Source organism: Prosopis cineraria, unplaced genomic scaffold (genome assembly GCF_029017545.1).
Source record: "Prosopis cineraria cultivar Desert tree isolate PC_DT_omini unplaced genomic scaffold, ASM2901754v1 PC4, whole genome shotgun sequence".
Lineage (NCBI taxonomy): Eukaryota > Viridiplantae > Streptophyta > Magnoliopsida > Fabales > Fabaceae > Prosopis > Prosopis cineraria.
The window spans coordinates 10,389,045-10,665,896 of NW_026555335.1; the positions used below are offsets into that span (position 1 = coordinate 10,389,045).

General features: G+C 31.2%; 16 protein-coding genes and 3 pseudogenes across 26 annotated transcripts; 8 read left to right on the top strand and 11 right to left on the bottom strand.

Annotated features, from left to right (window-relative positions):
* Window positions 1–35,911: 35,911 nt before the first annotated feature.
* Window positions 35,912–39,081, top strand: LOC129309176 (RING-box protein 1a). Its single transcript, XM_054950584.1, has 5 exons — window positions 35,912–36,128; window positions 36,266–36,316; window positions 36,396–36,455; window positions 38,586–38,657; window positions 38,755–39,081. Exons 1-5 carry the CDS (start codon window positions 36,008–36,010, stop codon window positions 38,790–38,792), a joined length of 342 nt encoding a protein of 113 aa, XP_054806559.1. The 5' UTR covers window positions 35,912–36,007; the 3' UTR covers window positions 38,793–39,081.
* Window positions 39,082–39,212: 131 nt separating this feature from the next.
* On the top strand, window positions 39,213–45,778 carry LOC129309175 (40S ribosomal protein S3a-2-like; annotated as a pseudogene).
* Window positions 45,779–46,686: 908 nt separating this feature from the next.
* Window positions 46,687–55,069, bottom strand: LOC129308343 (protein NETWORKED 1A-like). Its single transcript, XM_054949421.1, is given in 7 exon segments — window positions 46,687–48,076; window positions 48,200–52,182; window positions 52,185–52,373; window positions 53,309–53,554; window positions 53,688–53,765; window positions 54,588–54,637; window positions 54,761–55,069. Coding segments are annotated over 4 exon segments (5,460 nt in total). The 5' UTR covers window positions 53,412–53,554; window positions 53,688–53,765; window positions 54,588–54,637; window positions 54,761–55,069; the 3' UTR covers window positions 46,687–46,891.
* Window positions 55,070–69,303: 14,234 nt separating this feature from the next.
* Window positions 69,304–78,227, bottom strand: LOC129308834 (protein tesmin/TSO1-like CXC 2; annotated as a pseudogene).
* Window positions 78,228–80,442: 2,215 nt separating this feature from the next.
* LOC129308652 (serine/threonine-protein kinase STY13-like) lies at window positions 80,443–84,617 on the top strand. 2 transcript variants are annotated; one of them, XM_054949922.1, is made up of 8 exons: window positions 80,443–80,582; window positions 80,790–80,873; window positions 81,480–81,791; window positions 82,694–82,815; window positions 83,042–83,250; window positions 83,332–83,506; window positions 83,701–83,835; window positions 84,186–84,617. In XM_054949922.1, the coding sequence occupies exons 3-8, from the start codon at window positions 81,512–81,514 to the stop codon at window positions 84,390–84,392; spliced, it is 1,128 nt and encodes a 375-aa protein (XP_054805897.1). In that variant the 5' UTR covers window positions 80,443–80,582; window positions 80,790–80,873; window positions 81,480–81,511; the 3' UTR covers window positions 84,393–84,617. The 2 variants fall into 2 exon arrangements, with proteins under 2 accessions (XP_054805897.1, XP_054805899.1); XM_054949924.1 differs by lacking the exons at window positions 80,443–80,582; window positions 80,790–80,873 and adding an exon at window positions 80,956–81,146.
* Window positions 84,618–87,623: 3,006 nt separating this feature from the next.
* On the top strand, window positions 87,624–90,682 carry LOC129308653 (homocysteine S-methyltransferase 3-like). 2 transcript variants are annotated; one of them, XM_054949925.1, is made up of 7 exons: window positions 87,633–87,909; window positions 88,387–88,443; window positions 89,103–89,332; window positions 89,418–89,547; window positions 89,726–89,929; window positions 90,023–90,094; window positions 90,338–90,682. In XM_054949925.1, the coding sequence occupies exons 1-7, from the start codon at window positions 87,742–87,744 to the stop codon at window positions 90,524–90,526; spliced, it is 1,050 nt and encodes a 349-aa protein (XP_054805900.1). In that variant the 5' UTR covers window positions 87,633–87,741; the 3' UTR covers window positions 90,527–90,682. The 2 variants fall into 2 exon arrangements, with proteins under 2 accessions (XP_054805901.1, XP_054805900.1); XM_054949926.1 differs by lacking the exon at window positions 88,387–88,443 and having other exon boundaries at window positions 87,624–87,909.
* Window positions 90,683–90,773: 91 nt separating this feature from the next.
* On the bottom strand, window positions 90,774–93,536 carry LOC129308654 (40S ribosomal protein S3a). The gene is made up of 6 exons (XM_054949927.1): window positions 93,364–93,536; window positions 93,147–93,252; window positions 92,370–92,507; window positions 92,100–92,285; window positions 91,602–91,802; window positions 90,774–91,080 (listed from the first exon to the last, which is right to left on the bottom strand). The coding sequence occupies exons 1-6, from the start codon at window positions 93,420–93,422 to the stop codon at window positions 90,985–90,987; spliced, it is 786 nt and encodes a 261-aa protein (XP_054805902.1). The 5' UTR covers window positions 93,423–93,536; the 3' UTR covers window positions 90,774–90,984.
* Window positions 93,537–99,969: 6,433 nt separating this feature from the next.
* Window positions 99,970–103,435, bottom strand: LOC129310104 (ATP sulfurylase 1, chloroplastic-like). The gene is made up of 5 exons (XM_054951957.1): window positions 102,835–103,435; window positions 101,612–102,017; window positions 101,094–101,354; window positions 100,914–101,000; window positions 99,970–100,561 (listed from the first exon to the last, which is right to left on the bottom strand). The coding sequence occupies exons 1-5, from the start codon at window positions 103,326–103,328 to the stop codon at window positions 100,424–100,426; spliced, it is 1,386 nt and encodes a 461-aa protein (XP_054807932.1). The 5' UTR covers window positions 103,329–103,435; the 3' UTR covers window positions 99,970–100,423.
* A 3,686-nt stretch (window positions 103,436–107,121) lies between these two features.
* LOC129307808 (E3 ubiquitin protein ligase DRIP2-like) lies at window positions 107,122–111,563 on the bottom strand. The gene is made up of 7 exons (XM_054948716.1): window positions 111,324–111,563; window positions 110,248–110,347; window positions 109,122–109,641; window positions 108,435–108,934; window positions 108,289–108,339; window positions 107,632–107,704; window positions 107,122–107,515 (listed from the first exon to the last, which is right to left on the bottom strand). Exons 1-7 carry the CDS (start codon window positions 111,496–111,498, stop codon window positions 107,351–107,353), a joined length of 1,584 nt encoding a protein of 527 aa, XP_054804691.1. The 5' UTR covers window positions 111,499–111,563; the 3' UTR covers window positions 107,122–107,350.
* A 5,505-nt stretch (window positions 111,564–117,068) lies between these two features.
* LOC129308562 (magnesium transporter MRS2-I) lies at window positions 117,069–124,640 on the bottom strand. Of its 2 annotated transcripts, none has more exons than XM_054949757.1 (11): window positions 124,006–124,640; window positions 123,854–123,883; window positions 122,924–123,077; window positions 122,629–122,750; window positions 121,925–121,999; window positions 119,786–120,010; window positions 119,648–119,692; window positions 118,271–118,315; window positions 118,156–118,185; window positions 117,928–118,047; window positions 117,069–117,328 (listed from the first exon to the last, which is right to left on the bottom strand). In XM_054949757.1, exons 1-11 carry the CDS (start codon window positions 124,252–124,254, stop codon window positions 117,242–117,244), a joined length of 1,182 nt encoding a protein of 393 aa, XP_054805732.1. In that variant the 5' UTR covers window positions 124,255–124,640; the 3' UTR covers window positions 117,069–117,241. The 2 variants fall into 2 exon arrangements, with proteins under 2 accessions (XP_054805732.1, XP_054805731.1); XM_054949756.1 differs by lacking the exon at window positions 117,069–117,328 and adding an exon at window positions 117,390–117,828 and having other exon boundaries at window positions 124,006–124,631.
* Window positions 124,641–132,857: 8,217 nt separating this feature from the next.
* Window positions 132,858–142,520, bottom strand: LOC129308836 (3-ketoacyl-CoA synthase 11-like). The gene is made up of 5 exons (XM_054950222.1): window positions 142,489–142,520; window positions 140,725–141,454; window positions 139,304–140,081; window positions 133,715–133,749; window positions 132,858–132,917 (listed from the first exon to the last, which is right to left on the bottom strand). The coding sequence occupies exons 1-5, from the start codon at window positions 142,518–142,520 to the stop codon at window positions 132,858–132,860; spliced, it is 1,635 nt and encodes a 544-aa protein (XP_054806197.1).
* Window positions 142,521–154,888: 12,368 nt separating this feature from the next.
* On the top strand, window positions 154,889–156,352 carry LOC129307812 (CBL-interacting serine/threonine-protein kinase 4-like). The gene has a single exon (XM_054948719.1). It carries the CDS (start codon window positions 154,902–154,904, stop codon window positions 156,165–156,167), a length of 1,266 nt encoding a protein of 421 aa, XP_054804694.1. The 5' UTR covers window positions 154,889–154,901; the 3' UTR covers window positions 156,168–156,352.
* Window positions 156,353–170,693: 14,341 nt separating this feature from the next.
* On the top strand, window positions 170,694–173,417 carry LOC129307689 (3-ketoacyl-CoA synthase 11-like). Its single transcript, XM_054948547.1, has 2 exons — window positions 170,694–171,649; window positions 172,460–173,417. The coding sequence occupies exons 1-2, from the start codon at window positions 170,861–170,863 to the stop codon at window positions 173,240–173,242; spliced, it is 1,572 nt and encodes a 523-aa protein (XP_054804522.1). The 5' UTR covers window positions 170,694–170,860; the 3' UTR covers window positions 173,243–173,417.
* Window positions 173,418–179,607: 6,190 nt separating this feature from the next.
* On the bottom strand, window positions 179,608–181,595 carry LOC129309278 (uncharacterized). Of its 2 annotated transcripts, XM_054950783.1 has the most exons (4): window positions 181,385–181,595; window positions 180,658–181,285; window positions 180,356–180,548; window positions 179,608–180,264 (listed from the first exon to the last, which is right to left on the bottom strand). In XM_054950783.1, exons 2-4 carry the CDS (start codon window positions 181,084–181,086, stop codon window positions 179,708–179,710), a joined length of 1,179 nt encoding a protein of 392 aa, XP_054806758.1. In that variant the 5' UTR covers window positions 181,087–181,285; window positions 181,385–181,595; the 3' UTR covers window positions 179,608–179,707. The 2 variants fall into 2 exon arrangements, with proteins under 2 accessions (XP_054806758.1, XP_054806757.1); XM_054950782.1 differs by having other exon boundaries at window positions 180,658–181,595.
* Window positions 181,596–197,655: 16,060 nt separating this feature from the next.
* On the bottom strand, window positions 197,656–200,696 carry LOC129309816 (putative pentatricopeptide repeat-containing protein At1g64310). 4 transcript variants are annotated; one of them, XM_054951537.1, is made up of 3 exons: window positions 200,153–200,696; window positions 198,591–198,666; window positions 197,656–198,272 (listed from the first exon to the last, which is right to left on the bottom strand). In XM_054951537.1, exons 1-3 carry the CDS (start codon window positions 200,536–200,538, stop codon window positions 198,201–198,203), a joined length of 534 nt encoding a protein of 177 aa, XP_054807512.1. In that variant the 5' UTR covers window positions 200,539–200,696; the 3' UTR covers window positions 197,656–198,200. The 4 variants fall into 4 exon arrangements, with proteins under 4 accessions (XP_054807512.1, XP_054807511.1, XP_054807513.1 ...); XM_054951536.1 differs by having other exon boundaries at window positions 197,657–198,509; XM_054951538.1 differs by having other exon boundaries at window positions 197,657–198,516.
* A 4,569-nt stretch (window positions 200,697–205,265) lies between these two features.
* Window positions 205,266–206,901, top strand: LOC129308837 (uncharacterized; annotated as a pseudogene).
* Window positions 206,902–226,695: 19,794 nt separating this feature from the next.
* On the top strand, window positions 226,696–228,067 carry LOC129308511 (uncharacterized). Its single transcript, XM_054949646.1, has one exon. It carries the CDS (start codon window positions 226,906–226,908, stop codon window positions 227,635–227,637), a length of 732 nt encoding a protein of 243 aa, XP_054805621.1. The 5' UTR covers window positions 226,696–226,905; the 3' UTR covers window positions 227,638–228,067.
* A 569-nt stretch (window positions 228,068–228,636) lies between these two features.
* On the bottom strand, window positions 228,637–240,987 carry LOC129308510 (ATP-dependent RNA helicase SUV3, mitochondrial). 4 transcript variants are annotated; one of them, XM_054949643.1, is made up of 17 exons: window positions 240,680–240,987; window positions 239,892–240,243; window positions 239,594–239,717; window positions 237,502–237,623; window positions 237,213–237,403; window positions 236,704–236,844; window positions 236,399–236,521; window positions 233,928–234,002; window positions 232,515–232,683; window positions 232,158–232,270; window positions 231,926–232,006; window positions 231,171–231,236; window positions 230,952–231,016; window positions 230,777–230,822; window positions 230,575–230,691; window positions 229,180–229,271; window positions 228,637–228,931 (listed from the first exon to the last, which is right to left on the bottom strand). In XM_054949643.1, the coding sequence occupies exons 2-17, from the start codon at window positions 240,046–240,048 to the stop codon at window positions 228,808–228,810; spliced, it is 1,806 nt and encodes a 601-aa protein (XP_054805618.1). In that variant the 5' UTR covers window positions 240,049–240,243; window positions 240,680–240,987; the 3' UTR covers window positions 228,637–228,807. The 4 variants fall into 4 exon arrangements, with proteins under 4 accessions (XP_054805618.1, XP_054805617.1, XP_054805619.1 ...); XM_054949642.1 differs by having other exon boundaries at window positions 233,928–234,005; XM_054949644.1 differs by lacking the exon at window positions 239,892–240,243 and having other exon boundaries at window positions 233,928–234,005.
* Window positions 240,988–253,717: 12,730 nt separating this feature from the next.
* Window positions 253,718–259,009, bottom strand: LOC129308123 (protein CHLOROPLAST IMPORT APPARATUS 2-like). Its single transcript, XM_054949137.1, has 3 exons — window positions 257,121–259,009; window positions 255,436–255,597; window positions 253,718–254,621 (listed from the first exon to the last, which is right to left on the bottom strand). The coding sequence occupies exons 1-3, from the start codon at window positions 258,123–258,125 to the stop codon at window positions 254,571–254,573; spliced, it is 1,218 nt and encodes a 405-aa protein (XP_054805112.1). The 5' UTR covers window positions 258,126–259,009; the 3' UTR covers window positions 253,718–254,570.
* Between the last annotated feature and the right edge of the window lie 17,843 nt (window positions 259,010–276,852).

The following is a 276,852-nucleotide window of genomic DNA, read 5'->3' on the forward strand; positions in this document are numbered from 1 at the left end:
ATCTGCAATGTTTAGTGTCATTTAAGATCAATTTGAAGGGCACTAAACATTTTCCACGTTTGAATTAAAACTGCCAACCCAATCAGCGTTGTTGCTTCATAATAAACCACCACATTTGGAGATGCCTTCACTATATGAACTATCTATATCAAGCCTCACAACAAAATCTTTAGGCTTATGCCAATGACTTTTACTTCTCCTTCCCTCATTAGATCTCGTAGACCAAAAATCTTTGCAGCTTCAGATCATGTTGCACCCTCCAAATAATATGAAGGTGTTGTTTATCCTCCACCTCCTCCTCTAAAGAAAACAGTTTTTTACATGTAGATTCTATTCTAGCAAACATATCCAAATAATACATCCCAAGATAACTAATTTGTGTTCTCATTCCCTATAGAATGTTTCAGGTTTCAAAGCACCCAATCTGCTCCATTGTGATTCTTGAAATTGCTTCACTTCTTGGCTTTGACTAGTCTCTTTCATTGTTTCTTCACTTTCACACTCTTTAATTAGGGACATTACATCTACTTTTAATTGCAACCTCGTAGTCATCAGTCAAATTCTTTACAACCACATTGAACTCTTAAAGCAGCTGTGTGTAGTTTTTCTTAATCCAAGAGCCACATATGAATCTTGATTTTTCTAACCCAATCTAGCTTCATATTTTATTCTAGATCTCTCTTAGCACTGATAGTGTACTTGCAACAAGAAATTTATATGAAAAAAAAAACATTAAATTCTCATCCAAAGATGGCTTTCGTATAGATTAGTGCTCTCCTCTCTCAACTCTCAAGCTATAAGTACGAGCAATACTATAAATGACATAACTATATAGCTACAACTCCATTTTTATCAAGCTTTCAACCATCATTCTCATCAACATGTGCCTTTATATGTATAACATCTTAATTTTTAGGTGATAAAAAATTGTGAAATTTGAGTTTTTAATAAGAATTTAAAAGTCTAAAAATTTCTATTGTTTTAAGCTTTAAATTAAGAAATAAATTTGTATTTGATGTTATTTGGATTTAATCACATATTAAGTGTTAAATTATAAATTAAATTGAGCCTAAAATTATATAAGAGTGGTTATTAATTTAGTTTAGGATATACTTTAAAGATACAAACAATAAAATATAATGTGAAATAAAATAAATATAACAGAAATAATAAATGAAATATGAAAGGGAGAGGATAGAATAATAAAAATACTAATAAAATAAATGAAAAGGGCAAATGGCCCGGGCGCGTCAAAAAAAAAAAACAAAGAAAAAAGGAAAGAAAAAAAAAATGGGTGGAGAAAGAGAATTGTGGGACCCACAAGATTATTAAAACACAGCCACTGCCGCGCATGTCGTCTTCTTCTCTTCTCCCCGGGGCGGCGTCGTCGGCAAGGTTTTAACTTTTTAGCTCATCTAGGATGATTCTCATTTTTAAAACTCTTGTCATAAATATTTTTCACCAAATTATTTGACAATAACATTATTCCGATGGATAGAACAAATTTTTTTATTAAGATTTTTTTATAGAATAGTTGATTTAAAGTTATGATAATTTAAAAATAAATATCAAAGTTGTTAGGCGTGTAATATATGTTATAGACCTTTTTTTTTTTGGCTTTGAATTCAGATTTGAGGATTTTAAATTAAACTCTAGACTTAAATAGTAAAGTTTTGGTTGAATCCAAATTTAAAGAGTTTATTTTAGATGCTTAAATGTTTATTTAAGTATGAATAAGTGTTTATGTGTTATAGCATAGATAATACCATAGATATGTGTTTCTATGGTGTTAGGATGTTTATTAGATACTTGAGGGCAATTTTTTAGTTTTGAGGTATTTTTAGGATGAATTTTGGGGTTATGTGATGATGAAATATTGATGTTTGGATTGATTTGAGGTTTAATTGGGGCTTATGAGTGTAAGAGGATGTTAGGAAGAATTTTTGGAAGCATTAAAATGGGTACTAATATTGATTTAGTACTAAATGTGGGTTAAACCAAAACTCCCTAACTCTATAATTAGAGCTAATTGTTGTTGATAATTATGAAATTAACATTATATATTATTAAATGATTGTGTAAACTATGTTGACCAATAAAGTAGAGGAAGTGGTGTTGTAAAGAGAAATTTATCGTTCAAGACACGAGGTAACCATAATTAATGTGGTAATATGTGTTTGTGGTTGATTATGTGTTTGATTTGTTGTTTGAAAAATTATAATTTATTAAGAAGTAATATATTTTTTTTGTTCGAAAATAATTACCAAGTGAGTTTGACTTGTACATGATCTTCTTGTTGCCATAGGCATTATTGGAAGCATGAGATAAACTATCTGGTTATGTTTTTGTCTGGTTGATATAACAATATGCATAATGCTTTTGTCCTTTTGTTTTAAAATATGTATGACTCATTGAGATGTTTTAAAGTGTTATGTTGTTGGCATTTTGTCTTAAGTTGACTTTATCACATAGTAAGTTCTCATTAGATCCAATGAGAGGTTATTATCTTGGTCCAATCCACATTTAGCTGGATGACTCGATTCCTCACATCGAGTATGGTGGGATATAAGGTGATGTCGTGCATAATTGTTTTTGTCCGGTTGATTGAATATTATTTGATTGAGAAATCAATAATTATATGCCCACTTAACAATCACATGATTAATTACATCACATGCATTATTACATATTAATCTTGATTACTGAGACATTTAAGTTTTATTTCTTGTAGTATTAATTTTTACAGGAACAATTTTAGTTAGGGAAGCACTTGAGGCATGATTTAGTATATGAGACATCATTTTTTGATTTAGCCTCTTTTTTTTAATTGTGCAATGAATAATCTGCCAACTTATGACAAGTACACTTTGTAGAGTGTGTAAGCTCCAATTTTGGTGAATTGCTTTACTTAACTGTTGGCCATTAGACTTCTCTTTATCCATTATAGCCATAGATTTGATATTATATGTTGATAAAATATTGTACATGTTGACTATGAGATTCCTGCTCGCCCTTTATGGTCTTAGAGGATTATATGAACATATAACTAGCATGTGGCTCGTGTGATAATCGAATTTAAATAAAGGTTAATGTGGGTAACAACTAATTAAAATAAAAATGAATTCAAAAAATTTAAAACATTCAAAAAATTTTGTCCAATATTTCAGCATTTAAATTAAAGAATTAGGTTTATTACACCAAGGTCAACTACGTTTTAAATATGAATATTTATTCTTAAAAAAACTAGCAAATCAATCAAATTATTTATGAGGTAATGTAAAATTCACAATAGTCCATCTCTACATGCTGCTTATTATTTAAGACACATTAATTTATAAATTTCTGTTATTGATTTGGTAGTTTTTAAGAATAAATATCTATATTCAAAACACAGTTAACATCAATACAATAATATTGATTCACTAATTTAATATTGATTTATTTGGGTTAGGCAAATTTTTTTGTATCTTTTATTTTTTGAATTCATTTTCATCGAATTTAATTGTTAGTTTTGTGTTTTTTTATGACATGAGTAGTTAATTTGTTTTTATATGCTTTCTTTGACTTTTTTTTTGTATAATGTGATTTTGTGTTCTGAATACATATTACTTATTCTAAGAAAACTATCAAATCAATCAAAGTATTTATGAGTAAATGTGAAATTTGCAATAATGCATCTTTATATATTGCTTATTTAAAATACATAAATTTAGAAATTTCCATGATTGATTTGGTAGATTTTTAAGAATAGTCATTCACACTCAAAATGCAGTTGACATTGATATAATAATATTGATTTTCTAATTTAATGTTGATTGATTTGTGTATTGCAAACTTATTTTTGTATTTTTTATTTTTCAAATTCATTTCCATCTAAGTTAATTGCTTATTTTGTGTTTTTTATAACACAAGCAGTTAATTTTTTATTTTTATTAAATTTTTGATATCATAATTTTGTGTACTGCAACTTAATTTTCTTTTAATTTCAGGTAGAAACAAAATTCAATGGATTAATTGCGTGATTCCATTTAATGAATTCATTGTACCATTTCAATTTCCTGAAAAAAAACATATGCCACCAACTTATTTCCTTTAAAATATTAACAATATATAATTATTTTCATAAATGAATTCGTTACACAATCTCAATTTCCATAAATACCATGATTATTATTTACATAAATTAAATAATCAAATCATGAAATTAATTGATTGTATATACAAATATTTTATTTCATTGAGAAATTATTAAGCTTGGATATCCACGTGTCACTATAGGAGAGAAAGGTGGAGCTAAGTTGGCTTGCTAATATGCTGAGACATATGTTTAAGAGTCCTGATTTTATATATATATATATATATATATTGTGCAATAATGCATGTTTTTGGGAATGTGTATTTGCTTGTGGTATTTGTGAAGTAATATTGTGATCAAGTGTGTCCCTATGTGAGAGTTTTTTTTTTTAGTGGTAATTAGTGTTTGGAAAAAGTGTTGTTTAGTTATGAGCTGGGTATTGATTGTAAAAATATGGTTTGTAAAATATTGGTTACCCCACCATGATTTTATAATTGTCACAGGGGTACACACTTGAGGCACTTAATGGATAAATGCTCTAATGATATTATGTTGTTTTGAAACTTGTCACCTTGGGCACCATGCATCTTGTTTCATTTGTGATTTAAAATGATAAACAGATTTTAAATGTTAACTTTGAATTGGAATCCTATGAGCATTCTTTATAAAATGACATTTTTATTACGTGCAGTATAAAGTAATTGTTTTTTTTAAATTACTATGAGTATTTTTTAGAAAATGACATTTCTATGAGTAATTTGTTAACAATTAATGGGTCTGATTCATTAAGATTTTTTTTATTTTTTTAATCAACCACCTCCTTGTAGTTGAAAGATGGTGAATGACGATAAGAGTAGATCCTCTTTACCCTATTTTAATTTACTGAACCTACGATAGGAATAATATCATTTTGAATTCAAAATGAAAAAGAAAAGAAAAGAAGGAGAAAGCACTGAACGTTGCAGACAAAAGACTGGATAGTGGACTGCATGCTGGTCCAGTGTACTCTTAGAATGAGATATTTATGGGCAAAAGGAGCTGGGAACGGATATGCAGGCAAATCATGCTTGCCCACCAATCAAAGTTTAGATGATATTTTTTAAAATTACAGATAAAAAAATATTTTCCTTCATTAATTAAATTAATATTATAAAATTCTTAATGATAAGTTCCTCCTGCGCAAAATATAGTGGACGCTTTTATTAATTTACAAAGATAAAGGAAAGTAATTAAATTTTTCTATATATTTAAAAATGATAAACATTTATCACTACTTTCCAATACCATCTGCAATTAAAATCAATATATTTTAGAATACAAAAAAATAATATATTTTAATTATATTTAATTTATTTTTTATAAAATATCTCTCTACAATACAATTAGTAAATTATTTGGCAAAAAATAATAATGCTATTGACATTTTATATAAAATATGTAATTTTTTGGATCAATACTAGATAGTAAAATGTCATATATTCTAGGCTTGAGAACTAAATAATCCTAACATTAAATTCAAATTCTTCTTCAATCATCATGAACAAACTTGGATCAAAAAAATGAAAGAAGCATATAATCATTTTATTACTTCCTCCCCTAAATATAAGGCCTATCTTTTTCCTTTCTTTTTATATAATACATTTATTTTGGTACCTTTTTAATTTGTGTTTTTTAATATTAGAACCTATATTTAGAAACCAATTAATGTAGCACTTTTCTTATTAGTGACCGACAGGTAGATGATAATTGCCACTCTAATTTTATAATATTGGGTGAATGCCCTGGTTGTTCACCAGGGGTTAAAAAAAGTCAATCCAGATTTTGATCATTGCTTATAAATGTTGAAGGTAAATTTTGGATTGGTTGCCGCAATCTGGTTTCCTTAATTAGTGAATCAATCTTGGTTAGTTTTAGCCCTTTTTTTATTTATCCAAAAAGGTAAATCCCGGCCACAACAATGTATATAGTTTTTAAAAGAAGGATCCAGTTTTACAAAGTTCTGGGCTTTCCAAGTTCCCACGAAAGCCTTCAACATGCAAAACATTGCCAAGGAGAGAGGGGGAAAAATGCTTAAAACTGAACCCAACAAATGAAAAGAAATGATTAAAGAACATTTTAACTCCTCCGTCATTCATTCACGAATATCTAATATCATAAGCTTAAATATGGTTAAAAAAAATTTAGTAGTTAAAAATTGTACATTGAGTACTTTACTATTAAAATATATATATCTTTAACTATTGGGGGACTTAATAATTATAGAAAACCTAAAAAGTTATACATAAATCCCTATAAAAATTAATACAAATTAAATCCCATAAATTACGTACAAATACTAGGATACAAATGTTATTAGGAGAATGATAGTTACATTTCAACCAATTTTAAAATGTCAACAAAGTTCTTTGATCCTTTAATGGTAAAATATTAAGTTTGAGAGCTTTAAGGATTTGGAATTTCATTGTAATAAATTTATAACTTATTTTTTAAATTTTAATGAAGAACACAAATGTTCATTTTTAATATTGAAAAATATTAAGTTAGACAATTTTGAGAATTTGCAAGTTTGACTCTCAAATTTGTAATTTTGTTGTGATACATTTGTAACTTATTTTTTAAATTTTAATAAAAAAATACAAATGTTCATCTTTAACATTGAAAAATAAAAGGTTTAATAAATATTGCTTACTCTTCAACTCTGTTAAATTTTAAAAAATACATTATAAATTCATCATAATAATATTACAATATTGAGAGACAAGCTTGCATACTTTTGAAGTTGTTAAACTTAATATTTTACTATTAAAAGACCAAAAGACTTGATTGGGTATTGGTACTCTGAAATTAGTTGATACTCAACTTAAATTAATTGGTTCCTTTGAAATCCAACTGTCATTCTCCTAATTGATGTTATTTGTTACTTGTGTAGAAGACTAAAATAAGATTATGACCTAATAATTTAACCATCTACTGGGTAATTAAGGGATAACAATTGCTGGTAACAACACCAATAAACAATTAAAAAAATTATATCTGTTTTACAAATACTCACATACAATTTATAAGTTAATTTTTAAGATTTACATGCTCTCTATAAATTTACAATGTGACTAATGTATCTGTTATTTGTAAATGAACATTTTACACTAGCTGTAAATTTTTAAAGGAGAACTTATAAACTTTGAATGAAGACTTATAAATTATTATACTATTTTAAGGACTTAATTTATATTAATTTTTATATTACTAATTATTTATAATTTTTTTTATAATTTTTTAATTTAATTAATATTTAAATTTATTTTTTTAATGGAAATATAGTTTGCATTATCTTTAAATGTTTCTTTAAGTTTTTATTTTTTTTATTTTTTTGATATAAAAAGTTCCTTTAAGTTTTGAATATTCCAACGACACCGTAAAAGATAGACATTGTCACTCAAGAAGCCCAGTACGTATATGGTCCTCTTTTCTATTGGTCATCAAAAAGGTCGTGTTTGTTGCTGGGCAGCCCAGTTTGTCCTCATAGGCCGTCATGAATTTGTCACGTTGCCTGAATCCCCAAAAAGGGAAATAAAAAAAGGATAAGCATAAAAATTTATTTTACATGCTGGGCCAAAAAAATATTCATTTTACTTAAAAGTGCGCGCTTGTATTTATAAATGTTGTTATTCTAAAAAAATAAGAGCTTTTTTTAAAAATTTTGTTCCTATTTTTCAAAAAAAATTGTTAAATTAATTTTAAAAATTATTTTTCAAAATAAAAGAAATTTTTTTTGGTTATATTAATTTAAAAATAATTTTAAAATTAAAAATTAGCCGATAATGATAATCTGTATTTATTAATAATAGTAGCTTATCACAGCGGTTAGTCATAGCTAAATGTAATTACCAATTGTTAGATGTCATGTGCTTTAAAAACAACAACAATAAAATAAAAAAAAGCTATAAAATGTTTCTATTTTTCATTTTTAGTATTACGAGAAACAAGACCGTTTTTTAACATATTTAAATTTAAAACACTTATCTAAACAATTTTTTATTTTTAAGAACAAAAAAAATCTTTGAAAATAGAACTCAAAAAATTCCTCAGGCATCTAAATCCTTTCCTGAAAAAAATTCTTATCTGTTGTACAAAAAATTTTACTGTTTACATAACAAATGGAAAAACGAAATAAAGAAGATATTCAAGTGCAAGTAAGGCCTACAAAATACATGGATGCCTAAACCAATAATTATATATAACCATAAAATGCAAATTACATTCAAACATACATGCATGCATACATAGATACATACATACATGTGTGTGTGTGTGTGTAACTTGTGAGTGGGACTGGTTTTAAAACCTAAAGAGGAGAAACACTAAATTTATAAAATGGCAGGATGTATCCTCCAATGTAAAATTAAAATTGGTGGCACGGTGTTAGAATTAAGTTGTAGTGTTGTGAAACTGGATTGTTGGGGTCCAAGTCTTAAAACACACAAGATGACCAATTCAAGAATCATAGGTAATCGGTCAGCAAATTAATTCATGTGTTGCCCCCAGAACTCCTTTATTAAGAAATTGACCCCTTCTTCCAAGTAAAGGAATGTTGATTAAGTTGGTCAACTATCACGAGTTGAACTTAATCACGCACCAATTCAAATTATAGGTTTATAGCTTAATGTCTTATCATTTTCATTCTACCTTTTGATTTAGTTTATGTACGTCGATTCAGAATGATTGCGATTTGTATTTGAAAAGTACTTAGTTTTTCGATACTGTCAACGCAATTCATCCAATAATAATAACTTGATTAATTAATTGATTTTAATAAATTTTTAGGTTAAAAATATAATATTAAAATTTTAAATAATAATAGATAGAAGAAAAAGAGACCCAAAAAATATTTCGTAAATAACTATATGCACATATAGATATAGGTATGATTAGTATTGGTATTTTTGTCTTAAAACATTGTTATTGTTGGTATTTTAGTACAATTATAAATATTTGTAAGTACTTCTAAAAGTATTATTTGACTTGCAATCATGCCCAGACCTTGGTGAGCTTGCAATATTCAATTAACCTAAATTTTTACAGATAAAAAAAAAAAAATGAACCACTCAGTTTTCATAAAAATGTCCCCATTCCTTGTTTTTTGGTACAGTTTGCAGATCAATAGCTGGCTTTAACTTCTTACCATGTCAAGATGGTTCACACACTAAAATAGTTCTCTTGCTAAAGAAGGCTTACTTGTTATACATAGGTTTAAAATATACAGGCGGATACAGCTCTTATAAGCTTGGTTCATATAAATCCAAACCCAAAAGCTCGGTTATCATCAGCCCCCAAGTCTTTTTTATTTTTATTTTTAAAAAGTTATTTTTACATTATAATATTATATATTTGTTCTGAAATAGAAATTATAATATTCAAAAGTTAAAAATAAGTAGTACTACTCTCTCCATTTGAAAATATAAGGCATTTTTTAAGGAGTTGGATATTAAAAAATGTAAGACATTTTTAATCTTTTGAAGTGTAATTATTATCCTTTTTTAAAAAAATATCCCTATTAATGAATGATTTTATATTTATTGTAGGATGTTTAATATAGGTAAATATATAAAGATAGAGTTAGTTTAAAAGTAGGTAACTACTTTGTTGGGAAGTAAAATTTAATTAAAAATGCTTTACATTTTTTAAGAAAGGGAGTATAAATTTTAATATCACAATATAAACATATATTCTAGTGTATAAATTTAATTTAAAAATTAAAATATTTTATTGTTGAGGGGTAAAACAAAAAACAAGCTATTCAAGCCAAACGCCATTTTACAGAGTCTAACATGGTTGAGCTTAGAAATCCAATTATATTAAAAATCTCCAATTTTTCAATCCTGAATATTTATACAAATGGACTTAGATGAATAAATCGATTCATATTTTTCACTCTAATTATAAATGATAGTGGGATTGATATGATGGTTCGATTGGGATATGAAATCATTTATGTATGTGTGAGTATTTCTCTGTCTTTTTGTAATGTTGTCTCATTTATTGCATGCCTTCATTCATTCATTCAAATGATTTGTTGTCTTAGAATTTCGATGCTTTAATTCAAAACACACATGTCTATTCTCATGCTAGATTAATATACTATCATTGATAATTTCATAAAATCATTTTATATTAACAGAATAAAAATATAATTATATCCTTAATCTGGGAAATTATTTAATAATTATGAAATGCAAAAAAACTTGTGGATGAGACTATCTGAGTTGGTTATTGATGCTTTGATAAGGTTGAGACACATCAAGTTGAAGACCATTAAGTGGTCCCAGTCCAAAACAAGAACTTAAGGCCAAGTATTTGACGTCTCGAAAAGGTTGGAACCAAAACCCAAGCTTTCCTTGCTTAATTTCCTTGCCTAATCAAATTTTAATCCTCCAAAAAAGTGAGCGATTTATTGAGTCAAATTTTTTAAAAAAGGATATGATATATAAGTGTGTAGAAATATATTGTTGGCATTTTTCCCCAAGTATAGTTATAATACGATATGTGTAAAAAAGGATATGATTTATTCAAGTATTATCTCTTTCTATTACACAAGAAGATTCAACCATTGATTTTTATTTAAATCTAGCTCTATAATTACTGTTCAGCTCACTTCATGCGGCCTTGATTCGAACATTATTAACACTAATTAATTAATTAGTAGATCGGAACTTTTCTACTATAATTTTTTTGTTTATTCATAAAATTTAGGGAGAATGACAAACAAATTCTAAGAGAATCAATTAATTCAAATTAGGTTTCAAATCTTAAACTTTAGAAATTTACAAATTCATCTCTCAATTTTATCACTTTGTTGTGATGAATTTGTAACCTGTATTTTAAATTTTAATAAAAAATAAATTTATTTACTTTTCAACCATGTTAAATTTTAGAATATAGGTTGCAAATTTATCACAATAAATTTATAAAATTGAAAGATAAATTTGTAAATTCCTAAAATTTAACATTTAAAACATAATTTGAATTAATTAGTTTTCTTAAAATCTATTTGTCATTCTCTCTAAAAATTTAAACTCTCAACTTTGTGCAAGAGAAATCAAATTTAGAGACACGCCTTTATCCAAGAAATTAATCTGATTGGCATCTTATAAGTAATTTTAAAGACACATGCCTTTAACCAAGAAATTAATCATTACTCGAAACTTTTCATTAGGACTTAAGATGGATCGACTCCTTAATTATCAGTTTGGATCTAGCTTCATTATTATATGACTCTCTTTTTTTCATAATTAAATTTAAATGCAAGAAGCTAGATGATCTCGCTTCAAATTACTCTTTTTCCTTGTTTGAACGAGGAACTTGCTCCGAAATTTCCCAGTAAGCACCAGGCATGTCTCCTGAAATGGTTTCATGTTGCTGTATATAACAATTTAAGAATGTTCCTTCCTTTCTCAGATTAGCGCTTGAGTACTACATTCCCTCTTCTCCTTCTTCTTCTTCTCGTCTCAAAGCCTAAACTTAACCTAGCTATATAGTTTTCCTCTTCTTTTCTTCGCCTGATATTACTTCTCTTTTTCCTTTTCCGGGAAAAAAAAAGGTAATAATAATGAACCGTGACAAATCTATAGATAAAGTAAAGATCGAAAAACCTCGCCGTCGTCCTCGCAGAAACAGCACCAATGCTCATGGAGGAGCCGGCGGTGGCCGTGGCGGCAACAGTCTGGTTCAGCTGATCCGCTTCTGTTGGTTCCTTTCCGGTGTGATGCTTTTAGCTTTATTCGTGTTCTTCTTCTTCTACGTCGTTTTGGGAATCTGAGAAACAGGATTGAAAATCGATTACTGTAATTCACTTCGGTGGATCAATTTCCATGCACCTATCAGTTTCAAACTCCGGGAAAAGAAACAGATTAGGGTCGTGGCAAGAAGGGTTAAAGAAGAAGGTGCAGATGCTGGTGGTGGATGGACATTGATCCATCAGATTGATTGATAGGTAGATAGATATAGCTGTAAGTCATATATGAGTTTTTCACTACCGCGTACCGTGGTAACAATTTATACATTTTTTTTTTTAACTGAATTGATAACTATAAAATTACGTAGTTTAGGTTTAAGAGCTAAATCTGATTAAACTGTTAATCCCTAGATCTATAAAGTTCCGGTAGACTAGATCTATAAAGTTACTAGTTCATTTGATGATTTCAAGTTGAAGTGAATTTTTACTCATCTAGATCAGACTCGCGGGCCTTTTCAGGTAAAGCTTTCTGTTCATGAATTGAGCGCTTTCTTCTTGTTATAATTCAATATTATATAGAGAGATTAATTTAGGTAATTAGTTTCCATTCCACGCTATTAATTAAAATTTAATCTTTTTTTGTTATTATTAATTAAACTGATAGAATGTTTTTGTTAAGACGATGATAAAATTCGGACAAGACAAAAATGCATAAAGCCTGAGTCAACGGTGGCGCCAACAAAAAAAGTCATCTGAAAAAACCAATATTCTGGAAAGCCAAGATTTATCTCCATATTTGAAGAATATTACGCAGGATGATCAAGAAGAAGAAGAAGAAGAAGAAGATGAGGCTACAGGGAAAAAAAATATAACTTTATATATAATAAAATACAAATAAGTAAATAGCGACATATTTTTTGTAAGAATTTTTTGATATTAATGTGATATTATACCAAATGAAAATATGTTCTCTTATCATTATTTTTGTTTTATCCACAAAACTTCAAATTATAATTCCTAGTTATTGTTGTCGTTGGTTATACTATATGTAAGTTTGATTAGAGAGAAATCAAATCTATCACTTTTATAAGAGCAAGAATATGTTTAAAATTATAAGAAGCAATGACGGGAAATTAAATTAATACTATAAAATCAATATAGCAAGCTGATTTTTTTTTAAATCATGGAAGAAAGTTAATTGTATAAATTCCTCGGACGTTTTTACCTGATCTCAGACGTTTTGGTTGGTCGTTTAAAAAAAAAATGAAAGATGCAGCCATAATATTTGGTCAATTAAGGTGTGAGCATTTAATAATTTTGGCTTATAAGAGAACACGGTCATTGAAAGGCACGCATTTTACATGAGACAACTGAGGAATAGAAATATCCTCGGAGACCATTATTTTATTAATGAAAGTGAAAGATATAGATGTATAATATGTATAGAGGATAATACTAAAAATATAAACATACAAACCAAGAGAAAGACGTGTGAATTTATCTAACCTTAAATGGAGTCTGGAAAATAGACCGGCCTATTTAAATTCAATAATTATTAGGATCAAGCTTGAGCTTTAGAACTACAAAACAAAATATGCGCTTACAGGGTGATCCTTCAGGTCAATGGCCAACCTGTTTAGACCTTTTTATATTTATTTATCTTTTTAAAATGCTATTTATTATGATAGTTATTTTATTGATATTTTTGATATTATTGATAATGTTTTAAATATTTAAGTATTATTGTAATTTTTTAAAGAATTAAACTTTACATAATAGTTTAGTTTGTTCAATTCTGGACAATGAATTTTTTTGGCCAAAAGAAAATAATTGTTTGATCTAATTTGAGTTCTAGACAATAATTCAATTTTAGTTTTGTATGTGTGTTAATATTTTTAAATTATATTTTTTTAAAATAGAGTATTTATATATTTATATAATTTCATATTGTATGACTTGAAATAATAATTTATAAATTTTAATGTTTTATTTGTTGATATAAAGATATTTTTGCATAATCAAAATACTACTAATATTAAGATGTTATTGTCTTATTGCGATTTAGAGAAGAGTGGTTTAGTTTATTTAACTTTGGACAATGGTATGAAACTTTAACTTGTTAAAATTTATTATTTAAATTAAGAAATGTATGCTATTTATTTTTTTTATTTTGTATATTTATTTAAAATGGCAAATATTAAAAAATGTAAAAGAGCCTAAAACTTGCGAGGTCAGCTTTGAGCTCACGAAATTGAGGGCTAGCTTTTTAAATGAGAGTCTTTTTAAGTAAATAGGCCCTTTTGAGCCAGTCAAAAGCTAACCCATTTTTTTAATTCTTATCTTAAAGCTAAGATGAGAGTAATGCCTAGCATCTTGTTCTCATGTAAAAAGAATATATTTATGAATTTTTTATAAAAGAATATATTTAATTTTTTTATGTTTTTTTTACAAGAGAGAGAAAAGAAAAGAAAAATGTCAGTTAGATCCCAAAACATTCAATTAATGATAGTTAGATTTTGACAAATTTTTTTTAAAAAGGTTAAAATTATCAATTTAAATAATTATAAATTCAAAAATTTCAATTGCAAATAAGAATTTAAGCATCAAATATAACATTTACATTATAACAAGAGTTTTTATTTGTAATTGTTTGAATTAATAATTACAATTTATTTTTCAAAAAACCTGTATTGAGGATCTAACTATTATTAATTCAATCTTTTGGGATATAACTATCATGCTTCTAAAGGAAAGTGAAAGCACTCCTTGACATTAATATTCAATCGTGAACCTTGCATTATTTTAATTAACAGTTTTTTAAAAGTCAAGCTATCTTGATTAATTATACCTTTAAACAATTTTTTAATGTAAAAAGGAACAAATTTAATTGAGACAAAAAGGTACAAGTACAAGATTTCTAGCCGTGGGTTGGGAATAAGGTTTCGAAAAAAAATTAAATGTTGGAATATTATTTATGGATTGGCATTAATTAATAAGCCCAACAATTTGATCTTTATGATCTTATGTGGACCGTGATTGGTAGACCACACAAGTGAACCCAATGGGCAGAGGCCCAACCTACTACACAGTAGCTGTCAGTTATTCCCTATCTCTTAACTGACTGAGTCAAAGATAATTAATATAATTATTTTAATTATATAATAAGGTGGTTACCAATCTGATCTATATAAGTCGATTAGTCGATAACAACAGACACACGACTCATTTATCTACCGCTCCATTATCTCTGAACTCTTGAAGACTCTGGGGATCTGTGGGTTGTGCACCTGTTTACACTTGAGGTAATCAAGATTTCTCAAGCGCTCATGGATTCTTCAGGTATGCATACATTACTTTACTTATTCATTTGAATTAAGATATACAGATTTAACACGTGACATCAGAGCCTGATTATGAATATTGATTTATATGTCTCAATTCAACCTCTTATGCATATTATGAATCTTGTTTTATATGATCATATATATTGTTTCTATGTTAATTGTTCTTTTTTGGGATATTCATTTTTGTGTAAGTTTTGCATTAATATTATATATATTACAACAGATTTGTGCCTCTTTAATGAAATTGCTGTCGCCTTCAATTGTTGGAGAATTTTTTTTTGTTGCTAATGCGCCGTTTGCTCGTCGAAAATCCACACTCGAGCATTTTCTCCATTTGCTCGTCAGAATCCATGCTTCAATGTTCCCTCTTTCCCCTGGTCCTCAGCTTGTAACTCGAGAAGGGGCTTCAAGACATGGAACATGGCTAGTGTTTGACTAGGCTAGGCTGTTAGTTGCTTTGTGCTAGCTTACCCACTCCAAGTGGAGAGTTGAGCCATGGGATTTGAGTGAAAGCTTGGATCTTGTAGCTCCTGGACGGGAGAGGGGATTGAGTGAGGCTGGTTTCACAAAACCGCGAAGATTGTCACGCCACCAACGATTTTACTTCAGCATGGCTACCGACGGAGAGAGATCTCCAGGACCGTCAGAATGGCTAGTTCGTAGCATCGTCTGGACTAGCATGGTGAAAGGAGTTGCCAGAGTAGGGATGATGCTGTGATCTTTACCTCTGGCCTTCGTCGCTAGCGTCGTCTCCCCTAGCTCCCAACGAAGTCTCGACTGGTTGGCGGCTACTGGTGTTGGAAAGGGAAGCTTGAAATGGGTTGAAAGGATCTGGTTTCGTGTATGCTGGGCCAAAAATTTCGTATAGGCCTAGATCAAATAAAAAAAAGTAGGGGGAGAAGTTGGCAGCGCAAACGAAACCGGATCCTAGGGATCCAGTTTCATTGTGTTGGGCCCAAATGAAATCTGGGCCTGATTTAAAAAAAAATCATTTCTGTTAATTGCGTTTCAACCCCAATTTTTTAAATTACCTCATTTGGCCTATAATTTCTTAAATTTATGAATTAGCCCCAGGATATTTCTGAACATTATAGTTTAATCCTTTAACTTTCAGAATTGCAATTTTAATCCAAATCTCTTCCAGAATTACTTATTTGCCCTTGATTACCTTTTAAAATTTTACTTAAGTCTTAAATTTATTTCCTAATTCTCAAAAGACCCTAAAGACTTTTAAAATTATTTTGTTTTGTCTTAATGTCATAAAATTTGTGACTTTGTGAACTATTAATGATGCTTAGGATCTTGTAGCATTAATAATAGACATACCCCATAGGTGTGACATTATTAATGTGATTTTGATGGTTGGCTTTTAGGATAGGCTAATAGCACTTCTTTAATGTGTTAGATATTTATTCTACCCTATAGATATGGAAATGTTTAATGCATTATTTTGTATGGACTTTTGTATGAGCTAAATTTTTATAGTATACGAGCCTTCTTGGTACATGATTATAGTTGCATAATTGATAATCGCTTGTTGGGAAATTTTGTTTTATAATTATGTTGTGCATGCATAATTAATATTTCCCATTTTCTATTTTATAATTTCAGTTTCTGCTTTTACGCAACTATCTTTTGTGAAGGCTCTCAATGGGACTAATTATGATATCTGGAAAGAGCCCCTGAATATGTATCTGACCATTTATGAGAAAGATTTAGCTCTAAAAGAACCTAAGCTTGTGGATCTCTCTTTTAAGTCCAGTGCTTCTGAAATGGCCCTTCCATAAACAATGGAGTGAGTCCAACCGGATCTGTCTAGCGATCATCAAGTACACAATTGAAAAGAAAATTAAGAACAGTATTCCTGAAAAGGATACTGCAGTGGAGTACTTGAAAGCTATTGGTAATAAATACAAGAAGCTTGACAAGACTTAAAAGAACTACTCTCTGTCACTTCTTGACAATACTCGATATGATGAAGTTTCTGGTATCAAGGAGCACATTTTGAAGCTTGTTCATTACTATAACAAGCTTAAGTTATATGAGATTGATTTAGGTAGAAGTACCTTGCTTTACCGTGTTCTTCAATCACTGCCATCAGAGTATGCATTATTGAGAACTTCATATAACTCACAAGAAACTGAATGGTCTGTTAACCATATGATATTGATAGTCACTCAAGAAGAGGAAGCTATAAAGAAGAATTCCACTCACTCAATAAACTATGTTTCTCATGGCTCTAGCAGCAAATCTAAAGGTGGTTCATCTTCAACTTCATCCTGATCAACGGCATTATTTCTATCAACATGAGGGGTTGTCAAGATAGGCATAGGCAAAATACTACTTTCGTCATGTAAAGTAATATGCCTAGGCATAGAGCTCCCACTGTCTAAGGCATCTTAAAAAAAAGCTCGATCAGATTTAATTACCCTAGTAGTGTGATTTAGACAATAGAATTTGTACCCATGAGATCTGATGTAATAGCTAATAAAGAAACCATTAACAGTTTTAGCATCAAGCTTCATTTATTGTGGATTGTAAGGTTTTACCTGTGCTTTACAACTTTAAACTCGCATATGCTTCAACGCAGGAATCCTTTCAAAATACAACTCGTATGGGGTCTTTAGAACTGACTTGTTAGGAATTTGATTCAAAATATAGACATCAGTTTTAAGTGCATTACCCCATAAGAATTTCGGTAGTGAGAAGTGACTGATTATGCTTCTAACCATATCCATGAGAGTACGATTTTGCCTTTCTACAACTCCATTTTATTGCGGGGTGCCAGGCATAGTATACTGAGCTTTAATGCCAACTGTTGATGGTTTCTTTATTAGCTATTGTATCGGATCTCGTGAGTATAGATTCTATTATCCAAATCACACTATTAGGGTAATTGAATCTGACCGAGCTTATTTCTTTAAAGATGCCTTAGATAGTGGGAGCTCAGTGCCTAGGCATATTACTTTACATGACGAAAGTAGTATTTTGCCTATGCCTATCTTGACAACCACTCATGTTGACAGAAATAATGACGTTGATCAGGATGAAGTTGAAGATAAACCACCTTTAGAGGGTGATAGGGATCTGGTTGTTAAACCAAGATGATCCCAAAGGGTTCGTAGGTCTACTATTTCAGATGATTACATGATGTATCTGTAGGAATTTAATTCAAATGCTATTGATATTTTAGACCCAATATCTTACTAAGAGGTTATTTCTAGCTCGCATTCTTCTGAACGGTTGGAGGTTATGAGTGAAGAAATCATCTCTATGTATCACAATTATGAATGGGAGCTTGTAAAGTTACTAAAGAGTTTTAAACTAGTGGGTTGCAAGTAGGTCTTTAAAACAAAATGAGGAGCTAAAGGTGAAATTGATAGATATAATACCTGACTTGTAGCTAAGGGCTACAACCAGAAAGAAGGTATTGATTACACAGAAATCTTCTCTCCGATATCCATCAAAGTTGCTTTTAGAGTGGTAATAGCTTTAGTTGCATAGCTTGATCTTGATCTTCACCAGATGAATGTTAAGATTACGTTCTTGAATGAAGATTTGTATGAAGAAGTCTACATGATATAACTTAATAGTTTTGTTGAATCTGGTAAAGAACATTTAGTGTGCAAATTAAAGAGATCCATTTATGGGCTAAAACAGGCCTCTAGGTAGTGGTATCTGAAATTTGATGAAGTTATCACCTCGCTCAGTTTTATTAAGAATGTCTCAGATTAGTGCATCTATTAGAAGTTTGATGGGAACAATTTTGTCATTCTTATTTTCTATATTGATGATATCATGTTAGCCAGCAATTCAATAAATTTCCTCAATGAGATAAAGCACCTATTATCTTGCTATTTTGACATGAAGGACATGGGTGAAGCCTCTTTCGTTCTTGAGATACAGATTCATCGTGATAGATCTCATAGTATTCTTGGTTTATCACAGACCACTTATATTGAGCGAGTACTAAAAAGATTCAGAATGGATTCATGTTCTCCCTCGCCTGCTCCTGTACAAAAAGGTGAGCTGTTGTTAGAGTTACAGTGTCCCAAGGATGATAAGAAGAGGACTGAAATGAGAAAGATACCATACGCTTCCGCTATCGGCAACCTTATGTATGTTTAAGTGTGTGCTCGACTAGATATAGCCTTTGCTATTGGAGTACTGGGTCAATACTTAAATAATCCAGGTCCGAATCATTGGAAGGTTGCTAAGAAAGTTATGAGGTATCTTTAAGGTACAAAAAATCATATGTTAACTTACAGAAGGTTAAATTCTCTTGAGGTTGTTGGGTATTCTGATTATGATTTTAAGGAATCAGAAGATCTTGAAATTGTTGGCTTTTCAGATTCAGATTTTGCCTCTTGTCTAGATGATCGTAAATCTATGACCGACTATATTTTCACGTTGTCTGGAGGAGCTGTCTCTTGGAAAAGTGTGAAATAGGCACTTACAATAGTTTCATCTATGGAAGCTGAGTATATTGCTTACTTTGAGACTACACGTCACGCTATATGGCTGAGAAAATTAATATCTGGCATACGCCTAGTTGAGTCAATATCACGTCATCTAATCATTTACTATGATAACAAATCTGCAATATATTATGCTAACAACTACAGAAATTTCAGTCATACAAAGCATTTTGATATCAAACTTATGTTTGTGAAAGAGAAAATTGCTGAGTCTCAAACCCGTGTGGTATACATTCCTGGCATGCAGACGCTTGTAGATCCACTGACCAAGGGCTTACCTGTAGAAGTTTTTCAAAATCATGTAACTTGTATAGGTATTGTGAAATCTTTTGATACCCTGGTTTAGTGGGAGTTTGAGAACATTTTGTATTGCAATTTCTCTTTAGGCTTTGTCTTTTTCTTCTATGAGTTATGTTCAATTTAGTTAGATGTGTTAATATCATTTGTATCTCCATAGGATTCAATAATTCTATTGTGGTACACTATGTATGTCACTTGTTTTCTTATAGGAATCAGTGATTTATATTGTTATCTTACTGAGCTGTGTTTGAAATAAAATTTTGTATTTTATTCAGATTATGAGACATCATATCATTTGTTTCTCCATAAGATCCAATGATTTTGTGGAGTTTCATTTTTTAAATTTTGTTTGTGGCTTGTTTATACAACTTGCTTAATTAATGCAATCCAACAGTTTGATTGGCATTAATTAATAAGTCCAACAGTTTAGTCTTAATGATCTTAAGTGGATTATGACAGGTGGACCACACAAGTGAGCCCAATGGGTAGAGGCCCAACCCACAACCCAGTAGCTGTCAGTTATTTCTTATCTCTTAACTGACTGAGTCAGAGATAATGTGATGTAACTATTTTAATTATATAATAAGATGGTTATCAATCTGATCTATATAAGTCGATCAGTCGATAACCGCAGACACATGACTAATTTCTCTACTGCTTCATTATCTTTAAACTCTCTGAAAGCTCTAGGGACCTATAGGTGTGCACCTGTTTACACTTGAGGTAATCGAGATTTCTCAAGCGCTCATAGATTCTTTAGATATGCATATATAACTTATTCATTTGAATTGAGATATACAGATATTGAACACATGGAAATCATGAAAGAGACTGAGCAAATAATTTAAATCTAAACTAAGGGCATCCAAGGAATAGGATTTAGGCATAGAGCAAAAAGATGGAAAGGCAACTTTTTATGACAAAACATACAAAGATAAGAGAAATCTCGATTTAATATGATTACTATTAAAAGTAAACAATCTTAAGCAAACAAAAAAGAAATTTCTTCTTGATTTTAATTTTTAAAGATGAAATAAATCAATGTCAATGTCAATGTCAATATATTAACACAAAATAAGCTTGAATGTTATAGTTCACTCTTCAAATTAGACACGCACACAATTTTTTCAATTTGTTGGCTAAAAAATTTTATTCTTGGTGTATATATACCTAGAACAAGCTAAACAATGATAGAATGAGAGAATTACAAATAAGTTCCATTCAATATAATTAATTACTCTCAGATTCATTGACAAGTGAACTTAAGAAATAATAACTGGTGTCATTTTTTATTCTCCTTAGCTCAGTTGTCCATAGATTTAAAAGAATTGTGTTGAGTGGGATCTTAAATAATTCTTCTCGAGGAATCTCACATCATCCTCCTTTATCTTTGGCAATGATTTAAAAACCGGATTGAACTAGATAGTCATACTAGTTGAATCATTGATCGATCAGGCTAACGACTTGATCAAGCTGAAAAATCCATATGGGGAGTTGGGCTGAATTAGGCTACTTTGGATAAGTAGTCAGACAAGAAATTAGGTTCAGTTTTTTAAAATTGGACATCATTCAATATTATATTGTATCATGTGCCTTGTTAAATCATAATAAACTTAAAATATTTAATTTTATTTTTAATTTAATTAGTAATTTTATATTTATTTCTTATATTTAAATTATCATATACATATATATTTTTAATTGAATTATTACATTATCTGTTCGATTATTGATCCAACCCAATTGAATAATGTGAATCATAAATCACTGGTCTTTTGGATTCAATATAAGCAATCCAAATCTCAAAACATTAATTTTTGGTTGCCCTATCGGCTACCTTGTGAATGGTTTGGCTGGTAGCCTCTCATGGTAGGCCTAAAGAGTTAATATTAGTATTTTTATACCTAGTAACTAATATTAAAACAATTTTCCAAAATTATATGTTTGACGTTTTTCTTTTCTTTTTTTTAAATTAACAGAATTGTACATATGTAAAATATATAAAAAATGTGTTGTAATATTTAGTAATTTATCTAAATAATTATTTCATAAACGTATCCATGTTGAAATATTACATAAATCATACTATTAATTTTCAGAAAATATGAATAATACAACTACAATACTCTTTATTGTATAATTATTCTTTTTTAGTTTTAATTAAGTTTCCACCTTTGTAGAATATAAGATAAATTATGAATATTTTAGCTAAAATTATGTTGAAATTAATGTACCATTGAATTAAAAAGTTTAGCTAAGATCTATGTCTATCTATCTGTATAAGTACACATTGTAGAGTACAATGTCAAAGCACTGTAAATATGCAATGCTTTGAACAGTGTGATTTTCTTTTTCCTTTTTTCTTAAAAAATGAAAATAGTTAACAGATAATTTTGTTAGAACGTTTCTCTAGCTCTCACAAGTCACAAGAAGTCTATGCTTCTGCATTCCTTGTTTATCACTATGACGGGCATTCAAGACCAACAGCAATTTTGGCCTTCCATTTCAGTCTAAAATAATTTCTATTATTTTTTTAAATTAATTTTTAAATATTTTTAATATTATATTTATTTAAAAATATAAAAAATTTTAATATTAAATATGGACTACTTAGCATATATTTAACTAGTTAATTTATAAAATTTATAATTTTTGTAATATTAAATTAAATTGTTAGATTAAATATGTACCGGCGAGATTGGCAATGAATAAATTTATTAAAATTTTAATTTTTTTACATCTTATATTAATAAATATAACATTAAAAATATTTAAAAATTAATTTAAATAAATAGAAAGAATTAATTTAGATTGAAATGAAGGGCCAGCACATGAGCACCGTGTGCTCATCTGAATGCAACTCCAGAATTGTATGGGAGTTGTCCTTAGTGGGGTTGTACAGATGACCGTACTAGAAAGTTCTATCATACTTCATGAATAAAAAAAATATAAATATGAGACTCATGGTAATGAAAAAAGTGGGCATGGTACCCATAATTAAAAAAAATTAAAAAGTGGGTGTGAGATCCATAATTTAATTAATAAAATTTATTTACACATATTTATATTTTAGTCTTTGTTTATTTTAATCTTTGTTTGAAGAAATTGAAGGTAGCTAGGCACTGTCCCCTCATTAAGAAGGAAAACTAGAACTGAAACCGTCATTACCTCTCCTGTTGCTTCTTGGGTCTCTCTTCAACTTAAGTCTTGGTTGAGGTATATTTTGTACCTTTGTTCTTTATCATGGTTCACAGAGTATATTTTGAGTGGTTATTTGAAAGGTTCTCTAAATCTTTCTTCTTGTCCTCAACTATCTTGAAACACACACAAACCAGTGATCATGAACGATTAGGTTAGCGTGATCAAGATCGCTATTTATAGGTGGCTTGTGATTCTTTGGTTTATACTCCATCTTTACTACTCTCATGGCTACACCTTCTAAAACTTGTCATTTTGATGATTTCAACAAACATATTTTCAACATGTTTTTCCATTAATGGAGGTGTTTGATTCTCCATCGGCTGTAATATTTCCTTTTACTAACCACAATTAATTTCAAAAGTCAAGATAATTAAGAGATTAACCCATAAAGAGATTGCCAAATTTGTAATTTGAAATAATGGGATTCCAAATTTTTATAGTTTTAAAATAAATCAAAACCATTTATTAGACTTTTAATCAGAGTAAAATAATATTATGAAAGCATGAGATACCTTAGAGAAGTGAAAGGAGTTGAAAACAGTTGAAAAAAAATCTCAAATTGTGTTGCATGCTTATGACAACAGATTTGGGCAACTTCATTTCTTCATCCGACATTCAAATGAGATGATCTAGGTGCTTATAAAAAGCTTAAATTATAAACTAGCTAATGTCATGGGTTTCATTTTCAAATTAAGTTACACCAGAAAGTTGGACACCCAAATACATTTTCACAACTTTCACAATAAAAGAGTGTTTAAAACCCTATACAAGTGCCATAAGCTATTCCTAACACCCAAACCATATTCATTGAACCTAGGAGTACTTGTACAACACACCACATGTACATATACACTACTATATCAAAATTTTACTCCTCAACCACTTTAATATAAAAAATAAAAGGGAGAATTTTAGTATTGCATTTCAACACAATATTCACTATTGTAGTCAAATGAATATTCATATATTTGCACCAATATTTTGACCCTATTAACATTTACAATTTATCATAAGCCACATCTCAAGGTCTAAAATATATTTCAAACATCACTAATAGTTATATAGTACAAATGTAAACAAAATGTATCTTAAAACAAAATGCATCTTAATTGATAATATTCAATCTATTACATAAAAAAAAATCAATCAAAGAGGCATTACACTATGAATACATTTCTAAGCCTTTGTAACTTTTTTTCTTTCTACATCAGAGCTAGAGTCTATAAAATGTTAAAAAAGAGGGGTGAGTCTAGCCACTCAATGACCAAGTTAAGCGTACCTTATGCAGTTGTATATTAATTAAATAAACACATATGATGAAATTGATTTTCTCAAAGTGTACTTTAACACATGTAACACAAATTGATATTTCTCAATTTAACTTATTCTCATCTCAATCACACGGTACATTACCACAAGATACACGAACATATGACAATGACCCAATTTATTATCACGAATTGTCGCAAATTTAAACAACCATATGACACGTCATATAAGTACATATACATGATCAAATCATTTTTATACCCTCCTTATTTCTTCTAACTAAAATCATAGGCTATAACATCAAATAGGGCTCCATCCGTATAACTGGACTACTTATAACATTCCCCTTGATTAATTAAGCTAATAAAGGATAAATATATAAATTTAAATATAAATGGGTTTGAGGATAGTTAGAGACGACTATTGGGTTTGATTTTAGTTTTTAGATTGGGTTCAGAAGTAAATTAAATTGCCCAAGCTTAAATTGTAGAAAAAAAAATTAGATTTTGGCCCAGTACATTATGCTGTAGCATAAAAATTTATATTGCAGCATAATTTTCAGAATTAGCTTTTTTAAAACATGAAAAAAAAAGGGTCTGAAACAATGAGAAAAGGCCAAAAATAGAGAAAGGGCAACGAATAGGGTAGTTACTTTGTTATGGCATCAACTTTTAGACATTTTAGAGGTGATTGGACCTTCCTTATCTCTTCTTCTTTCTCTATACATTTTAGAAGTGAGATTTGACGTTGGGAGATGATAATTTTTGGACCTAAGGCTATGGGTCTAAATTCATTAGTTTAAACGGAACGAATGAGAGTTATTTGAGTTATTTAAGTCAAGATATATCAATTTTATGTATCCATAAGAGTGGGCTCTCAATTATAAATAAATTTATGCCATAAAGTGCTATAAATGGTAGTGGTTGAGGTAGGTGGCTGCCATTAATGTTAATTAAGGATTGTATTAGTATCAATTAGAGCTAATTGAAGTTAATAAACCTAATATGACGATTAAACTCAAGAGTTGAGAGTTTTGGGTGATTAAGGTATTTAAATTTAAGAGTTAGAAGTGAGTAATTTATGACATTGATGATAATTTTAGTTTGTTAGATAATATATTAGTGATTATTTAAGTTGTTGAGAGTTAAATGAAGTTAATGGAGTTAATGAACTTATTGGATATGAGATTGATCATGTAGTTGAGAAATTTGGTTATTAAAGTATAAAATTAGATCTTGAAAGTGGTAATTTTGATGATTATTAGTGATGAATGTTAATATAATTGTAAACTAACCTCACAAAACACTGGTGAGCTTGAATTTAGTTTGAAAAATAAATTGTGATTAAGGAGTAACCTTTGACCTCTTAAAGATTTGAGGTAATTGGGAAAAATTTAGTTGATGCATTTTCTTGTTATTTGATTATATGTTTAAATGAATTATTTAAAAATCAAGTGATGTTTGTAAATAGACATTTGATGCAAAATGTGGCAATGTGAGTAAGTTTATGTGATGTATTGAGATTGATGTAATGACATGTGTAAGAATAATTGTCTATATGAATATGTATGTGATATGTGAATAAATGGCATGTTTGAGCATAAACATGAAAACATGCCAAGACTTATGATGTGATGATAATTTGATATGAATGAGATGGAATATGTGATGAGAATAATAAATAAAATTGAACAATGTGGTTAATGGTGTTTGATGATTGAGAAATTGTGTGCAGTACATTTAATGAAAAATTTTATGCTAGAGTACACATGTTTCATTTGCATGATCATCAAGTGAGAGTTTGCTTATAGGGAGAGAGTAGATGTTGTAAATTCATGTGGTATTGGTGGCTTACCGTTGGAATCAAAAGTCAGCCTGATTGTTAATCGTTGGAATCGGGAGGTAGTTATTGTTCTATTATTGTTGAGGGACTGTCTTACTTATTCTTCGAGAGACTTAAATCTAATTAGTCTCCGCCTCTTTATTAGAAGATTAGATTAGGGGTATGATACTCTATGGTTGTTAATATTAGTAGAAACCTTGCCACACAAGTGAATGTAGTAGCCTTGGCTAGGTAGCTTCTAACAAGTGAAAGGCTTGAGAAGTCCAAGTTTATAGACATAGCTACTAAATAGCCACCGATTTCATGTGAGAGATATCAAAAAGGTATAAAGTTAGTATTGATCATACATATCATATCCTAACCATATAGTTATTATTATTGTGGTCTAGCATGATTTGATAGGGGTATATGATTGTTAGTATTATGACCACATATATGTTTTGATGCAAATTATTACATGATCACATGGTTGTTATTTTTGTGGTTTTACATGTCTTACGAAGGACACATGATTGTTATTGTTGTGACCCTTACATGCTAAATAATCTAATATTACGTGATTGTTAGTTTCATAACTATATGATTTGGGTAGTTTAATATGTAAATATGTTTCATTTGAATATGTCATTTTCATCACTATAATTAATTAACATGCATTTGTATGGGTTAGATTAACCTTGGTTACTAGATGGTTGTACTCACCCCTCTATTTATCATTTTACAGGCATTAGCTCTGCTTGAGGCAAGGAAAAGGCACATAAGGTTTAGGAATTGGATTTTCTACTATAATGCCTTAAATGCTTTGATTAATATGTAATGATATTGTTAACTAAGATAATTATGTTGACTACTTGCACCATAGCATTTATGTGTGATTATTAGTTAGTATTTTGATGCTCTTAGTTTGTATAAGTTAAACATGCTTCTTCAAGGTCAAAATATTGTGCAAGTATGTTTAATGCTATTTTAATGGCTGTAAATATGTATTTGGATAATTTGAATGATGATGACAAAATGTTGTGCAAGTATGTTTAATGCTATTTTAGTTAGTGTATGTGCATGCGTGCGTGCGTGCGCGTGTATGTGTGTGTGCGCGCGCGCGCGCCCGCGCGCGCGTGTGTTGTGTGGGCTAATGGCACTTGAATTGAGTTTTGAATACTTTGAAAGTAAATAAATGTGAAAAAGTAATAGTTTTGGTTCTAAATATCTAACTTTTTGATATGATAGAATTTGTAAATGAGACCAGTGCCATTAGCTAATTAATTGAATGAACTTTCCGTGGATACTTAGAACTTAGCTATCATATAAGATAAGATAACTTAAACTTAGAATTAAAAGAGCAAAAAAAAAAATATTCTGGCATAATTGTGTATTAGCAAGGGTGACCTTGTACTATCTAAGCTCACCAATTGTAAGGTGTGACCTAATCAAAGATCACATGACTTACTCTAGAACCATGACTTCCCCCACTCTTGAATCTCTAAGGTGTCATAGACCTTAAACTAACCTTCTTAATAAATTAATGGAGATAGCTAGGTTTTAGTCCCTCGAAAAATTATGAGACAGTCCATCAACAAACTATAAGACAAGGCTATACTCTTGTACATTGAAAGGCAATTGAAAATATTATATGAATTTTAATTACTCTTCTCCCTAAATGAACTCCTGCCAGCGGGTCATGCAATGTACAATACTCACTAAATTCACCATTTCATTGTTTTAATGTTAACACGTTGGGCTTACGATAATACGCTACCTAAGTAAGCATCAATCATTATTTTTACATTTATCACATATATCTATTTTCAATCTCAACACAATTATCTTTATCATTTCCATCATCAACTACTCATTTCAATATCACATTGCAGATTTGAAATTCATCTCAAAATCACTTTTGCATCTTTAGTTTAAATCAAAGCAAATATACAATCTCATGATTTCATAGCATGCTTACACATTTACAAATCGATATACATACTATGGTCGGTAATTTGGGCAAGCTGTGCTTATTCGGGTCAGGCTCAATTCGGGCCTGGCTTATTTGGATTGGGCTTAAAGAATTTTACTCTTTTTAAAAAGCCTATATAGCCAAGCCCGGTCCTGATTTTAATTTTTAAATAATTTTATTAAGCATAAAATATTATTTTAACTTGAAAGGAATAAAAATAATAATAACTTATCAACTTTGTAGTTAAGTACTTAAGTAACTCTATTACTGTTTTGTTGTATTATGTGTAATTTATTCATGATGTTTCCTTTACTTATAAATTAATATCTTATTTATTTAAATATTGCCCTTATCATAGTTATATAAAAATATTTATATATTTTAATTGAATTATATTATTTTAATTATGATCAAGTTAATCTCAATTCAAATACGGTTAGACTACTAATTTAAAATTATTGTCTTGATTAGTTCAAAATTTTTAATAACTATTGGATAAACTATACTTTTTATTTTTAAGAATATGAGAAAAATAGCCATTATTATATTATATAAAATAAAATCATTTAATTATGGGTAAAATACTATTTTTTTTGAATTTTTTTCTTTAATCTTTTATATTGTTTAAGTCCTATATATAAATGATATTTACTGTAGTTTATTCTTAATTTTTAACTAAGTCTAGCATGGATGATAATTAAATAATTATATAAAAATATTATTTTATTTATTATATTTATTTAGTAGTAAAGTCGAGAATTCTTACATGCCCAAATTTTATTTTTAAAATTATTTTTAATTTAAAATTAATTATCTTATTTTATAAAAAATATAAAATATAATTTTTTGGATAAGAAAATGGTGTATGACTCAACTATTTTTTTTTTGAAAAAAATTGAGCCTCAAAATATAAAAATCAATATTAAAATATACTTTAATTATTATTTTGAGATATTTTATTTGATTAAAAATAATAAAAATAGGAAATATAAATATTTTTATTTTTTTAAAATAACTATAGTAATACACTCAAATATATGGTATTTTAGAATAAAATGATATAAAATTTAAAAAATAATTAATATTTATTATATTATAGATATTTTTTAATTTTTTTTATTCGGGTATTCGGGCCAAGCCTGAACCTGATCGAGTTTGGCTCAAATTTTTGAACAATAAAAAATATTATTTTTTTCTGGCTCGGGCCTAAATTTTTTGGGCGGGTTCGGGTTGGCTCGTCGAGTTTGGCCCAAATTACCGACTCTAATACATATGAATAACCACATTTTATTTTTACAATGCAATTAATAAGCAACTACATAAGATAGGGTTCCCCTAGTTACATTAAACCTTTAAGAAGTTAAAGGTTTACCTCTCAATAATTAGCTTTCAAGCTTGATTCTCAAGCCAAATATAGTGCTCAAATGCTTAATCTACAATTAATCAATTTTAAACGCATCAACATTGTTAAGAATACAATTTCAACTCTCACTTTCACTTTTACAGCACCCAACATCCTTACTTTTCACCCTTGGGCTTACCCATTAAGTATAATAACTCTTTTTAGCTCCCAATACCATCAATGAGTCATTAAACCTCCATTAATGGCATTACAACTCCTCTAACAATCTTCATTAATGCCATTTTTGTATATTCATAGCATCTACCAACCATCAATCTTTAAAACTATTAATATTAGCTTTAAATACTTTAAATAACTCCCATTAACTTCAGTTAAATCAATGGATTTGGACTTATAAATAATATGGACTAAAAATTATTATCCTAACTCAAACCCTAACTTGAATCCCTATTAAAATGAAAGAGAGAGGGAGGAAAGGAGTGTAGGATACTTACCTTAGGTAATTACTAGCTCTAAAATGCTCTAAATACCTCCCAAATGTGAACTTTAATAGAGCTTCTCGCTTGCTCTTTGTGTTCTCCCTTTTCTTTTCTCTAATTTTCAGTTTGTTCATGATCAGTTTATTAGAGAATTTGGTTGTGTGCCACGACGCATGACACAGAGAGGCCCTTTTTCCTTCAACTATCATCTGCGCGCCATGGCAGATGTGCTTCACACCTTAGCATATGGCACAGAGGCAATCCTTCACGTTTTTCTCCTTCTTTCGATGCCCGGATAGCCCGTCTTCACTTTGAATCCATAATTTAAGGCTAAAATCATAATCGATTACATATATTAGACATATTTGGTCATACACCAAATCAAAACACTCATTTACCATAATTAAACTTAATTAATTCCTTAGTAATTCGAGGATTAAAATTTGAAATGTTATATTGGTTGCATATCTTTGGTGGTGATCTTTTCATCCTACTCAAACACAACATAAGGGAACGTAACTTTTATTTTGTGGCTATTGAAAGAACTAACCTCTATATAGGTTCAATGAGGTGGATGGAGAATAGATACGATTAGTTTTACTGGGTTGATTCCATTATACACATGTGTGGGCTATATAAATGATGTTGGGAATCACTTCAGGCTATAAGTACAGTTAACTACTTGCCTACTTCATCATTTATTGATGAGTTCTATGCTATGTATCTAGATCTTTGCATCCCCTATCTTATACATCCTAAAGATGCACTTCTCATCTATAATCATTAGACTGAGATATGCCTACACATCAAACATCTTGATCTCAATGATGATCAGTGGCCATGTCAGAATTTGGGTGGTGTACATGTTCTTGGTGCTAATGCTCAAAGTTGGTATTGGTGCTACTCTTATGGCAAATGGGTCAGGTCAAGTTCATGAATGCTCAGATGCTACAAATGGCAATACTAACTCTCCACTAAAAGTTGCTAATTTGGGCAATGGTTTTGTGAGTTTTTCCTTCAAAAAAGCTCACTAAGTGAATTTATGATGATTAAGGGTTTGGGATGCTTAAGATGGGTAGTGTTTTTCTTCTTGCTTTCTTGTTCAGCTTCTCTTTTTCTTTTATTTGTGATAAGTTTGTATTTGATTTTTTTTTCTTAGATTTGGACTTTTGGTTGGTTGAGGTGCTAAGGTCTTTAGACCAATGATCTCAAGTTGCTGCTCTTAGGCATCTTGCCTTTTCAAGAACTTTTAGTTTCCTTGTTAGTACCTATTTGATACCTCTCATTGCGGCTTCCATGTGCTTTGTGCCTTGGACTTGACCATGTGCCTTTATTTTGGTTTTTGAGTTTGTATTTTTGTTGTTAGTCTCTATTTTATGTTGATTTGCTATTAGGCCTCTTTTTAAATATATGTTATACTAATGGTGTTAGTGATAAATAATATTTGACCTTTGATCAAAAAATAAAATAATTTTTTTTACATAAGGTGAAATTTTTTTTGTTATACTTTATTTGATCCTTTTTATAAATTATTTTCAGCATATTTCACTAAAATTAAAAAAAATCTTAAATCTTATACTTTTGTCTTAAATTTTATCAAACTTTCACTTTTACTCCTAACAAGGGCCAAAATAAGTATTTTTAATTATTTTCATGGCATTTAATAATGGCAAAAAGGTAAAAATAAACATAAAAAAAATAGTGGATTGTCGTATAAATAGGACTAAAATTATTTTTGTCTTATAAATAGAACTAAAGAAGTACCTATTCTCATTTTTGAATGTTAAAATTTCAGAAAAAGCGTGAAAAAATAAAATTTTTATATTTTTAAAGATAACGTAGGATCAATAGTAAAAATCAATGATAGATATATATTATTCTTAATAAAATAATAGGTATTAGATATATAATGAAATTACAAATTTTATTTAGACAAAATTATGAAAAGTAATTTACTTACAATAAAAAATCTAAATAAAATTAATTCAGTCAAAATAATAAATTATGAATAAAATAATTTTTTACTTTTAATTTTGTACGCATGAGATCTTTAATTGTAGAATAAAAAAGGTAAGTGACAAATTATAGAATAGAATATTTTATTTTTAAATTTTAATTTACTTAGTCTTGGAATAATAAATTATTTTTTGTAATTTAAAATACATGGAGTGACATTTTTTTTAATTTATTCATGTAAAAATAAAACAGTATGTTGTTACCAAAGATAGAAAACAATTTTTATATATTTTTAATATAAACAAGAATGCTATTGGGGCTTTTATATATATAGCGAATTTTATAAAACCAAATTCAATAAACAGCCTAAAATTTATTATATTTTATATTATAGCCATTTTGATATTTATTTGACTTTTATATGATAAAACTACCCTCCTTGTAAATAATATGACCTTTTTTTAAATTTGTTTGGGATGAAAACCTTTTTTCAAATACTTGAAGATGAAATAGAGCTTTATTTGACCCTCTTTTTAAAAAAATAAAAAGAAATAATGAGATTAAGTATCCTCATATCTATAAAATTAAATAGTGTTAATAAGTTTTTACTGATATGATTTATTAGTAATGTATAATTGTATATCATTGATATAATATTGTGGATTAAATAACACAAAAGAAAACATAATCATTTGCTTAAAATAAATCAAACATAATCCGTAAAAAATTTTGAACATCATAGCTTATCAGATAATCAAATATTTAAACTAATAAATCTCATTTTACATCATAACAAATGATGATATTAAGTATCTTCATATCTACAAAACTAAATAGTATTGATAAGTTTTGATTGATATGATTTATTAGTGATATATAATTTTATATTACTAATATATTATTATGTATTAGAAACATGAAATAAAAACATAATCATTTACCCATAACAAATCAAACACGGTCCATAAAAAATTATGAACATCTTAACTTATTATAGAAAATCAAATACTCTTTTACAATAAAAGTTTTGGGTTTACATTCATCTTCACACAATGAAGCCTAGCAATAAGAGTTTGTCGAGGCACAAATTGAATTACTCATGTTAGGACGTCTCTTGGAGAAGAGTGCATTTGTTAGGACAACAAAAAGCAATCTGTGAATATTATCTTAATTCCTTTATCCACCAATAAGAGGAAGGAACGGTTGTGAAAGAACATGTTGTAGAGATTTGAAGTGTTGAATGTTAATCATTTAGTTAGTTATAATATATATATATATATATATATTCACTAGTTTATGCAAAGTGTTTTAGTAACATATTTGTTTTGTGGGTAAAAATAAAAAAATCACCTCTAATTAATTTTATAAATGAGCTATATTTTAAAATATTCAAAAACCATATCTATAATTTATAGGAATTATATTTTTCATGGTTATTAGACTAATTTACTCTATGTTATTTATGTTTTTACTATCCATAAGGATAAAAATTTCTAAAAAAAGCACGTTGTTGTTTATAAAATAAAATTTTATTTTTACATAAAAAATTATAAAATAAAACATGTTTAGATTTAAATTTATATGGAGATAACACGGTCAAGATAAAAAAAAATTACTGTATATTTATTATTTGCATGAGATAACATATCATAAAACATTTTGTGTAGGAATAGAACAAGCTTTTCATATTCTTCAAATGTATAAGCTAGAAACTTTATTATTCTATTATTTATATGTAAAAGAGAAACATTTATGTAATTATGTGCTTTAAGATTAACGTCAATGAATTTATTTTTAACTACACTAACCTTTTTCTTAATTGTTGTATTACCTGTAATGCATATATATTATATATATATATATTATTGATAAATATATAGTATTATAACATAGATTATACTATTTTCTTAATTTACAACCATTACAATTATGATTTATAAATAATATTATGATATATATTGTAGTATGATACACATATAGTACATGTTTAATTTTATTAAGGTGATACATAGGAGAACAAATTTTAAAAAAATAATAAATTAGATTATATTTCAAATTGAAGGTGAGAAATTTTTTAAAAAATATTACTAATTTGTAATGCATATAAATGTAACACATTACAAAATAGAAGTTATTCCTTAAATTTTAATTTACACGGGGCAACATATTCCAAAATTAAATAAGTTATTATTTATATTTTAATATGAAAGAACATATTCCAAAATAAATATTCTTTAGATTTAATATACACAAATTAATAATTATAGAGTAAAATACACCAACTTTCTTTTAGTTTTGTTAAAATTATAAAGATCTTTTTCTTTATTTTCAAAACCTACACTTAAATCTCATTTTTAACACCATTGAAAATATTCTATTAAATATTCTAAAATACTTAATTTATTATTTGTAATTATGTTGAAAAATTTTAAAAGTATTAATTTGCCTTTATAATCTATTTGCATATCTATCCTTTCACTTCCTAATTTAAAGCATTTCAAACTATTTTTGTTCTTTGGCAAAAAAAAAAAAACTATTTTTGTTCAAAAAGAAACTTTATTAAAGAATTAAATATAACAATATTTAAATAAATAATTCAAAAATATTTGTGAAAATTTTAAATTTTAAATAAAAATAAACATAAATTATATTAACTAATCTATCTCTTATTATATTAAATTATTATTTTGTTAATCTTATTAATACATACGTTTGAAATATTATTTAAAAATTTTTTTAAAAATATTAAATAAATAAGTTTGTATAACTAATACATTTAAGATATGAACAAAAACTTAAAAGAATACTTTCAGAATGGTATTTTAATTCAATACATATGACTTAATTATTTATTAATAATTAAATGAATAAAAATTAAAAATTAAAAATAAAATGAATGTTTATATTTTGTAACTCTTGATTTTTAATTTTAAAAGAGAATTAGATAGATTTTAAGAATAAGAAAAGATATTTATAATTAAGATAAAATTAAAAAAAGGCAATGTATTGTAGTTGAAGTACACTAAGATAAATTTTTAATATTAATATTTTTATTCATATTTATTTTTTAAATACTACTTTTTTATTAAAAAATATAAAATATTTTTATTTTTTAATGTATAATTATTATTATTTTTAAATATTGTTATTGAATAAATCATTTTAAATTTATTTTAAGATAAAATAATCTATTAAATAAAAATAAATAAAAAAATAGAGTTAATTTAAAAATAACTAATTATTTTATTAAAAGATAAAATTTAATTATTTTTTTATGTATTTTTAAAGGGAGGGAGTATAACATTCAATGTGTTTGGATAGCAAATATAATTGATTTTTGGTCCAAAAAATTGATTCTTCAAAAAATTATTCAAACACCCACTTTTTTGGAGAATCAATTTTCAAGCCAAAAATTGATTATTTCCAGAAGCTGAGAATCAAAGCTTTTACGAAGAAGCTTGTTCAAAATATTGAAAAAATTATAAAGACAAACCCAAGCAAAAATTACAAAAAAACACATAATTTAATAAAATAAAATCAAACTTTTTTCTTTTCTTTTTTTTTTTAATAAAATTTGAACTTTACATCTTCAAAAAATTGATATTTAATATTTAAAAATTAAATTATATAATAATTTATATAATTAAAATTAATTTTAATTATATTATCTAAATATTTTTAATTCTGTTAAAATTAATTTTAAAAAAACAATATTTAAATAGATTGTGTTATAATATAATTAATTATAATTAAAATTTATCATTTAATTAATTTTTTTTATAATTTATTATACTCCACTAGAATCCAAACGGACCATTAGCATGGCAAGTATCAATCTAATTTATTCATAATCGTTATCATTATTATTGATATTGATTATTGATTTATTATCCCACCCTGCAGATATATACTTTCCACTGGGACGCTGTTGCCAAACAACAACGAGAAAACTTTGGAGGTCGGCTTGAATCTGAAGTGGCGAGAAACTAGAGTACTTTACTTTTCATCGTAAATCCAATGGCCACTCTTGATTCCGACGTTCCAATGGTACCGGCCGGCGACTCTGCCGGTCCTTCTTCCAAAAAGCCCAAGCGATTCGAGATCAAAAAGTGGAACGCCGTTGCTCTCTGGGCTTGGGGTACTCCTTTCTTTAACCCTAACCCTAACTTCTTTCCCTAATTGTGTTCCCCTGTTCTCTCTCTCTTTTTTATAATCATTGTGCATGGTATTGTGTATTTGTTTTTGATTGTTGCCCATCTAATTGTGATTACGCAGATATTGTTGTTGATAACTGTGCTATCTGCCGGAACCATATCATGGATCTGTGTGAGTATATCTCAAATAATTTTTCAATCGACGGATGCTTCATTCGCTTGAACTAATTCTTTTTTTATGACTGCTTTAGGCATTGAATGCCAGGCCAACCAGGCTAGCGCCACTAGTGAGGAATGTACTGTAGCTTGGGGTATGTTCTAAAACTCTCTATTGCCTTCATTTTTTTTGTGCCTTGTCCTGTATGTTACATAACCATAATTGTTGCTTGTCAGCTCATGGTGATTTGGTATGCTGTACGTCCTCATGGACCATTTTTTCCATTAAAAAAAAGAAAAAAAGGAAACCTATTCAATGGTTACATAGAGTCAGAGTAGAACTATTTCTTTCTTTTTTCTTTTTCTTTTTTTTTTTGTCTTCAACCAAAGATGGAACTTTGTAGTCTTAGGATTTGGATTTGGATTTGGATGAGACTTGTTTTGTGGTCATGCCATGTACATAAAATTAAGCGTGGATGTGTACTGTTCAGGACTTAGCAATTTAAGGTAAACATTGGCAGGTGATATGTATTGTTAAAATTGCTGCCAAAATGCATAAACAGCACAGTTAAAGCTTGAAAGATAAACCACTATTTTTTCTCTTAAAGCTTTCATTGACATATAGATTGGATTCAGAATAATTGCATGATGGTTCCCTAGAATGTGAAACCTTGGGAAATGCACGGAATTTTCTAGATTATACAACACTGGATATTGAGATGAGAAATTTGAGGTGGCTTGTATATGTACAAAGAAGATCATGTAAGGCACCTGTGAGGAGAGTAGAATAAATGACTTTGAGCCCTGTCAAGAAGAGTAAAGGAAAATTGAAGAGAACACTTTTGAAAGTTGTTAAGTAAGATCTTATAATTAATAATATTTTTAAAAGCTTAATAGATGATAGAGCACAATGGCATCATATAATCCATATAGCTGACCCTATCTAGTGGGATAAGGCTTGTTGTTGTTGTTGTTGTTGTATACAACACTAGATGTTCTGTTTCATTTGACATTGTGTATCAGTTGACATGTTGCATTCGTGGCTATCATAAGTTGTTTCTTCGTAAGAAAAAGTGTTCCATTTTAGTGTAGGAACTGTAGAATCTTACATGGACATGTTGGCATTTCGAATTTCAAGAAATACATGATTTGGTGCATATTTTTACACATTTTAGAATGAGTAGTAATGATAATAATAATAATAATTTTTTGTGCTTTATGGTTCAAGATGCGTTCATAGATATGGTTTTGGTTGTGACATTCAAATGTATTGGAGAGGGATGGAACAACTGGAACAAATGCCTTATGCCCTTATCCCATTAGGAGGGATTGGTTATATGGATTGCATGCCATCATTGTACTCTATATCAACAATCAAATGTTTGATATATTTTTGATAAAAAAGTCCTGTTCAATAGCTTCATCGGGTATTATCTTTTGTCTTCATCTACCTCTCTTCATGGAACTTAAAACTGACTATTCCACCTTCATCACTGGCTTCTCCAACAGCCTTCTTTGCACATATCTGAATTACTTTAAATGATTTTCTACTATCATCTCTTCAGTAAATGCCACAACAACTTTTTCTTGTATATGTTCATTTTGAAGTTTGTATTTTCTTCTATGTTCACATATCCATTTTAACATTATCTCTGTTATCCTAACTTTATGATCTTGTTGTCCATTTAAAGCTCAACATTCGCTATCGCATAGCATTGATTTTATCACAATTCAATAAAACTTCTCTTTAAAATTATTAGATACTTTTTGATCGCAAATCATTTTTGTAACCTTTCTCCATTTGAACCATTCAGCTTGTGTTCTATGTGCAACATTCTCATTAATTTCATCATCATTTTGTGTGTGTGATCCCAAACATCTAAACATTGTCACTTGTGTGATTTGATCTCCCATCTTAACTTACAAATCACTTTTAATGTACCTCTTATCAAATTTGTAGTGCATATATTCTGTTTTACACTCACTCAAGTGGAAACTTTTTGACTTTGTAGCTGAAAAATTTAAAATGGGGTGGGGCGGTGGAAATTTATAGCTAAAATAAACATTAAAGGAGACGAGTAAACAATTTAAAGGGGGAAGATTTGATGACTGGAAAACAATTAATATAAACTGCATACGTGATACATTTAAGTCTCTGTTGGTGCAAAACATAGGTCTATCCCTGATGATGGTGCAATTGTATTTGCTGCGAATGTCACTGCAGCTTTAGCAAATGTAGTTTTACTCTAAACTGTTGCTTTGGCTTTTTTTCTTTTCCTGCTCAGGGGTATGCAATCATGCTTTTCACTTCCATTGCATCAGCCGATGGCTCAAGACCCGTCAAGTTTGTCCTTTAGGTGTTTGCCCAGTACCTCCACTTCTCTTTTCTGTTGTGACCATTATGGGTTGATAGCTGTATTTTTCACTAATTTTGGTATTTCTCCGTTGCTACAGATAACAGTGAATGGGAGTTTCAGAAATACGGTCACTAGAATTTTGTCAGGCTCTGTGGACCCTTGGATCTGCTGCCTTACTTATACGATAATATTAATATAGTGGTGTCCAGGAAAGATTCTCGTTTGGTAGATCTGAATTATATTCTCTTCGGGGGAAAAAAAAATTATGACTTGTATGGCATTGAGGGAATTTAGAATTCTGTGCACGCAAATAGGCATCCTCGTGATGTCCATGTTTTATGTGAGTGCTACTATGCTGTTCCATTTCCCCTTTCATGCCTGTACAGATTTTATGGTTTAAATGGAAGGTTCGGATTTAATCTTTTTTACTTTTTCAATAATTTTCAGTGGACACAAGATCTAAAATAAAAGTACTTCCCTAGATGTCACTTTTCTTTTTTTGTTAAAAAAATGAATTTATCAATTAAAAATTTCAAATCTGGACTATTGAAATCAGATTTTATAGATCAGCTTTTAGGGTGTTCATGGACCCGATTAGCTTGTCTCAGTTGATCTTGTAGAGATGGGTCATTTCGAGCTTGAAAATAATTGGGACTGTATCAAGGTGGAACTTAGGTTGAGTACTGGGATGCCCCGTTGTCCAGAATATATTTTTAAGGGAGGATGACAATAAAATACTTTCAAAATATACTAAAGATAAATAGATACTGAGAAATGTAATAATGATTATCTAGCCCCATAGGACTCTAGTCATTTTAATTTTTCGTAAAAATGACATTTGTCCTGTTCAAATCTACGACTAATAGTACCCATAGAGCTTCATCGGCTTCCTCCACTAGCGATTGCAGTTTCTCTAATTGCAACTCCTCCAAATACTGAGCTCTTCATTGAAAGAGACCTCCCTTGCAACTGTGACGTGAGGGCTCCATTTGCAGGATGGAGCTCAGAGTGTCTTGAAGCCATGCGACGTCGATTCCCAGATTCGACAGTATCTCGAGGAGGGAGCCGACGCAAGGATTGGCTTTAGCCAAGACTTTGAGCACTACAGTGAGCACCCTCCATTTCTTTGTACGCGGATATGCGTTGGTCCTAACAATTTCACCTATTTGCTTGCTATAATGGCCTCTTCAGGGGTTCCCGATGAGACGTATGGAATGCTGTTGCATACATGGTCGATCATGATTGTTGCTTCATTTTGTTTTAACCAAGGACAGTGACTTTTTCGGGAGGCACAAGTCTTTCGAGGAAGCTACTGTCATCATCCATTGAGTAGAAGCAGAAAACAACCCTTGAAAGCTTTTGAGTCTAGTTTGAGGAAAGCACTACCAAGCGTCCCAAATCCTACCCAGATCGGATCAGGTCAGGTAATATTGGATGTTTTCTCCAGGGATTTCATCTCGCCAGCCAAGACTTCCTTTTAAAAAAATATATATAATTATTAATCTTTCAATTTTCAACTTAACTGTGAGTCCTTCAAGTTTAACTTGTCATAACTCAGTCTCTTAAATTTAGTTTGTTTACTAATGACAGTGATTTTTTTGGGAGGCACGAGTCTTTCGAGGAAGCTACTGTCATCACCCATCAAGTAGAAGCAAAAAACAACCCTTGAAATCTTGAGTCTAGTTTGAGGAAAGCACCACCAAGCGTGCCAAATCCTACCCAGATCGGATCAGGTCAGGTAATATTGGATGTTTTCTCTAGGGATCTCATCTCGCCAGCCAAGACTTCCTTTTTTGAAAAAAAAAAGAAAATATAATTATTAAATCTTTAATTTTCAACTTAATTATAAATCCTTTAAATTTAACCTGTCGTAACTCAATTTCTCAAATTTAATTTGTTTGCTAATGCGACTAGAGGGGTTGAAACCAATGATGGAAGAAGCCCATGATCCTAGACTCCTAGTTTGCTCTTTTGGGGTGGATTTGAACTAAGGTTAATTATTTCATACAAAAATTAAAATGTCAAATAAATCTTTAGAAACTCAAAATAATTATCACATTTCATGATACCTATTTGTCAATTGCATATTTTGAAGGTATTTTATTATCATTCTCCCTATTTTTAAATATGGTATCTCTAAAAAATATAAGTTTGAATAGATGAATTAGGAAGAGAAGACGTTGAATAATGTGGCTCAAAAATTGGGCTGGTTATGGAGGTTCTTGTTTTATTTATAACCAGTGCTATGCACAGGTTGTGAACATTTTTAAAAAAATTAAATAAATAATAAAATTTACGTCATATCTAGAATTAGTTGTTATTAAATAAAAATAATTGATTCATAAATTAAATCTAGAGATACGGTAAATGGCTCTAAATTGGACCTTATAGATATTTGAATAATATTTAAAGTTGTGTTTGGTGGATTTTTAATTAAAAAAAATAATATTACAAGATTTGCCTGATAAGTGCTTCAGGTTCATAAATGGATGCAAGTCTAGAAAAGTATAACTAAAATTTTAAAGATTTTGATATTGAATTTAATTTATCATCATGATGGAAGATAATATAATTAAGAATTAATATTCTAAATACTGAATGGTAAAGTTGAGTATCATTACACAAAACAAAAGATTTATCAATATATATTATGAATATGACATGAAAAGTAAAACATCTATCAATCATTTTCTTCTTTTTAAAATATCATCTTCTCAATTCTCATAAAGCTAGTTCTTGCTACATATATAAATCAATTTTCTTGTTGAGAGAGGATATCAAGCTTAGCAATATATAATTTAAAGTTTGAAGATTGTTTTTAGTAAACATAATCATATTAACAATATTGAGGATTGGAGAAACAACAAAAATATTAATTAAAATATCATTTAGTCAGTGATGTGTTATTTTTACGAATGAACTTTTAGTATAGGCAAATTATATATCCATTGGAAGAATAGAACTATGCAAATTTTCTTTTCTTCCCGCACGGCGATAGTCAAAAGTCAAAGCTTTAATATAAGCATGCAAAAAATTAATAGAAATTTTGACAATTTAAGGAAAGAAAATGAGAACATCAAGAAATTCAAATGATAACCATAAATATATCATTCTATAACAAACCATTAACAGGAACAAAAAGGAGGAGAAATAAAAGGAAAAATAAATTCATCTACCTATAATATTGGTGAATATATTATAGTTGTTGTACATTTTCCAAATATGAGGGCCTCTCATGAGACGTTGATATGGTTTGTAAATACAAATTTTAAATAAAAAATTATAAATTTAATATGGATTTACCGAAATACAAATATGGATGGTTTGACTTGTGATGTTACAAAAATTCATAGTAATGCAAAGGACATGAATAAAAATAAGAATCAGACCACAGTCAAAACGTGAAATTTAAACACAAATAAACTATAGAGCATTGAAAATGAACTTGTTTAATAACAATAATCTGTAATAGAAAGAATCCAGAGGAAAAAAAAATCATAAAATGCCACTTGAGAAAACAAATGGAGAGGAACCAGAAATTGTTAAACGTGGTGGGCAAGGAAAGAAGAAAAAGAAGGGAGAGCAAAGAACGTTAATGCAAGACGGTTTCACATACTGTCATCTAATGACTTCATTGTTCAATAATTTAGCATTAAATATAAGAAAAAGGAGAGTGATCTTTGACAATTCAAGAAGATAATAGGAGGTGGTTTCTGATAAATATGTGGAAAAAAATGAAAACTAAAGTACTTTAAATATTTTTCATGTTAAAATTTTTGCTCATAAAGTTGCTTCCAGATCATTTATTAACAAGATTTTTACATTGACAGCAAGATTTGAACTTATAACTTTATGGATTATAAACCAAATCATTATCAACTAGATTATAACTTTTATTGGTATATTAAATACAATTTTAAACAAACTAATCAAATAATAAAATAACAAGAAGTTCCCCCAACATTTAGAATACAATATTTTTTTCATTACATGGAATGAAATAAAATAAAAAATAATGTTATCCATTTTTTTTACGTTTTAAAATTAAAAATAATCACAATTGAATAATAACATGATAAAAAAAAATATAAAACAATGGCAGCAACAAAATATTTTCATTTTTCTCACTTCCGTTCATTTTTCTGCAGCAGAAGCAGGGTTCGTTTGGCTGTTTGATATTATAGCCGTCAGCTGCAGAGAGAAGAAGGAGCTTCCTTGTCTGTGACTTGGGTACAATCATGGCGGTAGGGAAGAACAAGAGAATTTCTAAGGGAAAGAAAGGAGGCAAGAAGAAGGCGTAATCACCCTTTTCATTCTTTTCAAATGCTGTTTTATATTCTGTCTTCTGCATCTGTCTTCGATTCATCCCATCTCTGCTTCTTTGGCTTTCAGTGCTGATCCCTTTGCCAAGAAGGATTGGTATGATATTAAGGCCCCTTCTGTGTTCCAAGTTTAAAATGTAGGCAAGACTCTTGTCACTCGCATTCAGGGGACCAAGGTAATTTCATTCTTTTTTGTTATTATTATTATTTGAATTTAGTACCCTGAAACGCTTCACGTGTGGAAATTTGTATATATAATTTGAATAATTTCTTTACCTATATGGCTTCCCAGATTTCGTCTTGCTTAAGTTGATTGAGTCGAATCCTTTCTTCTAAACTTCATTTACTTGAGGGCTGTTTTGCTCTTGCATTTATGTACTAAACTGAGAGGAATGAAGCATGATGATTTCTCACATTCTAATAATTGTCTGCTTCGGTCTCCTTATGGAATACTGTAAACAAATATTATTAAGATATAATATTTCCTTAGGATTCTTAGTCCTCTCTCTGCATCTGAACTTTCATAATTCTAAGATCATGTTTCATGCCATGAAGCACCGATACAGGTACGAGTATCGGATACGATACAGCATGATATATGGATACGCCATTTTTTAAAAATTTCAAGATACAGGTATGGCTGTATAAATAATTAAATATTATTCTTTTTGCCAAGTATATAAATTATTAAATATTAAATAGTTAGATACACATATATTTTCAATAAGTCTATAACAGCCAGTCACACGGATACATGTACATAGACTATTGGTTGATTTGTGTTAACACCTTAGAAAGGATGTCCTGGCTTGTTGAAGAACTATATAATTATAATTTTCTGTCTTATATATTTATTTTATTGCTTTCCTGAATTCAGCGTTTTACTTCATACATGTCAGTGCATTTTGGTTCACTCTTTACTAGGACTTGCTTCGTATTATTCAATCCTTGATTACATTGTTGATGTTTATTGATTAGTATGGACTGTGGATTATGATGGAAAGTGACACCGTTGCTCCACTTTTAGTGTGCATACAATTTGCCTGGTTTGAGGATTGCGCTTGCTTATACAGGTCATTGTTTGTTTGTAGAACAGATAGCTTCAGAAGGACTCGAACATCGAGTGTTTGAGGTTTCATTAGCTGACTTACAAGCTGATGAGGACCATGCGTACAGGACGATTCAGTTGAGAGCTGAGGATGTTCAAGGGAAGAATGTTCTTACTAATTTTTGGGTACGACGGACGGAATTCACTCTGCTCTTGCTACAGTTGAATCCCCTGCATAATTAAATGTATAGTTATCTAATTAAATATGGTCATCATCAGGGAATAGATTTTACTACAGATAAGTTGAGGTCATTGGTGCGGAAATGGCAAACGTTGATAGAAGATCATGTGGACGTGAAGACCACTGATAATTACACATGTTCTGCATTGGATTTACCAAGAGACGTGCAAACCAGGTGAAGAGGACCAGCTATGCACAATCAAGCCAGATTAGACAGGTAAGTTCACTTAATTTTGTAAGATGCAATTGCAATCATTGCTTGTTTCCACCTGCAGCTTACATCAAAATATTTGAACATCATATTACTTGCATTTTGCTATAAAGCACCTAACAATTAATTACTGAAATTTAATGGGGTGTGAATTATTTGCTGCTATTACTCATTATTTTGCATACTTCTGCGTTTGTACTCGTGATTTTGCTTCTGAACCTGACTATTTGAAGATTTCATATTTAGAAATGTATCATTATGTTTTGATATTTTCAGATCCGCCGGAAGATGAGGGAGATCATGACAAATCAGGCTACCTCCTGTGATTTGAAAGAGTTGGTCCGCAAGTTCATTCCAGAAATGATTGGCAGGGAGATTGAGAAGGCAACATCCGGCATTTACCCTCTACAAAATATGTTCATCAGAAAAGTCAAGATTTTGAAAGCTCCCGAGTTTGATCTTGGAAAACTGATAGAGGTATGCCTCCTTGGTTAAATTTCCTTTCGATAGACAAAGCACCTATAAACTTAAATACAAACCAGCTAGCCTGAATAGTTACAGTTACCGCTTCAGCCTTCACACATGTTTCTTTCCAATACTTCGCTTGGTTCTCTATTTCATGATCCATCAATCTTTCTCAATGTTGTAGCCCCTAATAACATAAGCTTTAATTCTTCAATGAAAATGTCTGGGGGATGGAAATTATCTGTTTGTGTGATCATTAGCAAATGTTTGGAAACTTGAACAGTGGTCTGATCTCTTCTGATGCCTCTCAGGGACGGATCCAGGAAGTAACACATTTTTTTTGGGGGGGGGGTGAGAAAAAAAAATTATAGAAGAGCGGGGCCCAAAATAGATTTCTCATTTTTTTCAAGTAAAAAGGAAGAAAAATTATCAAAAAAATTTTCATGAAGGGGTCAAGTCTGCCTCTGCTGTCTTCTACCTGTAGATTCATGGTGATTATTCAGAAGATGTTGGTCTGAAGGTAGACAGATCTTCGGATGAAACTATGGCCGAGGCCTCAAAGTTGTTGGAGCTTGATTGAACGACAATGCTTCCTTGGTTTTGATTTAGAAGGACTACATTCGCTTTACTGAAGTTTAATTTTATACTAGGTCCTCCAATCTTCTTATTCCTCCACTCTGGCGGAGCAGTTTTGCACTGAGATTGAAGAAAAAAAACAAAAAAAAACACAGTTGGGAACATTCAATATGTGTTTATAATTTGTTCTTTCCTTTAACTCCGCTTGAGTCGAGAGATTTCTTTAATTTAGTTACGCCCTTGAAATTGGCTTTCATGCAAAAAGTTGAGTTTGGATCTGACGTTATAAAAATCTGACCGTTGAAGATTTTTTTCACTTTTAGCGACTTGATTATAAATTGAGTCTCTAGGGAAAAAAGTTCAGTATCATGCTAATGTGGCATGCTATGAAAATAATTGAAGTGAGTGATCAGTTTTATTTTAGTGGTTGGTCAAAAAAGAGAGCAGAAATGAAAGATGATCTAATCATCATAATACCTTTAGCATATTAGAATAACTGCTGTCAATCTTTGTAATAAATAGAAAAAATTTACAAATGTTCAACAAGAATTATTGAAATTTTTTACACCAAAAAAAAAAGAAATATTAAAATTTATATTTTATTATTTATGGGTAAGCATATTTTTAATAAAGAAAAATATTTCAATAAAATTAAATAAGTTCATGATGCACGCAACAAGTGGAGGACATTTCAATCAATTGATAAAATATTCCTTCCAAGAATTTAAACCCATTGCAATTTACATCGGACGGAATCCTGATTTATTCAAATTTAATGACGGAATTGCCACAGCAACGGAAAGGAATAACACGATGGAAAACAAGCCAAGCGTAAGTGTCATTGAAATCCTATCTCCCTTCCATATATCTGCATTATAAATTAGAGAGAGCTCAAAAACTTTAACACGTGACCCTTCTTAATACTTCATTAGAGGGACCTCCTGTACCTAGACGATGATTCTGAACTGTCTCTCCTCAGTCCCAAGCCCAGGCATTGCCAAGGAAGTCCTCGCAATTTAGGTTGGGGCCTGGAGAAAGACTGCTCAGATTCCTCGGAATGTGAGCTCCTTCATCTGATGTCTTAACATGGTATGCTTCAACGTCAGTTCGGTGATTCGAACTTGTTTCACTCTCAGTACAATCATAACAGTGCAATTCCATCCCTATAATGTCACAAGGCACAGCCTTTTCCCAGAGTTGAAACGTTATCAGAATAAAGTAGTTATGCGTTAGTAGAACAAACTTCATCCCTTATTGTTTGTGATAAACATTAATTCACTGGCTAAAATAAGAATTCATATGCTAGCTTTAATATCAGAAACTTCATCAAAGTCAAGAAAATAGTTACAATCTGCCTCTAGTTTGTCTACCTTAGTCCTCCTTGGTTGAAGTCCTGGAACATCCACAAAAACGCAATTTGATGCGCCTTTTGCCACTTTTCTTGCGAAGGTGAATAAAGTCCCTCAGCAGAACATCTGTTCGTCCAGAAAACTTGCTTTTCCCTTTGCTTGTCTTTTCATCATCCAATTTCAGCAGAACATATTGGATGTTCTGCACCTCAAACTGCAATCTCCCTATCTGTTCAGAACCTTTTCGTGCCTGCTCGGTTATTCTTCTTCTGTTGGTGCGTGCACCATTTTCCAACTCCACCGAAGTCTCCCCGACTAAAGAAGATGGACTCTCTTCAATGTCTCTAGTCAACCGATCATTGAGGTCCGCTAATTGTGCCACAGCTTGATCTACTTCTTCTATTTGTCTTTTGACTGTCTCAGATTTAACGTCATTGCCCTTCTTGCTTCTCTTACTTTTCTCCACTTTCTTTTTCAAGTCTTGTACAGTTATCTTCAGCATGTTCAATTTCTGAGCATCAGAGGCAAGTCTCTCCAAGATCTTTCTGCTCTTTCCATCTTGATTTCTCTCCCTTATAGTTTTTGACAACTCTAGTTTGTCAACACCCAATTCCTTCTCAACCTCCAGTTCTGAAGAGAAATTTTGGTATCTACCCGAACTGTTTGACTCATGGCATGTGATTACATCGTCCACTGGAGCAACATCATGTCTCTTTGATTCCATGCCCTGCTCAGCAGCTTCCCATAACTCAAGCATCTGGTCATCAGTCCCTCGACTCCTACTACCATTGCCTCTCCTGCGATTCTTAGAGATGGGACTCTCTGAGACTTGATCAAGCGGAATGTCTTTCATCAAGGAACCATTTTCATATTTTGGTTTCTGTGACTTCAGATCATCATCTATAGTGTCATCCTTAAGTTCCATCTCAACTTCACTAATGTCATTTTCTGGATACGGGGCAGCCTTTGAGGAGTCTCTGGTCATTTGTGTTAGAGCTTCTGCCTCAACGTTGGGCTTGGTAGTCAGGCTCTTCTCAACATGTCTTTCAATTTCTTCCTCCATTACCTTTTCAACTGCTTTAATTCTTGTCCGTATCTTCAGCAAATCTGAAATTCCATCTGGTACTGGTGTCGGTGTCAAAGTTGTTTCATTCTCTTCTGATCCTTGACAGCCGCAGTCTTTAGGACAAATTTCAAAACCTGCTTCCTGGACAAGCATTCACGAGAAACAAAGATAAGTGGAATATACATCTATCGGCTGCATAAGACCAAGCTTTTGACAAGGAAAAAGAAGAGGGCAAACACAATGATGAGGTAAAGAGAATACTACCTGTTGTTTTCTTTTGCCTTCAACAGAAGTTCTCTTGGTCCGATGAAGAGCAGTGGATTCTAAAGATGCAAAATCCTCTTTCAAGGAAGTAATAACTGGAGTATATGCAGATAACTGGCACTTCAGTCTTCTAATTTCACTTTCTAGCAGATCAATTTTATCTCTCATACATTCAATCTCCAGGCTTTTTGTAGTGCTTTCATTTTGTAGTCTCGTGCAATCTCCAGTGAGTTCATTTAATTTATTTTCAAATAATGCTTCACTGATGGATGAAATCTGAAGATCAAAATAGAATGTTGCAGCTTCAGCCTCCCAAAGTTCAGATTCATTTGCTTTCTCTTGCAGCTCTGAATTCAAAGATTCTTCCCTGACTCTCTGTTGCTCAACTTCTTGTTGTAATAATCCAATCTCAGACAGTAAATTTCTGTTTGCTAAATTAAGGATTTCAAATTCCTTTCTCTGATTCAAGCATTCTTCTGATATTTCAAGAACCTGGCTCTCTAGATTTTCCTTGATCAGTCTTGATTCATGGCATTCCATCTTCAATTCTTCAATGCATCTGCAAAGCTCTGCATTCACTGTCTCTGCTGCCTTCAACTTTTGTTCCAGTTCTAACATCTCTGCTTCTTTTTTCTTGAGAAGTTCCTCAGTTTTTTCAATTTGATGACATAAATGATCATTTACGCTTTTGGCTTCCTGCAGTTGCTTGTCCATCCTCCCAATTGTGTCATTCAGATGCTCATTATCTGCTCCTTTCAGTGCTAACTGTTCATGCATCACTCCTACCTGCTGCTCGAGGTCACCATTCAGATGATGAAGAATGTTCAGATGTTCATCGATGGCTTCTTTTTCCAAGACCTTCTCAGCAGCAAAGCTCTGATAAACCACATTAAGGTTGCTTAGAGTCAGTGCCTCGCCGAGGATTTCACTGTGATCATTATCACAGATGGAAATTGCATATTTGAGATCGAAAACACTTTTAACCAATGAACTATTCTCCTCAAGCGCCTTGCCATTTTCCTCCTGCAGAACCAAATTTGTTCCTTGCAAGTCCAGTAGCTCCACGTGCAAACTTTCCAAATTGGACTTGAACAGATTCTCCTTTTCCTCTCCCCTGGTCACTTCATCCCTTAAATTACTGTTCATCTCCAGAAGTTCAAGCTTACCATTCTGCAACATTTTATGATGCTCTCTCAGGATGTTGAACTCCTGCTCCAGGGTCTTTTTCTTGGACTCGAGTTCTGCTGCCTCAGATTGCAATTGACAAAGTAGAGTTAAGAGGACAGAGTTCTCTACCAGCAGCTGCTGCTTGTCATCTTGGCTTTTCACAAGAGAACCTTTCAACCCCTCAATATTATCCAAAATATAAAGTATATGCTTTTCCTCTTGCCTCATCCCTTTGCCATTCCCACCATCAAAATCAATTTGAAGGGCTCCACATACTTGATGGATCCCCATTCTCAACTTTCTTATTTCATCTAACAAGAACTCTATTTCCATCTGTTGCTCAAGATTTTCACATTCCAACTCAGAGACGACTTTATCTGAAAACTTTGATGCTTCAACATGTTTTTCACATTCAACTAGTAAGGCCAAGTTCTTCTGCTCCAAGTCTTCTACAAACCTCTGCAAAATGAATATCTCAACCTGTGCATTTACAGCCTTATCAAGTTCTTCTTCAAATTCCATTTTCCCCAACCGATGTTCCTCTTGCAGTAGGTGGACAAGGTTCTCCAAATTTGTCAGTCGAGCCTCGCTAGAATGTTTATGGCTTGCATGCCCATCTTTTTCCGCCAAAAATGAAGCGCGAAGTTGTTCAACCTGATTGACTGTGCTTTCTTTATCCCTCTCCACATCAGTGTATTTATCTTCTAATGTTGCAAACTTCTTTTCCAAATTACTTAGTCTTGCTTCTACACTTTCCAATTGAGATACCAGAGTACTCCTTTCATTTAGAAGATTGGACTTCTCATTATTCAGCAACTTGCAGAATTCTTCCAAACTACTTGATTTAGCCCTGAAACCTTCAAGCTCAATGCTAGCATCAGACAGGGACTTCTCCAGTAAGATATTCTTTTCCAACAACTTGTGCATACTTTCAGTGATTATTTGTAACTGTGAAAATAGGGTTGATTTTTCAGCAATAAGGATTGATTTTTCTTCCTGGAGAACTTGGCAGGTCTCCTTAAACTTCTTCACTTCGCCTCTCAAGCCATCCAACTCATCGTTCAATCTTGACAGGGAATTTTCCATGAAGGCATTTTCGCTTGAAAGTTTATCCATGTTCTTCGACTTTTCATAAAGAGCTTCTCTCTCAATTTGTTCCATTTTGCAGAGATCCTTTAGCTTCGAGTTTTCATTTTGTAAACCTTCCACGGTTGCTACAAAACATTCAGGATTCAAACCAACAGCCTCCAGTTGTTGGAGCATAGCCTGATATCTCTTATTCAATGCCTGGATTTCATTCTTCATTTCATGAATTTCCTGCTGCAGTGCATTGCTTTCTTCATATTTTGCAGAAAACTCCCGTTCAAGTTTTTCTTTGATCTCCATCAATTTAGAGATTTCCATTTCCTGATTTTTTAATGACCCGGTAGAAGAAATGTTAAGCTCATGAAGAGTCCTGTTTTCTGCAACAATATGTTGCATTTCTTCCTTAAAACCTTCTTTGGAAAGTTCTAACTCCTTCAGCAGCTGAAGCCCATGATTAAGCTCCAAAGAAAGAGATCTTTGCTCCTCTTGTGATTGGGAGTATAACTTCTGCAAGGTCTGCAAAGTGGCTTCGATTTGAAGAAAGCGAGAATGTTCTTCCTGTATCAGAGTCTGAAGCCTCTCCAGCTCAGTATGCTTCTCCAAGAGCTCTTTATCTTTTATAGCAATCTTCTGCACTAGATCATCAGCCTCCAGCCGAAGAGATTGATTTGATCTCACCAAAATATCACAATGTTCTTCAGAATTCCTCAATTTCTCAGTCCCCATCTCAACTTCTCTAGTCAATCGGTCAGAATTTTCTTGGGCATGCAAAATTTCACTCTCCATTCTAGATATTGTCTCCATGCACTGCTTGTACAGGAAAGCTACAGCTTCTTTCTCGGTATTCAGTTCAGCAAGTTGTTTCCTGAGTGCTTTAATTTCCAATTCCGCTTTTTCGATTTGCTCATTTAGCAATCTCGAATTCTCCTCAGCATGAAATATATTAGTCTGCAAAACAGATATTTTTTCAAGACATTGTTTATACTGAAGAAAAACAGCATCCTTCTCAGCCTCCAATTTGGCAATTTGTTGCTTGAGATTTTTAGCTTCAGTTTCTGCATTAGCAGCTCTCTCATCAAGACCCTTTGCATCCTGCTGCGCCATAGATAACATTGTGTCCAGGCTTGCTATCCTCTGCAAACACTGATTGTATTGAACTAGACCAGCATCCCTCTCAGCTTTTAGCTCTGCAAGAGCCTCCTTCAATATTTTGATTTCAATTTCAGCTTTGCTAGCTCGTTCATCAAGGCCTCCGGCATCCTTTTGAGCCTCATTAAGTTCTCTTTCCATTTCAGACAACTTCTCCAAGCTCCTCTGATACTGAAGAAGGATATCATCCTTGTCAGATTGTAATATAGCCAGGGCTTCCTTTAGGTTTTGAACTTCACTTTCTGTTCTCCCTCTTTGCTCAGAATCAGAATTGATCTGATTCTTAATCTTCTGTTTTCCAGCTGATGACTGAGAGGACCCATAAATTTCATTCAGCTGCTTCAGACCCTTTTTGCTTATGCCATAGTCTGATTCCTCTGAATTCCCTCCATTCTTTTTTAAATTCTTGTGGATTGATGAAAGCCCAAGTGCACCATCCTGTAGGTTATCTGGCCCCAACATTGCACGAATCGGATGCAGAAATTCTGGCGTGTATGGTTCAGCCTCAGGAACAGAAGAACCAGATGGTGAATCATCAGTCAACATATACTGAGCTTGGTTTGGAAATGTTTCTGCCATGGTTTGTGTGCATGGCGTAATTCCCCTGTTGCATGATCATACCTTTCTGCCAGTGCTCGGTATGCTCGGTAGAACTCCTCAACCAATTTCATGAGTTCTGGGCGCTTCTTATAGTACATTTCTGCCCTCCTTGCAAATGAATCAGCATCCTCTTCAATCAGCTTGATCATTGATTTTACTTTGGCATCCATGTCTGTAAAAAATCTTAATAAAGTCAACTACAAGTTTCTGAACTAAACAACTCAAGCACAGACTAAATTTGCTTCTTTTTCCTTATTTAATCATATAAAAACAGTCGCATGTTTCACAAATTATAAAAATGTGTTTTTTCCCTTCTCTTTGATGAGAACTGTGAAGAAAACTGATTATATTTAGCTTCTATTATCATCAACTGAATACTGCACACAAATGCTGAGTGAGAGATTGGGCAAAACAAGAAAGAAGTCAACTCCCCTGGAAAAGGAATTATTCAATGTAACATTCAAATGTCATTTCCTCACTAGTTCATCTTTATTCAATGTCAGGACACAGACGAACATGTTGTTACTCTTCCCCTACAAGTGTTTCTTGATAACAACTTACTTCGATTCATTTTGTGTTCTAGTTTATTTTCACCAAGCAAGTTTAGAAGCAGAACAAATCTTGTGTTACAGGTCCATATTTCCAGTTCTATACCTAAAAAAAAAAATATTTAAGAAGACAAAAAAGTTAAAATCTAACTACAAGAAAAGTACTCATTAATAATGGATCAGTTAGCATAAAATCTAACTTGAGACTTGATCTCCTTTATCAGGCATAGCATTCAATAGATATGTTTTTCTAACTTCACTGCTTTCCATTAATATCAACCACAGCTAACCAATAACATGCTGATTTGACCTTCTGATTCAGAAAATGCAGCAGACATGAAGTAGCATGGGATATTATATTTCTATGTTGATACCATCCCAAATTCTCCATTCTCAACAAAATGAAAATTATCAAGGATGAAAATCTATGAAAATTAATACGGCATATTCTCAACCGACATGCATAATAAGTTCTGCTGAAATAGCTAGCATCTTATGACACAAAAATTGCTGAAAACCAGAACAATGGTAGAGTCCAAGACAGAGGAAAATGTCAAACCTGTAAGGTTCTCCTGTAGCCATTTTGAGTTCTTTGGGCTGATGTGGCTATCCCACCACCAAGAATATAAGCGCCTGGACTCAGAATGTGACAAAGTTGCCATGGCTCCAGCTAATAACAGCAGCGCAGCTGGTTTTGTTACTGCAAAGGCCTGGGAATGGATCCAAGCCAGACTATTGTTTTATGGATTTCTACCACCAGTCTTTTCTACCGTGAGACTTTTTAGCACCTCTCTTCTTTTTGCACCTAATATCAAATGAATGTATACTAAATAGTTAATATAGTTAGAAAAGATAGGTTTAGATGTATGAAAAATCCGAGTCTACTGCCTATAGAACAAGTTGTAATGGAAAGTACTCCAACATCAATGCTGTATTACCTTCCCAGTCGGACTTAGCTCCAAAATCTGAGTGCATAGCCTTGTATCACAGCTTCTAAAATTCAAAATCAGAAGTAACTGAGAAGAAAAGAGGAAAATGAAAAAGTGAAATTAAGACCCTCTTTAAACTGCCAGGCAATAACACCTGGGGACAACCAAAAGATACATGTCAACAAACTAGATAGAAAATACCCTCTATCACGCGCAAATTCCGGACTCAAAATCTAAACAGAAGGTCCTTAAGGTAGAAACCAAAAAAAAAAAAATAAAAAATCACATACACCTAATGATCGACCATGGCATCTACATCTTGAAGGGGAAAAGAAGAGGAGGGACGTATGAGGAAGCGGCGATTGGAACTAAAATGCAAGCAACAAGCAGCTTCAAAAGGGATTGAAGAATTTTGCTAAAACTGATCTGTTTAAAATGACGAGATCAAAAGCCTACCAAGAGGCTAGATGGCAAATTTGATCAGCAACCGCCAGTTACCCCTCAGAGCAAATCATTCCGTCAAACGTAGTGTCGAGAAAATCTAAAAAGGAATCGTGCCTTAATCCAAATTTTCTAAAGCACGCCCCCCAAGTATGAAATCTTAGCAACGGATCTCATCTTCTTTCGTTCCATCCCATTATCTCTTTATCTCTCAGACGAACCAGCCTCCTTCTCTCTCCTCTCTCCTTGTGATGAGTTACATACAGTTGCGTTCTGAGACACTGGCTCTGACAGTCTAGGAAACCATAGCATTCAGAACGTGAAGGGCCAAAAAAAAAAAAAGGAGAAGTGTAAGGAAACGGCGACGGACACATCAGCGACGCCGAAAGGAACAGAAAGCATTGTCACAAAGGGATTGAAGAATTCTACACGAACCGATCTGTTAAGAGTTAAAGATCAAAAGCTTACCAAGTAACGAAATGGCAGACACTGATCAGCAACCCAGCTAGCAGCCACCACTGAAACAAACATATCATTACCTCGAATTCAGAAATGGATATCAAGATTCAAGAATATCACAAACAGAATCGTGCTTTATCCCACACTGTATCAAGTACAACACAAAAGGCAAGAAATCTCACAATGGGATTCCCTTTAGCAGCAGCTTATCTTCCATTTCACCCCATTTTTGCTCCAATCTCAGCGACGACGCAAAACCAGCCCTCTTATATCTCCTTGCGATGCGTTCTACTTCACGTTATATTCTAAAGATGCTGGCTGTCTGACACTCTCACGACTCATCAACTGTGAAAGGACGACGACACAGCGTGGGCAGAAAAGTACGGGATTTTGTTTGCTTTTGATTATATTCTCTTGTTTTGGTGACTTCGAATGGGAAATGATTATTGATTGCGTTCCACTGTGCTTAAGGAAAGGTGAATGCGTGTGCGTGAAACTTTTGAACCCTCGACAGCAAATTTGGGAACAGCCCCCGAAAGAACATTTATGATTATGCCTTTAATCGCATCGATTAATTAGTTAAACTGATTAATTAATTTTGATTTTCCAGTAAACGGTCATATTCTTCAGGTTTAATCTGCCTTTCATCCTTGCCGTCAAAACAGACGGTGAGATCAAGTAAAGATATCAGGCAAGTGCTATAAATTATAAAAAATAATAATACTCTGCCCTTCTAGTGTTCCTCAACCTTGTTTTCATCAATTTCTCTTTTTCGCACAGTATTTCGGAATAAAAAATAATAATAATAATATTGTTACACTCAATAGAATTGATTATTACATCCGTCTTTGTTGCGTGAAAATTGTAAAATATTACTATTGAAATCCTTCTTTGAATTAATATTTCATTTTTATTAAGTGCATAATTTATTTAAAATTCAATTTTATTTTGATATTATTTACTCTTAAAAGATCATAAAATAATCGGTCTAGGTTTTAAAATTGTGAGCACAATATCTGAAGTGAAAAAAACTACTATCTTAAATAATATTATAAGCTTTATAATTTAATATTTTATTAATTTCAACACTATTTTAAGCACTATTTTGTGATCAGTTTATTAATATTTACACTCTATGATTATAGGACAATGATTGAAGTTGAATATAGAAACAATGATTGAGATTGAGTTTGATTTCATATATGTTTATATATTTCTCCTCCTTGACGAACACCTTCCTCTTTTTTTTTTTTTAAGCCGACAGTGTGTAATTGGGAAAAAAGCAAGGAAGAGAGAGTGCATCAAAATCATATAAATTTTGTAATTTAATTGTAAAGTTTGTTTGTTGTTATTTTATATTGATAATTGAAGTGAGTTATAATATAGACAATTATTGGGATAATTATGTGAGATGCTATGAAACCAAAAGAAGAGTCCATGGCAGAGTTGGCTTCCAGAAGAATTTGCATTAAACAAAACTTGAGATTCTAAGATTTGTTTTCAATTTTATATGCTTTGGCCATAAGATTCTATCATAAATTATATTTCTTAAATCCTATAGTCCTTGATCATGCAAATTGGATGGTGATAATTGATAAAGATAATCAAGGTTTTTGCTTTAATTATGGTTCGGGTTGTTTTTAGATTTTGTGGGGGTTAGTTTCTGAAGGAATGATACTAGACTTAAAATATTATTTTGTTAAATAATTATTTAAAAATTCAATTGTTTCAATGATGCCTCTGTTCCTAATCAGAAGTCTCGGTTTATCTAAAAACAAATAAGGGGCATTTTAGAAAAAAAATATTTTAATTACTCTTAGAACTTTATAATGGAGCTTATAATTAAGGAGACCACAAGCCTAAAAATTAGGTCTAAGGATCAGAGTGCATAACTAGTTGAGAAAAAATTATATATTAAATATTATATATTTGATGTGTTTGTTTTTAATTAAATAAAGACATGTGTATTTTTCATAAAATATTTATTCTATAACATACCCATGTTATTAATATTATTAACATGTTAAAATATATTTATCTTAATTTGATTGAATAAAAAGTATATTAAGTATATAAGGTTAATTAGTCTTGTTGGCCAAAAAAAAAAAGTAACTGATCAGTCTTGTTATAAATTTAGAGAATATAATTTTCTTCCTTACAACATATAATATGATCATTATTTGACTTAAGACTTAAGGGTTATTCCTCTTGTTACTTTATTTTATTTTTTGTGAGTTGAGTCCTAAATAAAAATATTTGAAAATTATTTGCTACTGAGATCCTCATATAAATAAGAAGATTTGGACTAAAAACTTCAATAGCATAAGATATTGCTAAATTATACTAACATGGTAGGTTTAGAAAAATTATGATTCAGACATCTTGTCGAGAAAATTAAATTCATATTTACCAAATGCGAGTTTTGATGAATATATATATATATAGAGAGTAAAATTATTTTTTATTTTTATATTAATTTCTTTCATGTTCATCATTTTTATTTAGACTAGAGTAACTTTTTCGTGAGGTGATGACATAGGATTTGGCATACCGAACAGACACAAACAAATTTCTGTGTGGAGATGCCTCCCTGGGCGGTGATAGATAGCCCACCATGCCGACACCCTATAATGCTTCATACAATTATTTATTATGTGAAAATATGAATGTTTTGAAATATTTGACTTTTATGAGCATAATATTTTTTATATTAAGTATTTATCTCACTGTAAACTTCGTTTGAAAAAGAAAAAAATAAAAAAAAATCCAAAGAGTCTAAGAGATGATGTTTAGTGTGGGAAAACTAATTTGAATTGATATATAAATAGAGAAGATATAATTTAGATTTTTGGGGGAGAAAATTCAAAATATCTTGAGGAAGGGAATTAAAAAACAAAAAAGATAAGACTCGGAAGAAGGGGAAAGAGAAACGTGAGAGAGACAAGCATTTAATATTGTTTTGTATGTTTTAACAAAAATTGTCAAAACATCACAGCATCAACAACACAGACATTTCATCGTCACTCCGGTCACCGTCCTTTGATATTCCCTCTTCACAGTACCAATACATCTCATTTTATCCCACCTCGCTTCTTTTAACTCTATTTATATATTGAATAGAAGGATTTTTTTTAAAGTTTATTTACGAATAATTTTATTAATTACTCCTTACATTCAAAAAAATATAAATATTTTTTAAAAAATTAAATATTTAAAAATATAAGATATTTTTTATCTTTCAAGATGTAATCATTGTCCTTTTTTAAAAGCACTCCTATTGATAGTAACTTTATATTTATTATAAATATTTAATAGAAGTAAATATAAAAATATAGAGTTAGTTTGAAAATAAATAACTATTTTATTAAAGGTGAGATTATATTAAAATTATTTTATATTTTTAAATAGAGGGAGTACTTTATCACAAATTTCTCAATTTATTCTCATTATTTTTTTTTGGTTTTGACTTTTTCACGGATATCATTCTATTGGAGATAACTCTTTTTAAAATATTATTGAACATTAAATGTGGGAGTCTCTCCGTGCAGGAATTCAAACCTTATTCCTTATGTTATAAAAAATCACTCTCATTATTCGTATTTTTTCTCACTAACATTTTTTATTCATTCAAAAAATTTCAATAAGTATACTATTAAAATATATATTTAATATATGACAAAATTTAAAACTTATTAGATTTTTAGACACAAGTAATAAGTTTTAAGATTTTAAAATTTGTAAGTAATGTATAAATATAATCAGAAGAAGTAAATTACTCCCTTTGGTCCATAATACTATATCGATCTCAAATTGAATGACACTTTTAAACAAAATTGTACATGTCAATAAAACTCATTAAATACACTTTATAACTTTATATTTTTAAAATAAAAATAAAAACTTTTAAAAATATACTTTATTTAATACTTTATCTATGAAATAATATTAAAGAGAGAGGATATGATAGGAATGGTCATATTGAAAAAAATATCATTAATAAAATCTTAATTTTGTCAAAAAAATTTATATTTTTTAAAACCAAATTTTTATTAAAAGTGTTTTGTAATTTAAAAATGAGAAATATAAAGTACACTTTAAAAGTTTTTTCAATCCTTAGCATACGACAAAGTTAGAATAATTACTTTTTTTTATTTTACTCCTTCCTTATTTATTATTGTTTGTGTTCATAGGAAACAATTTATTATTGTTGTTAATTGTAAAGAATGACAAAATTGGGAAGATGCATATTTCTTAAATAATTTTAATAATATAAGTACCATTTTTTAATAAATATAAAGTTAGCATGCTTTATGCTCCTTTCGATCCCTATTATGGATCTCTTTTGGAATGATTCTCTGATTTTTATTAAAGATATTTGATGGGGTATTAATTTTTTTTCTTTTTTGCAATATTAATTACCCCATTTAAACTCATTAGCAATGGGAGATAATGTCATGTGAATTTAAAATTTTTTTATTAAAATAGAGATGAAATGAGAAGTTTATTATATTTTTAGATAAAATAAATAACTTAATTGTATTTCTTTGTTTCAGTGAAATAGTTAGAGATATTTTATAATAAAAACTAGAGGAGTTATTAAGGATTGAAGATAGTATAATCAAACCAAAGGAAAACACAATTATCAATGCCTGCAATTTTACTATGTTTTGGTACAAGTTCTTATAATTTCTATTGATTCAGGTCCTTCTTGTTTATCCCATCTACATTAGTCCCTCTATTTTTTTAAATATGTCGAAAAATAATGGGGCGACACTAACAATATTAAATATACTTACCCATGACTAATGTTATGAATCTTTGTGCTGAAGTAAATTATGACTCAATAGATTGAAACATGAAATAGAATAAAGTAGACAACACTGTTAATATGGTGAATTATAATTCTACCTCAACACAAATTAATTGTGTTGGTCATATGTCAATATATTTAATATCATTATCTTGTACCATCATCTTTATTAGCATATTAAAGAATAGAGAAATTAATAGTATAGACAAGATTAACTACAAGAACTTGGGACAATTAAAAAAAAGCTATGGACACCTATATCAAAACATGTTAAACTTATAAAACCAATAATTATATATTCCTCAAACTACTACTTGGTAGGAGATTGAGGAATGATGGGATGGAAACATGGGTGCATTGAAGTTGAGAGCAAATGCATTCCTTGAGTTTGGAAAAAATTATAAAAAAAATCTATATATTTTAATATTTTGTATTCTTGATCTAAATATTTTACACCCCTTTAGATAACTTTAAAGGTTTTGGATTAAAATTTTTTAATTATTTTTAAATTATTAATTTTAAAAATGTTGCGCGCTCCATAGCATAGAGTCTTAGCACCACCATTGAGATGGAAGATTTAAATAAATTCAAGGGAGAATGACATCAATTGCCTTAAAAACAGGAATTATTGCAATAATGACCTATTAATTTTGCATATGATATTGTATTGTGAAAAACACGAATATATTATTATAAAAACAGAACCTTAACTTATATTTTTTGTTAGAATTTTCTTAGAAAAATACAAAATAAAGGTTCAGATGTTTATAACATATTTATATTTTCACAATATAATATTCAATGTAAAATTGATAGGCTGTTATTGTTATCATTTTTTTTTTAAGGTCTTCAATATCATTATCCATAAATTCAATTTAAAACCGTGAAAGAATAGAGTTAAAAAAATTAATTATTTTTTCTCATCTTGACCTCTAATATCTTTTCTTAATTAAAAATTTTAATTTTATTTATCTATCTTTTAATTAAACTCATTGAAATCTTGTATCTATTTAAAAAAATAATTGAGTTATAAATTGGATTGGGTACGGACTACGGAGAAACCGAAGCGAGGCGGGTGGGGTAGCTAGTCCTTGGATTGGAGGCACAACCTTAATATGGGTCCATCAGCCACGTGAGCGGCCTTCATAGTCAACAAGCTTAAGCTTTCATGAGAGTAGTTTTGAAACTTGATCCCATTAATAACATTCAACCTTTATCATCCCAACCCCATCATAAATATATATATCACACTATACTCCATGTGCGTGGACGTACCTATCCTGGATTTGGACGTGTGAATGTCTTTAATCCACTCACATAATACAATAACAATTTAATTTAATCAAATGATTGTAAAAAAAATTTATTATATGATATTTAAAAAAATAATAAATCTGAAAATTTTTAAACAAAATAATATATGAGAGAAGTATTTTGATTGTAGGAATTGTTTTAAATTTTTAAAAAATATATCTTGATAATTTTTAAATATTAAAAAATTTAATAAATATAATTTAAATATTAATTGAATGAGTGAATTTATGCCATTCACCGAATTCAAATCCTCTCAAATCCCTATTGCATAATGGACTTTCAACTACTTTAATAAAATTGAGAAATGACAATTAACTCATTATATGTATTAAAATGATTTTTTTAAAAATTTAACTATATTAAAAATAGGAAGAGAGATATACGGTATTTGATCAGCTATAAAATTAAATTTACAATAAGAATAAAATTAAAAAAAATAATTAATAACACTTTGTGTAACTTATACTAAGGGCTAAAAAAATTCTTTTAGATAGTGTACATGTATATATATAGACTTTAATATATTTTTATACATATTTTTTAATTTCTGTCAACTGCTTGTTTATTAGCTCAGGCCTGTAGGTTTAGTTGCACCAAAACACTTGTTTGAAAGGAATTGTGATTTTAAGTTACAGAATGAGAAGGTAATTGGGTGTCTTCTTTTCTTATGAAAATGTGATGTGGATTTTTTAAGAATTCATTTAAAGGCCTCATAAAACATTCGAAAGTCCTGCATACAAAAGCTGGAACCCAAAAAAAAAAAAAAATAGTGATCAATGAATTAGAATCCTATGAAAACTTGTCCTTAGATCCCTAATTATAAGGATGACATTTCAAGAGGAGATCAATCTCTTGATAAAAGCCTTGTGTTCAACTATGAATCCCACAAGTATTCAACTTGCAAATGAATCAATTTTTCTCTATCTCTTCTCTCCCAAAATATTTTACAGTACATGAGTTTAAATAGGCAAAGAATAATCCTAACCTCAATAAAAATTTTTGAAAACCCTAATTGAGATAGTTGGGCACACAAGGCCCACTCAATACACACCCAACTAAAAAAATACATAATAAAATAAAAATAAGTGATTTAATTTGACATCTAAACATTATCCTAATTTAAAGAAGATAAATTATGAAGAGAATTAGAAGAACATTTGGATAATTCAAAGTATCTAAAAGATCTTTTAAACCTTCTTAGTAATCCATTAAATCCTATAAGACTCTTTTAAATAATAAAATCACATTGGAAATAAAAATAAAATGAATTAATTGAGAGTCTTCTAAACAAGATCTTTGACTTATATCTTCATCTATGTAAGCCACTTAGACATTGAATGCTTTGTGTACCGTCATTGAAATACAATTACCGTATGGGATGCCACGTACATCGTCACATGGCATACCATCTACCTTTTTTTTTTTTTAATCTCCTTTTTATTTGAACTTCTCTCATTTGAACGATGTCATATAAAGTGATAAAATTACTCTCCAAATTCACATCAAAAGGAGTTACATTGGGATAACTATTTTTTTTAAATATTCAATTTAAAAACTCATTAAAATAACATGATTGCCTAGTGTTTGCCAAGTGTGAAATTCTTACCAAGTCCTGGAGTTAATCCAAACCTGAGCTTATGGTGAGCTTAACCTAAGGAAAGCTATATATATATATATATATATATATATATATATATATATATATCCTGACTTACTTTGCCAGTATTAAATACAATTGTTTAAAAAGTTCCCGGCTTTTCTACATCATCATCAAATAAGGGTAAATTAAGAAAATTATAATAAATAATCAATGTAATGTCTTACAAAAAAGATCACAGGGTCTCTTTTCCAATTGAGTATGTATGTACTTTGCACATGCATTAATTCTAACTTATGGTATTATTCTTGAGTCAAATCCAGCTTCTTTCACTAGTAATAAACTTTTGTTGGTAATATCTTATCATTCATTTTTTATGCCCACTAAATTAAAGTCCAAAAGTTATCAAGCTCCGTTAAATTAAGCAATGACCCACCATCTCTAGAAACTTTGGATGAGATGGAATCCACCGTTGCTCACACATGAACTGGTGATTGGTAATTCTCATGATAACTAGATTCAAGCATTAATTCAGACGTAAGAAATTGACAGTGTATTTAAGAACTAGAGAAAAGGGAAATGATCATGAGTGTCACTTTTCAAGAGAATGTTTAAATAGAAACGATTGTAGAGAGAGAAGTACACAACACAACCACTATTTGCTTTCAAAAAGAGACACAGAGTTGGCAGAGTACTATCATCATCATCATTACATGGTTAATTCGGACTTCTAATTCCATACAACTTCAAACATGTCCTTGTTTTCATTTCCTAAAGTGGGTATGAGAATTTTATTTTTTTAATTACAAGATTTAAAAGCCATAAAAAGTCAAATGGACTTTATTTTTTAAGTACTAAAATCAAATTCAAATTAACATTAGCTCTCTCAAAGGGTTATTTTATTCCAACTATATAATGTTAAAAACCTACAATTTTATCAAACTATTGTTACTGCATATGTTATACTTGACTAATGTGGATTCTTTATGTAAGAAACAAAGAAGAATAAACAAAAACTAATGTGAGTCACGCGAGTGTGAATAGGGAGGATTTTTTAAAATAGATTTTATATGTTAAAAAATATTGATCACGAGGGTACATTACTTAAACAGGGAAAAGAGGATTCGAAAGAGAGTGAGGGATGATGTGAACAGCACAACAGAAGCGATGCTTTGAAGATAGAAAGAAAGGAAAGGAATAAACCGGTGAGAGGCTACAAACTCACCAACCTTCATGATGTGATCTCCCTCCACATCCTCTCTTCTCTTCCATTTTTCCTTCTACTCGACTTCCTTCCCCCTCTCCTTTTTCTCTCAAATTGGTAAATACACTACCTCAACTCATATATATATATATATATATATATATTCTCTCACACACAATATAAAATAGTAGATCTCTGTTTTTTTTATTGCATTTTGTTTTTAGTTTGTATAATTTTTTTTGTTGTTCCAGTATCCGTAATATTAATTTTTGTGGTTTTAAAAATGCATATAAGGATCATGGCACTATGACAAAGTTAATTTTGCTTCTGTGTATTTAACTCTATTAATCTCTTTGCTAACGCTGCATAAATTTCCTACATTTTGTTTAAGCCAGATGTAAAAGAAAGGTTTTTTCCTGCATTACCTTTCATCTTTAATCACATTTTGTCAATTTATTCCCACATTAACAAAGAGATTAGTAGAGTTACAACAAAATTAGCTCACGATTTTCTTGTGTATTTTTAAAATTAAATAGACTAGGATTGTAGGCTAATCAAATTAAAGGAATTGTGAATATAAAAAAAATAAAACTATAAGGATGAAAAAAAAAACAAAGCACAATCAAAATATAATAATATATGATTGTATTTTCCTCTATGTATATTATAAAATGATACATATCTAGAGAGGGGAGGGAGGGAGAGTTAAGTTATCTACCTGTCTGAAAAGTAAAGCGCGTGCCAAGGAGCACACCAACCAAAAAGAAGAACAATAGTAGGTTTTGGAAATAAATATTGGAGGAAGGGCAAGTTGTGAATTTTTTTTTTTTTGGTTAGCAAGTTGTGAAATTTGATTATGCTGAATATGGTCCCATTCAATTCTAAAAAGATGACATCTTGAGATTGTGTTTTCGTTCCTTTGTGGCCTGTTACTATTTCCCCCACCCAAGATTCTCAAAACTTGCGTGACCTGAGGGAAAAAAAAAAAAAAACTATTCTCATCACTTTTCGTCCCAAAAGTTCACAAGCCTAAAAGGCCAACATTTTTCAACACTGCAATTGAGATTCGCTCCCACATCGTAACGGTAAAAACAAAAAGCTGTACTTATAGTTCTTTTTTCTTTCCCTCAGGTCGTCATCCACGTCCCACGTGCACTCTTGTGACTCATCAAGAAAACCCCCTCTATAATATTATGTGTGCTCGTGATTGAATTACTTATTAACAGTTTACGATTTAGATATATTATGTATAATGTAGGGTGTTTTAGTGGTCTGGTGATCTTAAAAGAGTTCAGGAAAAAAAAAAAAAAAGCTGGAAACTAAATAGAAAGCTTGCTGCTAGAATATGAGAGTATATGCGGCCATTGGTCTGCATAAAATATTGGACTTATCTCCGGGCCTGGGCTGTCATGACTTGGAGGGAAGCCCAATTAATGCAGTCTAGTTTTTTTTTTTTTGGGCCTAATACAACTTATCAAAACTGAAACTGAAATATGATCGAACAAAAAAATAGGAACAACTTATAATTATAAGTAGGAACAACGATACGGGAACACACTGATAAGGAAACAAACCCTCTAAAGTTGAGATCCTTGAATTTTTATGAAAATTTTCTTTGTGATATATTTCTCCATTTTATTATATATATATATATATACACACACACACAACATACAGACACACACGTAAACATAGAACTGTAAACAGCATATGACGTATGTTTGCTTTATTTATTTTTTAATTTTTAAAATAAATAAAATTATTTTACCTTCAAATATTTTTATTTTTCTTGTTATCTCACTTTCTCAACTTCTAAGAAGACATAATAGCAAGCACAAAGACAATGTATCTGATTTGATCTATTTATATTTTAATTTTAATTTTTAAAAATAAATAAAAATTACCTTCCCTTCAAATATTTTTCTATTATCTCAATTTCCTAAAAAAAAATATAACTGTAAGCAACATCTTATGAATACACGTTTTCTTGATTTTGTTTTACTCTATTTATATTTTAATTTTAATTTTTAATTTTAAAAATAAATAAATATCTTACTTTTAGATACTCTCCATTATCTCAACTTTTAAAAAAAGTAAAATCACAAGCAACATTTGACAATGATATGTGTCCCTAACTTTGTTTTGTTTTATTTATTTTTAAATTTTAAATTTTTAAATAAATAAAACTTTCTTACCTCTAAACATTTTTCCCATTATCTCAACTTCCCTTTACATTATAATTTCAAAATTGTAATTTAAAATGATAAAGAAAATTTAAATTCTAATTTAAAATAATGAAAAAATTATCCCAACTTTTTGTTAACTTATTTATTTATACTTCATAGTCTCTAATTTAAAAAATAATAAGAAAACTATGTACCACAAGCTGATGATGCCATTTGTCCTTGATTATTTTCTAATTTTTAAAAATAAATAAAACTATCTCACTTTTCCTTGATTATTTGTCCTTGCCATTCTTTTCTTTCCCTCAGGTCGTCATCCACGTCCCACGTGCACTCTTGTGACTCATCAAGAAAACCTCTATAATATTATGTGTTGCTCGTGATTGAATTACTTATTAACATTTTTACGATATATATTAATTTATGTATAATGTAGGGTGTTAGTGGTCTGGTGATCTTAAAAGAGTTCAGGACAAAAAAAAAAAAAAGCTGGAAACTAAATAGAAAAGCTTGCTGCTAGAATATGAGAGTTATATGCGGCCATTGTTTTCTGCATAAAATATTGGACTTATCTCCGGGCCTGGGCTGTCATGACTTGGAGGGAAGCCCAATTAATGCAGTCTAGTTTTTTTTTTTTGGGCCTAATACAAACTTATCAAAACTGAAAACTGAAATATGATCGAACAAAAAATAGGAACAACTTATAACTTATAAGTAGGAACAACGATACGGGAACACACTGATAAGGAAACAAACCCTCTAAAGTTGAGATCCTTGAATTTTTATGAAAATTTTCTTTGTTGATATTTCTCCATTTTATTATATATATATATATACACACACACACATACATACACACGTAAACATAGAACTGTAAACAGCATATGACGTATGTTTTGCTTTATTTATTTTTTAATTTTTTAAAATAAATAAAATTATTTTACCTTCAAATATTTATATTTTCTTGTTATCTCAACTTTCTCAACTTTCTAAGAAGACATAATAGCAAGCACAAAGACACATGTATCTGATTTGATCTATTTATATTTTAATTTTAATTTTTAAAAATAAATAAAATTACCTTCCCTTCAAATATTTTTCTATTATCTCAATTTCCTAAAAAAAATATAACTGTAAGCAACATCTTATGAATACACGTGTTCTTGATTTTGTTTTACTCTATTTATATTTTAATTTTAATTTTTAATTTTTAAAAATAAATAAAATTATCTTACTTTTAGATATCTCTCCATTATCTCAACTTTTAAAAAAGTAAAATCACAAGCAACATTTGACAATGATATGTGTCCCTAACTTTGTTTTGTTTTATTTATTTTTAAATTTTAAATTTTTAAAATAAATAAAACTTTCTTACCTCTAAACATTTTTCCCATTATCTCAACTTCCCATTTACATATTTATAATTTCAAAATTGTAATTTAAAATGATAAAGAAAATTTAAAATTCTAATTTAAAAATAATGAAAAAATTATCCCAACTTTTTGTTAACTTATTTATTTATACTTCATAGTCTCTAATTTAAAAAATAATAAGAAAACTATGTACCACAAGCTGATGATGCCATTTGTCCTTGATTATTTTCTAATTTTTAAAAATAAATAAAACTATCTCACTTTCCAAATATATCTACATTATCCCAACTTTTCATTAACTTGTTTATTTATAATTTCAAATTTCTAATTCAAAAATAATAAGAAAATTATGCATTGCAAGTAGCATTTGCAATGATGGCATATGTCTTTAATTATATTTTTGTTCATTTATTTTTTAATTTTTAAAAATGAATAAAACTATCTTACCTCAAATATCTCTCCACTATCTCAACTTCTCATTAACTTACTCATAATTTCAAATTCTAATTTAAAATAATAAGTAAACTATTTGCATCCAATTTTTAAATGAAAGGAAAGTGAAAACTTAGGGAGAGTGAAAAACTGAAACTTAATCAAAGATTTTCTAGTAACCCACCCCCTCTATATTTTCCCCACTTTTCCCACCTCCACTTGTGACTTAAATTCAAAGCTAAACTTTAAAACTCCTAAAAACTTTTCACCATTATGACTTCATATTCATAATTCTTTTCTTTTTTTAGAGTGCTCACTCATGTTCAAATGCATTCATGCAAAATTAACATATTGGTGTTTGATCAAAGGCTTTGGCAAAGCTGTTCTTGATTACTTTGACAACAATGAAAAATCCAAATGACAATCCTAGATCCACTTAAGCCTCCATAATGAGCTCTATTCTCCAATCTAGTAATATCTTATCTCTCATTCATGATAACTAAGTCATTTTAATTAAAAACATTATAATTTTCTTCTCTTTTGTGCATTTTTGTGGCTAAATTATTGTGATTATATAATTTCCAAAATAAGTGTGAGGAAATTAGGTGATACTCCTTTTTTATTTTTGCCATTGAATGTCATTTAAGCACATGTTTTTATTATATGTAGTTGAAAAGAACACGTTATGAAAGAAATGTATTTTACATGCTTCAAATTGTGTGAATATAACTTGGCTTTGGTTGACATTTGACATCTCTCGTCATGGTATGCCACTTTATAGATATTAATTAATCAATTCCAATACTCTTAATTGTCCAATGTATCATAAATAAGAAGTCAATGTTAGAAATAAAGTAATAACTTGGTATAAAACATATAACAATAGTTGAATGTTTTCAAATTAATAAAAATTCAAGGTTTTTAAATTATTTTTTGAGGACTATGATCTTTTGGATCTTATAGTCATTCTTTTTTCATTTAAAGCAAATTCCTTTTAAATGAATAAGTTATAGTAATCATTGATAACATGCAATGAAAAAAATTGATGTAAAATTATTTTTTAGTGTAAATTAATTTGAACCATTTTCAACTTTTTTCAATTAAAACAAGATTAATTATTGGCTTATCATTTTAAACTTATTTTAAAAATTACTTTAAAATTTAATTGATCTTAATTGAATCATAATTACGATTACAAAAAATATACTTAAAAATATCATGTGCATCACAAATTATTTTATTTAAAATTTAATAAGAAGCATTATTGTAATATTTATAAATTTTAGTTTGGAATTAGTGTTGCCTTGCAAATGTCAATAGCTAGCATTAGAAAATTTATTTTCACCAAATAAGAGTTTATTATAAATAATTATTAAGCATTATTATTTATTTAATTTTTTTTTTTTTCACACCCCTTACATTACACTAGTCACATACTAGTTCTTTATAAAATATAAAATCTCTTCTCTATTCTTTGGAAAAACAAAGTTTATTAAAATTCACAAATTCTCAATTTCAAAAGATTCATTCCTCAGAGCTAATTTATTAGAAATAAAAAAATTTAAACATAGACTTTATTGTCAAGAGAGATATATCTCATCTTAACCTAGCTAGAAGTCATCTAAGGCCAATTCTCCAAGATCTAAATAAATTAGAGAAATGGAAAAGGCTAAAAATGGCAATAATTACAGCTAAAACATTATTTCCAATGGCACCTGACATTGGCCCATGTGGTAAGGGTGGCCTGAGGCATGACTAATAGAATAATAACCTAGTTCAAATCCTCCCATGTAACCCCACACACACATCCAGTGCAAATGAATAGAAATCAAAGGGCAAAAAGGGATTATCTATTGGTAAGGGTTGGGAAAAGGAAATGAAGGCATCAAATTGACATTACTAGGCATCATGTTGATGCATGTGACAGAAGAGCCATCACCACCTTGGTGAATATCTGGTATTTCCAGCTCTGGCATGCTTTGGAAGTTATATTCAAACTTCGGTTGACTATGGACAATAACTTTTTTACCAGGTCTTTGGTTTGCATGAAATCCATAATCAATTGATTGATGAAATTACTTGGAGGTTTTCTCCTTGATGGACCACGCAGTGATGGAGCCATTGATTTGCTTCATAAAAATCAACCATGACAGATAAGAAAACCTTGGTTCTACAATTTAAAAGTTGAATTTTTATAAGTCTGCTTTAGCAAACCTGCAAGGCCATGAAGGTGTTGGGAAAGGAGTAGCAGAATCTGGATGGCCTTCATTATTCAGAGTTTCAGTTATCTGTGAAACTTTTTCTGCCATAAGCACTTCACAGCGCTCGTTTCTTTCTGTTTCAGTTCCTATTCTTAATTCAGAAGAACCTGAATAAGAGAGATGGCATCAAACTCTGAGAAGGAATAATATCATATAGAAAGATTTTGAGAGACTTACTATAATTTCTCCCATATGTATTCTTGCATCCTCCACATCTACATCTATGGGAGCAACCAACTCCATTCTTCAAAAGGAAACAACAATCAATAGTTCATACGATAACAGAATTTAGAAGCATGCGGGATTCAGCAAAATTAAAAACCTGATAACATTCACAATATTTCTTCTGGCACCTAGATTTCTTGCAATTGCATCCTCTCCTGTGTCGTGTTGAAGCTGGAGCTATGTTGGGGTCAACCTGCATAAAACAAAGAGAGAGAAAGAGAGAGAAATAAAATGTCACAGGTGATTCATCGCAGTGATGAGCATAATTTAGTTTAATTCTAACCCCAGTTTCAGATAGAGAATCAGCACTTTGATGACTTTGGGAGCAAATGCATGAGGGTTACGAGATTGAATCTCCTGGCGAGCTGAAAGCACAGTGTCTTCATTAATTGGCTTGTTAGAGCAGTTCTTACAGGAACAAGCTCCCATGCAGTAGACACTTGAAGCAAAGCACTCACAATAACTGATACAAGGAAACCAAAAGGAAAGAAAAGAAGAGTCAATAAAAAAGGTATTGAACTACCTATAAATAATCAATGGTACAAGACAAAAAATGAGCGCTTCTAAACTTACAGCTTCAAACACTTTGCACTCCTACATTTGCAGCGCTTGCAACCTTCACCTACAACAGCAGGCTCTGACTTTCGCCTACAAGCTCAACTTGGGATCAGAAATAATGGCATGGAAATTATTGAGAAGAAGCATGTCTAATTAATAATAGTGACACTTGCCTTTTCCTATTGTAGCCACCATCAAAGTCCTTCCTCTGCATCCTAGCCATGCCAAAATCTATGTAATGCTCCACCATAGAGTGATGTGTTACAGAAATTTGCTGAACACAAAAGACAAAAATGCTTTTTAGGGTGACTGATTCATTCAACACAAAAAATGGAAACAAGAAAAAAATTGCAAGTCTCACCATTAGTAAATCAGAGACAAAGGATGAAAAAAAATAAATCAACTGACATGTAAACTAGTGACCTGTTATGCTATGGAATTAAAATAAAGCTAAAGTTTATTTTTAAAACCATAATGTGCCATCTTTAGTTTGGTATGCCATAGTATTGGCATAATAATAAATTACAAACAATAGCAAATATTTTGCAAGAATAAAAAATGCTAGCTAAATACAAAAAGATGAATATATTGACAATCAGGCTCAAAAAATGGAGACATTATCTAGTGGGATCAAGTTATCATCAAATAGTAAAAAATGCTACTCATGGAATATGAAATTGATAGTTACTTACAAAACAAGCATAGTTAAAATATCCACTATCTATGCATTGAAAAGGCAAAAGATGTAACTGCATGCTCAAAAGATAATACGCATAGTTCACTTTCTCACCTCATTATCCATTCTCTCATTGAGGTTGCTAGGCATCATAACAAAATTGGAAAGACCATTCTGCATCTGCTCGGTTCTTGTGACTGCTTCATGCGGTGAGTCAACAATATGCAAGTTACTGAAGGTATTTTGGGGTAATTGAGGCATAAAATTGACAGGTGTAATTGTGGGATTCAATGACGTCTGCATTAGACCCTCACCAAGAGCATATGTTTCATTGCGAATTAGACTCTCCCAATCATATCTTCGCCCTTCATTTTCCAGTACAGGTCTAAATAGTCCAACAATAGACATTGCCTCGTCATACCCAGAGCTACCACCACAACCATATATTGAGGTTTGTGGTATGTCAAGTGTGCATTTTGGGCTCAATTGCTCAACCAAAACATTTCTCATGGAATTCCCTTGATCAGTATTTTCCAATAGCCCACCTAAGTTATGGTGTGCATGATTTGCGTATGAAAGAGCAGCTTCACCCGAACTGATTTTGATCCCATGTTCCGATGAAACATATGGTTTTGGTGCCTCCAAAGGACTATGGCTATAAATGAAGTAGAGCTAACTATTAGAGTTGAGTCACAACCACATGAGAATCTATACAGAAGCATGTGAGTTTGGAACTCACTGACAAGGACGTACAATAGCAATGAACAGAGGAAAAATCACAATTACCTCTGGAGGATTCTACATTCCTTCTTGCGACAAGAGAAATGAGGTGATGTGAAAACAGATGGTGGGGACCAAAATCTGAGAGAGCTTGATTCCTGAGGATGGTGAACAGGCTTGTCTAGTTTTATTGGAGAAAGTCCATTCATATAGTTGAATACAGATGAATCCTGCACACATAGGGACTTAGAAATATCATCAAACTCAAATAATAAAAGGATGCATGAAGCCATGTACCCGAGATTCAACATCATCGTTTACTGAATTTGCCCAACAAGAAAAAACATGAAGACAAAAGGAAAGACTGAAGCGCCAATAGCAACCAACATAATATTGGAAAGCCTAAAGGATAAAAAAAAGGAAAGTGGTCTCCAAAACATAATACTGCAAAGCCTAAGTACAGGACGAGAACGTGAGTTATTGATGATTATGATTTAAAAAAGAAATCCATAGATAACAAAGAAAGCAAGGTTCTTTTCAAACCTAGAGCAAAAACACACAAATTTTATGTCGGTCGAGACTGGTTCCTTTCAGGTCTTTGAGATTAAGCAACAAGCTCCATATCGTTATAAAATATAAAAAATGAAGTGACCATAAGAGTCCTGTATGCTTCCACTAACAACAAGAATATTGCAAAACCATAGCATCAAAATGTTGCAGTTCCTTTCCAAGTGTTCTAATTCCCACTGAAATAATCCTATCCGCTTGGAGATTGTTAATGAGCCTATAATTTGTGTAAATTTTATACTACATGTCCTTTTGAATATTGGCCATCTCATTCTTAAATTTGGCTCCAACACTAGTGGTGATAGCTTGGCAGAGCTTACATTCCTGGATTGAGCTGACAGAAATACATACCCAAATTGCTTTCCAATCTAATTAATATAAGCAGTGTGTGGAGCTTCTAACTCTCCCTACAGCACTGTAATGCTTGGCGAATCCAAATGCGGAAGGCTGGAGAGGCTGAGGGAAGAGCAGTGGCAGAACCTGCCTCAAAAGCTTGGGGGGCCAATTTTCCAAAAATTAATATTATACATAATTAATAGAATTTTTAAATATTTATTATAACAAGGAATATATAAATTAGAAAATATTAGATGATAAATTGTATATAATTACTTATAATGTCAACAAAACTTTAAAAATATAATATTTTTGTGTGTGTGTGTTGTATCAATTCTTTAGCTACGCTATTCTAAGTCTTTGATTAGTAGCTTGTGAAGACTTTTTTTAGGATGAAAATTCAATGGGTTCGAACTCAAAACCTGAAGTTAAGAGGATCCCTTAACCTAACTAGTTAATCCAAGTACCCGGTAAATTAATATTGAAAATATACAACAAATAAAATGATAAAAAAATAAATTCCAAATCTCAATTCCTCCTCACATCCCAATATCAACTTCATTACTGGCCCTCTGTCTTCTTTCTCGGCGATCATCATTTCACCATCGTTACCCTCTCTTCTCTCTCTCAACTTCTCACCTTCATCTACTTCCTCCCTGGCGACTCTCTCTCTCTCTCTCTCTCACCACTGTCACCCTCTCCTCCTCCTCCTCCCCCCTGACACTATACTACTATGAAAGGACCCCTGATAGGTCCACCACTGGTAAGAGTTTGATATTGATTGCACACTGTTTCATAATGTGCGTTTGATCCTTACAGATATTTAAGCGGTTATTGAAAATTCTTTGTTTTTAACCCTATTGGTACCACGGATAAAGAAGAAGAAGAAGAAGAAGAAGAAGAAGACAAAAGAAAAGACTGAAGCACCGATCGCGACCAATATAATATTGGAGAAGTCCAAAGGATTGAACCTGTAAAAGAACGGAAAGTGATCTCCAAAACATCATATTGCAGAAGCCTTAATAAAGGACCAGAACGTGAGTTGTTGATGATTAAGGTTTAAAAGACCACAGATGATAAAGAAAGCAAGTTTCTTTTCAAACCCACAGCCAAAACACAAATTTTTGAATGCATGAACTCAGAGAACAGAGAAAATAAGGGTTTGATGAACCTGACCTCAAAGTTAGAGAAAGGATAGGGAAAGGGGTTGGAATCTTGTGGCGCGTCCATGTTGAGAGAGATTTGAGACTTTAGAGAGAGGCATTCATTGCTCACTGCTCTGCGCAAAGGCTGGCTTTGATCCTTCTTCTCTCCGAAACAAAAGGGCGGGAGAATATTTTCTCCAAAATTACGTCGCCGATTCTCCTTCCCAAAGCCATGGATGGAATTAAACCAAACTTCTTATTCCAACGGTCGAGATTGTTTTATATATACTTATATATTTGTAAATAAATATTTATTTATACATAAAAGATATACTTCAGTTATATATATAATTTTTTTATAATTCTCTTATCTTTCTGTCTTATTTATATTTACTTATATATGATCATATATTATCTTAATATGTAAGGATAATACAATTTTTAGTCCCTTAAATTTATCTCAACTATCAATTTAATTTTTTAAATTTAATTTTTATTAATTTAATTTTCTTAATTTTATTTCAATTATTGATTTGGTTCTTATTATTTAAAAAGGTGATTACACATTAAAATTTTTTGACATGGATAATATAATATTAATGTCAGTCATGTAAATTAATAAAAAATATACTCTCTTTGTTAAAAAATATAAGGCATTTTTAAGGGGTTAGATGTTCAAAAATATAAGATATTTTTAGTCTTTCAAGGTATAATCATTACTTCTTTTCAAAAGTGTTTCTATTGATAGTGATTTTATATTTATTGTAGGGTGTTTAATAGGATTAAATATAAAAAGATATGATTAATTGATAAGTATGTAATTATTTTATTAAGGGTGATATTTAATTAAAAATATTTTACATTTTTAAACAAAAAAATAATTATTTAAATAAAAAATAGATTATGAAATTTTTAAAAACAAACAAGAGAACAAAACACAGTATAATAGATTATATGAAAAAAAAAATTAATTTAAGATTAATTTGTTTTTATTTAGCTAAATATATATGTCAAGTCATTAATATATTTTACATATTAGATTATTTTGAGAATTAATTTACATTTTTAAATTTAATGGACTCACATAGTAATTTAAGAAAATATAAAAGATTGAATCAAGGAAAAATGATAAAAAAATCTATTTAAATTATGTAAATGACAGATTGATCTCATAAAATGATATAATTTTTCTGAAGTCTCAAGGGATGTTTCTGTCATTAGAAAATTATAGAAAATGACACTTTTACCCTTATTTATAAAAAAAATTCATAATTTTTCATTCATACTTTTATTTATATATTAATAACTTTTATTTCTAAATTTGTAACAATTTAATAACTATTTGCAAGTCCTGATTTGTAGTATAAGTTTTGATATGCATCAGGTGTTGAAAATTTATAATACAACTTTTGTTCCTATATTAACAATTTTTATTTTTAAATTCATAATAATTCAATAGTCATTTGTAACTCCGCATTTGCAAGTCTTGATGCATATTAAGTGTTGAAAATTTGTAACTTTTTATTTAAACTTTTGTTCCTCTATTAACAACTTTTATTTCTAAATTTACAATAATTTAATAGTCATTTGCAATTTCTCATATGCAGGTTCTGATATACATTAAGTGTTAAAAATTTATAACTTTTCATTCATAACTTTTATTCCTATATTAACAACTTTTATTTTTAAATTTATAACAATTTAATAGTCATTTACAACTCTAAGAATTTTTAATTTTTTGAGGGCCATTTGGTCATTTTCTTTATTATCCTAATAACAAAAAAATCTCATGAAACTTCAGGAAAATTATGCCATTTAGTGGGACTAATATGCTAGTTATATAATTTAAATGAATTTTTTTTCATTTTTTCTTGAATCAATAAAAATTAATTGAGGGACCAAATAATTGCAATTTCATTATCCCTACTAATATATATATATATATATATATAGATAATTGTTCATAAAGATTGGTATAAGAAAATGAGATAACGATTGCAGCGTATAAAAAATAAAAAAATATTGATAAAGAATGTAATTTAAGTTAAAAAAAAAAGAAAGAACTTAATCTATGATAGAAATATAAAAGATATAAAAAAAATTGACTATTCATAAATTAAGAAACGAGACGTCTTGATTCACCAAACTTGTGAAGCTAACAAGGATTCAAAGCAATTTTAACCAAGTTGCAACATGACACGTGATTAATAGGTTGATCGAATTTATGAAAGGACTGACTAAAAAAAAAAAAAAATTGGACAGAAAAGTTGGGATAAATGTGGAAGAGTATTAGAATATTTTGATTTAGAGAAAGATGATTAATGAAATGAAATGTATTTATTTGAAAATAATATACATAAATAAAAATAAAAAATAGGTCAATTTTTTCTCTTATTTTGATAAGTAGAGTGTGGGTATGCAAGTAGACCTGCAAACATCATTTTTTGTTTGACAGGCATGCAATTTCAGGAATATAATGTTGCAATTCTTTACAATCACGTTAGCATTAGTTTTTAAAAAATAATAAAAATATTTATCTCTAAAAATCTTAGAAACCACTCTACCTCATTCCTTATTGGCTAGGGGAAAAAAATCTCGCTCTCATTCTTGTATATTTTTTCCCATTATCTCATCTATTGTTGTAATTTTTCAATTAATTCACAATTTTGAATTTTAAATTTAAAAATTTTAAAAAGTTTCAAGCATCATACTTTATCAAAAATATACCAAACAAGGCCTAATATTTTTTGTACTTTTCATACCCAAAAATGTACTTTGACAATACACTTATCAATATTGAATAAAAATTGTATCACCGTTTCATTCACATATCAAACATATTAAAATCTTATGTTTTTTGGCCCCATCAAAAATTATTCCACGTACCAGATGAGACTTAATATCTTTTATAATTTCTAAACATGACCAGGGTTTTAAGGAAAAAAATCTAAATGCTGTTTTTTATTTGCAAATATCGTCAATTTTAATGAAAGGATCTACTTGTCTTATGTTTACCAGAGGCTATACACATGTACTCTCATTAGAAAATTTATAGTGAGTGATAAAGAAGAAAGGCATCCAAATTTTATAATTAAAGTAAAACACGTGTATCCAATAAAAATATGACAATTGCACTCATTCACTCGTCTACGTTTATTATGTTTTTGTTTGATCATTATTCATGACCCGTTGAATTACCTTTTTTTTTGGATTAAAATATATTTCTAATTTTATACTTTTTTTTTAAGAGTGTTGAGCACTCTATAGTAAAAAATAGGGTGTTTTTTCCTCTAAACTATTTTTAAGATGAGCAAAAATCTTCTTTCATTAATATATCACTAACAGAGGAGTCTTTTACTCCTCTAAAAAATAATTTAAAAAATATTTTATTTATTAGTATAAGGTACTTAATGTTGCTCGAAGAAAAATATAGTATAAAAAATGTGCATTACTCCTCGTTTTTTCAAGACCACTAGAAATATTTAATTTAAAACTATAAAACGTTTCATTACATTAATAGATCAAAATAAGGGCGAGGTGAGATATAAAAAGTTCTAAAAATAGTTCAAGTATTCAACCAAAAAAAGTTAATAGATCAAAATAAAATTTAAAAAAAATCATATAATATATTGATTAATTGGAAATGAAAATAAACATCAAATATGAATATTTTTTTTTTATAAAACTATCTATCATTCAACCAAACCGATTAACAAAACAAAACAGAAGACAGTTCTAAATCATGATGGTCCAAATTAAAATAACTCTAACTCTATTTCTTCAAAACTTGAAAGCATTACATGCATTTATGAACATGATAGTTTTGCTTTTGCACCTTTGCATTTAAAGATACCAGGCGAACAGGTAGATTTGTGCCTTAACTTTTTTGTTTTTGCCCCTTGGACGTGGAAGAGAACTCAGTTAAGCATGATCACACTGACCTAACAATCAAGGGTTTTTTGAAAGACCCCAAACTGTTTTCTGGCGATCCATGACAATCGCCTTTATCATTCTTGGGTGATTTATTTAGACACTGTGCTTCAGACATTACTTAAGGCCGTTTCCTTTTGAGGGTCGCCATTAACTATGGTTTGGACAATCTGAAGCTCCATTTTCACAAGTAGAAATATTTACACTTTGATCCCTGGAAATAAATGTTTCAGCTGCTGGCTGAGGGAGCCTTGCTTCTTCTTCATTCAATCTATCAGTATCTTTAACTACTGCTCCTGGATGGGGATCACCTTCCATTATGTACTTATTTTACCAAAAACATTGCCATTAGGTTTTCCTTCATCCTCTTTTTCTTCGATTTCTCTCCTCTCGCATGGTGGAAAGCTCTCGTTTTGCCATTATGATTTCCGAGCATCCACCAGAAAGGCTACGATCGAAGCTTGACCTCTACTTAAAGTTATATCTTCCCAGCGGGAACCAACATTTCTTTGTTCTGGTAAAATCACATTAGATATGGAACAATCCATATAAAAAGAAGCAAAACAAAAGGAGGAAGGGGGGAAAAAGTAACTAAATACTGTTATTATAAATATAGAAGGTAAATGTTGAATTTTTAAATATATTTAAAAGTTTTTGTTATTTTTATATCACTAAAATAAAATAACATTAAGTCATTTATATATTATTATTATTTTAAATGAGTGGCTTAGGATATTATCTTTATTTTTAATATTATATTTATTAAAATTAAAATTATAAAAATTACAAAAAAATTGTATTAAATTTAAATTACCCAAAACATATCTAGATGGTCAATTTATAAAAATTATAAATATTTTAATTTGATGTTAAATTTGACTATTCAAATTAAATCTGCACTAATGATAAACTATTTATTAAAAAAATTATAAACTCAAAATACTAATGAGATGAGATTTTTCAAAGAGTTAAGGTGTAATTTTATCTTTAAACTATTTGCGAAGGAGCAATGTTGCTCCCGTTGTTTAAAAACATAAACTTTCGTTAAGTAAAACTATTAGGACCCATTTTTTTGAGAATGCACTTTTCTATTTGAAGATCTCTCTCATCCTTGTTGTCAATGGTACTGGACGTTTGCTCATGCTTCTCCTTGTCATTGTTGGTGCTACATCACGGCTCCGTGCCTCCTCCTCCTCTTCTCACACTGCTGCCATGCTCCAAGTTTCACATTCCCACATTTTCAACTTGCTGCAACAATAGATGAAGGTCATGCATGGTTGAAGAAGAAGTATAGCTTTTGGTGGGAACTTGTGATGAATAGTCGAGATGAATGAATGTCACGGTCAAGATGGCAGTCGTGAAATGCACCATCAAACTCGATATAACAAAGGCCACTAAAAGCCATCACGCTCCTATGATGCTTTCCCAACTCTTGTCAGCCTTAAACTACAACCCCTCCATGCTATATTGCATCATGCAATTCCTCACCCATTGAAACATCTTTAAATAAGCTTTCAACACCTATGATGGCAACCAGACTCAACCTGCCTACACCTACAACCCTCTCTCTCAGCTCCTAATCAAGAAGAGCAAAAATAACATGGCAGCTGTCGAGATGTTGGGGAGTAGCCTCGTGATGGTGATGCTGTGGCATAATTTGAACGACAAGGTTTGGGCAAATAAGACACTGTCGTTCACGAAAAGCTCATGAGGAAGACATTTGGGGCTATACAAAGCCAAATGCGAAGCACAAAGAGTTGATAAACAAAGTGATGACATGCGATGCGCGAAGAGGGATAAGGGACTCTAAACAAGGCAAGAGTATGTTGTCACCCTAGAATCGAGCGGCAAGTCTATTGAGCCAAAGGTCGATGTCAGTGTAGCGTCACTAATTGATTGGTGAACTGGAACTTATTTAGGCAGTGGCGATCATGTGTGATGAAGGGTTGTTTGAGTGGGTCTAATGCAGATTGTAAAGAATGGGTCTGAGTTGAAAGAAATATTTTCTCAAAAAAAAAAAAAAGAGGAGGAGGAGAGTTAGGGGGAAAGAGAAGATTGAAGAAAACTTTGATGAGGAAGAGAGATGGAGATAATGGCATTTTTGTTATTGAATATATAAATATATTAAAGGGGTCATAGAAGCTTTCTGGATACATGTTGGATGCCACGTGTCATTGGCCAATCAAATTTTTTATTCTCTCACTATATCAATGATCAAATGTTTGTGTTTTAAACAACAAGGATAATATTCTTCAATTTACTTAGTTTAAAAAAAATATTATTACAATAAATAGTTAAAAAATAATCTTATTTTTTTATGAATAGTTTAGAGGTAACATTGCACCTTAGTTTTTTTGCAAATTCCATTAAGTTGATAAGCACACGGTAGATATAAATAATAAAAAAATACACATAACTTTCGGGCAGGGCCGAGTGGGCAGTGTAGCCGATCATGCCTGTTGCCCGGCCTTGCTCATACATGATACATGTCCAAAAACACGTCCGGCTGAATATTTTTGGTTGGGTTGGACGGAATTGTACTGGGTGGCCACACGAACATCCATTTGCCACTAGCCTTTTGGGCTTCAGCTTCCCGAGTCTTCTGCTCATATTTCGGGGAATCAGGGAACGCCCGCGCTTTTCTCTCTCCCTGACACATGGTTTATAACTACGGTTCGTTGCAGCATGTTTCTATTTGGTTTCTGTTTTAGCTGGCTTTCTTTCATATTGTTTTTTTTTTCCTGTTTTAAGTTTCGTTAGCGAAATCACTCCTTGAAAAACCAGGAAAAGAGAGGGGCCTAATTTAGTATTTGTCTTGTTTGGTCGCTATTTCGATTTCGTCTTGAGTAATGTCTTTTTATATTTGGTTGATTTTCGCAGGTTCGATCTTTGAATAGTGCTAGTGATGTCCTCCGCAATACTCACCTTATCTTGTAAAAAAAGACATTCTTGAAATCTTCAAAGGTACGTACCCTGTACCGACCCACATTCTTCAATTTGCATTTGACGCTTTTAAAGTCAGTCTTTTTGTCTTCTTTTTTCTTCCTCTACTATCTATGTATTGCGCCCTCTCGCTTTTTTTGGTTTCTTTTCGGTTTTTGGCTTATGATTTTGTTCCCACATGCGTCTGCTAGATTCTGTTAGTCGGTTCTCATCGTCCTTCGATGTTTGGTGCATCGATAATTGCTGTCTTTTCTTGGTAATTTTTTCTGGGTCATATTGGTGACATTGGCACTGGTTAGTTTCTGATCGCTTTACTTTCCTTTTCCAGTTTTTTTTTTTAATTTTTTTTGGGTTTCTTTCTTTTTTCTTTTTCAACCGAGGAATATAGTTGATAAAATCCTTGTTTGCGAGAAAATTCTAGCTTCGAATCATACAATCAGTTTTAAACATGTTAGGCAGAATAAATAGAAGCATAGTTTTGTTGGCAGCTGGTAACTCAGTTATCATCAAACAGTTTTCATTAACAATTTAGGACTGAAATATTAGATTCTATTTCTGTTGTATTATTTTCGGGTGCTTTCCATTTTTGTCTTGGAATTTGGGACTTACAATTAGTATTCATGATAGATTCGGAAGGTTGAGGTGTTTGGACACCAAAGATGGACTTGGAACCCGAAGGAGCTGAGGATTCAAAGATGAAGGGTGTTGGAAATCAGAGCAGTAAAGATATGATATTTAGAGCTGATATGATTGATCTGAAAAGTTTGGATGTTCAGTTAGAAAAGCATTTAAGCAAAGTTTGGTCAAGGAAATCAGAGTCGGACAGGCCTAAAGAAGAATGGGAGATTGATTTGGCCAAATTGGATATCCGATATGCTTTTGCTCATGGGGCCTATGGTACTGTCTATAGGGGCACCTATGATAACCAAGAAGTTGCAGGTCTTTACTCTCTCCTTATTCCATAAAAAATGGAAGAAGCTAAGTTAAAATGTGTTGCGGGTTGTCATTACACACTAGAAGGTTTTGTTATTGTCTCTTTCACGGTTGACATTAGTGACCTGACATGTCATCCATCTTTGCAGTATACACTTGCTTGGCACCTTAATTCTGGCATCAGAATGTTCCATATGATGATTTATTGATTGATTGCTCTAATCATTGCCCTCGTGTTTATGCTTTGTTCTTTATAGATTATTTGTCTAAATTTTCTCGTTATGCCATTTTTTTTTTTAAGTGAAAGAGAAAGATGTTGGTAATATTTCAAACTTCCCTTGCCTCCATTACAATGGGCGCAAATTTCAGCCTATGCGCAAGTGTCTGACACTTTGGTACTCTAATGTTGGTTTATGCTCCAGTGTATGGCTCTTTTATCACGTCAACTTCTTTGGACAGCAGGATTTCCTCCAAGCTTGCTCTTAATTCTCTGGATCACATATCTGCTCTGTTTTCTAATCGTTTACATGCTCTGTAATTAGATCTGGTCCTACAAATGTTTTTAATCACAGACCCAATCAGGTGTGAAAGGTGTCAGATGCAATTTCTTCTTGAGATGATGGTTATGTTCATGTTGCTTTTAGAATCCTGAACGTGTTAACAAGATGGAATTGAGTTCTGTATCATAGATTTGTTAAGTCATGTCATAATTTAAATAGGTTATGGAAGTGTTGTCTATGTATTACTAACTTTTTTTATTTATTATTTTCCAAATAAGATAAATAAGTCAGAACTTGGAGTTAGTTATGATTTCATCCCTCACTTTACGTAAATCTGACTTATTGTCTTGAAATTCAATATTTTGCGTTACTAGAAAATTCTCACTGTTGTCATGTTGAATATTTTAGTGAAAGTATTGAACTGGGGTGAGGATGGTATCGCTACAGCAGCTGAAACCGCTGCTTTACGTGCATCCTTTCAGCAGGAGGTTGCTGTCTGGCACAAACTTGACCATCCAAATGTCACAAAAGTACAAACTCATAGTCTTCATGCTCATGCATTCATATTGGTGATCTTTACTTGTGTTGCAAAGCTTTCGAGAATTGGCTGCTGTTGGTGGCTTACATTCTAATCTATAGGGATAATTACAATTTGGAATTTTCCATTGTCTTCTTTTCCTGGCATGCTTATTCTTCTGCTTTATAGACCTTAAAACCTTTGGTTTTATAGTTGTCTTTTATTTGTATTTGCCACAGTTTATCGGAGCATCGATGGGAACTTCAAATCTTAAGGTCCCGGCGGATAGCTCTTCAACTAATGGGGAAAATCCTCTTCCATCCAGGGCATGTTGTGTTGTTGTTGAGTATCTTCCTGGTGGGACATTAAAACAATTCTTAATTAGAAATAGGCGGAAGAAACTTGCTTTTAAGGTCGTGATCCAGCTGGCTTTGGACCTTTCTAGAGGGTGAGTTCCATTTTAGTTACCTTCATAGTTGTTGATCAAGAAACTGTAAAATTTGATTACTGAATTGTCCTCCATCTGCAGACTTAGCTATCTACACTCGAAGAGGATTGTACATCGTGATGTCAAAACAGAAAACATGTTGCTGGATGGACTTGCACATCTGAAAATAGCTGATTTTGGAGTTGCTCGTGTTGAAGCTCTAAATCCGAGTGACATGACAGGCGAAACTGGAACCCTTGGTTACATGGCACCAGAGGTATTAACTTTGTTTTGGCAATAAAAACTTTGATGTTGCCAGCTTGTATGATTTTAAACTATGGCCGAAAACAAGAATCAGATGTATTCATAATATCATACAAGTTAACAAAGTCAGGGTGCCAATTCCATCATCTTCATTCTCGTGAGCGTGTGCATATTCCTGTCATTTAATCTTGGTTTTACACTGAGTAGGTTCTGGAGGGCAAGCCTTACAACCATAGATGTGATGTCTACAGCTTCGGCATCTGCTTGTGGGAAATTTATTGCTGTGACATGCCCTATCCAGATCTTAGCTTTGCTGATGTGTCATCCGCAGTTGTTCGTCAGGTCAGTTCATTTCTATACTCATATTATTGCCACATCATCATTATATTTTGTCAAGTCCCGGCAGGTTGGTCTGATTTCAGTATCCAGTCTGCCAGTCATGTTCGTGCATCTATTAATAATGTTGGGCTGCTCTCAACATTTGGAAACGTGAAATTTAAAACTTTTACCGATTATACAAGGCTTTTAAACGTTCAAGGCCAAAGTGAGGATAAGAATCTCAACTTGCTATAAAGAATTGGGATCTCCTGAAGTACTTGAAGGATCCATTGATCTGTTCTTCAGGGGATCCGAGTTCAATCAGGTCTAAACATGACACTTGTTCTGAGGACGCTAACATGGTTGTTGAACAGAATCTAAGGCCAGAGATTCCAAGATGCTGTCCAAGCTCATTTGCAAATATAATGAGGAAGTGCTGGGATGGGAATCCAAACAAGCGTCCAGAGATGGCAGATGTGGTGAGGATGCTTGAAGCAGTTGATACCAGCAAAGGAGGAGGAATGATACCCGAAGATCATAATCCAAACTGCTTCTGTTTTGCACCTACGCGTGGTCCCTGATTTTCTTTCTTTCTTTCTTTCTTTTGTTAAATTTAATCCTGATTAGGATTGTTGCCTAAATCTTTCATGCATCGTATCTTTTGTTTTGTTTTGTTTTTTTAAAGACTAGTTATGGCCTGCTTATTATTGGTCTTCTTGTATAGCAATTTTCTGTTGGCCGAGCTAGGGAACTGATTGCTTCCTTGGATAATACATTTAATACTGAAAATATCTTTTTTGCTCAAATTCTTGGAATTGGTATCCAGAATTTCATTTCATTTCATTTAGTAATCGTTTGTTATTATTATTCACGCCTGAAAACATCATCCAATTTCTGAAACAAAAGCATGATATTTATATATTGTTTATCCTTTCGAGTTTTTATCCTATTTTCACTTCTCTTCATGTACGTGATCTAGAGCTCGATCACTACATTGAGTAGATGTATATAATGTTTTTCACCGGAGCCCAAAATTAAAAAAAAAATTATAATTCCGCTTTAAGTCACATATTATTAATATTAAACACTGAAGCATCGCAAAATTTTGTCTTCAATCTCCATCCCTTTCTACAACTCTCTTTCAAGCATGTATCTTTTGGGGTAAAAAACACTCCTTCAAGCAGTCGAACGAGTGCTAAACATGTGAATTTTGGCCTAGATTCAAGTATGTATCTAAAATGCAAGTAGGGATTTAAACGTAAATTTCAAAATACTGTTAAATTTAAATAAAAGAAGAGGCAAACATAAAATTTTATTTAAATATAAGATCTAAAATTCAATTTCATGAAAAGTAATAATAGTAACGAAGTTTTTCTCTGCATTTCAAAAAAAAAAAAAGTACATAGTTCATTGTAATTGTACCAGACTTGAAATAATTTATTATTTATGACTTATGAATTGTATGATTTCCACAATTCATATTTGCTTTTAAATACACTCCCGTAAGGAACATGAATAGTTTTAAACACCAAAAATCACTATTTAAAAGAACGCGATCTTTTGTTAAAAAAAGGCAAAATATCAATCAAGAACCATTAAAACAAATTTATAACAAAAAAAGATCAAAGCACTTAGAATTATCACCGTAGCACTCAGGGACTAAAATAAACATAAGTTTGAGTATGAAATGACCATAATACCCTAGCTTTTTTTTTCTTTTCTTTCTTTTTTTTTAAGTTACCCCAACTTTCACTAGGTACTAGCCACCAGACTATTGATGGCAAGGTTGTTGGACCTCCTATGCTTGTGACAATTTTTTTTTGAATAATTGGTAAAGGTAATTAGAGTGTTTGATTTCGTGATCTCTTAAATATTTAAAAAACTTGGTGCTACTAAACACATTTAATTATACACAACCAAAAAAAAAAACATATATGTAGTAGCCCAAGCTTTTAATCCAAACTTATACAAGTGTTAGTTTTTCATCAAAAAATGTCTATTCAAATTTTAATAACAACTTAGTTTTTCATCAAAAAGTATCTATTCAAATTTTAATAACAACTCATTTGAAATTAATATCAATCTATTCAAATTTTAATTAGTTAAAAAAAACTAACAGGATGTGTTGCTTGTGTAAGTGATAGTCATTCATTAACAAATATCTATTTAGGTTTCGATAACATCTTATTTGAAATTAACAATAATCCAATTGGCCTTGAACAAGTTAGAAAGTGCCAGTCTTTTGCTAATGAATATCTTTTTAGATTTTGGCAATAACTCATTCAAAATTAACAAGTTAAAAAAAATGATAGGATGAGTTTAATTGTGTAAGTGTTAGTCTTTCTTAAGAAATATGTATTTAGGGTTTGACAATAGTCCATTTGAATTTAATAACAATTAAGTTTTAACAAGTTATAAAAACTGATAGAATGAGCTTAGTTGTACAAGTGTTAGTCTTTCATTAATAAATATTTTTTTAAAATTTGATAACATCCCATTTGAAATTATCTATTTAAGCTTGAACAAGTTAAAAAATATGATGGCACAAGTCTAATAGAATAAGTGTTCATCTTGTATAAACAATAGACTATTTTGATTTTGACAATAACTCATTTGTAATTAACAAGTGGTTTGTTCCATTAGGCTTTTGCTGTCTGTTTTTCTCTCCTATTAAAGTTCAAATGTATTATTGTTAATTATGAATAGGTCATCGTTATTAATTTTAAATAAATTATTGTCAAAACTTAAATGAATATTTATTAATGAAGGACTGGCACTTACACATTTAAGCCAATCTTATTAATTTTTTTTATCTTATTAAAGTTTGAATGGATTATTATTAATTTTAAATGAATTATTATTAAAATATTAATAAATATTTATTGATAAAGGACTAACACTTACTGAAACTTGAATTTTAACTTGACTTACCTTCCCTCCACACACACGAAAAGAGGGAGAGGAAGTTATATATAATTAAATAGGCTTGATAATAATTTTTTTAGGTGACAAAAGAGGCCACCTTTCCTAATTATTAAAGAAAATTGTCATGACACTTGGGCTCTGGCGATCGCCTGCTAGTGACCTTTTGGTGGCAAGGGTTCTCACGACCTCACCGCCAGCAACCTGATAACTGGAACCAATGGCAACGAGGGTAACTTTTCTTTTTTTAATTGAAAAGCAAGGGTATTGTGGTCATTTCACATCGTTTTTAGATTCCCCTGATTCTGCAGTGATAACTCAATATCTTTTTATCCTCTTCTGTTATAAATTTACTTTAGTGTCCCTTGATTGATATTTTCCAAGGAAAAAAAAAAGAGTCAAATTATGTTCCTTATTGTTTCAGAGACGCAGTGATTCTCAATCTACAAACTTATTTGTTGGATCTCATACATACATACATACATACATACATACATACATTTATATATATGTACACACATATATATTACGTGCTAAAGATGGGATGGAAAATGGGGGGAATTGGCTTTAAGGAGCACGGCACCAAAATGGATATACTTAGCTTATTTGTAGCAAAGTGTTCGATGACAATTAACATACACAAATACACACATATATCCTCGTGTATATCTTCATCGTGCTCAGATAAATATCCTGACCAATCCTATCTGTCACCCATCTTACTTGTTTCTGCTTCCAACATTGGAAGCTTCTGTCACAAGAGTGTGTCCATAACACGTCTTTACGAAACTTAAGGTGGCAATCCAGTTCATTGCTTCCTCGGGTAATATTCATTCGCTTAATATATGATTCCCAATTTTTTTTTTTTCACATGCTAGGGGCAGAGTGGGAAATTCGTATACCTTGCGTATATTCCGACGGCGTCTGCCTGTATATATAAACATGTGAGTGGGTTTGAGTTTTGAAGGTGGCGACTTGTGTGCATGAATAAGATTACGAAGAAAGGGAATGGGGAAGGGAACGGCGTCGTTTATGAGGGAGATGGTGGACAAGTGTGGAGGGTATGCCGTGATAGACGGTGGCCTGGCGACGGAGCTTGAACGTCACGGTGCCGATCTCAAGGACCCACTCTGGAGCGCCACCTGCCTCCTTACTTCCTCTCATCTCCTCACCAAGGTACTCCCTCCTTTACTTGCCAAAAACTTAGGTGTAAAGCATACTAATTTGGATTACAATATATATTATTGATAATTAATTCATGTTTTACTAAAAATATTAATTGTTTAAAAATGTCTATATCTTTATATTTGTACTCTCAAATTTTTCTAATAACACATGTATGATTTTTAAATATGAAACATTTAAAGATTAAAAAAAAAAGCAAAGATATAAATGGTAAAAAAACATAAAATTTATTTAATATTCTATATTTTGAACGGATAAATGCTTTTAGAAACACCACTTCATGCTTTGTATACTAAAAAGTATTTGTTAGCAAGGAAAATGAAAATGTATTTAGAAAGAAAATAGGATAGATTTATTTCCCATTTCCTGTTTATAAAACATTTTTTCACCTATCAAATGATGTTATAGTGATTTTTAATAAATAATTAGCCAATTAATTAATCAAATAATTACGGCGCTGTGGAACAGGTTCACCTAGACTATCTTGAAGCCGGAGCGAACATAATAATAACAGCATCATATCAGGTACTGGCCCCCATTAGACTTCTATTCACAATTGGAAAGTAATAGCTAAAGTTATCAATGTTAGTCACGAGTTTGAAATATTAAAAGTTAAAATATATTTTTAATCCTTCAATTTTATATAATATTTAAATTTGATCCCTAATTTTATAAAGTATATTTTTAATCCTTTAACATTAATATTGTTAGTTTTAAATAATTATTTTTTATATCAATCATAGTTATCTTTTTTAATGAATAAGCTACATTTGAAAATAATTTGTTAATATTTAAAAATTCAATATAATATTTTTTGTGATAAAACTAATAGTTTTATGATTAAAGAAATAAAAATATACTTTATAAAAGTAAGAGACTAATGAAATTTTATATAAAATTAAAAGAGTAAAAGTATAGTTTAGTCAATATTAAAATTGACTCCATTTTTTTTTTTGGTAAAATGTATGTTATATTTACCAAAAAATAAATACAGAATAAAAAAAAAGATACTCACGAAATAGCCAGGCATCCTTTTGAAAGGATTCTATTTCTGCAGCATCAAATCTTTTGGACAAGCAAAAAGAACAACTTTATATGACTTCGTCGCAATTTGGATGTAGATATATGTAAATATATAGATCAGTAGATGGTTCATTTTCCTGCACCTTTTGGGTTGGAAACAGGCCAGCCTTGAGGGATTTGAGGCAAAAGGGTATTCTAGAGAAGAAGGTGAAGCTCTGCTTAGAACAAGTGTAGAAGTTGCACGCGCGGCTCGAGACATATACAACCATAGATTCACGAGACATTCTTGTGACCTCATCGGAAATGGAACAAATCCCCAGACGCGTCCGATTCTTGTTGCTGCTTCTGTGGGAAGCTATGGCGCTTATTTGGCCGACGGATCAGAATACAGGTGAAGTACTGAATTCCGTCATTTGCCACTCGTCTGAACATCTTCACCTTAAATTTGGATGGATGATTCTTGTTCCTTTTCGCAGAGGGGACTACGGCGATGCAGTCACAGTGGAGACGCTGAAAGATTTTCACAGGAGACGACTCCAGATTCTTGCCGACTCTGCTCCTGACTTGATTGCATTTGAAACCATTCCAAACAAACTCGAAGCTCAGGTATTTATAATACAAGTTCTTAAATTTATAATCTCATGTCTTGGATTCATACAAGTTCTAATGTAAAGTCTGACGAATCATTTCTGGAAATAATCATCCAGTAAAAACTGATAATGCAAAAACTACTTGATGTTGCACAACCTTGTTTGATTCGCTTGAATTTATTTATTCAATGAAGGCGTACGTTGAACTTCTTGAGGAAGAAGGAATAGAAATTCCTGCCTGGTTTTCTTTTAGCTGTAAGGATGGAAGCAATGTGGCTAGCGGGGATTCCATATTGGAGTGTGCATCCATTCCTGATTCATGCGAGCGAGTTGCTGCGATTGGAGTCAATTGCACAGCTCCGAGATACATTCACTCACTCATTGAATCTATAACAAAGGTGAGATGAGACTCTTCAAATCGAGTTATGCCCTGAGGATTATATTCTTGAAAAAGATCCCATGCTTGTTCTTGACTTGTGTGAACGTATCAGGTAACAAATAAACCAGTTCTTGTATATCCCAACAGTGGCGAGACTTATGATGCTGAGAACAAGCAATGGGTGGTGAGTTCCCTGTCTGTTACTCTCTCTCTATAAACTATAAAGGCTAAGGCTACAACTCCATCATGTTCACTAAATCGCAATTCAAATCCATCCTCTTAATCTAGTTTCTAATTATTTCCCTCTTCTCAAATTTTGAATGGTTAAAACTCAGTCTGGAACTTTAAGTCATGTAAGAAGATGGATTCTTCACAAAGAAATGAACAATAGTTGTTTATCTATGGAATTGTTGGCTTTATAACGCAGAAATCAAGTGGAGTGGGAGATGAAGATTTTGTGTCATATGTGGGAAAGTGGCGTGATGCAGGCGCTTCCCTTTTCGGTGGCTGTTGCAGAACTACTCCTAATACTATCAAAGCCATAACCAAGGCATTGTCTGGAAAAGCACATGTTGTTGATAATCACGACACAAATCTTGGTTTCCGGAAGAAATGAAGAAGTGTTAAATAAAATGGTTAGGTTTATGTCTCTGGGATTTACATGTTTTTGTTTCTTAATTATTATGATTATTGTTATCACTATACTTTGTAAATTTAGATGGAGATGTAAACTTAAATCTTTATATAGACTCTTAGTGTGTTATATTATTTATATTTTTTTCCTAACAAAAATCAAATCAAACAAAATGTAACTCACCTCAGAATAAAACTATGAAGTTACACAGCATGTCTATAAATACGGATGAAAAGTCATCTTCCAAGAGCGCAAACTTCATTATAGCAAAGAAAAATGAATGCAGGTATCATCTGTGAACACCAACTGTTCTCAATGTAAAAAAAAAAAAATGATGCTTCCCTCAGCTTAATATAGAAACATTGGGATTATGCCTAGACTGCTCACTGAAGAAAAGTAGCTGAACTCCTAAATAAAATCAAATAAGCAACCCCATTCAATCAAGCCCCAACAATTTCAGGGGTCTCCTCAGCCATTGTTTCATCCGCAGGTCTGTCTACCTTCAGACCAACATCCTCTGAATACTCACCATGAACCTAATCGACCAGTTGGCAAAGGCATTGGATCAGTCAATGAATAAAGGCTCTACCACATGCTTGTAACAAATAAATAAATAATGTTTATCCTGGTGTTAACTTAGTTGACAAGAGATCTCGTCTTTTCTTAACAATGTGAGTTTGATTCTTCTTAGGAGCACTATAAGATTAACACTGAATTTATTTTTATAAGATTAAAAATTATAAAAATAGATACACCATTGACACGCTTCAAGAATTGAAAATCAATGAATCACAAAATCGAGCAAGAAATTATGATTTTGAAAAGGAACGAACATGGAAGCCAATGAGTTAATTTAAGGCTGTAATGATAACTGATCAAGAGGAAAAAAAAATGTACACAAATTGATCAGCTAGCAAAACATCTGTTCAAAAGAAGTACAATAATGAAAGGACGCAACAAGATCAAATGGATACGTTGACCATGATTTATATCAGACGAATATATAGTACATAGTTCGTCAATCATTGTTAAAGGGAATTTGGGTTACGAGATATACCTCCATCAGTTTTCCGAGATCAAACTTGGGAGCTTTCAAAATCTTGACTTTTCTAATGAAGACATTTTGCAGAGGGTAAATGCTCGACGTTGCCTTTTCAATGTCTTTGCCAATCATCTCTGGAATGAACTTGCGGACCAACTCTTTCAAATCGCAAGAGGTAGCCTGATTTGTCATGACCTCCCTCATCTTCCGTCGGATCTAAACAAGAAAAGGGTTACATTGCTAAACATGCAATCTTCTACCGTGAGAAAAGACAGGCGATAAAACCAATTTTCCCATAATCAAGTTCAGAAGTAAAATCACAAGTTCAATCACAACTGCATACAAAATAACAGCAATGATATCAAGTAATTCATTCTCATTCAATTTTGGTTATCACATTTTAGCTATTCCACCATAGCAAAACACAAGTAAAACCATGATTATTATTGTGATGCAAGTTGAACTTGAAAGCTACCATTTTTTTCCATGTTACAAACAATTTAGTGAATATACCTGTCTAATCTGGCTTGATTGTGCATAGCAGGTCCTCTTCACCTGGTTTGCACGTCTCTTTGTAAATCCAATGCAGAACATTCTCAATGTGTAATTATCAGTGGTCTTCACGTCCACATGAGCTTCTATCAAAGTTTGCCATTTCCGCACCAATGACCTCAACTTGTCAGTAGTAAAATCCATTCCCTAAGATTGCAAGATTTTATTAAATAATAACCATTAACAAGCATCATATCACAACAAGAAAACATTTCAGTGGACCCATCATACCCAGAAATTTGTCAGAACGTTCTTCCCTTGAACATCCTCAGCTCTCAACCGAATCTTCCTATAGGCATGGTCCTCATTACCTTGGAGATCAGCCAATGAAACCTCAAACACTCGATGTTTAAGTCCTTCTGAAGCAATCTGTTATTTACAACAAACGCAATCCATATAAGCAGGCAGCCATGCACAATGGAAATTTGTTTTTATGCCAAAGGCATAAGGTACATTCCATATCGATAGAATAACACCAAGGAAATCAAACTCCATTTCAAGCATTTTAACTATTGATCCTAGCGGTGTCTTGCCTTTAAGTACAAAGAACAAACCTACGCACATGAAAGAAAAAATATACGTAGAAGAAATCTACACTCTTTAGAGTATCAAGATGCACAAGCCAATTCCGCTTAATATGTCTTAAAAGCAAGGAAATCAAGCATCAGTCCTTGGATAGTAAAATGCATAGAAGGTAACTGGTCCATGAATGAAAAATTGAAGGGAAAATTAAAATTGCACACAGCATATACAGAAATCAAAACGAAAGCCCAGATCCGAAAATGAGATATAATTAGATTCTATTAATAAACTTGAAGAAGAGAAGAAATCCTTTAACACCATAACATCAAGAAATAACGTATCTAATATTCATACTCCATAGCATCAATAAAAAAAAATGTTAATACTCATTCAAAGACACATTTCAAGGATTACTTATTCCAGGTATCATACAAGTTAAACACGTTTTGGGGCCATATTACACAGAGAAAACATGAATGAAAATACCTTGGTCCCCTGAGTGCGAGTGACGAGGGTCTTGCCCACATTTTTCACTTGGAAAACAGAAGGGGCCTTAATATCATACCAGTCCTTCTTGGAAAAGGGATCAGCTCTGAATAAAAATCCGAGAAAGAATCAAAGATAAAAAAGGACCGAATAAACACGCGAAAGAGAGTATGCAAAACCGAGAGTGTGAAATAGGTGAAAAAGAATAGTTACGCACGCCTTTTTCTTGCCACCCTTCTTGCCCTTCGAAATCCTCTTGTTCTTGCCGACTGCCATGGCTGATGACAGGAGCTTCTTCAATGCAGCTGACGGCCAAAGAAGTAAACTCAGCGAGAAGAGAACCCTATGCGATCGCCTACCCACACTTACATACTTCCTTGCCAATTTAATTTTATCGCTCAACCGATATGCTCCGTGAATATAAAATTATACATGGGAGAATCACACTGCAGGTCTTAGAAAGGAGAAATTGCACTTGCAGGCTTAAAATTTTTTGACAATGCATTATAAGTTTAAGGGTCGTTGTTGTAATTTTTTTTAGAGTTAAAAGTATAATTTTTTCCTTGATCAAAATGAAAAAGATAAATTAAAAGCAGCGGAATGATAAACTTCACATGTACGTGCATCCATAAATATCGTGTTGTGCATTTATGAACATTATATTATACATTATTTGTATAACTTATATATTTTATCAAAACTACTAATAACCGAATACACATGGACATTGTGTTAAAAATGTATGAATATTGTGTTGATAATCCAAAATATCGTGTTTTGTACCTATGGGCATTATGTTGTACATGCTCTGCGTGACTATTTTAATTAACCTATAAATCAACTGGAACACGCATGGATATTATGTTAAAAATTTATAAATATCGTATTGTATATCCATGGAGATTGTGTTATATATTGTTGTGCAATTTATACATTTTATTAAACTTATTAATTAACTTGACACCATGGACATTCAATTGAAAATGCATGAATATTGTGCTATGTATGCATGGATATTGTGTTGTACATCAGAGACACATGGATATTATGTTGAAAATTCATGAATATGGTGTTGAGAATGTATGAATATCATGTTGTGCACCCATGGAACATTGTGTTATATATATTCTGTGTAATTTGTATATTTTAATTAACTTACAGATTAACTATATACGCATGGATATTGTGTTGATAATTCATGAATATCGTATTGTGTTTTATGAATGAAAGTTTGCACAGGTTCTAAATTTTCAAATCATACAAGGACAAAATTATATTTTTTCTCTCAAGCAAAATTGCAATAAGGGCCCTTAAATCTATAGCGCAATATCAAAATTTATTAGGCCAAAAGTGCAAAATTGAAGTAAATTGAAGTAAAACTTCATAATTTACATGTCAAATTAAAGTAAAACTAATAAATATTTATATAATAAAAAAATAATAAGTACATTTCTATGGATGACAAGTGTCATTTTCTTTAAATAGTACAATTTCAGAAAGCCACGTAAGATTTCATTTACCAAATTATATTTAATTCATGAATATAATTTATTTTTATTCCCTCATTTCAATAACTAATTAACCCATGATCTAACAATTTCCTAATTCCATGATTCTTCTTTTAGATATGGTTAGTTATTTAATATTCTATTATTTTAATAACTTTCTTGCCTATACAATTTAGTTTTTTATTTTTTAATTCATGCATATAATTAAATTTAAATATAGATAGTTATTAGATTATTCATTCCAGTAACTTCTTAACCCATGATCTAATAATTTTCTAACCACATGATTTTTCTTTTAGATATAGTTAGCTATTCAGTATCTAATTATTTTAATAACCTTTTTGCTTTGCGATTTAATTTATGATTTTTTTAATTCATGCATATAATAAATTTAAATATAAATAGTTATTTATATTATTCTATCATCTAATAATTATTAGATTCCTGATTCCGTAGAATTTGGTGAGAATATTATATATATAATAGATAAATAAGAAATCCTTTTCAAGTTTGACACATATGAGGTTTTTTTTTTAAGTATTACAATTCTATGCTATTTACATCATTATTAATTTTTAAAAATATTTTTTTTAATTTATAAGATTTTTTTTAATTATAAGATTAGAATTTGAAAAATGTAACTCTCTCTATGATCTCAAAATCTCAAATAAAATTTTTCAACTAGTTCACAATTAAATTTTATTTTTTAAAAATTTTATCTTTGATATTATCTCTCATAATTTCAACTTTAACTTCCTGTATTGTCATTTTGTGAATAATTTTATATTAGTAGGATAATTGTATGACTAATAATTTAAATAAGGTTTGTAAATTAAATCATATAAATAAAGAAATAAAAACGGAATGATAAATGTATGAATTAATAAAATATTTATAAGGTATCCACATCAACATTAATTTCTAAAAAAATAAGTTTTTTTACATAATACCAAATTTTTTATAGATGATAAGAATATTATTTTAAATTGTAGAACCCACTTCATTTTATCCCTAAATTTTCTCCCATAATTTTATCCATTTATCATAACTTTTCAACTTCTTTACCACTTAAAATATACAATTTAGCATGTACATTAGATTTTCTATCAATTTTTTAAATATTAAAAAAGTATTATATTTAAATTAATGAGTTATTTTAATTCCTATTTTTCTGCATTTCTCTCCCACTCTCCTATCATCATAACTTCCACAATTTTTTTTATTTTTAGTTTTAAAATTTTAATTACAACAAATATACAATCACATTAAGCAGTTATAAAGCACACGAGATTTTATTCAATCCTAATATCATTCTATCACTCCATTCCCTCATCAAGACAAGTAAAATTACAAAACTCTCATTATCTCTGGCTTCTTCCTTCGTCACCAATGCCCTCTCTAGGGGTGTTCAGTCTGTCACCGTCCCGATTGGCCCGATATCGTCTCGATCATATCGGGACGGGTCTTGTTCCGGCCCGAACATAATCGGGACAGGACTTTACGAGACAGGACCAGGATATAGGATTACCATCGGAACATCCGTCCCGTCCCGAATATTATATATATTATTTTTTATTTTAAATATATTAGTATATATATAATTTATACTTATATTAATTAATCAATTATAATTTTAATACTTGCAATTCATATTTAAACTAAAGTTTTTTTATATTGATAATTTTAATGGCATGGAGTAAACATGACGATATTTTTTTATAATATATTAATTATATAATATAATTTATTCTTATATCTATCTATTTAATAAATTTTATTTATAACATTTTTTTTGCTTATTTTTAGAAGAATAATTAGCTTATACATCTTCACTAATAAAGTAGAAGAACAATGATTTGATGTTATGTTTGACTTGCCCGTTGTTGCTAATCTTATAGCATAAAGGTCACTTGTATTGTTATTATAATATGTAGTTGTGATTAATAGGATTCAATAATTGATTTTAAATTATTGTTATTTATGTGCTTGTGTTATTTTGATTTTAAACTTAATAAATTATATAATTTAAAATGTTAATGAACGTCATTATCCATATCTTTTTTTGATATTATTTCATTTTATCGGACGGCGGGATGTCCTGATCTTATCTCGATCCCGTCCCGACTCTTAACGGGACGGAATGGACACGTGATTAAAATTCAGTCCCGATCTCTTTTTAGGACCGGACACGGGACGAGGGTGTCCCGTCCCATGAACACCCCTAGCCCTCTCACCCCTTGTGTCATTTTTATGATGATTTTCATTTCCTAATTAATGTTGTGATGAGGTTATTATGTGCTTATAGATATCAAAAGAACATTCAATTTTTGATATATCTTATATTCATGGTAGATACTAGGTAATTGCACATAAGTGTGCATTTTGTATTTTTTTTACTGAATTTTCCTCCATTATTCTACATCTGTTTTTCATAAGCAATAGAACTAAAAATGTATTGTGCTCTATTTTCGTAAAGTTATAATTTCATAGAATTTAATTTTTAGTTTTTGGAATATTTATTTTAAATTGTATGATGATTTGTTATTATTATTTTTTTACAACTCTACAGGTATATTAAAATTAAATAAAGAGAAAGATATATATTGACATAGTTCTTCACATTATGCAAAGTAATTTTCTTTCACTCTTCATATATCTTGACTCTTGGGCATCTCTTTATAAATCTTTTTTTGAAAAGCATACTCATAATAATTTACTCATAGTGATCCAAATTTCTTAATTTCAAATAATATTTTAATGATCTATGTTTGATTTTAATTTTTATTTGAATTATAAATGTCAAATGAATTAATCAAATTTTAAATTTTAAAATTATATATAATTTGCATTTGAAGATAATGACTTAACACTCAAATTTTGTTTTTAATTTTGATGATATTTTATATTGTAATATCTTAGTTACAAGATTTGAAAAAATTGATGCTTGCATTGAAAATTAAATTTTCAATATATATTAATGTTTATTTGTTGATATTTATAAATTATAAAAATTATAGTGCTTCAAAAAATTTTCTACCCTCACATGATTTAATAGAAAAGATGAACCATGCAATTTTTATATTAACCTTATAATCTTAATTTTTCATGGATTATATGTGAGAAAAACATTACAAACTATCTAATTATTGGATAAACCTACAAATGATAAAGAAAAATTATAAAATCACAATATCAGCACAATAAAAATAATAAAGTATATTGTGGTTTATAAAGAAGATACTTCAACAACTGTGAGATGTTAGACTTGATCAACTATGGTAGCTTTCCTACTAAAGTGAAACACAAACAAAGGAAAGAAGATTGATAGATGAGTCGAAGAAAATAAGTGAAAGGTATGAAGAGAGAGGCTACCATGGTTTTGGACATTTAAGGATTCATGATAAATTCTTTAATTTTTATTTTTATAATTCTACACTCATCTTATTAGTTAATATTGTAATTTATTTTATGTAATTTTTTTCATTTGTATTGATTAACATTCTAAAATAAAATTATTTTAAGTTACAAAAATGCACCGTGCATTGCACGGGTACTATACTAGTTCTTATAAAACTTAATGACATGTTATAAGAATTCATTAGCCCTAGAATTTATTAGTTTTACTTGTGAATTGAAGAAGTAAAACTTCTTCATAATTTACAAGTCAAATTTTTTATTTAACACTTGATATAATATAGAGTCTTTATAAAATTAATTATGTTTCCTCCTATAATTTCATGGTGAATTATGAATTTTACATTTCAATTAGACCAGTTAACCTTAAGTAGACACAATTAACTTCATAGAGACTCCATATTATATGAGATATTAGACAATAAATGTGATTTGTAAATTATAAAATTTTACTTGTAAATTATGAGTTGTAGCTGTAAATGAAAGTCAAATTAATAAGGGCAATATTATCTTTACACCACAACTATAAATTATAACCAAGTCCCATGGGACTTTGGTTATAGCTTTTAAATTTTATGGGACTTATGTATAAATAAGTCCTTGTACAGAACATATTTGTTATTTTCCCAATATAAAAATAATTATATAAAAAATAAATAAATTTCTTATGAGCCAAGTTCTCGAATCAATAATTAAATACATACAAGCACATGCATATATTGGTATTTAAACTTTAGAGTTATTGAATTTATGCCTTTTTGGCCCATATTCACATATGACTTTGATCTCTTATTTCTGCAGGCTTAAGTGTATTTTGCCCTTATATACTCTCTAACCTTAATAAGTTAGGGATTATATTCATTTTTTTATTTTAAAAATATATATAGATTCTAAATTTTTGTATTTTAATGCATTAAAATATAAATACATCTCTAATGAATTTTGGTTTATAAGAGACTAGTCTTTTATGTTTAACCTAATTCTTGTTATGATCTAATCTTAATTTTTATTAAAAACATCATTCATGAATACAGCATTTAGAAAAAAACATTAAATCATATCTCACCTATTTCTAAGGAACATATTTTATTCGTATATGCAATGTTATCCTAAAAAGATTGGTCACTCAAACAATGTAGATGCAAGCTGAGGTTGCTTTGTAGGTAAGAATTTGATCCATAATCTTAGCCCTGGCCAGCCCCTAATCCAACTCACCTAATTTTATTTCACCAAAAAAAAAAAAAAATCTCTTTCAAAAGTTCAGATTTGAAGCCATCCTCCATTGTAGTGGAGGGAGTACTGCAAGTCTGAACCATTAAATTGGATTCAATAATATAGATTTGATAGTTTTAAAAGGTACATATTAATATGTATTATTAAAATTTAATCCGAATGGTTTATATTTACTGTGGGAGCCCATTGAAAGAAAAATGAAGTAGAAAGAAATCAAGTCCTTGGAAAACCAACAATTTCCTTCATTAGTCAAGGAATGAGCTGCCAACCACATAAAAGGTGTCATCTTTTCTGGTATCAGGCCAATCCCATATATTCCTCCATGTTTAGGTTTGTGTCTCTGTTGAACTCGTTGATGATTGTAAGGAATGGCAAATTCATTGGGCACCACACACATTTCTACAAACCAGCGTTTTCATGCTTTCAATTTGGTCCAGACGCTTATAATTATCCTCCGCTTGAACAAGGAATTTCTTTTTCAAGATATTTTAGGTTATCTGTGTTTATCTTACATCGCTTGCATGAAACAGCTTAGGGGGCTGATATTACTATTATTGCTTTAAGAGTCCGGAGGATCCCTAACCTTAACAGATCAAATTCAGAGATACAATGTTCAGAGGAAGCCACAAATATTGCTCTTAAGACATATTCATTCACTCATGCTGAGGTGTTCACAAACGTGTGATAAGGAATTTATTGATTTTCGCATAAAGCTACAATACAATCATGAATCGCAAGTACACAATAGGTTTGTATATATAACTATAGTTCTAAAATATTCAAAATCACTTATTTTCCGGAGAAAAGAACATCAAACATTACAAGGAGAAATTCTCTCCCCTCAGAAATCAACAATGGGAGTGCCACAACGCGACAATGAACAGGCTTGCGATCAAAACTGCTCAATCAGTGTACACGTGGAAGAGGCAATAATGCCACACAAATCCTACATACAAGTGGAGGCTAATTTTACACCTGAGTCAGTTCCTCCCCCAGATTCTTCATCCTTCTTTTGCAAGGAATTTATGACAGAATAATTGCAGAGGTGGATTTCTTTAGGAGAACACATACATGTTTTCCCGACCAGAATAAAAATAATAATAATTAATGAACTTAATTTAACTAAACTGGTACTGCCTCCGGTGTTCTGCCTAGACTTGAGGGAACCAAACTATCATAGTACTCAACCAGCACCTTCCAGCCACCGGGGCACATGAATCCATCAGGAGGACTTTCCTTATTCCTCGCCAGCGTTCTCATCTGGAAAATCAACATAGTTAAGATGCCAGACATTGTTAAACAAACAGAATTGTAACATCTTCACATGTACATCATCCTTTTGGCCAAGGGAATGGAGCTGTTTTCCCTAAATTTGACCCAGTTAAAGTTCCTACTACGAACATGGATAGGGATTCTCTGAAGTATCTGAAAAACTGGAGGTGTAAGTTTTGGAAAGAAAACAACGCAACAGTCCAATACCTTATGAGTGAATCCTACTTATTTTCTATGATAAGAATCGCAAATCAGTTGTATCATTTTTCTTTATGAAAACTTTAAAAGGATCGGAATCCTACAAACAGTGAGCCAAAGAGCATGATACTGTCACACGTACCTTGGTCCCTGATATAAAGAGGAAATCTTGAGGCCTAGAAGGGTCAAAGAAAGCCATTTTGCCCTGAGTCTTGTCATATGCAGCAACCTGCAAACAGACAGATATTATCACCAGGGATGTCAAATAATAGCTTCATTAAAGCTTATCTTCTTGGGAAGAAGACGAAGAGCATTCAAGTACCCTAAAAGGAAGGATGTTCAGACGCTCGAGTCCAGGTGCCATGCTCAACACCTTCTTCCCATGGTCAGCATCATATAGATCTCTTTTCTCAATTGGGTGGCCCATACCTGCAGGGTCCCGACCAACAATGTAGAAGTTTGCCCCTGCATTTATCCTAGCCTTTGCATGCCACTGTACCTCAGTTGGTCCAGCATAGTGCATGGGAGAAGGGAAAATTGATACAACTGTCGTCTCTGGGTCAAGAACACCATCCTCAAGCACCTAATGAAAAATCCATACATAAGATTTTCATTTTACAAGGAAATACAATTTCATGCCTTTGGGGAGTATTCTGATTTTTAGTAAGTATGCTACTTTCCTTAGCTAACTAAGAAGATCCCAGTACGCCATGCAAGAAGGTAGAACGTGAGCACAATATTCTATTATTATTCTTTTTCAGAAAATGAAAAAAAAAAGAAAAGAAAAGAAAAGCAGCATTGCTCTCACGAAACTACATCGACGCTTGATATTACACATACCTTCTCATGCTGTCTCATACGCCATTCGAGTGGGACATCATCGGCTTTAGTAAAGCCTCCCAGTGGGTGGAGCAAGAGGATGGGATTCTTATAGCCCATCTCAAGAAGTCGTTTACGAGTATCAGTCATCAGCAAAGCATGACCATTATGAACAGGATTTCGGAGCTGGAAAGCAAACACAGCATCTGCATTGCGCCTTGTGAACTCCTCACGGAGTTCTGCAGGAGAAAGCCGAAAACGATCAAGGCCATCATGGTACTTGATTGCTTCTATAACCTCTAGGTCACCCCCTATCAGCCAATTGCCAGCACGAGTTATAGTTTCTTCAACATAAGGGAGGCCAGGGGCAGTTGTTCCCCAAGTACGAGCTACCCTTTCTTCCTTGGGGTGCTTATAAATCTCAACACTAAAATAACCAAAAGAACAATTCATTACCCATAAGGGAAAAATTGCAATTGAACAATTGAGAAAAGAATGGCAATATCTCACTGCAGAAATCATGTTGAAACTTTGACAGATGACTAACGTATATTTAGACAAAATACTCTCAAACATATGAAGATAAGATTAATTATTTTACACACATAAAGACCAAAGATGGATCGCTGTGTGTCAAAATGAGTCTTGAACGACAAACCTAATTCTGTGCAACAATCAACTAAAAAAAGCTTGACCATTCTACACCACAAACACACTAAACATGGGAAATTTCCGGGCACTATAGGCAAGCTGAACATATAAAATCCACGATGCAAACCAAAGAACTAAAGTCAATGCAACCCCAAATTGAAACAAAATATATCACTTGGACAATTATATATAATAAATTGCAAAATTGCACTGCCTGTCGAACACCACAGTGGTCTATAAGCATGTAAGAGTTAAAGTGCATAATCAATTACACATTCACCTTCAAATCTTTGTAAAAGTAATTTCACAACTTAGAGAATTTTACTATGGTACAGATGCTCAACAGTAAGTCAGTTAATTCCATAACTTCAGTGGTTAAAAAAAAAAAAAAACAAGAAGTGAATTTCATAGCTTTGACAGCATCTATGCATTTATGAAAATGAAACGAGAGAAATCAAATGAAATACCTATGACATTACAGGGGCGAGCAATTCATTCAATATACGTCAAAAAGTAATGTCGCCTCATTTTAATTTGCGGTAGTTTTTTTTCCAGTAGGTGGGGGTGTGAAGAGAGGAGATGTAGAGTCATACTCTTTCAAAATGGCGACCGGATTGCCCTGAGAATCAAAGAGAGCAACATTTCTGGACTCGCCGATCAAATGCTTCTGCTCATCATCAATGGCAAGCACGATTGGCACCGACATGTTGACAATCAATCCGTCATGGAGTCGAAGCGAGTTGAAATGAAGCGTCTGGAGGAACTCCGTCTCTCTCATGAACCCACGCAGCGGGCTAGCCCACCCTTCGCTGAGCACGTGAACCCATTCGACATCAATGTTGGAAAGCTGGATCCTGGGCAAAGCCAACGCCTCCCTTCTCTTGCCGTTCCTCTGAGATTCCTCAACAACGAGATTCACCAGCTTCCCACCATCGGGTTCGATCAACGCGTTGGAGACTCTGAGTCTCGGGTAGGGTTTTTGCTTCGAGGCAAGAGAGAGCCTGACGGAGGGAGCGAAATGGGTAAGGAAGTTGTCGGAGAGAGAATGAGACGGAAAGGTAGCTTTGGAAGAAAGTGTAGTAGCCATGGAAGGAACTGGATTCAGAGAAAGAAAATCAATGTGAAGAGAAGAATGGGTTTAGTGAAAGAGGAAAGTGGTGCAGAATCGAATTCGGGTTTGGTTTGCGTAGATGTGTTGGGTTTTATAGGAGTGGACTTGAAAGCGATTGGCTTCGGGAGGATGAACCTGGACGCTTTCTCATGCTACTCTGTTTGATGTTTGATTCTGCCTTTGAACGGGACGAGCCTATGCAGGCTCTGACTAGAGTCAGCAAAATCGAAAATCCAATGAAGTAGGGGAAATTACATTCAACTACCCAACCTGACAAAATATTCACCACGCACAACCTAACTTCCACCGGAAGTCTAAAAAAAAAAATGATGAAGGAGAGAAAACTAATTTCAATCATGGACATGAATTTGAATGTTCTTAAAATTATTCTAAAATTTAAATATTTTTACATATTTGAAGGTTTATAAAACTTATTGAGATTGGATTTTTTTATATATTATTATTTGATATCCAGATTTTCCGAGCTTAATTGGTATAACTTTAACCATGAAATATTATACTTTAACAGTATTTCAAACTCAAAATGTTATATTTAAGTAGTTAGATTTTTTTTGTTAAGAAATTATATGTTTTTTATAATAAAAATTTACCAACTAAAAAAAATTGACATTAAACCCCACGATGGATGACAATTAGATAATAAAATATAAGTGGGATGATGACTGGTGTGGTGCTGAGCTTGGAAGAACGAGGAAGGTTCAAAAAGTGACCTCATCTCCTATCTCATCCAAACCCCTTCCTCGTTTCTCGATCTTTTCCAATATATATTGCCTCTCTGTCTTTTCAAGCTTCGCAGCTTGCCTTTTTATCCCAAAAAAAAAAAAAAAGAAATCCTATCATTTATTTATTTGTATCCGCAACAAGATTGAACCTTGCGAGTTTCACGGCCCTGTTCATGCTTTCTAATTACCGTCAATCTTCCAACTTCAAACTCCTGTGTACCTTGTCAATCACACCAACGTTTTTCTTATTTAATTTTAAATATATTCATTGATCTATATACTTTTAACATGTTTTTAGTATTAATCCTATATTTTTTATATTGCCCCTAGTTTCTTAAATCTTATTTTATAATGTCAATTCTTGTTATCATTAATAAAACTAAATTTATTATCGCATGCAAAATTTTTTTAATTTTATTATTGAGTTGATAAAATTATAATGAGTTGAATATTATATGAACAAAATAATTAGTAATTTTTTTTTTTTGCTTTTATGTCCTAACAATTGTGTTTTCTTCTTTTTGAAACTCCATCCCTCCCCTATTTATGAATTTTGATTTAACATTTTGTTTTTTTATTTTTTATATAACTTATCATAATTTTAACGAGTTAACATAAAAAGTAATTGAGTTCATGTATACATTATCTAATGTTAAATCCTTATCATCATGTTTAAAAATATAGTTACTACTATTATAGACAGATAAAATTTAATGGAATAAGAGCAATCGAAAAAAAAAATAAAAATTAATATCACAATACGCGAATTAAAAATGTAGAGGCCCGCAATTATATTTTCATGAATTCTTTTTTTTTTTTTTTTTAGCTTGAAGAGATTCATTCATTCGAAAAGAGAAAAAGAAAACAGAAGGGTCCAAACACTGCATTTTTCGCAAAACACAAAGAACGGAAGGCAAAGAAATAACAAAAAGCAGGAAATTAAATTTTTAATGCCCTTTGTGTAGCATATAGTTCAGATAAAAAACTCGAGTCTGCCACCACCGTTTCAGTCCATCCAACTAACATAGATCCACCAGTATGACGTACCACCACACCAATTGCTGCACTGCCATCTGAATATTGATAAGCCCCATCAAAATTAATTTTCACATTTTCAAAAGGGGGTTTAACCCAATGGGAATCATCAGTCTCAATACCTACACTAGAAGCAAAACTGAGTGGTAAGAGTACTTTAGCAGTTCAGAAATTTTGTAACTCGGCATTTGAGGTCATAATAACTCGCCTTGGATCTAATGGATTGCCATCAAAAACCATCTTGCATCTAAATTTTCAAACAACCCAACAGAGCCAGACTATATAGGCCTTTTCATAAGTATCAAACAGAGAATTCCCGCATAACAGATTAAAAAACCATTCTTTAATATTATGAACAGGTAAAGAATCAATATTGAACCCAAGTAGGCATCCAAACCACACAAGCTTGACCCAATCACAATAAAAAAAAAAGGGGTTCAAGTGTTTCAGGGACCTTACCACATACAGAACAAAGAGGATCTTGGCTACAGTGCCATTTGAATAGAGCGTCATAAATATCCGAACTATATTTTCAGCTAAGTGGGGCCTACTTCCACCACAGCACAAAGTCTTGGCGTACAAATGCCCCCATATTGAACAAGCAAGAGAGAATTTTTTTTTTGGGTTCAGGTTTTAGACTTTCCAATAGACACTTCAATTAGTGTCTTGTTTAGTGATTCGGTGGCTAATATCTTTTTGACTAAAAGTATATTTTTATTCCTAAAATATTTTTTAAAAAACATCTAATATTTTAAAATATTTGTTAAAATATTTTTACTGCTAGATTAATTAAATTGAAATACTCTCTACCCTTACCATTAAATCCCTAAAAACGTTTGTTAGAAAGTATTTGAGTCCAAGTTAGTTGTTTTTAACAGACGTTTTTTAGAATTTAATAACAGATTAGAGGATTTTTAATTTAATTGTTTTAAGAGTAAAAATACTCCAACAAATACTTTAGGACACTTGATACTTTTTAAAAAATATTTCAAAAAGTAAAAATGCATATTTATCATATCTTTTTTTTTATAGCAATAAGAAGCTAATCTTCATCTCTTGATATTTGAACTTTAAAATTAATGTATTATTATTAATAAATCAATTCGAAGGTCCAAATACAATAGCGCATTCATTCATGCAATTCAATCCAGAATAGAGCTGCATATACATTCATATTGTGACATTGATATTGATGCTTCTTTGAGCACAATTCACATGAGCAAATCATATATTTGCTAATTAAGCAGCATCTATGAGCGAAACTCAGATTCCTTTGAAATATTTATTTTTGACCATTAGATTGCTTAGAAAAAGAAGATTGTGTCACTTGACTAATATGTCATGCTCCCTCCTTTACTTTAGCCTCACGATATCATTTGAATGTCCCATCAAATCCATTGACTAAAAATAATTATTTCAAGAGACCATAAAATTTAAATCTACTTACAGTTAAATATGTATGCCGCAGTGAGAGAGAGAGAGAGACAGAGAAAGAGGAAATGGTTTACTATTTGTTAAACTATATCTGTAGGTATAAGAAGTTTCTATGCTTATTAGACATGAGTTATCGGAAAATTATTCCATCGTTGAAAATATCAAGAAAATAAAAAAATTCATTATGAGAAATTGAATGATCATTTTTGATTGACTAGAGCACTAAGCTTCTAATGATAATTTAGTTAGATTTAAAATTTTCTATATTTCATTCACAAGGTGCAAAACTTTCTATACTCTAACATGACTTGATTGTCACCCTCTTGTACAGATTTTTTTTTTTATTACCTTGTATTAAAAAGCCACAATAGGTATGAGAAAAAAAATTTCATCAAAATCATCAATAGCATCTATAACTAGAAAATTACAAGACTGCATATTTTACATAAAGTCTAAGGTAAACTATATTGTTTATGGATTCTACATACGAAGTCCAATAAATTTTATATTATATATTGATATTTGATTGCAATGAAACCAAGGGAGGAGAGATAGTTTACAATCCTGTGAAATTGGAAGCTAAAAATTTTCTATGGAAATGAATTAAATTATCTTTAGGGACTAAATAAAGCGCTTCAGCCCCCCTCTCTTCCAGCCACAAATATAACAACAATCTTGAACACAGGACACCCCACAAAGCATCCTCAATCATGCACAAGTATGCCACTGAATTGAAACACCATAATTATCAATCTTCTTCAGAAATATTACTACTATGAGAGGGACCTAAATCTTTCGACCATAGGAAAGAACCATCACAAACTCTCTTGCTGAGTCCCCAACAAACGAATGAATCGTCTCAGACTTTGGAACTGTCTCTAGCCACATCTCTGCTACTTGCTTCAGTTGCAGAGAAGATGACAATGGCTTCCCTTTTAATGAGATTTCCACCTGTACCAGTTATATTCAGTGGGATCAATCAGATTCTGATAAATGAGGTTACTGGTTCATATGTTTTTATAGAGATTAGAGACATCAGAATTGGTAATCACTCAAAATGGACTCACCTCAGCTTCGCTTGCAAGATCAAGCTTCTTCATTATATACTTCTTGATGAATGATACAGGTAAATTGACATCCCTATACAAATTTCGAGATTAATCAGACAACATTGTGACTCGCACAAACACACACACACGTGCTGCTCTGGGCATTCAGTTCTGTACAGCATATAGAATTTTGCACTAAATAGAACACAAGAATTCTCACACACATGCTTATGATGAGTTCAATTTTCAGACCAATGACTGTGAATTATGGATTACCAAGCCACTGGTCAAATATGAGCTCCAAATATTACTGAGGTTTTAAACCAGATTTTCTGAAGCAGTACGCTTTAAATGCAGTGATTATCTAGAGAAATAAGATCAGAATGTTTTTCACAAAAATTAAAGAATTATGAACAATACAAGAATTAACAATAAATGTAGCCTAAACAGACAATAAAGAAAATCAGACAATTGCAAAGGGTCTTTTGAGTGCTGACAGTCACCAACTTTTCTTTTGCACATTACAAGATAGACAAATGGCATGATTTGGGGTATATAAATTAGATATACAAGTTTTGCTCTTTACCAAAGAAGAACCAAGAAGATAAAGAAATATGTCATGAAATTTAGTTTAGATACTTGGAAGGCAATGATAAGAGGGACAATAATACTCACTTAACCCTCAGGTAGCAAGAAGGCATCTGTGGCAATCTTGCACGTACATCCCTGGAACCAGTAATTAATGTCTCAGATACTCAACACTTGAAGGCTAAAATAATTCAAGATATAAATAATAGAAGCTCCATGAAATGGAATCTCACTTCTCTTCAGAAGCAACTAAAGAAAACCATATCGGAGTGATTCTTTCGTTGCTTTGGCTGCTTGAAACAGCAGGTACTGGGCTGCTTGAAACAGCAGGTACAGGGCTTCTTGAAACAGCAGGTACTGGGTTGCTTGAAACAGCAGGTACAGGTTCTGCAGGAAAATTTAAGTCCTGAGAAAATTTGACTCTTCTTTGTTGTTTGATCCTCAATCCCTTAGTTTTGATGGGATCTGATTGAACTGGAGTTGCCTCATTTTGATCACTAGCTGCCATAATTTTGGTAGGATTGGAGTCATTGTTGCAAGATTCAACAGGCACTGCAATAGTAGCATTTTCTTGCACATTGTTGGCCCCCATAGACTTTGCCTTTTGTGCAGCTTCCATCAGGAAGTGTAAGGGCTCCCACAAAAGATCTTTTCCTTTCCATGACGCAGCATTTTTCTCAGAAGTTTCATTGGGCACTTCTTGCTGGTTCAAATCTAAGGAAGCCTTGGGATTCTAATACATAATTGGACAGGAAACCAGTCATGTATCAAAGCAAAGATTTGAAAATATCTAATAAAGAGAGGGACTATCTATAAGTGTTTCCCATCAGATTTTCAATAAAATATGGCAAAGTTGGCGTACCATGGAATGCAAACAGACCCGGAAAAATTAGAGAGAAGAAGGAGAGCTTTTTCTTTACCTCAATTTCACTCGTCACATTTTCACTTTCAAGCTGACAGTGCTGCTGGTCTGTCTTGCTATCTTCTGCGACTTGCTGTGGCTGAGGTTGACTAGTAGAGGGAATGTATTCTCTTGAAATGGGTTTTTTCCTTGCTGAAGACTTTGCTCTTGATAAATTTTTGGGAGAGCCTTCCAAAATTTCTACCTCATTGAGTCTTCCTTGTTTCTTACCAGCTGATTTTTTCTCTAACTCAAAGGCATTGAGAGCAGATTCTTGTTCAGCCAAAAATTTTTTCGCAGCGGTTTTTGCCCTTCTTTCAACTAGACAAGAATGGCTTGATAGCTGAGTTGAACTGGAACCTAATGAAGAGACAGACCTCTCCTTTTTCTTGGAATTGGATGGCAATAGAAAGGAAGGCAAAGGCACACTTTCAGGTGCCTTGGCACTTTTTCCCTCACGAGGGAAAATTTTCTCCCTCACACCTTTTTCCTCATGAGGGAAAATTTTATCCCTTAAGTCTTGAAGAGTGTGGTCTGCCCTGTAAATTAGCAAAAGGATGAAGAAATGAGCAAAATGCAAGTAAAATTACGGGAAGAGAGAAATTCCAAAGGAAAAATAATAGGTAGGATGACTAAACTTCAAACTTTAGTAAAAGATAGGCACGTGAACTTACAAAATTAACAGTTTCACCCTTTATTATTTATTTTGCAGAGAAAATTTGATCTCAATCAGCATAATGATCAATTCAGTTCTGTAAACCTGAGCTTCTATCCTAGTTTACTTCACTAGAAGCTCAACCAAAATAATACTTGATCAAAACTAAGAAAAGGGTTGGTTGAGGGAGGGTGAGGCATACATTTTAGGTTCCACAAATTCTAGAATTCTAAATCAGCCCAATTCAAGTTTAAGCAGTTCATTTGCATATGAACATTAATTGACCATATCACTACATAGTAATACATCGGAAGTCAAATAATTGTAACAACATATTCATCGGCCATTAACTTGTAAGTAAGCTAAAATAGTAAATTCTCTTAGAGCTGCAATATCCACACATTGATCCAAGAGCAACTGCTACAGTAGAGAGATTAATAGACTAAGCTGCATTCATTTAACAAAGGAAGAGTTATGTATTGGTGAATGCCTTAGTCTGTCCAGCGGATAACAACCCAGGTCTTTATCGCATACTGGACAATGCGTCTGACGCTCATCTCTGAACTTCTTCCATATGCATTCCTTGCAAACTGCAATTGAATTTGAAATTTAGAAAGCTTCAAAGTAATATTCTAACTTCTAATGAAGCAATGTATTTATCACACGTTCATTCATTTAACATTACTGAGGAAGGAAAGAGGAACGAGGTCAAGATAAAGTTTCTACCAATACCATGCAATAAAAATATGCTCATGAAATGCAAGAAGTGAAATCATAAGCAGTAACAACAGAAGCAGCGATAAAAAGTGAGCAAAAAAATAAAGGGATTCCCAAAAGTTAGATTCCCAGAGGCTAATCAATTATGCCTTTCCTGAAGACTATGACTCCTGTACATACTAAATCATAATTGCAAGAAGACAGTCATGAACAAGCTACACTGAAATTCACGAACAAATTGATACATACATACACAGAACATCCCTGAGAATATGCTGCATGGAAGCAGTCCATAGGCAAAAATCGGCAATTCTATTAAACATGAAAGTACTTTAATCTTTGGCAAATTGGCAATACTGAAGTGTGAGAGACTGACGTAAAGACATATCATGCATGGAAGGGTAATGCTACTTTAAGTTTACCATATCATCCATAAATAACAAAAAATTACGGTTAATTTTAGACAAATTACTTGGCACACAATGCTTAATGCCAGAAAGAGTTCAATGAAATCCACCAAGATATCAGAAGAAACAGACTGAAACTTAGAACATCAGGCCAAAAATAAGAACCTCAAGAATCAATACGAGTGGATTGCATTTTACTTTCCCGTGCACTTTGAAATCAATATCTAAATATTCTATAAATAGGCTTTTCAGTGTTTGGAAAGTTAAACTTCTCATGTTCCAAGCGTCACAAGTGAAATACAAAAATCAAGAATAAGGAAAGATTCACAAGGTAGAACTCATATATTGACAGAAATATCAGAATGTATGGCTGAAACAGAACATGAGAAACAGAGAGGTAGAGAGAGAGAGAGAGAGAGAGAGAAGAGAGAAAGGAACTTACAGGTGTGCAAGCATTCTGATATAGTGGTGGCGTCTCTGAAGAATTTATTACACAAAGGACACGTCAAGCATGGAACGATATTCGCCCTCCTGACCTTCGAGGTTCGCTCCTCTGTCTTTGTCACGTTCTTCTTTCTCTGGTCCTCCATCGCCGTCTCTAAAAACGACAAACACATAACAAACGCGCAAAACACCTCCTTACTCACGTACTCGCATGGTGCATGTCACCAACAAAGCAAGAAATCACGACGTTTTCCACCATTAAGGACGAAAAGTCCCAGGAAAATTACAAGAAAACATAGCAGCCACGACCAACCAAAGCCAAGGGTTCGAGAATCCCTCAGAATCCCATGCTGTAAAAGGATTGAACCAAGGAAAGAAGAAGAAGAAAGAAAGAAAGAAAAATAAAGTACGGGAATTTTGGATTTGGGGTAGTGGACGTGTGTGTTGTTCGATTTGAGCAATGAGAGTGAAGAGTTATTGATCTGTTCGAGGCTCAGAAGACAAAGAGCATATAGCTTTCTTGAGGTGAAGGCTCTTATACGATAGAGATGTTAGTGAGAACGACGACGACACTATGTGTTATCGAAAGAAGTCGTTGACAAACGTGGCCCTGTCGTCTTCGGAATTATTTTTATCAATACCTAATAATTTTCTCGATTCCACCTCCTAATATTTTATTCATTCAATGTAGTCCTTATTCATGATGTCTATTTTAATGTATAAAATAATAATCCCTAGCAATTACATGTCAAACCCGTACATATGCATGTATTTTTATCAATTATGTATATATTTATATTATTTTTTAGCTACTAAGTACTATAACTATTCCATCATATATTTGAGATAAATAACTAGGGGATGAAATTGAAAAGCTTATAATTTTGAGGACCTTTATAATTTCCCAAAATCTTGAAAAACAAAAAAATATAATTTCTTTCAACAAAGTCTCCGTGTTTGTCGTGTTTGTCTACTCGTGTGTTCTAAGAACTAGATTTTCTCTACGGTGTAACACGCAAACACACATATACATAGCATTTTATAATCTAACATCTACATCCAAAAATTCATGAGCCATACAGTTTATAGCAACTCATATATTACCTACAAAGTGTGAATAGTCCACACTTTAAATTTGTATAATGCATGAGTCTTAATATCTAGCTGAGATAAATCAGAAGAAAGGGGAATATGATCTTACAAGTACAAGGCATATCTTCATGACTCATTGACTAACTCTTTTTTAATATTCACCAGTGGTTAACTCAAACTCTTTTTGAGAATCATTGAGATTGGAAAATACAGGCATATTCAGGACACCTCTACGTGAACGTTTTGTCTCCAAATATGTTGATTTTGATCTCTCCAAAATCCAAATAGTTACAAAGTAGGGTGTAGGGATCTGAAATTTTACTACAGCAATGCCATGCATGTTGTAAGAAAAGAGATAGACAAATGAGTAAAATAAGTATAGTATGTCAGGTAATTTCACCTTATTTACGTATTTATCTCTCTTCTTATAACAAAATGTTGTTATAGCAAAAAATCAAACTTTTATAGAGACGGATCTAAAGGGGGGCAAGCACCCCACTGTATGGAAATTTTGCTAAAATTACTTTAATTTTTTGAGTTAAAAATGTTGAAATTAATTTTGGCCCCCACTATAGTGTAGTTTTGTATTTTGGCCCCCCATTGGCTTGGTTCTGGATCCGTCCCTGATCCCTCACAATGTAAGCATGCCTTATGTTCACATGGAAAGGCCAAGACTGAGTTATAGAGACAAACTAGAAAATTGACCTCTTCTTGAGATTAAGTGAGAATTCAAACTATATTTGTAGGTTGTAAGTGACTTCATCACTTCATGTCACTTCGGAGGTACTATGAGAAAGACAACATTAAATATCTCAACTTTTTACTAACGATCGAGGAGAAGATATAGAAGAATCTCCCATGATTTTCAAAATCTGTGTCATCTTTTACATATAATTTTAACTTCTGTAAATATACAAATTCAAAAACAAAAAGTCTTGTTAATAATTAAGTACATTTGTTCACATGGATGTCTAGACTTGAACAGCCTGGATCATGCATACCTATTATCATATGAAATCTAAGTAATGATATACTGATTGAGAGCACCATCGCAGCAGCAAATTCCCCAGAAAGAACAGGAAAAGAATTGAAATTCTGATAAATATGATATTGAAGTTTAATTTGAAGGTAACGTCATTATTGAAAATGTCATAAAATAAAGAAAATGCATATAAATTTCCTAAAACGTACGCTGCTAATTAATCATAATTCTGTTGCTTAAACTTATGAAATGATCAGCAGATTATTACCTTGAACCGTCACAAGGGGTGGAACTGGATGAGAGAAATGCAGGTTATGAATTGCGTTTTGAAGGGAGATGAGATAGAGACACAAGGTCTCTCACGTAACATTTTAGATGATACTTTTGAATATTTATATGATGTTTATATATACTTCTAATGATAATATACAGAAGTGAAGTTTTTTTCTTCTGAGTGTACGAACATCCCCTGTAAGTCAAACACAGGTTTTTCTAGCGAACCTTAGTTAACTTGAAGCAAATTATATAGTTTTACTTCACCACTAGAAAATGGGATATCTAATGTATGTGTGTATAATTTGGCTGTAGTTACATATGTGTTAAGGTTTAAACGAGGATTTGTTTCATATTAGTGACTTAATTAGCACAGATAATTAGTTCTTATAAGATGATATAATACAAGCATCGAACATAACATGCCACAAGTTGTACGACTTATCTCACGTTTGATATAATTCATATAGAAAAATATATCTAGTTATGAAGAAGTAAAGATATCCTAACCCAGTAACTTGAACTATTTTGGTTCTAGGCTTTCAAGATCAATTACTTTGATGAAGTCAAAGGTTGGAGTGATGTTGTAAGTTTCATGTTCAGGTTACCACATTTTTCATATTCTGGTACTCATTAAGCTGCTTGGTCCAAACATCCAATATGTAATGTATATATCTACTCGAGATTTCTTTCAATTGATTATGATATAATACAAAGGTTACTTATAATTATTGAAAGAATGGATTCAACATTTCAAAGTTTATATTTTCCCCCTTGTGTAAGAAAGAAGAGAAGGATTTATTGTGAAGATACAACATGGTTTATTGAGCAACAACTCTACCAATAGAAAATTGGAGAATATAATAAGAACTCAAGCAAAGGAACGAGGACAACTTCGTTTTCTTAATAGCTAGCTAGACCTCCCCTTTATTGTATGGAATGTGAAAACTTGTAAATAGTGCAACTTATATTCTGTATTTCTTGCCCCCCATACATGATTTGGCCTTTGGTAAAAATTATGTTTTTTTAATTTGTAAAATAGTTTAAAATGGATTTTGGCCCGCATTCTTTATTTTATCTTCAATTTGACCCCCAAACCATTAAACTCCAAATCCACCCCTCGTAATGATATGAATTTTTTTTTTAAAAAAAAATTATCCGATTGTTTGCAAGGAAAATAGATAATTACTTATTCCTAAGAGGATTATAGCAAGGAAGATCACTATCCGTCATCCATGCTCCTAGGTTCTTGGTGAAAGTTTATTTTCACTTCAATGCCCATTAAAATAGACATGCTAAGCAAGAATAAAGGAGTAATTACTATCAAATTCATGTTAAAATAGAATTAATTCTTGAATGAGCAAATAGAAGGAAAGAGTGAGTACCTTGACTAGATCAAATCTTGGCTAAGATTCTTCTCTTATGAATGTCAATTTTGCCTTTCTCTGATTTTCTTTCACAGTTTGATCTACTTGCAATCTTCAATTACACAATTATAAAATTTAGTAATTTTTTTTTTAACAATAGGCACACATAAATTTTTACTTGCATGCATATAAATAATTATGTTTAATCAACTTTCTTATTTTTCCTCATTACCTTTGTTGCCGTTAAGAAAAGATTAAAATTTTATCTTTGATAATGTCATGTATATCATACTGCAAGATCAATCGATTGATCAATATGATAGATACTTTTAAAAAAAATAATATTTTACACTCCTAAATTTCAATCGCGCACTTACATAAAAACCCTAGTAAAAGGATTTTTTTCTCTGTTCCTACGCTAAAATAACGTTGACCTATATTTTAATCTCAAAGAAAATAAGTTAAATAGAACATGATTGAATAAAGAATCAAGTGATAATTAACAACACAAATAAAGAAGAGAGAAATACCTAAAGAATGAGATATAATGTTTGATAGAAATGAGGTTGAGCTATGTTTGTGACTCAAATTGGGGCTGCCCCTAGTTTTTCTAACCCTTGTCTATTGGTAGATTTCGGTTACTCCTCAAGGTCAAGCCATCTTTTCACACAAAACGCAACGTGTTACATCGCATGTAGTGTCGTTTTCGTACATAACGCTTGTTGTTATTACACGTTTTTTGTAATGATAAAAGGCCGTTTTTGGGCCCAAAAAAAAAAGCAAGAGTACCAACCCATATAATATTAGCATTATTATTACTATTTTTGCCAGAGATTATTATTATTTCTTTTAAAAGATAATAACGTTTGCAATTCATATTATATATATATATAAAAGAAAAAATAATGATGCTTTTAAATTTAGTTTAATATAAAACTCTTACTTATAAACTGTGATGAAAGAATTGCTTGTTAATACTTATGATAGGAATGATATTAAAAATAAAAACATAAACTAGAACTTAAGACCTCATTATGTAAATGCTAAAACTCATGACGTATGGCCATGACCATAAAACCTAAAATACAAGGAAAGCCATTATAACATTTAATGTCTCAAGAAAATAATAAAGGAGAAGTATGCAAAAAATCTAAGACTCATTTTTACTTGATTATTGTAAAGAGACACATCCAAACAAGACATCATCGACATCATCATTTTTAACATTAAGAGTGTTTGAATGAGTCAGAGCATGCTTGACGAAACACGCGAAGGAGAGAGTGAAGTACCTAATGAATTAGACTTTTGGACGAACATCAAATGAAGAGGGAAACACCTAATGGGTGATGTCAAGTTATATTGAGCTACAATTATATATATACATGTATATAAATGGTGTTGAGGCATATTCGTGCATTATCAAAAAGATGAGAAACTTCAGATACTTTTAAGGTTTTTTTTTTTTTTGCTTGTATCTTTTTATATTTTTAATTTAATATATATATTTATCTTTTTTTTTTAAAAAAAAGAGACACTTTTAAGGTTAATGTTCTCTTCTCACGCAAAATACAACTTGTTATATGTTAAGCTGCGTATAATTCTCTAATTAAACCTTACACTTAGCATGCTTTAATTAATAAATTTTACGTTTTTAAAATTTAAATTGGAAACTTGATGATAAGAATATAACGAATTGCCAGGCCTATTTTAACTGTATTTTTAATAAATCACTCCAGTTGTCTCACCCATAAAAAAAAAATTTGTTTTATACAGTAGCTTTCGGAGTCAAATTTCTAACCAGTTATTAAGAAAGTAAAGGCTTTAACCCCTTATATCAACTTGACTTGCTAAAGTGTCACACTTTAATTCATGAAACATCAGTTCTCTAAATTTAATCTTTTTTTCAAAAAAATAACACTGTTTAATTCGATTTTAACTCTTTTCAATCAAAATGACATTTCCACCAAACAAAACCGAAAGAGCAAATCACGTACGAGAACTTGTCATCAATTTGAATGCAGCTCCTGAATTGATTTACCGTGGGCCATATATATATATATATGTGTGCCATACATATGCTCCCTTTTTTTAACGTACTAATCACAAATATAAGCAACCATAGCAACAACCATCCCAAATCCCAACAACAAATGACATGCTCTAAAATCTTACAAATTAAGGCATTTAAAAGAAAGCTTCAAGTTATTTGACAAGAAAACGTAAAAGTCCCCAGCCCTTGAACCCCAATTCTGTAGAAGCAATATTAATCCCATTTCTCCTACTCCAATCCTTCATAGAAAAGTATAATTGTTCATGTGAGAATCCTTCAAGATAGGAAAGCAATGGCATATTTCACTCGTTAATGGACCCATTTTTTATGCTTAATTAAAATAGTGTATATTCAAAGTATACAATGCAATGACTATCAACAATTCAACTCAACCTGAATTCATAACTTGGACTCCGAATTCAAGCCTTGTTAGTGCCAGGACAAAAAAAAAGTTGTCTATATCAATTTATGAACCCATATTCCTAGGGAGGTTGGATAGCTCTCACTGGATCCTTCAACATTTATTATACTCGAGAACAAAATCTTGAATCACCTCCAATAAAAAAAGAAAATCTCTCACCAATGATCACCACACAGTATGTAGGTGTTCTTGATTTATACCCAACACATTTCCCGTATATTGATCAATGTTTCACGATCCTACTAACCCCTTTTTACGAGCATAGGCAATTATACAGACAAACATAATTGCACAGAATAAGCCCGTAACAATAACTACCTGCCAATGTAGAAGATAATCGTTATGCTAAATGTCACTGAAAAAAAAAATTACAGCCAAACACACACGTGTCTGTGCAAGAAGCAATAGTCTGCATACCCATTTGAACATGTAACCATGTTGGTGATTCCACGTGTATGGGATATTCATGCCAAATATTGCAGCCACCAAAGAATAGACAGACAGACAGACAGTTCCTGAACTCAGAAACAGTTCTAACTGCAGTGATAACAAGATTAAATCCAAAGGATAAGCCACTCAGAACAAAAGCGTTAAATCACAGAATAATGACAAATGACAAGCACAATGCAGGAACTTGAAGAGCACCTGGATTAGCTGATTTCGATGGTTGTCAAGCTGCAAAATGGGAAAGTTTGGCTCATATAAGTGTCACTCATACAATGACAATAAAAAAAGTATAAATAACATGGTACTGAGTAACCTGAATATTGATATAATCTTCTGTATCGTCAATGTACTCCCGGAGCTGCAAATGAAAATGAATAAAAAGGGGGGAAATAAGAAAAATATGTCAGTTTACAGATTAAAACCTGACGTCTTGTAATTAACAGATCTATAAAATCAAATCAATGGTAATTGTTATTGGAGGTAAAGCAGACATAAGGTAAGTTAAACTTGTTAGCCCAAATAAATCCAGAATACGAGACTCCTATAGGGGTTAAATCAGACATCAAGAGTGTCTAACAGTGAATCAGCATAATAGTGAAGGACATTCAGAGTCCGACGAAGTTCATGCTTCTCTAAACAAGCACAACGATGCTTAGTCACAAAATGTTGCAGTGATGGATCACTATCATTTGCACAGATTAGTAATACAAGAGAGTTTTCGCAAAGCAGTTTTGCTCACTCTTATGTTTGATCGCAAAGATCACCCCTTAAGCAGCACAGGGAACATCACAAGTCGGCTCAAGATCAGCATGAATTGTGATATAACCCAGAAATTCTTCCGCACGAAGATTCTTATGTTTGATATCAAAGATCACTTACACAATATATTCATTAATTTCCGGTCTTTTCATCTCAAGCCATGTGGATTTCCAAAATTAATGAAACAAAAGATCAATTTCTTCAAAGACAAGGAAAAAAGCTACAGGCTTCCTAGCATCACAATAAAAAGTAAAAATACTAACAAAAGAACAACACATCAAGGAATGAAAGAAACTAAACCATTAGAAAAAATTAAAAAAACAAAAAACAAAAGCTGACATGGGGAATAGAAATAGAAAACCAAAATCTCTAACCAACGCATACAATACACTGGCACGCTACAACTTAAAGTACCATAATCTGATGTGTCTTTCCTGACAAAATATAGGTGCTTTTTCTTCAATTTTGTAATTTGTTGCTGTAAACTTAGCACACCCGTTAAAAAGCCCCAACCTTTATGCAATAAAGATACAAGAAGAATCAATTCTTAACACTAAAGAAAATAGAAATAAGAGGGCAAAACATAATTCATATCAAATTGAATCTGTGATCACTCAACCAAATAAACTTTGACGGAATCGCTAATCTAACAATTTAGACATACATAAACTGAGGACATCCTCATAAGTTACAGCTACAGTGGGAGAACTGTCATTATCCCAGAAAAAAGAAACTTTCAAACAAAATTTTGAGTAGAAAGGTAAAAGGTTCAGTTTAAACAGTAATAAAAGAAGCAGAGGCATATCTAATCCATCCTCTACCAGAACAATTTCCCAATAATACAGAGATTGACACATAGACAAATTATCGGTTTTAAGTTGGTCAAACCTTAAGATGCTTAGTAGTCTAAAACCAAACTCCAGTCACTTACCGTGGATAATTTGTTCAATGTTCCATCAATTTGCATGAAGTATGCCTGCAAAATAAATTAACATTCAACACATTTTTATATATATAAATGGAAGTTTTCTTCCTGTTTCTTTATTCTGAAAGTAAATTATCTTGTCACCTCCAGCAACATTTCAAGTTCCTCCACATTATTTTCATCACCACGCATTGTTGCCACACTTGCCCTACTCACTCTGGATATCTTAGATCCAATGGTGGGGGAGGCAGGAAACCAATTGGCAACACCTGATCCACTAACTGGGGAAGATGAGCCTAGCTTTCTTGACAAGTATAGGTCAGCCATGTCATCATCGTCATCCAGTAATTGTTCAAGTTCATCTCTAACCTGCATTAACAAGAACATGTAAGAGGAATATCGTATTCCATTTAAAACTAATCTAGGGAGTACATACTACCACATAGCTTTATTAAGCCCACTGTCCACATTGAGAGACAACGTTGTTAGGGACAATGAAGAGTAGAACTCAAATAAAAAAGACATGATAAAGATATTCTGTATGTTGGGCAGAAAGGATGAGAATCATTGCAGAGAAAGAGGTATCAGCACCACAACACTCAGGAAACTATACTAAGTACATTGAGACTTCAGATTTGTTTTCCTGATGTAATTTTTATAGTTCACGAGAAGAAAAATTTTCTATTCCACCCAACAAAAAAAGTGCATACATAAGAACACAATAGAAACATCTAAGTTAATGATTATACTAGAACCACACATTTTAGAATTAAAAAATAAAAGAAAAAATTTCAAATATTAGAATCAACTGAACAATAAATATTTAAAACATTAGCCTTAATCCTTTAACATTTCTAATTTGTAACATTATTCTAAATAATTGATAGGCTTCAACAGGAACAAAGGAAGTGAATTAACTTTCTGTTTCATACATCTTCTAATTTGTAACATTATTCTAAATAATTGATAGGCTTCAACAGGAACCAAGGAAGTGAATTAACTTTCTGTTTCATACATCTTCCCTTCTCTATTCCTTACCTTAAGAAAAAGGGCTGGCAGAAAAAAAGACTAGAAGTCATACTAAAAGAGGAAGTAAAATTATTATAGAATATATATATATATATAAAATCCCTCCAAAACCTTTAATATCTGACAAAAAAACACAACTTTGACACAAGACGAGTTGGTCAAAACTGGCTTTGAAAACAAACATCCCAAAATTGAAAAATCTAGAAAACTGAGATGAAGAGCATTAAAATCCATCTGCTGCTTTGATCAAACAGCATTATGCAAATCATGTTGCAGTTCTGTGCAAACTTTTTCCCTCCTCAACATTTAGAGTGCAGAAGTCATCAGCACCACTATGGTGCTCTTCATCCACCTTCGTCTCACCATCATCATCACCATCATGCACCTCCTTGTGCATTTCGCACTTGTTCTCCTCCAAGAAAAAACCACGTCCATGCCCATCAAGGTGGTGGTGGTATAAGTGCTTCAATCTGTTTGAAAACAGATGAGCCCCTCCAAATGATAACTTTTCACTGCCAGAAACATGGCCATGGTGGTCAAAGGAACTGTGGTGGCCTCCCTAACCATGCCAGTGTTCTGACACATCATAAGAACCAACACAAGAACCATTGTCATGTGAATTCCTTAGAATCAACACACACACACACAACCACACTACACTTACTTCATTTGCAGATAACAGCTACGCATATCCATACATGAAATCAAACAGCTCAAAACTGTGGGTTAAGAGATTTCACAGGGAAAACATGAAAACATCTTTCTCTCCATATATATATATATATATAGGACACACACACACACACACACACACATGAAGTCCTTTGTTGAACCAGCCTATGTTGTCGGATGAAGGTAGTCTTCTTTACTTTCAATGTTGAGTTGAGAAGAGAGAAGGGTCAGCCAACTGAGCTACAATGTTGCTTGTGGAATGCTTTTTGATCAAAGCAACCAATAGATTTTAATGAAGCGGAGGTGTAGAGGACACAACCTAAGTGGAGACAGTCCCAATGCATATGAAGGCATGACTGTTATTTTCTCATACACTCATTCACCATCATGCAAGTATAAAGCACCCCTCCCCAATATCTGTTAAAACTCCAAAGCATCAATGCCATCAGTAGGCAGAAGGTGCTGAATATCATCATCATCATCATGAACAACAATAACATGAATTATATGACGCCATTGTGCTGAATATCATCAGATACAGAATTTTCAGCAGCACAGCAAAATACAGGGTTTGAGACATACCTTTTGAACCCTAGCAGTCAGTCTAGTCATTGCACTTTTTAGTTTACGAACCCTGTCCAAATTACGACTACTAATCTGCAGATTACGACAGTTTAAAAAGGTCAGAAGATAGAACAAAAACTAAAAATTACACAAAGGAATATGAAACAGATTCCTTCAGAGATCTAATCATTGAATTATATCATACACCCCACAACCAACAAGAAATCTTGAAGCAATCTATCATGAAAATAATAACACAATAAAAAAAGTGGAGATGTTCAAACGAGTTTTAAAGAAAAATCTCATCAATCACTTCCAACAAAGGACACGGGTACTTGGACACTGCTCGTTAAATCTTTGAGAGAAAGGGGATTTCAAATAACCAGGGAAAAGATGACAAAGCTGATTATAAACCAGAAGATTTAAGGAAACTTTTTGCATCTTCACTTTAAATAAAATTTACTTGGAATGGAAAATTACATCATTAAGCTTTCAAAATAATATATCAATGTGTTCCTCAGACTTACTTCAGAGAGAAGTACTCACCAGACATCCTATACAAGCAGAATGAAAATATGACACATAGGATAATATCATTAGTAATTCTCACATAATTAAATTATGAAAATCGTTGATCATATATTGAAAGGCGAAGGAAGAAAATGGAACTTCACACAAGATTAAGGGCCAGATGTATGTTTTGGCATCAAATATATGTTTACCTTGGAGGTAAGTTCATCCAATGCAGGATAAGCAGCCATCTCCAATTCTGTTGTACGTGCTGCAAGGAAACTACAAATGGCCTCTAAAGCCACCTCCAGGGCACGGAATTCAAAGGGTGACTCTACATTGTATAATCTAGATCATTCAGATACCAAAGTAAAAGCAATGACTGAGGAAAATATCTCATATAGAAAATAATAAGGGAATAAATACTATGTAACAAAGAAGACAAACTTCAAAGATTGAAACAGTCAAGATGCAAGCTATCACTCATGGCTCATTAAAAAAGCATACCATCTTCCTCAGCTGCTTCAATGTCAAACTGTCCAGCAGAATACTCCTTACGTTCTCCTCTTTGGACATTATTGGAACTTGCATCAGGCAATCGTCTTTGAAGTTCCTCAACAACAGGGACCACATTTTCATCTGTTGGATCTCTCAGCAAAACCTACCCAGCAGTTTAGTTACATTTACAATTTCAATTTCTCGAAACAGCTTTATGCTCTAAAAACGCAAAAAGTACAATACACTAGTAAATAGATGAACCAGGCCAGAGAAGATAGTTAATAAACTTCCTGAGGTTGAATTATACTCGTTTTATCAGTATCCATTTTTGTGGCTATTAAGCATAATTCAAGTCAGCAAGTCCATGCAAGTATTTTAACTTATAATACTTTAGCCTGAGGTTCCATAATATCAAGGCTTTACATTCATGCGTAAAAAAAGCTAAAACGTAGTTCTTTGTTTTCATAATCATTTACATCAACGAACTTGATAGAAGATACACACACAATTCAACAAATCGTAAACATTTTATCTTTTGTTTCCACTCATTCACGCACCAGCCTCCCATCAAATGCATTAGTAAAATGCTCCAAAAATGCCATGCAGACTAGCCCTTATTGATGAATCAGTGGAAGTTCCTCCCGAAGTAGCTACTAAGTCATGGCTTATACCAGAAATTCCTTATACAAATTATTTGATGGCTAGTCCATATCCGTTTCTGAAAGAAACAGGTGTTGAAGTTGAGGCCTATCAAAGAACATTAGGTGCACATAAAGACTAAAGATTACTTCAATAAAGGAATAGGATTTATAAAGTGCTTCTTTTCCAATTTCCAGATTTATTTAATTTGCCAAAGTTATTTATTATCTTATTTTTTCATCAGTCATAACAGAAAAAGGGTCAATAAGAAGATCGTCAAAACAAAGAAAATTGACTAACCTCTTCAGCAGTAATAATTGCTTTGACATGCTGAAATCCCAAAATCACAACAAATAAAGAATAATTAAATCATGACCGGAACTTAATCCCGAAAACAGAACAACTAAAGTGAGAGAGAAAACAGAGTGGAATATCGAAACTGATGAAGGTACCTCCAAGTTAAGAACAATAGCTTTTTCTCGACCCAGTATCGTAGACGGGTAGGAGAGTAGAGGATCGAGAATCCGAAGATCACGAGCATGAATCTGAACTCGATGCATGATGGCATACTTGTCGACGTCGAGAATGGAGCCCTGACCTGTGGAATCGAAAAGAATCCAACTCCTTGATGACTGCGTTTTCTTCTTCACAGCCACCAGAGCCTGCGGGTCGGCCGGCACAACGCTCCCGTCCCGAGCCATGTCTGACCATTCCTAGCCTCAAATCACATCCCCGAATTTAAGGACAACAATAAACACAGACAAAATTACTTATAGCCCTTCACGCATTTTCACAAACAGTTAATGCGTATCGGCATTCGATTACGTAAAATCGTATTAAAGTGTCAGAAGACAACACCCGGGAATCAGATTCCTATAAAATGCGGGGGAAAAGACACCCTTTTTCTTCTTTTTTACAATTCGGGAATTAAAACAAACGGTTATGACTTCAATTGAATTTGTTTGATTGCCAGAAATTCGAAAGAGTTGAGGAGTGGGTTTGGCTTCTGGTGCGGGGCGTCATACTTGACCGGTTGACCCTCAGAGAGAAACGATGGCGGCACGTGATGAAGGTTGACAGGGAAGAAGGCTTAATATCCGGGGTAACTACGGGTAGTCGGGTAGGGTATGAAGCGGTGTAGGGAATTACAGCTAGGCCTTCGAGGTCAACGAATGAAAATTGTGACACGCATTTGGGAACTAGGGACAAATAGGAAATAAAGAAATATGTCGATCGCGTTCTAACACCAGGGACGACGGGTCCTTTGTTGGTACTTGCTACTGGGTACCACTGTACTTGGTGGAGGTTTATTCCTCCTACGCAAATCCTCTTTTAACCCTGAAAAAAAAAGTTATAAGGTATCTCCTCTTTGGGCCAGAGGTTAGAAGCATCTAACTCCCACAAAATTTTGATTTTGCTCAACGTTATTTTTTTTATTAAAAATCTTATTAAATCTCATACTCCATTTTTAAAACTCTTGTTTGATCTAAAATGTCGGATAATGATATATTTTACCAATTTTGTTCCCATCATACCTTCCATTATTCATATATGTTTGAATTTAGCATTATTTATTGGCTTATTTTAAGGAAAAAATGTCATTTTTGCCCTGAAAATTTTCACGTAGGGTAGTGTGTTAAATTTAATTTTAGATTATTTTTATTGCTAAACTACTAAAATTTGACACCTCATTGTCATGCCATTCACGCACTACTTGATAATCATTTTTGCTTAGGTGGGATGATTTTATTGCTTTTTTTTTTTTCAGTCACCTAGCATTCAACAGGACATGTATAGTTAGGTTCTTTCAAAAGTTTAAAAGGGAAAAATAACCCAAAAAATAAAGTCAGGACACTAGTTGTCCCTAAGCGAATATTTTGAAAGCAAAACTGATCCTATTAGATTTTAATTAGGCATCTACTTGGATGCTGCGCGGCCTGAAAAAATGTCAACAAAATGCTTCTAACTGGGTAGATAATGATAAACAAATCGCCCATGAATGACAGGATAACAAAGCAATGAATTTTAAGAGTTCAAGGAAAAAATAACCTAAAATTGAGTTCATAATGCCCACATACTTTATGCAAAAAATTTCAGGACAAAAAATGAATTTTGACCTAATTTTTAATCCTAGCGAGGGGACATAGCTTCCATAAGTCAAAGAAGGCAAGATCTAAAAAAATCTTTCTTGTAACAAATCATTGATACAACTAGGCCTCGTTTGGTATGATAAAAGAGATTTTGATAGAATCAAAATTTAAATTGAAATTGACATCGAAATAAAATTGAGTTTTAAAAATATGTTTGGTATGATGATAGAATCTTGATATAATTTTAATAAACATTTGTACTTAATATAAGAAAAGATCAAAATACCTTTTCCTCAAAATTAAATATCTCCTTTGTCCCTTGCCTTTTTCCCTATCCTTCAACGCCAAAATATGGACCCATGAAAAAATAGATCACCATAAAGATGAAAAACAAATCAACAAAAAACCATATATATTCAAGATAAACCCACGCGCAAATCGAACAAAATTTATTTATCCCTTTGTTGGTTATAATGGTGGTTGGCCTCTACACTTACTCTACAATTTGCTCCCAAGATGATGGCTACCTATATTCTTAGTGTTCTCGGCATTGTCAGCATCCTCCTTCTTGATTAGGATTGTTTCAATCGTGATTTCTCTAGCTAGCCCTACCCTGTCACCGCCCAGCCCCACAAAAGAGTTGCTCTTCTTCCCCATGCTTCTCATTTTCTGCAAAAGAGTTGCTCCTATTTTGTTTCTTATCTCTCCTCAAAATTGAAGAGGAAGTTTCGGTCTAAAAAAAAATTGTAGAGGAAGAAGATGGAGAATATCTACATAAAAAGATAGATCTATGATGGTTGTGGATTGTGGAAGTACAATGCTGCAAGCTTTTAAGGTACAAATGTGACAATTTCATTAAGGGCAAAAGGGGCTAAAGAGCCAATTCCATATGAATTGATCTGATTCCATTGACTTTAGGAAAGAATCGGATTCTGGTTTTTTGATTGAATTGGGATTCTTAAGAATCAAAATTCATGGCTACCAAACATGCTCTAATCAAGAATCCTTTTTCATTTTTGATTCCACATGAAGAATTCTAAAGTACCAAATAAGGCCCTGTATCTAAAGAATAAAATTGATAGTTAAGGCTCAATGGGACTTATTTTTTAAAATAAAAAAATAGTTTAGGTGAGATTGGTCAAGAGTTCATTAGAAATATGGTATACCTTCAAACTTAAAGAATACTTATAGAGATATTTACATATTATTCACAAATAAGATCTTCACATCAACAATAAAATTTGAATTATGGCCAGTATTTTGTGCCAAGCTAGACAGGTTAGTCTAAATAAACTTGAAAAAATTTAGGGTAGAACTTAATTAGAAAAAATTTATTTTTTAAGGATAAAAAATATCCAAGCCAAGCCTTATTAAGTTTAGACCTTGCCCGAATACTTGAAAATTTTACTTTTAAAAAAAATATAAATTTAAACCAATGACTTTTATGGGCCAAATTTTTACATGCATAAACTTTTGTTGGCTTACTAATATATTATTAGTAATATTCCCTCCATCCTAATTTATAAGATACTTTTATCTAAAATCACATGTACTAATAAACCTCATTAAATACATTTTACAACCTTATTTATTTAACACAAATATATAAAATTCCAAAAATGTCATCCATTTTAATACTCTACTTATGAAAGAATATCAAAGGGAGAGAATAATGGGAAAGATAATATTAAAAAAGCATCACTAATAAAATGTTTTATATTTTAGGAGGTTGAATCTTTTTAAAAGTATCTTATAAACTAAGATGCAAAGAGTACTAATTATTGATTGATAGTATTTTTTTTAAAATATCCAATTGACAGGTGAAAAGCAACTACACCAACTGGAATTGATAAGTTGATTATTAGATTAAGAGTCCTTTTCCCCTTTAACTTTACTCGAATGGTTATTGGACACCTTAAACTCAACTATAAATTAATTCTACCATCTAAAGTTAAAGATTTCCTCCATCATCACTGTGATATTAACTTATAGTTACTTCATTGTTAGTGGGCCCGTATTGCATTTTTTAAATTTTTTATTATAAAATATAATTAAGGATTATTTTTTATTATAAAATATGGTTTCTTAGCTTTCTCTAACTTTCATTAACCTCATTGAACTCTTAAATAACCATTAAGGGAGCCATATTGCTTCAATTACCATATTTATGGTGGAATTTTTGAGTATTTAATGTCCCTTAACCACTAACAATTACAATGCCATAAATTCTAGGTTTCATTAACTTAATTAACTTACATTAACTCTATTTAAGTTAATAGTTTTAAACTCATAGCCTCTATGGATCCAAAATCATCACACTCAACTAAACCCTAACTCCCAACTAAAGAAAATGGAAGAGAAAGGTAGATTTAAACCTAAAAAACTTATCTCTAATGTTTAGAAGCTTCAAAATACTTTAAATACTTCTAAACTCTAAGCCCTAACGGAGCTCCTTCCGTTTTTTTCGTTTTCTCTATTGTTTTTATCATATTCTACATCAAGTTTTACGTTCTTATTTCTATAAAAAAGTGATCATGCACCATAGTGGACATATCATGTGCCGTAGCGTATGGCACAGAGAAGTCCGTCTTGGCTATTTCACTCACGTGTGTTGCAGAGGATGAACCACAAGTCGCGGTGCATGTCATATCCTCCTTTAGATTTTCTCCGTCCTTAATACCTGGGTGACTCGACTTTACTTCAAACCCGCGTTTAAAACTAAAATTACAACCAAACATCCCCATTAGACCTCTCGGCCACACACCTCACTAATAAACTTAATTATTCTAATCAAGCTTAATTAATCAAACTTAAATTTTGAGAATGTTACAATGAGAAAATTTATGATTGATGATGAATTATATAAAGCTTTATACAATTGAGACTTTCCCTTCTATTTTTGTTGTTAAGGGGCTGAGCATTAAAAATTTCATAGATGTGCTATATGTATGTATTAGTGTATTACACACGTGTCCCCTAGTTTATTAAGTATGGTTTGAGGTTAAGTTTAGGCTTTTGATGCTTGTAATGAAAATTTGGCATCTAAGTTATGTTTTGATTGAAAAAGTAGTGAATTTGAAAATGGGTGTCCAACTTTTGATTGAAAAATTATTTAAATGTGAAAAAGTGCCATTAGCTAGAGACTTGGGGTAAGTTAAAAGGTTTCTTTAGACACTTAGATCACCTCAATCGAACGTCGAATGAAGAATTAGGGTGCATTGAAAGTTCGCCCCTATTACTATCAAATGACAACAACAATGCTGTTAAACCTGTGCAATGCATTGTAGTGTATGGCATAGAGAGGGTTGTGCTATGGCACATAGGAGAAATTCTACTATGCACCTTTGCTTCTTGTACTAAATTTTTTTTAAACTTTCATGCAAGTGTTTTGTTACAAATTGGTATCCTATGTTTCCATAAATATATTTCACTTTAATTTTGATTTATGAAAGTACATCATAGGATTTTAAAAGGTTTGAGAACTTAGGATCCCCTTTGTGTAATTTTACGAACTTGATAATCCTGAAACTTGTTATTTTGATTACCTTGAAATTTGAACTTATGTGTAGACTAGTAAGGGTGATCTTATAGAAAGTGGAAAAGGGAGAAGAAGGAGGAGGGAAAGGGAGAGTGAGAGGGCTATGAGGTCTTTGAAAAATTAGGAATAGGGAGAAGGGATCCAATAAGCATCTTCTGGAGAGAGAAGGGAATGGAAGAGAGAGCAAGTGAGGAAGAAGGAAGTTGGTGCTACTACAGACATAGTGCTCACTAACGTCCTCAACATAGTGCCATACTTGTCATCCTTAGAACTTTCTTGCTCTAGTTCTAAAGCAAGCACCTTAGGTGGAGGGGAGAGAGAAGAGATAAAATGTGAGGGAGGAGGTAAAGGTGAGAAAGGAGAAGGCTAATGAGGTTAGGTTGACTCTGGCAGTAGTGATGATTTTAGGTTCATGACAGACCTTATTAGGATCCATTTAATATTCGGGGCCTTCATGTTTAGTTAACCATTCCAAAAGGCGGTAATTTGTGAATGGATTGATAGAGAGGATTGAGGACTTTATTTCTAGCTTGCTTCTTTCATTTTACTTTACTTGAAGTAGGTTGAAGACTAACATGGAGAAAATTAAAGGTGTTAAAGCATAGAGCTTCTAGTCCTGCTGATATTAATGGCATGCATTGACAAGATAGTGGCCACATTTATAGTGGTGTTATTGTGTAGGATGTTGGTGAGAGAGTCCCTGACTTTAGGTGTGCTCACCAAAGGACATGCTCTCTCCTCCTTCGACCATACCTCCTTGAGCTCCTCTCTTTCTCCTCCTTCTCCTTCATCTATCACCCTCACAAACATGCCTCGTTGGCACTCTCATAGCAGTCTCGTTTCCTCTGCCTATGGCCACCACCGACCTTACCCCTTTGAACGTTGCAAAGTTGGAATAGAGGAGAGAGAGGGAAAGGAGGACAGGGAAGAAAGGGGAGAGAACAGAGGTGGGACCCATATTTTATAATAAAAATATTTAAAAACACAAATAATGGGACCCACATAATGAAATTTAAGTGTGTTAACAATAGGAATATTGATACATGGAATCTTAGCAATTTGGGGATAAAAATGATTCTTATTTGATTTTAGGGTGCCCACAGACCCTTTGGGATAAAGTTGAGAGGCAAGATGACTCTTAACCTAATATTTTGTAATAAAAAATATTAAAAAAATACAATGTGGTATTCATTAACTAAGAAGTAACAACAAGTTAACGTCAAGATGATAAAGGACTAGGCAATCTTTAACGGTGAGGGACGAAATTAATCCATAATTAGGTTTAAAGGGCCCAATGACCTTTTGGAGAAAGTTGAGATGTAAAAATGAATATTAACCCTTGATTATTTGAAATATTGTATCATAACCTCTGTTACTTGTAATTTGTAAATTAATTTATATCAAGCAGTTTACAACCATGCTGTTTTCTTTCTTTTCTTTCTTTTCCCCATAGTTTGAACGAATTTGGATTAATATAATTATGATAGAAGAAACGACAACAAAAGCAACTCATACGAATTTAGATTAATATAATGATAGAAGAAACGACAACAAAGTAAGTCATGCTGCTGTTGATACCTTCATTTATGAATATTAACATGATCAACTCTGTCATTATCTCCGACTTGCCGAAGTGGCATTTATGTCAAAACTCAGAATTAATGTGTGTGTGTGTGTGTGTTTTTTTTTTTTTTTGTTAACAAAATTAGTATATTCTCTTGTATTCTTATTATAACAAGTCATTTAATAATTTACAACCACCTTAAAATTAAGGAACAGCAATAAATTCATTGAATCTGTCTTAAATTTAAAAAATATTCTAATTTTACTCTTTTTAAAAATATATATTTAAAAAAACAAATATGCTATATACTCTCTCAAGGATTTTTCATTTGTTGATATCCTACCTATATAAGGAATATCTTTCTTTATTTCAAAAAGAAACTCTTCCATTACCTTCATTATAAACATCACTCTAAATAAGCTATAATAGGATGTTTATAAAATAACAAGTCAGATGTCTTTTGTAACCTTTACTACCACTCATGAGATAATTCTTTATTTAATTCCCCCTTCCCTTAGCCCTTGTTCAACTTTATGTATTATATGTAACTTTTTTTAATTAATTGTTCTTTTTATGAAAAAAGATATAGAAACACAATATTCGATGAGTATTAGAATAAAATTTTCTTTTAATGATTTGCAATTGGGGTAAAATTGAATAATATTAATCAATAACTCTCTATACGATTTATTACTATATTAATAATTTAATAATTGAAAAAGTCTTCTAAAAGAAGTGAGAATGAAAATGGGATGTCAAATAAAAGGAAAAAACTCATAGAAATTTCTTGTAAATATGAAAGGCACCTATTAGTAAATGGAAATTTCATCTAATTACTATTACATGTTGATTAGTAAATGGAAATTTCATTCAAATACTGCGCATATTGATTAGTAAATGAAACCTATTAGTGATTAAATTTCTTATTTAAGACTAATGTATGATTTTCCCATGGCAAAAAGAAAAATCTGCAGCTTGAAAAAGATATAAATTAAAATAAGTCTAGGTAGAGTTGGAACTAGATGTGTATACAGAATAAGCTTGGAGAACCCTAGATTTATAAGGATAAAAAAATAAAGAAAGAAACAAGAATTTATTGGTATCAATCTCTACGGCTCTTCCACCATCAAGAAATTGATGGAAATATTTCAAAATTGCCATCTTTGGATCACATGCGTGTGTAGACTGGGCAGAAGGTCGGCATATAACCAGTGCAGGAAAGTGATTATTGTTAAAATAAAAACATAAACTTTTTTTAATGATGACTTGTTATTGATTCTTAATTACCTGCGAGAATAACATTCTTTATAAGTCTTTGGATGCAATCATTCTCCCAAAAAGTTTCAAGTGAGTACAGGTTCATGAAATCATGTCTTTGAATTTAAAGAGTGCCTTGCTAAAGTTCTCAATAATTTACTTGCCTTGCCTTTCATATATTCTCTCGCTGCATTGTGGAGGCACAGTATATATTGATTGTGCTATAGAGTTTTATATTATTTATATATTTCCATTGATGATTTGTAATAAATTATACAATTAATAATTTTTTTTATACATAGACGATGATATCTTATTAGTAACAATTTTATTCAAGAAAAAACGGAAACTAAATATGAATACCCTTTCCAACTAAATTAAAGTTTGAACCTTAATTTGATTCATATTGTTTAAGTTCATATGAATGTCAAAAATATTTTCATGAGAACTACTTCAAAATCTAGGCCAAATAATGCTCGAATTGGATTGTCATAATCAACGGGCTTTAGTTATCATAATACTAATAATAATAATAATAATAATTTATGACCACTTGGGAATGAGGTTTCCAATTTGATAGTTACCCCAATTGGATCAAACAACTAATACTCAGATTAAAAAACGATAAATTATTAACAGTATGACTCATCAAGACTCAAAAGTCAAAACAATGAGGACAGCTAGCTGCTAGCCCATGCATAGTTTAATTAATATTTGTTGTGTTTTTCCGTTGACGGGAGAATCCTTGACAAGGAAAGACGCATGCTTATTTTATTTAAATTATTGAATAATTTTATTAATAAATTTTAAAATCAGAACATGCATCTGAACCTGATGCATCTTTTTATTAATAAATTAGCAAGTGGAAGATGGTTGAGATAATGACTGATCAACAAATTCCTTGTCCTCTGCAGCCTGTACGATTGCAACCTAAATACCTAATTGCCTACAGAGAGTTAGGTAAATGAGACAATTTACGTTATTTGTACATGTACCATGCGTCTGTTTGTTATTAACGTACGTGTTCGCAACCTAAAATTTGTATGAATCAATCTTCAATTTCTTCAACTGTGAATGTTAATATTTTACTTCAATTTTCATCTCCATCATCATAGGATTGTTAAGGAATTCGATTGGTTCACATCAACATTTCGTAATTAATCTTCCACGCCAATCCCATATGAATATATATTTAATTATTTATTATTTATTTTCATGTTCGTGTCTGGACCCACGGTAAGTGTTTGCTATCTTTATATGTGGAATTAATTTAAATTAATTCTGGACATTCGTTAAATTTGTTATTTTAGCACGATCACAGGCTTAATTGGATGATATTAGAGTTGGGAATTGGGCCCAATGTGAATAGGCCTGGCGCCTTAAAAAGCTTGAAGGATCAAGTTTGGCTCAAAATCTTTTAAGTTCTGATAGCTCGAACACCTGAATTTTATTTTTAATTAATTTTTTTATTTTAAAATTAATTATTTTATTTTATAAAAAATATAAAATATATTTTTTATACTTAAACAATATATAAGACTTAAATATATGATATTTTTAGTATAAAATGACATAAAATTTAAATAATTAATTAATATTTATTATATTTTTTTAAAAAAATTTTATTTGGGTATTCGGGCTAAACCTGAACCCGATCCAATTTAGCCCGAATTTTTTCAAGCCGGCTAAAAAAAATATGTTTTTTTCTAAACCCAATCATAAATTTTTTTGGATGAGTTCGGGTTAGCTCATCAAATTTAACCCGAATCACCGACCCTAGATGATATATTCTCCTGCGTATTTGTTTTCCCATTCACGGAGCAAGTTCAATTTTGAAACCTGCAGGGAAGACCCAACGCTGTGAGAGAAAGTTGGCCGAAAAATGCTAAAAATTTTGTGAGAAATGCGGGGATCTCGCTTAGAGAAAAGTACATATAGATTGACGTTCCTGTTTGATTTTTCACTGATTTAGTCGAAAGTTTATTTAATAAAAATTAATTATTATAATAAAATTTATATTTAAATATATTTTTTTAAAAATTTATTTGGTAAACTACAAGTTGTTTAAATTATATATAATAAAAAATGTTTTAGAATTTATAATTATCAAAAGAAATATTAATTTTTTTGATTTTTAATTTTTGTTATACAAATACTTCATATAAGAAATGTTTGTAAAATATATGTGATAAAAATATTAAATAACATAAAATTTGATGATAGATAATAGGAAAAATTCATCATTTAATTCTTATAGTTTTGATCTAATTGTAACTCAATTCCTCAAGTTTAATTCGTTATAACTCAATCCCTGAGATTTTGACTTGGTTATAAATCAGTTCCTACACTTTTTCTTTTCCAATTTAGTCCTTAAATTTTTTACATCTTAAATATTGGTCCCTATTTTTTAAAAATAAAGTTATAAAGATTAAAAATATTTTAAATTTTTAATATTTATAATATTTATAAATATTAAAAGGGTTTAATAATTTAAAATATTATTTATAAATTTTAAAATATTTTTAATATTTATAATTTTATTTTTTAAAATATAGGAACTAATATTTAAGAGGTTAAAACTTCAAATACTAAATTACAAGAGGCAAAATTCAAAGACTAATTTATAACCAAATCAAAACTATAAAGACCAAGTGATTAATTTTTCCTAGATAATAAGGATAAAATATCATAAAGCACATTCAAATGAGGCCCCAAAGTGGAATCATTTTAGTGCCTGTTAGTTTTTTAATTAGTCAAGAGTCAGTTTGTCAAAAATTTATTTAGTAAAAATAAGTTATTGCAACGAAATTTATATTTGAATACACTTTTTTAAAAGTTAATTTAGTAAATTAAAAATTATTTAAATTATATGTATATATTAAAAAGTGCTTTTGAATATAGCATTACCAAAAAAACACATTAATTTTTATGATTTATAATTTTTGTTATATAAATTTAATGTATTAGAAATATTTAAAAAATATTTATGATAAAAATTTTAAATAATATAAAATTTGATATGTTAAATAATAAAAATAAAAATATAGATTTTAATAATATTAGACAAAATTTGTATTAATGGTTCAAAGTACTTTTCATCTTAAATCACATAATATTTGGTATTACCAAACTTAAGAAATTGAAAGGTAACATGGTAAAATAAAAAATGAGAAGTGCCTGTTTGGATAAACAACATTTAACTTTTAGAAAGTGTCAAAAAGCTAAAAGAAGTACTTTTCTAAAGTACATTTCAATCATAGTTAAGAATGAATTTTCACATAATGATTACAAGTAACTGTTGAAACTCACATTTGGGTATTGAGTATATTGGTATGAGAACCTTATCATACACAATATCCTTTGCAAACCATATGATTTGTCATGGTAAGCTTAATAAGATTATTGATTTTCTTGGTAGTTATGATTATTATAATTCTTTAAGAGATTTAAAATTAGAACAATACACTTATACACTAGCTTTAATTACTATTTAAGTTTAATCTTCCTGTGTGGCTGTGTATTGCACGGGGGAATCAACAATACAAATAGTCATAATTTAAATATTTTTGAAGCAATGTTTGGTGATTAGATAAGTTAAGTTGTTGTTATTTGAGCTGAAAAGCTTATACTTATATAATATTCAATCAAGAGACTTTTACAAATAGATGTTACCCAAAAAAAATAGAATAATCATCATCACAGGCACCTATATTACATCTATAATAATTTTTGTATCAAATACTTCATGCGCAACGCGCGAAAAAGTTAGTTTATTGTCAGGTATTAAATGAAAGAGCTAAACATGTACAAGTCATTTTGGGCAAAAAATTCTACCCAAGCAACATCCTAGTTTTTGAACGTGCCAAAGTACTTTATGGATGTGAAATGTGGAGTAGTCAAATATACTTAGAGCTTTTGAAAATTAGATTGGAGTGTTAGTATTTATCTGATCATCTACTCCAAGTTTAATTTACCATTCTTTTATTTAAAAATAATGTTAATTCATTAAAATTATAATCATAATTTAAATAATAATAATTAGAGATCAAATTTTAAGTATTATAGACTAAATAATTAATCACATTAATTTTTAACATTAATATATATTGAACTATTTATACAATTTTTAAACAATATATCAAATTTTATATCTTTATTATTTAATAAATTTTATACCAAAATTAATTTTTTACTAATTTTAGAAGTTTTTCCCTCTAGTTCTCCTTCCTTTTTATTTTTCTACCCATCCAAATTAAGAGTTATGTTTACATTTATTTTTTTAAAAGTTAGTTTGATAACTAAAAAATAATTCGATACTAAATAATGGAAAGTACTTTTAAATTTAGAGTTATTAAAAAGTGGTATGAATTTTATGATATCCAATTTTTTGTTATAAAAATTATTTTTAAACATATAAATAATATAAAATTTAATATCCATGAATAATTTATATAATAAAAAGATGCCTAAATAATATAAAATTTTATATATTAATAAATATGGAAAATGATGAAAAAAATCTCCCTAAAATATGCAAATGATAATAAGATCACGTGAAAGGTCTTGTTTGGGCCCAAATCAATGCGCCACTTTTGAGAAGAGTAATTAGTTGAGGCCTAACCCACCTCATCCCAACAATAAAGTAGCGAACTATCCTCATAAGTGTAAGTGGAACACTATATTTAGGAAGCTAATGACTTTAGTCTCACCCACTCTACCCAGTACTTCGAGTTTCTTGGCACACTCATTTTCATCACTCCGCACAACAAAGCACACACTCGATCAATTAATGGCGCGGAAAGTTATTTGCTCCTTTGGTACCCAAATTCAAATTTGAAGGAGCATGTTGTTGTTGTTTTCCTATAAATAGCAATAAATACATAACTAAAAGTCTTTTGACACTTTGCCAAACTTACCAAGACTTCACTAGTATAAAACACTAATTTTGACCCTGCATCGCCTTACTTTGTTCAATGCGAACCTTTGTGTCTATGCAAATCATGGTTCTTAGGCCAATTTGTGTTCATCTTGTTCCCTTCGTTTTCACAAGGCGCCAATTGTATTAACGTACTAGTAATACAATAGGCCTTGCCCGCCACATGATGCACTCATAATTTCTCACACTCTTAATTTCTTGCATTCACTTGATACTTTAAAGAAAGTGTGGTAAATTAAATGATCTTGGGAAATGGGATCTTACACGATCATCTAATCTAACTCACACTTTTGAGGACATGCTCTTCTAGCATGCATGCCTGGCACACTCTTAAGGAGCATGACGCTTTAACCCATTCCTTGAAAAATGGGCCAACATGTCCTTAGGAATTTAAGAAGAATTATGACATTTCGCGATATCTTATTGTCAAATGCATATTTTAAGAATTTTTTCTATTAAATTATACATATAGATATTTGAGTTTTTAACTTAATTCAATACAGTGAATAATTTATATTGAGTAATATAAATTTTAACATTGAATATTTTTTATACTTTTATAGTGAATATTGTTATGGTGTGGAACAAGAAAGCATATGAGATGGGGAGGGGGGGAAGGAATGAATGAATATAGTGATTTCTTTTAACCAAATAACAAAGAGGGTAATTTGGATATTAGAGTTTTTAACAATCCTTAAAATTATTAAACTCCATTTAACCATCGGTCAGTGGCAGAGTCACGTTGGGTTGAGGGAGTACAATTGCATCCTCTCACTTTAAATAAAATTACAAATCAGATGTATAAAATTTACAACTTTACACCCTCTACTCTTGATATTTTGCACCCTTTGAATTAAATAAAAAATATTTAGGCTAAAAAATTTATTAAATATATAATATTTTAATGATTTAGATAAGATATAAAGAGCATATTTATAATAAAAGATTATATTAATTTGTTCAATGTAATTTTTTTAAAATAAAAAATGATAATAAAATTATTTATGTTCTTACAATTTAGTCCTAGCATAATTATTAATTTTTTAAAAAATTAATTTTTTATTAAATTATTTCACACCTCCTATCTCAAGGCCCTAACTCCGTCATTGCCATCGAGCATTTGGGTCAACTGATTAAGAGTTGATTTAACTTAACCTAAAGTTTTGAGTTTGAGTTTTGAGTATATAAAAGCAATTAAACTCTCAATTGGAGGGGGTAGGCAAGCTATTGACTAGATTAGTCTGTGTCAAAGATCTAAAATATTGGAGCTAAAGCAAAAAAAAAAAATTTATTAAACTCCATTTAGAAAAAATTAAAAGCAACATTCAAGCTCTGTTTGATAACATAGCTTTTAATGAATGTAAATTTGATTGATGGACGATTTGTAAGTATTTTTTAAGTTTATAGATATACTTTAATCTTAATAAGCCTTTGATATCTAACTCACTCAAATTTTTTTAATAAAAAAAGGGGATATAATGGCTTTATGAATGCATATGCTTTTGAGGAAGTGAGTGAATACGGATATGCTCATGTAACATCGTCTCCTCAAAACAATCACATCCTACGAAAGTCCTTTTGGGTGTTTGGACGTGGCATCCAAACGCCCGCTACTGACCCACAGAGAATAGATGCTAATCAATGAAATTTTCAAAGGTTTTTTGTTGGCTTAGAATTTTTTTGAAGTTTACCCTCTTTTTTAAAAAATAAATAAAAAAAAGGACAGACAGAAGGTTTTATAATTTTATAAAAAATAATGAAACGACAAAAATATTTAAAAAATTCATGAGCAAACGTGGCTGGAACATCCTTACTTCTCACCAAATCTTTCAGCCAGAATTCCCCCAGCCCCTGGAGTTTCTTAACAAGAAATATTATATCAAAAGATATTCCATGAAAAAAGCATTAACATTAAATAGATAAAATTTATTTATATTTCACTCCTCGTAAGTTTTCATTTTAAATTTTTTTAAATGAAATACAGTACCTTCTATTATATTGTTCCCTGACACAATAAACTCTAATGCAACGCTCAACTCACACGACGCAACTGGTCATACTTCAAAATTAAATTCATAGCTAGCTGATAAAGGACATGTGTGTAACCGTGTATGTATATACTAATAAAAATCAATAATGACATTTTATAAATTAATTTTTTTAAAAATATAAACTTTTAAAGATATCCTTTATTTAACATAACTTAAAATTTACAATAATTTTAATTTTCTTTCCACTTGAAAAGTAATATTAAAAAATGTCATTAATTAAATTTATTTTTTTAAAATTACTCTATATTTTAGAATAACAAAATTCTTACAATCTTGCCTTATAATTTGAGACAAACAGAATAACTAGAAAGAGCCAATGGTTGCCACCTTAGGAACTTGAACGGGAAACTCATGAATCTCATCCATCCAAGGATTATTCTGCTTCGCAGTATTAATTTCCCTTAAGGCACGCCACACGGCACTGTTACACTTAAACCCAGACCCCAAACCAATCTGCCATACCCTATCACCCTTCTTCACCCTCCCTTTAGCTTCACTGTACGCCAATTCATACCACAACGTACTGTTCGAAGTGTTTCCAAATCTGTACAGTGTCATCCTCGAAGGCTCCATGTCCCAATCCCTGAGCCTCAAGTTCTTCTCCACCTCATCCAAAACCGCCCTTCCTCCAGCATGAACACAAAAGTGCTCAAAAGCAAGCTTGAAGTCTGGAATGTAGGGCTTGACCTTCTTCATCTTCAGAACCTTTCTAGCGATCAATGTGAAGAAGATCAGAAGCTGCTCTGACATGGGAAGGACCAGAGGGCCGAGGGTGGTGATGTTGGCTTTTAGGGCTTCGCCTGCAACAGCCATGAGGTCTTTGGAGAGAGAGACGCCAAGGTTTTTGTTATAGTCTTCTTGTTGGAAGATGCAGCTGTATGATTTGTCCTCTGCACCTTTGTGTGTTCGAACTATGTGAACAAGTTGGTACTTGGCACGGCGGCGATCACATGAACGGTTGGATAACAGAATTGCTGCTCCGCCCACTCGGAAGAGGCAATTTGAAACGAGCATCGATTGGTTGTTGCCGGTATACCAATTTAGAGTTATGTTTTCCATACTTACCACTAGGGCATAAGAGTTTTGATGCACCTATACACATGTAGGAATGTATAAAATTTAGGTTATTGAAATTTAAGGGATAATGTAACTTTAATCTCTTCAATTTGTCTCAATTATTAATTTAATTTTTTAAGCGTAGCTTCTATCAATTTAGTTCTTAAATTATCTCTCATTATTACTTATCAATTTAGTTCATTACTATTAAAATGCAAGCTAACATGATAATAGAATATTATAATAGCTAGTCATGTAGGTTAATGAAAAGAAGTATAATTATAATTAGTTAAGAGAAAAGTTAGACTTTGATTTTTTTTAAAAAAAAAAAAGACAATAAAACATACTGTAATGAATCATATTGATAAAAATTAAACTAATTTGAAGGTTAACTTATTTTTATTTAGTTATATATATATAACAAGTCATCAATATATATTTTAAATATATATTAGCTTATTTTGAGAGTTAATTTACATTTTAAAAAACTCACATGATAATTTAAAAAAAAAAAGAATCAAATTAATAAACATTAAACTCGAGTAACTAAAATGATGATTGAGATAATTATAAGGAACTATTTAAGTTTCATTATCCGTTCTCTCTAAAGCAACTATTACGCTGATTAGGAATTGCTGTGATATGTAGTTGAAGACTTGAGGAAATGAATATAACATACCTGCAAAAGTTGCTTGGCAAGATCAACAGAGATAAGGCCAGCACTGCATCCCATACCTCCAAGATTATAGCTTTTGATATTCCCTCTCAGCTTGTAGTGATTGACGATCATGGCAGACAGAGACGGTGCAGGATTGAAGGAGCTACAGTTCACTATCAACATCCCAACATCATTAACCCTCACGCCAGTTTTCTCGAAAAGCTCATCAATGGCTCCGAACATCACGTCCTCTGCTTCCTTTCTCGCATCAGTGGAAGATGGGTTAATTGGTATACGGAACAATGCAGGAGGGAAATACGTCTTCTGTCCCAAACCAGATCTTTCCAGAATCTTCTTCTGAAACAACAAGTGCTTCTCTGAGAAGTGACCTAATAGCCTTGATCTTTCCATGAACAGCTCCTTTGTGCACATGAAAGCTGGGTCAGGCTTGTAACACGCAAAATCCACCAAGTAAACACGTCGTGGACGGCTCATGAAGTAGATGGTGGCTAAGAGTACTGTAAGCAGACATGAACACAGCGTCACATGGACGAGACCGGATCCGGACTTGAAGCTTTGCCATAATAACTGGAGAATATCTTGGATTGAGAGAGTTGACAGATGAGCAGAAGCAGAAACCAGAACTGGTATGAGAAAGAGGAACATGGCGTTGGAGATAACGTGGTGATACAGAAGCTTCACGTACTTGAGCCTAACTGATGTAAGAAAGTTGGGAAGCATATTAATGCTCCTTCGTTGCGGTGCTTCAACTCCGTGTTGATTCTTCTGATCCAACATTATAGGATGATCTCTTGGAAGCTTGGATATAGATGAGAATAAAAAGGTTAAAAAGCTATTTTTGAAACAGAAAATAGGATGATGAATTTTGGAATCTGGAGAAAATATATGAAATGAGAACGTGAAGATTATGGGATGCAAAAAAATATGCATGAGTGGGTTTTAAAGGTGATATGAGCAGCTGAAAATTAAATATTGGTGGAGCGGAGATATAGAATTCATTCAATATGGTCCCGAGATATTTTGGCAGTTGGTAAGAAGAGACTCGAAGATGAATTAAATAGAATAGAACAGATTGTGTTCCACAATTTTAATTTGTTACTTCGAAAATGAGGCAGACCTCACACACACACAAGCACACATATTGGTGTAGTGATCTCTCTCACAGAAGCAGGGATATTCGATTATCTGAAATTGGGAATAACTTTTGTCAGCTTATTAGCTAGTGATGATTCTTAATTATGGACTGTCTTCGAGATTAGAAACAGCCTGGGTATGCTTGAGCTTCTGACAAACGAAAGATCTGGACTTAAACAAGTTTTATGCAGTGTGTGTTTATATGTGTGTGTGTCTCGCAGTTGAGTGTACATGTATTACAAATATTTATCACTTGCCCCCCTGACCCTATATACAAAAGGTGTTTTTAATGAAATCCTACATATAAATAAAGTTTCTTATTTAGTTAAACTAATATAAAAATATAATAATTTTTTAGTTTTATATCTCTAATAATAGCATAATTAATATTATGATGGTGATAGAGAAAACATACGATTAACGATCTATTTTATTTTTTAAAATAAAAATAAAATTATTTAATTATTTAAAAATATTATTGTTAATTTTTATATTTAAAAAGAAAATAAATTTATAAAAAATATTTTATATATAAAAATGGATGGAGTAAGTCTTAAATGCACCGGCTTGCCTGCAGAGTGTGGACCTCGTTTTCTTTTCCTCCGTTGAACGACGTAAAAATTTAGTTACTTTATGAGCATGGGCCTCTGATCGATGCCCATTCTTCTAATACCTCTTTTAATGCTCCTGCTCTCCCGTTTTTATTTATAGAAAAAACAATCATTATTTATTTATTTTTTTATATAAATAAAATTATTCATTTCAATAAACATTTATTACATGCTTTTTAAATTACCCCTAATAATTTATATTAATAAGAAATAATTAATACATATTTATATTAATTAACATAAACATTTTAGTTCAATTCTTTTATTTTTAGATATCGTTATAATGGTTAACCGCATCTTTTAAATTATGTAATACAGTTTTTTTTTATATAGAAATAGAGGGGGTACTTTTCAATAGTTTTCTCTCTCTTTTTTATCATTAGATTTTACACATAAGAGACATTTTGATATTTTACTATAATGAAACGTGTAATTTTGAATTTTTAATGATTTTTTTAAGAAAATAAATAAATAAACACAATTCTTGATGTTTTCTAAATCCAAAAAAAACCGTATTGTTTTATTGTCATAAGATTTCAAAATATTTTTTATTTTACATAAAGAATCTAATAAGCAAAAGGAAAAAAAAATCAAGAGGTAATGGCATTACAAGAAATATGAGAGAGAAGGGCATTAGACGTAGAGTCAGGAATAAGGGCCGGGCTTGACGGGCCCGTTTAAGCCCATTTTAATAAGAGTTCAGGGTTAAAAATTTGACATTTTTTAGGGTAACCGGGCTTCGAAGCCCGGTTCTTTTAAGCCCTAGAAAAATGGGCTCAAGCCCGGACGGCCCGCGAAGCCCGTTTTACTATTCACAAAGTATTGTTTTCACCTCTTTCTAGATAATATGCAAACATTGATTTGTATTTTATACCAACAATTGGTTGAATTGTTTTGTGCCATTTTATAGTAATTTTTATATTTTATCTTGTGATATATGTATAGATATATATTTGATAATAAAATAATTTAATTAATAATTATTATAGGTGATGATGAAGAAGCTGCAGAAATAATTAATATTGAGCCTCCGCCTCCATCTTTCACAAATGGACCTATATCTGAAAGTTTTAATATTTTATTTATGGATGATAATGAGGGAGATCTTGATTAAATTGATGATGATGTTTGCCTTCATCTTATTTGGACTTTTAAATTTTTTGTTCATTTTTTAAATTATGTAAGACTTTGGTTTGATATATGTTAAATTTTAAAATATTCTAAATAAATTTAAATGTTGAATTTTATTTTATTTTATTTTATTCTTATCCGGGCTTACGGGCCCGACCCTGAGCCCTATGAATAAGGGCCGGGCTTCAATTTTAAGATTAAATTGGGATAATCGGGCTTTAGGGCCTAGGCCTATAAGCCCGTTTACCAACTCTAATTAAAAGTCCCTAGCCTTTATTTTCATGGTCAAAAGTAAATGTTCATAGTTTAAGGGCATCCATCAACAGATGGGGAAAAAGTAATTAAGTTTTGCAACTTCTAACTAAATGTGTGTGTTCCTAATAAACTTTATGTGGAAAAACTCAACACTTTATTATTCTGTACAGCAGCATGTATACGCATGCATATATGCACATCGTCTATGGGATATTATATCTGTCTCCCACATCTACCATATAATCTAAATATTTAAATAATAAAACAACAGAAAGATAAGATCCTCCCCAAGAAGATAAGATATCCATAACTGCATATGGATAATGAAATAATTTAATAAAAACTAAATGATAATTAATTATATTATTCTTCACTGCCCTCAAGTTGTAGCATGTGGCTAGATTGATAATGCCCCATGCCTTTGAAATACTCGAACATGTCTTTTGGCAAGTGCTTTGGTGAACATGACCGCATTGAATTCATGTTGTGATGGATCAAAGGAAGCTTAACAACTCTACGTAAGTAGTAAACTGGCGTATTTAAATAATCTAGAAGAGCCTTGTAAAGTATCAAAGTCAATAATCATTAGAGGGAAGCATATTAAGTGGCATGAGAGATTTTTAGATGAAGGTAAGGTGACATAACACATGAAGACTCTCAAATTAATTAGTTTTAATTTATTTATTTCACTCATTTTTTGGTCTTATTTTATCCGATTATTTATAAACAAGTATGTCATATACCTAACTTGTGATTTCATTAATTAGGTGGCATATTTTGTTGGCAAGGATGATCCTTGAAGATCAACAGAAGTAGAGATGAAGAAAAAAGTTGTGCACATCATCTTCAAGGTATGGACAACTTTTTTCTTTGGACTTAATTAATTCTCCTTCACCTATTTTAGTCTTCGTGTGCAAGTCAGGTTTTTGGCAAATTTCCTTTATGATACAATGAAGACCCATGAGTATGATTTGCACTGTCAAGACTCAAGCAAAAACAATAATAATTTTTATAAAGTGATAATTTAATTTTATTTATGATACAATCAAGGAATAAAAGCAATGGGTTTCAATAGATGGATATGCAAAATGAATGTTGGTAAGGTATTTATAGACATTGAAGTGATTTCTTGAAGTGATAAAATTCTTTTTAAAAGTTATAACCTAAGTTGATTTATAACCCTTGTATTGTTCATGAACAATCTTATATTAATTTATGAACATCCCTGTGTTGGTTCATGAGCTTACATAATGTCAACTAAAGTTTATTTATAATAACTTTCCATGAGAAGAAACCTCCTTACCTCATTTAATATGTTGAGTGTTTTTTTTAAATATATATTTTCTTTCACCAAATAACACCTTTTAGTTTTATAATCCTTCAAGTACTTTTAAAATTTAGAGAGACATAACGCTGGTGACAATAACTTTTTCCATAATCATTCATAAAAAAATTTCTTAATTTATAAGGACATAACTCTTCAGTTTACAAAGACATGACTTTTCAAAAGAAAAAAATAATATCTCTTCATTTTAAAAATATTCCAACATATTTATATTAAGTTGAACTTTTGTTAGTCATAAATTTTCTTTTTATCCTTGTGTTTTTAAGTATTTATTTTTATATTTAATTTTAAGTTACCCTTTTAAAAGAAAAGGGACTCAATTACCGTATTTGGGCTTAAGCGAGTTAATATCAGAATTTCTTTTAGGGAAAATATCAGCAAATGACCCTGGAAGGAATTTGATTTCATAAAAGAATTACTAATAAGTTAATAATTTATAATTGAAATTTTTATTTTAACAAATATATAATTCATCCGCATATTTATCAGATGTAAATTTTTTTTTTTTTCATAGCTGAGTCCTTCATTGATATTCTCCCTTTCTTTTATTGGGGGTTTTAAAGAGTCTTAGCTTTTTTGTACTTATAAAAAGCAGCTTTGTAAACCTAAAAAATGAGTTCAATGATTTTGATTTCTTTTTAAGATAGGATAGCTTGTTTCCATGTATTCCTTGGAAAATACACCTTATAGGTAGAGTTTGATCGCCTCTTGTGTTCCTTATACGTGTACTTGATGTTTTTTTTTAAATGGGTCTTTTATGGGATTCTGAGTTTTAAACCTTTTATTTCCTTCTTTTAAATGATTATTGTTTTTAGTTGATTTTTTTTGTTAGCTAAATCTTTACTTAATTATTAATTTTTTTAGGACATGTTTTTATAGAGTCCACGTCAATATTACACAGACATAAATATTTAAAGTGACCCCTGAACCATGTGTGTAAAATATTTAAAGTCAAAAAAGCAAGGATGTAAAGCATTAGAATTTAAAGATAAGTAGTTTACACATTATCAAAATTTAAATGCAAAAAACTACAACTTATGCCTCAAATATGTAATGCTCTCCAAAGCAAGGGAGTGCACTTGTCCCTTCCTATCAACTTGTCATTGAGGATAAAGGACTTTAAGTATATTGGAACCAGTAATCTGATTGAGATGAACTTGTTTGGATTGGACTCAATTTGAGTTGATCTTAATAAGCCTCAACATATAAAAAAATAAATGATTAAACCGGACTCTCACACCTTAGGTTTTTTGGATTATTTCTAGTTGGCACACGGTTGTTTTTCATGTTCAATTTCCACCTTCAGCGAAATTGAACCAATATCCCTCTGGTCAATTGGGTCCAACTCGGGACCAGTCAAGTTCCAATCTGGTTGATTGGGTCTCTTTTCAAGTCTACGAGCTACGAAAACCAGCCCATTGTCACAATTGGAGCCTAAATATTTCAATGCGCCTTATTAAAAGGAACTGGGCTTGATTAAATTAAATATTGCTCTTTGAAATTACTTTTAAGCAAGGCCCAGTAATTTTTTAGGCCCAACAACCTTTTGATAAGATTAATACATGGCTACTTATAGTTAGAGCTGAAAAGTCAAGCCAGCCATTAACGGACTCGAGCCTAAAAGAATTAACCCGTTTAAGTATGAGTTCCTTTTGAAAGACTTATATATAAAGTCTGGCCCTAAGCATAACGAGCTTAGGGCCAACCCTACAGGCTTCAAGTCTTTTTTATTTATTTTTTAAACTAAAAATAATTCATTTATTCAACTACAATATAAAATTTTGCTCCAATGTAAAACTATATAGACAATATTTTAATTCTTAATATCAATAATATCTTGATTATGCAAAAATTTCCTTATTTCAAATAATAAAACATTAAAATTTATGAATTCCTAATTCAAGTTATACAATACAAAATTATATAAATATAATCTATTATTAAAAATATAATTTAGAAATATAAATACACATACGTAACATGAATCATTATTTAGAATTAAACAAACTAAACTTTATCCAAAAAAATGTTAAACAAACCAAAATATTATGTAAATTTTAATTCTAAAAAAAAATACTATAACAACTAAATACTTGAAACATTATCAAAAATATCAATAATATTATCATAATAAATAATATTTTAAAATATAAATAAATAAATGGGCTTAAACGAGCTAGTCCTCACAGTCCATTAGGACTGGCCTTCATAAGCCCGCATTCTATTTTGAAGCCTTAAAGCTCAAGCTTGGCCCTAGCAATTATCGGGCTTAAACAGGTTGGCCCTATGAGTTCGACTCATTTTCTCAACTCTACTTATAATATGTATTTCTTCATTACAGATAATTGATAATGAACAAGATCCTCATATCATGCACTTACAGGTTTGGGTTAAGTTACTATCAAATTCAATTGAATTACTCTCTTCGTTTTAAATTAAAAAAAACTTTTAGGAGAAATTCATTATCCCAAAATATAAGATACTTTGAGAAAATTAAAGTTTCATTAGATAAACTTATTTTAATATTACTTTTTCTCTCTCTATTTAATTTCCATCCCCCTCTCCATTTAATTTACTAAATGAAAGGTATTTTTGAAATGTTATATTTTTGTTTTTTAAAAAATAAAATTGTTAAGTGTATTTATGATGTTTATTAATATATAAAATTTTGTTTAAAAATGTCGTATAATTTAGAAAGGAGAAAGTAATATGTATTGGTTATTTTTATTATATTATAATATCGAGTAAGATTTGTGAAAAATTCTTAATTCCCATTTAATATTTGTATATGGGAATGGACAAAATTCATATGCCTAGAATTGGCGAAGTAATCAACAGGGCACGCTCCTCATCACATGCGATCTACACCATCAGATTCTTTTTTGTTTTTTAGTGATCTGTTATACCGGTAATAAAAAAGAGAGTTTGTATACACTGAACACTTTGATCAACTGGTACTGAAGTTGTTCTAATTTAACTAAGTTTCAAGTTCGACTCTGAGAAGGCAACAGCATGGTAAATTCCTTTAAGCGAGTGTGGTAGAGCCTACTAAAAAATAGGCCTTCTCGGCTCGGTTCGAATCAGTCTAGCCTCTCAAGTTAGTGGGTTGGAATATCAAATGCTATGAGAGAGAGAGAGAGAGAGAGAGAGAGAGAGAGAGAGAGAGAGAGAGAGAGAGAGAGAGAGAGAGAGAGAGAGTTTGTTTTCGTTACAAGTACAATGTTAAACGTGTAATGATATGAGCGTTACGAGTTTGGCATTGGCCGCGGAAGGAGAAGAGGAAGAGTCCGACAAGTTGGTGAGCCATTTTGAACGCATCGTGTGGTCTTTCTTTTGTTTTTGAAACAGACGGAAGGACAAACGCCGAACAGAAGTAAAATTGGGTTTTAAAAATATAATGTTTGTTGTTTTCCCTTTTTTCGGATTCTTGTGTTGGGCAAGTGACAGTAATGAATGGATAGCAATTGACAGTGGAGTGGAAGATCGTGTGAGAGAATAAAGGCAGTAAAAGATTCCCTGGAATTGGGCCAATTTGTGTGACAGCGATAGAATTAGATTTAAGGCATTTCTGCGTGAATAGAGATTCTTAAAATTCTGGATTCTTATGTATATCAAACCACTCAGCTTCATGATTCCAATTTTATTTCGTTTTTTTTTTTTTGCCCAATTCCAAGCTACTAGACATAGCCTAACACTATTATCAGTATATCGAATTACCACCGTCAAATTTAAAAGGTGAAGACTGAGAGCTTCTGAGGGAGATCCTTTAGCAAAAACAATTTGATGCACACAAGTAGTTACACCACGAGTGTATGGTATATGCAATATGTTATTATACCAAGATTGATTTTATGAGAAATCAAGCAAAATTAGCGACGGGGCAATAAAATTTTTACTTTTGTTTAAGTTGAACAAAGTTAATTGAAATTGATTGATTAACTAAAATTAAGATTGAATTTATATAGATGGACTAAAATTAAAGTTCCAACAATCATAAATAAGTAAGGCAATTTAGGGTAGTTAATTCCCTTTTCAATTCATAGAGCATGTAATTATTCAAATAATATTGATGGGAGTAATTATTTTTTAATTAATTAATCCCCTCTCTGAAGTTAAAAATGCTATTCTTAACACATATTCAAGAGGAAAAAAAACATATATCCACTCTAATATAATTATATAGGTCTAATAGGTATATTTTTATCCTATTAGTAAATTAGAATAAATTATAATCCTACATTACTCAAATTGATGGTCTAATTTAAATTTTTCTTTTCTAAAGCAAAACCCAAACCCCTAAATTTACACTTAATGATAGCCAAGTATTAAGCAAACAAATAAGCACAAGATTAAATAAAAAAATATTAAGCTCACATAAATGGTTCAAATATGCTCTAATTTAAGAATTTGTTCATAACTACACAGGACAAATAGAAAATCAGTCACCCATGGATCTTATGATAGAAAATATCGGTAATATAAACAACAAAATAAAGAGAAGAGAGATAATAAATATTTAATCTGAGCAATATTGAGCTAAACCCTTAGTTTTCAACTAAACTCAAACTTCTCCAATCCTAGTTTAGTTCTTAAGTGAAAATTGCTAAGATGTTAATGGTCTAATTGTGATTGAATTGAGATCAATTTGATCATAATTAAAATATAGTTTACTCAAAAGTTATTAAAAACTTTGAACTAATCAAGACAATAATTTTCAGTTAGTGGTTTAATCATAATTGAATTGAGATCAACTTGATTATAATTAAAATAATATAATTTAATTAAAATATATAAAATATTTATATATGACCATGATAAGTGCAATATTTAAATAATTAAGACATTAATTTATAAGCAAAAAAAACACTTATGAATAAATTACATATAATATAATAAAATAGTAACAAAGCTACTTAAGTATAAAGTTGATAAGTTATTTTTTTTATTTTATTCTTTTAAAGTTAAAATAATATTTTATACTTAACAAAATTATTTTAAAATTAAAATTTGTTTAAAAAATAAAGGAAAAATATTTTTCAAAAGTTTCGGGTATTCATGCCTGCCCAAATAAGCCTGAAGCTTGAAGGTGTTAGGACTTAGCTTGGCTATATGAGTTTTTTAAAAAAGGTACGATACTTTAAGCTCAATTCAAATTGAGCCAGATCCGAATAAGTCCGGCTTGCCTAAATCACTGGTTCTAATTTTTTCAATATCTTTCATACAACACAGTTATAAAAAATTCAATTTTTTTAAATTAATTAAAGATACATCTTGATATTATTCCTTAATTCACTAAATCTTTTAAGAATTGTTACCATACAATTTAGAAAATTAACATACATTCATATAAGATGTATAGATATCTGAATATAGTAACATTTGTAAACACATAATGTCAATTAAGTTTGGAAATAACTATGACTATCAAGACGGCTCATCTTCATGCTTATTTAAAAAAATATTAAAAAAATAAAAAAAACATTTAAAATGCATCCTGGCATCATAATTCCTTTGTTCCAGGTTGTGAATTCTTTCTTGGCGCCTCCGCCATGGAACAAAGGGTGACCCCATACACCCTTACATCAGTACATCACCGTCGTCCAGTGCCACTATTATGCATGGTAAGTAGCAATTGACAAATTTTCTTAGTCGTCGAAGCTTTCCTAAAGTCTAGGCCCAAATCTGAAAGCAAAATTCAGTTGTTAGCCTTTTCCTCAATTATAATTTAAGTAAAATAAATGCAACTTCCTTTCTATTTTATTTAAAATATAAAAATTTATCTTCTATTTTTAATTTTAAAATATACACTTTAATTCAATTTTTTAATGTCATTATAAATATCCTATTATCATATATGCAATTATTTTGACAAATTTACAATAACTAATTTGATTTTTAATCAAATAAATTGTCTACTTTCTCCCTCCTCCAAATTTGCTCTCGTAATCATGCTTTGCAAATAGGTTGTGCTTAGTAGAGTTGGTAATTCTAGTAAGTCGAGCTTATTCACTACTATAAAATATATATTTTACTACCCTTAATTCACATTACTTTCTATAAATAAGATGCAAAAAATCAAAGTTGTGGTAATTTCATAAACAAATGATGTTTTTGGAAACATTTCCAAGTCACTTAACTGAAAGAAAAAAAAAATAATGTGGCTATTATTAACTACGTCGCTTTAGTAAATAAGATGTGACTTTTTAAATAATTCCGCTTCATTTTTAATGAAATAGGCATGGATTAATTAAACAAAATTATATTTTTCTTAATAATATAAAATATGCCACGTCATTTATCTAATAAACGACGTGGTTTAGTAAATCCATGTTTATATTAATTTAAGTGATGTGGAATTTTAATTTATTAATTATTCTAATTAATCCATGTCACCTATCAAGTAAAAGCGAAGTAGTTTTATTCATTTCTTAATCCACATCGTTTATATATAAAAAATGATGTGGATTATAATTTTAATTAGCTTAATCCAAATCCCATTTTTGTAGAAAGTGACGTGTATAATTTTGTACTTTTTAGCTACGTTGATTTGTAAAGATAAGTGACATTAATTGTCTTTCATTTTGAATTCTAGATTTTATTTCCTCACCCAAGACCCCTTCTTCTTTCACTTTTCATTTTCCCCCTGTTTCCTTCCCTTTCCCTTTCATCACCAAAATCATAATCTCCTCTCTTCTCACTTGTCCTCCGATGTCGAAGTCTTCTTCAGCAAGCTCGTCTCCTTCTTACTCCTGCTCCACACCATGCCTGCTCTTCTCTCTTCCTAGCCTCGCTGTGGAGCTGTCAATCATTCGCCCTTCCTTTCCTAGTCAACATTGATATGTTTTAGTAAGGTGGAGTTGCTAGATTTCCCTTTTATTCACCATCATATCCTCTCTTTTGTATTAGCTTCATTGACGCGTGGGAGTTGTTGCACGAGCTCTTCATATTCCTTTCCTCCTTATCTGCTGAGTGTTGTGCGTGTGGTAAGCTTGTTGCTCCTCTTCTCTTTCATTATTGTTGGCCGTGCAAGCTTGAAGCTTCAATTCTGCAAATTTTCAAACATTCACCCCCTCCTTTCTTTGATCATCATTGAAGCAAATTTGGCTTATATTATTAAATTTTTAGTGAGGGAGGGAAGGGATTTTTATGTTACTTTATTTAGTTCAATAAGAGAGAGGAAGAAAAATAATTATATAGACAACTTTACCATTATATTATTAAAGTTGTTTTTTTCTATTAAAATATAATTATGAATGTTTTTAACATATAATTATAAATATGTATAGCAATTATCATTATTAAATATATTATTAAAAATATGTCATTATTGAATTTGTTTAAAAAGATGAAGAGTAATAATTAAAAAAAAAATATTAATCATTACGCAAGAAAATTAAACCCCTCCCCTTTCAATTCCCCCAATTTGGAAGGGAGGGTTTAGAGAGAAGGGGAGATTTTTTAAAATTTTTTCTTTCTCTCCCCTCCACTTTTTCAAACCAAACAAAGGGAGAGAAGCAATGGAACTTCACTCTCCTCCCTTCCAATCAAACAATACTTAAATTATTATTTAATAGAACTTAACTCTCATTTAAAGCATGTCAAATTTTTCCCTCTATAAAGATCACTGAAAATTGAGAAATGCCCTTCACAAAGAAATTTGTTAATTTTTTCAATGTCGCGAAGCCACGCCGTCGTGTAGGGTGGTTCTTGAGTCAGAGTTAAGCAATTGTGTTCTTCTTTAATCTTTATGATGTTGGCTTCTGCTTCTCATTCTTCAAAGCACAGATTGTTCTGTCTGATATTCTAATATATACTCCTCTGGTGGTTTGTTTCTCAAAGTCAAAACCAAACTATTGAAAGCATTAGAGCAAAGGAAAAGTTTGGTTTGCAAGCGTGCTTACTTGTGATTGCACCAACGACGCTCGTTCGACCTTCCTCATCCTTTCCTTCGACCTTGGTATGTGTCAATGAAACAGAGTCCAGCATGCACAATTCCTTGCTTGAGATCCATATAACTGCCCGATCGCTCTCTTTAATGGCGTTCTTGCTCTGTTCTGTCTAACGGGCCATAAGCAGCAGGATTGATGCCACTGACGGTTTAAAGTACAAGGATTTAACAAAAAGAACAAAAAGTCAATGAAAAATTTGGCGAAACTGTAAGAGATCGCATATTAATTTTTACTTTTTTTTTTTAACATTTAGAAAACTTATGACTGCCAAGTTGATTCTTTTTTTCATAAATCAGTTCATCATCATCCGATAACAACTCTATTACAGTTATAAATATTTTCAAAATTTTTTAAATTAATTAAAGATACATCTTGGTAGGGCTGTGCAGGTGACCTGATCAGCTCAATCTTATTGGAGCCAGTAGTGGGCTTGGGTCAATCCTAGCCCTGTCTGCCTCAGCCCAAAATTATTTGTATATTCTATTTTTTTTTACAATTTTTTAAAACTTAATTATTTTATAGTGTTATCTTACTTAGTATTTTTATGTATTATATTTTTTTTTATGTTTGTTATAGATATTTTTGTGATTTTAATTTTTTTAATCTTTATCAATATTTGAAATTAATTTTTTTTACATTATCTCATGTAAAAATAATGAATAATTGTTAATTATATACAATTTAAAAAATTATTACTTTAAATTCTAACATTAATTTTAAAAAATCCATTTAAATAATTATAGTTATAATTTTTTATTAGTTGATAAAATTATTTTTAAAAATATTTTTTGGGCATCAGGCCAAATTCGCCCCGCTTCCTAAATTTGTGTATCGGTGCACCCTTACATCTTGGTATATATTTTTGATATATTTTCTGGTTTCTTTTATATTTATTTTATAATTTCTTTATTTAGAAATTAATAAAAATGATTCTGACTTTGCTAAAAATGAGTATTCACATAAAGTATTTATGTCAAAAGCATCATGAAAAAAATATAAAAGATTAATTTGTAAGAAAGACCTCCCAATATCATAAATTCGCAATGGGTCCCTATAGTTTTATAAGAAAGGTCAGAAATAATTTTTTTTTGTTTTCAATTTTTCTTTTCTTAATGAATATAAATTTTCATTTCTAATAGCCTTAATTAAAGAAAGTTGAAAGGTGTTCATCTATACAATCAAAGTTCATTGTTTCAACTCAAAAAAAATCAAAATTCAATGTCAAGTTTCAATATATATTATTAATTCTGATTTCAATTTTGTTGTCGAAAATAGATGATTTTAAGATTTTTTTTTTACTATTTAGAAGACTTATAACTGCCAGGTCGATTCTTTTTCATAATTCAATTCATTGTTATCCGATAACTACCCTATTTCTCAGTATCTTTCATACTGTACGGTTATGAAGATTTTTTTTAAAAAAATAAATTAATTAAAGATATATCTTAGTATTATTCCTTAATTCACTAAATCTTTTAAGATTTTTTTTTGGACAAAAATCTTCTAAGATTTGTTATCAAATAATCCAGGAAATTAAATATCATAACATTCATATCAGATGTATAGATATACGAAGTTAGTAAAATCTGCAATCACATAATTTCAATTAAGTTTGGAAACAACTATGATCATCAACATGTTAGCTTCATCCTAAATTTTAAAATATTATAAAAAAAATAAAAATATATTTAAAAGGCACCCTGGCATCATAATTCCTTTGTTCCAGGTTTCGAATTCTTTCCTGCCTCTACCATGGAACCAGGGGTGACCCCACCCACCCTTCCATCACCGTCACCCGACACCGGTGCTGTTATATTTGGTAAGTATCAATTGACAAATTTTCTTGGTCGAGGAAGCTTTGCTAAAGTCTACTGCGGACGATCCTTAGCGGATGGCTCCATCGTTGCAGTGAAGATTATAAACAAACAAACTATTAAAGCTTCAATGGAATCTAGAATTGTTAGCGAGGTCAATGCAATGTGTCGTCTCCACCATCATCCGAATATCCTCAAAATATACGAAGTTATGGCCACGAAGACCAAAATTTATCTCATCATCGAGTATGCAGCTGGTGGCGATCTCTGTTCAGAAATCATATCCAAAGGCCATTTGACAGAGAGATTAGCTCGCCGTCACTTTCAGCAATTAGTGTCTGCTTTATGTTTCTGTCATCAAAACGGTGTCGCTCACCGCGATATCAAGCCTCAAAACCTTCTCTTGGATAAAGATGGCAATTTGAAAGTCTCGGATTTTGGGCTTTCTTCCTTATCAGAAAATCTCAGAGATCATTTACTTAGCACAGCTTGCGGTACTCCTGTTTACACTGCACCTGAAATACTCCAACGGCAAAGCTACAATGGCTCCCTAACTGACGCCTGGTCATGCGGCCTCATACTATATATCATGCTCACCGGATATCTCCCGTTCAATGACTATAACATCCCGATGATGTGCAGGAAGATTAGTATGAGAGATTACCAGTACCCAAAGTGCATTTCGAAGTCGGCACGCCAGGTGATCTACAATCTACTTGAACCAAACCCAATGAAAAGGATGAGCCTAGAATCGCTGTATGAGATACCGTGGTTCAAGAAATCGATGGAACCAGAAATCGAAAGGAGTATGTTGAGATTGGGATGGGATTCGTGTGAGAAATCTGAAGCGGGATTGAATGCTTTTGAGATAATATCGTTGTCTCGGGGTTTGGATTTGGGAGGCTTGTTCGAAATGAGATTGGACAAGATGTTCACATCGAATGCAGAAAAGAACGTGGTAGTGGAGAAAGTGAAGGAGATTGGATTGGGTTTAGGGTTTAAGATTGAAGAAGGCAAGAATGGTTTGATTGGGTTGGGGAAAGGAAAAGTGGCAATAATCGTTGAAGTGTCTGAAATTGTGAAAGATTTGTTGTTGGTGACCATGAAAGTGGATGAAGGTGGTTTGAATTTTGAGAATTACTGGAACGATTGGAAACGTGGACTTGAAAACATTGTTCTTTCTTGGCTCAACGAAGCTCCGTGAATGAATATGAATATAATGAACCGTGATGAAAACGGTCAGGTCAAGGCTTGCTTTCTGATGTTTTCCGGTGAATAGAATTCCATACTGTGTTTGGTGGGGTGGGGATGATGTTAAGTTTCAAAGAAGGCAAAAAAAAAAAAAAAAGGAATGAATAACTAGCTTGCATTGCGAATGAATTCGTTTTTCTGTTTGTTCTTGAGTAGTCTTTTCTGTTTGTTCTTGATATTCTCTCTGATTATATATATAATCGCTTTTCCCGTCTGGTTTGATCAACTTCAAGTTTATAAAAGCTTCATTTCTCAAGCATGTAATGTCGCTACGTGCTTGAGAAAGCAAATAATGATTATGAATGGATGAAAACATCCAGCCCTGCAAATTTCATCCATCAATATGTTTCTCTCACGTTTTAGTGCTTCGCGATTATATTTGTAGTTAAATATTCCATAATACCATCACATAAATCAAAAAATTTATTCAACTGGATATTGGCAAAAGTGACATTGAGTTCTAGAAGACTTTCATATGCGTGCTTGAATATATTTATATATTAATGTAAATTTGTATACATTAGGTGAATGACACCCAAAAAGAACTATCAACTACTCAAAAAAATTGGTGTTGATGGAGTTTTATGGACTAACATATGAGGAGGGAATTGTTAAGATTTTTAAGTGTAGGTTTACTTGAATTGACCTGAGAAGTCTCTTATATATCGGATAAAGTTATTAGGATTAATAAGTAGTATATGAATAAGTGAAATGACCTTTCAACTCAAATATTAAGATTTTGATTTAAGAATTAAGATATCTCATTGTGACTGACGTTGATTACGTGTCATGTCCATAAAAGGTAATAAAGCTTGGCTTGATTTTAAGCCTTAAGCTATTAGTTGGAGGGGAGTGGGGATTTTAATGAAAAGGAAGGGAGGTGAAGAGAGGAAAGGGGAAGGAGAGGGAGGGGAGAGAAAATGTTAACCCTTTTGCCAAACAACTCCTGTATCATCCTAAAAAATTAACCTCTAATTAGTTAAGTTAAATGAGATTTATTGAATAAATTAATATGATGTGTGATTACAGAGAGCTAATGGATATTATGAATTGTAATTTCAACCCTGAGATTCAGTATAGAATGAAGTTGGCCCACCCGAACTTTAAAATAGGAGAAAAATAAAGAGAAATGATTTTGTGTCATCTACCGTGGTGCTTGCATAGCATGCTGTGGTGTACAAGTCATCAAAACAAGATTCAAATTTCTCTGTGCTATGTCGTGGTACATGTGGTAGGTGCCAAGGTGTATGGGCAAAATTTTGCAAAAATGAAATCATTTTGCAATAAAAAAAAAAGAAAAAGAGAAAGAGTTTAAATGAGAAAGAGAAAAGAACAAAGAGTGCTTTGATAGGGCTTGGAGTTTGGAAGCATTAGAAGTATCTTAAAGCTTTTAAATACTAAAAGTAAGTTTTCTAAGCTTAAATTCTCCTTCCTTTTGCATTTTTTTAATGTTGGGAGTTAGGGTTTATTTGAGAAAGATGATTTTTAATTCATAGAAGTTATGCGTCCAAACCTATTGGCTTAAATGGAGTTAATATGAGTTGTTTAAGTGCTATAAAACCTATAAAGATTAATGAATGCATTTTTAGTAGTCGAGAGCCATTAATGCCTAAAAATTCATCATTAATGTGGTGGATGAAAGTTGAGAAATGTTATCAATAGTTGTTTGAAAGTTCAATGAAGTTAATGTGACTTAATGGGTGTTTGTAAGCCTAATGGGTGTGATTAAAAATGAAGGGGTTGTGATTTAAAAAAAAATAGAAGTCTTGATTAGATATGGAAAATTTATCTTAATGAGGATATTGAAGATTGTTGATGTGAATAAATGTAGAATGATTTCAAATTGGAACAATTCAAGCTTGGAATAGCTTTGGAAATGTATATTTGATAGGTAAACCTTTGACCTATCAAATATTTGAGATAACTAGAGAAAAATCTTCTAATACTTTTATGTGTGTTAATTAATTATTTAATTATAAATTACAATAAAGAGCATATAAGGGAGGTATGATTATGTATATTGTAATAAAAAGGACGCATGGTTACCTGTATTGTGACATTTGTAATGATGTAAAATGCAAATATGCATTTTGAACATGCTAAATGGACATGATTATGACAATGATTGCCACTTGTATTTAAATTAGTTGATATGTATTAGTATAAGTTAAATATACATTAGTTACTGAATTATTGTATTTACTCATTTTTCTTTAATATTATAGGAAATAGCTCACTGAAACAAGACCGAGGAAAACATACTAATGCTTAGTATTGTTATTCTAAAATTGTAGGCTTCATTTATTTTGAGTATTATGTGTATAATTTACTTTGATATTGCCAACTAGAAGTTATCGTATTTTATGCCTACTTGCACAATGATTGCACATTTTAATTGATTTTAAATGAAACATTTTATGAGAAAATTTAATTTTTAAAATCTCTCATATTGTGAAAAATTTAAACATAAATTTTATATAGGGCAAACATAACTTTTGGTCCTTATACTTTACTTTCGCATGTTGTTTTTTGTTCCTATATTTTTTTCGATGTTTTAGGTTATTACACTTTTATTTTTCATTATTTTGGATTCTTCCATGGTCTTTATGCTTTGCTCATAGAGAGATCAAAAATAATAAAAAATAAAAGTTAAGGACCTAAAATACTGAAAAAAAGTAAAAGGACCAACATCAAAATGTGAGTAAAGTATAAGGATTAAAAGTTATGTTTACCCTTTTATGTATCTTTCTTATCTTCAAAAATCTATCCATTATCTTATTTTAAAATTTAGATGAATGATTTTAATTGAAGAATTTTGTTAGAAAATTTAGTTTTTAATTGGTCATTTAATTTTTAGAATTTAATTTAAAAATAATATGTCAATTTGGTGTATCTTCCTAATCTCCTTTTCTAATTTATAATAGAGTCAATAGCTGTAGAAAAATGATTTTCAATATTTTTTTGAGTGTGAAATAATCACATTTACAATATTACTATGAATATCTACTTTATTTACTATTAATAGCCAATAAAATATCATCTACAATTACTTCATAACTTCCTCTCCATGATTTACCATGATTTTTTATTTTTTAAACATCTAATCATGTTTTAAAATTTTTCCGTTTGGACGAATTTTTTGTTCCTTCTACTTACAGATTTTAGGTTATATACTTATATCTAAATTTTATTTGCAAAATTTTAAATAATTATTCACATTTTAAAATTTCATTGCCTTTATAATATCATAGTGAATTTTAAATTTTTCTTGCACTTTAAATTCTAACTACCTAGCCATCAAATCGAAGTTTAGATTTTGATTTCAAATAACTATCGTAACTTTCCCAACTTCTTATTTTGAATTTTAAATTTCAATTTTTAAAAAAAGTTCAAGCATCATAACTTCCCATCCCAAAATTCTCTCCACCTATTAATTATTAATACTGTAATTAAATTTGTTTTATTTTTATATTTATTTTTAATTTTTAATTTATAATAGATGTGGTGAAAAATGGGTAACTATATACATGGCATGATCATGATGTACCCACGACTTGATGATGTGCATATGTGTGACTGTGCATGCAACGTTTCTCTCATCTAAAGACATGGAACTCTTGGATATAACAAAAAAACAACACTTTATTAGAATGTCAAACTCATCAAAATTTATATTTACTTTAATTTATTAGAAGCTTTATCATTCATCAAATACAATTTTCACCAAGTTTACTTGTTATCTCAAATCATTAATATAATTATGAATTTTGTCATAAGAGATTAAAAGATCACTTTTGACTTTTGATCATATTTTCAAAAAAATAATAAATATGCTATTTTTTTTTCTCACCATACATCTAGAGACAGCTTTAATATTGTGATTTTAGAAAGATTTTCTACTAGAATGCAGAAACTTTATGGTTTTTAATATGATTTAATTTTTTTTTTCCTTTATAAGTTTTCCATGGCCTTATATTTTTTTTTTTAAAGTCAAGGTTGTTAAACTCTATATATTGAGTATACTTGAACGTAGTCTGATTTATCAAAATATCATGAGCCATTTTGTTAGACAAAACCTAAATTTTAAAATATTCTTAATCCATCTTTTAATTTCTATATGTGTGACTCATTTGATTTCTTTTTTTTTTAATATTCTCTCTACTATTTTTTTCTTCTTTTTTTTTTATTTTTTGTGGGTGGATCATTCAAGATCAATATATCTAAATTTTCTTTAAAAGCTTGGTGCGCACACATATCGGCACAATTATTTATTTCTGTTAAAACATAATTAAAAGCAATCATCCAATCTCTTAACAAAAATGATTTTCATACATGGGCGGAACCAACTTTCAATTCTCAAGGGGGCCAAATGGTTTAACTAAAAATATTGTAAATTATATAATAATATGTTAAGGTTTAGCTTGCTTTTTTAGATAAAGAAAACTTAACCAAAAACTTAAACTTTTTCTTTCATATCATTAAAATTATTTACAAAAGATTCTATGTCAAACTCTTCAATAATTCTATAAACTAATAAGAAACTAACAAATAAGATTTTTTTTTTAATTTGAGAAATATAGATTATAACATATAAATCCAAGTAGTAACAAAAACATATAAATAAAAATATTAAAAACATAAAAATACCAAAACAATACAAATAACAATCTCAATATCATTTTATCAAGAAAAAAAAAACATCTCAATTTCATATAAATTCAAATTCCAAAATCTAAAACCTATATAATATTTCATTCCAAAACATATAATGTGTCCAGTGAGTGCGCGTCAGTGTTGTGATGCCCATTTGCCGTTCATCATGCATTCTCAATATTAAATTCATTTTGGGACTTAGGATTAAAATCAAAGAAAGAGACCATCACCGTTCATCAACATTACATCATCATTCATCAAAATCAGCGAGGAACTCAGAACGCCGAACCCGGACGAAAACTGGACAGGGGTTTTGGGCTGGACCATGTATTTAAGTTGGGTTGGGTTAATTTATTTATTATGAAGCTAAGAGTATAAAACCTTGTAATTTAAAAAAAAAAAAAAAAACAGACATGGAGGCCTGAAAATTATCTCCCAACATATCTACACCCATACCTTACAAATAAAAAAACAATAAGGTAGTTCCGCCCCTGTTTTCATGGACTCATATAAACGAAATGTATCGTTATTTTAACATATTAAGTTTCATTTGAGTTAAATCTTGAAATGAGTTGTAAGAAAATGTCCCAAACAGAATTGCCTCTAATGTTAGAACATACACTTGTGCACAAGAAGGAAAGAATAATAATTAATATCGTTTAACATATATGTCACTTATCATTCATTATATTGATAGGCAATATCTGCCTAATAACAAAAACCAAAAAAAAAAAAAAAACAAAATTTCATGTGATGTGAGTGGGGGGGAAAAACGTGAAACAACATGCATTTTTGCATGTGGGGGAGTTAATGATTAAGTTAATGCTGGCTCCGCTCCCCTTGGACGGCTGCTAGGATTCGGTTGGGAGTTTGTGGGGAAGTTAATGATTAATTGGTAAAATATCATTCTTATAAGCCACAAATAACAAACCTTATTTCTTCAACTTCTTGTATTACTACATATACAAATATATATATATATATATATAAAGGTTTTTAATCAAAATACCAACATTAAAGACAAATATAATACTACAAATACACGGATGGCCTAACATTTTAAATAGTTTTAAAGTCCAACTCTATTCCAGAAGTTTTCATTGATATATTTGTGCTTTAACTGCTTTAACCTTTAAGTATTTTCTCTCTTGTTCTTATTATAGAATGCTTTCCAAAAAAAAAAATATTCGTTGACTCTTCATAGAAATCATCTGAATATTTATTAATTAACATTTTTCAATTTTACCCCTCTAGAAAATTACAAAAATGAAGAATTTAATTTTAATTTAGTATTTTTGTACTGCTCCTTGAATGTTGTATTTCTCACTCTCTAAGACAGATATAATGAGTTAACTACTACTCTTCCTTAATTTCAGAGTGAAGTAATTGAAAATGATTTATAATTGAGTTTGGAGGGGGGAAGTGCCTCCAAAAGAACCAAACCACTTCCTCAAGTTTCTTCTTTGAAGTGTTTTAAAAGAACTGATTACTTTGAAAGGTTCTTTTGACATAAATGTAATGTGAAGTTTGTCCTATGCAAGAAAAGGTTCTTGTTGATTTGATAATTTTAGAACATTCTGCATTTGACAGATCGATATAAAATTTGTATAAACATAAAGAACTATGTGGGAAAGATTAACATTAAAGAATATCCCTTGTCAATTTAGTTTAAAAATTAAAGGAAGAATTCTTTCTTTTAAGGTTAACACTTGAGTTATTTGGAGAACATTAACCTAATCATAAAAGTTGTTGGAAGAAAAAAAAATTAGTTTTTATAGATTTTTTCATATTGCTATATCAAAAAATAAGCTCTTTTTTTCAACATACACACCCTCCAATATATGACAAAATTTGAAAGAAAAAAATTTGGTCCATAATATGAGGCAAAGTTAGAGTACTTAATATTTATTTTCAATTTTACTACTTGTTTATTTATTATTGTTTGAATTTCTACACAATAATTTATTATATTTATTAATTACAAAGAAGGATAAAAATAAACCATTATGAATTTTTAATAATTTTAAGAATATAGTTACCATTCTTTAATAAATGTAAAGCTAGTTAACTTTACCTTCTATAAAGGACTGGAGGGTAGGGTATCCCTTATATATTAATTTTAAATTTTTCTAACAACTTTCTTGTATTTTCAACAACTTTTTTATACTTGGCTTGACTAAAATTATTCTTTTAATCTTAAATAAATTGGTCCTAAATCCATTTTAACTTTTATGTATGACGCTGATGACTTAAAAGATAATATATATTTGATATCCTTTTCGAGATATAGTTATGTATAAAATGTGGGCATGCACTTCTTCTAGCTAGGATTCAATCTTTAGCTCGTCACATTGTGAGAAGCAAACCTCCTCCGCTGAATCCAAGCCAAGTTAGTTCAATATATGGTATATTTACTTTTGAAAACACAATATTTGATCCATGTGGTTTTATGGTATTTTGTTTTTGATCCATGTAGTTTGTTTTCATTGTTATATGTCCCTCTAGTTTCTATTGTCCATAACATTAGTCCCTCCATTCATTAATGGTGTTAAATTGTTGAGGTGTAATTAACAACGTTAAACATTATGCTGAGTGGTTAAATTTTGTCCAGTTGGCACATATGACTCAACATTTATTGGATTAAAAAAAAGAAAATACATAAAATAATTGAGCTAGACTAAAAATAAGAACAAGATACTCATGAGACCTCTCTTTCACAACATTAAGACACTCAACCGGAGGAACCCATATCTGAAGCTAAGTCAGACGCCAAAGAGCTCATCGAATAAAGATAGAAACTTGCTGAAACAATGAAAGTATGTCCTAATCATAAATGGAGCTATGTATTCTAGCCATATCTGTCTACATTTTTTGCCATAATCAAAATCAAATAGAGATTAGAACTTATCTATTTTTCTTTACATTTTTCCAATAGTTGATGGAGACTCTATTTTTTCTATGTGGTTTCTGAATTTCATTTCTCATTCTCCCATTTCACATTTATGAATTTGCTATTCTTTGCATTTCATATCCATTGTAGTTCAATGTTTATTTGTGTATCACTTTCTCTGAGTCATTGTTGTTGAATTTTCTCTCTTTCTCTATTTATGTAGTTTGGTCTCTATTTCTAGGAATGGCTTGCTAGTTAGAGTTTAAATATTGAGGTTTTATAATTTGTTGCAAGATACAATATGTATATAAAGAATGGGATTAGTCACAAAACTAAAAGGGATGATCTTAATAGAAGTAATTTAAAGGATTCTATATCAGACTTAGAGAATAGCAACAAAAAATATATTGATGATGATTATTTTCATCAATACGTTGATGTTGGTGTAGGTAACATCTTAGATAAAGTTGTAGGTAGTTCACAATTGATGGTGGCTTAGCCTAATCAATCCTCAGATGAAAGAATCACACTTGAGGTTGCAAAGGATGAGATACTAACTTTATTATAGGATTTTGAATCTAAGGACCTTCATGAAGCCGGTGAATCTAGTTGTGATGAGGAAGGGAGAGCAACTAAACGTGGGCATGAAAAATACAATCCCTCTAAGATGTGCAAAGAAATTCAGTTTAAGTTAGGCATGAAGTTTACTTCAATTAGTCAATTTAGGGATGTAGTGAGAGAATATGCCTTACTTAATGCATATGAATTGACATTTATCAATAATGATAAAGTGTGGCATAGAGTTAACTATGCCACTAAGGAGCGCAAATAGATAATTATTATTAGAACCAATAATTCAGATCGGCTGGGCTTATTTGAGTTGGGTTCAATTCAAGCCAGGCTTATCCGGATCAGGCTTAAAGAATTCTACTATTTCTAAAAAGCCCATATAGTCAAGACTGACCCTAACGCCTTCGGACTTCGGGCTTATTCGAGTCAGCTCGAATACCCGAAATTTTTTTTAAAAATATCTTTTATTTTTTAATCAATTTTAATTTTTAAGTAATTTTATTAAGCATAACATATTATTTTAACTTGAAAGGAATTAACTTATTAACTTTGTAGTTAAGTATTTAAGTAGTTTTGTTACTGTTTTATTGTATTATGTGTAATTTATTCATGAATATTTCCTTTACTTGTTAATTAATGTCTTGTTTATTTAAATATTACCCTTATCATGGTTATATAAAAATATTTATATATTTTAATTGAATCATATTATTTTAATTATGATCAAGTTAATCTCAATTCAACTATGGTTAGACCACTAATTTAAAATTATTATCCTAATTAGTTTAAAATTTTTAATAACTATTGGATAAACTGTACTTTTTATTTTTAAGAATATGAGAAAAATAATCATTATTATACTATATAAAAAAATCATTTAATTATGGGTGAAATACTATTTTTTTAATTTTTTTCTTTAACCTTTTATATTGTTTAAATCCTATATACAAAGAGTATTTACTTTAATTCATTCTTAATTTTTAATTAAGTCTAGCGTAGATGATAATTAAATAATTATCTAAAAATATTATTTTATTTATTATATTTGTTTAGTAGTAGAGCCAAAAATTCATACATACCCAAATTTTATTTTTAAAATTATTTTTAGTTTAAAATTAATTATCTTATTTTATAAAAAATATAAAATATAATTTTTGGACAAGAAAATGGTGTATATGACTCAATTTTTTGAAAAAATTGAGTCTTAAAATATAAAAATTAATATTAAAATATATTTTAGTTATTATTTTGAGATATTTTATTTGATTAAAAATAATAAAAATTGGAAAATATAAATATTTTTATTTTTTAAAAAATAACTATAGTAATACAGTCAAATATATGGTATTTTAAAATAAAATGATATAAAACTTGAAAAATAATTAATATTTATTATATTATATATATTTTTAAAAATTTATTTTTTTTCTATTCGAGTTTAGCCTGAATTTTTTCGGGCCTATTCGGGCCGAACAATAAAAAAATTATTATTTTTCGGGAGGGTTTGGGTTGACCTGTCGGGCTTGGCCCAAATTATCGACTCTAATTGTTATGAGTAAAGTTGAGTGGTGAATTGACATATCATTTGAACAATTTTAAGTCTAAACACATTTGAAAAAACAAAAAATAAATGGCTACTTGTCATTGGATTTATGAAAAGATGGTTGACTTGATGAGGACAAACAAAAGCATCAAATTGAATGAAATTATCATCACTTAAGAACTATTATATGGTTAATATGTCTATCTAAAAGGCATACAAGGCATGGAAAAGATCAAAGGCAATAATTGATGGCGATTACAAGGAATGATATGAAAAGTTTGAAGAATTATTGTAATGAAGTAACAAAAAAAAAGTAATTTAAAGACAACTTTTTATTTAGCGACTGATAGATCATATATAGACTGACCACCTATGTTTAAAATAATATATAAGTGCATAGGTATTGTGAAATAGAGATTTCTAATAGGATGTAGACCTATAATTAGGTTGTATGGGTGTTTTTTGAAGGGTCCATATAGAAGGATATTACTTGTGGCTGTTGCTCATGACCTTAATAACCAACACTTTCCATTAGGTTGAGCAATGGTTAAGGGAGAGAACAAATACTCGTAGAGCTAGTTTTTGAAAAACCTATTAGATGACAAAGGAAGCATGCAAGAGAGAAGGTGGGTGTTCATATCAAACCAACAAAAGGTATGTTACTAGTTTAGTTATATATTCATGTAATTTATTTACTTATACAAATTTTTGATTGAAGAACTAATGATTTGAACTTTTTATAATTTTTTTTATAAGACTTAATTCAAACGTTCAAAGAGTTACTTAAAAGTACTAAACACTAGTTATTTGTGAGGCATTTGTATGTAAATATCAAAGCAAAACATGGAAAATCTGACTTTGTTATTGTTTTTGGTACGTTGGTAGCTTTTTTGTATATGGTATTATATTTGCCCAATATGTATAAGGATTACTATTTTGTATATGGGATGGTTTTTTGGTAGATGGTTGTGGAAATATGGGCTGCTTGAAACTTAATGTAGTTAAGATTTTTGCACTGGATATGATATTTTGTGTAACGGATGTTTTAACGGTGTTGGAAGTAGACTTGCTGCTATATGATTATTGATGAGCACCTTTTCTAGGTAATTTAATTTGGATGAAAAATGAGCAGCGAAGCAAGATGAAAGGGATGAATGACACATCAATTTTTTCTCTTCTAACTTGCCAAGCTAATTGTATGAGTGTATATGTTTTTTAACTTACAAAATAAATACACACCAAACCAACTTTTTGAACAACTTTTGCTGGCATTTAAGTCAACATTTTGGAACAATTCGAGGGGACCTTCTTCTTTGTCTTTCTCTCCCTGTCACCCACAGGCACGTTTTGATGATGCCAACTTCATATATATGACTCAGAAGTGATCGGGCAGAACAACATATACATATGATAGGAGAAGAAAATCCAAAGCTAATTTAAAATATATAGTATTACAACACGGTTAACTTACGAAATTAAATACTTTTCAAAACATACCCATTGAAACTAATAAATCTATTCTTATTACAACCTTCTTAAAAATCCTAAATTTAAAGCTTAACAGCCATGACTTTTCACAATAGAAAAGCAATTACAACTGCCATCGTATATATAAAACGTTCAAGAAATTTTATCTTCAGTCTCAAATCAACACTTGCATCCTTAAACTTCTTGATCGTCTCCTCTGAAATTTGATTGTTTACTGGTCCTTTCACCCACTTAAAAAAGTTACATCCATAATGGTTCTAAAATAACAAAGCAATCATATTGTGTGTAAGCATTATCACTTCCAAGTTTCGACACCAATTAGGGTATCCTCACATTGAAAAAATTCACCACTTGCACTTATCTTATAATTAGCGTATCCAACAAACGTTCAACCAATTTTTTCTTCTATCCTAACAATAAGCACTATCACTTCATCACCACTTTTGCATCTTTCACCCATCCTTCTACATTGTGCGTTAAGGATATCATTGCTTGAGGCCATCTGCACTGAATCAGATTTAAGAGGACCAAAGAGGACAAAATTAGGTTGAAGACACATAATCAAGAGAAGATGACAAAACAGAATGAGTATATCCAAAAATTCTAAACAATGGCTACTTACCTACTCACTTGGGTTGTCTCCGTTGCCCTAGTTCATTGTGTCTTCTCCAAGTCTTCTCCTCTACCCAATTCACATTTGCTCTTGTGACTTACTATGAGTTCTAAATCTTGTTCTCCTCTAACCTAAACGAGAGAAACGCATGTCTCAATGTAATATGTTTTTCTTTTTTTTTATTCCAACAAATGCTGAGTCATACATGTCAACTGGACAAAATTTAACAATTCGGCATAATATTTAATGGTTTTAAGTACACCTTAGCAAATTTAACACAATTAATGACTAGAAAGGCTGACATTATGGATGGAAGAAATTAGAGGGACTAATAACAATGAAAACAAATTAAATTACATGGACTAAAAATAAAACACTATGAAACTATATATAGGGACCAAACATTGCGTTTTCCCTAGTTACTTATATGCAATGTAATGCCTAATCTTAAATATATATATATATATATATATCCAAATTTACGAGGTCATGCAAGTCAGAAGAAAACAAAACAAAAGAAAATGGAAAAGGGTCCACACTGTGCAACAGTTAGACGGCAGCCAGGGGTGGGAGTTTGGTGGGAAGTTTGTGCATTTAAGTGAGAAATAGTTGTGAATTTGTTGGACGAAGCTAGCCATAAAGGTCCATTGAATGTAACACGTATGCTATTTTCAATTTCGAAATATCGTATTCATCTTTTTCTTTTATTTCTGGTGAAAAATATATTCATTTTTATTTTTCTAAGATTTGAAATTGAAATTTGTCACGATATTTGGCCAAGAAAAAAATTTGTCACAATATATTTCCTCCGCTCCAGAGCAGTATCAAAGACTTTTAAGTTTTAACCATATTTCACATGCCAATAAAAATAATTATTTCCTTACTTTTATGAAATATGATGTATTTTTTCTTTTTTAATTTTTGCTCTTAACTCCTTTTTTATGACAAATGAGAAGTCTTTAGTCAACTTATATTTTTCATGCTCATCTTAATTAATATATAATTCTTTAAGTCATATTTATAAGACAAAGAGAGATGATTTTTTTAATTTTTTTTTAAGTAATGTCATTAATTTTTTTATTATATTTTTTCACCCTCCATTAAATGTTAGTGGGAAAATATATATTATAAAATATATATATATTTAATAGGAATAAAATTAACAATTCATTAAATTTTTAGATAAATTTAATGACTTTTTTAAAGATAAATTCTTTTCATTGAGACAATCGATTAAAAAAGAATAAAAATAAAAAGAAATGTACTTTAAACATCATTTTTTAATTTATTGAAAATATAAATTAGTTAAAAATAATTTATAATATATTCCTTCCCATTTCTATTACAAGACAATTCTAACCATCTCATTAAAATTGGAATTAAGGAGAAGTGATTAAGTTATTAATTTTGTTTAAAATAAATAATATATCTCTCATAGTTAATGATTTTATATAAGATATTATTAAAAAATATAATTAATACCTACAAAGTATTTTATATTACGGATCAATCTCTTTTAGGAAGTACTATAAAAGACAATACTGATTTTTTTAAAAAAAAAAGTACTATAAAAGACAAGATGGAGTATACACTTATAATATAGATGGAACCCTAGCTAACTTGAGAAATCTGTAGATTCAAAAAGTAGTTCGGTCCTTGTAGTTGTGCTAATTAATCTAATTATTAGTTAACAAAAGCCAGCAAAGTTGTGCAGCTGTGCTAATTATGGGCTACAACTGTTGCCCATGATATTCAATTCAAACTTTCTCACGATCACAATATTAAATATATACTAGGTTAAATTATACAAAATTCTCATAAACTTTGAACCATATACAAATAAGGGAGAATGACCAATAAAGATTTTGTAAGAACATTAATGTCAAATTAGAATTTTTTTAATACTGACATTCTCAAATTTTAGTACTCCTTTTATCATATTTTAATACTAAAGTTTTTAATTTAGCATTAATATTCCTACAAAATCCTTAATTATCATTCTCCCTACAAATAACCCCATTAACTTTTGAAACTTAATAATAAACATCCTTAAGCTTTCAAGTTTATGCAAATAACCCATATCCATTAATTATATACTCTCTTAAATTTTATTTTTGTGTGCATTTAAGTCTCCAAACTTTGATTGATATATGAATAATCCCTCTAAACTTTAAGTTATATGCAGATAATTGATGTATAAAATTAATTATATAGAATAATCTGCATAAAATAAAAGAGTTGAGGGAGTTCACTATAAAGTTCATATGTTAAAGTGGTTATGTATACATGATTTAAAATTCAGAAAAATGATGTATAATTTAGCTTATATATAATAACATTTTTTAAAAAAGTAGAGATGAAAAGACACTAGTCGCAAAAAAATAAATGTTACGTTAAACACACATATATTAACGCCCTCTATCTCTTTTTTAATGTCAAATCAACTAATTAAGCACCAATTCATCAACCATTCATAGCTGCCAAAGACATATATATTTGTAGAATTTATATTGTAGTGTACTGACAAACTTAAATACCCTATCATTTTCTATTTATGTTTCACTAAATAAATAAATGAATACATTTATATTGTGTAATAACCAGCATTTTTTCTTGGTTGGGAAGATCACTGGCCTAAACGACAATTAAAAGTTCGTTGGGGTGGTTGTATCTTCCCGCTCCCTTCCAAAGGCCGACTTTTAAAACTCATTCCCCTTTCCATAAATCTGTACCCCATAATTCTCACGTTCTCATTTCACTTACGCTTTCTGAAATTCTTCATCCCGTTTTCTCATCTCAGAAGAAAAGTTTAGTTTTTTTTTTTTCTTTGGCGTTAAATTCCGATCAACCTCCAAGTTTCCAAGAGATAGATCATCGATCATCCCACAAATGTCGGATCAGAAGAATCGAAACACGGAATCTGGAGGTGCCAATATTTCTGTCGAAGCACCACAAGGAAGAAAGGATAATAAGCTTCCCAACTTTCTGTTATCTGTGAAGCTCAAGTACGTCAAGCTTGGCTACCATTACGTGATCTCCAACGCTATGTACCTCTTTCTCATACCAGCTCTGCTTTCTGCTTCTGCTCATCTATCGTCTCTCTCAATCCAAGACATTCTCCAGTTATGGGAAAATCTCCAGTTCAATCTCGTCCAAGTCACTCTGGGTTCGAGTCTTATAGTATTCTTAGCCACCTTTTACTTCATGAGCCGGCCACGAGGTGTTTACATGGTGGATTTTGCGTGTTACAAGCCTGACCCGGTTCGCATATGCACGAAGGAGACTTTCATGGAGAGATCAAGACAAGCAGGAACCTTCACAGAGGAGAACTTGTCGTTTCAGAAGAAGATTCTAGAGAGGTCTGGTTTGGGACAGAAGACTTACTTCCCTCCTGCAGTTCTGAGCGTGCCACCTAATCCGTGTATGGCGGAAGCAAGGAAGGAAGCTGAGGAAGTGATGTTCGGAGCCATCGATGAGCTTCTGGAGAAGACTGGTGTGAGGGCCAAGGATATTGGGATCTTGGTGGTGAATTGTAGCTTGTTCAATCCGACGCCGTCTCTGTCGGCCATGATCGTGAATCACTATAAGCTGAGAGGGAATATCTTGAGCTATAATCTTGGTGGTATGGGATGCAGTGCTGGTCTTATCTCTATTGACCTTGCCAAACGGCTCTTGCAGGTTTGCTTCGTCGTTTCTTGTCTTATCGATCTTGAGCTATAATTATGTCCGGCATTATGTATTCTTCTTCGTTTTTAACAAGTTTTTCCTTTTACCCGTTAGATGTTAGCAAGAGAAAATACATTATTAAAATAAATATAATACGAGTAAAGTTAAAAGCTTATTATTGAACTTTTATAGAGAGTAAAATGATTTACAAATAAGATCGGAGGAAGTAATAATAGGAAATTCACTTTTAGAATGACCAATGAGCAGACACTTTCTGATTTGTTAGTGAGTCCCACATGAAGATATTGGGTTCATTCTGGTCCTCAATTTACAGATCTGAATTTCATGAATGCTAGCCGCTATTTAATACTATGTACCTTCCCAGTCGCCAACTATAAATATATATCAAAGTTAGGAAGTAGACTTTCGTTGGCCATATAGAAGAAGTTGGTAGCTGATTTTTGTTGCTCTTAACTAATAATTCCAGACATAAATTCGTTCATATATATATATATACATACATATATATCCAATTTTATGCTTAGATTAATTCTCTGTATTTTTGAAATATCAATCCCAGTTATTTTAAACAGCCTATCTGCTAGATCTTAATCTTGACAAGATTTCACTCTCTAGACTTGTTCAAGAAATTTATTGCCTTCGACGCCAATTATCTGTTAAAAATCAAGGTGTATATATCTATATATTTAAATATATGTATGGATGACATTTCTGCATGTAATGCTTGTTACATTATTGTGGCACATATATAGTTGTTGAAGCTAATTAATTAGGGGCATTTATGTGTGCATGTATTTGTAGGCGCATCCAAACTCTTATGCTTTAGTAGTAAGCATGGAGAACATAACCCTGAACTGGTACTTCGGCAACAGCCGATCCATGCTCGTCTCAAATTGTCTCTTTCGAATGGGAGGAGCAGCAATTCTGCTATCCAATCGTTCCTGTGATCGTCGTCATGCCAAGTACCAACTTGTTCACACAGTTCGAACACACAAAGGTTCGGAGGACAAATCATACGGCTGTGTCTTCCAACAAGAAGATGATAACAAAAACATCGGTGTCTCTCTCTCCAAAGACCTCATGGCTGTTGCAGGCGAAGCCCTAAAAGCCAACATCACCACCCTCGGCCCTCTGGTTCTTCCCATGTCAGAACAGCTTCTTTTCTTCTTCACGTTAGTCGCTAGGAAAGTTCTGAAGATGAAGGTCAAGCCCTACATACCAGACTTCAAGCTTGCTTTTGAGCACTTTTGTATTCATGCAGGAGGAAGGGCGGTTTTGGATGAGTTGGAGAAGAACTTGGAGCTGAGTGATTGGCACATGGAGCCATCGAGGATGACACTATACAGATTTGGGAACACTTCGAGCAGTTCGTTGTGGTATGAATTGGCATACACTGAAGCTAAAAGGAGAATCAGGAAGGGTGATAGGACGTGGCAGATTGCGTTTGGGTCTGGGTTTAAGTGTAACAGTGCAGTGTGGCGTGCCTTGAGGACAATAAATCCTAAGAAGGAGAAGAATCCTTGGATTGATGAGATTCATGAGTTTCCTGTTCATGTTCCTAAAGTGGAAGCCATTGGCTCATAGGTCAACTGATTCTGTGACCCTTCTAATTTGCCAATGACGTGAAGTTTGGAAAGTGCGGATAAATTTGTTGCTTTAGTTGAACAGCTATGGAATGATTTAATTTGCAATAGAGTATTGTAGAGCGAAGAACTTTTCATTAAGTTAATAACTTAATTTGATGCCATATCTTTGGTTATTTATTGACTTTGGTAATGTAAATTGATCTTCGAATGTGGGTCTTACGATCTACTCCTAAACCACAATTTAGGTATCTTTCAAAAACCTGATTTGGTTTAAAATACAAAACATTGAGTAATTTTTATAATTATTTTTTTTATTACTATACCTTTACTTTATTTATTATTTTTTTAAATATACATTGAAATTTTATTTATCATTATTATAACACTTGCATAGGTTATTCAATGAGGTATAATTGAAAAAATATATAATTTTTTAAAATATTATTATTTCACTTAACTTTTTCTAAAATCATGAATTAGTTAATCATGCTTTATATTGTGATTTAAAAGCATAATTGAACAAATATATAATTTTTTAAAATATTATTATTTTACTTAGCTTTTTTTTAAAATCATGAATTAGTTAATCATGTTTTATATTGTGACTAGACGGAAGTAATTTTCATGAGCCCCACACTGACATTGAAGGAAATTTAGAGCCGCAAGAAAATGTAGAATTGACCGTTGATATTGGTTGGGAAAAATACAATTTCTTAGCCCCTGATTAAACGTGTGTGTCCAGCTAAGAATGCACATGGGTAGGGTTGAATTGGACATTATTCCTACTCAGTGCCCTGCCCGATATGAAGTTTGAGCCAACTCAATACCTGGATGTTCATGTCAGGTTAAAAAATTTTTACAAATGCTTTTTTCAAAAAATGGATAAAACTTTTTTCTTTATTGAAAAAATATTATTATTATCATTTAACATATACTCTTTATAAAACTAATATTAGAATCAAAAATAAATTTTTTAAAATTACATATGAACAACCATTGTTAATTATTTTTACATAATATTAAGTTAAAAACAAATTTTAAATTTTAAAAGAGATTAAAAAATTATAATAATAAAAAATGTCCAAAAAGATCATAAAAATAATATAATTCTTGATAACACTTAATCTAAAATAATATTATTAAATAAATATTATTCACAAAAAAATAAAACTAACATGTTTGGGTAAGGATGGGTGTGACCCTTGCTCAGTACTTAGCCTGATGAGCTCGAACGGGTCAGGCAAAGCGAGGCATACCGGTTTATTAGGTGGCTTGAACAGTCTTACGTCAAGCTAACCTAGCTCGTGGTTCAAAAGCTTGCCATAGACGGACCTCAAGTTTACTTCACTAGCGCATGGCAATCCTGAGTTCTTTTAGGGCAGCATCTAGTGGCCCCACGTGTGTATGAATTAAAGTCTCTAGTTTTTTAATAATATTACTAATGGAATGAAATTGGAGAATTTTTTTAGATATAAGCATCTTCCTATAAATTCTATTTAAAACACAATCAGATATTAAATATAAGTATTTCTATTAACTAAAATTCAAGCCTTAATTTATTACAGCTAAGATCAGTACCTCCACTAGAACCAAGCTGATGGTGAAAATAGGGAATTATTTTTGGGTAAACAAAAATAGGGAATTTAATTCTGAGAATATTCCCAAAGCTCGGTATAGTTATATGCGGCACCCTGAAAATTGTTGGACTTTGAAAATGTAAGTTGTACGGAGGCCAAGTGGGGGATGATCCAAAGGTTAGTCTCATGGGAACCCAAAAAATATACTTGCCGGCCCTAACTTGGAAAGCCAATAAAGGAAAAAAAAACTCGGGGATGATCCAAAGTTTAGTCTCATGGGAACCCAAAAAAATATACTTGTCGGCCCTAACTTGGAAAGCCAATAAAGGAACAAAAAAAACCGTCATGTGTGCTGAGACATTTGAAGATTGAGGTGCAAAAAACTGTTTGAGGAAGAGGAACATGACCACTATGGTAATGTTGATAAATATAGTGTGTTTAGAGCTATGTATGATAATCAAATTCTTCAAGGTTATCCACATGTTAAGTCTTGAAATCCCAGCGTGGAATCTGAAGATTACTGTGTACTTGAGACGGATGGATCTGCTTTGGCCAGCATGGCTAGTGCTTGTGAAGGAGTCGTCAAAGCAGCAAAACTGGATTATTGGTTTCCGTGGGAAACTGGAACCCATGTCCCCTGTCATTGCCGAAATTAAATGTACTCCTGGAATTAAAGATTCAAGAAGGTGAAAGTCAGATCTGATTGTATCGAGACAATTAATCTTGTCACCAGAGATTTTAGAGATGACCACCCAATCAAAGATTTTTTTTGGAAGCTAGATCTGTGCTCACTAGATGTTGAAATGTAATTTTTTACTTTAACCTTAGGAAAAACTTAGCTTTTGCAGCTACTCTTGCTAGATCTGCCTGCTGCAGATAAGGTATTTTCTTGTATATTTGATGAACCAACCCCCATCTCGATTGATGTTAAGACCAACTAGCTGTATTCTGTTGTAATCCTTTTGTATCTTTTTTCATAGTGTTAGAAATATATATTTTGTATTTATAGTTACTAATACTGTTATTTTTAGTATTTTGAGTTTTTGATATTTTCCTTATCAGGCGTTGTTATGGTTTGTGGGCTATACATACGTGTGGTCCAGGTCTAGCGTACTCAACGTTATTGTTCAAGTTTCAATAACATCCATATTTGTCATGGCTCTGTCTCTAGTCAACATGGCATCAGAGCGTCAGGTTGCAGAGTCTTTATCTCTTTTCTTTGGGCTCATAGTTGATTGAAGAAGAGAGCCCATATCGTCAGAAGCCTTGAACTTTTTTCCCCCTTTCCTTGGTCGTTTTTCTTGGTTTCACTATCGTGTTTCTATCTGAGAAATGGGTTTTGCTTGAGATACGATAACAGAGATGACCCCGTGCAGAAAGTTACAAGGTTACGTTAAGCTTAAAAAATGAAAAACGATCAATTATGTTTAAAACATTGGTTTAAGTTTACCCTTGCATGTCTGATTTCTCTTGTCTATCTACACCAATCGACACTACTGTTTCATTTGGAATGGTAACATTATATGTAATCAGCCACTTTAAGTTTACTCTGTTTCATCAATATTTCAATGTACTTTTCTGCGCCCAAAGAAATACTTTCATTCAAACCAGAACAAAATCAAACGTTTAACAGCAGCAGCAGCAGCAAACCAGAAAGGAACAAACAATGAATAAATAAGTCTTTTGAGCCCTATCCAAAAGGCATATCCGTCCATTGCATTGCAAATACACCAATCTATAGCCTGATTTAGGGCAAAAATTAATTGATGAAATTTGTATTTGAATACATTAATTTAAAAGGCAATTTGATGAATTGAAAGTTATTCAAATTAATGAGGATTTGTGCTTTTAAAATATGTTTTTAATATTCAATGACCAAATTTTGCACAAAAAAAAAAAATATATATATATACAATGATCAAAAAAGATATTAATTTATGATGATATATAATTTCTATTACACAAATATAATATATTTGAATTGTTTAAAATATAAGGATAGCATGATTAATTACAAAATTATATACATATTTATTCTCCTTATTAAATATTCCCAACCTTCATGTGCATTTCAAATCTAACTTAGAGTTATTTTTTAAAAGCCACTTTCAAACTATATTAAGAAGTACCTTTCAAAAGTACATTTTTTTACTCATGCAGTTTCGAAACAGCTTTGTACATCTCATCTGCTAGAATGTGCTTTCCAAATGTTAAACATGGTTTATCCAAATAAGCACTTAAAATTCTTGGAATCCGCTGAAAACAGCATTTACTTAGTGGGTGACCAATGCTTACAATAAAATCCACTAAGATTGAACATTGTCATTTTAGGCATAAAGCATCGCCAGTAACAAATTCAACGAAAGGGAAACAATGAGACAATAGGACAACTTTGGAAAAGCCTCTGTTAGAAAACCACTTTTGAGCATAGCTTCTGCTTCACTAACCAAGCGGCGGAAATATTGACATATTGTCATAGTTATTTCACTTGCTCCATAGGCCATTAAAAACCTGACTTGTTTTTGTTAGGGAAAATTTTAATTAAGAACCTGAAAAGACACGTAATTTTTTGTGAATTTTTAAAGAATTTGAAACTTCAATTCAATCTTCTAAGACTAAACTAAATATAACTTAAATGCAGAAAAAATGAAAATACCATCGGTTCAAACATTAAAAAAACCACCAACCATTATAGTCGGAGTACCATTGGCAGTAACTAAAGCCAATGACAGTAGCCACTAGACCTCCGTCATTGGTGATAGTTGGAGAATTATAGAGAATTAAATTCTCCAAAATTGGCCAAGGGTGAGTGTAGAACTCATGACTCCTTGGCTTACCAAAAATATATGGACTATCAAACCATTGAATTCATTTAATTATATGATGTATAAAATTATATATATAATAAAACTTGTTTCTAGACCACTTGATTATTATATTACTTGTTAATTGCTTAATTTTACTTATAAATACCTTAACAGAACTTGTTAATTATTTAACTTTTCTTGTTAAGTATTGAATCCATTTACTTATTAATACCATAACAAAACTACATTATTTGTTAATCGTATAGCTGTATTTATTAAAATCTTAACAGGACTTGTTAATTAATTAAATTTATTTGTTAAATCCATGATTCCTTCAATTGCACAACATTACTTGTTAATCATGTAATTTTACTTGTTAATTATTTAAATTTACTTATTAATTTTGTGACTCCCTCAAAATTATATGTATAATAAATTTTATTTTCAAACCTCTTAAGTATTATGACAAGAGTTATACTTGTTAAAAGTTTAATATAGCTTATCATTTATTTAATTTCAATTGTTAATATTATATTTATTTTTTAGGGTATTGCTCTCTCTCTCTCTCTCTGCGCGCGCGCATGTGCAAGTGTGCGCGTGCGTGTGCCCGCGTGCAGCGTGTGTGTGAGATTGAGTATTCAATTTAATAAATACTAATAAGGAAAACTTGACTGTTGTCACTTTTGTTATTTGACAAACTCAATTTTTTATGTAAATTCTATATTTATTTAACAAATAACAATAGACAATTAACAAGTATTATTAAAAAATTAATAAGTAAAGTTACACAATTAACAAGTAATTTAGTTACTTTTTTGAAACAATGGTTCAAAAAGTCTTGTTATAATATTAACAAGTCAAACTGTGTAATTAACAAGTAAAATTATGTGATTAACAAGTAATGCAGTTCAATTAAAAGAGTCATAGATTTAACAAGTAAATTCAAGAAATTAACAAGTCCTATTAAGATATTAATAAGTACACTTACATAATGTAGTTTTGTTGCGGGAGTCACAAACTTAATAAGGAAAGTTAAATAATTGACAAATCCTGTTAAGATATTAACAAATATAATTATGCGATTAACAAGTAACGTAGTTCTGTTGCGAAAATTATAAAGTTAACAAATAAAGTTAAGTAATTAACAAATCATGTTAAAGTATTAATAAGTAAAGTTACGTGATTAATAAATAATATAATAATCAAGTGAAAATGAAGTTTATTATATATATATATATATATAATTTTATGCAATATATAATTAAATGGATTCAATAGCTTGGTGGTTCATATATTTTTAGTGAGCCAAGGGGTCATAAGTTATACGTCCATCCTTGATCACTTTTAAAGAATTTAATTCTTCATAATTCTTCGGTCACTATCAGTATTGATCCAACTGGCTATCAGAGCTTCAACAATGGAGGTTCAGTAGTGGTTGTTGTTGATAAGACTCCTGTCACCGATAGCTATGTTTCATCGACGATGATTGGCAATTTTTTAAATGTTTGAGTTGAGAATATTTTTATCTTTTTTACATTTAAGTTATTTTCAATTCAATCTGGACTAAAATAAAGTTTCAAATTTTTTTAAAAATTCACCAGAAATCATGTGTCATAAACTGAAATTCTCCGTTTGTTATCCCATGCAGTCCACGAATTTAATGTTTAATTTGAGGGAAAACTAACATGTTAATCTTCATAATTTCACCTCATTTTTAATCAGGTTATTGTAATTTTTCGCTCTTTATTGGGTCGGCAAACATTTCTGACAGCACAACAATGTTCACATACCGATAGCATGTCTGATCATCACTTCTTTTCTCCGGTCCCCTGCCTCGAATCATCCCACAGTCGAGGAAATCAAACTCAACTTCTGAAACACATGCATCATGCATACATATTTTTCTACTACTTTTTTGTTGAACTTTTATTTTATTCCGCAATCCTATTTCATCTTTTATATTTAGAAAAAAGGCAAAGAAAGAAATAGCTCTATCTATCCGATTTCTCCTTAAATTCTCTCAAAATAACGGATTAATTAAAAAAAAAACTGAGAGAGAATGAATGGCAAAAAAATTTCCTACAGTTTCTCCTTCAGAAGAGAGGCTAATCCGGTGCTGACTTTCGCTCCATTTTCCACTCTCTTCGGTTTTATCGCCGGAGGTTTCCACGTCGGCTCCGTTGCCACTGGCTCTGGCTTCACTTCGCCGGAATCATCCTCCGGCTCCTTCGACGATATTGCTTTCTCCCTGAAAATCAGCTCCAATTCACCATCGCCGTTCCCTGTCGCGGAACACTCAACGTCGTCGTTCTTGGCCGCCGAGTTCTCGGAATCCGAAAGGTCGCAGGTCCGCTTTGTCCTTGTGTAAGCAGAGAGCCACTTGGCTCGCATGTACTCCGCCTTCCTCCACGGCGGAAAGTGCATTCCTTTCTTCTTTAGACTCTGCTTCGCCGCCTCCGACACGATCGACACTATCTGATCAAACCGTTCCGATTTCCCGACTAAAATGTGCGGAAGCAATTGAAGGATCGCCTTGTAGCTCCCTGTTGATCGTGCAATCTCGAATTCTGATCGGAAATCTATGTCGACCAACAATCTCTCTCCTTCTACAATCACATCGATGAATTCATGTTCACCTGAGAAACAACCAAAAATTTATTTTTCACTGTTTTTTCCCCTCTGCTACTTTAATTTTAGAGAGAAAAATGATTCAGAAAGAAAGAATACCAGCTGGGTAAGATGAGGTTTTATCCCATCTAGATATACAAACAGATGAGTCATATCCGAGAGATGAAAGGGAATCTGCGACGATATTTCTCAAATTATCTTTTGCTCTGACGACTTTGTTGTTGTTCTCAACTATCTTCGAAATGTCAGCTAAAAGGTTCCGTTCGGTAACAGTTGCGCAAGGAATCAGGCTCTGCAAATTATATAAAATTGGGTGGATTTAAGCTCGGGAAAATTTTTGTCTTGTTTGGTTTCTGATAAACGGCAAGAAAATCTATATGTGATTTGTTAGCAGCATTTACCTTGAGCACGTCGCTGGCATCGCAGAATGATGCAGAGGTGACTGATTCATTGAAACCACCAAAGACGTCGAGCTCGTCGTCGGAGCTGCCGTTGTTGTTGCCGTTGAAGCAATTGCAGCGATTCCGGCCGCATTTAGCCGCCGGTGGCTGCTTCTCGTTTGTCTCCTCGATGAAATTCTGCACCATCTTCGCCAAGCAAAGCGAGCTCGGCTCGAACTCCGATCCTCCTCCATCACTGTTGGACGAATATTCGCCGGCGCTAAGTTTCTCCGGCGAGGAATTCCTTAACACGGTCGGAGACTGCCGGTCAAAGATGAACAGCCTTCTAAGCCGCGACTTCAACACTGGCTTCGCCGAATCGTTCCCAACAACGGCTTCCCTGAGCTTTTGGGAATCAATATCAATCGGTTGAATCTTCGTCGGAGGCATGGCTGAGACAAGCACTATATATTTGTGCAGTTTCACTCCATTTTCAGAAATTTAGTGAAAAAAGTGTCCTTCACAATTACAGGTGAAACCCAAATTCAAATACAGTAAATCGAACTGACAAAATTCTTTTCTTTTCTAGAAAACTCGAGGATGTTACTAAAACAAGAAAGCTACAGTAACCATCTACCATTGCCGTTAGCTGCAGAAAGTAGAACAACAAAATCAAGGAATCAGCACAAATTCTAAAGTCGGAAAACTCCAGGAAAACTTGGTGAGGAAGGAGAAAGGTATGCCTTACGACAGGCAAAGAGGAGAAGCATGGAATAACTTGTATTACAGAGTAAGCGAGAGCAGAAGAAGAAGAAGATGGGTTTGAGCTCAGGGCCTTGGTGGACGGGAGAGAGGAGTACAATTGGCCGGAAAGTCCATTTCTCCGATAGGAGGAGAAGATCAGGCTTAAAAGGTTAGGGGTAGCTGAGGAAGAACCGAACAGGGATTAGATTTAAGGGAAGAAGATATGGAGTGGCACAGGTTACTTGGCGAGCGTAGCATGCTACAGTAGCTGAGGTCGACATAATTCACAAAAATTAATCCCCTTCATTCTTTAAAAAGAAATTAATGACAATTAAATTATTAAAAAAATTTGAAAAAAAAGTAGTAAACATAAAATTTATAAAAAAATATTATTGAAATAGATAAATGATAAACAAGCATTTCAAAATTTAAAATGTAATAATTATTGAGAGAATCACAGTCAACCCCTCCTCCAAATTTTTTTTATCACAAATAAGGGTTAATGATAAATTTCATTTAAAAAAATAAGTTATGTTTTCATTTTAATAACAATCCATTTTGTATTGATTCTTATTTGTAATTAATTCTCTTGAAAAGGGATTGGGTGTGATTTTTTCATAATTATTTTACAATTTTTAAAAACTCATTTGATATAATTTTTTGCAAAATTACATTTTTTGTGGTCAAGATGAAATTATGTTTTTTATCCTAAGACAAATAATAAAAAATATATTTTTAAATAACTAAACAAAAATTGTTAATAACAAAGATAGAATTGTTAACATAGAAAATGTAGTTTTTTTGTTCAATTATGCAGTGACAAATGTGTTTTCTATACTAACAATTTCAGCTTAATTATTAATAAATTTGGCTTAAATATTAACAATATAATTGATCATAACTATAATTTAGCTATGTAATAATAATTATATCTCTCATATTAACAACTTTACCATTATTATTTACAACTTCAATTTAGGTTTTAGCAACCACCCTTTTTTTAATATTACTCCCTTCATTTAAAAATATAAGTCATTTTTAATTAAATTTTACTCTCATTAAAATAGTTATTTATCTTCAAACTAATTTTATCTTTTCATATTTATTCCTATTTAATAGGATATTTTATCCTAAAATTAATATAAAATAATTTATTTAAAAGAAAATAAAATGATTACACTTTAAAAGATTAAAAAAAGCCTTATATTTTTTAACATCTAACGTTTTAAAAATGTTTTATATTTTTCAACTGAAGGAGTATTTTGTTGAGTTAGAAATGTAATTTTATAAAAAATAAAAGCGAGATAAGTTCATATCGAATTCAGAGTAATTATTCCATTTTGTAAGACTATTTTATCATTTATTTATTTTGAAGAGGTTTATTTATAATTTTTTCTAATAAATATTTCTTAATTATAAATAAGAATCTTAATTGTCAATGAAAAGTTATATTTAGAATTTAAATGTCTTGCTTATAATTAAAATTTCTAAATTTATAATTATTTAAATTTAAGTTGATATTTATAACTTATTTTATTGACAACTTAATTATTATTAATTCTTTTTAGGACTTAGTGTGATTCTCTCAAATTAGAATGAAGAACCGTGTAATTAAATTAATTATTCATAAATAAATTATAGAGTGTGTGTGATAATCTTGTGGAACGTGATGGGCAAATGGGGAAGAAGCAGCCACATTAGTTGGGAAGTGAGGGGATGGGTTTGAAATATGAAGAACATCTAAAGATATAAAACGATCAATTAATTCAAATTAAGTTTTAAGTGTTAAATTTTAAGAATTTATAACTTAATCTCTTAATTTTATAATTTTATTATGATGAATTTGCAACTTGTAGTTTAAATTTTAACTGAAAAAATAATTTTTTTATTCTTTAATTATATTAAAATTTAAAAAATAAATTATAAATTCATCACAATATAGTTGTAAAATTAAAAAATTGAGTTATAAATTTTTAAAATTTAATACTTAAATATAACTTAAATTAATTAATTCTTTTAAAATCTTGTTATTCTCCCTTTGAAGTATGGGGGAAACACCGCGCACTCAGCTTGCACTCTTATCATCACAATCATCATTCATATCTCTTTGCTTTTCTATTTCTTACCAAATTTAATAATAATAACTATTGTTGTTGTTGTTACTATTACTACTGCTATTATTATTACTATCGTAAAAGTACATTTTTGGCTTGATTTCTCAAATATATTAGTATCCCAGATTTTTTGTTTTTTTAAAAAAATAATTAAACCATGGCTAGAATGCATATCTTACGGGCTTACACTACCTTTTGCATATAATAGTATTGAGTATGATACTACATTTGGTATTATTTCAAAGATACTAGTACTATTGAATTGTGTTGGAAGTACGTGTTCAAAGGATCTTTAGAAAAATGCTAACAAAGCAGCGAATGTACTCATCAAAAAGGCCCTATTGTAAATAGTTGGATTTTATCTTTTAAATTTTCTTTCATATGACTTAATCCTTGTGATGCAGTAGGACACTCTTCCTACTGCATAGTTTATTTTTCTTTGTTATTAAAAAAAAAAGTATAGTAGTATGATACTACATCTCATGTTCAATGAATATAAGAACATTTTAGGACAATTGCTTTGGTCTAAACTGTAAGAAAAAAGAGCTTATATTTTTTGAATTAATTAATTACATTCTTTCAATGATACCTCTAGGACATTTATTGAACAAAATACTTTGTTTGCCCAAAAAAGGGAAAAAAATTAATTTGTGACACAATTAAGAAGGATAATAACTTCTTCCCCCACCTAATGCTAGTTCGAGAGGTAAGGGGGGAGTAGGGGAAGGTGTAGGTAAATATAAAAAATTCAAGTCTTGACTACTTTTGATTTCACTGAGATGGTTATTTTTTTATATTATTTAAGATTGGAGATTAGTGACGCACCTCATATAAAGATAGTTTATCTATAATATTGAATTAATTCATATAAGGTAGGATTTGTTTTTTCCCTACATAAAGTTAGATTTGTTACGTTGTAAGTCGTGAATAATATTGTAACTTGTATCAATTTTTATACAACACAAGGCACACATACGTGCTCAAATTATGATATTAAAAAAAAAAAAACTTGTTATACTAAACTCTCAAACATAATAGTCCGCAACAAGTAAACGCCATGCCATATACATTAGACCAAGTGGCGAGCATTCCTTTCAAAATTACGATATGACTAATACCAAACTTGCGGTTTTTGTTTTGAAAACAAGTACACGCTACTCTTTTTATTATCAAAAGCAAATTTGTGTTAAAACAAATATGAGATTAACCTAACCTTAGCGTGAAGCAATATTTCATTAATATAAAGAAAAACTCGAGTCAAATCAACCAGAATAACGGACTTTCGAACGTAATAATCATGCATGCTCCATTTATATATGTCTGCCTTAAATTAAAGCCTATTCTTCATATTATCTGTATATATACCACTATATTAATATTCATATACATATATAAAATAAAATACACGGCAAGTTGTGGCGTTTTAAAAAGTATAAATAAATTCGTTGCTTCTTTCAAACTCTTACGTCATGGATGAAAAAGATTGTTAATTATTATAATGAATATATCTATCTTAATGATAAGGTGGCTAACGTTTAGTACACAGGACTACAGGAGGAAACCTAATGTCAGCAAGAAGCCAGCTAATATCAACTCATGATATACTCCCTCCTCTTTTATTAAAAAAATATCAAATATAAGATATTTTTTAAAAGTTAAATGTTCAAAAAATATAAAATTTTTTAATATTTTAAAATATAATTAATATATTTTTTAAAAGTGTTCATAATAAATAAATCACTTATTTTATCTAAACTACTCCCTTCGTTTAAAAATATAAAATATTTTTGAGGAGTTAAATGTTAAAAAATATAAGGTATTTTTAACATTTTGAAGTGTAATCATTATTTTTTTTAAAATGCTCTTATTGATAAATGCTTTTATATTTATTGTAAGGTATTTAATAGGGGTAAGTATGAAAAGATATAGTTAGTTTGAAAGTAGGTAACTACTTTATTGGGGTGAAATTTGGTTAAAAATGTCTTACATTTTTTAATAGAGGGAGTATAATATAGCCCATTAAACAACTTTTTAAATTGTTTTTCCCACCATACCCTGAAATAAAATTTTAATTATTATGATTATTAAAGTATTTATATAAGGTATTTAATGAGGATAAAATTAAAAAAATGTAATTTTTTTAAAAAATTAAGGTTTCACTACAAAACCGTGAATTAATTATTAATACCCTATATTTTAGTTTAGAGGGAGTATATTTTATTTTAAAATAAAATATTCTATTAAATAAGAATAAATATAAAAAATAGTGTTAGAGTAAACAGTTAATTATTTTATTGGGGGTGATTGGGATAGAAATATTTTATATTTTTTAATGGAAGGAATATGATATAATTTTCTCTTTTGGCATCGTGAATAATTATTTGATATGCCCAAAATACAAGCACGTAACAGTTTGCCAAGTTATATTTTGAGTGTTTTGGCCTAGTAAGAAAATTCTCCAAAATTGATATTCACGATTTTTTTAATATTTTTTCATTTTATTATTTTTATAAAACATAAAGAATTATTTTAATAATTTTTTACATTTAGTGGGGGCAAAAATGCAATGATAAATATAAAAAATAGTAACATATTTTATAAATAAAATAAAATTAATCTTCTATCTATACTTTATAAAAGGACCATGGTAGTATATGATTTTGTTTCATTTTTATCATAATTTATAATCACACGTATAATTATTTTTATTTAACATGTAAACATATTTATTTCTATAACTTATATTCTTATTTTATCTAAAAATTCATATATGAAAGGAAGATTTATTTTAATCACTCTAAATGATGCATAATTTGTATATTGTTATGGGTATAGATTTTATTTAATATATTGGAATATTTATATATATTAATACATTCTCTTTCCGTATCAATATATGTCGGGCAGAAAAGAGAAAAAAATAAATTGGAACGAACCTAGATTGATAGATTGCAAATCATCAAATAAAAAATAATTTGAGTCTCCCAACTTCATGTAAGGATAAAAAATTATTAAAAAAAATTGTAGTGTCACGCTTTGATCACATCCTAACTTAATCACATTTATTTACTTTATTATTTTAAACAAATAAGGACACAAAATATTATTAATTAGAAAATTATTCACTTTATATATCTGATATATATATATATATATATATATTCATATTATTTTTATATATAAATAAATTATTAAAAAACATTTAACTCGATCATGCGAAGGAAAAAGTGGGTGACCAGCCACGGAGGAGCCTGTGCATTTGTCGCTCATGGGTTGGCCTACCATTGCCAATCTCATTATTATTATTTATTAGTTGGAAAATTATCAGACATTTTCATATAGTATCATATCGTTTAGATTTTTTAATAAATAATTAAATAAAAATTAATATATTTATGTTTCAATGTACTAATTAATTATTTTCTTTATTCACAACTATCAAGTTATCAATCCAATATTTCAATATACATTTATAAAATTTAAAAGAAAGTATAATATTCATAAACCGGATATAAAAGGATACGTTTATTAAATTCTATGCTGTAAAATAAATATGCACACCTCTCTTTTTTTTAAAAAAAATAAAAGTTTATGTAAGTTGAGTTTGAAAGATGTGAGTTAAAGCATGTCTTCATATTTAAAGGAAACTAATACAAATATTTACAGATTGTTTATCAATAAAATTTTTATGTCAACAACAGCAAAATTTGAATTTTAAAACCATGACTTGAATCAATTTTTGCAAATCAATGTTAGCAACCAAATGATAACTTTCCAAAAAGAAAAAAGAAAGAAAACTTGGTCAAGTGTGTACATCTTGATCAGATACCTCAATCTTTTTTTCCAAATATAATGTTTATTTAATTTGATGCAAATATACCACATACATACGGACCCACAAGTTGAATTGTCATACTTTCTCAATACGTTAAAAGAAATTGTTTTTGTTTTTTTTTCTAATTTTTTTAAATAAACATAAAGCTTGATTCTATAATCTTGTTAAAGCGAGGACAGTTTTCACAAGTTGTCACATCTATCGTGGATTTTAATTCACACGAGTGCCTTGCAATCATGTTTGAATTTATGAATAAAAGCTCGTGATACAATGATATTTTGCTTGCTCATCCTCTTGCAGAAATTGGAGTCTCTTTATCTATTATCACCATCTTTCATAATCATTTGATCAAATTTCAACAATTTAATTTAGTATTTTACAAAATTATAATTAAACTATAAAATTATGAAAATAAATAAATTCAAAATTTTGAAATCTTGATATGAATTTTTTAAATAAAAAATATTAAATCTAAACTATTTAAAATTGTTGGTTAAAAAACTATTTAAAATTTAATACCACGTGGGCCTGAGCCCACATATCAAACGTTAAAGATATGATTGTAGATAAAAGATTAAGGTACATAAAATTGGATCGATCATAAAATTGAGTCATAGGTTGACGATTTAATTAGGGTTCAATCGGTGGCAAGCAGCTCATGATTAAAATAATATAATTTAAATAAAAAATTATTGATTACAAAAAATTCAACTAAATCCAACAACTAAAAAATTTAATAATAATAAAATACATCATTTCAAATATCTATCATTACAATTACAATTCTTCAATCATTAAAAAGTCTAAAACTAATATTCACCAACACCAAAGTCATTAATAACTTCATTCAAATCTCTAAGGTTAAAATAACAATCATCCAAAGTAAAATAAAAAATGCAAAAGGGAAAGGGAAGAGAAGATGAGACATGAGCTACAAAACTGACCCAATGCAAAGGAAATGCGAGCATGAGCTAAGATGTAGATGATGTTAACAATAAAGGTGAGAAGAGATAGAACATTGATTATAGCATCACTCGAGCATGAGCTGGGATGTAATATCCTAGTTTTAATCCCCTAATTAATTAAACATAATTAGAATAATTAAGTAATTTGAGGTGGTGTGTGGCTGAGGAGGTCTAATAAGCATATTTGATTATATTTTAGCCCTAATTGTGGATCCGGTATCAAGGCGAGCCACTCGGACATCAAAGAGAAGAAAAATGAAGAGTGATATTGCTATGCCACACGTCGCGGCACACAGACACTTTTAATATGAGGGAGGACCTCTCTATGCCATACACAACGGCGCATTGTGCGTCCACCGTGGCGCATGGCCATCTTTTGCAGATATCAATTGTGAAAATGAGACAGAAAAGAAAGAAGAGAAAAGAGAAAATGGAAAGACATACCAATGCTCTGCTAGGGTTTGCTTGTGGACAATATTGGAAGTATTTTGGAGGTTGAAAACACCTGAGGTAAGTATTACACTCATCAATCTCCCTACTTCTTCCACATTTATGAGTTTATGATTAAGATTTATAGTGGAAGTGGAATTTCAATCCATATAGATTATAGGTCTGAATTTATTAATTTAAATGGAGTTAATAGGAGTAGATTAAAATATCTAAACCTAGTATAATGAATTTTTGATGTCTTGGGTTATTGGGCACCATTAATATCTAAAAATCTCATTTATTATGGGTAGTTGGAAGATTGTGATGCCATTAATAGAGATTTAATGGCTCATTAATGTTATTGGGAATTAAAGATAATTAATAAACCCAAGGAATAGGTTTAACTTCTTGTGGAGTGAATGTTGAAAATTTAAAAGTGGAGATTGAGGGTTTAAATGCTTGAGTTGGTCATGTTGATAAAATTCAACTTGGTTGATTATAGTGTTTGGCTTTTGATCACCTATTGGATTGAAAAAATTCAAGTTTGAAAGCTAGTAGATTAAGGGGTAAACATTTGACCTCCTAAAAGTTTGAGGTAACTGAAAAAAACTCTACTCTAGGTAGTTATATATTAATTGATTATAAATTGATTTCTACTGTGAGTGTGGTATGCATGGGTTGATTTTCAATGTGAAAAGCATGTGCTGATTTCGATGAGTATATGAAAAATTGAATGTGCATAAAGTTATTGTGGCTTGAAATGCAAATGCCTGATCAAGATGTTTCGAATATGACATGCAAATGTCTTCAGAAAGATGAATTTGATGATGTGTTATGAATGAAAATTGTGATTGAAAAATAGGTGTAAGGGTAATAAGCGAAAGATGAGAAATTGATGTGCACTTGGGTAGTGCACGTTCATAAGTCCAACGTGATTGTGGTGATAATGAGTAAATGAAAATAAAAGTGTAGAAATGAGTGAGTATTGATTATGGCATGATCAGTGATGGGAGTTGCCTAGGGATTGGGAGAGAAAAAATTTATATGGTATTTAGGTTGCCCTTCAGTGTACAAGGGTATAGCCTTATCCCACAGTTTGTCGAGGACTGTCCCATAGTTTGTTGAAGGACTAGAACCTAGTTATCTCCACCGATTGAATGAGGAAAATAATCTAAGATATGAGACACCTCGAAGATTTGAGAATGGGAAAATCCATGATTCAAGAGTGAGTCATGTGATCTTTAGCCATGTCACACCTCACAATTAGTGAGCTTAAGTACTCTAGTCACACAGATAGAGCCCTAATTAGTATTATAGCCCATAGTTTTGGTCTGAGAAAATAAGGAGGATATAAGGTTGGTTGATCATTACCTAAGTAAATATATCACGTGTCACACGTGTTAAGTTATGGCAAGTCACATGAATAATGGGCCATGTCACATATATAAAATATGGTGACAATGCACCTAGTGTATGTGAGATAAAAAAGTTATTAGAAAATAAAATGATGAGTTATGATATCTGTGAACATATTTTACATACTTGGTTTCTTATGCATATACTTGGTTTATGATTGATAGGGTAGGTTTTACTTTGGTTACTGAGTGGCTAGACTCACCTCTTTCATTTAACACTTTTCAGGCTCTAGCTCTGGTGCTAAGAGGAAGAAGGCTAAAGAGGTTAGGAATTAGCATATTTTTTTCTGCACGCCTCTAGCTTAGTTTATTTTATGTAATAGTATATGTTTACTAATTCTAGGATGCATGCCATCACACTATACTATTTTGTTCTTAGAAATGTTGGATTTGTATTTTGGGCCCTGAGTCTTTATGTATGATATATATTTGTTAATAGGGTTAAAATACTAGTACAAGTGTAGAAATAGACATTTAAGTGTGTTTTGATTGTTTTTAGGTGTAAGTAATGCAATTTACTCCTCCTTTGTTTTTTGGTAAAGGGATCAAAGAAGTGAATTTTATTATACTGTGGTTTTTGTGTGACGTGTTGTACTGGTAGTCCTGAGTTCAATGGATATGGTCCCAGTGTTAGGAAAGGCTTTTTGGCACATGTTGAGGGTTTTGGATACCTATTTTGTGTGAAAGTTTGTAAAAAAGTTATAAAATATATTTGGGGGTTCAACTTCCTGGTATACTTTTTTAGAAGTGAAACTCGTGCTACTAGTTAGTTTATATTAAGAGCTTTTCGTAACACCTAGATCACGTCAATCAGATATTGGATAGAGAATCGAGGCGCGTCAAAATTCTTCTTCGATTTTGCTATCAAATGACAGCAAAATCAGTTGAATTTTTATGCAATACGCCTCGGCGCATGACGCTTGAGCACAATGTATAGCACAAAGAGCAACACGCTGCGGCGCATTGCCCTATAACACAACACAAGTTTTGTTTTTCAACCGTTTTTATCTCCTTTCACTCTTTTGAGGTATCCTGTACTTTGAAAACTTATTTTACTCTAATATAAAAGGATTTTAATTGATTGATTTAAACTCATTATTTTAGAAAATTTAGGATCCTTTGCTTTTGAATTAAACCTTAGTAATCACTCTTTGGGTTCATCTTTTGATTACCATGAGTTTTATTATTGGTTAATAGGGTTTAATGAAGTGCAAAATATCATATGGGATGTGAAACTCAGCACGAGTTGCCGAGCTAAGCTGTCAAGCTACGCTGTAGTTGTCAACAGTGAGAAGAACTACATCATCTTATTAGGTTTATGGCAAGCAGAGGTTTACGGTGAGCAAAGGAGAAGAGAAGGGGATGAGAGCGATTTACCGATTAGGTTAGGGTGAGAGATGAATGTCTGCACTATGCTTTTCCTGCTCTGCCTTTGATTTTATTTTTCATTTCTTCATTCAATTTTAAAATTTGAAAACTTAAAAAAAAATCCCCCAAAACGATGTCATTTTGGGGGTTTTGTGGGAAAAAAATAACTCGGCCAACCCATTGGGTTTGCCGAGTTAATGTCGGGTTGACAAGTTTAATCAATTATTGGGTTAGGTAGGAACCCAGACCCATAAAGACATACCATGCTAAAGATAGAAAGAAGTTAATCTAATAGTTAAAATAAGAAGAGAAAGTTAAGAGAATATGAAATAGAGAAAAGCCATCTGCGTGCCTTTCATGCTCACCGATTTAATACTTGGGTTGCTGGTCTATGATTTATTCAATATAAAAGAATAATTATTTCTTTTGATCAATGCCCCCATTTTATTAATTTAAAAATAAAAATAATGATAGGATTAATTGATCTAAACGAATTAGATTTACTAATCACAAGTTTTAAATCTGTTAGGAAGATTAGAGGGATAAAGAATACCACGAAAACCTTTTATCAATCAACCCAACAAATAACAATGAAAATGATAATCTTGTGGGGTGTTTTACACAAGAAATACACAATCCTTCTTCGAAAATGGTGAACCAACTCTTATTTGTGAGACGAGATATGAAGAGTAATGCGTCTTCAATAAATTTCTTACCTTAATACAGTATAATATATGACCTTTTATATGAGTTGTATGGTCATCAACAAACATAATTATCAAACTAATTACCTTAACTAATTCAAGCTTGCAAAACATAACATCATATAAATTGATTAGCAGCCATGGATTTAAATTAATGGATTAAAGTGTATTTTACCCTATACTTTTCTTCAAAGAGCATTGGGCACCATGTGTTAATAAATGGATTATTTTTCCTCCCAACCACTTACTAAAAAGAAACAAAAATTCCCTTTCGATAGTGAGCCGTTGTCGGATATGGATTTTTGCTCTTCTAAAAAAATAATTTAAATAAAAAATGCCTCACTTATTAGTACATAATATCCAGCGCTTCTTGAAGGAAAATATAGGGGGGAAATCCATTTTAACCCTAATGATGATGATGGTAGTGGTGTGGTGATGATGGTGGTGGTGGTGGTGGTGGTGGTGATAAATTATAAGAAAATGACTTATAAGAAGATTAATAATGATTAAGTCCTTTAAAGTTTTTAGGTCATTTTCTATAATTTTTGTAGTCAACAATGATATTTTTCCAAAACATTGGACCACAAAAATTTATATTTTGATATTTCACAAAAAGAGAGAAATGAATCTCCAAATAAATCGATAAAATTAACATATCTTGTTGAATTTGGCAACTAATTTTCTCATTATAAAATTAGAAACATATTGTAGTACTAAAAATACTAATTAAGGACAAGTGACACTATAATTCCAAACATCCGCTAATTTGATTGTTGCTTGATCAAAACAAGTTGCAGAAAATAACCTAAAAAATTTAAGGCACTTAATCAATATTATTTTTCGTAAAAGAACCCTGTCTTAATAAATATTAAATAATTTAAAAATATTTATTAAATTTTATTTTAATAAAACTTTAGCATATTTAGCGCTCTTTAAAAAAGTTTAAAAATAAATTAATACTAAAAAACGTCATGTCATCAAAAAATACAATAGAGTTAACCGATCATTAATAGAGGAAGATGTTTTGCTCTTCTAAAAAAAATTGTTTAAAAGAAAAAATGCCTTACTAACATGATCTTGTTGAATTTGCAACTAATTTTCTCAATTATAAAATTAGAAACATATTGTAGTACATAAAAATACTAATTAAGGACAAGTGACACTATAATTCCAAACATCCGCTAATTTGATTGTTGCTTGATCAAAACAATTACAGAAAATAACCTAAAAAATTTAAGGCACTTAATCAATATTAGTTTTCGTAAAAGACCATTGTCTTAATAAATATTAAATAATTTAAAAAATATTATTAAATTTTATTTTAATAAAACTTTAGCATATTTAGCGCTCTTTAAAAAAAAGTTTAAAAATAAATTAATACTAAAAAACAAGTCATGTCATCAAAAAATACAATAGAGTTAACCGATCATCATAATAGAGGAAGATGTTTTGCTCTTCTAAAAAATTGTTTAAAAGAAAAAATGCCTTACTCATTAACATAGATTGCCAGTGCTCCTCATCAAAGGAAAGTATAAGGAAAAAAAAATACATTTTAATCCTAAATTAGTTTATTTATTTGTATAGAATGAGAACTTTTCGAATTTGCATACTTAATTGACATATTGGAGGAACATCATCCTTGGAGAACGGCGATATCATATTGAATATAATCACATAATACTAATTTATTAAATATTATAATTAACAAAAGAAATGAAGTAGATTTATATTTGTCCGAGTCCGTAGTGAAAGAAACGAATGTCTATACAATAATTATGTTTGTTAGCATTTATAAGAATGTACAACGGGAGAAAATGATTGAAGAGGACATAAAGGTAATTGAAAAAAAGGAAAAGTCATGAGTGAAGGTGCTGTCTTTATTTTGTCTCTACCCCTCAGCCCCAAAACCAATGTTTGGATGATTGGTTTTCTATGATTGGTTTTCTTTGTCTCTGTGCCAAATGCCAAACAAAGGCTTCATAATTCATTCGTATTAGGATTATTATCAACTTTGCATTGTGCCCTTCATTTTATTTGAGGCTTATTAGGCTATTCATTTCACTGTGCTCGATTATTAGTGCCTGTGCTCGATTATTAGTGCCTCGCCGTTTTGACTGTTCTCTGATGATATTTAAAACAACAATATTAATAGCTGAAAGAGTCGTTGCTTGACGATGACTTGGTGGCCCCATATAGCTTGATGGGATATGGAATGTGTCCCATTTCTAAATGATATATGTCAAAAAAAAATAATAATTAAGATTCCTGTTTGATAATCTCCAAGCACCAAAAAAAAAATTATTTATGTGATTTTATTTAAACTTTGCTTAAGAAGAACCCAATATTTAGTATAAGACCAATTGTGGCTGAATATATGATCGTAGCCTCTGCATTTGGCACCGAGCGCTCATCAAGAGGTGGCCAAATCACGGCCTTTTATTTTATTTTGAAATGATCTTTATCGTTTATTTTAATTAATTTTTAAATATTTTAAATATTATATTTATTAATATAAAAATTATAAAAAAATTTTGATATTAAATCTAGATTATCTTCCATAATCATTCAAAAATGAAAACCATGGGTCGCATCATCTCTAAAGAGATATGAACCATCCGAATTTAAAATCTTTTATTTTAATTACACTTATCAAAATAAATTTTTTCAATCAATTTGTTTATTTCCAGTCTGTTTAGTAAAGATTTAATTTAAAAGGTCTAATTTGATATTAAAATTTTTATAATTTTTATAATTTAATTGTTCAAATTTACTCTAGGACAATTCAAGTATAACTTAAATGATTCAATTTAATATTACTTTTTTATAATTTTTACATATCATTTAAATGTATTCTAGACAATTTAAATTTAATATTAATTTTTTTATAATTTTATATTAATAAACATGATATTTAAAATATTTGAAAATTAATTTAAAATAAATGGTAGAGATCATTTCAAAAAAAAGTCACAAGTTGGCCACGTGTGACAAGCAATGATGAACACCAAATAAAAACGCATGTTTTTATGTGCTTAAAAAAATTATTTTACAAGATTTTGGTTTTTATCACTTTTAATTTTTAATCTACTCATTTTGGATCAAGGATACCCAACTAGTTGGTATGGAGGAAGGCATACGTTGGAAAAAAAATGTTGCATTGATGCATGACATCTTTAAAGAAAATTTGTTTTTAAAAAAAGTATTTGTACTTATAAAATTATTTTATTTATCATTATTCTATATCTATGTATTGTGACTTTTTCAATTTCCCTTTATGCCTGAAGTTGGGACAATGACTTGAACGTTACAATGATGCAAGGTTGAGTGACGCCAGTCCCCAGCCAGCTTTTAGATGGCGGTTTCGAATTTTGAAGCTACATTCAAGTTCAAAACTTTTTGTCAACTTGCTTAGTAATTTGGGCCCATACATCATTGAAGTTGGACTTTAACACTTTGAGCCTAATAAATGGCTCCTTCTGACAAGTTGGAAGCCACTTAACAAGATCAAAGAAGTTTGTTTTATAAGCATGTCTATTTATAATTAGTGCTGCTTTAATATTTCATAAACATGATTTACAATCTCCTAAGAACTTTTTCTTGAACCGGTTTCTTATTTATCTACTTCAATGTATCTTTCTCTCTCACAAAAGATGTGCTTAATTTTACAAAAAAGGAGAAAGGTGGTGAATAGATCATTATTAAATTCAAATACATTGAGAACTGAGAGAAAGGGAGAGGAAGGAGAGGAAAATAAAATTAGAGTAAATACAATTTTCTCAAAAATGTATTTCATCAAATTACTACAAGGTCTTTCACTATTTGTTTTTTTTCAAAAACTTGCTAGATAATACTCTCCTACTCAATTGTCATATTTAACCCCAACTATTCTTTAGATTCAATTAAGGGTAAAGACGTGATTTAAAGCCCTTTTGACATGGTGCTGTAAGCAAAAATTCACTATTAATCTAAAGCATATCAATTGTATGATACTTTCCTTTTGAATTAAAGAAGTATGCTCTTATGACTTGAGTTACGAGGCCCATTTACAAGGAATTTTGCATGCTACTAGGCAACAAAGCTATTGGCAATTGTATGGCAATTTGAATAACATGAAAATTTTCATTGCCTCTATAGAATTCCACATTTGAATGCATCCTTTGGACATACCTATTTAGATTCTTCTGGTTGTACATGTACAATTCCAAGAAAATCTTTATATTCCATCAAGCTTGATTCTTCTTAATCTGAGAGATCCATTACTCGTCACTCTTATGATAACAAAGCCCCTTTGTTATAGTAATGATTTAGATCATTGTATGAAAAATTGGATCGGACCTGTTAGGTCAACGCCTGAATTGGTGACCCGGCCTCTCCACTGGTTCCAGTTTTCATCTTGACCCAGTCAATGAGTAACCCGATATGACTCGACCAACCTGGGGTCAACCCGATATAAATCGAATAACCCGACAGGTTAGTTGGGTCAACTGTGTCACATATTTTGCCCTTCAAAATCCTAAAAATTCTTATTTTGCCCTTCAAAATCCCTAAAATATGACGTTTTAGGGGTTTTTTAAAAAAAGAAAAATTGAAAAAACAAAAAGGCAAATAGGCTTCGCTAGTTTTGTTTGAATTCTGAAATCAATCAATCGAACCCCACCCCACTAACTCTGAACACTCATCCTTAAGCTTAGCTCAAATTGAACCCTGCTTGTCGATCATCGATCATCATTGTTGCCCGTTCTAGCGTTATCACTCTCCTTGGCTCTTGCCTTTCTTAGTGCAAATTCTATCTCTTTCATTGTTGTAGCAAAAGTGCAGAACTCACCATGACTATGATACATAACCTGTATAGCTCTCAACTGCCCTCTCTCTCGCCATGAAGCAGAAACTCGTCAAACGTTGCCATCCTCTATCTCTTTTAGTGAATCTCCTTGTTGTCTAGTCATGAGTTTCTGATTGCCATGCCTCTTCCTTCCTTGCATTTTTAATTCAGAATAAGTAGTTTCTACGTTATTTGCTGCTATTAATTTTCTATTATTTCTTAGCATCTCTAATTGTTTTATTTATTGTTATTTTTTATTATTGTTAGGACTTTTGAGTGGTTATATTTCTATAATTATTATTGTATTGGTATCTTGTATTAGAAATTAATCTTGAATTTGGTTGAATATTTTTATAATTAGTGTCTTTTTATTTAAATTATATTATTTTAATCATGAGCGGTTTGCCATCGGTTTAACACCCAATTCAAACCCCAATTAAACCTCTAATTCGTGACTCAGTGTGTTAAGCGGGGTTCAATTACTGATTGATTTTAAGTACCTTGATTCAGACACAATTAACAATAGAAAGTTACTGAACTTTGATCACATAACTTTTTGTTATCATATGCCCACTCAAGCAGGGAAAAAAGCATCTTAACCGTGAACAAGGCTTAGTTGGAAGTTCCAGCATAATCTCAACTAGAACAGCATTAAAAAACAAACTTGAATTGATTTGTATATAATATACACAATTTGTCGTTCGTAAAATCCTAACAGATAAATCCAGTGGCTTCATGTGCCTACCTTTACAATTAAAATTGTAGTAAACAAGGGAAAGAATAAGATGACTCTGATTTCAGAAGCTGCTTCTTAAGTTCTACTGATGGAACAATTTGGCACATCCACCAACTACAACCAGGAATTTTCTTCAAACCTTTCTGTTTCATGGATACTCTCAAGTTATTGGCATCATCCCTTGAACCAGAAAGGGAAAGCAAATTAGCGGCTAAGTACATAGTTTGGCCCCATTTCAGGCTCCAATTTAGACAGAAGCCTATCATCCAAACTGGGGAACCAACCATGATTTTGGCATGCAGCAAGAAAACTCCTTTATATGACATCATTAGGCTCCATGGGGCGTGTTCTTGATGACATCATAAGCTTCTTTTATCAAGCCTGCTCTTCCTAGCAAATCAACCATGCATCCATAATGCTCAATAGATGGCTTTATGTTGTACAAACAAACCATCTCATCAAAATACTTCCTGCCTTCATAAACAAGCCCCATGTGGCTGCAGGCTGATAGAATCACAGAAAATGATAGTCGATCAGGTTGAAGTCCTATCATTTTCATCTGGGTAAACAGAGAAATAGCATCCTTGTGACGCCCATGATTTGCAAGGGCAGAGATCATGATTGTCCATGACTGCAAGTTCTTTCCATGCATTGAATTGAAAATGTGAAGGGCTTTCTCATTAGTCCGCATTTTGAGTACATCTCAAACAGAGCTGTACCCAAAGCAACATCCAGTTCAATCTGATTCCTGATAATATAGGCATGAATGGACTCCCCTGCAATGATATTGAGAAGACGGATACAAGCAGAAAGCAAACTTACCAAGGTGACTGAGTTAGGCTTCTCATTAGATAGCCTCATCTCTTGATATACATTTAATGCAACTGAAGGAGAGTTGCTGCAAACAGAGAGATATGAATGGCTCAATAAATACATTATTGTCAAGAAATTACTAAGAAGGCTCAATGGCAGAAAAGCTATTACTGGCTCTATTTGATGAATGAAATTCACATACTGTGATAACCTTTGTTAGTATGACATGAAAAATTCTTTGTTGAGAACTAGCAAAAGTTTCAACATTAATGATCAGAAGGTATGAGTCAATGTAGCAATCCAAAAATGTTACTACCATCCCCATGTCTCTCTTTCCTGACCCCCAACTTTTAACCAAAACAATGGCATTTGGGATGGTCGAAATTTCACTTTTCAAACAATTTGAAACCTATTTATAAAATGTTTGAATTTAACAAATACAAACATTTCAAAATTTATGTTATATATGTCATAAATGATATAAGAACGTTATTTCATTTTACATATCTAATAATCAATCTTTTCTTATACAAATATTTAAGTGCACGGGAAACTAAAATATCTCTGTAACAAACGGTTTTTAGTTGAATTCCTCTATATTTACTAAAACGCAAGTCATACAAGAATAAACAATAGTCTGGCAGATTGAATTGGGTGGAGTTCAAGGTATTCTCAGAGAGTTACCCTATTAGTTCTACATCACAAAAACCATAACCATGAGAGAATCAGAACTCGTGCTGCTTGACCATAAGAGGGGAAAAGCATCAACAAGATGCTGATTATACACATTAAATGAAACACAAACACCTAATTAAGAAGCCGCAAACTTATAAAGAAACTTGTCCATAGGGAAATGAGTAGAGTCAGTAGACATGAGATGTAAACAGCACAATCAAAGAAACGTGAAAAAGTGACATGCTGATTTGTAAAGAAGACTTAGAATCGTTAGAAAGGGGATCAAAATCACAGGATCTAAAAATAATTAGAAGTCATTCAGATCTCCCTGTCATTGAGATCTTTGAATAACTGAAAATAAACAAAATGGGAGAATCACATAAAGAAGATAAACAAAGAAGCCTAAGAAAATCAACCGATAATTAAACATCATCATTTAACATAACACCCCTCTCTGCCAACACGCGCCCTGAAGAAAACACAATGCAAGCAAAGAATAAAAGTTTGAGGACACAAAGATAACTTTCCAAAGTTTTTCATGGAAGGCATTGATCTCAACTCAGGCATCCAACTACTATGCTGAAGAGCATATTTTTCTTCCAATCAAGTAGGCTAACTCCAGCTGATGGAAAACAGAATAACAAAAGCCAAGACATATAATAAAGAAAAACACTATGCAAACAGCTTAAACTAAAGTTATCCGCGAGGAAAGGAAATACAGAACCCTATCAATACATTAACAGAATGTGTAAGCAAACGGACTTCAAAATTACTGAAAAAACCATACGCTCCAGACAACACGCTTATTACTCCTAGACATCTCAACACCGAGCCACATGATGACATTCTTGCCAAATATTTATTCATCCCAACAAATATACAGGTTCACAACTTACCAGGCGATATATGCAGCAATCATTGAACTCCAAGACACAACATCTCTAACAGACATTTCATCAAACGCCTGTCTTGCAAGCTCAACGCAGTCACAGTCAACGTACATCTTCAACAAGGTATTGCCTATGTACTGATCAGAATCAAAAGCCGTCTTCAAAGTCAAGCAATGCACCATCCCACCTTGTCGAACCAATGAACAGCGGGCCACAGGCTTTAGGACGAAAAGGATACGTAAAATTGTCAGGTTGAAGACCAAACCTTCGTAACTGACAAAAGAGCTTGACTGATTCAACTGGGTTGTGCTCTTGGCAAAATGCCTTGATGATGGAATTCCAAGCAAAAAATTGGAGGAACAATGGGTATGTGTACAAAACCAATTTGGCATAATTTACAGATACGGAGCAGGCGGATAAGATAATTTGGCTAATCAAGTCGTTATCATGATCAAGCGCGGATTTGAGAAGGATAGAATGAAGTTGGAGAAGATGAGAAACGCTTTTCGATTGTTGGATGAGGGTCTTAATTAGGCGGGGAGAGACCATCGCAAAAACCATAACAGAACAATAATACGGACGAGCCAACGACGAGCGAATCAATATAAATCAACATAAATTAATACTAGATTGTTGGTTAAAAGAAAAAAAGAAAAAAGAAATAGATTACGTCACGCACGAGGAACGCGTCATTGTTACTGATGTTTTTTATATATATGTTACTGTTGTTTCACTGTAGAACAAACCAGTATAGAGTCTTATTTTACAAAAGAAAAGAAAGGATTACTAATATAAGTTAATATAAAATTTACATCAAGTCAGGTTACATATAAAATTAGTACAATTTATCTTAAAATAATATTTCATTTGTCCTGATTTACAAGACATTTTTTTGGCAAAATTACCCATAGATAGTGTTTAAGATCATAGTCAATTATATTAAATTGATCACAAATAAAATATTTTATTAAATTGATGAAGGTATTTATTTAACAATTTATTAATTTTAATTAAGCAGATTGATCCAAATTTCTTTACTATTGTTTACAGCATTAATTTTTCTATAAATTTTATAAAAATATCTTTTACCAATAAGAGAGAGAAGGAAGGAAATTTATTCTGGAGTGAAAAACGAGAGATAATGATAAAATAATTACCATTGATAAAACTTTATCTTTTTCGAAGCATTTTATGTATTTTGTAAGATCAAATCGACACGGTTTATAAAATGGGATGGAGGGAGTAATACATGAAATGTATAAAAAATTAAACTAAGATATTTTTTACATACTCATTCAAAATTTATTTTTTTCTTTAATAATCTATATCTATTCGTTCGTATCTATATATTTATATCAGATGTACAAATTTATATCCGGATAACTCCCGTACGAATTATGCTAGTTAGTTGCGTGCTGCATATTTGAAATTATATTATCAGTGGCAAAAAAAAAAAAAAAATACTGAAATCAAATCCCATTATCCATCCTCCAATTCGATCTATGATAACAGAATTGATTGATTTTTTTCCCCTCAAACTCTCATTAACTTCTGATGGAATATGCTGACTACAATTACAATGACACGGACAAAACAAGACAAATTGGAATATTGGCAAATCAAGTTTATTTAGAGGTGCAATCCTGCAAGCTGCAATACACAGGGTTGATCGCAGTAAATTTTTGAAGTGCTATTTTACTATTTTAGGGCCATATCCAACCAAAAGCTCACACACCGTACCTATCAATATCATTGTTGCATACTTGCATCGTGTTATATCAACGAAGCAGTAATGTAAGCAGATAGCAGGTGTCTCGTCTCATATAATCTTAACGGGCTAACCTTATTTTTATCAAGTTAGTCTAGACAAGACCCAATATGTCATAACATCCATTTCAACTTATTAGTCCAGCCCAACACAACACATTTACATTATTTGAGCTCATTGTTTTAAAAATTGGACTTGAACAAATGATTGAACTAGTTAAACTGTTGATTGGAGTTGTTAATGATTCAGTTTGAACTAAAAAAATTATTTTTATGGTTGAGCAAAATTAAACTAAAGTTCAACTGCCATTAAGCTGAAAATTGAAGTTGAACCAAGAATCAAAATGATTTTTAAAAAAAAACCAAATGGGTCTAAACAAAATATAAAAAGAGGATAAATATTTTGAAAAATCAGAAAAAAATAAAAAATTAACTCTTCACATATATAGGGACCATTTTTATAACAGAATGTTGACATTATAATTGCAAATTCCAATTATAATTTATAATATTATTGATTTATTATCATGTTGTGTTATTTCCTTAACAACTGGATATATTGTAAATTTATTTCTGACCCTATATATATTTTATATAAGCAAAATTATTTTTTATTTAATTTATATCATTAATTCGACTATTGATCTAATCAATTTGAAATGTAAAATATTATTTATGGAAGTACACAATCAAAATCCAAAATTACTTTTAAAAAGGATCCTACAGATAGAGCAAAGGGAGTAATATATCTATATAACAAGTCATATTTAATATTATTAAAACCCAATTAAACATAGTAGCTTTCTTAAAGGCTTATATATATATATATATAATGTATGTATATATATATATTTTCATATACATTTGAACTCAAAATTTGGGTTTAAGCAGTTATAACATATTCTACTATGTATAGAATCTGATGGGATTATCTCTCCATAAGCGATCAAGTGACCAGTTGCTTCATCTCATCACCTCAAAACAAGGTGGGGGTAGGGTGGCTGCATCAAATTTTAATTAGAACAAACATTAGTCTTCTTCATGAGACGCCTAAACAAAAATGGATAAGTCTTTGACAGGACCACGGCGAACACCGATCGATGGTCGACCACATATGACTTCTAATCAACCTCTTTCTTCATTCCTCGTACCCACCTCGTGTTTGCACCTAACCTCCCTTACTTAACTTGATAACATTACTTTTACTTTTTTTTATTCTGTTTCTCTTATTTTAAAATAACAAAGTACTTCACTCAATTTCATTATCCCTGACTTCTTGATAATTTACGCCCCACGGATAAGCTTGCCTAATATTCTCCACCTCTGAGACAGAATCCTCTAAAGAGATGCTTATTTTGAAAAGTTCTCTAGCCTCCGTTTGGATGCATGGAAGAAAAGTGAAAGAAAAAAAATGAAGAGAAGAGGAAACTGAAAAAAAAAATGTTATCACTCATTATATTTGATAGACAAAAAAAAGAGAGAGAAAAAAATGAAGAAAATACATAATGACTATAAACCCTTATACCATATATAGATCTAATGTAATTATCTTTGTAAAAATAAATTAAAGAATAAATATATTAAAATAACATCATCAATTAATTTAAATCAAATAGTTGTTAAAAAAATGTAGAAAGCTGAAGATGCAAATTTTTTTCTATTCTTAAAAGCAAATTAATATATTAAAATCAACATATCAAATCAAATTATATTAATTAGTTTTTAAATTAAATTAGTTCTCGAAAGATAAAGACACAAATTTTTATGAAGATCAAAATTTAATGTGTGAAAAATAATGTGATTGAAGTGGGTAAAAAAGAGGGAGGAGGGGAGGTAGGTAGTGAAAATAAAATTTACTCTCAAATCTCTCACCCTTAAAGAAAGTTAGGAAAAAAATGTAGTGGGTCTCACATTTATTTTTTTCTCAAGTTTTTTTAAAAAACATTTCTCTCTTATTTTTCTTCCATATTTTCTTTTCCCTCATATATTTTTCTCCAACTAAATAGAGCAGGTTGATAAAATACTCCTAAATCCTGTCAGTGTGGTATCCAATTCACATGAGAAATCTAATTCCCATATACATACACATGTACAACGTAACGACTTTTGTATGTTTCCGGGATCAGGGGTCTTACAAATTAAAAGATCCGTCTTTCAAAAAATATATATTTTTAAATTATCATTAAAATGACCATTTATAAGATTTAATTCATTAATTTAAATTACGCATTTTTCCTTACAACGAGACCAGATAAACAGTTAAACACCCTCTTTCTTGAGTGAATTTTTTGAACAAAAAAATCTTGTGTGTGCATGTGTGTGAAAGTTGAAATATATAAGCACTGGTATTACTTTTAAGTTTACAAGTAGTGATGGAAAACTCTTGTTTTATGTCGTCCCCCAAGTGATTCTTTATAATTAAAATAGGATAAGCCCGCTTTAATTTGTTGTTCAACCATCCTGATCGCGCCGTCAAAACAAATTGACAGTATACACCAGTCACAAGTGATGGGATTATTGAAGATCTTAAATGATATATATAATTTAATTAAGAAATCATTCATAGCTAAGATCTTAAGTGATCTCCATTTTTGCACCCCGGAAGAAACAGAACGAATTTTATTAAATTTAAAATTGCTTGCTTGCCAGCGTAGTCCTAGTTATCAATTACGGCGCATATATTAGGTCTGACCTTCGTTAAAAATTTGTAATGTTTTTTACGTGCGGTTGTTTATATATGCAATCATTTTCATTTTTTTAATTAAAATAATTTTATGTCCCATAATTTAGTTTTTTTTCATCAGACATTATTTAATTAGGTTCACAAGTGATGTAGGGAGGCGAGTGAACATCAGACACAGGGTTGCAAGCACAGAGTTTTAATTACTTCTTTTAATTTAACATTAGAATAGAGATTGTTTTTATAAAATTCCCATGACGAGCGACTGATATTAAACTTTATTCAGTAAAATCAATTAAAATAAAATAAGTCAAATAGATGCGCAGTAAACATGACTATTTATATTATATTTAGAACAACAGTAATAATTAATATATTAAAAGTGATTTGTATTATACTTTTCAAGATTTGTATAATTAAAACCAATTATTTTATTATCTTAATTTTTTCTTACATAACATTTCTTTACAATATAATCCATAAAAAATAAGAATTAATTTTATAAGTGTTTTTTACAAAACATCATACAATTAGACCAACATTAGCTGTCGAAAAATTCTCTATATTTTGGATCCGAAGAAAAGGATTAACATTCGGAGAGGGGCTGCGTGAAGGTTTTTATATATTCTAGAAAATCATAATCTCATTCTCAATAACCTCATCTCATTCGTCATGAGTCATGTGGTCAGCCGTAAATGGCCCCTCATTTGTTTCCCAAGCTAAGCCACCAAGCTTAATGTAAGTTTGGACTTCAACGCTTGTTTTGACAGAACCCTCTAGAGATTAGACCACTAAACCCTTCTTCTCTCTACATCCCTATTAAAGCCCCCCTCCTCTCTCTCTCTCTGCCCCATCACCACCTTCACCATAAAATTTCCCTCCCTCGAAATAGACCTTCCACCAACTACCTTCATAATATAGCCGAGGAACAATATTTGAATCATGGGCACTTGGTTGGCCATGTCGCTCCTGGTTTTGGCTTCTTGCTCATTGGTCTGTGGCATCTCTTCAACCACATCAAGCTCCATGCTGTTAATTCTAGCTCCTATGTTTCTCCTCCATGGTTTCCCGCCACTAAGTTCAAGTACCTTGAGCTTCTTCTTATCATGGCAGGCTCCTTGGCCTCCATATCCATGGAGCTCTCATTGGCCCCGAACGCCACCAGCCCTTCGACTCCGACGGCACCATTCCCTCCTACCATCTCCACAATTCGAGCACTCTTCCATCTCCATGACATTCTTCGTCTATGCCGCCTTCGCCGTCGTCCTCGACCGAGCCACCTTGCCGAGAAGGCCAAACTAGGGCTGACTCAGCTCCTCGGCGCCGTCGCCTTTGCGCAGCAGCTCCTCCTCTTTCACCTTCATTCCGCCGACCACATGGGACCGGAAGGTCAGTACCACCTTCTGTTACAGCTCGTGATCGTCGTCTCTCTGTCCACCACTCCATCGGAATCGCCCTCCCAGGAGCTTCCTTGTCAGCTTCGTGAGATCTGTCAGCATATTTTTCCAAGGCGTGTGGCTCGTCGTATGGGCTTCATGCTCTGGACTCCTGGGTTGATACCAAAAGGGTGTTTCATGAACCATGAAGAGGGTCACCGGGTAGTGAGATGTTCCGGCGACGAGGCTCTTCATCGCGCAAAGTCTCTGGTGAACATCGAATTCAGCTGGTACTTGATCGCCATAACCGTATTCGCCATGTCTCTGTACTTAATCATGGTCAAAGTTTATGGTGAAAAGCCGCAGTATTTCACGCTGGGGCAGAAGAAGAAGAAGAAGAAGACCACAGGAGCGAGGGGTCAAACGACGACGTTGAGTCGCAAAAGAAAAGCGTACTTGAAAACGCCCGGAGCTTTATTCATATGGGGAAGGCCTTCTCGTCAATAGACATGGAGAGGTAGAGCCTTGGAGGGTAAGAAAATGGTACTCATTAAAAAAAAAAACAAAAGAAAAGAAAAGAAAAGAAAATCGGGGACCGCCCATGTGTCATTAGGTGAACGTGGTGGAGTCCACAGGTGTTAATTAAATTATTTACGAAGCCAGCGATATAAGACGTCTGGTTCAGCAAAATGCTGGTACATGTGGGTAGTTTCAATTGATAGGCTACAATTCGATTGATTATTATGCTTACTTGGAATCCTTTTAGCTTGGATTGTATTTGGCGTCTCAGGCTGGGAATTGAGTTGGCTTGTATAGTGAACTAAAAGTAATCGTTATTTTAATGTGTTACCCAGCTGCTATTTTGTCGTTGAGGAATCTTGTAATTTGAATGATTTTTATGATGATCAAAAACACTTGTAATTGTTGTATAAGGTTTGACATTACTCCCAATCTAAAATATATATTGAGATTAAATTGAGAGGATTTTCTCTACGTCTAGAAATAGATGGGGAAAATTAGAGAGAGAGAGGGGGGTTTTATGGGCGACCCGGTGGACCCTCATCAAAATCTTTCATGTTTCAACCCAGGGTACAGAAACTTGCTTAGTTATAACATGACTAAATCTTATTGATTCTTTGCACGGTTTTTTTAATTGTGGTTTTTAATTATTAAAAAAATGATAAGCCCTTTATTTACCAGTTTTCTTTACCTATATGCTCCATCAAGTTTTACATATAAACTACCTTTTATTAGTAGAGTAAAATATTATGTATGAAAGAGAGTAAAAGTTAACTAAAAAAAAAAGGACCACGACTGTAATAATACGGATAAATTAAAAAATTTCTTTTATTGCTAGAATTTAATTACATATTTCTAGTTTAAATAGGATAGTTAAAAAGACTTACACATAAGATTGGATGGAGAATTTTTTCCAGCAAATTCTACCTAATAACATAAAGTTTTTTTTTTTGGGTCAAAATAATATAATAAGTTTATTCACAACAACTCCCGCTTAGCTCAAAACTAACAAATTTAAAAGGAACTGAGCATCTTTGCAATTGAGTGAATTTTGGTTTACTTAATTGATGATAATCTATATGCATTGTTATCAGAATCAGAGCGGATTGAATGATTTGACTAGTTGAATTGGGAACCAATCATAGGTCCAATTACATCTAAAAATTGCTTATCTTTGCAAACCGTTGATGAACCGGTTGAATTAGTTAAAATCAGCAAAAAACTGATTGAAGTAGCCATGTTACTTTTTTATTTTTTTAATTTTAAGTCATGTTTATAAAATATAATTTAATACATATTTATATCTAATAAGCATTATGAAATGAAAAAATACAAGAAATATGTATGAATTATGTATATATTTTAAAGTTATAAATGATAAATTATGAAATAATTATGTATATTTTTGATAAAATGATGTCATAAATTATGAATTAGCTTGTTTGAAATTTAAATATTTATTTTTTTTACTATATATGATTATTTTTTTTAATTTAATCATATAATATTTAAAATATATTAATTTATTTATAATTGGTAGAATTCCGATTTAGACCCCAATCCAATCATTCAACCATAAATTGATACCTTTACCTGTCCAATATCTAATTCGGTTTACGACTTTCATAACATTGATCATATGTAATCCAAGTCACATGTTAATCATGTACGAGGAGTTTGCGTGTCAGGGAGAGCGAGCCAACAAAACAGTTAAACACCCAATCATGGCGTGTAGCATGGGGTGCGTGGGTGTATTCGTAATTTCAGGCGATGTAGCATGAGATAAGATAGGGTTGCGTGCAGCGCACATGAACCCCGCATACTTAATGCCGGTCACAATGTGTCTCCTTTAAAATGTTTGTCCTCATATATATCTCAATGCTCTCGTAAATTAGAATTAGATTCTTCGGTTTTCTACATAGTATTAAAATTCAAATTAACTTGATTTATTCGATCAATAAATCATTAAACTAGTATTTTAACTAGTTTAATAAAATATTTTTTATCATAACCTATTTAATCATGATTCGTTAACAATTTTAATCATTAAGTTTTAAATAAATATCTTATAATTAATTTAATCACTGGTTTAGTTTTTAATATCTTAATTTTCAGTATATGCGATTTTATTACTCTAAACAGGTGAGTCTTATAAATTTTGATTTTTCATGGTAATAATTGATTATCGATCAAGGACAAAAAATTATTATATTTAACTTGATAATTATGATATTTAATCTTAATGTGGGGTTATGACTGTTGAGAAAAACCCCGTAGTATTTTTTTTTAAGAAAAAATTAATCACTTGCCCTTGATTTGAATTCCAGAGAAAAATAAGAAGAAGGATCTTTTTTTTTTTTACTATTTCTTGAAATTTTACCTTCTAATATTCTTCTTTTATTATTTTCTTCTCACTTTCCTTTCATTCAAATCAAGCCATTTTTCCTAAAAGTTTAGACTCGATTATAACTGAGTGCTTAAATTTTATATTAATATAACTTAATTTTTATAATTTTAATTCAGTTAAAATTACTATAATTTTAAATATTTATAATGTTAGTCTTTATATTTTAAAAACTAAAATTATAAAGACTAAAAGTATTTTTTAAAATTCAGAGGCTATTGTTTTAAATAATTAAAATTATGGAGAATCAAAATTATAGGTGTCTTGAATTACGCAGACAGTTAAATTTAGGAACTTTTTTAGCCAGCATGAAATTTAAGGAGTGAGCTGAATCATAGTCAAAACTTTAGGAATGAAATAATTAATTTAAAAAAAATAAATCAGAAATAACTTATATAAAGCTTGCAGGAGAAAACTACCTATGCTTTTTTAGGGCAACCGTGCCTTGTACTCAATCAGCCTGCAAGGACGCTATGTTGTACGCAACAGGAAAGTGGAAAATGACGTGCAGATAATTGCAAGGAAACCAAAACAGCAAACAAGTAGGTACAGTATATTTATATTTAACAGGATTTTGTTGCCTTAAAATCCTTATGGCCTAAGTAATTATAAAATTTATTAGGCGTACATATTATGCAATAATAAAAAGTCATTTCATAAAAATGTTTTTTTTAAATGTAAATGACAAGAGATTAGTTCGTTGAAAAAGTCAAAAGAAGAAGGTGTTGGAACCAAAAACGACGAGGATGATGAGGGGTTTGAAAGTAACATAAATAATATGATAAAATATGAACGACAATGAACGAGGTAATTCGTAATTTCATTTTTATAGGCCACAAATTGTCGAGGTGGGTTGTATTGTGTGCTCCTGCCACCCTCCAACCATAACGTCATTTCAACGAATATCTGATGTGTACCACATCATATCCATAAAAATGTAGTTTTTTTTTTCAAACCTAACTTTTTTTAAAAAAAGTAGTTTTTTATAATTAGATTTATTTCCCATGCATTGCATGGGATATTTTAATATTTAAAAAGTAAAAATAAAATATATAAATTAAAAAAATTAAAGTATGTTCTTTATTCTCTAATTTTATATAAAATCTTAATTTAATTTTTAATATTATAAAATATCTTTTTATTCATCTGTTTCCTAAATTTTAAATGATTATTGTTTCATACTAATATTCTTATCTTAAAAAATTAAACTTAATATGTTAACATTTAAAAATATTTTTTTATATTTAAAATTTCAATGATATTAGGATTAAAGAATACACTTCATGAAATTAAATGATTAAAACGAAATCTTACATAAAATTAAAGTACTAAATGTATATTTTAGTTAATTAAAAATTTATTTCTGTGTACTCAAAATATCATATTTTTTTCATTTATGTAAATTACAATTTAAATAATAATTTATTCTATATTAAAAATCTTGTTGCCTATATATACTAAAGATAAAAAATTTTGACTGACTTATTTTTTATCTTAAGCTGTGTTATCCTGCAATCATTTGCGCTTTTTTCTTTGATTAATATGTGGGTGCATTTAAAATATGTATATATTAAATAATAAATTTAAATGAAGCAAATAGCATAGCCAATATTATAGTATAGTATTACTTCCTCCTATGATCCTATTTTATATATAAATCATTTTTAACTATCTAACTATAATTAAGGAGATATAGTTAAATAATTAATTTTGTCTAAAAATTAAAAAAATCAATTTACCTTTATTAAATACATTATATTTAAAAGATAACTTCTCTTTTATATGTAACTTTTTCTTGTATTTATAAAAAAATTATAAGGATAAAATTGAAAAAAAAATTAAGAATCCATTTTTTATCCAAAAAAAAATTATCAAATAGATCATCAATTCTTTATGGAAAGTAAATCAAAATTATCAAATAGATCATCAATTATTTATGAAAAGTAATTCAAATATAATTAATGGTAGTACTGTTTATCAATTACACGTGTTTTGTTCTTAAAATTTCTCAAATTTTCGCCCAACTATAAAAGTTTAAAAAAAATAAAAAATATATCTTTTAAAATTTTTTTAATGAAGTTATTGTTTGAAAAACTATTGATGACTAGTACATCCCATTAATCTTTACAATATGTATAAATAGACATAATTTATAATTTTTTTACCCCCATGTATATTACAAAAAAACTTATTTTTTGTATTTTACTCTGCAAGTTATTATTTTTTTACCTTCAAAATTTATTATTTTATAAATATAAAAAATACAAGCAACAAATAATGTCTCATGCCTATTATTTTATTTTAACATGATTCTCGTTTTTATCATCATTTTTTATCATGGGTTCCATAGTTATTTTTTATTGCAGGTCTCACATGATCTTTAAACATATGTAATTAAAAAAATTACTGTTCATCCAACTGTAGATGATATGTTGATTTAAAAATTAATTAAAATAATATAAAAATGAAAACTAAGATACCCAAAATATATTTTTTATAAAAATAATTTAAGTTGAGTTATGGAAACTCATCAAGGATAGAGCATGCTTTTAGATTCAAAAAATGCTTATAGGCAAGATCAGCAAAACAAAACCCACAATCTTATAAACTATAAGCTACTCCCTTCTATCTTGCTTGTAAGACAGTTTTAATTAAATCACACAGATTAATAAATATAGTTAAAATTTGTTAAGAGTCTTGATTCTTTTCAAAAAATTATATAGAAATCCCAAATTACCCTTAGTTAAAATTATTAGCTCTGTCTTTAAATTTTAAAATCAAATATGCCATCCAAATGAACAAATTAGATACGTGCACATTTTTGAAATAACACTTCAATACTTTATCTATAAGGTATCTTATATTAAAGGGACACAAGCTCTTTCCTAGTGAAAAGTCCTGGCCCTTATCCTGCCCTCACAAGGTGAGGATGCCCTAGCCCTACAAGTGCACAATAGGAACTAGGATTCTCTCACCAGGAGAGAACCCATGCCCAATATTAAATATTAAATAAGATTTTTAGAAAGTATTTTATATTAAAAGCGGGAGGAAATATGATCTTTATTCTTGATCTTATTAGGTGTTATTTTTGAATAACGAATTTGCTATAAATATTATTATTCCTTTTTTTAATTTTTATCTTTAATTTAGCCCTTTCCTGGGAGAAACACACTCATGCACGAGGGACAAATCCAGGATAAGGTATTTGGAGGAGGTTCAAGAATGGGAAAATAAGAGAGGGATCGGGGGCTAACAATTATTCAATGTTTTTTGACAAATAAAATACCCGTATGAAGAGGAGCTGCAACGAGACAAAGGAAGGAAATTTCTGGGTATGTGAATAGGGAAGAGTCTATAAGTGTAAAATGGGTTGCTTTATTTGTTTCACTGTAATCTCTTTCCTAAAATCCAACGCATACGACGCAGACGCTTTCTTCTTCTCATACTCATCTTCATATACAAACTCACAAATCTTTGAAATATGACTCCGTAATCTTCATACAGCAAACAATATTTAAATTGGAGAAAATTGTCTCAAATATTAAATTAAGAGAGACTTTTATTCCATCAAAAAAAAAAAATTACAAAACACCATCCAAAAGAATTTCGTCTCCCTTGTTTTCACCAAAGGCCTTACTTCTTAAGAAGTTTCATACTTCTATCAACTTGAAAAACAATTTACTGAACAGAACTTGAGTAAACAGTAAATTTCTTATTTATTGTATATTTCCAAACTTATCCTTTCAAATTATGTTGTAAAATTAAATTCAATTAAAAGGATATTTTGGTTTTTAACATTAAAAGAGATTATATTTATTTTAAAAATAGTTAGATTTCCTAAAAAATATTAGAAAAAGGCGGTTGATTATGAAATTTTAGATAAATTAACTTTTTAGGAAATTTAGAAAAATGAACCAGTAAGCCCTTCTTATATTATATGATAGGTTTTGTATCATGTTAATTAAACTCTGCGCAAATATGTATATATATTATGTGAATCATGTTCACGCCAACTAAAATTTTGAATCATGAAAACGACAGCGTAACAGTGCCAATTATCTGGACTATTTGTCGCCAAGGGATAAGCATAAAAGTACCTCTCGTTTTCTTCCAAAATGAAGCTTCTTACGTTGTCACATTGACCCACCAAAAAAAAAAGTCATTATTAGTTTATTGAAAATTATCTTGTATATTTATTGCCGTGTAATCCTAAACACAATGACAACTACATTCAATAAAATAAAATAAAATATTTATGTATTAAAAAAACCAGGCACTTGACTACATTGCTACTAATTGATTTACTAATATATTCAACTGTCCTGGAGTATATTTTTTATAATTTATAAATGACATGTTTTATTTAATTTTATATCAATTATTAAGAGGACATTAATATCTCAACGTTAACATGGCTACTTAGATTATTTAAATTTAATTTGAATGATTCAGTATTTATATTTTATTTTATTCAAATATACATTCCTCAACCTATGATTTCACTTGAATACTGTTCCGTTCGATTGGATTGATTTGTTTAAGACTTCATATTAGTGTCAATAATTGGTATATTTATTTTCTAAATATGCTGTTTATATTTTATTCTAATAATTACAAAATAAGTTAAAGTTTTTTTTTTTCATCTTCTTTGATGGAGTGTTTGAATCTAGGGGTGTAGAAATTCTAATTCACAAATATTTAAAATTTTACTAATTAAAAGCCTTGAATGCACATCAAGTTTGATAATTGATATTTAAGGATTTGAATATGTTGCCATCAGCAAGATTATCAGCACAAATAACATTTTTTATACATGTTACAGATATTTAAAAAATCATTATTCTTATATTATCTGTGGAGTGTGACAAAAAAATAAACCATTATATATCCAACTTTAAATTTCCACACTTTAACACTCAAATGGTTTTTTTTTTAAGTGTGTCTTCTTTAACCGAACATAAATATTAAATTGATATATTTTCCAGGAAGCAAAACTTTTAAAGTTGAGATGCCCTGAATTTTTATGAGAGTTTTTTTAATAATTTTTTATTTAATATAAAATATTATTTTTTTTAAAAAAAAGACAGACTTCATAAAATTCAAGTATTTTTAATTTTAGAAAATCCATTCCCTATTTCCCAAACAGATAAATATTGCTTTTATTCTATTATCACAAGAATTTACAAGTCTAAACATATTGAACTTTTTTTTTTTGGGAATAATCTACAAGATCAAAAGATGTCTTGATTACCAAAAAAAAAAAATGTCTTGATTCAGTGGTACGATTTGGCAATCTTGATGCATTAGGCTTCTGCCACGCAAATTACCCTTTCCAGAAAATCCTCAATCAACCTACAACTAAACAACTTAACAACCAAAAAAAACAACAACAACGATGATAAGTTAATAACCATAACATGGTATTGAAAAAAGGGGAAAATCACACACACATTATATCTCACCGAATAAGACACCACTATGAAATTGAAACAAACGTCAACATGAGCTAAAAAAATCGCTTATCTTCATTAAAATGACAATGTTAAATCTCAATAAAAATTAACAACAATCGGTGGGGTCAAGAGACAAGTCACTCACTCTCACTCACACTCACAAGGGCATACCATCAAAGTGATTCGCGTTGAATAGTGAAAACAAACCAAACAAACCATTATCATTTGTCTATGAAGCTTCATGCCAACTAAGAACAAAGCTAAGAAACCACATGGTAGTATTGTCATCATGCTAACTTCAACCAAATAATCAATATTAATTTTTCTGAAGTTGGTGCAATGCTGGGACATAGTCTACGTATTATAACATCAGATCCGTGCGAGAAAACTCAGATTAAACTTCTCATTGTTTATTCTCTACTTGTCCGAGAATCAATCACTTAAAGTACAAAGATCAAGTCCTTCATCGCTTAAACATCACGCATCATGTTTGAATAAGTACAAAGAATTAATTACCTTAGCTTGCAGGAATTGGAATTTTATGTGTGAGATAATTCGTGCTGATAGTTGTTTGGATTGATAGATTTAAATTTAAATTTAAAATTTAAAATCTTTATATTTAAAATAAGTGTAAAACATTTTAAATGTAGAAAAAAGATTATGCAAGGTCTGAAGTAAAAATAGATGATTGAGAATGACATACTTACCTTTATTATTCAATTTATGAGAGATGAGACAATAGAATGTAGTAAAAACATGAAGAAAATGAAAGGGTTAAAGTAGCTAAAATTTCAAAGAACTAGAATTTAAAAGAAATTTAAAATTACAAAGAAGTTATGATAAAACATGGATTTAGATTTAATCCAAACCCAACCTTATAGACTTTCATGTATTCAAATAAAGAATTTAATCCAAATTTAAATCCAAATCCCCATATATCTAAACATAAATAGTATTTTTTTCTTGGTAAAATAAAATAAGGTAATGTGCTAGATTGATGGATTTTAATTTTAATTTTAATTTTAATTTTAAAATCCATATATTTAAAATTCTTTATTTAAATAGTATACAAATTTTTAAAAGTAAAAGAGATATGAGCTAAGATTCAAAACAAAAACAAAAGATTGAAAGTAACAAACTTACATTTATTCTTCTACTTGTAAGAGATGAGAACGAGAGATGAGAGGAACGGTGAGAAAAATAAAAGCACTAATAGTAAAATTGTTAAGAAAATGAAAAGTTAAAATGATTGAAATTTCAAATAACTAGACACTAGAGAAAATTTAAAATTACAAAAAAATCATAATAATTAAATTTAAGTTTAAACATTTTCATATATCCAAATAAAATACTTGATTTAAATTTAAATTTAAATCCCGGTACATGCACATGCACCAAAAGGTATTGCCAAAAAAAAAACACCAAAAGGGAGTTATTGACTATTTCTTGTGTTACTTGCACAAACTATGTAGTTCAATATCTTTGGGGCCCCTTTTCTTAAACACGATTCTATAAGACATATGCTGAGTTTTTTTTAATATAAGGCCACGGAAAAAACCACACAAAACTAGTTCAAATCATAACGTATAAAAGTGCTACATTCTAGCGAAGGGTCATAAAAAATGAAGATGTCATTGTTGTCATTCGACGCTTGATGAGCAAGCCAGTCTGCACATTTATTGCCTTTTTTAAACACATGGTTGAAGTTGACAATCCAATCCTTCATGACAAGGTCTCTGATTTTCATTATGGTATCATATAAGGGATGATCAGGGCTTTAGTATTGCTGGATAAGAGATAAAGCTTCAAAGGAGTTGGAGTAAACATTGATGCAAGGGAATTTGTATCTCTAACAAAGGGAAAGTCCTTCAAAGATGGCCCAAAGCTCAGCGACAGTACTAGAAAGATAACTAAGGTATTTGGTAAAACTTTTTATTTAGTTGCCTTAGTGGTCTTAGATGAGGCCACCACAAGCAGCAGTTCCATTAGGATAAGGAGAAACACCTACATCTAACCTAACCCAACCGGGTTTAGGTTTGATCCATCTGGCAAGAGATCTGTCATTGTTGAAATGAACATTTTCAAGTTGACCATGAAGCCAGTGATCATTGATGATGGTTTGTGTGCTGAAAAAGATGATGTCATTGTTAGGAATATGTTCTTTAGAATGTAAATGAGAGTAACGGTCTTTCTAAATATTCCAACATATTTGAGCGAAGAGTTTGTTCCAAGGGATTCTTCTGGTATTTTGGCCTCCAACATTATTCTTAGCATTTCAGAGTATTCACTCCTATAAAGAAAGGGAAAAGAAAGTGTTAAGTTTATAGGATTTAACTAATTTCATCCAAACTTGCCTTGATTTGCTGCAATCACATAAGATATGGATGGAAGAGTCAAGGGAGTTATGTAACACCCTCAAATTTACAAACTGATTTTTCATAAATTATTAATTCAATAAATTATTTTTTTTGAACCCTTATCATACCCTTATCATGATAGAAAAATTTCTACCATAATACATCCAAGACAATATACCACAGGTTTTAAAATATCTCAAAAAGCAATTAAAACCATGAGGGACAGACATGATCCTCATAGCATGTTATTCAAATCAGGTCATAAATCAAAAGGGACAAATATAATCCTCTTGGACATATAAATGTATTTAAAAAAAGGATTAGAGTTTACATGCTCCACAAAGAAGATATGTCCTAAGTTAACACAAGATACATTGTATAATCCAAAATAAGAGGCAACGTAAAAGATGGTGTCTCATACACCATAATTATACCTCTGGTGCTTTCTCGGTCGGACTCGCTCCTATAAAAATATTAACCACGGGAAATGAGACTTAAAAGTCCCAGTAATCAAAAATTAATATGTAATGATGCTTGCAGATGTAACTAATCATGCGATTGCTAAGTGGGCACACAAAACATTTAATCGAACAATATTTTCAAACAAACCGAACAAGTATTAAATTGCATGACTGCACCTTATATCTTCCTTTCACTATGCTCGGATGCCAAATCACCCGGCCAAAGGTGAGTTGGATTATGCGACACGCCACTCATTGGGTCCAATGAGGGCTTACCACGTGGTAATAATTAACCGAATAAAAATTCCATTAACACCATATATTAAAATACCCTGACAAGTCATGCATCATTTAAATATCCAAATAGGAATATATCCGAACAATAATATCTCATCATGATAAACAAAAATAAATTTTTGACCAACTTGACAATAATTTCAAACAAGTATATAAACAGTATTTATTTTTAATAATTCATAATTTTTCCAAACAACAAGACAATACATAACCATTCACAAACACACTCATCACAACACATTAATAATGGTTAGCTTGTGTCTTGAATAACAAGTTCCCTTCACAACTCCTCTTTCATCACTATCTTTGTCAATATAATCTACATAATTATTTTATAATACTATATATTAATTTTACATTAAAATTAATAAATAACTCTAAATTAAAGAGTTAGAAAGTCTTAGGCCTAAAATCCATATTAACACTAATTTAAGATTTATACCTCATTTAACTTCCCAAATTCTTTTTCTAAAATTCTCATACCTTAATAAATCATATTTAAGCCTCAAATCACCTTTCTATAACCTTAAAAATATCTATTCATACTTAAATAAATATCTAATAATCAGAGGTTCATCCCTACATCTCAGATTCCACATAAATTCAACCATATAGATCTAAATTTTAACTCAAAAATTCTTAAACATGAGTTTCAACCTCAAGAAAATATTCTATAATATTTATTATATTCCTAAAAGCTTTAACCCATATTTTTAATCCATCATATCATCAGATTAACTATCCTATAGAAAAATCTTAATCAGAATATTTACTCTATTCTATAAAATAATTATATCACTAGAAAGCTAATATTATTTAGAAAATAACAATAAAATTAATTTTATACTTAAATAATTTTTTAAATGCTAATCTAAACAGAAAAGTTGGAACATACCTGAAGAAAAAGAAAATAATCCACCCTTGCAAGAAAACGCCGAGCAACATGAGAGGAAGAGAGAAAAATAATATAAAAATGGAATTGTGGGTCTCAAAATTATATTAAAAAAACTATAGATTTAAATTTAATTATTCAAACCTTTGGGCCATTACTTACAATTTTTACAAATTGCATAAACTTTCCTTACCTCTCCCCTATGCACGCAATTGCCTCCTTTTATAGTTGAGGAAATTTTTCCTCTTCCCACATCTAACCGATGTGGGACTAACTCCCACCTCCTATTTTTTTGTTGCTTCAACCATTTTTTTACTCATACACACATAAAAAAAATAATATTTATATATTCTAAATCTTAAAAATTATATCTTAACTAAACATTTCTTATGAAATTTTAAATTTAAGTTTTTAATTTATAATTAAATGCATAACCATATTATTATTTTCAAATAACCTCAAATAATATAAATTTTTATTATTATCATCATTTTTTAATAAAACTTAAATTCCATAAAAAAAATTTTTATCTAAAAATTAAGATGTTACAAGTTACAGCCAAAGGACACTTTCTAATGGTAGGAGTCGCATTTTCAAAATTGACAAATTTAGTATGGAGACGATCCCAAGTAGCTTTCCAGAGGAAGAACTTGATTTTTTCATAAGTAGGCCATTTTCAGATAGTGGACCAAATGTTGGAAGTTATATTAGTCTCATAGTTCTCAATAGTTTTATAAGTAGAATTGATTGAGAAATTGCCATTGGAAGAAGGTCTCCAAACAAGTGTATCCTTTTCTCCATGAGGGTTAGGAGGTTGCACTAGAAGGATGGAATTTATCACATTTAGATGAAGGTAGCACTCAATTTTTTCGATATTCCAGCCCCCAGTAATAGAGCAAAAATAAAAAACTTTTGCATGAAAGACGGCCTCAGCTTTAAGGGAGGCATAAGTAATAAGAGGTTCAAGCAAAGGAGATGATTTGTCATACTAGAAAGATATTTTCTTCCTTTATTCTTCCTTTACCAACTTTCCAGCCAACTTGAGAAATAAAAGTATCCCACACTTTATAGATACTTTTCTAAGTATAAGAGGAGGAATTTGTATTGCAGATCATCGAGATGATGGGTTTATTGTATTTGTATTTGTCTCGAATGATCTAAACCTAAAGACAGTTTGGTTTTGTAATAATCCCCTAATAGAGTTTCATAATGTAGGCAATGTTTTGACTTTTAATTTTCTTGAAACCCAGACCGCCATTCTTCTTATCCTTAGTAACACTGTCCCAAGAGATAAGGTGGGGGATTTTTTGTTCTATTAGAGGAGTCCCACAGAAAGTTTTGAGAGCTTTTATCTAATTTAGAAAGGACGTTGTCAGGAAGGAGCATATTTTGCATAATATAGCTAGGAAGAGAAGAAAGCATAGACTTTATGAGAATAGATTTTCTAGCAATATTGAGACATATGCTGGGTTTGACTACACTAAATTCATTAAGAAGATCAAATAAATTTATAAAACACATTTTTTTGTTGCCCAGTCGGTTCATCGGAGCTTTGCCTTGACTACATCCGGATTCGACTCATGTCGCGCACCTAACTTTGGTAGGTGAGTCTCCCAATAGGAATTTTCTACATATACAAGGCTCAAACTTGAGACCTTGCTTAAGCAAAATTGAGTCACTTACCACTCGAACCAACTCCCGTTGGTTTTATAAAACACATTTGATGATAAGTAGTTGACATTACAGAACACAAAATGAGACAGGCCCAAGTAGTTCATTTTTGCTAATGACCATTCCTAGCTTTACAGTTGAATGGCCTTTCTAACTATATTTTAAACGCTAAACCAGATGTGGAAGGGAAAAAGTTAGTGATTCTTAGCTTTTATGATCTAATTTGTTAAACTAATGGTTAGACCGACAATGTAATAGTAATTAAATAAAAATAATATCATATATATATATATATATAATAAATACGAGAAATAAATCTATAGTACTCCTAATTGTTAATAAAATAACATAACATGATTGTCAATTAACAATAATATAAATTATAACTTTATAGATTGTCAAGTATAGGTGAATTTTGATTAAATTAGATATGAGTATATTCAAAAGAATTTGCATTTACACTTATAACTGTAAATATCTTTATAAAAAAATAGTTTTAAATTATATTTTATACATGTAAATTGTTCAAAAATAAAGTTAGCTTTTTGTAGGGGTCTAATTTTTGAATTTTTTTTATTTTTTTTTAAATTTTTAAATTTTTTTAATATTATGTTTAAAATCGTTTGATTTTCTAAAAATTGATATGGTTTTTGGTTTAACTCTGATTTTTAACTTAATAATAGCTCAACTTCGATCCAATATGGTTCAATTATGAAAATAATTTTTTAGTCCAAATCGAGTTGTTAATAGCTCCGATTGATGGTTTAACTGATTTAATCATTTAGTTCGGTCTGATTTTTAAAATAATGCTTCTAACATGTTCCAGTTTTGCAAATGTTATTTACCTTTCAAATGAAAAGTCCATCACTCAAGGTGACTCCAAGCTACTTCTCTGCTTTCAATTTTCCTAATGCAACTCAAACCTTCAAAAGCCCATACTACCCTCATTTGTCTGTTTCTTCAAACCATGTTCTTCTGTTTGTTTACGTTCTTTTATTTGATTGGCAAAATATTGAAAATAGAAATTAAAAATAGATATAATAATAATAATAATAAATAATGTAATTATAATATTGAATAAATAATAAGATACGCACACATACTTGTATTTGCACTACTTAGAGAATGTGGTAGGAGAGTTAACTACTTTTTCCCGCTTATTAGCTGTATTGTGTCCGTGGGACAGCTATGCTACATATGTAGGCAAAGAAGAGTAAGTATCTCTGTTTATGTAATCCTAATGGGCTGACCTACCTGTCACTAGTCAATCCAGATAAGATCCAATAATGGTCTCATAAACTAGTTTTTGAGTCCTTTTCAGCTCTGGCACTCATGCAAGAGGTATGATTCGATTATGCGAATTACTATTCTATTGAACACCATTTGTCAGTCAAAAAACTTGCTCATTGATCAGGGTATTCGCCAAAGCACACTGGTTATCTCTAGAGCTTTTAACAGCCAAGTTTCTAAAATAGAAAACATTTGCATTTGGGTGGAACCCTTTCAGAGAAAGGTAGATTCATCTTCGTGTTAGTATACCTGGCTGACTTATTATCCACAAATAATAGATTGGATCATTGGTTTTAGGAAAACCAAGAAGAGAACTTCCATCATCAGTTGTCAGATTGTTTTTTTTCTTCCAGAAGCTCATCTCTCAATGTTTTTGCTGTTAGGAAAGCCTCCAGGGACACTATTATATATATATGTTCTATCTTCTTTGCCTTTCATGCTACTTTGTGGTGGGTCAATAATCTTTGCTTCAATCTTGCTCTGCTTGGTTTGGGATTGCATGTTATCAACTTTGGGATAGAATTTTTTCGGCAGATCCTCTCCAGTAAGCTTCATCACAATGTGATAATCCATGACATTTTGGCTTTGTTGGCTAATTTTCATCATGTTGCTTTTAATGCCACTCAAGACAACTTTCTTTTCTCGTTCTTCAAAAGATAAGATACAATATTGTAACTTTCCTTATTCCAACTCATTAGTTCAGCCCAACACAAGATGATTTCATTATTTGGGCTTTAAACCCATAATCAACCATAATATTAGTTTTCAGTCATTCAAAACTTGATTTATGAAATTCCATGAAAATAAAAAATCCAACGTTACAGGTATACAGTGTGATGAGATTCTCTCTTGTGAAGTGGATATCATATCACACCATTCCTATATATATAGAATCTGATGGGATTCTCTCTCCTAAAGAGGAACAAGTGACTGCTTGCTTCATCTCACCCCAAAACAGAGGCCTAAGGTAAGTGGCTGCATGAAATTTTAAGAACACAAGCCTTAAGCCTCATTTAATTTAATATGATGGAAGACTTTTTGATTGAATTGGAATTGGAAATAGATCAGAATTGACATTTAAAATGTTCCGTATGGTCATATGATATTCATGCATAGAAACTTTAAGGATTTAGGAGCATGTAATTCATGTACAATGTTTTGGAATCGCACTGCTATAAGGACTTAAGAGTATTTTATCAACACTTGGCGAAACTTTACAAAAATAAGCCGTCTCTTTAATTACTCTTTAGAGGATTCTTTCTCGGAAGCAGAGATAAGGTAGGCGCGCGCGCGCGCGCACACACATATATGTATCTCGCGGCTTAAATTATCTGAAGTTAGGGATAATGAAATTGAATGAAGTGCTTTGTTATGTTAAAAAAAAAAGACAAAAATTTAAAAAATATATATAATGGCTTATTCATTTAAAATGTGTAAGAAAACTTGCTCGTGTTAAGCATGAGAGGTTAGCATGAGGTGGGTAAGGAAATGTGGTCGCGTTAATTATGTTCAAGATTGGCATGAAAAGGACTTAGGTGTTGCTGAAATCTTGGAATTAAGGGGAAAACAAAATTGAAAATGTGTGTTTGGTATACTGCAAATATGATTCTCGGGAATTTCAATTATGGCAAAATAGGCAGAATATATTGGCTTCCATCATGTACGCAATGAAATCCGATTCTGTGATGCTTTCCATCATATAGATTAACGTCTATATATAGCTCAGAAAAATATAAAAACCCTATGAAAAGTTTTTTTTTTAATGAACAGAACTACAGAAATGTGATAAAAATATAAGGACTGGGAAATTATTTTTCCTGGTATTTGTCTTATTATTGATCTTAATCACTGTTGGCGTCAATTAATTAATGGAGAAGGGCATGTAAGCACCAATGTTTTCAAGATATTAAACTGAAAAGGCCAGCTATTCACATATCGCATGGTCTAATCGGGTTAGATCAATTGTTGAATTGGTGACGTAATGATTAAATTAAAAAAATTATATATGTATATAATAATCTAAATATGATAAGTAAATATGAAATTATTACTTAACTTAAAAATAAAACCAAATATTTTAAGTTTATTATAACTTAACAAGTCATGTGATACAACATAATATCAAATAATTAAAAAATTGATCATTTTTTTAAAAAAATTGATAAAAATAAAAAAAAGAAAAAGGGCCTTTTTTAATAGTCTGGTTTTTAGAAACCAAACCCAATTCTTTGTCCGACCACCAGTTCAAAACGGCTCAATTTGGCTCAATTCTCTATATAGTTTTTTGGCTTGACTGAGCCATTGGCTTAACTAGTTTGACTATTCAATTTGATCTGATTTTTTAATCATTGGTAAACATAGCTGAAAATATAAGATATTAACATATAATCTATGACCCTAGATCCTTTTCCAACATTACTTTTTTTCTAATCAAATTACCATATTGCCCATGATTTGACACTGGAGCTCAATGACAAGTTCTACATAACAATCAATGATTTTGATTATGAGTGATGACAATTACAAGACTACTTTATAAAAATAACAACTTGATTTTAGTGTAATAAATAACAATTTTCATTACAATTAATGGCATCTAAAATTTCATTTTTTAATAAGGTGAGGCATCTACAATTTCTTCTTCTTTTTTTTGGATAAAAAAGGAGGGCTACACCAAGAATTTAAAGTAATTACATATTAGGAAAATAGGATCCAAACAAGAAGTAAAAACAAGACTCCTTATAAAGCTAGGAGCAACATAAAAAAGAGAGGAGTAGGAAATCCCCTCCTTTGCCAATCTGTCTGCTGCTTGATTTTGCCCTCGTTCCAAAAACTTGATTTTAACTTTCCAATCCCATTGCAATTTATTAATGATCCCAACTTGAACCAAGCATCACATGTGGCTGTGTGACCTTTCTCTATCAATCTGATCAACAAGGCTTTTACAGTAGACTCTTTAGTATAGCCCACTGCTCAACTTCATATGCACTGCATGAGCCTACATGATGACAAAATCCCATGATCCGGTGTCCAGTATGGTCCCTTAGAACACCTCCACATCCTGTTATATCACTTATGAGGGATCTAGCTCCATCCGCATTTATCTTGACCCAACCATCCGGAGGAGGGCTCCAATTATTGGGTTGTGAGTGAATTTTAGAAAGAAATGAATTCTTCCTGCTTTAAGCGTCCACATAAGTTTGCCAAGTATTCATAATTACCACCAACGGGTCATTCGGTTTTTAGAAATCTGATTCAAAGATGAAACTATTTCTCCATTTCCACAATTTCCAAATTAGAACACCCCATAGTAAGCCCCAATTCAAATTACTATAGATTCCAAGATTCTCCTTCAGGTTACATTTCATCCACTCTGTCAAGGAATTAGCAAAGAAAGTAGAATGGTACCTTTGCTTCATGAGTCTTCTCCATATTATCTGAGCATAGGGCCAATCTCGCACGATATGTAGTGTATCTTCTACCTCAGATTGACACTAGTTATAAAGAGGAGAGCTTTGATACCACCTGCTTCTCCTTGCATTAGTAAGCAGTCGATTATGTAGAGGCTGCCACATAAAGAACTTGATTCTTTCAGCTCCCTTCCATTTCCAGATGCTTTTAAATGTTTCACCATGTAAATCTGGAGGGTTCATCTCAATCTGGTAATAAGCACTCTTCGCAGTGAAGGCACCATTAGAGTTCTCTTTCCAACTTACAACATCATTTCCAGCACTTGGTACTGGAGGCATTACAGATATTAACGTCTGCGTGACGTCCAGTGATACAATTGTTGCTAGTCGAATGTAGTCCCAAACACCATCAACAGTCCAGTCAATAACTTTGCTCACTAATTCTTCTGGTGATAATGGTCTTAGACAGAACTTTTGAGTATTTTATCTGAAAATAACCAGTAATCATCAAAGAAACTCACAAATTCACCATTTCTAATCTGCCACTTTGTGCTTCCCAAATGATTTTTTTTCTTGCTGAATAGATAAACTTCCATAGTGAAGAGTCACCATCTTTTGCAACCAGCAAGTTCTCCTCATCCCTGAGCATATATCTGTTTTGCAAGACATTTGCCCATGACTTGTTATTGCCACTAATCAGATTCCATGCCAGCTTTGCTCCAAAAGCTCTATTAACAGAAGTTAATCTTTTAAATCCTAATTCCCCGTATGGCTTTGGCAAGGTCAGAGTCTCCCATGATTGGGTGAAAAGAGCGAGATTGGTTTTTCCCCCAAATAAAGTTTCTTTGGATTTTTTCAAACTCAGAACATATACTAACAGTATTTGTGCAACTTGCATAGGGTATATTGGAATTGCACTCATAACAAATTTTGCTAAGGTTGCTCTTCCAGCTGTTTACATGCAACTTGCTTTCCAACTAGAAAGTTTAGGCTTTACCCTTTAAACAATATATTGGAACTTATCCGTTGGCTTTCTATCCCTTGAGAGTGGAAATCCCAGATAATTATCAATATCTGTAGAAATTTTTACACCACTAACAGATCTTATTTTCTTTTTAAGCTTGGATCCCAAGCATCTACAATTTCATGTAGCAATTACTTTTCAAAAAATTCAGCCCACCTTACCCAACCAGTTGATCGTGACGGGCTAGCATATAACATGCTTCGGCTTGTATTCACTATGATCCCAAGCCACACCAAGTTTAGTTTACTTCAGTTAGAGTGGTTACTTTAGGCGGATTGGACACATTTGGGTCGGACTTATTTCAGTTGGCCTAAATAACTCAAACTTATAGAAAATCTGTCATAATCAAATCTAACCTAAACCTTAAATAAACTTGAACTTACAGAAAATCCTAAATAGTCAAATCCGGCCTAAACATTTTTGGCTTTCAGGCATATTCGAGGCCTACCTAAATGCTTGAATTATTATTATTTTAAAATAATTTTACTTTAAATTAATTATTTTTATTTTATAAAAAATATAAAATATATTTTTGGGAATACTTAAAAGATGTAGGAGACTATTTTTTTTTTAAAAATTATGTGGGTCTTAAAATTTAAAAAACAATATTGACATATATTTTAAGTATTAGTTTGAGATATTTTATAAATTAAAAATAATAAAAATATAACAATGTAAATATTTTTTATTTTCTTTAAGAAAAATATATAATAATGTACTTAAATATATGATATCTTAGCATAAAATTAAAATAACAAAAAATTAATTAATATTTAACTTAATGTATTTATATATTTTTAAAATGTAATTTTTTTTTATTCAGGTCGGAACCTAATTTAACCTGACTCAAACTTCTCAAACTTATTTGAGCAGGTTTTAAACTTTTTTCGGTCTTCTTTGGAACACGCCGGCGATCACTTCAGCGCTTTGTTTCTGTAGAACCCTGAAGGGATGAGACCATCCTTGCTCTCTCTAAATTTTCCACCCGAACCTCTCACCGTCCGCCTATTAAAGCCCCACATTTCTTCTCTTTCTAATTCTGCCCCATCACCACCATTAACAAATCCCTCCAATTTTCCCTCCTTTTCTCGGTGCAAACACACCACCCACTAACCTCCAACACCACAACAACTGCAGCAGAAGAACAAAATTTGAATCATGGGCACTCTGGTTGGCCATGTCGCTCCTGGTTTTGGCTTCTTGCTGATTGGTCTGTGGCATCTCTTCAACCACATGAAGCTCCGTGCTGTTAATTCCAGTTCCTATGTTTCTCCTCCATGGTTTCCCGCCACAAAGTTCAAGTACCTTGAGCTTCTTCTCATCATGGCAGGCTCCTTGGCCTCCATATCCATGGAGCTCTTCATTGGCCCCGAACGCCACCAGCCCTTCGACTCCGACGGCACCATTCCCTCCTACCATCTCCACAATTTCGAGCACTCTTCCATCTCCATGACATTCTTCGTCTATGCCGCCTTCGCCGTCGTCCTCGACCGAGCCACCTTGCCGGAGAAGGCCAAACTAGGGCTGACTCAGCTCCTAGGCGCCGTCGCCTTTGCGCAGCAGCTCCTCCTCTTTCACCTTCATTCCGCCGACCACATGGGACCGGAAGGTCAGTACCACCTTCTGTTACAGCTCGTGATCGTCGTCTCTCTGTCCACCACTCTCATCGGAATCGCCCTCCCCAGGAGCTTCCTGGTCAGCTTCGTGAGATCTGTCAGCATATTTTTCCAAGGCGTGTGGCTCGTCGTCATGGGCTTCATGCCCTGGACTCCTGTGTTGATACCCAAAAGGTGTTTCATGAACCAGGAGGAGGTCACCGGGGCGGTGAGATGCTCCGGCGACGAGGCTCTTCATCGCGCAAAGTCTCTGGTGAACATCGAATTCAGCTGATACTTGATCGCCATAACCGTATTCGCCATGTCTCTGCACTTAATCATGGTCAAAGCTTATGGTGAAAAGCCGCAGTATTTCATGCTGGGGGCGGAAGGGAAGAAGGAGAAGACCGTTTAACGTTGCAAGCAACTGTGCTCTTCTGCCCCGGTCACTTGAAGAGTAACTCATCCTTTTAAATATTGTTATTCTTTATTTTAAAACAACAATAATTGCTTAACCAGATTTGCCAAATAAAATAGGAAAAATTGGGGAGAAAGTCAAAACTCAAACTCAAAATGGATTTAAACACTAGAGGACCACAGATCTGAAGGGATAATGTCTCCTCGCAGAAATACCATTTTGTCCTTGCCTATATGTGAGTTCAAATATATATATATAGGAAGAAATTATAAAAGATAGAGGATAATGTTTACAATTTATTCGAAAATCTGCCTAGATAAAATATTTTTTTATGATAAGAAATCTCATTTTTCATGAAAAACATCATTGAAAATCAAGTGTATGGGGGAAAAGACGTATAATAATCTTCAATGAGCCCTCCATGAATCTTCAGTAATATACAAGTCTCTTTCACATATCTCAATCTTCAATAGTCTTCATGTTCTTATGGGAATATACGAAAGAAAGTTGTACATTATTAAAGATCCGAAAACGACTCTGAAAATTGTCGTTGAAAACTTAAACTTGGTCATCTTGGAGAGCGTTGATATATGGAAGAGTTGCAATTTACTCAAAATCCATGAAAAACTACCTGAAATTACTGTAGAGAATTTCATTAACTTATTTTTATTTCTTTATTTTTCACAAAAACATGACTTAACCTTTATGACTTCACTTGTATACAGTTCCATTCGAATGGATCCATTTGTTTAAGAATTAAGACTCCATAGTAGTGGCATAATCAGTATATTTATTTTCTAAATATGTTGTTTATATTTTATTCTAATCATCACAAAATAAATGAAGTTTTCGATTTTTTTTTTTTTGTGCTAGGACTTTGGGGAACGAGTGGCCTAGATTTCTTCTTAAGAAATATAAGATGGAGTGTTTGAATTTACAAGTTTCAACAGATTGAACAATTTTTTTTTTTAAGAAAAATGATTAATCTACAAGGTTTAAAAATGAAAGACCAGGAGTGGGGCCCACCACCACAGCCCCGAAGTGAATTTACAAATAAGGCCTCATATGTTGTGACAGGAGGGAAGACATGTTGCTATTAGTGGTACGCTTTGACAACCTTGATGCATTAGGCTTCTGCCACCCAAACCTTTCCAGAAACTCCTCAATCAACCTACAGTTTCAAATTCCACAGCAACAACAATCATAACATGGAATTAACCAAAAAAAAAAAAATCATATTTTAACACCGTTCTCTTTTCTTTAAATAATAAACACCAAATCAATAGCTAAAACAAGTTTAATGGACTAATTAAATAAAAATTAAACTTAAATGACCAAATCACCGAGACAAGCTTTTGGACTAAAAGTTTTATTATTTCTACAAAAAAAATCAACGTATCAGAAAAGGTAAGAACTCACATGCTGCAGATGGCCTTTTGTGATGAAGCTAGTTCGCGGTCTGGGAAAGAATCTTCCAGTCGAAAACTTAACCAAACATAGAGATCCAAGACCTTTAATTTTGGCACACCATCAAAGTGATTATTAGTTAAAACAAATCAAACTATTATCATTGTCTAAGAAACTTCATGTCAACTAAGAACAAATCAGAGATACCACATAGTATAATATAGCCATCATGTTAATTTAAACTAAATCAACATTAGTACTTCTGAATTGGTGCAATGCTAGGACAGTGTCAGTGTGTGTGTGTGTGTGACACCAGATCCGTAAAAGAAATCTCAAGATTACACTGCTCATTTTCTTTTCTCAAGTTCTCCAAAAAATATATATTATAAAAATATACCTCAACTGTCAAGAAACAGGTATTAATATACTTAAAATGGATAGACTACAGTAAGTTCTCTCTGTTTTTTTGGTTTACTTACAAAATAGAAGCATATAAAAATAATAAAAGTGCAACATCAATAATATCTCAAGTTAAACAAGCCTCACTTCATAAATATATGTAACCAAACCTCCCCTCATCAGTGTTTTCCAAATTATTTTCCCTTTTTTCATTCTTTACAATATGGGATGATGAAATACCCATTGTTAACATAATCTAACAAGTATGGAAAAGAAGGAAGGCCGGAAAATCCTGAGGTTTTTGCTATACTATATTATCTCATGTTATAATTTTTGAATTTTAATTTCATATTATATAATTGACTTGTTAAAATTACAATGTCTAACACCATGGAATTCACGATTCCAGCAATTATCATCTACAACATCGTACTGACGGGCTGTTGAGAAAAATTAGTACAATGTCAGAGCAAGGCAACTTTAAAACGACTAATGATTCAATGCCTAGGATGTTCAATTTACATTTAATATTAAGATAAAGCGTCTGTTATAATGGGCTGAAATAACAAGAAAATTAAAAATATGATCAAAAGATAAACCAACATGTAGTGTGTGTCAGACCTTAGTAAAAGAATAGATTAGGTCATTCAGAATTGTCTGCAGACATTAGACAGAACATTGATAACAAATTATTGAGAAGTATAGTGTTCGGTGTATTACAGGCACGTGTTCATCTACACACATTGCAAGCCTATAAAATATTGTGATAAGTTGACATTATATCCCGCGATCACAGAATGAAACAGGTCCAAGTAATTCATTTTTGCCAATTACCATTCCTAGGTTTAGCAAGTGCATCGTTCACAGTTGTGTTTTTTACCTATGAGCCAGAGCCAACACCTTTAACGGAGGCCCAGAGCTTGTGTCAATCAAGACATTCAACAATGAATACTGACACAGACTAACAACAATTACAAAAAATAAATAAATAAATAAAATAAACCTCACCTTGTGGATAGATTCAAGTTCCTCAAGAGCAGATGGTGTTTTAGGCACCTTAAGTGTACCGGGCGTAAATATTTCCCGAAGTCGAACAAGGCCTTTCTTCGCATAAGTCTCCGCAAACTGGTTGATAAAAAAATATAGTCACTTTCATGCCCTTCAATCTGATATCAATGCATCTCGTAATGATGAAAGAAAGATTGATTACCTGTGTAAGGCCTTGAGATGAAATTTCATCATCTATGTCAACTGGACTGAATATCACAAACATTAGTGATAAGAAAAGTACGGACACCCTAATTTGTTCACTCTGATTCTTTCAATTCATAGAAGTGGAAATGACAGTAGAAATCTGGTAAATTTTTTAAAGAAAAAAAACACACCTTATACAAAAGAGATATTTTTCATGCAATCCAAGTGGGAACTCATCAATAATAGCAGCGACCTTCTGATGACAGCAATTGCAAACAATATCCACATCACAACCAAATGGAAATCAGTGAATATATAATTAAAGGGAAGTAATCAAAGTGGTAATAAGTAATGAAACGTCAACATAAAATGTTAGTGATTAAATGGCAAGGTGCTATAATTAAACATACCAATAATTCTTCGCAATTAACAATGAAATAATTTTCTGATAATTTGGCATTGTCTAAAAAATACTCCTGCAACAAAAAAGGAAAAAAATTGATAAGAACATAGTACAATCCCATTTTCAAGTCTGCAAAAAGGCAGTGGCCGTCAGAACTAAAACTTGATGGCTGTTCAGGTGCATTTTAATGTGACTAGAAATCTTCAAGTTCGACATCTGATAAAGGGGACAAATAGTTGACTTCATCATGGTATGTCATTTGTACAACCAAACTACCAATCACAAGTCCATGATCTGATAGCAGCGGGCCACAATTAGAAAGGAATTGCTCGCACAAATCATCACCCAATAAAAACATCAAGCGTGTTAAAGATTACTTATGGGAAGCAAGAGTATATCCCATAAGAATTATATGAATTACAAGAAAAAGGCGTAGGAAAACAAAATGGAGAAGAATTACATGAATTGAGAGGCGTAAGTCATAACTAGACAAAACTACACATATTAAGGGAAACTAAAGGGGCAGGCGAAATAGCTGTTGTATCAGATCTGAATCGCATCTGACTTAGATCAAATCAGGGAACAAATCAGTGGGAATAATCCCATAAAATTAAGGTGAGATACCAAAACATTTACCAATTGAGATAAATGATAATAACTGCCAACACTGCCAAATTTCTAGCTTACAAATAGAAATTTCAAATTTAAATAAAGAATCAATGAGAAAAACATGCAGATTATTAGGCTATTATGCCAACCTACCAGTATCTGTGTGAAACTATCTTTGGGGTGTAAACGTGAATGTATATGCATGAGATCATATGGAGGAAGTATCCCAGCATGCTGCATAAGAAAAAGTATATATCATAACACAAATCAGCAATAGAAGATCTGAAATTAAGTTAGCAATGCATAAATTAAGATTTAAATCTATTACTAGCTTTTCGTTTCTTGTCATGGATATATACTTGGTATCAGGCTCTTTGAAGGATACCTCTAATGTGGGGGATGGAGAATTTAATGACGAATGAAGCAAGGGTAGATCCTCTGCATCTAAGCATGTTACTTCCCCAATGGGAAACTTGGACCCATATCTACCAGCTCTCCCTGCAAACAGTTGGATAAAAAATGAGCAAAAGGCAAGAAAAGCATGCAGGATATTAGATCAGACATCTAAACTTGAAAATAGATGAGACACTAGTTTAAAGTTGATTCAATCTTTAAAGAATCTTAAAGGATGTAAACTAAATAACATATTAAATTCACCCTAAATATATATATTTACTCTTAACAACCTAAATCCTCGATCAATTTCTATGATAAAGTCCTCTCATATGTAAATTCAGGATACCTGCAATCTGCTTGATTTCAGGTACAGTAAGATAGCGCATCTCAAAGCCATCAAACTTCTTCATAGTTGAAAATACAATCCGAGAAATGTTCAGATTAAGACCCATTCCGATGGCATCACTGGCCACAAGAACATCAAACTCACTACTTGCATCATTAAACATGGTTGCCTGCAAGTCCAATGAAAATTTTAAATCGGCAAATCATTCAGTTAGTTCAAATGGGGAGAACAGGAAGAAAACATGGGATAACTCATTAAATACAAGGAAGTTACAAATAACAGATGAGGCAATAATATATGATAACTTTTAGGGTCAATTACTCCCCTCTCCGATGAGACATACCCATATAACAAAAACCTCACCTTTACCATGAAAATATACACAAATCTCCTTTGAAGCCAAAAGATGACAAATGTAAATCACTTTTTATATCATTTTATTATTATTCAACCATAGCATAGTTATAACATTCTTCATGGGATTGTTACACTACTCCTTACTCTATCACTTGTTCAACTAGTGCACATGCTATATATATTATGCACGCATATAGTTCCACATTGAGTAGTCTAAGATATACATTGGGGTATTTAATGGAATGGTTCTTCCTCAACAAAAGCTTGCTTTTAGGAAAAGTTCCATCTCACCTAAGTACCCATCATTATATCATTTCCTTTCAATTTCTAAGCGAGTATGTATGTAACGTGTAAACACATATAAATATAAGTCTGAAATCAATTTGTTATATTTAAATGGTATATTCTAGCTAGCTTTATCATGTATTAATGAAGCACAATGTTGGATAAATGTAATCGTCATAATAAGATCTTTTCATCCAATTAAAAAAAAAAAAAACCCTCATCTTACAAAATTTATCCACTGGTCGAAGATTAAATTTAACGAACATTGGGTGCTGCACACACACATGTACTGTGACAATGTCATCTGCACTCTTATGAGGCAAAAATTGATGACGACCTATAATTACAATTTCAATGAAGATAAAAAAATAAAAAATAAAAAAGAGGGAATCTTACTGTGAACTTTCGCAAAAATCAGGGAAACTATAGAAGATAGGAGAAACCCACTAGACTCTTCATAAATATTCATTCTTTTCCCCGTTCCACTTTCAATAACAAGATACCACTTCAGCAGCCCAACTCTGGTTTTCACCTGATTACTTTTGCGAAAGTCAGGGCAAAATTTACCACAAAAGTGATTAAGTGGTAACTCAACAAACTGAGAGTCAATTGATTTTTGGAATTTACACTTTTTGTATAATTATGGTACAGATGTTTGAACCCATTACCTCCTGCATACTAGTAAACTAATCAAAGTTCTCAGACAAAATGGAAGAAATAGCCTATAAGAATCCAGATTTAACATTCTTAGACGTAGATGAGCATTCACACCTGCCTTGTTCGAGTCTCTGGTGGCAGTGAGCCATAAACTACCGAGCAAAGATGCTTTCCTTCATTCTCAATTCTCTTCTGAGCGACATTGGTGAACATAAGTTCAGCAAGGTGTAAATATTATCCAAATAAAAACATAGTCACTAAAATCAATACTGTCGTTCACTGTTTAGTTAACTATGCAAACATACATGACACACCTAGACAAACGAATTGGTAGAACTATAAATAAATTAACATAAGCATTTCAACAAGCATGTAAAAATAATCTCCATTTCCATTAAAAAAAAAGAGCATTAATGCATAAAGAAAACAAGCATTTTGACAATTCACCCAAGAAAAAAACACAAGCATTTTGACAGATTAAAACCCTGATAGTCTGAATGAATGAACATAGAACACTCCCTAAGGCCTAATGTTACCCTTGTATGAGTACCCCCAAATGCAAAACTTCACAGTATCTCCTTGATATTTTCTAGTGGATTTGTCTGACTTTGGCCACTGTGCAAGTCAGTATTTCACCATCTGCCATGGAGATAAGACACTAGGGAAGTGCTAAAACTTATTTTGTGAACTTCATCTATTCATGCAAGAGTATCTATCATTCTAAACCTTTTTCACGATGCAATATCTACCTTCAATTGAAATTGGTGAAATTTTGCAATTACCATTACAAAGGTTAAGTTTGACTGTTAGTTGACTTAAAAAATTACAGAAAGAATCTCAAAAATTACATTAAAGGATCCAATAAGAAAATTAATAATATAATTAAGTTTCTTAATTTGCAAATAAATTTCAATAGACTAATGATATTTCTCACTCATATAAAAGACCAAAATACCATTTTGACAAGCCACTTTGACCAACTATCAAGTGATTATCAAAAAATCATTGTTGGCAATAATACCACTAAAAATTATTAAATATTAAAGTGTTAATGGTTTAACAAGATATTATTAAACCAAATATATTATTTTTATTAAATACCGGTGTTATTGTCAACAATGATGATCCGATAATCATCTGGTTGCCTCTCAAAAATGGTATTTTAGTCTTTTACATGGTAAGAAATAACATTTGTTTATTGGTATTTATTTGTAATTTAAAGGACTTAATCTATATTAATTTTCTTAATAGGGTACTCGTGTGCAATTTTTTGGACTTTTTTGTAATGTTTAGGTCATTTTCAATCATTTTTTGAGTCAACTAACTGTCAAAATTAACATTTTTTAACGGTGGGATTAGCATTGCACTATTTTTAATTGTTGGAGAGGAACATCGCACTACAAAAAAGTTCAGGTTACTAAATGCTCCTACATGAATAGTTGAAAGGCAAAAATGTCTTTTAACCCATGATAATAATTACAAGATGTTTATACATGACATAGCTATGTCATGCACCACAGCTAGAATAATCCTAGGGTACAATTCATGTTTGTGGATATTTCCAACCAATGCTCATGCCTAATCATAACATGATTATTACCCGCCATGATAACTATGTAATGCATAAGGACTATACAATAAACACAATCATTTAAAGCACAATGGTCAAAAGGTCAACTCAACCTAACACCAGGTTACACTAAACTACTAAACAATACTATCAACTTTTCCAAAGTCCAAACCACGTTTGAAAAGACCACTTCAGATCATTAACAAAGAAATGTAAACTACAAACCAATTTTGACTTCCTACAACAACAAGCATTATCCCACTAAGTGGGTCGGCTACATGGATTATATGACGCCATTGTGATCTATCATTTATTAAGTTTTTTAAAATATTGTTAATTAAAAGGTCTTGCTCAACAATCTCCAAAAGTATTCTCTTCAGTCTTCTCTACCCTTCTTGAGAGGGCTCAGTCATCTGTTTCACTCTCCTCACAAGTGCCTCCCGCAGTCTTCGTTGTACATGTCCAAACCATCTCAAACGATTTTCCACCATTTTTCCTTCAATAAGTGCCCTGCCCACTTCTTTCCATATTCACTCATTTCGAATTTTGTTTTTATGCGTATATCTAAATATCCATCTCAACATTCTCATCTCTGCTACTCCAACTTTATACTCTTACTATCCCGTCAAAGCCCAACATTCACTATTATATAACATTACTGGTCTTATAACAGTTCAATAAAACTTTCCTTTAAGCTTATTAAGTACTTTATGATCGCAAATAACTTCTTTAGCCTTTCTCCAATTAAATCACCCTAATTGTATCCTATGTGCAATATCTCCATCAATTTCCTCATTTTGTTGAATAATCGCTCCTAAATATCTAAACTTTTCCACTTGACGTATGGTTTGATCATTCAATTTCACTTCCAAGTTACTACCCACTAACCCCTTATCAAAATACGGGAAACAAATCACTCAACTAGGCAGCAACTCCAAATGTACCTCTTCCTCAAGCAAGAATGAAGACATACTAACTTAACTTCAGAATAAAATTAATGACATAAAAAACTGACCTTCAACCTGTATATCCCCTTACGTGAAAAGGTAACAATGGAATCACCCTTTTGCACGTTAGAGAAAGATCCAAGAGGAGTCTTTAATGGAACTAAAGGTAACAATCTCTGGTAATATTGAACCTACAGCAAGCATGAAGAAAATAACATGTTAAAACAAATTTAAAAAAATAATTATGAAAACAGTGTAAATCAGCACCATGCCTTGTTAGCAATAACCACGCAATGGCAAATTCACAAGAAATAATTGATTTCCACAGATGCTACCCCCACTTGGGGTTGTTTAGAAATAGAATATTCAGTACCTCAACCTCATCTCCAGTAACTTTCAGTATCTCCTGAATGAGAGGAACAGCAGCTGGATCACCACAAAGGTGAAGTTCATCTGCAGCTATTCCTAATAAAGCACGTGTAAATGAAAAGCCCCTCATTTTACACCCCAACATCTGGAAGGAAAAAGAATTATAAAGGTTGCAGGGAATGGAAATCATGATAACAAACACGTCCAACAAGCTTGTGTTTGATAGAACCAACCACATGAAGCAATGAGAAACAAATATAACAAATGAATCAACTACTCGTGTAAATTACATTGATATTTTATTAAATGAAAAATAAATATTAGTAATAATACATATATAATCACTAATATAACATAATAACAAGAAGATTAACATATAAAGGTTTATCCTCTTATGTTGATGTGAATTTATACTTTTGATTCATGTGACATCAAAAGTCGAATCAAAAGTCCCTAGTAGCTGTATAAGATAAAGATAGGAGAAGTCAATCTCAAAATGAGCAATTGACATGCCTGTACTTCATCAATAACGGCACAATGATACTTGGATGTTACATCAGCCATCTCAACTGTCACAGCCTTGTGTTTTGCACCTTCAACTTCCTCACGTTCTTGACCAGTAATGAGATCACAAGGAACTTTTGCCCTATTCAACCGTTTCGATACCTCCCATGCCAGCAATCTTAAAGGACCACAATACACGCCTGCAGAATAAAAAAGTGTTTAACCTACTTAACAAGTTTTAATCCTCCCTCAACATTGTTTACAGATTAACATAGTAGAAGGTAGAAAAGAAATGTACCAGAAGAACTTGACTCAAGTTGCTTCAGAGCATGATGGGTTTTACCACTATTTGTGGGACCAACATGCAATATAACTCTGCGCTGTTTCTTGCGGGCTAGCGGGTACCACGTATGAGGACGACTGCAGGAAACATGAATTTAGCATCAGGACTGTTATTATGTAAACCAAGATCACATGGTTACTATCATTACCACAGTAGCTTCAAGCCAATAAAGCACCAGAGACCTTGATCAATAAAGAGGGGATAATTGAAGGCCCGATGCAACATCTACATATGATGTAAAAACTTTAACAAACTGCACCATTCTTGAGTTATGAATAATGCAGATCATTTCTCTAGCCCCATTTCAGAATCCTATTCCTATAACAAATAAGAAAATTAAAAACTATAAATTTGGGTGTAAACTCAGATAAAAATGTTAGAAGCAAACAGCTGGAAACCTGAGTTTCCAATAGAAATTACAATAGAGAGGGGGAGCAGGGAGGCATAGCTCTTCAAGGGACTAGAGAACTTCCCACAATTTCCACCAAAGTACTACCTACTTAACTTTCTTTCCTCAATCCCTTTTCACTCCCACTTTTTTGACAAACTTTCTTCCAGATCTTCCCCTAAACAGCCTCCATGTCTCTCACTTCCTAGGTGATTCCCCAAGCAGCTTTTCTTCCCTTAACAGCCCATTCCTTCCTTCCACAGCTCTTATAAGTTACAGGGGTCTAACAATACATCACCAGCTTCACCTTGCCTCAAGCTGACAAGTAAAAGTTGTAAGACACAGCTTCCGTCCAATCTCTTCAAGTAGGAAGTCTTCCATGCTCTCCAATTCTTGCAAAACCTCTTCTTGCTTGATGCTTTTCATCTATTCTTCCAGGCTCCAGCATAAGTTGCAACCTAATTATTCATTCCCAAGCTTCAATTGGGCTGTCTCCCAAACCCAACATGCTTCCTTACCCAGCTTTAGTTGAAAAAAGGACCAGTCTGCCTTCCCTGTATTATTTAATATTTAATTCTTTCTTTCAATTTTCTTGGCTAAAGTAATGGCATCAGCCAAAATTCAAACTCCAATCCAACTACTCAACCGTAATGTCTCCACTAAGCCCCTTGATGAAATCATCATTCAACAAATCATCTAAAAGCAACGGCAAGGGTACCATAAGCAAACCAAACAGATCAATATATCCCACCACTTCTACCAACTGCTGAGGAGTCCCCAACTTTTCACAAGCTAATCCCTACATGGTTGAATCCTTTCCGGTTGGAACTCCAGCATATTAATTCGTCTCCCAGAAGAAGAGGTAGTTTGAATCAGCAATGCTGAACCTCTCCCTTGTTCCTCTCTCACACAATCACTAAACCTTCATTTCAAATCACTGATTAGCCTCTCTTCTTTGGCCCAATGACTGGCCCATTGGAGACTTGCATCTTCCATCTTGTTGGACATGTAATTTTTTTAAATTTCAATCATGGATTCTTTCACAGCCTTCATATTTGTCTCCAAATTTCCCATCATTTGTTTATCTTCTACTCCTATCCCCTTTTTATGTCCTCAACTGAAGAATTCATTGATGGAATTTGCAGCTTCAAGTTGGAAATAAAATAGAAGAAAAAACAAGAAAGAAAAGAAAAATTCTAGTTCTTCAAGGGGTCCAGACCCCCCCCTCCTGCCTGCCACAATCTCTGTCCTCACTCACTTTCTATTCCCATTTTTTCTCATAAACCTTTCCTGAATCTTCCCCAAAACAGTCTCCTTGGGTCCCTCTTCCTTCTCTGATATTTACCAAAATAGTTTTTCCCCTAACACAACATATTCACTTCTTCCACGGTTCTAATTAATTGTGAGGATCTATCACAAAGACATCATAATCTCTACAGTTAGAAACATTGTTCTGTCTACAGGTTGAGAAAATAAACTTTCTAATGATTTATTAAGGAAACTTAAGCACCAAAAAATGATTTATTAAGGGAACTAACTTGATCTTTGGTCTAATATTGAAGTTTATATTGTTAATAACTTTTTCCAACAAAAGCAATAAAGCGCACATCCATAATCAAAGGTATGTACATTTGATAGCTGTGAGACATATACACATACGTTAAGTCAGTCAAATCAATCCCCGTGGTATCATTGAGTCTGCTGTACGGCTGTATCCTGTTTGAAGCACTACTAAAACATCCAAACTTGTATTTAAAATATAGATGAAAATGGTCTTCGTTACCTGCATGATAAAGAAAAATACCAATAACCAATTAATATAAACAATAGAACTCACTTAAAAAAATCCAACTTGAGCAGTAATTTGGGTTAGTAGTATTAACAATTTGAGCAGCAATATTAACATATAGACCACCATTAATTATCATCCTCAGACATGAAGGAATTGCCAACGTACCAAATACAAACATGTGATACAGGACGAAAAACCAAGAAACTGTTCGAACTTTTAAGTTGGGGGAAAAAGTGGAAAATGCTCCATCGATCACATCTAGTAGTAGAATCTTTTCAGTATTCCATAAACAATTAGCAATCATGAGCCTTGTACTTCTCATCAAGTTGCCAGACTAATGAAAACGTCTCTCAAATTTTATCACCAGCATAAGTTGTAATGAGTCGAAGATTCTATTCCACCTTTGATCAAGACACTTGTAGTCCCTACACAAGGGTGGGTGACTGGGTCTTAAAGTGCCTACTCTTCAAGTAGCAGGTTGTTTTGTGGCCATGAGACCCCACTTTTGACAATGTCGCTGTTTGGTTGTAAAATTAAAAAGGGTCTAAATATGAATTTACAGAGGAAAAGAGTTCAAGGTGCTACTTACAACGGCTATATGGGCTCAATGCATAGAGTATCACATTCCCCAAATAGAAATAAATTATAGAAATAAAAACTTCATTTTCTAAATACCACGGTAATTAATTAGCAGCCAAAAATAATGCACGCCATGTTACATTCAATTAAGAAGATGCAACAGATTGGGTTCCACTAAACGGAATGACCCTTCTAACTTGCTCCAGTTTTGAGCAAAATATGAAAGCAAGAACCTACTCACGTAACAATAAGACACCTCTCTCCTTTCTGTCAGAGACAGAACAAAATTTCACCAAATGAAATATGCCAAACAAATCATAATCAAATGTGCAATCGAAACAAAGACAGCCAAAACGAGGATATGAAGGTCAAACCGTGCGAAGTGCGAGAAACCCCAAAAGATGATATTCTCCGTCGAAAAATGTATGATGCCATGATTGTCGGAAAGGTGATAGAATGGAAAAGATATTATCTCGAGTGAGCGTAGAAGCTAGAAGAGAGAGATTTTCAGAGGAAAGTCAAATAAAAGAATAGGGTCAACGGTAAGGTTAGACATCGCGTATCATATTCCTAAAAAGCTTCTTCCTTTGGCCCTCTAATTGACATTCTAGAATCCAGAGCCCCTCTTCCTCCTCAGATGCCGCCGACCTTGGCTCCCGAACTTCAGGCTCCCGCACATCCATTGGAAAGGACAAATTACTTACAAGTCCCAAATATTTTCAATTTTCTGGTAAGTAATTTTAAAAACTAAAAATTTTAAAAAAAATAATAATAATAAATTCTTTTAAATTATATAAATAAAAATTTTATCCCTTAAAATATCATAATATCAATAAAAATTTTATGAACTTTTTTGTCAATAATTTTTTAAAAAAAAATTATTATTTTATCTTTACTGAAAATAACAAAATTTAATGATAATTTTTATTTAAAAAATCATAACTTTTATTATGTATATCACAAAAATTGAATTAAAAATCACAACTCATCAAGTGCAATTTTTATTATTAAAAAACAAGTTCAATCACAAATTTTTTTTAAGGAATAACAAGTTTTGTTTTATGAATCATAAAAGTTAAACAAAAAATTACAATTTATCAAATATAATTTCTATTATAAAAAAATAATTTTTAAAATAAAAAACTTTATTTATAATTTTTTTAAAGAATCATAACTTCTTTTCAAAGGATCATAAAAATTGAACAAAAAATTATAATTTGTCAATAAGAGTAAAATAATTTTTTTGTTCAAAAAAATTATTGACAAAGAGATCCTTATAAACTTCATTGATATTATGATATTTTATAGGCTAAATTATTATTTACATAATTAAGAAAGATTTTATTGTCATTTTTTCAAATATATTTACTAAAGCCTTATGTGCTATCCATCTATTTATATCTTCAAATTTTATGAGTATATTTTATATCCTCAAATCTTCATGAATGAAGCTTGATTGGTTGATTTATATCGTCAAATCTTAATTGATGAAACTTGATTGATCAATTAAATTTAGTTTATCATATTTTTAGGAAAAATCTAAATGGTCAATTAAAATTGCCATCACTTTATAAAATTTATCATTATTGTATCACATTTTTATCTTATTGGTCAAATTGATCAATTAAACTCATTTTCACACTCTCAATCATCAATCTAATTTAATTATTTTATTATTTTCAATTGTTGATCACTGTGCTCCTACTTCCTCATTTCTTCACCTCTATTAATGTATTCAATTTTACGTTTTTACTTCCAATGCATTAATCTCTGAGCCCCTGATGATTAATATGATTAATCATCATTCAGATTTTAAATCCCAAGCACCATACTTCTTCATCAATTCATTTACCTTCGAATTCTAAACTGCTTGTTCAGATACGACAAAGCAATTATCTAAGAGAATCACTTCTGCTTGGCACCACATGCTGTATTCATTTTCTCCACATGTCTAAACCTCCAACCCCCCATGGTCTTTGGGTCTGCAAATACCATTCTAATTTAGAAGGTGGGCTTTTCTCGATCTTTCACCTTGCCCTGCAAAAAAATTATTATTTCACATTTCACAATTCTAACCCGTAGCACCTTCCTCCAATACTCTTTGAACTAGGGGGCACATTGCATCCATTCCCAAGTAGGTATCTTCCAAATGGATGAATTGGCTTGCCTTTTTTTCTTCTTTACATTGCCTTTCATCATCTCAAATGCATTCCTGTGTATTGGAAGTGTCTTAGATAGAGGTCATCTTTGGCATATCAACTATATAGAATCTTCTTCTGAGCATCCCAATGGGGGAGAGACTGAGGATTTTGTCAGAGAAATTAATAGCATTAAATTTCAAGAAAAGTGTTAACCTCTGATAGTGATGGAAATTGATGGTTTTTGCATGAGCATGCCATATTGGCATTCTTTTTGAGTTTTTTCATCGTTGTAAATCTAATTATTGTATTGATCATAATATAATCTTCATTGTAATTATCATTGCAATACTCTGGAGTCCATGTTCCTTTTTTCTTTTGTCTTGAAGATGATCAAAAAATTTTGGCATGCAATTCTTTGCCTGGCCACTTTTTAAATTTTCTTGACAATTTACATGGTCCTTATAATATTTTTTTCCCCTCGATTTTTATATATAGATTATTAGAGACAACCAACCAAAGTGAGAAGTCAAACAATCTAAATGAAAAAGATTGCAAAGAACCCTATTTTTGGCTTTGTGGTGAAGAGTTTCATTCTCTATTCGATTTGTGACATACATGTGTGACGCTTGGAACCCAACCAGTATTTATGAACATCAGTGTTCCATGTGAAATTCAAGATTTTATTTTCCATATGTAAAGAACAAAAGAAAAGATCTAATGTATTTGTGTGCCATTTTATGTGAATTACAATAAAATTTCTCCTTATATGATAAATGTTAAGATCACATAGAATTCAATTAAAAGTTGCATCACATTTTTTATTTATTAAAACTAAAGGAATTTGAAAGAACTAGAAATTTAAAATAAATTATTAAGTAAAGACGAGCATAATTTGATGTATAAAACGAAAAGTGAATTTAATATGCTATTTAAGTTGTTATTAAATTAAAATTTATATATAAAGAAATAGATATTATTCGAGCGTATATGCTGATATATTCTGCTTATAAAAAATAATATATTCTAAAGCAAGTGATACAATTTCATTATTGAATTAATTTTGATACATAAAAAGTAGTGACGATTTCAAGAGTAAATATAAATATGTGGGGAGTGTTACGTAACTGTATTTTATAAATTTTATACAATATATTTTTATAATCAATACCTAAGAATTTTGTATTTTCAAATGTACATATATTTAAAATTTTAAGGGGATACAAATAAACATTTTCTTTTGGAAGGAAAGGGGGAAACTCTATCTAAAATTGTAGTTACTAATATTAAATTATTAATGTGAAAAGATAAAATTCAAAACTCTTGAAAAATGATAAAATCTTATTCGACTATTCTCATGTCTATTATAAATATATATTTTTAAATATTTTGCTATTTCTAATAATAATAACAATAAAAGATAGAGAGAGAAGTCAAAGAAAAAAGAAAATAGAGGGAGAAGAATAATAACAAATGTGCAAAAAAAAAAATATGATACAAATAATGATAGAAAAAATGTGGATACAATAACCACTAAAAATCCTGTCTCAAAAAAATCTCCAAAAAGAATGTGAATCTGCATAGACATCAAAACGACAATTAGACATGGAAATGTGCAAAAGAAGATGGATAAAACTTCTCCAGATGATATTTAATAATTCATAATTCATTCCATTTAATTACGAAAATTAAAATTTTCTCAATCCCCGTTCGTAACTAATCCCTCCTATATGAATTCATTCTCTTTGTTTTCCTTCTGTTGAAATTCACAGTGCTATAGTTTTTTTTTTTTAGCAAAAAGATGCCATTTTATTAATATCAAAAAAGGTAAAACACACACTAATAGAAGAAATCAAGAAACAAAGGCAAAGGAAAAACTAGAATTAGCAGTAAACTATCAGCCAATACCTTTGTTCTTCTTTGCATCAATATTCTTATCAGATAGGTCTAGCATCAGAATCGAAACCAAAGAGGATGGTGGCTTATTCAGCCATCCTTGCGCTACCATTCCTCCCATAACCAAAGCTACAACAGCATCAACAGGTCTATTTCCCTCACGGGCCACCAAAGACAATGACCAATTGCTATTAGACCTCTTCTGATAAAACCATTCCTGCAGCAAGTCATAGCATTCCCATTCACACCCTTTAGCATCCTCCTCCTGAACTCTCCTATATAGCTCCAAGCAATCTGTCTCAACAATTACATGACCATCACTAAATAGATCTTTCACCTGTAAGGCTTCAACTAAAGCAAAACACTCAGCCATAAATGCTGATTTAGCACAAACTTCAAGCCTAGCACCCCTAAGAATTGCCCTCTACAGTCTCTTCCACCAAACCTATCGTAGCTTCCCATTCTTGGAACTAAAACCTCCATCAATATTAATCTTCACCACACCTGTAACAGGCTTCATCCAAACTAGTGACCTATCAACATTATTTCTAGTCACTATGTCAGCTTTCTTCTTACTATTTTGTCCCCAAAACTCGCCTACCAAACCCAAGGCTCTCATTAAACAAACTTCTGGGAAAATCCTTTCTTCCTTAAACACAAAACTACATCTCATCTTCCACACATGCAACAAATTGCAGCCACAATAGCCACTTCATAATCCTCCCCTCTATATCTGTCAAACAACCATTCCTCCATCCACCTACCTATACTATACATACCAGTTTTGCTAACTTTAAGAGACAGAGGAGATCCATACCAACACCCCTTAACCCATGGATGAAAAAATAGCACATGCTCAATAGTCTCAACTTGTGCATGAAAAATATCACAAATTGAACTACCAGCAAAATTCCTTCGAAACAAAGCCTCTTTAGTGGCTAAAGCACCATTAACAACCCTCCACATAAATTGCACAACTTTGGGTGGCATCCTAATCTTCCAAATACCATTCCGCAGCTTCTTTGATACTTTATAGGACCCACTAGGATCCTTCCTCATTTTGCCGCTATCACTGCTTTTCATGCTTCTATAGCTCATCTTTACTTTTAACCCAAACCATTCTATCATCAACTCTTCTTACTGGTAGTCTAATTTTGCCAATCAAATCCTTCTCAACGTCACTCAACCAATCCTCCACCTTATCAAAACACCACTTTCCATCAGAAATTATATCACATACTTTCAAACTTTTCATCTCATCAAACAAATCACCCTAACCAGACACATGCCAGGAGCAGAAGAAACCCACTGGTCCCTAAATAAACTAACCCTCTTCCCTATACCAATCCTCCAACAGATATCATCCTTAATCTTATCTCTTCCTTCCAAAATGCTATAACACCCCCACGATGCCTTACTCCCCTTTTTTGCATGCATAAAATCAGTTTTTAAAAAGTATATACCCTTCAAAATTGCACGCTACAAATCATCAGGATTTTAAAGGATTCTCCATACAGTCTTTGCAAGTAATGCATCATTAAAGATCTCAAAGTCCCTAAATCCCATACCACCTTCACCCTTAGGCAAACATATAAATCTCTATGCCTTTCAATTAATCCTACCCTCCATCTCTCTCTCTCCCTACCAGAACTTTGACATCATACCATCCAAATCCTCACACACTTTCTTTGGAAATTTGAAGCATGACATAGGAAACACAGGAATAGCATTTGTAATTGCCTTAATCAATACCTCCCTTCCCACAAAAGTCAATATTCTCTGTTTCCAACCCTACAATTTACCACATAGTTTATTTTTAACAAAAGCTAAAGCTTCTGTCTTAGAATGCCCCCATATCATTGGTAGCCCAAGATACTTTCTAGGATCATCAGATACCTTAATACCCAGCACTTCAAAAACTTCATTTTTAACCTCAGTTACAACATTATAGAGAAAAAAATGCATGACTTATCCAGATTCACAATTGCCCGATGCATAATAATAAACATCCAGAATATTCTTCAAAACTCTATAGTTCTTCTTACTAACATTCATAAAAAAATAATGCATCATCAATAGAAAAACAGTAGGATAAAATAGGATAATTCTAAGCTAGCTTGACCCCCTTCAATATACCCTCATCCACATATTTCCAAACTATTAAAGATAGAACATCTACACCAATTATAAACAAATATGGAGACAAAGGATCTCCTCGCCTAATACCCCTCCCCATATTTAGCTTTGCAATTTTCTTTGCAAAGACCATTAAATTCAAACTAGTAAATTTAACACATTCTATAATCCATCCTATCCACCTATCACAAAACCCCATTCTTCTCATAACCTCCTCAATAAAATCCCATTCTAACCTATCATAGGCTTTATTCATATCAATCTTGACTACCATATCCACCTTCTTACCCTTCTTTTTATTTTTCAAATAACGGAAAGCCTCATGAGCAATTATTATATTATATTAAATCAATCTATTTGCAACAAAAGCCCTTTGATGGCAAGAAATAATTCTAGACAATAAACTCCTCATCCCATTAGCCAAAATTTTTGATACAATTTTATAGACAAAATTGTACAAACCTATAGGTCTGTATTGTCCCATTGATTCAACCCTATCTACCTTTGGAATCAAGACTACATTGGTCTCATTCAGATTACTTAAACTAGTATTATTCATAAAAAAATATTTCACCATTTCAATAACCTCACTATGTACGTCAGGCCATGCATTCTAGTAGAAAATGCCAGAGTATCCATCGAGCCCTGGAGCCTTTGTACTACTAAGTTGAAACACAGCTTCTTTCACTTCATCACTTGTGATAGCACGCACCAGCAACGCATTATCCTCATTTGTAACTTGTTTTGATGCAAATTTTAAAGCTCCTTCCATATCCCTTAACCCCTTCAGCAGCAAACAAATTATTATAAAAATCTGTAAAAGCTCCATTTATAAGCTACTCATCCTCAATCCATTTACCATCACCTCCTTTTAACTTTACAACCTTATTTGTCAACCTCCTCTACACAATACAAGAGTGAAAAAATCCAATGTTCTTATCCCTAGCCTCAACCGGCTTACTCTGGATTGTTGCCAACGAAATTTCTCTTCTCTCAACCAAGCTTCTTCAATTTGATTCACCAAGTGTTCTGCCTCAGCCTTCTTTGCTTCATTCCAAACACCTTTAAGACACTCTTCAAGTTTCTATGTCAATTCATCCACTTGCTTTCTTGCATTAGGAAACACATTTCTAGCCCATTTTATCAAAATCTTCTACAATTCTCAAGCCTCCAAGACAACTCTTCCACCTTATCACTACTCCACCCCTTGTTTCACCACTTGTAAAAAGTCATCATGCTCACACCATGGTGCTTCAAATCTAAACATCCTTGGAGCCCTCACATGCTCATATTCACAATCAACAATGAGTATATGATTATCTGACCCTATTAGCTCCACATGTAGTACTATTGCACCTAAAAAATTTCTCTAAACTCCACATTCGCTGCTGCTCTATCTAATCTTTCCTTTACATGATCATTACCAACCCTACCATTGCACCAGGTGAAAGCTACACCTTTAAAACCAAGGTCTAATAACCCACAGTCAGCCAACATACTCTGGAAATTCATAACTCGCTTGAGATCCATAGTCTTCATCCCTAACTTCTCAACATTCGAAAGTATGTCATTAAAATCAGCACAACACAGCCACAAACCCCAAATATCAGAAGCTAAACACCTCATTTTCCTCCATACCCTCTCTTTATCTTCAACTCTGGGGGCTTCGTAAACAAAAGTAACATACTTTGGAACCTTACAAAAGACTGATTCCATACTAACATGGATATTATTTCTTGAATAATGCCAAATATTCACCACCACCTACTTACTCCACCATAGTGCTAATCTACTACTTCTTCCTACTAGTTCCACATATAATTCTTTATTCATTTGACATTTTTTCTTCAACCTCATTATCTTCGCCTTCACCATCCTTAGTTCCATCAAAAACACAATTGAGGGCTTATTAATCTTGCATTCTCCCTTAATTTTTTGACTGTCAAGGCTCTCTATAGACCCTAATAGTTCCAGCATAAAAACTTCATGGCCTTTGGGTGGTTGTTTGAGGCCATCCACCTACACCTTCAACTTGCAAACCCTTATTAAACCCATTTTCACCGATTGTAAATAGCTTAATATCTTCTCCCTCGAAACCCCAATGACCACCTACTAGTTCATCACTAGCAGATTGCATAAATTCTACACCTCTAAACCTCACTTCTTTTTTTCGAATACTCTTCCTCAATTGAGCTTTGATCTTCCTCACATTCTTAGCAACAACCAACCCTACAACATTCTAAAAATATCCTCCTCACATAATCTTCTTCTTTTAGTCTTTTGAGGCCCTATCTCAACTCGAGCTTTTCTTTTCAAGTTTAATACCTCTACTTTCTCAACAACACTGTGAACCTCCTTCTTGAAAATAAGACATATAGCCTAATTTTCCTCATCCTTATCTTGACCCAAGTCCACCACCCTAACATCTTCTGTAGCCACACTACTGCCCCATTTCCACTAACAATCTCCTTCCCATCTTTATTCTTCCAACCACTAGGCCCAACATCAATAGGTCCATACTTTTGTTCAAAAGCAACGTAGTCCATACTTCCCTGTCTCTTTTCTCTAGGTTTATCTTTTCTATCTACTTGCTTATTCCCCTTCTCACCACCACGTAACCTTATTAAAAATAGGTTATCATCATCATTCTTATCATCAGATTTCTTCTCTCCCTCCTCCCTCCTCCTTCGTCTCCATTCTCACCTACCATCCCCACCATTCCTTAGTTGATCTAATCCCGCCCATCCATCCCTAACCACAATCGTCACCTCTTCCTAAATCCTAACTGGATTAGTAGTTAACCAAGTACCATACCTCGGTAGACTAGGGTCCACCAATGGCATCATCCGTAGAATGACATGCTCGAAACTCATGCACAATATGACCGCACCAATAGCAAAAGTCTTACAGTTTTTCATATCGCCCTAAAATCCATGCCTTCTCCTTATCAAGTTTCATAAGCCAGAATCTCGATGCTAACGCCTTTCTTAGATTCAGAATAAATCTTATCCTCAGAAATCCTCGAGTTAATATATTATTTCGCCATAGATCCTCCACCATAGCCACCTCCCCAGCACGACCAGCTATCTAAATTGGATTTTCTAAGTTCATTGCACTTAAAGGCATATTATGCAATTGGATCCAGATCAGACAAAAGCTAAATCCAGATCCTCAATCGATATGTGTCCTTTTCACTCCTAAATATTCAGCATATGACCATTAATCGACCAAGGTCTACCACGTAAGATCCTCTAACACTCTTGCTTATCCACAAAATGAAATGCAAACACATTTCCTTTCAGATCGGTAATGTTTAGACCTTCCTGAAGATTCCAAGCTTTTCGTACCATTGATTTAAATGTCAGCCTATTCATCTCTTTACCCCATCAAACTTTTCAATCAATCAATTTTTTCTTAAACCTTCCTCATTCCATACAATCAGTTCATTAATCGTAGCATTCACAACCTCCTCGTCATCCATCATACCAACCTTCAATCCTCCGATCACAAAATCATACTCTCTCTCACTCAATCTCAAGCTCTCACATACCTAGTATGGAGAGACTCTCAGAACTCTCACTTAGGAGAGAGTCCACACATTGCTATAGTTAATGTATTCAAAAATTTGTGTTGCTTCAATTCATCCAATGCCCCAGATACTTTCATCATCAACTATAACTTAATGAATATAAAAAGACATATAGTCCTTCATCTAAATACCATATTCTCCCATTATGTTTCTTATTGAATTGTTAATCTAGACATACTAGTGAAAATATCTCACGATGCTCTATCTTTTTCTTTTTTCATCATTTAATCTATTATTAAATAATATTCGAATATGATATGGATCATTTCTTGATACCTATATGCACGGATTATTTTATAATTTAAACTACTACTATAACTATCTAATATCTAATATGGTTTGTATTTATTAATAAATAAATCATGTCTCTTGATTTATTTGGCACGCGAACAATAAACAACATGGTATCAAAACATAGGTCGACTCACTCAACTATACTAGTAAACCATTAAATAAGTGTATTGATCAAATTAATAAATGATTTGTTTATGACCAATATAATCATAATTTAACTATAATTTTAATCATTAACCTCTAAATCAGTGCCTTAATTAATTCAATGACTAGTCTAATTTTTAGTATCTTGATAAACAGGTGGTTAATTTAATTGCTATGTCTATTAATTATTTTCACTTATTTTTTACGTAAATTTTTGTTTAGAGCCAATAAAACAAGACATGCCTGTTCAAGCCCAAAATTAGGTATAACTGGACTTGTAATTTAGGAGTTAAAAGGGATAGTTGGACTTAATAGGCTTGGCCTTTTTAGTCTTATTATTATTTTTTAAAATTTTAAATTGAAAAATATAAATTAATTAGATTATATTAATAACAAAGAATAATGAAGAAAGATATGAAAATTTTAATATCTTTGTAATTGAAGAGGCACCAAAAGAAATGATCAAATTATAATATTGAGAATGGTGATGATGTTGATAATTTTAATTATAATGTTGTTGATGCTACTACACATATTTAATTTGTATTGCATTATTTGTAATATCAAAAGTTGTTACTGATTTGTGTGGTTGTGGATTAAATTTTTTTTTTTTTTTTGGATTTTGTCTTGTATGGAATAGCTTTTTTAATTATAAATATGTTTTAAATGTTTATGTTTTAAAAAAAACACATTAGGGCTATGTTTGGTATGAGGTATTGACAGGTTGGGACTGGGACTGGTATTGAAGAAACCCACAGATACAATGTTTGGTATGATGGATTCTTTAATCCTTGGTTCTGATGAAACCCATGTAGATGGGATTAATGAAACCCATGGGGGAGGTGGTATTGAAAATTTAAACCTAGGATTGAATTTTTTTAGACCAAAATGCCCTCCATTTTTTTACACATATGGCCTTCCACCTTCGTCTTCTTCAATCTCGCAACTACTGGCCAATGTGAAAACCTTCTCCTTCTCTAATTTCGCAACCACAACCTCTAGATCTCGCAATCGTCACTGCGTTCTCCTTCTCCGATCTCACAACCGCCAACCTCTAGATCTCACAGCCACGACCTCTAGATCTCGCAACCATCGCTACCTTTTCTGTCGCCGATCTCGCAACCGTCGCTATGTTCTCTTTCCCCAATCTCACAACCACGACCTTTGGATCTCGCAACTATCGCTGCCTTCTCCGTCGCCGATCTCACAGTCACTGTCATTTATATCTCAAAATCACTTTTGTCTCCTTCTCTCACAGGTTCAAACTCGATCTCCCTCTCTCAAAAGATGCACAGTCGTGAAATGAAGATGAGCCTGTGCTGTCATGGTTTTCGAGAAGGTGTTCCAATTTTTTTTTAATTTTAAGGATAGTATAGTCTTTTTATATTTTATATTTAATTGTAAAATAAAACAAAAATAATTATTCTCTATAAGTATTGCCTCATACCAAACATAATTTTAAAGTCTCATTCCCATTACCAATCCCACTACCAATCTCAATACCAATCCTAATACCAATCCCTCTAAATTTAGGCTTGCGTACCAAACAGGGCCTAGAGTTGCAGGCAGGCCCTATGGCCCTAAGACTTGGCGCTGAGTTTCGAAAAGCCTGGTCCTAAAATAATACATTTCCAGGTTTTTTGAACCAAATTCTTTTAGGCCCTGACCATTCAATTACAGTGCTTACCCTAATGCCCAGTTCTATTAATTTTCAATTTTTTCCTTAGACAGTGGAAAATGTTGGACAAAACTGCATTCAACTCCCTTGGGCACAGAAAAATCTCAGAGTTGGCTTGTCTTCGTTATCCTTTCTTTTCATTTTCTCTTCATTATTCTAAAATAAAATCTGAACCGGTCAAATGTGGTATAGATTAAATTTGAATGATCCAAATTTAAAATCTTTTTTATTTTTATTTTATATTTATTAAAATTAAAATTAAAATTTTTAACAAATCTATTTTATCATTAATTAGAACAATTCACATTTAATTTGAAGGATCCAAAAATTATAAGTATAAAATAAATAAAAATAAAAAGTAAAAATTTTAAATTTAGACCATCCAGATTTAATCTACACCAAATCTAGACGGTCCAAATTTTATTTTAGGATAGTGGAGAGGAAATGAAGAGAAGGGATAATGGAGACAAGTCAAGTCCAAAAATTTCTGGCAGAAAGAAAATTGCATAGGATCAATTTTAGTAATTTAGTTTGATATCACTAAAATAACTAGTTGTTGCAAATGGCAGTATTTCATCAAGTCTAATTGAGTGTTTTTGTTCACGTATAGACCAATGAGGTTGGGTCTGTTAAAAAGGATTAATCCCTCACATTTTTTATAAGAGAGGAGCTCACATTTAATTTTTGACTGTGCCCCAAATATAATTATTTTCAAAAAGAAAATATATATAAGAAATTAAAAAGAAGTAAATGAAGAGCTATGGATGTTTAAAAAATAATAATAAGGAGGAGCCTTGATGAAATACTGCCAGGTGCTTATTATAATTGGATACGTTTTCTGTCGGCAAACCGAAAAAAAAAAAAAAGGAGAAGAAGATACGTTTTCGTTTTATTATGTTATTTCTTTAAGATCCTTGTATATAGATTAAAATACGCAATAAACATGCATAAATGTGATATGTTTTGCTAAATTTATCCCTTTTTAGGTGTAAATGTTTAATTGTATTAAATAAGTTAGTTAAATTATTTGACTAGATAAGAGTGAAACAAGAAAAGTGTTATTAAATATTGCTTTAAAATTCCAAAAAGGTTCATGACATGCAACAATAATTTTACTCTAGGAAGACTGATATTACAAAATAAAGGAAGTATTTTTCATGGGTGTGATGTAGAAAAATTTCTTAAATATTGAATTATTTTATAATATTTAAATAATATTAAAACATTTGAAAAATATTTAAATAATTCTCTTGATATATAAGCAATTTTATCGATGGGGTCTAATCTAATAGCTAACTCGTGCAATCATCCCGCAGGATCAACGATGATGATGGAGATGCGGGATATTCTTGTTTTAACTTAAAGATCATTTTAATAATTGATCAATAAAACTTGATCTCAATTCAGTCATTTTTTTAACGGTGAAATTTCAGAATCCTTCATACGTGGAATTTAATTAATCATCATCCATCGTCATTAAATGATGATAGAAAATTCCTACTTGTATTATAGAAGGTAAAGAGTAAAAAGTAAACAATTCCTTGATAATTTTGCTGTATGCACTTTAAAAATTAGACAACCTCAATACTGCTCGGGAGATGAGAATCCTCCCATTCACATTTCACACACAATTTGAGTTGCTAACATATAACTTAACATCAGTGTGCTCTACTTTTCCTTAGTAAAGGAACAATTAACCATAGGTATTTAGAGGAGAGTGAAATGGATAAGAAGGCCGCTTCGGAAGTGCTTAATGGTTAATACCCTTTAAAACCGAATGTTAGCATTTTCCATAAAATGACACCAATTCCTAACATGGGAATGACATGACGCAACAAAAGACATTGGAAGGTATGGGCAACTATAATACGCATAGTTTGCTAAGAAAGGTATAAAGGAGGCAAGTCAGACAAAATCAGTTAAACCAATAAATTGTAAACTAGTATTTTTACTAACTTAATGAAATGCTCTATTTATAATCAGTTTGATCACATTTTGATTAGAATGACAATTAACTCTTGAACAAGTGTCTTAATTAATTAATCACCAATTCAATTTTTAATACCTTGTAGAGCATCCATATGCATTAGAACTCAACTAACCAACTAAATAGCAGCAATGCTTCACAAATGAGAATGGCTAATCCATGAATGACATTTCTTTTATTGAAAGACACTATTTATTGTGAGACCCCCCAAAAGGCCCAGCAATAAAAAAAAAAGGTTTAAAATAGCCCTACTCCACTCTACTGGTTGGCTTTTTCCTTGTAAAATAAAACCAAAAAAAAAAAAGGCAAAGAAAGCAAAATAATACAAATAAAAAGTGTTGAGCTTCTTTTTATTATCATGATTAGAGTTGAGAGCGATGGCACGTAAGACCTGCTATTCACTTTATGAGCTTTGTGCGTTAGAGCACCCATTGGGCCTCCTCGCAAATCTCCCCTGCCACAACACAAAGCACAACACGTGTTACCTTTTAGCCAAACAAATACCATACATATTAATTAAGCCATCATGAAATTAAACATGCACCAAATCATTCTTCAGGATTTAAATCTTCTAAAATTAAGAATTCGTGAATTTCATAAAATTAATTTTCAAAAAGTGAAATAAGATTTTATGTGTTATTAAAAATAATAACATGGACAAAAAAGTAAAAAAAAATCATATGAATTTATGAATATGAATTTTAGAGGATTTAAATCCACTTTATTATATATTGTTCTCAAAACTTTTGTTTCACTGGTTTCTTTTTATATTGCTTTCTCTGGGTAACCTGACAGAAGTTTAAATTTATTTTTTTCCTTTTATTTTTTCTCTCACAAGTTTTTTTCTTTTTGAATACAAAATCATGGCAACCATGCAGAGAGATTAAATTTTAGTCATGTTTAAAGTCGGTAAGCTTTTACAATTATTCATTCATTTATATAAGATCATAACATTTAAAGTTTTTTAAATAAGATCTAAGGGTCAGGAGATTAGCCTAATTATTTAGCACCACCACCACAACAACAGCAACGCTCCCATGCCCTTTTTTCAAGGTAACAGTGATCCGATTGGAATGATTGCAGCAAAAAAGAAAAAGAAAAACAGAAAAAAAAAAAAAAGGTCAGAGAGAGAATAATTTGAGTAAGATAGATCCTATGAAGTTGGACCAACCACATGTAACGGTCCCACTCCCCATCATTTTGAGTTGAGGCGTTCATTATCCAATCATCGTATCTTCAGACCAAAAAAAAAAAAGGCTGAGTCATACCTGCGTTCTGGGCCGTTGATCAGCGTTGACTTTTCGAACTTGATATCTGATCTTCTTAGAGAAAAGGCGGGTACGACGCTTTTCTTTATAACGCATCACGCTGGCTTCTCTTATCACTCCTTCCCCGCTATCCCAAAGCAGATCTATTTGTGCCAGCCGCGCCTGTCCCCCACAAATCATATTATCATTTTAGCTATCAAATTTTAATACCAAAACAAAAAACACGAAGCCATCTAAATTTGATTTAAACAATATAAAAATCGACAAGCAGGAAACATAAAAAAGTTTCACTTTCAAATGCGAAGGTACAGTTGACATGAATGAGGTAAAATCCGTGGGAGTCAGGTAGTACTTGTTGAAATGGAGGACACCCCTGACCTTTCCACTTAGCAAGTGGCTTACAATTTTTTGAGATAATTATTATTATTATTTGTTGTGAGTTGGTTTTTATAAACTCACTAATAACAAGGCATGTTTTTAAATTTAAAAAATACTTATAAAAATACATATCACTCACTAATAAAATTCTGATATTATCGACAGAATTTAAACTTATAACTTTATTAATTATGGTTTAAATTTTTATCAACTAGACTAATTTTTATTAGCAGAAATAATATTTTTTTAAAAATTTAGCTTTATCATGTTTAATGTTCTGCAGCTTGGATATTATTGTGCGACAGAATTAACCAAGGGAATATGACATTTTTTTGAACTCCAGAGTTCAATATCCCACTCTATTTTTATTGTTAGCATGCATATTGTTAATTGAGTTTTTACATTGCATTTTAATAATAAAAAAGAGAGAATGACAGTGAAGGCTCTCAAAGAAGGAAAAACAGCAATTTAAGCAAAAAAGAATTGAAAATTCATCTTTATACAAATGAATTAATGAACATGTACTTGTGTATAAATAAAATTTCAGTTATTTTTAACCTTCACTGTTATTTTTCCTGGAAATTCTCACTGTCGTTCTCCCTAAAACGTGAAATAAAAGGGCAACAAGTAAGAACTTTTAAGAAACTAATTTGAGATTATTGTATTGAAAATCCACGCATTTATCACATTTATGCCCTGTTAAGAATGTTGCTGAATCTAAAGGGTCCAAAAGAAAGGATTAAAAAAGAAAAACGTAAAGTTTATGTCATGCACTGAATTTTTATAACCACAAATCAACACACATTGAACAATATTGAATAATAAGTTAAAACCCATGTGCAAGCAAAAGATTAAAGAATACTTAAAAAATCAAAGGAAGAATAATAAAGAGGTCTTAAAAGGATTAATTATTTAAATTAGATATCAAATGTTAAATTTTAAAAATTTATAACTTAATCTCTTAATTTTACTACTACATTGTGATGAATTTATAATTTATTTTTTAAATTTTGATATGATTAAAGAATAAAAAATTATTTTTTATTAAAATTTAAAATATAAATTATAAATTTATCACAATTAAAGTTATAATTTTAAAAAATTAAATTATAAATTTTTAAAATTTAACATTCGGACCATAATTCAAGTAATTAGGATTTCTCTGTCATTTTTCCAAAACTAAATCCTTGCAATGATGCCTGAAGTGCATATACTTTATTAATATTATTATTATATTTATTAACAGAAAACAGTGAATAGTGTTTGGCTAAGAAATTCAATTTCAGCTTCAAGGTTGAGAAACATACCGCGCTATCATTTCCGGGCACGTCACAGGCGGGGCTTTCGCCGGTGAACGGTGAACTCCGGTCGGACCAAGCATTCAAAACCTCGTTGTAATTCAATTTCAACAGCAAACTAGGATTTGATTTCGCCTTCGGAATCGAACTCTCTTTCGGCAATTCCGGATTCCATGATTCGATGGTTGTTGGCTTATCTGCCTTCTTCGTCTTCTTCTTTTTCTTCTCCGGCGAAACTGGGGCTGCGGGAGCAGGCTTTTTTATTTCTGGCGAGATTTCAAGCATATGGACAACAGCGGGAATATTCCGCCAATAGTTCCCTTCATCGACTCCTCGGAGAGCTCTTAGTCGGAAATCGAATTTCCCGCCAAAATTAAACCTCGTTGAATCCGTAGTCCCGGGATTCACGTGTTCGCCGTGACAAGACGCGCCGAGGGAATGTTCGGCCCTGCTTCCCATGATGCTATCGATTCCCTCTCCGATTTCCTCATCGAGCATCGACTCGGCGTCGAAATCTTCTCGGCAATCATCGTCGAATTCTTGCGTACTCACTCGTGAGCTAATCTCCCCTGGACTCTGGCACGCCTTTTCTGTTAGACTAACCGCTTTGGGCTCCACTGGAAAATTACCGGGCTTCTGTTGGATTGGTTGGTGTTGAAGTAGGAAAGAGGACGTATCAAATATTTGGAAAGGAAATAACAATTCTGAAGTTTCGTCCGCAAAATTATCCGTTGTTTTGGTGAACTTGCCTGGTTTTTTTAGGCTTTCGGAGGGGAATAGATTTGGGTAAGCTTTGGAAAGCGTTGCAGCAGCTTCGTTGTAAGTTTGGTTGGGTCGCTTTCGAGGGGTTCGGGGTTTTCGGGTGGAGATAGCAAGTGGAGAATCACTCGATTCCGAGATAGTTGAAGAAGGAGAAGATGAATGCGAAGTTCGGGTCGGTGGAGACGGTGATTTGACAAAATCGAAATCGAACCCGTAGGTTCTGCCACTAGCTCCGCTTAAACATGCAGACATTTGTGAATAGAAGAAGAAGCTCGAAACAGGTTAGATACTGAAGGTCATTCAAAGCTTGCACAAGTGAACAAGGAGTTGAGTCAGCATGCAGAGAATTCAAGAACACCTAGTGAACAAAGCATGAAAAGATGTTCATCAATTCAAGAGTTCCACAGGCTTAAACCCAGAGGTACAGGAAAAGCTCAAAACAAGGAAACATGCTTCATTTTTCCCAGACTGGGAAGTGAGGAGTAAAGCGAGAAGCCACTGGCAGGGAAAAAAAAAGGTACAAAACCCTAAACCCAAAAAGTACAGGGAATAAAAGGTGTTGGCCTTAGCTTGTATATTTGAAAAGGAAATAGAAATGAATGAGAAACGAAGAAAAAGCCAAGAAGTTTAGGAACATAATTGGAGCGGAACACCCCAGAACCACATAAAATAAATAAACAAGTAGTAAAAAATTTCCCTCACTTTCCTTATTGATACAGGAAACAAAATCTGATGACACTACCAAGTATAAAAACTCTGAACACGAGGGTATTCCAAAATCCCAGAGCCCGAGGAAAGAGCAACCAACCCAGTATCAAAGATATCAAATTGGTTTTGGTCAAGGAAAGTATTGTAACGAGGAAGAGCCAAAGACACTACTGAGCGGTGTTAAGTTCAGAGAGAGAAGTTGGGGTGGTCACGGGGGAAAACAGATATAAAAGGGAAAGAAAGAAACGTTGGGAGGTGTGTACATATAGGCAATGTAGAGAAGAGAGAGAGATAGGCACGCACACAATCACAGGCCGTGCGTATGGATGGAGGAGAGAGGAGAGAGAGACAGAGAGTTGAAGACGCTTGGCACAGTACGTGATGGAGGAGGTGGAAGCGATGGAAGGATGGAGGTGAGAACAGAGGAAGAGACAATGCTGGGTTTCTGCTGTTCTGAATGTGGGACCACTCTCATTAAGCCCTTTCAGTCTTGGCTTTCTTCCTCTTTTTATCTTTGTTTTTGGGAGTCCGGTGTCTCATATCTTTAATCCAAATTAATTCGGTCCACGATTGAGGATAACACTTTCGGTAACATACCTTCTATTAAAAATTTAATTATTGCTGTATACTCAAGGTTTGAATTTAAAATTAGTGGTTAAGTTGGATCAACTCTCTTATTAGTTGATCTAAATACTTGGTGATTTTTTTTTCTCTTTTTTGTCTTATCAATAATTTTATAGATTCAATGAGTGGCTGAAATTCATCCAATAAATGTTTCATATAGCACAATAATTACAGTTGGATTATTTTTAGAGATTTTGTTATATGATATTTTAAAAGTACCAAATCTCAATTATGTTGGGAGATAACTTATACAAGGAGTGTTTTTATTGTATGTATTGTTTTAGAATTTTAGAGAAGAATTTATCTTAATAATTTTTCAATATTGATTAAATCCAACAATAATAATTATAATTAAGATATTCATCAAGTGGCTAGACACACTCCCAATCTCAAATCCTAATTTGACACTACATCAACGGGCTAGATTTAGTAAATAGCCTAATCAAAGTTTTCATCATTTAATGCTCAACTTCCTTAGAATAAAATTACCTTTAATCGGATATGAAAAATCTAGAAAATAATAATAATAATTTTACTCTGATAATAAAAAATAATTTTGACTGAAATATCCTCTGCTTACCACTTGCTTCTTAATTTTGCTTTATCTGAGGCCTGAAAATAATTAAGACACTAACTGATTGTAGTAGCTCAGTTCATAGCTGATGTATTTGTCGTGCCACTGCTAAGTTCTCAATGAATTTGCCCCAGGCAAAGGTGGGAATAAAAGCAAATGCATTTTTTGTCAGAAAAAAAAATGCCGAATTTCAGAGAATATTGAAAATGAAAATGATTGAATTGATATGTTGAGGCGGCAACTTTCATTCGCACATGTATTATTTTTTGAGTGGAGAGGAATTTCATTAAATATATATATATATATATATATGCAATACATACAGAAATGTGAGAGAGGCAATTATATCAAGCTTTTAAATATAAAAAAAGATATATGAGTATGATTTACACTAGCTTTAATATATACTAAACAAGAAAATTCATCAATAATTTCCTTGGTGAAGATATGTTGATTGCGAACTTTTCATGGTTTTCAACTTAAAATATTAATGCTAGTTTTTCAAGAAATTTTAACATGAGGTGATTGAAGTATATCAGACAGCCATGTAGTAAAATCCCTCCTATAGAAATCAACATACATATTGAGACATAGAACTTTTTTTTGGATATTTGCTGCAAAAAGATATTTTTTAAGGGCATGATTAATGTTCTTTATTTGGTCATGGTAGATGAAACATTGTGAATTATGTGTCATCTTACAATGAAGATGTTCAACATTTATGAGAAGCCGACCTTTAAAAAATAACTAAATAAAAGTCTGAACTCTTTGTAGCGTAGGTAACTTCCAAATACTCCTTTAAATATTCGTGCATGTATCATTTTGTTGCGGCTCTTGGCTGTCCATAAATTATGCCCGTTAACCTATTTACACGGTTTTTTTTTTTTTCCCTGGACCTATTTACATGGTTCAGACTAATAGGATTTGCTGCAGTTATAAAATTGTTAATTCAACATTTATAGTTAAAAAGTAAACAAAACTATGGTTCGCTTCTTTTGAAGTAATTTACTCTTTTTACCTTAAATTATAAGATATTTTTAAATAAAATCTCATATATTAATAAAAATTATTAAATACACTTTATAACTTTATTTTTTTAATATAAAAATATAAATTTTAAAAAATATTCTTTATTTAATACTCTATTGATTAAATAATATTGAAGAGAAAGAATACGAGTAATATTAAAAAAATATCATTAATGAAACTTTATTTTTATCAAAGTGTCTTATATTTTAAAATGTTGAATTTTCTTTAAAAACGTTTTATAATTTAGAAAGGAAGGAGTATTTAGTTTTTGCATCTCTCACACTTTTATTCATTTTTTTTGTGAGGAATTTTCAATATCATTTCTTGACCAACTTTTTTTTTTATATTGATTTTAACAATCTCATTAACTTCAACGTCAAATCTGAAGGGAGGTAAGCAAAAACAAAACAAAAAAAAAGAAGAAGAAGAAAAAACTAGACAGAAAACTATAGCTTTCCGTTAAATTACTACAAAGAGACAAAATAAATTAAATGTGTTTATAAATAAGATATACTTCATTTATTTAAAAATATAAGACATTTTTAACTGAATTTTACTATCAATAAAGTAGTTACTTACTTTCAAAATAATCTTATCTTTTTATATTTATCCCTATTAAACACCCTACAATAAATATAAAGTCAATTATTAATACAACAACAACAACAACAACAACAACAAGCCTTTATCCCACTAGGTGGGGTCGGCTACATGGATTGCAAGACGCCATTATGCTCTATCATTTATTAAGCTTTTAGAAATATTATTAATTAAGAGATCACGTTCAACAACTTCCAAGAGTGTTCTCTTAGGCCTTCCTCTACCTCTCTTAATCGGACTCAAAGTTATATGTTCCACTCTTCTCACTGGTGCCTCCCTTAGTCTTCTTTGTACATGCCCAAACCATCTCAACCGATTTTCTACCATTTTTTCCTCAATAGGTGCCACCCTCACTTTTTCACGTATGTGCTCATTTCGAATTTTATCTTTACGTGTATGTCCGCACATCCATCGTAACATTCTCATCTCTGCTACTCCAACTTTATGCTCTTGCTGTCCTGTTAGAGCCCAGCATTCACTACTATATAACATTGCCGGTCTGATAGCAGTACGATAAAACTTTCCTTTAAGTTTATTAGGCACCCTACGGTCACAAATAACTCCTTTAACTTTTCTCCAATTAAACCACCCAGCTTGAATTCTATGTGAAAGGGCACTTTTAAAAGAAGACAATGATTATATTTTAAAAGATTAAAAATATTTTAATATTTAACTTTTTTAAAAAATAACTTATATTTTTTAACGGAGGAATGCGTTTCTTGCATTGCATTGAAATCTGGAAAGCAAATTGAACTGTTTGCGGCTGATAGATATCTCACCTTATTAGAGTTTTGTAATTTTGTGTTGATGAATTAAAAAAAGAAGAAGCAAATTTACTCATTTTAAACCAAAGATATCAATTTCATTATTACATAAAATCAGGGAGCAAAATTAAATAACAAAAAAAAATATTAACTACTTCCTTCAAATTTGTTTGCTATGATAGTTCAGTAAAATTAAGTTTAACGAAAAACTTGGAACTCTATGCATGATGATTAAGAAAATTTAGTTCCCTATTTTATGGCAAAAACATTCTGTTTACTTGTACAAGAGTGCTGCTAAATGCTCAAAATTTTTAGCACAGTTAACATCTTATGTGCAGGATTTATTCACAAGAGACGAATAACGTATTACATTAAACTTTAGTTAATTAACAGTATTTTCAGTGTAGTGCTGAATCAAACTTTTTTATTTTTATTTTGAGCTTTGTAATTTCTATGCGCATTTTATATAGTAAATATTTCTCTTGTAATCCACCATTATTCTACAAATAGAGCAATACTGACACATCACGAGATAATCCATCAACACACACGTGTGTGTATGAGAAAATCAATAAAACATTATATCATTGATAAGTTATGAATACTCATCTCAAATTTCATGCAAAGCATGCACTTACAGCCTAGCTAATTATATATATATATATATATATATGATTTACACACAATTAGATGGTTAAGCAAAATTATCTTCAATTTATTTTTTATTGCATCGCCTGGTATTCTGAAAAATCTAAATATTATTACCATCTTCACTATATGGGACATTTATTCAAAGGTACCCTGAAATGTCATTGATATAATATTTATTTAATGTGATTCTATATCTTAAAGCTCAAATTCGATACTTTGAAATAACGTGATTCAACTTCCTTGACAAATTCAACCAAACCTCCTCAGTAATTATCTTTAATCGTTCTATCCCATTAGATGCACTCTTTTCTGGGCCACATGTATTTTTGACTTCTTTGGTAACGTTGTTGAGATATGGCCGCTTGGGTGGTGGAGTCTGCGTGATTTGAAGTTGCCGTGAGCAAAAGAAATGGCTAAGTATTCGTGTGGATGGAGCCCGACGGAGGACCCTAACTCTACTATTCCAAGTGAGCCGTCTTGCAGCAGTAATAGTACCTGCAAATTCAAGCCTCGTATGGGGTTTCTGGAAAAGCCGAAAAGGTCTACCTTATCTGCTGAGGTGGCCGAATATGATTGGGTGCTCTAGATTCTTAGGGGTTACGCGGAATAGGGTTAAGGAACCAGTTGAGAATTCACGTGTATCAAGGTAAGAGGTGGCCTTTTGGATCTCTCCTCACAGTCACAGCAATGATTTGAGCTTTTTTGGTGTCTCTCGCCTCTTATCTTCTATGCCGCCACACCCTTTTTTGTTGGCTTCAATTTCAAATTTTCAAATTACACAAAAATTTTATATGTCATTAAACCATTCAGGACCATGCCTGGTCTTAAAATTTTTAAAAATTGAATTTGTCATTAAACTATTAAAGATGTGAGGTCAAGACTTAATAATCAAAACTATAATCAAATGTCTTATTAATTATGAACAAAATATTTTATTAAATTGATTAAGATATTAGTTTAATAATTTATTAGTTCAACTAGTTGGGTTGATCTAATTTTCAAACACTACAATTTCTTTCGATAACTCTTCGTTAGGATGTTATTATCTTTAATTATATATAACTGGTTTACCTCTCTTCTTGCTAGATAGCCTAATCAATGGTGAAGTGAATTCTATTTTTTTTTAATTAGGATGATTGATTTGTACAATTCAATTAGCAATGCTTTAGCACTTATACCACTACCACAAAATAGTCTTTTCATGTCATATTCTTAGACATTTTCATATCACAATTGGAAGGGATATTATACTGGACGACTTAGAATAATGACTTATTTACGTCATATACATCTATGATGTGAAAAACATTAACCACGTCCCCATTTTGTGAAGTGAGGACGTGATAAACCACATCACCCATGATCTATAGGTGACATGGTTTATGGAAACCATGTCCCTATTTGTCGAGTGGGACGTGGTTTATAAAGAAAAAAACAAAAATGTTTTACTCTCAAAAGGGGGCATGTGGTTTCTCATTCTTGTAATTGAGAAACCACGTTCCTTTTTTAGTAGTGGTGACGTGGTTTTCTATGTACCATGGCCCTCTTTTGATATTTGGTGATGAGGTTTTTACAATTTGTTTTAAATATATATTTTGCATTTGTTTTATAATCAAAATAGAACTTGCCAAAGTATCTCTCAGAAACAGCCAGTCATACAGCTAAAAGTCCAACAAATAGTAACTCATATTTACAACCATTCATACACCATCACAACAAAATATATCAAATTAAGTATACCGATGGAACAATAAAACTATTGTTACCTATTCAAGTGTCAATATATACAGCCAAATTTCAACAAACTAATTAAACACATTAATGTTTATATCCTTCTAACTTTCCATTGTTTTTGCTAAAATTATAACTTAATGGACAAACTATAAAATTACTATGTAAATAACTCTTGAGGAAGATAACCTACTAAATTGCTTTGAATGTCACTCATGTCTTTACTAGTACAGGGGTATCATTGTCAAAAAGCTATAAATTTTTATCAGATATTCATTAAATATCCAAATTCTAAAGCCTCGTTGTTAACCTCTAGAACTGCATGTTATTTCATCACATTTTTCTTAGATACTAATCCATTTTGGTTCAATTATATATGTTTTTATTGCCCAAATTAAGAAAATGTGCATTTTATTTTGGGCTTGTATTCTTGGCTTTAATTTGATATTTTTAGCCTAATTTCATATTATTTTGATTGAAGTTTTGGTTAGAAGCATTTCTGAAGCTTTGTGGATATTTATAGAAGGCTTTTGGATGAAGAAATCAAGAGCAAAATGATTGATTTTCATTAGCTGTAAAAATAGTGCAAAACTGCCAAAGTCGTCTCAAAGTCGTGACTTTCGTTCACCACTTTTCGCCGCTGTCAGAAAAACGCTGCATTTTATTTATTAGAAATTAGTTAGTTAGGACACATATAAGCTGTGAACTCGACCCAGAATGAATTCTTCAGACTTTTAAACACATTTAGAGCTTGGTTGTGTTAGGGTTTGGGCATTGGAAGAGTTGAGATTAAGAGATTGAAGCTTTGAAAATATTTGGAGCTCATTTTCTTCGGTTTTTCTATTCCTCTTTTCTTTTCTCTCTTGTAATCTGAAATGGGTCTATTTATTTTATATATTTATAGCTTGTGAATGATTATGAGTAGCTAAACTCTTTGTTCTAGGATTATTTGGAACTCTTATATGGATTAACACTATATTTCTCCTCTCTTTTTATAATTAATGATATATATGTGTTTATTTTACTCTTTCCTTAATGCTTCTAAGTGATTGGCCATCATTTAGATGTTGGGTTCACTTAATTGATGCTTGAGAGGGCTAGGTTGAGTGTAGAACTTGGGTAATATTATGCAAGAACTTAATATTTGCATGTTGAATGGATAGTTTTGCTAGTAAGATAGAGATATACTTGCTAGACTTGCATAGCCGCATTAGGGTTGGTGTTTAAAATTGAGTTTTATTAATTGTAACAAGAGATTGGGCAATTAATTTAACTAAACACTTATTCATGACTTAAGAGAGCTTGTCCAAGTATTTTTAGAACCCTAGGTTAGCACTTATTTTCATTAAAAGCATTTATAAGAAGAGGTAATTCTGGTGTTATGAAATGCAAGGGGGATAAATAATCTTAGGTCTCAATTTGTGTTTGAAGTTTGTGAATCAATCACTTTCTTTATTTTCTAGTATTAGTTTCATTTGAAAAATCATTTTTACCTAATTATGTGTAGCTTAACTTGATCGAATTTGCTTAGTTTTTTGTTTAATCATTGTTTTTGAACAAATCCTCGAGGGAATGATACTCTACTTTCATTATATTACTTGCTATGACCTGTGCACTTGCGGTGAGCACCACTCACAAAACTAGTATTATTAAAATAAATAATGTAAATTTTTATTAGTTTCAAATTCAATAGTCTTATACATATAATAGATAATATAACATCTGTACTCTATACTCCTTATTTAGCGATGACATTAAAAATTAAAAATCAAACGACAAGTATAAACAAAAATATATGTGAAATAATTGTGGATAAAAAGTATTGAATTGAAATTACTTACGTTTTAAAAGATCCAAGTCGATGGGAGATTTTTCTGAGATACTTAACATCCTCAATTTTAAATCAAATTATCTGAGCTCAATCAAATTAATTAAGTATGTATTGCGAGGTGTGTGGTCAGAGAGGCCTAACGGGCGTGTTTGGTCTCAATTTCATCCCTAAACATAGGTCTTAAGGAGAATTGAGTCACTCGAGAATGAAAGAGGAGATTTTGTGCCACGCATTGTGGCTTAATGGATGAGCTGCTGCGGTGTATATATGACAATACACTTAGGAGAAGCTCTCTGTGCTATGCACCATGATGCATTATGTGTCTGCTACACGCATGGTCACATTTTTACTGTCATAAGTCGCGAAATGAAGCAGAAATCAAAGGATGAAATGAAGAACACGAGAGAGCAATGAAAGAGTAGTGCTAGCGCTTGGAGAAATTAAGTATTGGGACTATTTTGGAGCTCCTAAACATCAAGGTAAGCTTCCTACCCTTAAATATTTCTCTTTTCTTCCATTTTCTTGACGATAGAAGTTAGGATTTAGTTGATAAGGGTATTTTTTAGTCTATAGATGTTATAAATCTGAACCCATTGACTTAAATAAAGTTAATAGGAGTAGATTGAGCTAATTAAACTTGGTATTGATGATTATATAATGATTGAAGGTTGAAGGACATTAAATATCTGAAATTCTCATGAATATGGTAGTTTGGAACAATGTAGTTCCATTGATGACCATTAAAGAGCTTAATGATATTAATGAGGGTTAAAGAAGTTAAGAAACCTTATGGATACTTTTACATGAGTCAAAAATGAATCTTGAGTATTAATAAGTGTTAAAGTATTAGTGAAAATTAGCTCAAATATGGATATTGATAATTCGCATTGTAAATGCTTGTAGAGTAGCTATCATTGGCACCATTCTAGCTTCTTGAAAGCTTTGAGAGTAAGTATTTAAGGGGTGAAACCTTTAATCTCTCAAATGTTTGAGGTAACTGGGGGAATTATAACCTACACGTTTGTGTGTTAATTAGTTTATTGAATAATATTTGATGATTGAATTGTGTGAATTAGTTAACATGAAAATGTGGTTTGTTTTGTTTGAAAAACCCACTATAAAGTGGTGATTTAATTTAGTTCAACGATTATAAATTTGAGAAGTTCAATGATTGATGTATTATGAAGTTAAATGAAAATGTGGTTACAAGGAGTTTAATAACGTGTTAAATAGTGGAGTTCCATGATTGATTAAAAGTTTGGAGTACAAGTGTCATACCCAAAAATACGATGCGGACGGCATGCGAGAGGTGAAATGGGTTGTGTACATAAATTTATATAGATGATAACACAAGTTGCCAACTAAAAATGCATATTATTTTGATTAGTTGCGCTTGTATTATATTATGTTATTTTGTTTTTTAGCTCAATATTGTATATGATGTGAATATGTGGTGAATTTTATGATGATAGGCTAAAATACTAATACAAGTATAAGAAATATTGTATATATATGGTGGTAATGTATATGTAGTGTACTATGTGGTAATAAAGGTTAAATGGTGTATGTAATTTTGTTTTTGTGTTTTGGCCATATTGGGTGAAATGGGTATTAAGTGGCCAAATTTTGTATTTAATATGTTTTTGTGTATTTAAATGCTTAATCAAGTATATTTTAGTCTATTGGACTTAGTTCAAACCTCAAAATGGGTTAAGAGTATAAATTTTGAGTTTTAGTTACTTAGATGCTTGAAAATCGCTTTAAAAACTAACTTTTACATCTAAGTATTTAAAATTCTCATACGATGTTAGATCGTAAGGAAACTTGTACCATTAGTTAGCTTATTAAATAAGCTTCGTGTGGGCACTTGAATTACTCCAATCAAACATCAGAAGCAAAAATGGCTCGCGTTCGAAATTCATCCTAAAATGTTGTCATGACAAGACATATGCCACGATGCATTGTGTGCGAGCCATGGCACACAGTACAACGGCCAAATTTGCCTCTCTGTGTCACATGCCGCGGTGCATGTACCAAAATACTTAAAAAAGATATGTTTGACCCTGTTTTCAAGTGTTTTACTTCCCAAAACTTTTTCATGCTTTTAATATCTTTATAAATCATTAAGTTTGAGCTCAAACTACTTATTTGAAGGGTTTTTTTTGAGATCCCAAATATTCTAAAATTATTTTTAAAATATTATTAGTTTTAACCTTTCTATATTTAATGTGAGTTTAGGAGCCATCATTGTTTCTAATTATCATTCTTTGTTGTAATTGTGTGGTAAATTTAAAAATGTTAAGGTGGACATTATAGTTTTAGGAGAGAAAAGGAGAGGGGTAGTAGGAGAGATGAGAGACTAGGGGTAGTGGACAGTCTGTCTCTTATCGGCTTGAAGCTGCTTCGTCGTGAGTGGCTAGGGCTTCGTTGACACAAAGCTATCAAGAGAGACAGAGACGTGAGTTTTTTTAAAAAATGAGATAGGGAGCTATGAGAAACACATGAGGACGAAGATGAGAGACGAGAGACAAGGGACAAAGACAAGGAGAGAGCTGCGAGAGACATAGAGACAGAGAGGAAAGGAGCTAAAAGGCAGATGGAGATGAAGACACGGAAAGGGAGTGGGTTTTGAAAAAAATGAGACAAAGCACAGGGCTAAAAAACAAAGCATATTCCATGTCACCCATAACTGGAAGGAGACGTGGATTTAACAATCTATGTCCCTCTACTCTCTAAGGGATGTCATCACCTAAGTTATGAGGGACGTGGCCTCTATGAGTGATATGAATTCTTAAAAATTTAAAATTTTTTTTTACAATTCACGTCCTCTTTTTGTTTGCGTGATGTAGATTGTATTCTTTCTAAATTACATTTTCAAAATGTGATATGTATTAGCGTAATAGAGCAGCTTTTTTGTAGTAGTGTACATTTATACTTATAAATTATACATCTGTCAATGACTAAATTTTCATTAGTTGTTAACGTGTTTTAGAGAAAAACTCAAGATTTATGATTTTGTTGTACAATGCTATTAATTAGGAATTTCTTTCAACAAATATAACGATGAATCCTTTCTAAATTGCCCGGGAAAGTTAGTTATATTCTGTTAGTGACAGGTTAAAATTTGCATGAACTAACTAGTTCCTTTTTTGTTTTTGGCAAAACTAACTAGTTCATTTTAAACTGCAGGCCGGTGGCGTTATTAAACCTTGAGAAATTACACATCTAAATTTATAAATCTTGACATTCTTTTTGTCATTATGATATGAAGAATTCTTAACCAAAGAATTTTTTTTATTTTTCTATGTTTTAAGAACAAAAAAAAAATTTAAAAAAACATAACTTAAACAAACAAGGTCCAAAGGTAAGGCTTGGTGTATTACAGGGCAGAAAATATTGAGAATGAAAATTTTTTACAATTATGGTAATGAATTTATTATTTTAAAATTTCCCCCTAGTATTGTTTCTTTCCTAATTTTCTTCAAATCCAAATCAAAGGTAAAATTCGTTTCTCGTTCATATTAATAAAGTTATAAGTATAAAGGAAAATTATTTTATCAGTCCTTATAATTTTTCTTAATTTTGATTTAGGTTTATTTTTGCTTTAATCAAGCCCTTATAGATACATTAGACATGTTAATCTTTGAAGATTAAAATTAACAATGAATTATTAAATTTCTCAAAACAAAATTACTTTTGAAGTTTATAACAAATTTGATTTAATATTTTTAGCCAAAATAAAAAATAAAATTTTATTTAATCCACCATTTACATTTTTTAATGTTTTCTGAAATTCTATATATATAACAATTATTTAAAAGAAAATTTAAATATATAAATTCTAAGTTGTAAAAATTATGTAATTATATCAAAACTACAATTATATAATTTTTTAATAAAATATAAAATTTCTTAATTTTTTAAGGAAAAAATTTAAAAAATTTAACTTTGAAGGATTAGAAAATTTATTGCATAAAATTCTAAGAATTTAATTAAAATAAAATAAATTGTATAAATTTAATTTAAAATTGAAAAAAAAACTATAAAGACGTGGAAATATATTTTCCCTAAGTATAAACATAAATAAAATATGTATAAATTATTTTGATCCACTAGATCTAGAGATAACTCCCTCTCCCTCCTTTAAAAATGTAAAGTATTTTTAACCAAATTTTATCCTTAATAAAATAATTAATTATCTCTAAATTAATACTATTTTTTTAAACTTACTCTCATTTAACAAAGTGGTTCACTTTAAAATAAATATAAAATAATTTTTTATTATAAATACTTTTAAAAAAGATAATTAATTACACATTAAAATATTTAAAAATATTTTTATATTTTAAATATCTAATCTCTCAAAATATTTTTCAAGGGATAGAATACATAAAAAGAAGCCTAATTCAAATAACTGACAATAGAATATAAAAAAGAAACGACGTAAAAAAAAAAACAGAATATAAACAAGATATTCTTCTGCCACCTGGCTTTCAGACAAACATTGAAACTTGTAAATTGAAGCGTCGTGTTTTTTTAGGAAAATGTCCTTTTCTTTTAGGATATTTCCTCAAAATATCCAACTGTGGGTTGACCATTACTGGTATATTCCCCAAAATATCAATCTGATTGCAGCCAACAGTCATCCTGTTTTCACCTACACATCATGTCACCACACATGTCAATTTTTCCTTAAGTAAACTATTTATCGAATCGAACCATCAAATATATATGCAATCAAAAAGAAAACATTTAATGTATATCTTTATCTGTCGATCGAAAGCCATATGTGTGTGTGCGCGCGCGCCCACGCTTGTCTGCGTTGGCGGTGTTATGTTCAGTGAACTATGAATGATGGTAAATATTCCGACTCACTTTTTGGATTAAATCCTAAAATTGTTAAATTTTAAATACAAGGTTTTATATTGATGTAATTTTCCTGTTTATGGATTTATATAATGTCTCTGGACATAAAATTTTACCTGTAAGACATTGAATCTTTTATAGTTGACTTGATGATGGTTGAAATCTGTTCAACATATTTTATTAGTTATACTTTGATTTGATATGTTTTTGTTGTTGTTGTCATGGGCTTAAATTTTGAATATTATCAAGAATGTCACGTTCAATAATGCAACACGCTCATGAAACCTCCAATTTTTATTCCCATGGATTATTGAGATAGAGATGTTGGAATTTTATGTGGAGACCGTATTTAACAAATGGTAAGAAACCTATATATGTTTATCACACATCAGTTAAGAAATAATATATTAAATAAAAAACATGCGAAAAATTTCTTTGATGAGATGATAGAATAATTTCACACGATAGCAATCAAATATGCATGCACACTCACACGCAAAATTAAAATATAACCTATAAAATTAAAATTTAACGTAACAAAATGACGAATCCAGGAAAAAAAATGGTGTGTGTGGAGAGAGAACGGAGAGATGGCCAATGTATTATACATCACACACACATACGTATATATATATATATATATATATATAAAGTATACACGATAAAATCGTTGAGACCGGGAAGGACCTTATCTTTTGCCAGTGGCTGACTTGGAAATATTAGAGCCATTGAAAATGGATAAGCCTTATATATATAAAATGTTTTTCATAATTATATACTTAGCATGTGACTCTAAAAGCTTCAATCACCAATCAATGCCCTGCCAGGCCAGCCTCATGCTATCAACATTAACTATAATATTTCCATAAAAATATACATACAATACTATATCTTCAGCCTCATTGCCTATATAAAAATATATTTCATGAAAAAAATACAACAAAGTATATTTCATAAAAAAAGAGTATACATATATTTGTTCAATATGTAGTGTATTAGTTTTTTTAATAATAAATGAAATTGTCTTTTTTTTTTAAAAAAAATACATATTTCACGGACTACAGGCCCACTCTACCATGGACCTGAAGAGCAAACCTAATGATAAAATAAATCTCAATCCTATTTCAAATAGATTTCGTACAGTTGACAGATGTAATTTGCGTTTATATTGTGATTTTTAGGAAATAAAAGGGAAAATGTCATCTAAAGACCCTTATATATTTTAATATCAGAGAAGAACCTTGAAAATTTGACATTACTGCACCCCCCGGGACCTACGTGAAAATAATATTTTGGGAAAAAAGACATAATTAAACCTATAGCATTTTACATGCGAGCTTTGCTCCGATATAAACAATAAAACATTTATCTCTTAACAAGTTATTATATGTAATGAACAAGCAAATATTCATTATGAAAAAGTTATAAAAATCAATAGGCTTGATTTAATTTTACAAGTCTTGCTCTGGCGTAAATAAATAATGAGCAAGACATTTGGTTATTGGCAAGTTACCATATGTAATTAACAAGCAGATAATATTCATTCATGGATAATTTACAAAAATTGAAAGACTTAATTTAATTTTATAAGTTTTGCTCCAGTATGAATAATAATGCATTCTGCTATGAACAATAAATATGCCTGTGAGTTCATATAAGTTGTTCATGAATGAATATCCACTTATTAATTATATATGGTAACTTATTAAAAGCTTGATGATTTGTTGTTTATATCAAAACAAGTCTTATAAAACACTACAGGAGTAATTATGTCTTTTTCCCCAAAATCTTCTTTTCAAATATACTCAAGGGTGCAGTGATACTAAAATGCTAGAAGAGAGCTTAGATGATATTTTTTTATCAGATAGAAATGAGACCTTAAGAATATGTCATATTTAAGTTGTGTTATCTCTGAAAACTAGAGGCGCTCGTGCAATGAATAACACCAGAAAAAAGTAACATATATGTCACATTTTTTTATGATTGTGTGCTTTTTAACTTTAAGTTTTACTGCTTAAACTGAGTCAAGCCAATTACGGATCCAATTTATTTTTGAGGTATGTTCCTTTTAATTCTATTTATAAGTTATTTTTAGTATATTTTATCAAAATAAAAAAAATCTTAAACTCCATTAATTTTCTCTTAATAAAATTTAGCAAGCTTTTCACCTTTATCCCTAATAAATTTTATTAAATCTCATTAGTGATATTTATATTCAAGTTATTTAATAAGTGTAAAAATGTAAAGATAAATATTAAAAATTGATAAGTGCTTTATAAATAGGATCAAATATTTTCTTCACTCTCTTCTTTATAAATAAGATTAGAGGAGTATTTCATATTATTGTTGCATTAAAAAATGATTAAATTGCAGGGATAGATGTGGAAAAATATTTTGTTTGGTACAGTTGGCAATGATATGCAATTCATATACTTCACATGTGAGTTTGAATCTTGTCGTTAATGAGGGGAAATAGCCGGCAAATGATATGGTAAAAGTGCATCTTACACCAGTTAAAATAGAATCAGTACAGTATAGATAGTGCCATTGGTAGTAATTTTTCAACTCAAGTTTGAAATATATTACGATAAATTTTAAAAATAGTTGCTTTCTACTAAGCTTTCTAAAACAACAGTGTAAAATGTCTACTCTTGTACGTCTTGTATTATAATAATTTGATTTTTCACCAGTTACATTCACTTGTATATTAGTTTTCTTTTGTTTTTCTTGTAAGTATAAGAGATAAGCCATACTGATAGTAGAGAATATCTTTCTCAAGATATCAAGATTTTTTTTAACTAAATTGCTACATATATAAAAGTTAAAATATGAACCTCAAACTACTTGCTTAAATGATGAGAGCTTCTATCACTTGCAACATTTACTCAATTAGTTGGCCATTCTATATTAGTTTTAGAATTGATGTAAAAAATATTTTTTAACGGGTGTAGTATATGCAGTGATTATGAGATCCAACTCACATAAATTCTTATTTGAAACATATGGTATATAAAATAAAATTGTATAATCTATTAACAAAAAAGGGACCGTTATTTTTAGGTCAATGAAACTGAAAATTAAATCTCTTGAAATGAAGTTAAAAACCATTTGGTTTCAAGTGACCCTTGAAGGTTTAGTAGGGCCACCATATTCACATGCGTCACTTTTTGAAAACTTGAGTCACTGTCTCACACAGCGAGCCATTTGAGCAAGAGGCGCATCCTTACATGACAATTCATGTCGTGTTGGGGACCATACCCTCCCATGCTTTTTGTAAAAATGGAGAACCTTCATTTCAACTTCACATCATCCCACCAATAAAACATCCACAACATCTTCTTGTCTATATATTCCATGTTCCATGATAGCGTTTATCTCTTCTTTGAAAAGCTCAATATATCATCTTACTCTATACTCTTCTTGAATTAAAAAAAATGACAAATTTTCTCACTTATGGTATGAGCTTGAGAAATGAGCCACACTGTTTATTGATAACAAGAACTATTTTTATCAACGTTTATTGCATGTTGATGTAGGGATATTTTAATTAAGATTTTTTAAAAGATTAAAGAGTAATTTCACCCTTAAACTATAGGTTTATGAGTATTTGTGGCTCTGAATTTATTTATTATGTAATGTTCATCTTCAACTTTTAGAAATGGTGTAATGTTTTTTTATCATAAATAAAAGTTAACTTTGATTGTTACTTGATAAAAAATTATAAAAAATAATATAAAAAATTACATAAAAGAATTTGAAAAATTTTCTTAAACCTTTTCTATAAATTTGTGATTAACTAATAGTTAAAGCTTGCACTTGTTAATAGTAGAGATAATATTGTACTATTTTTAAAAGTTAAAAAAATATTATACAAAAAATAAGTTTAAAGTATTAGACATTCCTAAACCTATAGGTTTGAGGCAAATCTGCAATTTAATCCATTCTAAAATTGAAACAAAACATTATTTTATATAATATGTGTTCTTTTAGTCAATATATAGTAAAATTTGATGCATGGATTAGATAAGTATTAAATATTGTTTAAAAGAATATCTATTTTTTATTAAAAAAATAGGTGAGTTGAATACCAAGACTCGCTAGAACTAGTGCATGTTTTTGGGTCAAAAAAATATTTACAAAGATACTTATAAACTTATAAATTATTTATTAGTAACATTTTTTCATATCAATAATAAGATTTAAACTCATAATTTTATGAATTATAGGTTAAATTTTTATTATTTGGAATAACTTTTCTTGGCTAAAATAATATCTCATTTTTCATGAAACATTTAAGACTTCGTTACTTCTTTGGCGGTGTCATACCAAAGATGACCTTCACACACACACCCTCGCAATTGTATATATTTTTGCTTTTTTCCTCTCCAAAGGATTTTCTTGGATGCTTCAAACTCATCTCTTGAAAGGTCCAACGTGTCACTCGGCCCAAGAACAGAAAGGTCCAGTGCATTACAAAGAGCCAGGATGAGAAGGGAACCCAGGGGAGAATGACACTTTAGGCTCCGAAATGATAAGTTAATTGGGCTATTGCCCTCCTATTTACCAAAAAAAAAGGGGGTCCATAAACCTTTCAAAAATTTAATGAAAAAGGCCCTTGTGCGAGTATGAATCAAAAAGTAAATTACCTAGATGCTCTTAAACTTGTTTGGCTGAGGACTTTTTTTTTTTTTTTTTAAGATTCACAACTTGTTGGAAAGTAATTTATAACTGACATTCATTCTTTTTAATATGGATTATTGCTCATAAATGTAAATAAGACCGGTAAAGTTTAACAATAATTTACTCAAATTTAAGTTTGGGGAGCAAATTCCAAGGGCACTTGAGTAATTTAATTTTAAATTTTTGCCTAGTTAAAGAACTCCGATCCTTCTTTTTTTTTTTTTTAATGTAAACTTTGATCCTCTTTTTAAATCTGAACTATTTTGGTCACTTACACAACTGTCTTGATAATCAAACCATAAGTTAGTGTTTTGGTTGGTTCTATGAGTAGTCCAATTCTTAATATCATGATGTCTTGTCTCCTTAACTCCTCGGGCGTCACTGTTACCTCAATGCCTAATGCGTGATGTTCAGCTTCTATCTACTCCTTTGTCTATGTAGGGATTCATGGACAAGGACTGAAAATTTCTGCACTTCCATTCAGTGTTGGGTTAAAATGTGTAAGCTAGTTATTGGTTGGAATAGTACAAGGAATATATAGTTGATGATTGAACGATGAGTACCTAGATTGGTGTTAACCTTAAGTTCTATTCTAAATCTTTTCAAATAATCTTGGTGGATAAAAATTTGTTATCAATCACTCAATACATTGTATTTCTTTAAAACCTGCTTGTTTAAGATTAAAAAAATGATTTTGACAAGCTAATTGTACCTTGTCAAAATAAATTAGAAAGACATTATTTATACATTCTTATGTTTACCGTAATGTTCTTCCAATAGCTCTCACATGTAATTTTTTTTAAAAAAAATTTTAAACAAACAAGCCCTAAATTAGGTGAGTACAAAGAAGAGTTTTTACTTGGACTTTTTCTCCGCGAACATTGCCCACAATCTTATTCACTTTTTTCTTACTTTTTAATA

Excerpts from the sequence above, each read along its gene's own strand:
- LOC129309176 (XM_054950584.1), top strand. The coding sequence starts at position 36,008 with ATGGCCACTCTTGATTCCGACGTTCCAATGGTACCGGCCGGCGACTCT. Across the intron at positions 36,129-36,265 it reads CGTTGCTCTCTGGGCTTGGG|ATATTGTTGTTGATAACTGT; the intron begins GTACTCCTTTCT and ends GTGATTACGCAG. Across the intron at positions 36,456-38,585 it reads GGAATGTACTGTAGCTTGGG|GGGTATGCAATCATGCTTTT; the intron begins GTATGTTCTAAA and ends TTTCCTGCTCAG.
- LOC129308652 (XM_054949922.1), top strand. The coding sequence starts at position 81,512 with ATGGACTTGGAACCCGAAGGAGCTGAGGATTCAAAGATGAAGGGTGTT. Across the intron at positions 82,816-83,041 it reads ACCATCCAAATGTCACAAAA|TTTATCGGAGCATCGATGGG; the intron begins GTACAAACTCAT and ends TATTTGCCACAG. Across the intron at positions 83,836-84,185 it reads CATCCGCAGTTGTTCGTCAG|AATCTAAGGCCAGAGATTCC; the intron begins GTCAGTTCATTT and ends GTTGTTGAACAG.
- LOC129308653 (XM_054949925.1), top strand. The coding sequence starts at position 87,742 with ATGGGGAAGGGAACGGCGTCGTTTATGAGGGAGATGGTGGACAAGTGT. Across the intron at positions 87,910-88,386 it reads CCTCTCATCTCCTCACCAAG|GTTCACCTAGACTATCTTGA; the intron begins GTACTCCCTCCT and ends GCTGTGGAACAG. Across the intron at positions 89,333-89,417 it reads GCCGACGGATCAGAATACAG|AGGGGACTACGGCGATGCAG; the intron begins GTGAAGTACTGA and ends TCCTTTTCGCAG.
- LOC129308654 (XM_054949927.1), bottom strand. The coding sequence starts at position 93,422 with ATGGCAGTCGGCAAGAACAAGAGGATTTCGAAGGGCAAGAAGGGTGGC. Across the intron at positions 93,253-93,363 it reads AAGGGTGGCAAGAAAAAGGC|AGCTGATCCCTTTTCCAAGA; the intron begins GTGCGTAACTAT and ends ATTTTTATTCAG. Across the intron at positions 92,508-93,146 it reads CTCGCACTCAGGGGACCAAG|ATTGCTTCAGAAGGACTTAA; the intron begins GTATTTTCATTC and ends TGTAAATAACAG.
- LOC129310104 (XM_054951957.1), bottom strand. The coding sequence starts at position 103,328 with ATGGCTACTACACTTTCTTCCAAAGCTACCTTTCCGTCTCATTCTCTC. Across the intron at positions 101,001-101,093 it reads TGAACATCCTTCCTTTTAGG|GTTGCTGCATATGACAAGAC; the intron begins GTACTTGAATGC and ends GTCTGTTTGCAG. Across the intron at positions 100,562-100,913 it reads TCTTTATATCAGGGACCAAG|ATGAGAACGCTGGCGAGGAA; the intron begins GTACGTGTGACA and ends TTGATTTTCCAG.
- LOC129307808 (XM_054948716.1), bottom strand. The coding sequence starts at position 111,498 with ATGTGTTTGTCGTTTTTAGAGACGGCGATGGAGGACCAGAGAAAGAAG. Across the intron at positions 110,348-111,323 it reads ATCAGAATGCTTGCACACCT|TTTGCAAGGAATGCATATGG; the intron begins GTAAGTTCCTTT and ends ATTCAATTGCAG. Across the intron at positions 109,642-110,247 it reads TATCCGCTGGACAGACTAAG|GGCAGACCACACTCTTCAAG; the intron begins GCATTCACCAAT and ends GCTAATTTACAG.
- LOC129308562 (XM_054949757.1), bottom strand. The coding sequence starts at position 124,254 with ATGGCTCGGGACGGGAGCGTTGTGCCGGCCGACCCGCAGGCTCTGGTG. Across the intron at positions 123,078-123,853 it reads CAATTATTACTGCTGAAGAG|GTTTTGCTGAGAGATCCAAC; the intron begins GTTAGTCAATTT and ends ACTGCTGGGTAG. Across the intron at positions 118,316-119,647 it reads CATTGAACAAATTATCCACG|CTCCGGGAGTACATTGACGA; the intron begins GTAAGTGACTGG and ends TTTCATTTGCAG.
- LOC129308836 (XM_054950222.1), bottom strand. The coding sequence starts at position 142,520 with ATGGGCATCGATCAGAGGCCCATGCTCATAAA. Across the intron at positions 140,082-140,724 it reads TTGCCAAGCAACTTTTGCAG|GTGCATCAAAACTCTTATGC; the intron begins GTATGTTATATT and ends ACATGTGTATAG. Across the intron at positions 133,750-139,303 it reads TCCTAAGGTGGCAACCATTG|CTAACCCGAACTCATCCAAA; the intron begins GCTCTTTCTAGT and ends AAATTTGATGAG.
- LOC129307812 (XM_054948719.1), top strand. The coding sequence starts at position 154,902 with ATGGAACCAGGGGTGACCCCACCCACCCTTCCATCACCGTCACCCGAC.
- LOC129307689 (XM_054948547.1), top strand. The coding sequence starts at position 170,861 with ATGTCGGATCAGAAGAATCGAAACACGGAATCTGGAGGTGCCAATATT. Across the intron at positions 171,650-172,459 it reads TTGCCAAACGGCTCTTGCAG|GCGCATCCAAACTCTTATGC; the intron begins GTTTGCTTCGTC and ends ATGTATTTGTAG.
- LOC129309278 (XM_054950783.1), bottom strand. The coding sequence starts at position 181,086 with ATGCCTCCGACGAAGATTCAACCGATTGATATTGATTCCCAAAAGCTC. Across the intron at positions 180,549-180,657 it reads ATGCCAGCGACGTGCTCAAG|AGCCTGATTCCTTGCGCAAC; the intron begins GTAAATGCTGCT and ends TATAATTTGCAG. Across the intron at positions 180,265-180,355 it reads AACCTCATCTTACCCAGCTG|GTGAACATGAATTCATCGAT; the intron begins GTATTCTTTCTT and ends GTTGTTTCTCAG.
- LOC129309816 (XM_054951534.1), bottom strand. The coding sequence starts at position 200,538 with ATGCCAAATTGGTTTTGTACACATACCCATTGTTCCTCCAATTTTTTG. Across the intron at positions 198,667-200,152 it reads ATTGCTGCATATATCGCCTG|CAACTCTCCTTCAGTTGCAT; the intron begins GTAAGTTGTGAA and ends CTCTGTTTGCAG.
- LOC129308511 (XM_054949646.1), top strand. The coding sequence starts at position 226,906 with ATGGGCACTCTGGTTGGCCATGTCGCTCCTGGTTTTGGCTTCTTGCTG.
- LOC129308510 (XM_054949642.1), bottom strand. The coding sequence starts at position 240,048 with ATGAGAAGTACAAGGCTCATGATTGCTAATTGTTTATGGAATACTGAA. Across the intron at positions 232,271-232,514 it reads TGAAATCAAGCAGATTGCAG|GGAGAGCTGGTAGATATGGG; the intron begins GTATCCTGAATT and ends AACTGTTTGCAG. Across the intron at positions 230,823-230,951 it reads AAATATCTCTTTTGTATAAG|TCCAGTTGACATAGATGATG; the intron begins GTGTGTTTTTTT and ends TGTGATATTCAG.
- LOC129308123 (XM_054949137.1), bottom strand. The coding sequence starts at position 258,125 with ATGTCTGCATGTTTAAGCGGAGCTAGTGGCAGAACCTACGGGTTCGAT. Across the intron at positions 255,598-257,120 it reads TGCCCGGAAATGATAGCGCG|GCGCGGCTGGCACAAATAGA; the intron begins GTATGTTTCTCA and ends TGTGGGGGACAG. Across the intron at positions 254,622-255,435 it reads ATCAACGGCCCAGAACGCAG|GGGAGATTTGCGAGGAGGCC; the intron begins GTATGACTCAGC and ends GTGTTGTGGCAG.